We start from the raw sequence: 252,583 nt of genomic DNA on the forward strand, positions 1-252,583 counted from the left end.
TGCAGACTCATGGATAAATTTTTAAGCGGAAGTAAGCTAGCATTAGACTATAGTCAGGCATCAACAAGTACACAAACGAGCGTGGTTCCGAAAATAAAATTAAGAAAATATTCTCAAGAATACTTAAATTTTGGGTTCACCAGTACTGAAGTTAATGAATAAGTAAGGCCGTTGTGTATCATTTGCTCAAAAATATTGACCGCAGACAGCATGAAACCTAATAAACTTAAACAACGTTTAGAAACGCTTCATAGTGAGTACATCAACCCAGAGAATTCTTCGAGTTAAAATTAAAATCTTATAAAAAGCAAAAATCATTTTTTAAAGAAACTTTGTGAATGAAAAAGCTTTAATTGCATCTTACAAAGTTTCATATTAAATAGCCATATGTAGAAAACCTCACACCATTGGTAAAGAGCTTATTTTGCCAGCAGCAATTGAGACTGTAAAAACTATGTTTAGAGATAATTTTTCAAAATAATTGTAGTCCATACCTCTTTCAAATGATACTGTCTCTCGTCGAATTGGTGATATAGCTGAAGATGTATAGTGTCAGCTTTTCTCGAAGTTGCGTGACAAATTGTTTTTAATACAGCTTGATGGAGCAAGAGATAGTAATACAGATGCTTATTTAATTGCCTATGTTCGATTTTGTGATAATACGTCAGTAGTAGAAGAACTATTTTTCTGCAAACCGATAGAACTCAAAACAAAAATAGTAACGCTGAATGTAAATTCAGCGTTACTATTTTATTGCGAAGAAAGATGGTTATCACATGGGAAATTTTTGCAACGTGTTTATGAATTAAAGGAACAAATCGCTATTTTTCTAGAAGAAGAAAACAGACCGGAAGGCGAGAATTTTCGCGATGGTTTAATTTAGCTACTTGGTCGACATATTCGAGAAATTAAATAACTTGAATCTTCAACTCCAAGGAGCAAATACACATATGTTGGACACGAGTGATAAAGGTAATGCTTTTTGTAGAAAATTGGAATTGTGGAGCAGAAATTTAAAGCAAAAAACCTAACAATGGTTGCAAATGTGGATGATTGTATCAAAACTTACAAGGCTGAAGAAAAACATGTAAAAGTTGTTTTTGTAACTATTGAAAATCATTTAGCCATAGAGGCAAAGAATTTTAAAAAAGTATTTTCTTGCCGATGACAAACTGATAGCAAGTTACGCAAGGGCGCCGGCAGGAGGGTGCACCCCTGGCTTTTTTCTTTAAACAATTAAAGAGATACAAAAAAACAATTTTGTTATAAAAAATTTTATTAAAAATATTTTTATTCAAGAACAAATAATTAAGTAATTATTGATAAATAACAATTAAAAAATTGCTTAATCAAGCAAGAATTGCAATTGTCTTGTTTGCTCTCCAAATCTGTTTATAACTTTTTTCTACAAAAAATATCAGAATTCAGTCAATTTGTAAAATCTATTCATAAGTCGAGCACTCGGAAGTAATTTTTTTATCAAAAATGTCAAAAAAAAGATTTTTTTCTTGGGCAGATATCTAAGCCATATTTTTAAATTTCACTTAATAAAATATAAATAATATTATAATTTCTATTAGTTATTTAGTTTAACAAAGGTGTATAACACAAACTGACTTCTCACAACTGTAGAATTTCTTCAACACAATAAATGCCAATGTTAAGCGTGCACAAACACGTTAGTATACGAAACTACTGTTTGTAGTTATTTGTGTTTCCAAGTTAGTAGCTATGCCAGCGCCATCAATACAGTTTTTCGTGGCAAAATTTGCAAGTACAAGAAATTCGTACTTTTTTTAAAAAATCTTGTTAACAATGAAGAAATGTATCTTGAAAAAAATTAACAGATGAAAGTATATGTAATGGCAAAACAAAATGTAATAACAGAATATTTTTAATTTTTTTTGTGGGGAGGGGGGAGGTTAGTTTGTTAGAGGGTTGCACCCCTTTTATATTATTCTGCCGGCTCTCTTGAAGTTACGAGTGGGTAAGGGATCCCTTCATAAGACTCCGAAAGGACTCTCAGTTGATGAGGAAGAAAAATTCATAGACGCATACAATAAATCACTATTGGAATTTTGGGCAGGAGCAGAGGATGATTTTTCGGCGCTAAAAACAAGGGCATTTTGCATTTTATTACCATTTTCAACATCCTACCTCTATGAAACTGGATTTTCCGCTGCAGGTTCTTTGAAGACAAAATATAGATCTCACTAAATATAGAAACAGAACTGAGAGTGGCTATTTCTAATAAAGAGCCTTCCTTCGAAAACAGGCCCAAGGAAGTCACTAATAATTATTAAATTTGTTTTTAATTTAGTATGTTTTGATTAAGTAAGGTGGGTGAGCCAAAGCTGGCCAGTGTTTCTAACGTAGGCCACCCCCCGAAATTAAAATTAATTTAATTTTTAATCCAAAGATGGCTCTGCATTGTAAATCTTGTATCTGAGGTGCATGTGGCTGAATTGGTAAAGATTTCCCTGAATGGCCTCCATTGTATTGCATTGATTTTTTGCAGTTGTCGTTCTTATTTCCAAGTATATATATATATATATATATATATATATATATATATATATATGACGATGTTGTAACTTATATATGTTTTCAGAAAGTTTAGTTCTTTTTTTTTAACCGCATTACTTCAATTCTAATTATATTATCAGATTAATAGTTTTAAGTCTTGAAAATGATGACCATATGAATGTTCCCAAGGTGATCCGACGCCGGTGCCCCCTTGGGGACAAGTGGGCTACATTCGGAAACAAAAATCTATAAAAGTGTTAATTATAAATCAGTACGTAGAATATATTTCTCAAAAAGGAATGATTTAATTAAATACCAATTGATTTATTTCATTTTAAACAAATGTGGAACTTCGGTATTTTTTTTAAATTTTTATAATATTTTGTTTCAAGTTTTTTGTTTTGTTTGCATTTTAAAGTATTTGTTCAGGTATTTTTCATGGTAGTTATGTGTGTTTTTGTGGTAGATTCTGGTATTTTCTTGCAAATATGGGTATTTTTATGCTAGTTATGGGTTAGGTTAGTTAACTCTTACTTACTAGCTAACTCTTTTGAAAGAATTAACTCGGTAATTCTTGATTTATTTTAATGAGTTAACTCAAAATAATAGCTAGAGACGTTCCAAGAGACATATCAAAGTAAATGAGATATAAAAAATTATACACTCTAAAAGCAAATATCTTTTTTAAAGTCGGGAAACTTGTCCCCACCAGCAAGACACTTAAAGTGCCTTTTTAAAAGACGTTTGCTAGTCCAAGTCTCTTTTCTAAAGATGATTTGAGAAAGTGAAAAAGTGATTTCAATATATGGGACACCTTTGGTACCTGTAAACCACCGTAGGCGCAAAAGCTGTAATTTTGAAATTGTACTGCAAAATAAATGAAATTTTATTTTACTATTCAAAGTATATGTGATATGTATTAGAGATAGGTGCAAGATTTTACAAAAAAGTTTCAGCCAAACAGACTTAACCGGAAAATTAGGAAAATCCCTCAAAGCTCAACTATGGCCACCTTTGGCTCACTCACCCTAAGTTTTTATTTTGTAAGATGTTTTACTTTAATAAGTTATTAAATGCGTCGAAATGTATTTTGTTTTCTATGTGCATGTGTGCTTTCCTCTCAGTCAGTTAATCAATTTTTTTTAAATAATATTTCTTGTATTTTCTCACGCTCTCCTCTAGTGTGCTCGCCCCCCCCCCAAGTGGGGTGCACCCTACGGGTTGAGAATCGCTGGCATAACAAACTACACTAGAAAAGTTAAACACCATACCAGATATCGATTTAAAAGTGAAAAATCGAAAGCCATGCTAGTCATGTAATTGAATATTTGCCATTGTGATGTATAAGTTGTCGAAGTTATAAACTGATGTGTTTCAAAATTATGACATTTTAAATGTATTTTCAGATACCTTGTAAAAACAACATAACAGATATCTATAACTTGTTTATCAGCGAATAATCGAAAGCCATGATAGTCATGTAATTGAAAATTGCCGTGATGTATTAGTTGCCAAATTTATTCGGATGTGTTTCAAAATTATAACATTTTAAATGTATTTTTAGATACCTTGTAAAAACAACAAAACAGATATCTATAACATGTTTATCAGCGAATAATCGAAAGCCATGTTAGTCATGTAATTGAATATTTGCCATTGTATAAGTTGTCGAAATTATACGGATGTGTTTCAAAATTATAACATTTTAAATGTATTTTTAGGTACCTTGTAAAAACAACAAAACAGATATCTATAACTTGTTTATCAGCGAATAATCTAAAGATAGCATGTGTCCTAGTGATCATGAAACAACTAGAGAGAACAAACAAAAAACGTTTTCAAACTATGACCAGTCGCTATTGGTCTCAATTAGGTAATACGTTGAATTTTTTTTTCCATGAATAAACAGTAGACAATTTTTGTTCTTTTTTGTATGATAAAAAAATTATTAGTGAACTATGTTTTGGCTCAGGTGATATTTTATAAAAGGAAGAGAAAAATGAAGGAACTTGAGAAAAACCTTTTAATCTTAAAGGATTTTATTAATTTTTTTAAAAAAAATCCTATTTTAAACTTATTTTACAAACTACAATTTTGAATAAAGTTTGCTAATACTTAAAATTGTCAACTATACATTTTTCACAGTCAAAAAATTTTTTATTTTATTTTGTTCAATAGTTTTAGATAAATAATATCTAAAAAAAACTAGTTAAAAGTTTATTAGTTAGTTTTTAAAGCTTAGTTTTCATAACTAAAATAATTCTGGAAATAATTTACAGACTAAAAAAAATGTTTTATAAACAAAGGGAGTAATCAAGATTTTCAGTTACCCAATTAGTTCAAAATAATTTTCATTTTATTTAATATAGGACGCATGAAAATAATGAATTTTAAAGTTGTGTATTTTAGCATTTTTATGATCAAAAATATGAATATTCTTATCCTTTCCGTATTTTATTACTGGGAAACAATAACCCTAATTCCTTATTTTATAATTATGGTAAAACCACATAATGAATTCCTATAATATCCAAGAGAACATAAGTATTAAACATATAATTTTCAAAATTAAATAAATAAATAATATTGATAACGAAACGTAATATTTTATAATAATTTAGCTTTAAAAACAACAAGTATATTTTGCACAAAATTATGAAGATACATTGCAGATATTGCAGATAAAGTTCGGTATTGCAGATAAAGTTCGATAAACAAATTTGTAAATTAAAATCCATATTAATAAAAATGTAAAAAAAATATGCAAGAAAATTTTAGCATATATTTTGAAAAGAGGGGAAGAGTGGGGGAAGGAGGGGAGGGTTCAAAAACGGCTATGCCTAGGGCCTACGAAAGGTATAATCCGGCTCTGCACATATCATTTACAACAAAAGCATCTTAAGATTTATAAGAGTTAATTATAAAACTAATATTTATAAACGGATATTTATTTCAAATTTGAACATACGCTTCAGGTTATGGTGCTGCCATCTGTTATGAATCATAAAAACCCTTAAGAGGTAAACGTTAGAGTATGTTTAAAAGCATCGGCGAAAAATAAATAAGTAAATAAAAATACAAGTAGCAGGGATACCAATTGCTCTGGACACACCAAAATAATTTTTTTAAAAAAAACGGTAAATAACTACGAACTAAATTTTGCAAAAATTTGACTATTTTTGCTTGCTTTTTAAAAGGTATAGCATGACATAACTACTATAAAGTGGTGAATTATATAAGACTACAAATTATTTAGAAATAGTGGAGGATAAAAATCTACTAAATTTAATTTATTAAACCAAGAATCACAATTTATAAGCTACCACTTCTTCATATTGCATTCAGTAAATATTTTAAAAGACATGGATTCCTTATAATATACTGTTTATAGCAATTAAAAATTAAGTACCTGTTTTTTGTCATTTTTTGGAAGCAATGTAAAGAATGCCTCGACGTATTTATTAAAGAGTAAGATTAAAAACACATTACAAGTAAAAAAAAAAAAAAAAAAAAAAAAAACATTTTTTGCAGATATTATGTAAGCAAAGTATGTATTTTAAACTAAGTAAGTAAAACAGGCATTTTTTTTTAAAAATTTTGAATATTATTGAGAAAGATTTTCTTCTTATTTTCTCTATTTTTGTTAAAATAATTTTTTTAATATGAAATATTCATGAAGTAATATTCATAAAATAAATCAAATATTTGCTTTGATATGCCGCCAAAAATACATAAACATTATATGTATGCATACATTCAACATTCCGTTGGGATTAAATTCAATATATTTTTAACCTTAGGACATTGATATTTAGTGAATTATTAGAGATTTTATGAATATTAAATCTTAAGATAGTCTTTTTAATTGCTTTTTTAAGCTACCGAAAATTAGAAACAAAGCTTAAAATTATACATAGTTTAAAACTCACTGTTGAATTTTGCTTTTTGCAATAATATTGTTGTGTTGAAAAAATCAAGACTTAAAAAGAAAAAAAGTTGAATAAATAATAGAATCTGCTTAAAAAAGAAAAAAAAAGATTGAAAAATAACATGGACGGACGATGAAATCGGCAGAAATAAAGCATGTCAAAATTAATGATTAAAATACCTGATTCGAAAATCTCAAGTCGTTTTTATACCGGGTTAAAATTATCAGGATTTTCGAAACAAAGTGGAAATAATTTAACAACAATTGTTAAATGAACAATAAAAATATTTCTTAGATTTAGGAGGAAATTGGCACATTTAATGCATAATTCGAGTATCTTATTAATTCATATAGAAAATATCGGTATTTTCGAAACCATGTGGAAATGCGCTGCAAAAAATAAACAATCGAAAAATATCATGGTTTTACGATTAAAATTGACACAAATAAGCAAGTCAAAGGTGTTTTCTATTTGCTTGATTTGAAAAGCGCGATTCGTTATAATATCGTAATAAAAAGATCGGAATTTTAAGAAACACGTGGAATTCCGACAATAACCTCCGAAAAAGTGATCGAAAAGTCATTTGGATTAACAGTGAAATCGACTCAAATAAAGGTCTTTAAAAGTTATTTCTAAACTTCGAAATTCACGCATCATAATTCTGTCGTATTAAAAATGTAGGGGATTTAAAACTTTGGAAATTCGTAGTAATAACCACCGAAAAAAAAAGCGATCAGAAAACTACATTGATTTAAATTTAGCTCGTTCAAAAACTTAAATGCGTAACTCGCAATTTCTGATTTTTTTTTTCCGAAAAAAATTATAATAGTTTTTTTTAATTGTACTCAGGGGCTACCGTGGGTCGTAGGTTATACAGCCCTTGTAGTGTAGTATTTCTGGATCAAGTGCCCTAAGCCCTAGTCCGTATTAATGAGTGCTTTTAACTTTAACAAAGTTAATAAGGGTTATTTGTGAAAATTAAATAACTGTTGTAGCTTACTATTTGATAATGAAATAATATTTAATTTTTATAACTTACTGTGTATAACTATTTTATTATTTATAAACATTTCATTATATTTTGGATTATTTTATTATTTTCTATTATTTATAATTACTTATTTCATATTTGCAATTGATAAAATGCTTAACTTATTAGAAAAAATTTCAATTTTAAATTTACAGTAAGTATCTAAATAATGTGTAATAAATAAACTTTAATAAAAAGGTAAAATGTATGAAATAAACTTCAAACTAGCTGATTGAGACTTTTGTTTTGTTAAGTAGTTAATTTACATAGTAGCATTGTTTAAATGCTTGTTAGTTTACATAATCAGAAAACCAAATAAAAAAGATTTGTATAACAATAAAATAAAATAAAAAACTACTTTTTCCATTTTTTTCTTTCGTGATTGTTGTAACATTTCTTTTTTATCACAATAGGAAATTTATGCATTTTAAAAAATAAACAAAATTAAACGTTAGTTTTTAAGAGAAAAAAAATTTTTTTCTTCTCTTTTGTTTCATTTTGTATCATTTTTTTCAATGAATTGCAATTTGCAAACACGAACAATAGGTTTTCTTTTTCTTTTTTTTTCAAATTTAATAACTTGTTTCTTTTTAGAAAAATGTATTTTTAATCGTTATGCTTTATTGAAATAGATTTGGTAATAAATTCTCTGCAATGAAACTAATGTCTTTTATTACTAAATTAGATTGAACCCAACTCAGAAGACAAGGGTGCCAAGTAGTCGCCCTTTATCTGCCATTTAAGGATTTCATTTTAAAATTTTTTGTTATACAATTTCAATGTTGTCGTTCTAACCATAAGAGTTATTGATGATTTTTTTTCAAATAAAAAATTCGTGATTTTAGTTTCACTCGATGCAAATATTTTTAATTAAACAAATTTTAATTTACGAAATTGTTTTTAAATTTTACGATGTTTTATCTTTTTTTTTTTAAATCTTATTAATTACCATTGAGCATGTAAAATAAATTATAAAAAAGTCATTAGGAAGAACTTTTTTTCTCACGTGTTGCATAAATTTGTAAAAGACTTTTTTAATTAGAATTAATCGCATCAGATAAGGATAATCTAAATTAATAATGCAATATTATTTGAATAAAATCTATAAACGCTAGTATAATAATAACCAATGAATATAGTAAAATATCTTTGGAAATACTAAGCTAATATTTAAAAAAGAATGTCAAAACAGAGGGAAAAAATATGAAGAAGTTTGTTTTACTTCCTAAAACTAGTAATTTATTATTTTGCTAACAATATGTATTTTTAAAAGTTCAAATGTCGTCAAAATTAATCATATACATTAGGATAATCTAAAGTGTTATTTTAATAAAAACAAATAACGCTAGTTAAATAATAACGATTACATATAACTTTATATCTTTAGAAAAACTTAGCTGATATTTAATAGAGAATATTAAAACAGAAAAAAAGTTAAGCATAATTTTTTTTTCTGCCTAATATTTGCAATTTACTATTTTATTAAATGTTAATCTTAAAGAATTCTCATAATAATTAATATCTCATAATATTTTTTTCTTTAAAAAATTCCAGTTTACTTTAGTATTCCAGTTTTAAAAAAAAAAAAAGTAGGAATTTATTTATGTCTTGATGTATTTAGATGGAAATTTCAGCATATTCATTATTCGCAAGGTGAACAGAAAAATAAGGAAAAGAAATAAAAATATGTTTCTTAATCATGCAATTCCTGACCAGCCAAGAACAAAAATTATGCTAACCATTTTTGCTGTAAAAAACTTTCTTAGGTTCTTGGTTACTCTGCAAGCAAACCAAGCAAAATTTTAAAGTAAACTCGAGAAAACCCCTCCAGTTGATCATTGCTCATGTCAGGTCCCCTATTCACACTCACCCCTTCATTATCCTCTTTATGATTTCGACTTAGGAATTTTGAGGCAGATCAACAGTGAGACACGTCAATTATTATTTTGACATAAAAACAAATGACGTCTCCCAAACGTCTTCGTATGTCAAGGGGTTAATACTCGTATCTTTAACAATTTTTTTTTCAAATTTTTTAATAAAATTTCAATTATTTACTAAATATTTCTCCGAAATGTTTACTCATTATCACTTTTTTTTTAATTACAGTAAAAAATTGTACGGCAACAAAGCTGTTTTTTTTTAATAAAAATTTCTATATTTCCATGACAATTTAAATTAGATGTATAAAATTTTTATGCAGTTATCGCATATAATTATCAAAGTGTTATCAATACAAGTAACGAACTTATTGCTATATTTTTCGGTACTGGGAGTTCAAAAACACACTTTTTCGCCGCATTTATCGCCAGCCCTCAAAACTCTGAAAAAAAATTTAAATTGCATTGATAAGTATCAGAACTCACTTGACGTAACGAACTCTAAAGTTCTAAAATCTTGCAATGGATCCCATCTCATGTCGATGTTGAGGGTAATGAGATTGCAGACTCCTTGGCTAAGAGCGGAACTGATCTGCCCCTGCATTCTTCTGCATCTCTGACTTTCTCGGAGCTCCACTCCCGTTTTAACAGGCTTCGTGATCCTGTGGCCCCTCCAGTTCATCATTGGTATCAGTGCAACCGCCCAGGTGGCAGCCTGACCCTTCAGTGCAGCAGGCGGGATCAGACGGTTATATCAAGATTTCGAAGCGGTCACCTAAGAACTATGTTGTTCAATAATGGTTCAAGAGTTTTCCCTGTTTGCACTAAGTGTAACGACCAACAAGCTACTCCTGAACATATACTTCAATGCCTAAATATCTCTAAAGTGGACCTCTTTTCAGATCCACTTTTTGTTACAGACTTGCTCAGAGTCTCTGGAGTCATGGACTTGGTTTAGCTCCGCTAACCGTGTGGGCCAGCAACAACAACAAAGTTCTAAAAAATACCTTTTGTATTTTTTGAGAAATCTGAAAAAATATAAAAATCAGAATCTACAATTATTAAAGGGTAATGGGTAGTATATATATATGGTTAGAAACCATGAATACAAAACTATGCTGCTTTTTTAACCATTTACAACTAACTTGGTTTCAAAACCATAAAAAAAAGATTTAATTGGACATTAGAGATAGGCTTTTCGTTAGGCAATGGGCATTCGAGTTAGGTGGTGGTTGAGTTATATTGTATCAACTGAACTGTGAAGTGTAGTTTTGTAAGTTTATCTGGTTGCTTCACGTATCGCAAGAGATGAGAAATGCTAGTCTTTTTGTGTTAAGCATCTTTATGGTGCTACTATCTATGCGTGAGTGAAAGTATTGTATTATAGTAGTCCAGGGTCACGAATTGGGAAGTGCAGCACACTGGAAACTCCTCATGTGTTTAGGGGAATGGATGAAATATTGTGATGTCAACACTGGGACTTAAACCCTTTTTCTGTCGGTCATGAAATTGACACATTTGCCCTCTCGGCTATAATTAAGTACCCAGCTGCTAGGAACTAAATGGCTTCACTAGGTAGGTGTAGTTGGTGCGATAAAATTCTGATTGTTTAACCGTATTAGGTGAAAACAGTTAATAAACGGTTTTTCTCACAATTAACAGTTTGAATACCAACTTATTTATAGTTATTTGACTGTTTTATTTAAATATGGTTAAATAACAATAACATAAATTGTTATTTAACCATTTTTTTTCTAGAAATTTTAAATAGTATAAGCCGTCATATGTATAAATTGAATAAAATATCTATAGGGGCCTCCTTGAGCGAGTTCGAAAAAAATTTTATTGAATTTTTAGAATCTTTGTACCTTTCCTAATGTCTGTCTAAAACGATTTCTCGGTACCAAACTTCGTTTGGAAGTTATACCGAAAAATAGAGAGTCGTCGCTAAGCAGGTAGAAAGGCCAGATCGGTAGGCTTAGGAGGGGCGACGTTCTTTTTGTGTCTCATCCATTCTGTTGACGGAGAACATATATGGACCTGGAATTGCAGAATAAAGGTTAGTCATTACTAATTTAATATTTTAAACGCGTTTTTCTCAAAACGCTGATTTTTGACCTGGCCTAACGTTTTTCTCATGATCTACACAACGAAATAAGCCGTTCTTTATTTTAAATTACGTAAAAATACATTCTTTAGAAAGTAGCATAGGATTTTTTTGATATTTTTATATTTCGATTTTATATTAAAATTTTAATGAATATTTTTTTAATGAAAAACTTAAATTTTTTTTTTAAGTTACCGCCATTTTGGTAATTTTGCGAATATCAAAAAACAGCTATGCTACTTTTCAGATAACGTCTTTATGTTTCAGAAAATCTAAACAAAATCGTTTTCCTATGCTTCAGGACTTCTAAATACATGAGGCCAGTGAGGTGCTACTTTTTGATGACCAGCCACACACGGAGCTGCCACCAACTTATTTTTTATTATTTCGTAAAAGAAAATATTTTAAAATAGACTTAAATTGTAGCTAAATAACTTAAAAAAAGCAAGGAGTCTCTGCAATGTCTCTATTACTTAAAAAAAATTCAAGAAAAACGTTAATATTTTACCATCTCAGGGTGGGGTCCCCCCTTAGTTTGTGTTATATATTCTTTTGTTTGACAAGGGCCTATAAGTATTCTTTGTATTGAGCACACAACCCTGTAAGTGTAACAATATATAAAGAAAGAAAGAAAAGGAAATACTAAGTTCCTGTCTTTTAAACATTTCAGTGCTTATATTTAGTATTTACTCAATTAGCATGCTTAAAATACACATGAATATAAGAGATAGATACAAAAACTGAAGTTTATATCATTACATGATAACACAATCTTAAAAACGTTAAACCATGCAAACCTTAGTTGATATGAATATAGTGACCAATTTGAAGTTAAGTAAATATTGCACTTTCAACTATTCAAATAACGCAAGTCATTTTTGTTTGTTGAAACAATCTTTTAACTAACGAGCATCAAACTAACGAGTTTTTCATTGATCTATTGATTAATAGTCATGCATCTATCTGCCTTAAGAATAAGTATTGCGTGTGTTTGATTTTTGTAACACGTGATTGCGTCTAACATTTGTCTACACGGAGATAAAATTTGTATATATTTATTCTGAACGTGAATAAAATCATCCATCATAAAATCAGCTCCAAATGAAAATGAATAAATCTCTTGTAAGAATTAATAAATTTCATAAAAGTAGAAAGGATAATTTAATTCCGTGGGAATCTGTGCTTTCTATATTGCAACTTATAGGCTTCTATGATGGAACGTTATTTTCTAATTCCTCGTTCAAGCGTTGGAAGATTTGGAAAATAATACAAATTTCAGTTTTTATCTTTCAATCCAGCATGGCAATTATCCTTTTAATAGGCTTTATCAAATATAGCAATCCTGCAATGGTGACTTTATTTGTAGTAGTCAACGAAATAGCAATGATATTGAGCATTGTATCAGGAATTATGTATCAAATCATTATTCTATATAATTCCCGTGACTTGACAAAGTTGGCATTAAATTTAAAGAAAGTATCAATTTCCATAAGCGCTAACATTGATACTAGCACAAACAGCTTATTGTTGATGGCAATCTTCATTGCCATATCCGCTCCTATTTTAACGACAATGGAAAACATTTATCAAACTATAGACTTTACTGCATCTGGTTACCTTATGGACCCTCAACTTTCTTTTAAAACTTTCCCTAAATTTTATCAGATATTTTCTGTAGCTGTCAAAAGCAATCCAAATCCAAGCTTTTATTTATTTATTTTCACGATACAGGTCATCAATGAATTCTTTCAAATTTTTTCCCTTTTAATAGTTGACATTTTTATTTACAAAATTATTCAATCTTATATTATTTTATATAAGAAGTCTCAAGACAATTTAAAAATGATTTTGAAAAATTCAAAAATTGTTGATTCTGAATCTCTAAGAATCTGGTCATGCAACCATAATAAGATAAAGAATTTAACTTCAGAAGGTGGTCGTTTGTTGTCTCCTCTAATTCTTGCTTTCTCATTAAGTGTGCCTCTATTGATTGGGATTGATTTCTATTTTATACAGCAAACTAAACATAATTTACCTTTCATAAAGAGTTGGCAAGCCAAAATTGTTGTCATTCTAGTTGCGCTGCTGCATACAGGAAGACTGTTTGTGTTGACATTGCAAGGGCAGAAGTTTATTGACACTGTGAGTATTTTTATTTATTTATATTGTTAACTTCGTCGATAAATAATCGATTCGCAAAACAGATTTTAAACTTAAAACATTTCATTAAAAACCGACGAAAATAAAAGAGAAACTCTTAATTAAAGCAGCAAGCAATTTTTGCCTTTTAATGGTTGACATTTTTATTTACAAAATTATTCATCATCATCATCATAGTTGGCCAGACAGCCCAATGTGAGCCAATGCCTTCCTCTGAAGATTTCTCTACGATGACTTCCGATTTATCTTTGGTCTCCAATTTTTTTCATTAATTATGAGAAAATCAGACTCCACTGAGTCAGCCCATCTCAACCGCGGGCTTCCCCGCTTTCTTTTTGCAGTGGGTCTGAAAAGCAGAATCTTTTTTATTGTGTTGTCGTCACTCATTCGAATCACGTGGGCGATACAATTCATTCTATTTATTTTTATGTATTTAATAATATCAGGTTGTTTTTAAATTTTGTACAGTTCAAAGTTAAATCTCCTCCAGTTATTGTTTTCATTTACACCACCAAGTATACCCCGCAAAATCCTTCTCTCAAAAATTGCGATACGATTTTCCTCCAGTTTTGTCATTGTCTAAGCTTCAGAGGCGTAAGGCTGGCCGGACAAGAGTTTTGTAGATTAAGAACTTTGTTTTCCGAGAAAGAAACCTAGATTTAATAAATCTTCTCAGCCCATAGACAGCCCTATTCGCCAAATAGAGTCGGTTTTTTATTTCAGGAGTAATTCTACTGTCAATGGTAATAATTGATCCTAAGTAAGTAAAACTCCTCACTGTTTCAAATCTATAAGAATTTATTTCAAGATAGGGGTCTGGGACTCTGTTTCTTGAGAATAACATATATTTACAAAATTATTCAAACTTACATTATTTTATATCATGAATCTCAAAGCAATTTAAAAATGATTTTGAAACATTCAAAAATCGTTGATTCTGATTCTTCAGAAATTTGGTTAAGCAAAAACCATAATAAAATAAGGAATTTAACTTTAAAAGGTGGTCGTTTGTTGTCATCTCTAATTCTTGCTTTCTCATTAAGTGTGAGCCTATTGATTGGGATTGATTTCTATCAAATACAGCAAACTAACGCCGTTGAACAGTCGACCCAATTTTTTGCGTTTACGACTACTAATGCTCAACTACGTAGCCTTGTAATTTTGAACCCAATCCAGAAGATAAGGAAACTAGTGGATCAAGTATTGGGAGAAGTTTTTCTTCCGTGGAGAACTTTTTGATGGAACTAGCCCGCATTTGCCTTACATGGAGAGGAAAACCGCGAAACTCTCCCGCGGTTAGCAGGACGGCAGGGGAACTCTAACCCATAATCCATGTACCATGGAGGATATTTTACGTCAGCACTGTGGTCGGTGCAACAGTGGTGGCACAGGGAATAGAGCGTTCGCGTTTCAATGAGGTGAACCGGGTTCGAATCCCAATCGATACAAATCCCGCAATTTATCGTCTAATTTGTTCAATCGTCTAATTTAACCAATAGATACACGAAAGTAAGCAAGTGCAAACTGGTTTCAATCTCGTAAAAACAATAAAGCTGCATAGTATCACCCTATAATTAAGATTTTACATAGAATCTTATAGTGTGTCTAATAATTTGAGGACTGTACTGGAAAGTTTTTAAGCAAGCTTATTTAGCATAAAAGTGGCTTGAATTCATTGCAATTTTTTTCTTTAAAAATATTTTTAAAATAATTTCACTTAAACAGATATTAAAAATCATTTCACTTTATTTTTAGTCCAATGGTTTGACAACTGTTTTCTCTGAAAGCAAAAACTGCAAGCTTACAAATGATGCCGAATTTGAGGTAAATATTTTTGATTGTAATGATTTGTTTATTTTTAGAGTAGCATAAGGCATTAGTTGAATCAAATGATTATTTAGGAAAAGAACATCTTATTGAAAATAAAAGTACAATTTATTCTTTATAAGTATTTTTTTATGTACTTCTTTCAATTTCAAAAAGAATTTTACTCATCTTTGCATAATGCTAGCTACTGCACGGAGAAAAAAAATTCTAATAAATTATCGCACTGTATGTAAAATACATTTCTAGTTTAAAAAAAAAACATAAGTATGGTAATAAAACCAAAATATACGGTATTTACTCCATTCATATGATAACGATTTCCGTTCGCATGGTAACGGTTTTCTGGAAATTTTGGTTTTCAAAATCATGGCACTTATTACTATACATGCAAAAATACAAAACTCAAAAGTAAATATAACCGAATAATTTTTTATACCATGCTTTGAGGTATCATTGATAATGTTACAAAATTCTACCACATTTGCCAAATTTTAACACTATTTTATTTTTAATTTTGCCAAAATCATAACCAAAAAGAGCTTCGTTATAAACTAAAGTGTTTTTTTCTTTTTTCTTTTGTGTGTTCTTCACAGAGGTAGAAACACTGTCCATTTTTCTTAAATAACCGTCGTTGAACAGCAGACCCAATTTTGGGTTTACTACTACTAATGTTCAACTTCGTAGCCTTCTAATTTTGAACCCAATCAAAAAGACAAGGGAACTCCTAGATCAACTATTGGGAGAAATTTGCTTTCGTGAGAACCTTTTGATGGAACCTACCCACATTTGCGTTACATAGAGAGGAAAACCACGAAAACCTTCCACTATTAGCCTTACGGAAGGGGGATTCTAACCCATTATCGATCTACCACTGAGGAGATTTTACGTCAGCACTGTGGCCGGTGCGAGCCGGATGCGGAATTCGAATCAACCAGCCATCGCTGGGATCGGACCCAGGTCACCTCATTAGGACCCTCACTGTCCATTTTACAAAATTCTTGTATTTTTAACCATAATTTTTTTGTCAGTGTAAGTGCAGACAAGATTATTAAGGTGTTAGCTTTTTTATTTTACGCACTATACATGAACTTATATAATAAATAAATTTAATTTACTAAATATTTGTACAATTTTTAACATTTCAGGTAGAAGAATACTTAATTGCTGAAAAATATTTCCCTGTGTATTTCAGTGCTTATGAGTTCTTTTCCCTGTCCAAGAATTTCCTGACAACTGTAAGATTTATTTTAAAATACATTTTCCTATTATTAGAAAATAGAGTTATGAAATATTCTCGAACTATGAAGCACTGAGAAAAAAAAAAGTATGGTCAAGATTACCAGAATATGGGAAAATTTACCTTGTTTCTGGTTTATTAAGAACACCAAACATTTCGGTAATTTTTAACGAATCTATTTGGTAATTATTCTGATAAAATTAGCAATACAATATGGTTTAATATTATTTGGCAAAATTTAGTAAATGTAGTAAAATTTGGTGGCTGGGTGGCGCAGTTGGTTTGTCGTCGGCCTTCTGAACCCAAGTCTGGCGGTTCGATCCCTGGTCCAGACACCGGATTTTCGGCATGCAGAAAATCTTCAATCTTAGAATGCCCAAAGAAAAAATTGCATCTGTTGCGCTTACATGGGCCCCTGATGGTAGAAGAACAAGAGGAAGACCCAGACTTACCATCCTACCCATGTTTTGGGGCGAATTAAAGGAATGTAGAATATCTGGCTGGGAGGAAGCAAGATCTATTGCTGGAGACAGGAGGCGTTGGAGGGATATGCTAGAGGCCTTAAGTGCCCAAAGGCACGTAGAGGATAAGTAAGTAAGAAAATCTTCAGCGGCCATGTCGTATGATTATGCGACATGTAAAAGATCCCTGGAATGCCTTATTGGCTCTTGGCATTTCCGGCAAAATTAAATTCCAAGTGCACTTTAGCATCCAAATAGAGTCTCGGTGCTGCCATCCAGTGTGGCAGAAACTAGACTTCCAAATTAACGTGGCTAACGGTATCTCACCCATTCTGGTAGTGCTGAAAGAGTGGATACCACTTCTGGAGAACGCACTAGGTCTGCTCATCGGGAAGACTGATTGTGCAGCTCATAGGAAATAAAAAAAGTAAAATTTGGTAAATTTATCATGATACCTTAGACCATGGCATAAAAGCCATTTATTTGGTTAAATTTAATTTTCAATTTTGTATTTTTTTGCTAAAGGTGTAGTATTAAGAACTATAATTTCAAAAACTGGACTTTCTATTAAACCGCTACTATATGAAAAGAAAAATTGCCGAATGAATGGTTTAAGTACCATATGGTTAAATACCAGCCTTATGAACCAGAATTATGTTGTTGTTGTTGTTGTTTTTTTTTACCAGAAACGTCATTACCATAAAGCACAGTAATTTTACCATATTTTTTTAAATCCGGGTGTATATATTTAACGGTTCGAATTAATGATGTTGAATATGCTAATACACATATGGTATTTAGTTACGAAACCACCCATAACAACTTTTTTCTCTGAAAAAAATTTTTTTTTCTCGACGGATTCGGATTTTTAAGGAAAAGTTGTGATCTGGAAAATATTGTCCCTGTATTTAAATCAAGAGAACGGTATGAAATTTTAGCTTCTGACGTTAATTTTACTTTTTACGTATTTCATCATATCTTTTGATCTGTTTAAACGAAGCAAAGGAAATTTGCATACATTTATAAGAGCTTTAACTTTTAAAAGAGAAATCGCAAAAATGAGAGATACCAGTCAAATAATTTCTGAGCTTCACTAAAATCGCAACTTTAAATTTTTATTTCTTGAGAACTGTCCCATTGATTCCATTTAATTTAAACTCACTTCTTCGCAATAAGACAATGCTAGAAACTAATTTATCGTATTAGTACTTTCTTCCAAGCTGAGTTCTAATTTTCAGAATACTTTATGCTTCCCATACTTTTTTCTTGCACAAATATTACTCGAACAAATATAAATACAATTAAAAAAAAATTGTGACAGTGATGTATTAAAAACAGTTAATTCAGATCGTTAAAGCCAATAAAAGCATTGTTGCTTTTTTCAGGTTTTTGGAACTATCTTTTCTTACCTGATAATTTTCATTCAATTTACTGCAGATCCATGTTGAGTGAAAAAAAGTCAACAAAAATAAAAAAATATGTTTTCAAACATGTCCTTATTTTTGTTGATCTTCTTCCCATACTTTCTTGTTCTTTTTTTAAAAAAATTACTCGCTAATCCCATAGACGTAGAACATATAAATATTATGAAATTCTTTTTCTCATGACAGCTATGCATTAAAAACAGTTGCTTTAGAACAATAAGTTAAATAAATGTATTGTTGCTTTTTAGGTTTTTGGAACAATCTTTACTTACCTGATAATTCTCATTCAATTAATTGCAGATCCATTTTGGGTGCTAACGAAAGAAAGTCAACAAAAATAAGAATATATTTTTACAAAAATTCTTATTCTTGTTGACCTTCTTCCTATACTTATTTTTCTTTTTTAAAGAATATTACTCGGTAATCCGATAGACGCGCAGAACATATAAATATTATGAAATTCATTTTTTTTATGACAGCTATATATTAAAAACAGTTGTTTTAGATCGTTAAGGCCAATAAAAGCATTGTTGCTTTTTAAGTTTTTGGAACAATCTTTACTTACCTGATAATTCTCATTCAATTCACTGCAGATCCTGGTTGCAAACAAAAGAAAGTTAACAAATATAAGAATATTTTGCACATATTTTTTTTTTTTTTTTTTTACCTTCTTCCCATGCTCTGTTTTTTTCGTTTTTAAAAAATATTACTCGCTAGTCCCATAGACGTAGAACATATAAATATTAAGAAACTCTTTTTTTAATGACAGCTATTTATTAAAAAAAATTGTTTTAGGACAATAAGGTAAATAAATGTATTGTTGCTTTTTAGGTTTTTGGATCAATCTTTACTTACCTGATAATTCTCGTTCAATTAACTGCAGATCCATGTTGGTTGCCAAAGAAAGAAAATCAAGCAAAATAGAACATGCTTTCACACATTTTTTCCCTTCAATTTTGATTTTAAATGTTTTACATCTTCTGTAATATATCAATTCTCTCTATAACATTTGAAATAAATCAATTATACAATTAAGTTTCTGAAATGAGATTAAATGTTGAAAACTCAATTGAATATTCAACTCATTTAATGTATTGGTTTTAATTCAATAATTGTATGAAAATGTTTGAAAAATAACATTTCATCTTTTTTTCCATGAGCAATTCGAATTTCAAAACATTAAGCACATTTTTCATAGTATGCTACACGTCATTCAGCGATAGTAGGGTAAACCAACCAGTGAAGGAACACTACCCAGTGAAGGAACATTTCATATATATTGATTAAAAATAAGAATTTGAAAGTTTTTCTTTAGATTGATTGGTAACAATAGCTTACTGCCAAACAATAGGAAGTCATCTAGCAATGTTTTGGATTACCTGGCCAAATAGATTTCTCTGGAAAAATTTTTGAATTTGTTATTATCTCTGCAACACCTTGTTTCTTTGAAAAAATTATAAGGTGAGTGTTTGTATTTATATGTTTGAAGTGGAATTAATTGCAAGTAATAGTTTTATTTTTCTCTCTTTGAAAAAGAGAATTCAAAATACAGAATTCAAAATATAGTTATTGAAGTTACGTTTTATTTTTTTTAAGCATCATAGCATAATAAAGTACTGAGATAAGGGGGTGTTGATTCACTGGATCACCAAACGATGAAAAACCACACAAGGAAGGAACTAGTGTTCCTTTTCTGGGTTTTTTTTTCTAAGTTAATGAAAATAAGAGATAAACTTTAATTTTCTTGTACCTTTAGTGATGTTCCGCATCAAAAGTATGTTAAAAATACGAAAAACAACTTCTAACCAGTGAGGGAACAGGCATGTTCCTTTACTGGGCATAGATTTCCCAGTGAATGAACAGTATGTGTTAATATGTTGACACTTTCATTTTCAATTCATGATTACAAAAAACAGTTAACATTTTCCAAGTATTTATTTGTTATAATTTCAAGAATAGGCTTGTTTTTAAATATTTGTATGGCTTATAAATTCATAAAAAGCATTAAAAAATAACCAAAATTAAGTGCTCCTTTACTGGGTGTTCATTCACTGGTACGAGCTGTTCCTTCACTTGGTCTTCTTACTACTTGTTATTTGAACCTCCAAAACTTTAAAACAGTATTATGAAGGCTCTCTACAATTTTTTTTACATAATTTGCAATTAGTAACAAATATATTGACACTGTCATTTAACTAAAATACGAATTTTGAAATTAATATGATTTTTTAAAAGGTAAGCGAAGCTTAAGTGTTCCTTCACTCGTTAGTTTACCCTACCATTCAATATGGTATAATTATATATATATATTTATATATATAGCGCAATATTTGTATAAATATGCAAAATGTTTGATGTTTGTGATGTTTTGTTGGAATGCAATTTATTGTTCCTTATTACAATATTAATTTTTAATTGTATATTCATAAGTCTTGCAACTCAAACTGTTTTCATTACTTGTTCAAGTGTTTATTAAAAATAAATATAATCACGTCTTATGGTGAAGGCATTTCTGGAAGGAAAAAGAACATAACTCTGGTTAATAAAACCCAAAATATTCTGTTTTTAAACCATTCATTTGGTAAATTTTCCGTTCATATGGTAAAGGTTAACCGGAAATTTCAGTTTTCAAAATTATAGTTCTTATTACCATATATTTAGTAAAAAAATGCATAACTGTAAAGTTAGTTTAACCAAATAAACGATTTTATGCCATTCTCTAAGGTAACATGATAAAATTACAAAATTTTACCACATCAACGAATTTTTATCGCATATTATAAAACCATATTTTATTCTTAACTTTATCAAAATGATTAAAAAAGCACTAAGGTAAAAATTACCGAGCTTTTCGGTGTTTCCATAGAGCCAGAAACACTGTAAATTTTAATATGTTCTGGTAGTTTTGACCATAATTTTCTTCTTAGTTAATTGTGTAGCAAATTAAAAACATGAATTAATATGAATTTCCAGGAGTATAAAATAATTACAAGAAATAAAAAAATAACAATCCGTAATTTAAATAACAATGAAAGATTTTGATTATTACTTACTTAGAATACTGTCTCAAAATTTAAAAAAGAAAAAAGAAATTTATGTGTTTTACGGCAGATTTCTAAGAAAAGCAGCTTGAGGACAACTTAATACTTTCTTTCCTTTGCTAGAACTATCAAGGCAAAAATAAAATTTTAAGAAATTGATAAAAAAATTGATTTTGAAAGAAAAAAAAAACTTTACAGTATGTAGCTTTTCATGCACGAATACCAAGTATATAAAAATCTCTATTTTGAATTTCTTGTCTTGTGCGTTAATTTTACTTTTGCACTGTAAAATATTTCACCTTTTAACTCATCATAGTTCTTTTCATAATCAACAATTATAAATACTTCATTGTTAAATACTTTATTGAAAGATAACTCAATCGATCCTACTTAAATGGCAGTTCTAAATATATTTCGATTTCCTATAAAATGTTACGAAAAATGACTGCTTTTATAATGCAGGGTGTACCAAAATTGAACCAAAAATTCAGAGAGGTGATAAAAAAGCATTATGGAAATGAAATCTACCATGGAACAGGGGTTCGCAAACCACATTGGGATCGTGAAAATCGTGAAAAACCCACATAGGTCTGGTAACTACATAAGATACAACCAACTGCCTATCAACAAAAATAGTTTTTTTGATTAGATATTTTATTTTATAACCGTCGTTGAACAGTCGACCCAATTCTTGGGTTTGCGACTACTAATGTTAAACTCCGTAAAATTGCAATTTTGAAGCTAATCCAGAAGACAAGGGAACTCCTGGATCAAGTATTGGGAGAAATTTGAGTTCGTGGAGGACTTTTTGAGGGAACTGACCCACATTTGTGTTACATAGAGAGGAAAACCACGAATACCTTCCACTGTTAGCCTGATGGCAAGGGAATTCTAACCCATAATCCGTCTACCACTGAGGATATTTTACGTCGGCACTGTGGTCGGTGCGAGCCGGGTGCGGAATTCCAATCCCAGCCATTACCGGAATCGAACCCGGGTCACCTCAGGGGGTGGCGAGATTAGTTATTACAATATCTGTTCGAAATGGTATCAGCTGACATTATTTCACAATCCAAAACAACGTATAAATGATTTATGGACGAACTCAAAGATGACAGATGTGCTTTTGATGCCAGCCAAAACAAAGACAATCCACGCAACTGATTCCCTGGTCTGTCCCATTGCGTCGTCTCATCTGGTAATTTAAGATGACCCTTGCACAGCCAATTCATTTCCTTGGTTATGCAATTAATATTACTAATATTATGTTTTTAAAATCCGACCCTTTTATTACATTTGAACAGAAGACTCAATTTTGAATTTACGACTATCAATGTTCAGCTTCATAGCCTTGTAAGTTTGAACCCAACTCAGAAAAAAGAGAAGTTAGCCTGGCGGCAAGGGGATTCGATCCCCTGATCCCTAGCAGCAAAATAACTTGGGCCCTCATTGGGGCAATATTCATGAATCTTTGCTCAATAATTGCTCAAAGAGCCGTTATTTTTCCGATATTGGCCAACATAGAATTTTCCGATTCGCCTGATATTTTACAGCCATTTTACAACCCATATCGGTACTTTATAGAATTGTCGGAATCACCCGATATTTTACATCCATTATTTAGCCAATATACGTTCTATATTGGGCAATGTAGGCTCTATATAGGCCATTCTAGGACCAATGTTAAAAATCTAGACATCTCAATATTGGTCCCTCGTTGCACGTTCTTATAGGGCTTATATTGAACCAATTTTGAATCCTACTGGGGCAATGGTAAAATTGTTGCTAGGGATCCATCTACCACAAAGGTTATTTGGCGTCCGCACTGTGTTCTGTGCCGAACTAGTATTAGAAAAATTTATGCAAAGCGTTTCAATTTACTTTAACATGATCTGCAGAGCAGAAAATAAGGTTAGCGTTATGGATAACGTTAAGCAAAAGTTGCACAAAACCATTCTATTTAAACGACGAAGAAACAAAAACGATATTGAAATCCGTTGAAAGCAGAAAGAAAATATCAAAATTAGTTTTATTAACTGGTGAAGCTTGGTAGTATTATTGATAATCTCCTTTAAACTCATCCTCGTTTTCTATGGCATTCAAAATATTATTTCAATCCCGCCTTTCTTAGTAGTTATTCTTTGGATTTCAATGACGTTTTCATTTTTTTCCTTGTTTAAATATTTATTTTCGACCAACTGGGTTAATTTTGATTACGTTATTTTTCGCTAGGATTCTAAAAATATAAATTAAGGGTAGTGTTCTGGATCACCCCTATACATATTTATGAGTGCATTTGAGGAACTAAAAGAGATAGGAAGCTTATTGGTAGCTTTATTGCAAGAATTTACTAGAATATTCCTTTTTGAAAATCCTTAAACTACATTAATTGTATAAATGTAAACAATGTATGTCTACACAGTCTATGGCGCCTTGGTATCTACAAAGTTTCAGATTAATGGGTGGCAGAAAGTCTTTAACAAGTAGAGGTGGCCGGTATGCAATGCTGACCAAGCTGTTGGACTCTTGGTTAACAACTGGTTGTTAACCAAAGGAGACATGAAGAACAGAAGAACTTAGACATATGTATGTATGCTTGCCTTTTTTTTTTCAAAAATACTATAATAAATTCTGAAAATATTCTAGTTATGCGCATTAAATAAAGTCTACTTCATACATTAGTTTAAGTTTTTTTTTTAATGAAATATTTTAAAGATGCATGATTGCAAGCTTTTATCCCATGCAGCATTATATATATTGCCACTTGCTCTCCAGAATTTATGGAATTAAAAAAAAGGTAAAATAAGTAACGTCTAAGTCATTTTAGTTTTAGATCTTCTATTCCAAATTCAGCCATCTGATATAAGTTTCTGAAATTGCACTTATTTTTATATTCTATTATCGCCATAAGAAAAATATAAGTTTAAAAAATTATAGTCTTCGCAATCCTCTAAATATAAACAGAAATAAAAAAAAAGAACTGTAAAAGATTTTTAAGTTATGATTTTGTATTAAATAAATCTAGAAAAAAAAACCCATTTTTTTTCTTCAACTTACGATAACATTATAATTTAACCAAATATTGTAGAAAAAAAATTCCAAAAATGGTTCAATTCACTATCTTATCGAGATCTTCATTTCCAAATTAATCGATTCAGCATGTACCGTAATCTTTTTACTTTGAACCAAATATAGTTGAAATTTGATCCAAGCTTAATAAAATCTTAAAATGAACAACATTTTTATTCAAGTTTAACTCTAGTATCGAGAAGTGCTTAGTACTATATTTACGTCACCCTGGAGCTGCATAATGGGCTATTGGTGGCGGTGTGGGAAACTGGGAGAGATGATTCGAAGAGACATGCCATCACAATTTTGTTCCTCTGCAGAGGGGATAACTCCTCTCTCTGGTAGTCCGCCGACTTGCGTGCAAAGTCGAACACTTTACGGTAGAACAGTTCAACGAGATCCGATACCGTGCACTCTCAGTCCCTTCGCAAGCGTATCAAAATGGTCACCCACCCGCTCACTGACCACTGCCAGGGATACTTGACTTACGAGATCTACTCGGAAGCCCTGTCCTATGATCAGCCCCTTATGGGACACTATAGTATTGTCTAATCATATTTAAGAAGTACGATAATGTGGTTCAACTTAGCACCATATTAAAGTTGAATGATGTTATGTTTCTACATGCTTCAAAATTTCTAACAGTTACACTCTTGTAGCTCAAGGAATTTGTAAGTTTTTTTCTGTCATATTTTATAACATGACTATGCACTTTATGATAGATTTAACAATATTATTTTTTCAAACATACTGTGAAAACAAATAGGAATAATAACGAATAATGTCCTTTAAAGAAGAAAAAAAAAACGTGTTCTCTCTATTTGTTTAAGACAATCAATAAACACAAATATGAATCAATCCTCGTTTTCGCTTTTTTTTCGTTCGGTTATTTGCTCTAAAGTAAACATTTTAGTGTTTATTTGCTTTTAGTGAAGTGACTCGGATTTAACAATGTATCGATGATATTTTATTTTCACGCATGGCATGTTTAATAAACTCTAACTCAATGGTCTGTGTATTCAAAACATTTATAAATAAATAATACAATACAATAATGTTATACATTGCAATTTTTATGTAAACAAAACCATCGTAAAAATACTCTAATACTGATGCTTAAACAAAAACAAATGTTAAATAAATCGTGATGAGTTTCAATTTCTTGTTTTAAAATGTGAATAGTCACGTTATTTTAGATGATATAACGCTAGTAAAAATATCATTATTTTGAGAAAATAAAACGACATTTTTATTATATTCCTATCAATCTTAGCTCCATTTTTTTCCCGCTGATTTTAGGAATTATTCTTTTAACAATTGTGTGCACCATTTAGATTTGGTAAAGTTCTGCTCGTACTAAAATTGTTTGAGAACTATTTTTCAATTTCGAACATTCATCATTGATAATATTAAAATGTTTGAAAGAAAGAAAGTGACGCCAACACTTTCTGGATATGGCTTTCATATTAAATCTGAAAAATTATTTAAAACCAATACAGCACTGATTTCAAGGCAACTTACTTCTCTGCATTATATTCTTCGATTATTTGGTTCTTTTCCTTTCAGCTTTTATTCTGATGGATCTAAAAGTATACGAATATATTTTCGGACATCAGTGTTTTGGTTGTTATATTCAATAACAATTCTAATTTGCCAAATTGGAATTCTCTTATTTACTTTCGTTAGCTTTATTAAATATGATTCAGTAAATTATTCTTATTTGGCTGCTATAGCGTGGTTTTTAATTCCACAACTAATGTTTTTACAAGCAATACTTTTTCAAGTATCGATTCTATATTTAAGAATCAAATTTTCTGAGCTTTGTATGGAGCTAGAAAAAATTTCGCTTGATTTAAAAATAAAATCATCTCGATCTATTAAAATATCTAGATTTATTTACATTTTTTTTGTGTTACTTTTACCAATATTGAGCTACGCTAGTTCATGTGCTATAACAAAGGAACACCTGCGTGAAAATTTTCATTTAGCGTACTGTAATTTATGGGTTACTCAGCTTACACTAGAATTAAGCTACAGCAAGTATTGGATATTATCGCTATGTTTTCAAATTGTCTTTTTTCTAACAGCAGTGGCAACTAGTCTTTTTGTTGAGCACTGGATGTTTTGTTATTCTAAATATATAACTAAAATATTTCAAACCCGATTAGAAGAGTTTCGTAATCTTACTTGCAGCAACGAAAATTCTGAAAATGAAATTCTGAAACAATGGGTTACTAATTTCGCTCGTACTCATGTGATTACGAACGAATTTGTTAAATGCATGTCACCTTTATTACTTATTTCAATATCAACAAGCCCAATTTTATTTTGTCTTACATCTTTTGGTATAATACGAAATGGCATTGATGGCTTCTTTAGTTCTTTTGTCTGTTATATATATCCAATTTTTTTGCTGCTGGTAATTCTTATTAGAATTTCCACCCTGGCTTTTATTGGAGAAGAAATTATTGAAAAAGTAAGTAACATATATTTCTCTCTTACTAGTAAGTTACATATTACTTCTCTCATCCTAGTAAGTTACATATTATTTCTCTCATCCTATTAAGTTACATATTATCTCGCTCATACTCATGTGGATTACTAACGAATTTGTTAAAAACTTATCACCATCATTGATTATATCATTATTAAGCAACGTCTTTTGTCTAATCACTTTCGTTATAATACGAAATAACAATGACAGTTTCTTTTATCACTTTGAAACTTAAATGCACCCAATTATTTTGTTTCTAGCAACAGTTATTAGAATTGCCATCTTGGATTTTATTGGAGAAGAGATAATTAAAAAAGTAACATATTTCTCTCAGATTCATAAGTTATTTATTATTTCCCTTATACTCATGTGATTAAGACAGAATTTGTTAATACATCACCATCAGTGCTTGTTTCAGTATCAATCAATATTTTTTGTCTTATAACTTTCGTTATAATACGAAATAACAATGATGGTTTCTTTAATCACTTTCATCTTAAATGCACCCACTTGTTTTGTTGCCGGCAACTTTTATTAGAATTGCTATCCTGGCTTTTGTTGAAGAAGCAATTATTGTAAGAGTACGTTACACGTATTTCTCTCATCCTAGTAATTAGTAATTACATATTATTTCGCTCATACTCATGTGGATTACTAACGAATTTGAAAATAACATATCACCATTATTGATTATATCAAGTAACGACTATTGTCCAATCTTTTTCGTTGTTATACGAAATAACAATGATGATTTCTTTAATCATTTTGCATCTTAAATGCACCCAATTATTTTGTTGCTGGCAACTTTTATTAGAATTCCCATCTTGGCTTTTATAGGAGAAGCGTTTATTGAAAAAATAAGTTGCATATATTTCTATCCTCATAGTAAGTTACATATTATTTCGCTCATATTCATGTGATTACTAACAAATTTGTGAAACGCATGTCAACATTATTGCTTATTTCAATATTAACCAACGCCTTTTGTCTTATTACTTTCGTCATAATACGAAAATATGTATAATTATTTTTTCGTTAATTTTCCTTGAATCTAATTTGTTACTTTGAATAACGTTTCAATTACTATAAATGATTCTTACTTAGGTGAATTCATTATCGAAAACAATTTCAATGATTCCTCAAAAAAGGATTCCAATTCAACTGAAATTTCAGGTAACATGAATCTTAATTTATTTACTTTATCTTGTTTACTGTGCCATAAATACTTTTATGATGTTTTAATAAAAATTATGTGAGAAATATAATTTTTACCCTACAGTATTTCTTACTTTGTAAAGTATTGTACACATCTCTAAAATTTAAGAATCCTCTATAAAGACCCTGCATTATTTAACTTACAAAGCTGAAGAGGATATGAACTAATTCAAAAAAGGTTTACAAATTGTTTTCAAATTTCTTGCAATAACAACATTAAAAATAATATTAAAATAAATGCCGTTAAAAAAATTTTGGTGATGGATGAATGTACAATATTGAAGTACTTTATTTACGTCGCACTAGCGCTGCACAATGGGCTATTGGCGACGGTCTGGGAAACATTCCTAATGATCAGAAGAAAAGACATTATAATTTTGATCCTCTACAGAGGAGATGGCTCCCTCGCTTTTGAAGTCTGCACTTTATGATAAAACAGTAAACGAGTAACGATACCGCGCACCCTAGGTCATTTCGTAGGCTGATGACCCAACCTCTCACTGACTGCAGCCAGTGACGCTTGAGTTTGGTAATTTACTGGGAACCATGTCTTATATACTGTCAACTACAGATAGGACGTACAGTAATTAAAAGCGAAACAGTTAGCAAAACTAATTTGATTGTAAATCGTAACGCTATAATATATACTTTCATAATAAATTTTATTTAACACTTTTCATTCTGTATTTTGATATTTCGTTAAAAACATTTTTTAAAAAATCCTTACATGCAACAGAAATTGTATTTCTCTGTATAAATAGTGAAACTTTTAGGTAAATCGGAATTTAAGAAAATTTCAATCATGCTTTCAATTAATATTTTTTCAATAAATAATTTTTTTTAAAGTATAATTTCAATCATGCTTTGATTTAAAATTTTTTAATAGATAATTTTTTTAAAAGTATAATTTCAATCATGCTTTCAATTAATATTTTTTAATAGATAATTTTTTTTAAAGTATAATTTCAATCATGCTTTCAATTATTATTTTTTAATAATTTTTCTTAAAGTATAATTTCAATCATGCTTTCAATTAATATTTTTTCAATAGATTATTTTTTAAGGGATAATTTTAATCATGCTTTCAATTGATAATTTTAGATAGATCTGATTCTGAGTAAAGAAGCAACAACGCCTGTTACTCTCACTGCTTGTCGGTTCTTGACTTTTACCAGAGTGCTACTAACTGCGGTAATTTATGTTACGTAATTTTGAGTTATAATAATGTAAATATAACAGTGTTAATGTAAATATAACAGTGTAACAAATAATGTTCATATAACAGTGTAACAAATAATGTTCATATAACAGTGACATAGCTAAAGAACAGCAAGAGTCGGCAGATTCCCCTGGCTCAAAACTAGAGAAGCATAATAAATGAATTCTAGAACAAAATGTTTTTCTATTTGAAATACTATCCGTCTCATTTGTTAAGTTCAAACCCCATAATATTTTCAATTTTTTATCTAATTTATCTGAAAATTTAACAAAGTTTATTACTATTGATTTCGTTGTATATTTTTTAATTATTTTTAATAAAATGTCGATGTAATAAATAAAAAATGCCTTTAGAATATGTGCTTATTATTCAATTAATTAGAAACTGTAAACGCGATCAAAAACATCCTTCCTGTAACGAAGACTACATTAACTTAAAACACACCGTTGAATTTTTATCTAAATCGAAAGAAAATGAATGAAATTGTGTTACCGTAAACCGGGGCGAGTCTACCCATTTTTTCAGTTTGTCAACTTTCAAGTGGTCGAACTTTTGTAAATATTAAAGAAAAAAGGCTTTTAATTGGTGTTTCAGAATCGCTATTTATCCCTCTTTAAAGCTGTGAAATCGATTTTAGAAAATATTAACAGTTACGCTGTTACTGTATATTTTTATAGAACTGCTGACAAATCTCTCGTATGGGGCGAGTCCACCCATTCTACTAAAATGAATGTTAACATTGTAAATAATCAAATTTTATTATTAAATTGTTATTTTAGTTACTATATAGGATATTTATGAATTAAAATTATAACTTTATTATATATTCCATTTTTTTCATTCATAAAATAACACAAATTGAGTATTTGATCGATTATCTCATTTTGATCACAGTTTTGTTTTTATAATCATTAACATTATAAAATAACATTTTTTTCTGATTATTGTTGATAAAAATAAATTAAAATTGATATAAATTTACTTCTTGAATTGTTATTTGTTTGGCTTTTATCTTTTGGATAGCTTTTTCCATCTCAGGTGGCATTTTTTTGTAACATTTAAATCCATTTGTTTTGCGAATATAATTTCGAACCATCTGTAATAATAAATAATAATTTATTTAACTTGCATTAAGTAAAAAAAGTTAATTTTGTAATATAAAAATTGAAAAAATAGGTAAAATAAACATATTTTATATTTACATTTATATTTAACCTATAAATTTTCTTATTAATGATAAATTTATCAATGCAGAATTTAAATAATATACTCAAAATCATTTAAAATGACTTAATTTTAATATAAACAAAGTTCTAAATTATATTATTATGCTTTATTAAAACTAAATACGAATGGGTTGACTCGCCCCGCGAATTCTGGCTTTTTGTTTACAACAGCAAAACTTACATTCTTTTTGTTTTTTTTTTCATATAAAATTAATGTAATCTTAGTCTTAGATAAGTTTATCACTTAACCAAAGTGAAAATAGTAATAATAATAATATACTTACGGAGCACCAACTAAAAGTTTGCTGATTTTCAATACAAATCTCTCAAAAGACGTTTGAACAGGTCGGTTAAAAAGACACCAAATAAATAAAAACGGATCAAACTACTACAGCGAGTCTGAACTAAGTCCTCCGTCGGTAAAAAAAAATTTATTTTCAATTTAAAATAGTGAAAATTAAATAAAACTAAAATGGGTAGACTCGCCCCTGGATGGGTAGACTCGACAAGGTTTACGGTATGTAGTCTTTTTTTTTTTTTTTTTTCTCTTTTTTTCTAAAAAAGCACCATTTAAAGTTTGCTAAATATTAATCAATGTACAAAACGCAAAAAAAAAAAAAAAAAAAAAAAAGATAAAAAAAAACTTAATATGTTTTGATTTTTGCACACAATTATAAAATTTTTTTATCCAAAGATAATTCCTTGCAAAAAAAATTTTTTTTGTAAATATATATTATTTTATTTAAAAATAGTGAAAAATATTTTTTAAAGCGCCAAGTATGCAATTTTTAATATCATTTTAAAGAATGCAATTTTACATGGCAAAATACAAAATTTAAGCAAAATCAGTCTGTTAGTATCTGAGAAATGCATGGAATTTAAAAAATACGACCTCCTCAAATTTCGATTTTTCAGAAACTATTCGACCGATTTTGCTCAAATTTTGCAATGTAAAAGTACATTCTTTAAAATGATGTTATAAAATTCTACACCCTACAATTCAAAAATTTTGTTTGGCAGTTAATAAATAAAATAATAAATGATTATTAAAATTTTTTATTTGCTTGGAATAATTTTTGGATTAACGAATTTTATAATTGTGGGGAAAATTTTTCGCAGTTATCTTAAAAAGTTCTCGTTAAAAGGGGTGGACCGCACTCCTGACAGAACTTGGGACTATATTTCCCAGGTTGCGATTACCCCTTACATTTTATGTAAAAGTACGCTTTTATGTCAGATTTCGTAACTTAAAACATCGTCTGCAATAATTAATTAGCATGAGGTCAACCCCTCGATCGAGCCCTAGAACCATTAGCTAAAAAACTATTACGGCTGGCCCGATTTTAATTTTGCGTACTGTACATCCAATATCAAATGCGGCGAATTTTCTATAACTTAAAATTGTTCGGAAAGTTTGAAGTCTGACATAATTAAGGGAGGTAAACAGAATTTGTCTCCGGGCTTGCAAACTCTTGCTACGCCTCTGCAGTTTTTTTTTGTCGTTGCACATTTTTTAAATTGTATTTTGTCTTGAAAAAAAAGTATTTAAATAGTTGCTTCCGTCTACACTTAACACTCCCTCTCCACATGTAAACGGTCTAGACAGTAGGCACTTTTTTCCCCAAGCACTATTTTATAACAAGAATTTATTCAATTTACTTTGCACCACAAATTAGTCAATTTCTTTACTGTTGTGTGGTTAGGAGTTGTATTTTTTCTAAAAATTGGGTCAAGAATATTCATTATTTTCATTCATTATTTGGGTATAGAATATTCACTAATAAAATTGTTGTCTAGTTAAAATTCAATGCAGTTAAAAAGAAATGTAACAGTTCAACATGCTATTTTCAGAAAAAAAAGAAAGATCATATTTATAAAATATGTAAATTTTAGTGTTTCTCAGTTGAAAAAAGTGCCATCACAATACTGCTTTTTGAATAAATAAAATCCTAAGAAATAATGCTATATTGTTTATTTAAATTATATGTTATTCAAAATTCTAGTTGATGATTTTGAAAAAAAAAATTGCTTTCAAGTTTTAAAATTCTTTTGAGAAATTCAGATGAAGGTGCTATCAACACTTATACACAAAAAGTGAATTTAGCACTTTAATCGCTATATTTTTTAATAAAAAATTATTTATTAATAATAGGTTATTAATTCACAGGGATCAATGATTTTAGTTGATAATAATAATTTCCAATTCATGCAAGATTGAAATTGATTTTTTGTGAATGTACCCACATTAAATACAATTTTTAAAGTTTCGATTTTTGAGAAAGAAATAAAATATTGAGCTCTTATTCGTTTAGAAAATATAACGATTTTGATAGAAATATTTCGGTAATGTGAGTATAAATATTAGTAAAACCAACTAGCTGATAATATTCTTTTGAGACATTTGCCAGGAATCTCATCAAGTTTCAACACTTTTAACATTAGAAATACGATGCTTTAACACCTTCGCTTCTAGATTTGCAACGATTTTTATTTGTTTCACCTTTCACGTTTATTTTGAATTTGGGAAATGTACAGAAACAAATATAAGTGGAAATTAGGCGCTATCAATGTAAACATTAAAACTGCCGATGCTAGTCGCTAAATCCTGAATAACTCTTTTTCATGCGCGTTCGTAAACAACGAAAAAAATGAAATATTCTGTTTTTCGATGTAGGTAAAATTATAACGTAGTGACTATTCTTCCGAACAGTTTCACAAATTAAATATTGATTAGAATATTTTAGAACTGCTTTTGGAATAAAGATAACAATCTGTATTAATAGCTAAAACAAAAAGAATCTACAATTATTGAGAATATAAATATGTATCTTATGCTTTCTTTCGCAAATTGTTCTCGCAATCAGTAAACACATACTTTTTGTGGCATAGTAGCGCCATCTGATTTCCAGAAACAGAACTACAAAATCAAATGCACAAAACCTTTCTATGCTTTTAAATTAAAATTCAAAATTTAATTTTCCAAAAATTATCATTTTAGGTTATGGCTAACAAGTCGTGAAAAATTACTTGACCCTTAGTATCAGGGCCGGATTATCCATTAGGCCATAGCCTAGGGCCCCCTTTGGATTTTTTGAAAAAAATTAAGAAAAACAATGATTTTTCAAAATGTTATGATTATTTTTTAGTTCTAATTTATTAAAATAATGTAAAATTTAATTTATTATTATTTGAAATATGATTTCTTAAATGAAAAGATCTATAAATGCATTCATATTTGAATAAATAAAATACGTACGAGAAAAAAATTTAATCTAAGGGCCCCAAAAATTTGAATGGCCTAGGGCCCTACGTACGCTTAATCCGGCCCTGCTTAGTACGCTATTTAATCTGTGAAACTGTTTGGCGATTTTTAGCATTACAGGTATAGGACTTTAAGACCACCTTAAGACAGTGTTTCCCAAAGGGTGGTACGCATACCCCCAGGGGTACAGGAACAGTTTAGCGGGGGTACGCGTTCTTATGCGAAATATCTTGCAACAAACGAAAAGTTCAAAAATTTTATTTAAAAATAAAGCTAGCCATGAAAATTTACGATTTTTCTATAGGTTATTTTTTGCAGAGTTAACAGTTAATAGTGGCATCAACAGCCAGTTGTGATTTTTAACTTTTGTGCAATTTTTTTATAGTAAAAAATACGTTCATTTTCTTATTAGTGGTATACAGCGTTATGAAAAATTTAGAAAAGGTACACAATTGTCATATTGATAAATTGCATAAGTTTGGAAAATACTGCCTTAAAAGATGACAAATCGAATTTTAGAACTTACAAAAATTACTTTTATATGTGCATATTAGGTGGTAAAAATGTATGTTTTTATAATTATTATTCAAAAAATTTCAAGGGAATGCATTTTTTTTATATATATATTTCTCATGAATAAAAAAAGGAACACATTCCATCCTCATAAATTCAGTAAATGATTGTCACTCATGTAAAACTTTGCCAACATGATTTAACTATGTAAGACTTTTTTCAATTTTATCTCATTAATTTACATTTCTACTGATTTCAAACTGTATATATATCATGAAATGGTTGCATATGTAATTGTTATTAACACATAAAATTCTTGTATTGTCTTAAAACCAAAATTACTTATATATGCCTTTTGTTCTTTTTTTTATGTTTGTAGGTATTGGGAGTCACAGCAACTTATCTTGTAATAGCAACACAGTTTTTGTCGAACAAACATTGTGTCAAAACGAAAACTGGTTTAAAACACGAATAAAATCATTAGCTACATATCTTTCAAACATATTTTATTTTTGTTTCAAACTTTTTTAAATTTATATTTATTTAGCAAAACACAGATAATGTGTTTGCGAAATCGAACATTGTTATAGATTTTTCGAATCTTTGATAAAAATTAATGCTATAGATATATTATTCTGATCACGATTATTATATCTGGATATGAAAAATTAATCACTCCAAAATTACAAATACACCTTTTTTCCCCAGGTATTGGGAGTCACAGCAACTTATCTTGTAATAGCAACACAGTTTTTGTCGAACAAACATTGTGTCAAAGCGAAAACTGGTTTAAAACACGAATAAAATCATTAGCTACATATCTTTCAAACATATTTTATTTTTGTTTCAAACTTTTTTAAATTTGCATTTATTTAGCAAAACACAGAAAATGTGTTTGCGAAATCAAACATTGTTATAGCTTTTTGGAATCTTTAATAAAAATTAATGCTATAGATATATTATTCTGATCATGATTATTATATCTGGGTATGAAAAATTAATCACTCCAAAATTACATATACACCTTTTTTCCCAGGTATTGGGAGTCACAGCAACTGATCTTGTAGCAATACAGTTTTTGTCGAACAAACATTGTGTCAAAATGAAAACTGGTTTAACTCATGAATAAAATCATTAGCTGTATATCTTTCAAACATATTTTAATTTTGTTTAATAGAAATAGTGTTTGCAAACTCAAACATCGTAACAGATTTTTCGAATCCTTTTGTTAAAAATTAATGGTATTGATTATTCTGATCACGATAATAATATCTGGATATGAAAAATTAATCACGCTGAACAATTTTTGATCTAATCAGCTTTACATCTGATAAATTGCATTGTTGAAACTTAGCCAAACATACCTAAGTTATTACGACACAACACTAAATAATAATGAAATTATGATAGGCTAAAAAGTGGTGCCCATACTTTAGTTTCACGATAATTTCTGCAAAATTATTTTGCATTTTGAGTTATAGCGATAAAACTGAAAATGGTAACACAAAATTAGCATTATATAGCTTGAAATTGCAGCCTCTCCAGCAAATAAATTATATGTGATGATTTTGCAAGGAGTACACATTTGAGGGTAAAATTTGAAAAAAATCGTCGAATTACTCCATAAACTGAATATATTGGTGAATGAAATAGCTGTGTATTGAGCAGTTCATTAAAAGAGACTTAATTACATAAGTTAATTAAAAATTCTAATCAATTGACTTACATTAAGTAGATTTGGCAAATCTGAAGAATGCAATTTAAGAGGACGCCATACAGCGGAAGAAAATTTTTGTCACAAATTCTCTTTCTCCTTCATTACTAATTTAAAATTAAAAGTGTAGAAAAAGTAAGTTCAGGCAAACTTAGAGTAAGTCAGGAAGTTTCAATTGCTGAAAAAAACACTTCAAAATATTAAAATACAGACACATTATTAGAAGAGCACTTCGCCGCCGCGTAATTCTAAGTTATCATGTCATAATTTATTTTCAATTGTATATTTTAAAATTTTTTTTTCAGTATTTGAAACTTCGTGGTTTACTCTAGGTTAGTCTGACATCTCTTTTTCCACACTTTTTAAATTTTAAATTAAAGAAAAGGTGAAAGAGAATTTGGGAGGAAAATTTTCTTCCACGGTATGGGGTTTTATTAAGTTATTCATACTAGCTTATTAAGTTATTCACAGTAAAAATATTGTAAAAGAAATAATTAGTAGCAAGATTTTTTTTTTAACATTGTGCTATATTTTGTTAAGCTAAGCAGGGCTGGGATTCCAAACAAACGACGAGTCGAAGTAGACCTTCCCCGAGTGACGCCTTCCCCTGACGTCACACCGTCCACTGTTTTGAATTTCGGTATTCTGAACTCAGTGGTCAGTGGAGGAGACTTGCGGACTGGTCTATCTTCTGAGAAGAGTAGGGGTGAAATTTCTTCCGCGTTATCAGCCAATAAAAATGCTCGAAGCAATGTGATGCACGACATTCACGCGCGACAAGCTATTGAAAAAGGCATTTTGAGTATCTATTATTTGAGATAAAATATTGTCTTTTGAGATTTATTTTTTTGCACTAATTTTTGATGCTTACATTTATTAAATAAAATTTATATACATCCCTGAAATGATAATGTTTTTTCTTATTTTTGATAATAATATACATTGACCTATTAGATAAATTTTATTTACAAATCTGATAATTAAAAATCTAATATGTACTATTATTATAAGTATATGTTATTGAGTTGCTATCAGATCTTTGGTTTGTTTATTCCAATAGCGATTAAGACACTAAATTTTTAATTGCATTTAATATTATGTGGATAGTAGAAAAGATCCAGAAAAATTTTTTTCAAATATCGGAATTTTTAAATGTTAACAGCAATTTTGCTACATATCACTTTATGTTGCTAAACAGATGGTTTTCACATTGCCTTTTGAAAATTACGAATTTTATTAATTATGATTTAATAGAGGTGAGCGAAGGCTTATTTTATATTTAAGAAGGTAGTATTTATATCACTTCATTTGTGTTGATAATAAAAGAAAGTATAATTTGCAGTTTAAATTCTATTTTCTTCTATTCTAAATTCTATTTTCTAAGTAAGCTTTTTATTTTATGCTTCATTATTCTTATACGGGTGAAATTTGATAAATACCGAACAAATGATGAAAAGATATAAATTACATTTCATTATATGGACCTCTTTGTTATATGGAAAATGTTTTGAACTCTCCTTAACAAAACTTTTATAAAATTTTAGCTATAAGAAAAAAATCACTTTGAGAGATTCGAAATATTTAGTTAATAATTTGTCAAGCAATTTATGTACTACATACTAGTTTTATGTTAAAAAAGATTTTTCAAAAATTTTAAGTATAGTGAATTATAGTATAGTTTCATAGTTATAAAATACTTTATTATTCACTCAAGTATTCGTTTATATCCCATTTTCAGTTTTTATGGTAATATTAGAATCATTGTAGATTTGATTTGAACCTAAAATCTGACAAAAGTGTTTAAAACTTTTTCATTTTGTTGATTGTACGTAAATGCCTTTTTTGGATAGTTGCAAAAAATCTTAATGCACATAAAACCTACGAATCTAATAAACAGTTATGTAAAGTAGCTCTATTTAAATACACATCAGAAGTTGAAGTAATTTAGTCTTAAAACTTATCTTTTTTACTGGAAATAATGCAGACAATATCTACAAGAAATACAAATTTAACTATTTGAAATTTAAAAAAAATTGAAATTTCTTAAAAAGAATTCAGAAAAAAGTTTCATATAAGCATGTGAGGTTGTAAAATCTTATTATTTTTTTTTTTTTGAAATTTAAGTTCAAAAATACTTTGTAATCATATCTTTTCCATATTGATTAAAAAAGGAAATACTTCTATGTTAAATTTTTCTACTTTGTTTCAGAAATGAAAGAAATTACTTTTTATTACATATAAAGCTAATGAAAATTACAAGTTCTTAATTAAAAAAAATAAATTAAAAGCGTAATTTAACACATTCTATCTGCAGTATCTTTTCGAGATTATAAAAAGTAATTAAAAAATGACACACTTGTTTTTTTAATGGAGTAAAAGATTTGCGAAGAAAATTGAGACAATTTCTGGTTATTAATCATCAATATTTATTAATTACAATTTAACTTTAGATAATCTATTAAAATAATAAAAAAATCTACAAAAGTTTTAGTCAGAAAAAATTAACATTTACAATTTTACCTATTAAGTTTATCAAATATACTATTACAACCCCAAAAATACCTATTTTTTCGCATATAGTAAAGAAAAATTAAATTCAATTAGTTAAAAAAAAGGTAATAATGATATTGAAAATAAACTAAATTTAACTTGTGTTTCTACTGAAATCACATTTCCTCGCCGTGCTTCTTTTTCTAAGTCCACTCTTAGTTTCATGCATATATACAGTACAAGATTATTCGTTAATCGAAAAAAATCTAAAAATACATCGTCATGAAGACTAAAAACATTTTCTCTGCTTCGATATATCGGTCTCCTTCGAAGACTTAGCCGTGTAAAATAATTAATTATCAATGCATTCCATTTGCTCACCATTACTCTACTGAAAATACCAGTGGTTTTCGCGTCGACCGAAAAGAGCGCTCAACATCCACTAAAACTTGCTTGGAATACCAAAAATCGAGCGATGGACGGAGAAAGTAGAATATCAGGTAATGTGCCCCCTGGTGCGGCTTCCAAAAGCTCAAATCGACGGTCGACTGCGAGCTCAGAATACTACCCCAGGCAGACATGCTAAGTGTCATTTGAAATTCGTTAAAATGACACTAAAAAACTAAATTCCCATGATGAAAGAGTCCCGCAGTGGACTGATCGTTAAGACACGGTTCCCAGCAGATCACCGAAGTCAAGCATCACTGGCTGCGGTCAGTGTGTGGGTGGGTGACTACTTGAATCAGTCTGCGTAGGGACCGAGGGTGTGCGGTATTGGTCCTCGTTAAACTGTGCTACCGTAAAGTGCTCGACTTCGCGTGCAGGTCGTTGGGCTACCGAGCGGGGGTGCTATCCCCTCTGCAGAGGATCAAAATTGCGATGGCATGTCTTCGGATCATCCTCAGGGATGTTTCCCAGACCGATGCCAATAGCCCATTGTGCAGCTCTAGTGCGACGTAAATGAACTACAACATCAACCATGATGAAAGAATGCAGTGTGGTGAGCTGTAAGTATTAAAGCCCAAATGAGTTTTCAGTATAAAATGTTTTTTTCTTTTTTTTTAAATAACTTCCAGATACAGTTTAAAGCTGATACCTGAAATTCATTAAATTATCACCCCCCTCCCCCTTAGGAAACTCTTAAACTTTGTACTCCATTTATTGATATAATTATTAATAAAAGAATTGCTAACAAAATAACAGGTGATAGACAAATAAAAATAATAGAAATGTTCAAGGTGACATCATTTGAAGCTATCTTAGTTACCCTCAATTGATAATTTAGTAGTTAATATATTAACAAGAGTGAAGGAGGAAAATGCATTAGCACCATTTACAACTTAAAGACTCAATTGGTGGACTGCAGGAGGGCAACCTGACCTAGAGGAGCCTCTTAAGTTAGATATCTCTATAAAAAAAAGTCATAATTTATTTTTAAAACACATGTTTTGACATAGTCATCAATATCAAAACGAAGAAACTTTTCTTATAGAGATATCCAAGCCAGAGTCTGAACTGTATCACTTGACTATTATTATTCAATCAGTCTTTGTAATATTGTGGTGGCAATGACAAGAAGTTGTTTTTACTATTTCACTTTGAAATAAAATGCCCCCCCCCACTTCATTGCTGCTATTAAATGATTGACAATTTATGAAATTTCAGTAGGCATATACGTAAGTCATGTGTATAGCATCATTTTATATTGGAATATTTATATATAAAGTGAATTTTAGTTTTTAGATAAATTAAATAGTGACAGTATTTCTCATGTTTTTATTTATTGACTTGGTGAGCAATGAAAAATAAAGAATAGAATTCAACAACACAGAATAATAAATACTTTATACAAATTAAAATATGCAGCTGGCAACATTGAAATTCATTCAATAATATTTTTTTTATCTACATATGAATCATTTTAAAAGGGTGAATGATCTAAATATATGCACTATAACACTTAATTACAATTTTCAAAATAATGTGTTTTATATATAATAACTGTACAATAAGGGCCCTTTCATATATGACTCTTTCAATAAATATAGTATTTATTACTCTCTACATTTGTTCAAGCTGATTTAGTTCAAACAAAACTTCTCTAAGTTAAAATATTTCCAAAACATGCAACTAGATCTTTGCTTTGAGGGAAATATAAAAATGAATTTAAGAAATTTCAGCTTTTGGAACAATATTAAGAGAAAAACACTACATAGATTTTAATGATCACAAAACTATTTAATATTCGTTTGATTTTGACAGCTGAATTCAGCTAAAGTCATAGCTACTCTGAATATACTAAATACCCTATTTATTTTAAATACCTTTTTAAAGATCTTTCCATATTTAACCTATGACCCATTTGTTTAACACCTAGCCCCATCAGATCATTGCTGTCCATATTTGCTAATTTAGCTCCAGTAATACCAGCTTCAGAAAACCGCTGCTTATATTCAGGTAGAAATAAACTGTCTAACCAGTCTGCTATATCATTAGAAGTCCATTCTTGCAATAATTTAAAGCGGAACTCTTTCTGTACAGATTTTAAACGAGTTACATCACCACTTGAACTGTCACGATACGCAGATCGATCAGATATATTGGGCTGTAAATATCGTAGGTCACTTGTACATGGTAGATGAACATTTACACTTCCACTACTGCTACTAACATGGGTTTTTCTATCTCCTCTTATCATTTGCATTATGTTTGGAGATTTATTTTGCAGAGAAGCTAAAAATGCTAAGTCAACAGCATTTGCGGATGTATTTAAATGACAACTTATTGGGTGATTCCTTCTCTGGTGAGTATTTGATGAAACTCGATGGGAGCTTTTATTTCTTGAACGTGGAGAATTGTCAGAAAACTCAGGGGGAGGAGCAATCGCTATTTCTGAAGATGAGTAAGATTCTTTTTTTGAAACTGCTGCCTCCATTGAAGCAGCAAACTCTGGTGGTGGAGGAACTAATTCGGTAAACACATCAACTTCATTAATAGAAGATAAACCAAGTGAATTTACTTGCAATCTCAGAACCTCTAGACTTTCTTCAAGACTGGCTTCAGTTGAGCTAGGCTTATGCCTTTTTTCAGATGTGATTCTGTTTGATGGAGAAGAATGAGATGTTGGCCTTCTATCACTTCTCCTATCACTTTGTATTGCACTTTTTGTCGATTCCGAGTGATGAGATTTTTCTCGGATATTCCTGCTTTTGTATTCTGAACTCCCCAGAGTCCTTTGTAATTCACTAGCTATTAAAGCAATATTGTCTTTCATGTTTCTCTCATTTGACGGTTCATTTTGATGAGACATATAAAACTGATCCTTATTTTCCCTATGAGATTTGATTTTAGAAGCTTTATGATCAATTCTTGGGCTAGAAGCTTTATTATCAATTCTCTGGCTGGAAGTTTTATTATCAATTCTTGGGCTAGAAGTTTTATTATCGATTCTTGGGCTAGAAGCTTTATTGTCAATTCTTAGGGTAGAAGCTTTAATATCAATTCTTGGGCTAGATTCTTCTTTTTTGTCTCCAAAACTTGGCGCCTGAACAACAGTTTCAGCTTTGCTATCATCATCTGTGGAACTAGAAACACCAATCTGTTCATTTTGGTTATCTGCATCAGATGGGACATCACTCGAATTGCTTTCAAAAATCTGTTCAGAACTAGCATCTTTAGGATGAAGATAATTTATTTCAGGTGGCTTCTTCATTAAAGTAGATTCTTTATTGTTTGAAGGACACTTTTGAGACCCTGTCAATGTTATTTTAAGTCCATCAATAATGTTTGGTTTAATTTCTTTCTTCTTCTCAGCTGAATCAGATAACTTAAAAGCATCTGATTCATCTTTTACGCTTTCACTTTGTGTAGCACCATTGAATTCTGTAGATTGTGATTCGACAATAGTTATTGGCTGATTCATGCCACTTAAAATCTGTTGACGAAACTTGGCATACTCAGATGCGGGAGCATCACGGCTAGGATAGCGAGGAACAACACCCTTTTCATTTTCAAAATTTTTTAATATTGAGGAAGATAAATAAACAGGTTCTTGAGGTTCATTTGTTGTGGATATAACAACAGTACCAGTTAATCGACCCTCTTCAGTTCTATGTAGTTGAATTTCACTTTTCTCAACTTTATGTTCAGTAATTTTTCCACTTATAAAAACAACTGTGGCATTTTTGTCAATGGGTTTTTGAGAGAAACGCAAACGCTCTCTTGCCTCTTGTATGGCACGTTTGGCTTCTGTGTGGGGACTTGGCGGAACACACGTTTCTGACCCTTCTTCGTGTGTAGATATATCCTCAACTTGTAAAGAATCTTTATCTTCTTGGACATTAGTGTCTCCTTTTCCGAATGTTGAAAGAGTTGCCCCTTTGTCGAGAGATGTTGGAATGAAATCATCCTCACTACTTTCATAATCAGGCTCTGGAATAAAAGGCTCATGACTGGGAGTTTTAACAGTAGGATAATTTTGCGGACTCCCTGCATCAGAATCCTCAAAATCAAATTTTGAAGAATAGGCACTAGTTGTGGTAGATTTTGCTTTTATAGACCATGGGGTACCTCTATCAGAGACATGTCCACTATCTGTTGACATTGAGTCTCTTTGTCTACCAGTCTTTTTAAAAGTTGAATATAAACCTCCAGAATCACCACTATTTTCTGCTTCAGATGAAGTAGTACTTCCTTTATCTGACTTACTAACAGGGATTTTTGGTGGAAGCGATTGAGACCTTAGACTAGATCCTCCTCCAACACGATGAGGCTTTGAAACATCTTTAGTCACAGTTACAGTTTCAGACTTATATCCCACATTCACAACCATTTCAGGTGAAGCATATAATTTGGCACTGTCTCCCGGACGGAAACTAGACATTACTTGGGAATCGGGTTCCTCATCCATAATATTTACATTTGCATATTCACCTAAGGATTTAGATACATCCACTTTCACTACCTGTCCCATAGGTGGCGGTGGTGGTGGGTGCGAAGGAGGTGGACAACTTGCTCTAAAGTTAGGATCTCTCTTTGGTAATGGCAAAGTTTGTGCATAAATGTCTGAACTCCCATCTTTTGTTTCAAGAGGCACAGTGCTATCATAAATATCTTCAATAGATCTCCAAGCATCACGATAGTTTGAACTGTAGTCTTGACTATCACATAAACTAAGATAATTGTTGTAACCATTAGGTGAGCAAGCCCAGGAATGCCTGCTTCCTTGCACATTATGAAGATCTTCTTGACTAAGACTCCGTTTATCACCAATTTGGTTACTAGAAAATGAACTATTCTGCACTGCTTTCAAATCTGGAGTACTGAAAAACTCCTTGTGAACAACTTTCATAACAGTTTCAGTAATTTTTGATCGAGAAGCTTTTGATCGTTTCATTTCAGCTACACTACCATATACTTTTGGTGGACGGTTAGAAGTTCGTGATTTGTTATTTAAAGTATAGCTACGTATGTGTCTTTTTGAGCCTTGGCGAGCAAAGAACTGTTCAAGTTCTACAGCTGAAACCCTTTGTGAGCTTGGTCGTGCTTTAATTGAAGCAGTTTTTGAAGTGAGAGAATTAGACAGTTTTCCAGCTTTGTTGGGAATGCTTTCAACCGAGCTACTTTTAGCAGATCTGAGTTCATTGTCATAGTCATTCAAAGTCCGATCAAGAGACTCTAAGCAAATGAAAAAAAAATTATTAAGTTGATAAAGTATAAACATTTTGAAAACAATAAACTAATTTGATATAGAAGAAGTACTCTAAAATATGGTAAATAAGTTATGAAAGTATAATTTTTAATACAAGTGTATTTCCTTTTGAATGTATCACTTATAAGGATACAGTTGTATTATAAAACTTTATGTCTACATAAAATAACAGAATGATTGTGATAGATAACTAGAGAGGTTTAACATACATATTCTTATTTTTGCACTTCTTTCTCCTCACAATATTGTTTTATCTTCTAAAGAATATTATGCATTATCAATTTTATAACATATTTTTTTACTTAGTTTAAAACTAGTATTTTTTTCTTCTCTAAGATAAATTTAATTTTGAATTGATTAAAGTGAATACGAAGTTTTACTATTATTGTATCCACACGTATTTGTAGCGCCACCTAGTATAACTTGTAACACTGAGAGAGAGAGAGTGTGTGTGGAAGCAGAGCTGTAACGAGCTACAAAAAAGCTCTCTTCCAAATAATAAGAAATAAATATTGTGCATAATTACAGTCCACTTTTTTTCTGTTTATTGAGCGAGTTCACATTTACCTGAGCGTCGACATGAGTGGTCCGCTCACCAGGAGGAATAATCAGCAAAATTAAAACAATTAACGAAAAGAGTTTCGTTTCTTGTTCCAAGAGATAACACCATTGTGGACAGTGTTACGAGAAAATTGTGGATTCGTGCTTTCCCATTCAAAGTAGGATTGTTTTGATTTTTTAATAAAATACTTTAATTTACAATGTTTAAGAATTGTAAAAAAGATGATTTAAGGCTTATTGCCTGTGAACTAGATCTAGAGATTAGTGATGATATGACTGTGGTAAACTTAATTGATATAATTAAAAGTTGTGAAAAATATAAAACTGACTCTGAAGCTGTTAGTGATCTTGTAAGTTTAATAGTAGAAGAGCGCAAGTCTGAAGAATCAAAACAATTAAAGTTTGAGAATATAAAGCTCGATTGAGCAAAAACTGAACTAGAAATTGCACGTATTCGTGCTGAGCCAAAGGAGCTTGAGAGAACAAAAACTGAATTAGAAATTGCACGTATTCGTTCTGAGCCAAAAGAGAATAATATAGAGCTAATTGAATCTCATAATTCCCTAGATTCTTTGATTAAGAGCATTAGAACATTGACCATTAAAGTGCCGAGTAAACCCGAAAATTGGGGATTCTTTTTTACATCGTTAGAACGAGCATTTATAGTTAAGTGTGTGCCAGATAAATATAAATCTGAGATTCTTCTTAATCTACTTGGTGAAAGATCGTCTAATATTATCACATATATAAGTGATGATGATCTTAATAATTATGAAAAAGTGAAAGAAATAGTACTTAGAGAATTTCAGCCAACTGCTCAATCTTGTCTGGACAATTTCAAAACAACCACGCGACAGTTAAATGAAACGCACGTTCAGTTTGCGTCACGTTTAACAACTAGTTGGGAGTACTATTTAAAATTAAGAAATGTGACAGATTTCAAAACATTAAATCAGCTAATAATTTCTGATAAACTCTTCCAAACATTGGACAGGGAAACCGCTACTTATATAAGTGTAAAACAATCGGACACCTGGTTTGAACCAATTAAACTAGGAAAGGAAATAGATTTATTTATGACATCTCGCGGAAAATCTTTAACTAAGAGCTCTTATAATAAAGGTCATAATGAAAGAAATATTTCTAAAACCTTTTTGTCTGATTTTAAGAGTTCGAAGTGCATTTTATGTGATGAAAATCACCCCCTTTATATGTGTTCTACTTATAAGAAATTATCTGTGTTTGAGAAAATGCAATTTGTTAAAGATAATGAATTGTGTTTTAATTGTCTTGGTAAACATAAAGTGATGTCTTGCAAATCAAAATATTCTTGTGCTAAATGTGGTAAAAGGCATCATATTTCATTACATTTTAATCGAGAACATAATTATTCAGCGAAATCGAAAATAAAAGAGGAGAACATTATGAATTCAGAATCAAATAAAAAACAAATTGATAGAGGAAACCCCCCCTCTCCCCGCTTGCTTCTGAATTTACATCAGCAGCATGCGAAGAGAAAAACACAGGCGCCAATATCTTTTCGGCCACGAGTAGTTATGTCTGGAATAAAAACAAAACAGTTCTTTTGAGTACTGCAATTTGTTATTTATGTGATTCTTTTGGAAATGAGAGTGAAGTTCGTGTTTTATTAGATTCGGGATCGATGTCTAATTTCATAAGTAAAGAATGTGCAGATCGCCTACAATTGAGAAAGAATAAAATAAACATAGTAGTGTCTGGGTTGAATGATTCAACTATTTCTGTTAGGTCTCAAGTTAATGCTACTTTAATAAATAAAGCTCGAACTTTTAACGCAGATCTAAATTTATTAGTTGTTCCTAGAATTACGGATCTCACACCCTCAAAGAAAGTAAACAAGTGTATAGAAGGGTTAGAAAACATTAACTTAGCTGATGAGTATTTTCACATTCCGCAGAGAGTTGGTTTATTAATTGGTGCGGAATCCTTTTTTGAGCTAATAAAACCTGGGCAAATTTACCCTCCTAACTCGAATTTAATCTTACAAAATTCTGTGTTTGGTTATTTAGTTAGTGGAAGCATATCAAATATGGAGGATAATAAAATCCATTGTGGGTTAGTTAAAGAAACTCTTGATTTAGAACAAACTGTTAGAAGTTTTTGGGAGATAGAAAATATTGAAACTGAAATAATTGAGAGTAAAGAAAAAATTATTTGTGAAGAACATTTTAAAAACAACTGTGCTAGAAATTCTGAGGGACGGTACATAGTAAAGATGCCTTTAAAAGAGGATCCTAAGCATTTGGGAAAATCTAAAGAGTTTGCGTTGAAGAAATTAAATCTGATGTGGAAACGTTTAATTAAGGAGCCAAATTATTTATCTTTATATAAAGATTTCCTTCATGAATATTTAGAGATGGGACACATGTCAGAAATTTCGGATGATGAGGAGGAAGAAGCCACTTACTACATTCCCCATTTAGGAGTTTACCGCCCTGATAGGCAATCAACTGTCCTAAGAGTTGTTTTTAATGCGAGTTATCCTACCTCAGCTGGTAATTCCTTAAATTCTTTGCAATTAAATGGAGGCATAGTTCAGAGTGATTTATTTTCCATCATGACAAGGTTCCGTAAATATGTCTATGCCTTCACAGCAGACATAAAGAAAAAATACCGAATGATCTTAATTCACCAAAGTCAAAGAAAATTGCAGCGTATTCTTTGGAAAGAAAAAGAGGAAGGACCTGTCAAAACCTACGAGTTGAATACCGTCACTTACGGTACGGTGTGTGCACCATTTCTAGCAACTCGTACATTAAAGCAAATAGCTATTGATGAAGGAGAAAATTATCCTCTTGCTGCTCCAGTCATTGAAAATGATTTCTACATCGATGATGTGTTGACCGGCTCTGATAATTTAGCAACAGCAAAAGAACTTAAAAATCAGTTAATTGGTATCTTAAGAAATGCTGGCATGCAACTCCACAAATGGCATAGCAACTGCGCAGCGTTAGTTTCTGATGGTGAAGAAATATATAATTTTACTAACTGTGATGGAACTCAAGTGCTAGGAATTTCCTGGAGTCCGAAGAAAGAAAGTCTTTATTTTAAAGTTACCTGCAGTGCATCACAAAGAAAAGACTCGAAAGTCATGAAGCGGTGTGTCTTCTCCACAATTGCACGCCTTTTCGACCCCCTTGGATTGCTTGGACCAATAGTGTCAAAAGCAAAGATATTTTTGCAACAGCTATGGTCTTTAAAACTGGACTGGCATGAAGAACTACCTGAGAAACAAATCCAAGAGTGGAAGAAGTTTGTCGAAGCTTTAAAGAGTGTTAACATGGAATTTGATAGATGTATACTTACAGAGGGAGCTGATATGATTGAAATTCATGGATTCGCCGACACGTCAGAGGTTGCTTACGGCGCTGTTGTTTACTGTAAGTGTGTTAAAAATGGTCAAGCAGCGACTATCAAATTGATTGCTAGCAAAAGTCGTGTATCACCTTTGAAAAGAGTAACCATCCCAAGACTAGAACTTTGTGCCTCACTGCTTCTAGCCAAATTAGTGAAAAAAGTGATAATAGCTCTTAATTTGCCTATATCCAACATCTACTTATGGAGTGATAGCATGATTGTGCTTTCTTGGATACGTAAGGAGTCATTTCTACTTAAGACTTTCGTTGCCAATCGTGCATCCCAGATTCAAGACTTAACTAACATTGACAGTTGGAGATATGTACCATCAACTGAGAACCCCGCAGACATTATCTCCAGAGGTCTCGATCCTGATAAACTTTCACAATGTAGATTGTAGTTTGAAGGATCAAATTTCTTGTGTAACAGTGAATATCCAAATAGAGACATTCCATCCAGAGATATTGAAGATGAATTTTCTAATGAATTTAAACCATCTAGTGACTTTAATTGTTTTATTAGTGATAATAGTAATTTTCTTGATAATTTTCTGGAAGTTAGTAATAATTATAGTAAACTCATTCGTGTATTAAGTTTTGTATATAGGTTCATCGATAATTGTCGGAGCACTTATGACACATCAACTGGGTCTTTGTCTCCAGATGAACTTAAAAGAGCTGAACTGAAATTGGTAAGTTTAGTGCAGAAACGGGAGTTCAGCAAGGAAATTAGAGATTTAGAAATTACAGGTGAAGTTTCAAAGCAGAGTAAGGTAAGAAATTTATGTCTCTTCATTGATAAAGAATGCCTCTTAAGAGTAGGTGGACGTTTGTCCAATAGTAAATTGTGCTTTGACAAAAAATTCCCATTATTGTTACCAGAAAAACATAAATTAACAAAGTTGATAATTATTAGTAATCATATTAAGAATTTACATGTTGGACCTCAAACATTATTGTTTATTACAAGGCAAAGATTTTGGCCAATCAATGGCAGATCTATTTGTAGAAAAGTAGTGAGTGTTTGTCGTGCTTTAAACCAATAACTTGTGATCAACTTATGGGTGATCTACCCAAAAGTCGTGTGAGTCAAAACTTTCCATTTGCCATTTCAGGTGTGGACTTTTGCGGTCCATTTACAATTAAATACAAGAACCAACGGAGAGGTACTTTTCAAAAAATTTATGTCGCGATTTTTGTATGTTTCATCACAAAAGCGATTCATTTGGAGCTTGTGACAGAGTTGAGCTCTCAAGCATTTATAGCTACATTAAAGAGATTTTTTTCGCGTAGAAGAAAAAGCAGTATTCTGTACTCAGATAATGCGACTAATTTCGTTGGGAGTAAAAATGAGTTACAATGATTATTTAGCTTAGTTAAAAATCCTGATAAGAGTTTATGTAATTATATGAGTCATGAAAATATCAAATGGAAATTTTTGCCACCTAGGAGTCCGAATTTTGGAGGGCTCTGGGAAGCTGGAGTGAGATCCTTCAAATATCATCTGAAGAGAGTAGTGGGTGATAAGAAATTAACTTATGAAGATTTTTTGACTGTAACTACTCAAATTGAGTCCGTTTTAAATTCAAGATCGCTTACCCCGCTATCGTCAGATGCCAATGATTTAAGCGTTCTCACTCCTGGCCATTTCCTGATCGGAAGACCGTTCACATCAATTGTTGAACCGGATGCAACCAATGTATCTGATAATAGGTTGAGTTTATGGCACAAAACCACTAAATTCGTGCAATTAATATGGAAAAAGTGGCACAAAGATTATTTGTCAACTTTGCAACAAAGGTCAAAATGGTACATTAAGAAACAAAACATTATATCTGGAGATATGGTTTTGATAAAGGAAGATAATTTGGCTATATGTAATTTTCCAATTGGTAGAATTGTGGAAGTCTTTCCAGGAAAGGATGGCAGAGTTCGTGTTTGTAGTAGTAAAACAAACAAAGGGATCTTTAAAAGGCCCATTTCCAAGATTTGTTTATTGCCAATTGAATGAATATTTTTTTAAAAACTTTATATTACTTTTCATAATCATGTAAAATGTGAAATTTATTGTGTAATGCTTATTGTTTAGTATAGTAATAATTGTGTAATAGTAGTAATATTGTTGATTGTTAAAACAATACAACGCCCGGCGGTATGTATCCGCACGTATTTGTAGCGCCACCTAGTATAACTTGTAACACTGAGAGAGAGAGAGAGTGTGTGTGGAAGCAGAGCTGTAACGAGCTACAAAAAAGCTCTCTTCCAAATAATAAGAAATAAATATTGTGCATAATTACAGTCCGCTTTTTTTCTGTTTATTGAGCGAGTTCACATTTACCTGAGCGTCGACAATTATCATAAATACTTTTTATAATTTGCAAAACGTGTATTTATAAGACATACAATCATTAACATGCTTTACAAATAAAAATGAAAAATTTAGTAAAAATTACTCAGTTTGAAATTTTTAAAACGTTCCTTTTCTACACTTTATAGCAATATATTCTGTTTAAATATAGTTAAATACCAATAACAAGAGTTGCTAATCAAAATTAACTTTTCTCGTTTTCTAAAGCTTTTTCGTGGCATGACGTAGAAAAGGGATTAAAAATAAAATAACATCAATTACAATTAAAAATAAGGAAAATAATACTTATTATCAGAAATGAAAAGTTTTATACCTAGAATCAAAAATTAAATAATTTATAAAACCCATGTTGAATTAACACTTTGATAGTCACTGCTTGGGTAAGTTTGAACTAAAATTTTCGTATCAAGCTAAGTTTCTTTGTTGAATAGCATGGGGAAAGAGATATCGAGTTTTCTGCACAAAAAAGCAAACTAGTTGTACTCTGATCTAAGTTCGAGGTTTCTTATCAAACACGTTTTAATAATGTTTTATTGAAAAACCAAAATCATTTTGATAACGTGTCACTTCAACTAATAAGTGTCAAATAAGTATTCTTAATTAGACAGTTGCAGCTTTTAAAAATCTGAGAAAACTTATATTATATCTTAACTTATTATATATCTTGTAATCTTTCTTAGCAACAAATTAATAAGAAGTACAAACAGAAGACAGATAAGAAGTACAGAAAACAATACTCAATACTACCTGCAAAAAGCAAGTACATAAAATCATTGAAAACCTCTAATTTATGAGTTTAGTTATAAAATTTTGATCAATGAAGCCATAAATTCAGTATATCTGCAGCTCTTAATTACAAAACACAGTTTCGGCAAAACAATAAGGAACAGAGAATTGCACACAAGAAATTATTCTTCACAGCATAAATGACTAATAAATATAAAAATGATACAAATTAACAAAAATTTTCATAAGAAACAAACATTTAACCTACCTATTTCAGCTAATCCTGCTACCATGGACCTTGCTCTCACCCTTCCTACAGATAAAGTTGTCTTTGGATCTCTTTTAGGAGGAGTGGGAGCTAAAATTAGAAGCAATGTTAAACAACAGTAAAAATACAAATTCAAAACAGGAATTTTAGAATCTTGAATTATCATCTTTTTGGAAATTAGAAAATATTTTGAACAATGAGAATAAAAATAGAACATTAAAAAAAAATTATTTACAATACTTGATCAATTTTGTGCATATTATGAACAGTAATCTAAAATGAACGCAAAATTACCTAATAAACCTTTTTGGAACTGAGAGTAACATTAAACTTAAAAATTCAAATCTATTTGAAAATAAAATTAGTTGCAAGCCCAGAAGCAGAAAGTGCCTAAGACTGTGACGTACGTCGCAGAACAAACGAAATCCTGCAGAACAATTTGTATCGTGAATAAGTGACAGCATTTTCCTGCGAATCCCCGATCACCTGCCTCCGGTAGTCTTGCAGAACAATCCCCAACCCTAACCTCATACATTCTGTAGACCATAATGACCTGAAGGTTTAAAAGCTTCCTCACATAATCTTGCAGAACATTTCCTCCGACCTCATTCATCACCCTAACATTTTTAGATAAATTTTCTTAAGTTTCAATTTTTAACTTAAAATTTTAAATAATTTTTCATTCCCATTTCAGAAGCAATTTGTCAATCGTGGGGACCCACGATTGACAGAATTGTTTCCAAAAGACCAAATATTTTCGATGGAGATTAAAAAAGATTAGAATAACAGACCAGTGAATGTTTGTGTTTGCAAATGGTGCACCATCTGGGCACTTGTCCCTTTGAAAGATTTTTAAGGCAGCCCTTATTTTAATGTTCGGACCTTCATATCATAGGCATTTAATTAATAATTTATCATCATTAACAAAATTTTGTACTTCAAAAGTTATAGAAAAAGTAACAAATCAAGAATGTTTACCTTGGTTTAAAAAAGAATGTAGTGTATCTGTGTATGATCTTGTATTTTAATAAATGGAAATATAGTATTTTTACGTAAAGTTGACTTTTTTTTTGCTGTGAAATGCTTGCAGAACATTTGTATAAAATAATAAGTCCTGTTGCAGAACATTTGAAAATATTCTGTGTTTCAATGTTTTGAGGGAAATAACTTATTCTGTATCATATTGTTCGTCTAATAAAGCTAAAAAATTTATTATCTAAATAAACTACAATTTTCATGAAATATTTACCACCTTTAATATTTTATCAATTTATTAAAATTAACCTTTTTTATGCCTAAAAAATATTTAATAACATAATAATCATCGCTTGAATTTTTGTAACAAAATCATTTTATCTTCTTGCATAAAAAATCACAAATTTAATTTAGATACTAATTTTATTAGTAAAATGAATAGCATAAACAAAACTAACTTTTCAGTTTATTTGAAAATTTTAAAAATCATAATAAAAATGACTTTTTCTATAGAATCTTGTTAAGAGTTAAAAAAAACCTTTCTATTCATTTGAATAAAATTTTATGAAAAAAATAGGACAATTCATGTTAATCATGCTTCAAATTTTTGATGTCATTGCTGTCATTTTAAGCAAATTAGTTTTATAATCTAATTTTCTGTAATAAGCATAAATTAATTACAGATAAATGTGATTTTGTATTAAACCATATTCTATTGTATCATAAAATTTACATACAATCAAACAGAATATAGAGATTCAAGTGATTTACAATTAGTTTTTTTAATGTGTATAATAATAAGATGTTTAAATGAAATATATGGATGATTAAAGCATAATTTAAAATGTTTCGCTTTCTTTTCCTCAAAACAGAACAGCAGTTTTAATTCAGTACTTGATCTTTGAACATTAACTAAATATATTTTGTGTCAGATTTAGTTAACAATTTTTTATTATGGATCTGCAAATAAAATGTATCTCCAGGTTTAAAATATAACAAAGCTTACATAACTCTTAATAATGAAAATATAAAAAAAAACAACTTATTTATATAATTTAGTTTTAACATTATATTATAGCCAATTATACATATTTAAGCAAAGAAAAATAATAGTAAGATATAGTTAAAAAATACATCACAAACCTTTTTTGCAAATAAGCTTACGAGGAAGAGTAGCACACTGCCGATACATCATAGAAGTCTTTTCAATCGGAGTTCCAACAGATGGCAATGTAACCACAGTCATAGCTACCAGATTCCCAGATTGTTGAATTATTGAAACCACATGTTCATGTGAAGCTTGAGAAACATCTTGGCCATTAATCTAGAAAGCAATTTTTAAATTATAAAAAATTTACAGAAATCATGACTAATTTTATAGCAGTTTAAAATTAAAACATTTAATCTGTCATGAAATAAACCGTAAAAAAAAGTTCTGATTGAGATAATTAAAATATTTGGATTTTAAATTTATGTATTTGATTAAAATTATTTTTATGGAGAAAAATAGTAGAATAAAATTTCATTCTTTAGACATACCAGAAAGGTAACTTTGAATACAATAGCTGAAAAAGAGAATTCTCAGTTTTTTCTAATAAAGATCACTAATTAACTAATGATTTCATTTCAGCAGATTTTCATTTAATTTGCTATATGCAAATATCACTTATTCAAAATAATATAGATAGAGGCAAAAAAGGGAAATCTTTGTTGTACATAAAAAGATGTATTAACTGCCTTCTTTTTAGACATATAACAGCAATGCAAGCAATTGTTGTGTTTTTTTAACTAAATTTAAAATTTTGTCTCACACTACATAATCAAAGCTGACAAACGTATTGCAGATCAACTAGAAAAGCTTTTTTATGCATTATTTTTTATTCATTTATATGTTGGTATCAGTGAAGATAAACCAATTGGAATGGTCAGAAGCTTCCAAACATATATCATTGTCCTGCTTGTCCTTCTCCAGAGAATGAACTCATGTACTGGCATTTAATATAGTATTAAAGATATCTATAGTTAACATCAATACAAATGTTTTCTAAGAGGAGAAAAAATGAAATCCTTAATGCAACATAAGAAAACATATTATGTGTCCTTTACTTTCAAAGGAACTACAGATCTGTAAAATTCTGATTGCAATAAAACCAAAATTGAATTAAAAAGCATGGTTAAAACACATAAGATGGGGAAAACATAATAGTAATTACAATATTAATATGATAAGAGCTTAAAATTTTAAATGCAAATAATGCTTTTTTTTTTCAAAAAAGATAACTAAAACTGTGAGTTGAGTTCAAAGTATATTACCATGATAAATAAGTATTTGGAATAATAGCATAAAAAAGATATGAATTTATTGATGAATTATACTTTATCTTCTTCAAAATAACCTTCTCCATCTTCAATGCACTTCTTTCAATGCTTTTTCCAATCATCAAAACTTAAAATAATTTTTGTAGTTGCACTTCAAATTATGTAGCGAATTTATTTTTATTGAATTAATATACTCAAAACGATGACAACAAAGAAGCAAATTTATCAGTGCGAATAAGAGAAAGTTACATAATGTCATATCAAGATAAAATGGTGCTTGTGGGGCTGTCTTTGTGGAATTTTTTGCCAAAAGTTGATGACTAATAACTTCAGTGTGAAAAGATACATTATCATGGTGCAAAAGTCATGAGTTTTCTCATCACATTTCAGGTCTTTTTTGATTAATTGCTCTATTCAAACACCAAAAATACTTGAATAATAATCATTATTGACTGTCTGGCCAGTTGATAGAAAATCATAATGCACAACCCCATGACATTAAGAAAATATTTGACATTACCTTTATTTCTGAGTGACTTAGTAGCATTTTTGGTCTTTTTTTCCCATTTTAAGCACCATTCCCTCAATTAAGCTGCTTCTGAGTAAAAAACAGAGGCCTAAGTTTAAACAACAGTAATAACATGTTTAAAAAGGAAATTTCCAAGTGAAAACATCTATATGCCACTTGAGCACATTGTTTTTGGTGAACTCAAAAGGAAAACTCTCTAAGAACAACTTGAAACAACCTTAAATGATCTTTCAATATTGATAGACAGGGATCAAATGGAATGGTAATTTGTCCAATAATGTCTTTTCTTTTCAAAAGATGATCACAGAGTATCAATTCTCTGACTTATATAGCTATATTAATCATGAATCAAAAAGGATAGTCTACCAGATCGTAGATCATTTTCAATACATTCGCTCTCATCTTTAAAATTTTTGTTCTAATTAAATATTGTGGCGTTAAATACGGTTTTTGTTAAAACCATTTTTAATAACTTTTTGCAACTTTTCAGATGCTTTTGAAGCAATAATTTCATTTCAAAAATAAAATTTAATGCATATTCTTCTTTCAATACCATTCAGCATTTCAGAAAATTGATAAAATGAAAATTCTTCTCTTAATAAAAACTAGTTTATTTTCTGACTATAAAATAAAATACATTCCTGATTGTTTCCAAATATTTATAGAAGTTATAAAAATATTTGATAAAGGATTGACCATGAAATTGATAATAAATGCATTTTAATGAAGAATTACGCGTTTGATCACAATAGTAGCAGTAGTTCATTATTATAAAAAAATCATTAAAATAAAAAAAGTTGTTTGAAAAAATAATTAAAATTAAGCTATAAAGCTGTTTTGGCTTCTTTTATCTCAATAAAAACTCAATAAAAAAGATAGATAAGCTAACTTAATAAAAAAGATAGATAAAAAAATAAATGTTAACTTTTACAAATTAATTGTGTTCATTTGTTTTTATTTGTCTATATTCATATTTTAAATTTAAGTTTTAAGTAAATAAAAATAGACTTTCCAAATTTATAGGTACACAAAAGTTAGCTTTCAAAACATTTCTGCTACATTCGTAATTTTCACTTGTTAAATGTACAAAATACAATTTTACATAGATCAGATATAGAAATTTTTGAATTTCATACGTAAGTTATCAGAATTAAAAAGGAGAAAAATAACACCATATTGTTCAAACTAGTAAGACAAGAAAAAAGATCAATTAAAATATACAATTTCATGTCCATCAGCTATGACAACTACTATAATTCAAAAGTATGTAATGCTAATTAAAAATAACACTATAATGTACAAACTGGTAAGACAAGAATAAAGACATATTATTTGACAACCTGAATTGCAGATAACTACACGATTTGTGATAGAACACAGATTTTTAGATTTTAAAAAAGGTTAAGTACATTACAAATGTACTATACACTTTACTTACTTCCAACAAGAAGTCACCCTTCTTAAGTCCTGCTAAATCTGCAACCCCTCCTTTATTTACATCTTCTAAATATTGGCTAGGCCATACTTCATTGGACTCTCTTTCCATTAAAGGACTTGAAGCTGTATAATTATTAATTTAAATTTAAAAACTACATAAAATAGAAATTAAAAAATTATATAAATATATTAAAAGTTAATTGCATTTACCTTTAGCTCCCCTAAGAACAAAGCCAAATCCTTTCTTTCCTTTGTGTAAAATAACAGTTCTGGGCTCACCGAATCTGTTAAAAATTATTCAGATCAAAAAATGCTATAACATTAAGCAAATTGGAAATAGAACAACCCTCATAATATATTTTGCAGTAGACAGTAGTTTTTCAAACAGCTTAAGGTTTGTAATAAATATGATAAAGAATACTTAAAGCTATTTACATTTTGTACAAAGATATATGGTACCTTAATGCATATTTCATATACTGGACAAACGGTAGATATTTCCAAAAGTAATACTAATAGAAAAAATTGATAGCATGAAAAAATACCAAAAAATTAATTTACAGCTTTGGTACAAAAATACTCAAAAATTAAAAGTTGCTTCAAAGATGCAATTTACCTAGAGTAGGTAAATCATTAAGATAGAGTCTTAGAATGTGAAGATTTGATCATTAGATTAAAAGTTGTTCAGGGTGGTTTGTTTCTTTTTCGACACATTGTACATTGAACAATTGCAGAAGAAAGACACTTACTTTCAAGCTTAATTATAAACAAAGCTCACACATTTTCCTTTTGGTTTATACAAAAAAAGAAATAACTCATTTTTAAACATTTTCTAGTTAATTTTTAGGAATCTACTTTGATAATTACCACTCTATTTTGGATAATTTTATCGAACTTGGGTATAACAAGCACCATGATTAATTTATCAAATTCCTTTGGTCTCTATATTCTTGTTATATAGCAGATGAGAAGTATTTGTAATTTAAGGTTCTTTGACATACTATAGAGGTTTGAAACAACTACTGTATTATTATTACATATGAAATAAATGGGTTTATAGAATCAAATTAAAAATGTTTAAAATTACTAGTAACAAGAAAAATTCTTACGTTTTCCACCTTCTAGGAATGGTACTGACACGTTTGGCACACCTTTCTCTTCTTCCCTCAACTCGAGGAAAAGCAGGAGACTGCAAAGTATCAAACATTCGAGGAGCTATTTCTTGAACACATGATGAAGGGAAAAGACCAACCTGACCACCATCTATTCGTCCTAAAATAAGGCTATCTTCTGCCTCACTAATAACTGAAAAATGATTTTGACATTATTTAGTATCTATAGAACAAAAATTTGAACACATTTGGTTATTTAATGTTTAAAATTAATTAAATTAAAACATTATACTTATTTTCTATAAAATATCATTTAATGGTATAATAGCATTTCTTGCTTATTTTTTATGTACTCATTTTTATTCCTCATTCATTTTCATTATACTTATCTATAAGGCCTTAAAGGCATTGTCATTTAAAAGAACATAATTTAAAAAGATGTAAAATCTTCTATACATCAAAATTTTTATGATCATTATGGAATTCACTAATAAAAAATAATAAGTAACAACTAAAAATTATTTTTTTTAGATCACATTATTGTTAAGTAAATAAGTTTTTAAAATGTGTGCAAAGATGTTTTGGTTTGCTCTACTAGTGCCAGAAATATGGCAAAATATAAAAATAGCATTAAGAGGCAATAACAATGAGGAAACTATTAGGGCTATATCATCCAGATTGAAGACTAAAAATAGCCCCTCATATTTTGAAGGCTCAAAATACTCAAACTTTCAGTAAACAGTAGAGCAGATATTTTACCATGTATTGCATGGACATTTTATCATTTTAAAACTTATAGATCAATGAAGTACAACATTTGAAAACAAATATTTTAACAAACTCTCCAAAGAAATGTTATATTTTTTTCATGATGTTGCAGATTAAAACTGGGGTATCTGAAGCAAGGCTTGCTTTAAAACAGATCAGAATCTACATCATTAGAAATCATTATCCACGGTAAAGTTTAAAGACAAAATTATAAAAATATTCTTTAAATGCTTACCTTCCACTGTCTCACCAGTAACTAGTTGCAGGTGGCCAGGGGTTAAGGAACTATAGTCTTCTATACACACACAATTAGTCCCAGGAAGAAAAGAACTAGAAGCATCATTATAGTGATCTGGACCAAATTCATAGCTTGCACCACTATTACTAGTACATACACCTGAAGAGTCACTAGTGATGCTTTTTTCTGTGGGAAAAAATACTAATAATTTATTGAACAAAAAAAAGTTTAAAGAAATAAAAGTACAATGCAAGGACACAAATTCATATTAGGGACCATTAAAAGTCCTATCTTATAGCAATCACACATGTTAGTATTTTTAAATTCACTACACATAAAAAGTGCGTACTTTTGCGTGTTATTATTTTGAAATTTAAAACTCTCACTTTTATCTATATTTCTAATTTGTGTAAAAACTATATTGCAGTATAAATATTGAATGGAATTTTTTACTCGTTTTCACAAACTGCTCTTTAGCCTTTAAAAAATATTCTCGAATTTTTAAAAAAAAATTTTCAACAAAATATTCTTACAATATGTCATTTTACATCTAGTTGTAATTAAAATCCCCAACACATTTCTCTGAAGCATTTTAAACAATATTCTAAACAAATTATATGTAAGGTTTCCAGTATTCTACCAGTTATTAATTTATTATTGTTGCAGGTTCATCTTCTTGTGATTAAGTTCATTATTCATTAGTTCATATAGTATATTATAATGCTTGAAATTTCTTTATTAGTTAAGGACGAAATATTTTACATTCATTGATAACATCATTAGAAAATAACTTGCATTGTAAAATGTCTACAATGCAATGCTATATTTTTCTTTAAAAAAAAAAAAATAACATTTCATATGTGATATTTAAGATGTGCCGATGACTACAAGTTTTATGCTGTATCTATCACTGAAGAGTGGTAATTGATAAAGATAAAATCAAAGTTAAACTTTTTTATTTTAGCAACCATTTTAGTTTTTAAAATTCACAATAAATTTATTTCAATAAATATTATGTCATTGTTGGAAGAAAATATATTTTCTTCAAAAAAGTAGGAAGCTAATATGCATCTCGCAACCGCCTGATCTGTTTTATCGACACAAACTGGTAGGAAGAATTTCATCTCGCGCTGGCACGAGATTGACTGAAAAAGTGTTAAGATTAAGTAGCTCAAATTGTGAATTATAAACTATTTTTATTAAAAAGGTATTAATTTACATTTTCAGTTTTATGCATATGCAATTGGTGATTTTTATTTAATATTTTGGTTATACTTCCCAAAAACATACTAAAGTTATTTATGCCCATAACTAAACATTCTACCAAGTCAGACATGATTTGTAATGATTGGATTTTCATAGTCAGGATATTACTGTAACATTTTAACATCCTCAATGATTGTAAAAGTGTTATATTTCATTGCTTATCTATAGTTTAATGAAGATTTAAAAGTACTTTCTTTAATCTGTGCTAATCTCTTTAAAGGAAATGTGAAAATAAGCACATTTTAATTTAAAGTATGTGAGATTAATGACTAGTTTCTAAGTAACAAAGATTTAAGTTAAAAAATCCTTGGTATATTTTAGGTATTTCTACTTTTACGTACTACTTCTTGTGAATAACATTCCCACAAATTATTCCCATCTAAGACCATCTTTTCATCTGTCTTGCTAGCTTTTATTTTAGAAATGCATGAAAAATGCATTTCAAAGTAAGGTAATTACCTTGATTCTAAAACCCTATAACTTAAATGAAATACGTCTGAATTTAAGTGAACTGATTTAGTTTTATTTGATATGAAATTATAATGGGATTTTCGGAAAAATAAACTTCCTGAACAAAATAGTTAAATTGAAGTTTGATAAACAAAACCTTTATTTTGCACAAAACCATCAAAATAAACGAATTTCAACAAAGTAAAAAGGTTCCAGTAGTTTAGTAGTAACTACTTTTTTTATTTAATTTAGCATTGTAAAACTTATCTTAATATACATTTCTTTCAAGGGCCAAAAATACTGCTATTTAGAAGTAATATGTATTATATTATTAACATGTGTTACATAGTAAAGTAATATTACACAGTTAGGAAGAAATATGTATTATAACAAGCATTTATAATTAAAATTCAAGTTATCAGCAAAAATGTTATCTAGTCCAGCAGCTAACAAAATTTAATTATTAAGCATGTTAGAAAAAGTTAGTTTGCCAGTTTTTATCATAAAGCAAAACTATTCAAACAAGTATTTCTTTTTTATATATAACCCCAATAAGAATGAATTAATTAAAATTCTTTTTTAAAGAAATCATGCAAGCAAATAGCATTCACCACAAAATATTACTACACCTGTGATTACACTACCAGAAGCAGTATCTTCACTGTCTTCTCCACTAGGCTGTGTGCAAGTTGATGATGAATTAGTAGAAGCATCAGATATGCATGAAATAGAAGAAAAAGGTGGCAAAGAACAGTTAGATGGACAGGGTGATGGTGGCTTCATGCCTAGATGCAAATCAAGACGTGGATCACTATGAGTTCGACTTAGTGTAGAAACTGGTGCAATGCTGGCTCTCCTTCGAGGATTATATCTAGGCATTTCTCGGTATGGCACTAAATTTTAAAAACATACATGTAATTATTCTGATTTAATAATTTAAGTTAAATGTTTTATGCAACAATAAAAATAATTTAACACTAAATTGTTTGAAATAATAGGCATAAACAGCTCTCATCTTTATGAGCAGCTCTCATCTTTATGAATCTACAATTTTATTAATGTGTATATACACATAATACATATGTATGTGCATGCAGGTATAATTTTTGTGATTTTTTTTAATAGAGTGAATTTAGAATAGCACATTCATAAATGTTCAGTGAATTTTGTGAGCTAATAAACCAATGTGCAAACAAATGAAACAATTTTACTTAAAAAAAGTATTAGATGAAAATTTGTAGTAGGAACAAATAATTAAGCCGAATTCCATGACTCCACAGACAAAGTGCAAATCAATTTTATTGTCAAGTCACTGAACTGCATTGGCTGCATTAAAAACATGGCCATGGCCCACTCCGTTAGAGTATTATGGTTAAGGCATTATAAAGTCATTTAGCTAATTGAAGCTGGGTAAATACATTAGTTGAGAGGGCTAAGCTGTGAAACGCAATATTTCAGCAATTCCTTTGATATTTGAGGAACTTTCACTCTCCTTGTAAATATACATTACAATTGAATCTAAAATTTTATTATGTATTACATAAAAAAAACTGCATCATTATCACTGTGTGAGAAATCAGAAAATTGACTCTATATCCAAACTAGAATCATTCATTTAGGTCTTTTGTCAAGGTCCCACAGTTTTTTGCTTTTTAAAGAAGAAAAAAAAAACTTTTTTTAACTTTGAATAAAAAAAGCACTAAATTTAAAACCAATAAAAATAAAGCGTCATGCTGATTTTCAAAAAGTTTTCAACATAATCTGTGAAAAGTTATGCTAAGAAATACAGTACTCCAATGCAGAATGTTCAGGACTGATTCATAGATGTATAAAGTGTGAATATTTCATTCTGAAAGGAGAGAACATGTTGCTCATTTGTAACATGTTCTCTCCTTTGCAGATTTGTAAATAGTTTTTAACATAATTTGTTTAAAGTTATACTAAGAGTTACAGTATACTAATGTAGAATGTTTATGACTGACTCATATATGTATTAAGTAAATGTTTCCCTCTCAAGATTAGGGAATATGTTATGCATAGTAAAAAAATGCTAGTTCAACAGAAAAAGAAAGAAATCCCATAATTTAAATTTTAAAAAATTCAAAAAATCATTGTACTTAAAAAGTGCCATAAAAGGACCAGTTATCTTAAGAGCCTATAAAGATATATCCATCATCTAAAGATATATACATACCTACATCATCTGGATTGTGATTTCGAATAAGCTCGCCAAGGTTGAGATTACCAGCTATTACAGCAACTTGATAAGGATTTTGATTTGCGTAATTAAGAGCATTTTTATCAGCACCTCTAAAAAGAAGTACCCTTGCACAACTTTCTTGATCGTTAACAGCACATACATGTAAAGGCGTATTTCCACTCGCATTACGTGCATTCATATCAGCTCCATAAAAAAGTAAATGCTCCAAATGCTGTACCAATCCATGCTTGCAAGCCTGAAAAATAAGATATTGCAGCAATGAATGTAGTTGCTGGTTATTTTTAGATAATGTAAATCAGGAATAGACATAAAAATGCCAACTTAGGCAAAAAATAAATAAAAATAGCAAAAAATTCTCATAAAATTAAAATTATAATTTCCCATAAGCAATATTATTTTTTCAAATTTATATTTAACAGTATTAAAATGTATGAAGAGAAATTTCGATGGAATAAATTTTAATTAAAGCCTGGGTTTTTTATAAACATTTTCTTAGTACTAGTTGACATCAAAACAAATTACAAAGTTCTTTTGGTAATACAAATAATGCATTTAATGGGGGGGGGGAGTATAACTCAATTAAAATGTCAAAACTTCATTTAAAAAACATATTTGAATAAACTACTTTAAATAATTTTTCTTGTATTATGAAAAAAAGAAGGTATTTAAAGGATATTATGAGTTACAATATTATCAAATTTTTTTTTATTTCATTTAAGGGAAAAGGTGGAAATACCACCAAAATCCAAGTTCTGATAGTATAAAATATTATGGGCAAATTATTCAATTTTCTGAGTTAGATTGCAATAATAAGAGTCGCAAAATTCAAAAAAGAAAAATAATTTCCTTTTAGTCACATTAAATATAAGAAAGCATTTATATATTAAACTTTAAGATAAATTCTATCATCTAAATATAAAAAAAATTACCAAAGATGTTTTCACATTACATTTTCTGTAATAAAAAACATTTAGTAAAAAAGTTAAGTAAAATAATTCATCACTTATAGACATAAATACAATAGTATTCAAATAATTGTGAACAAAAAAACAGGCATACAAAAAAGTAAAAAATCACATACGAGCACAGGGTTGCAAGCATTATTCAAAGCAGCAAGAAGGGGTACCAAATTGTACATAATATACAAGAACAATAAACAAAAATCATTTTACATAATTTTATTTTTATATTAAATGTTTCCGCAAATGTTATACATTTAAGACCAATAAAAAATAGTAGATGCTCAAAATGTTGGTCAGAGGCCTGGTAATATAAATTACATTAATGCCACATGGAATATATCACCTGCAAAAGTTACAGATTTATCTAAACCACATACAATTGCTTCAACAGTTTGGTAAAAGCTTTGACTTTCTCAAAATTACAAAATCACTTCAAAATTATAAACATAACATAACCAATACTCTAAGCATTCGTAATTTTAAACACTATAATTCTAATAACATAGAGCTAACTTGTAGATTCTTAATCATGGAAGTTCAATGAACATAATAATTATCAAATTAAAAGTTTATTAAAACTTTTCTTTCTTCATAAAAACTAAACCTTACAACAAAGACAAGCAAAAACATGTATAATATTTGTCAACTCAAAAATAAAATGTTAACATGAAAATTAGAAAAAAAAAACAAGATGTTAAAATTCAAAATATAAAATACCTGATGTACTTCTTGCCATCCTTGTGGGTCACAAGTACCAATAAAGGCATGATCATGCAAAAGAGTTTCAGTTAACTGATGATCACTAGCATGTAATAATGTATAATACAGTGGAGTTAACCCTTTGCTTTCTTTATAGTTTGGAGATGCTCCTAAATCTAACAAAGTCTAAAAAATTAAGTAAATATAATTACATATAGCAAGCATTTTTTACATATCTTTGGAATTTAAATCTTTTTTTGTTAAAAATTCCAAGAAAGTAACCAACCTTTAATGCTTCTAAGTTATTTCTTTCTACAGCTTTATGCAAAGCTGTCATGCCATCTTTGGTTCGGAAATCAAGTAAAGCTCCACCATTTATCAAGGCCATTATAACTTTAGCTGGTTGCTTTAGAGTTGTAGCAAGTGTCAAAGGTGTTTCTGAAAATAATTATACCAAATCTATATTATTCTAAAATTTGTGCCCATAAAACAAGTAACAACAAACTAATATATCCTACCTTAAATGTGAGGATTGTACATAAAACAAAGAAAGATTTTTATACAATATTTGATAAGGTAATTCTGGTAGAAATAACACACCCACTTTATTTTAATAATTAACAGAACTCAATTCATTGTACTTCAAAAGTGCACATTAGATACTGGAGAATGAGAATAACTGATATGCAAGTTGTTGCGATTTTGTGCTTAAACTTTGAGGTGTCTAATATTTTTATCATTTCTTTTTTTAACTTTTCACTTAATTATTATGCATCACAAAAGAGATATTAAAACAAGTATTGAGACTGGAAACTACTAGATTGTTTATATAGAGTGTTTGAAATATCTTTTCAGCATCCTTTGAGCTAAACAAAAGACTCACAAGGTGAAACCTCAATACCATAAATTATGGAAAATATGTTGCACATTTCTTATCGTAATCACTCCTCATGAAAAAAAAACTTATAATCATTACTTAATTAAAAAACAATTTTCAGCAGAGTTATGTATATTTAACCATACATATTCAAATTAAATTGACTTGATTTTGTGTTCATATCTGTTTTTATGAAATTCTCATGTTCAACTGACTTTTTTCAAAATGTTAAATATATCTAAAAAGGATACAGCATATTAAAAATTTGCCAAAACAAACATACCTTAATGTGTTTCCTGAAATTTTATTAAATGTAAATATAATTAATGTAATAGTATTTGTGGACTTTATAAGTTTTGAAGAAGTTAACTATAAAATTAGCTGAGAGAATCTCCTAACTTCAATTTGGTTATCCTGGGGAATATTTTTAAACCCCTTTTCATCAATCTTTAAAAATGTATTCATATTACTTTTTGTTTTCATGATTATATACAATGAAAATCACTATAATGTAGCATTGATTTCTTTACACCTTGGGTATTATTATTATTATTATTATTTTTTTTTTTTGGATTCCAAAGTCCACATTTTAAGTAAAAATGAAAAACATGGATATAAAAAAAAATTATACAATTAATTGTAGCAAATCAAATAGTCTATAACCTTGTAAGAAGAAGGAAATATGATAAATAACCTAAGGCATCAATGAGATTAGTTTATAATGCATGCTTTCTTAATAAATGAAATTTAAATTTAAAGATTTTTGTGTGGTGATTTTAACCCTATATTGGTCACAGTAACACCTTCAAAAATTCTAACTAAAATTGAAACATTTTATGCAAGAAAATCTAAAGATAACAAAAGTCAATTTTTGGAACAGTTTGAAAGTGTACTCCCTTCACTTAAAATGATTGCCATAAAAAGAAATAAGCATGTCTTTTTTTTTCTTTTCTTACTCGATATAAACTAAAAATAGGTGCTGAGCGATAAATAATGATATTTACAGATATGGAAATCTGAACTATTATAATTAAACCTGAAGCGACCATAAAAATTAGAATATTATAGAATTATTCTCTTCGTTTTCATAATAATGGGTTTAAACATCAGCAAAAATTTAAAAATATATATATATGAAATAATTATTAAACCAGTCTCTTAAAGATAAAGTTAATTCGATAATTAGATAAAGTAAAAAATTAGAATATTATAAAATTATTCTCTTCGTTTTCATAATAATGGGTTTAAGCATCAGCAAAAAATTTTATATATATATATATATATATATATATATATATATATATATATATATATATATATATATATATATATATATATATATATATATATATATATATATATATATATATATATATATATGAAATAATTATAAAACCAGTCTCTTAAAGATAAAGTTAATTCGTACAAGCAATTACAAGCTAATCAAAACTGTAAAAATAAGAACGTATATATGTTGACATAACTTCTAGATAGTATTTCTAGAAAAATTAATCATGAAAAAATAATTCCAGTATTTAGAAAAGTATAAGGACATTCTTACCTCCATTTTCTGGGCAATGAAAATTGGGATCCATACCCTTGGCACACATCTTAGTTATCTTTTCCACTTGACCATTACTTACATGATCCAACATTCGTCGCAAGTTGGGCTACAGAAATACATTATGAAAAATTAAACTGACTATTAAAACAAAATATTTTTAATAAATGTCAACTTAGAAAATTTTAAGAAACAGTTAGATGAATCAAAGATTAAAGATGATTCTTTAGAAAGTAATACAATTCACCTATGAAATTATTTGAATAATCATGAAAGAAAATTTAACAGATTTTCTAATTATGAGAAATCTTATATTTACAACCTTTTATCTATAGATTTAAATTTTTTTGAAAGGAAATTAATGAAGAAAGAGTTTGTTAAATAAAGAAAGAGAAAAATCTTACTTTGCTTTTTCAAAGGCAGAAAAATGAACTTAAAATTTAATATAAATATTACATTTAAAAATTGGCTAGCCAGTCTTAATAAAGGAATTTAGTAATAAATAATTTATTACTTAATAATCAGTTTAAGTGGCATAGCCTATGCATAAAAAGTTTTTTACATACCTGTCAAATATGTTTAGAAGTAGTCCAGTTTTGAATAGATTTAATTGATTTTATGACATTTTCCTTATCGTTTTTTTAAAGCAAAATTAACAAAAAGAAACAAAACTTAAAAATAAGAGTGAACATATTTCAATTTTTCTATTATTAGAATAGCATTATTATAATTTATACAAATACTGACTTGGAATAAGATAAACATTTACTTCTGACATTAAAAATAATGTAACCAGTTCAGTTGTTACATTTTAAAATAATAAAACAATTGTTATGTTACACAAATAATAATTTCCCATAACTTTTTTAATAATCGTAGATTTACATATATGGATGCAATTTTCTTCAGGTATGACCACCAGCAGTCATACAACATTTTTAATCTTAAAATGTTTCTGTACGTTATTATATTGCCTAAAGATAAATAGTTTGTTTATCACTCCTTTGCTTTAAAACTGAGTAATTATTTCTATGTTTAAAGCACTTTTCTTTAAATTAACAAAAAAAAAAAAAAAAAAAAAAAAAAAATACAATAAACAACATAAACAACTAAAATGCACTTAAGGTTTTTCTAACAATTAAATTTCTTTTTTAATGAAACAACCATCACAAATGTCAAATGTATACAAAATTTGCTTGTGATTTAAAATCTATACTACAAATTATATAGAAACAATATTGGTTAGCCTTTCCTGTCATTTTTAAATGTATGCATTTCTCATTAACTATTGTCATGTATTATTTAAAATAATCAGATTCAAATTTAATTCTAAAAATATTTTTACATTTCTTCGAGATAATATATATAATTGTTTAAGAATATGTAATTAAATCAATTATGTAACATTTTTATGCAGAATGGTACTTGTAAATTATTGGCTTCTTAATTAGCCATGAAAACTGGTAATCAACTAAGATCTATCATTTAAATGATTGAATTTGCACTAATTTAGAAATATCAATGATATATTTTAAAGAATGAAAAATACATGTCAGAAAGTGATAAATAAACCAAAGTTTTTTATTTTATTTATTTATTTTCTTTTTTAATTTTATAAAGTTAAATAAGCATCATAAAATATGCAGGGAATTACCAAATAAAGCATACACTTTTATGAAACATTTGTGAAAATAATTAGAAGATTAGTAGTTCTACTAAACACCATTTAAACATAAATAAATTATATAATATTTACTCGTGTGTGGAGTTGTTTTATTTGCTTCTCTTCAACGTTCATCATTTTGTACACCCGTCTTTTGTAACGCAGCTGTGAAAAGTTAATAACATTAATCAAAAATTCATATAATAGTATCAACAAATTTATGAACAGAGCAATTCTTATAAAAAGAATATACCAAGGAAAATTTACACTGAACAAAAGTTTGTTTCATAATTTTAAAACCTTCCACTTTAATTTTAAATATTAAATTAATGAAAAACTAACTTTTAGCAACTATATACATAAATTTATGAGAATGGAATAGAGTAAAACCTCAATTATAAAGTAACTGAGATCACAACGCTTAGACAATAACTCTAGCATTGTTATTTAGTTTTAATGAACATATTAATATTATGATCTTTTAATATTTTTCAAACATACTAAATAGCTATAAATATTATTATTAAGCCAGCAAGAATTTTAGATCTAAACAAAATTAAACTTAACTGACTGCATTTGGTTATGGAAGTGTATGTTTTGAAGAGAAAGTACATAATGATTTATTCATAGAAGATTCACAGGGAATTAAAAATATGTCAGTAATAAGAGGTGTAAATTTTGTAGGAGTGTCCGCAATGTGAGGTCGATAAAATTACAACAAGACAATTCTTATAATAAATAAATCACTAAAAAAATTACCTCTACATAACCTATTGACGAAGGAAATGGATAGTCTCCTAAAGGTCTGTGTTCATCAAGAAACTTTCCAGCTTTACCATTGATGGGTGGACAGAAAACTCCGTAGTTAAAACTTTCTTTTAACTCCTAAAAAAATTGCACTATTTAATAAACTGACTGTAACTAAAAGACAAAAAGTTTCAGATTAAATTGCAATTATTGGAAAAATACCTTAGGTAGTGAATCTATTATGTGTAGCTTAATATCCCAAATATACTCATCTTTGTGGAACTGGAAGTTTTTCTGGAATTAAAATAAATAGAAATTTTAAAAGAAATGTAAAAAGCTTTTGTTTTCTAAAATATCTAATCCAAAATTAAAAAAACAAAAATATGATCAGAACAATATGATATGAGCAAACACTGTGTGCAACTACAATTGTTATAACAGACACTATGGTTGTGTTTTATGTAAGTTACAATATATAAGTAATAAGCATTATTTTATTTATTTTAATATAAGTTACAAGCATTAGATTATTGTACTATTTGTGGCCTTAGAGATTTGTGGAAATCACATCATGTATAAAACATTTTTTATTATAAAATTTTAGAAAAACCTATAAATGTTTATAAATTTTAAAATAGTTTTGGATATTTTTCCTTACACCACTTTTTTTTAAAATAGAGTTTCATCTAATTCTAAATATAAATCAAACAATTATTAAAATGTTAGAAAATATCTGTTAAACGCTTAAATTTCAATACTAAAAAAGAAATGCTTTTTCTGATAATAATTGTGAAGAATTAATTACTACTAGTTTTGATAAAAACAGCTACACTTCCAAACCTGGTTTGATTCTTTGCAAATTCCAAATTAAATATAAAATAAACAACTCATAAATTTGCTTTTAAAATCATATATTTAACATACAGTTTTTTTTTTTTAATATTACTTGATAAAAATATTTATTAAAATTTAAATAATAAACATAGTTAAAGTCAAATAATTTTTTTCTTAATATTGAAATTTTAAGATTTTATAGGACTTGATTTATATGGCAAATATAATTTGCCATATAAATCATGCCTTATTGAATATAATTTGAGAATTTAAATTAAATTAAAGGCTGTTGTTACTAAAGGTTAAAATGTGGACAAAATCTCTGTTAATGTTTTTTACACAAAAAAAATAATAATCTTTACAACTCAAGCTCAAATATTTAAACCTTTTATCAATAGCTGAAAAATTATTTAAAAAAGAACTGGCTTAATGTCTAATTAAATTCAATAGTAAAAGTCAAATTTTTTTTTGATAAAAAAGTGGGTAAAAAACAAAAAGCTTGTTTTTTTTTATTTAAAAAAAAAAAAATCTTTCAGAATGAATTTTAAGAAATACATTAAAATTAGCTTTCTTAAATAATTTGTATAGTATGGTATTTATTTTTAAAGATTGAATTTATCTATAGATAAAATTTGTATAATTTAATTTAAACTGCTTTAATAATGAAAGAAGTTAGTAAAAATAAATTTTTATCCAACTATATAGATTTAAATATTTTAGCATTGCAAATACTGTATTGAAGAAGCAATACTCTTGTGAAGATGTTTCATAGAATTTAGATTCGGTGGTTTAAGTTATTGTGATGAAGAGCGTGTATTAAAAACACATAATAATTAAAACAAAATATAGTTAGAAAATAAATAACAAGTGTTATAGATTCATTAAATAATCTGATTTTTATTACTAAATGAATTTTTTTTTCATTCTAAATACAGAGATATTACATATTGACGACAGATGGCACCACTAGAAGATTGTGCAAAGAGATGTCATTGTAGTGAACAGAATAATTTTCGTTAATTTTAAATTATATTTATTGCATTAGAGGGGAATTTTTCATTAGAACTATTTATATGTTGTAGATCCATTCATCATTAATGTCTGCCTTTTAATCATTGAATTATTTCAACTTGTTAGGTAAATGTTCTACTATTGCTTACATATATTTTCTTGTAAGATTATATTTATGTGCTATTTACAATTAAGCAATAAAATTAAAAATATTGCTAAAAGTACATTAGAAGAAAAAAAAACGTTAGAATTATTATTTTACATTGTTTTTTCTTAGCGTTATTGAGATGTTTTAGCCATGTAGAAAAATCGAAAATGCTAATTCTTTTTCTAATAAAAATACTTCTAACATCATTATAATTCTTATGAGTAGCTGTAGCCGCAAAAACCATTTTTGTAGTTTTAACATATATATCATAACAAGTATGCTTATATTTTCCTAAGTTCATTTTTATCTCTCTTACGCAGGCTGTCTTATACTTCTTTTTTGTTCATTAAGTACGTATTTAGTTGCCTATTTCTACCCGGCCTTTCTTCCTATAGCCTTTCTTACACAAGATTTGTCCCGTAGTGGACTGATCGTTAAGACACGGTTCCTAGCATCACTGGCTGCGATCAGTGTGCGGGTGGGTGACCACTTGGTTCAGTCTGCATAGGGACCAAGGGTGTCCAGTATTGGTCCTCGTAAATTGTTCTATCGTAAAGTGCTCGACTTCGCGTGCAGGTCGTCGGGCTTCCGAAGCGGGGGTGCCATCCCCTCTGCACAAGATCAAAATTGTGATGGCATGTCTTCGGAACATCCTCAGGGATGTTTCCCAGACCGTCGCCAATAGCCCATTGTGCAGCACTAGTGCGACGTAAATGAACTACAACAGCAACAAGTTTTCCAATTATGAATCATTCCTCTACTTTTAACACGAACTACAATTTTTATTTTAACTCGGGTAAAATAGAACTCAAGTTAATGGACTGAGTTCATACATATCACGTTTAATATGAAATTTTCAAACTAAAATTTACCTTGCATCAAAAGGGTCACACTCTAAAACAGTGGCTAGCAGAGAAGGGGAGAGGGTTACGACCCCGTCAACCAAATAAAAGAGGCATCCAGTTGACGACTTAAGGCTCTAAAACCTTATATCTATTACTATTTAGTATGAATTTATGAACTTAGTATAAATTTTGTATAAATTAGTATGAATTTAGGTCCCGCAGTGGACTGATCCTTAAGACACGGTTCCCAGCAGATCACCGAAGTCAAGCATCACTGGCTAAGGTCAGTGTGCGGGTGGGTGACCAATTGGATTAGTCTGCATAGGGACCGAGGGTGTGCGGTATTGGTCCTCGTTAAACTGTTCTACCGTAAAGTGCTCGACTTCGCGTGCAGGTCGTCGGGCTACCGAAGCGGGGGTGCCATCCCCTTTGCAGAGGATCAAAATTGTGATGGCATGCCTTCGGATCATCCTCAGGGATGCTTCCCAGACCGTCGCCAATAGCCCATTGTGCAGCTCTAGTGCGACGTAAATGAACTACAACAACAGCAGTATGAATTTAGTATAAATTTTGTACCAGGTAAATATTTGGCTGAAGTAAAATATTTTGTATAGAACCAAATATGATTGTCGAACAAATTTAAGTAATGAAAATGAAATTTTAATCATTGAAATTTAAATATCCTTTGCATAAGTAAAAAAAAAAAAAATTATGAATATTTTGAAAAAAATTTTTTTTTCTTCGTTAGAAAAACTTTTATTTGCGTAACTTTAAAAAAAATTCAACATATGGACTCTCAATAAAAGTTGAATTTGCTTTTTTTCCCCTACAATTTTAGTGACTTCATTTTTCAGGAGCATTTAATAGATGAGAGTTTGACTCAGGTATCCAGACAGCTTTGCGTGCCATAAGTATAAGTGCAATATACCAAACATTGCATTGCGTACAATTTAAGATATCAAATTCATAGGTTAATGAAGTGTTTTAACCATACCCAAGGAACGCAAATATCCTACCTATAGGTTAATATCATGCATTGTAATATTCTAGTAATATCATCAAGATATATATTTAATATTGGCATTATTGTACAATCCAATATGAAAAATATGTTAATTGCAGATCCATAATGATGCCGATATAAAATATAACATAATTTTGAATGCAAATTGGAGAAGTATGAATGCTGTTAAGTCCTTATAAAATCCTTGTTATAAATAAGTTATTCAGCGCAGTGTTGGTAAGGTCACAAATGATTATTTATAAGGTCAGTAATAAATATCTATTAAAGTTGTTTTTGTAAAGGTCAAATTTAAAACGGCAAAGTCAAACTATTGATCGGTTATAATCGAAAGTCAAGCTATTTATACTATATAAAATCAAAAGCTATATTATTTATATCGGATAAAATCGAGTGCCAATTTATTTTTATCGGATAAAATCGAATAACGAATATTTTAATATCTCAAAAAATGAAGATAGTATATAATTTGTGCTACGTAGAATAGAGCAAAACAATGTGAATAAAGTAAATAATTGGTTGTAATTATAGTTTCGATTCTAAAACCGTATATGTATGTACAGTATTCTATAGAACCTAAACTGTAGTATATCCTTTTCTGTACTTTTGTTTGTGCTTTATTCATACTTAGCTTTATTCAAATAATTTCTATCCGTTAGTATAATTAGAAAAGGCAAAGCAACAAAATCACAACTTAAAAATTCGTTATATTTTGTTTTTAATTTCGGTATTCAACATTAAATATTCTTCAAATAGATCGGATGTTATCTTGAATTACATACAGAGGTTCTAGAAATATATGAGCCGGTGCTAATTGAACACCCTGTACACAATCTTACATTTATAATACAAATACTTTTCTTTAAAAAATATAAAGTTTTATGATGAATAGAAAGCTTTTCAAGATAAAGAGAAAAAATATATTCAGATTTTATTTTTTATTTTAAGTAATGTAGAACTAAAAGAGTGAAAAAATATTAAGTTTAAGAATCTAGCATTTACAAAATTTTATTTACAATGTACATCGCTTTTAATAAACTACGAGCTCTTTCAGAGACAGCATTCACTGACAAACTGAAAGGAAGTAATAACTGCACTATTCGTCGCAGCACTTCAGATCAAAAAGCATGAAATATACCAAAAAGCGAATCTGATATAAGTTTTCAAAACATTTAAATAAACAAACTTAGTGCTGTAGAAAATTCTCAATAGATACTGAAAAATCTAACATGCATCTCGAGGGTAAAAATGTTTTCGAGGAAAATCCAATGATAAGTTTAATTTATGAACGACTTTTTGCCAGAAGTGCTTTTTTTATGACGAATATTTCACTGGCTATGATTTTTATATCATGCTTCGCATCATTCGTATTTTATTTACTTATTTACTCTTTGAATTTAAAACACCTTTTTAGAATCTCGATGATTGAATAGCGTACAGTATTTAGTATTTATTTTATTTTTAAGTCATAGTCAAGAAAAAAAATTATATTCCAAAAATAGATACATTTAAAAATATAAAAATACAATAGAAGGTAAATATTTTAGATACTTTTTAAGTTCTATTTATGTGTTATGTATTATGGTTTCAGCGTCAATTCGTTGTAGAAACAATTCACTACAAAAAAAATTTGTCGCTTTTTTTATCCAGGAAATATTAATAGTCTAGGCAACGTTTGAGATAGAAATATACAGGGTGTTCCGCAATCACTGCCTTTAATTTATATTTCTCAATCCGATGCATTTTATATCCTGGAAATTTTAATAGTGTAGGCAACGCTTGGCATAGAAATATACATGGTGTTCCACAATTACTGTTTAATTTATATATAAGAATCCTTGTTAGAAATGAACTAAAAACATACACATTGGAAATCGCGTTATTAATTCGGCTAAGAAAAACAAACTAATCATTATTGAATAAAGCAAGGTAAAAACATTAAAATCTGTTTGTTTGAGCGAGGAAATATGAAAGTATTGAAAGAGGGTGATTAGAAACACCTTAAGGTTTCAATCGGCAACCAATCAGGTATTGACGTTTTCATACCCACTTTCTTCACTAGTAATTTGTCAGGGTTTGAAAGAGTTAAAAAGGGAGGCGATTACAGAACACTCCGTGATTTCCTCGCGATAACGCAAAGCCTATTTTGTAAAAATCACCCAAAAACGCAGAAGTTCGAGATATAATTTTAATAAATAAAAAAATAATAAATAAATAAGAAAACATAATTGTTTATTTATTTAAAATAGCCAAAATTTTTCATGCTCGGTAAATTTGTAATTATATCGGTTGGGATTATTTTTATTGATGCTTAAGTTTATTCATCAATCCAGTTTTCATGACGTCAACACTAGCGATATTTCCGCACCAAGAGAATTAAACTGATTAAAATTAAAATCATTAAACAAATTTTGTACTTTCATTGACAATCGAAGTCAATTGAGGTAACTTCTAAGAACGACCAACCTCCATTTTACTGTAGAACAGAGAGTGGTCGCTCCCGAGAGGTTTCCCTGTATTATTTAACATGTATTTTCATCAGGTTATATTATTTAGTTTAATTTATTCCAGGAATGATTGCAACAGCATTCAAATTCTATATAATGTGATTTACGTACCATAATCTGAAATTATTTCCCCCAAAATGGAATTTAAATATTTAGACAATTATTTAAAAACTTAAAATGATATCTTGTTAAAATGTACTAGGAGAAGATGGGTCTTATAACCTAATAATTATATTTATAAATCCTCGACTTAGGTCACCCATTTTTAAGCAAAAACAATGAAGCACAAATATTTTGAGCTTTAGCTCAGATTAATTTTGACTCAATATTCCGATATCTTCATATTTTTGTGAAGACAAGCAATTGCGCAGTAAATTGTTCTTGTCTTTTGGATTTCGGACTAATAATCCAAAGGACTAATAATCCTTACGTTATATTCTTTAGTTTCATTCATTCCAGGAATGATTGCAACAGCATTCAAATTCCATATAATGTGATTTACGTTCCATAATCTGAAATTATTTCCCCCAAAATGGAATTTAAATATTTAGACAATTATTTAAAAACTTAAAATGATATCTTGTTAAAATGTACTAGGAGAAGATGGGTCTTATAACTTAATTATTATATTTATAAATCCTCGACTTAGGTCACCCATTTTTAAGCAAAAACAATGAAGCACAAATATTTTGAGCTTTAGCTCAGATTAATTTTGACTCAATATTCCGATATCTTCATATTTTTGTGAAGACAAGCAATTGCGCAGTAAATTGTTCTTGTCTTTTGGATTTCGGACTAATAATCCAAAGGACTAATAATCCTTACGTTATATTCTTTAGTTTCATTCATTCCAGGAATGATTGCAACAGCATTCAAATTCCATATAATGTGATTTACGTTCCATAATCTGAAATTATTTCCCCCAAAATGGAATTGAAATATTTAGACAATTATTTAAAAACTTAAATTGATATCTTGTTAAAATGTACTAGGAGAAGATGGGTCATATAACTTAATTATTATATTTATAAATCCTCGACTTAGGTCACCCATTTTTAAGCAAAAACAATGAAGCACAAATATTTTGAGCTTTAGCTCAGATTAATTTTGACTCAATATTCCGATCTCTTCATATTTTTGTGAAGACAAGCAATTGCGCAGTAAATTGTTTTTGTCTTTTGGATTTCGGTCTAATAATCCATTCAGAGAGCAATAGAAAACCTTGTTTTCAGAGTTATTCCAAAAATTCCATCAATCATTGAAGAAATTCTTGAGATAGGTGTTAGGACGCATGAATTGGAATGTCATAAGTAAATTTGAAAAACTAGACAGGATTTACACACGAATTCTTTAATTAAATTCTTCTAGTTTTTTAAATGTTCTTACAAGACGTAGCTATGAACAAATGCAAAGCAAATAACCTTTTTTTTTAAATAATAAACTTTTATTTGATATTTTATATTGTTCCGCTAAAAAGTTTATACTTGAAGAAAATTTTAAAATAAAATCAAGCTTTCTTTTCCCCGTTTTTTTCCCTCTTTATTTATGACGTATCGATTCGATATATATTTTAATGTTTTATTAAGATTTTCACTTTTAATTTATGAAACCGTTTGTAAAAGTGAAGCAATTTAAAACTTTTAATTTTTTAGTCTAGTTTATTCTCTAACTGAAATCAAAATTAGGGGATTTAAAAAAATAGTTTCATTTTAGAAACTAAATTTTTAAAAGTACAAGGGAAAATTCAAGCAAAATTATGCTAAAAATAGTTTTCTCAAGAAAAAAATCAATTATAATTTCTTTTACCCCTTTACTATAATTTCTTAATTATAATCTTATAACTATAATCTCATTTACAAACTAATTTAATCTATTTAATAAACTAATTTGATTGATAATAATTTTCGTTTTAATATATATATATATATATATATATATATATATATATATATATATATATATATATATATATATATATATATATATATATATATATATATATATATATATATATATATATATATATATATATATATATATGATTTTTAACATTTTTTTTTGATAATTTATAATGAAATTACAGATATTTATATTTCCTTTTAAAAAACAATTTTAATTAAAAAGCGTGATATATAGCGTTTATGTGATAAAATTTGGTAAATGTGGTAAAATTAGGTAATTTTATCATACCTTAGAGCAGGATATAAAAACTATGTATTCAGTTAAATTAATTTTTCAGTCTTGTATTTTTTACTTAAAGTGTGGTAATACGAAATACAACTTTGAAAACTAGAATTTTCAATAAACCGTTATCATATGGATGGAAAAATCAGCAAATGAATGGTTTACATGCGGTTTTGGTGTTTGGTTTTTGGTCTACAATATCCTAAATTTTGCAAATTTTCAGCTTTTTCAATTAAAACAAAAGATTTCCAGTCCGGATTTGAAAGATAAGAAATATAATTTAATAATAAGAAATATAATTTAATAATAAGAAATATAATTTAATAATTAGAAATATAATTTAATAATAAGAAATATAATTTTGAGAACTAGAATTTTGGTAAGCCGTTACCGTATGAACGGAAAAATTAGCAAATGAATGGTTTGAATACAGTAAGGTTTTGGTGTTTGATTTTTGGTCTACAACTCCCTAAATTCTGCAAATTTTCAGCTTTTTCAATTGAAACAGAAGATTTCCAGTCAGGATTTGAGAGCTAAGAAATATAATTTAATAATAAGAAAGATAATTTTGAATACTAGAATTTTCGGTAAGCCGTTACCATATGAACGTAAAAATCAGCAAATGAATGGTTTAAATACCGCTAGGCTTTTGCGTTCGGTTTTTTGTCTACAGCACCCTAAATTTTACAAATTTTCAGTTTTTTCAATTGAAACAAAAGATTTCCAGTCAGAATTTGAGAAAAAAAAAGATCATTGCAAAGTTGAGACAGATTTAACGTTTCAAATATCAAATGTACTGAGACTGATTTTATTTGTCACACTGTAACTTTATCCAGAAATAAAAACCCATAGCTATAAAAACCATGACCATAGAATTAAATAGGTTTCTGGTGTAGCGTGTCAAAAGACAGATTTCACTAACGCAATAATGTGTGAGTGTCACAGTCGCATAGCGACACCCCCTCACAATTATTTCCTGACTCATAAGGGCAAATGCTTTTTTTCACATTTCACTTCATATCATATAGAAAACACAACCCTCCTCTCAGGATCAATAATACCTTCTGGATTTCACGGTTGATTTTTTTCCCTATTTAAAAGAATCTTTGTGAACAAAGAAAATGTAAGTGGATAGTATTATGTTTTATTTTCAAAATAAAATATTATAAATGAACTAAAAAAGCAAATGCTTTTTTTTTTTTACATTTCACTTCATATCACACTTTCTTCAACCTAACAAATTCTTAACCTAACACAACCTTCCACTTACACTGATGAAAAAAATATGATCAAAACTACCAGAATATGATAAAATTTGTCCGCGTTTCTGGCTCTATGGGAACACCGAAAAACTCGATAATTTTTTTACCGAAGCGTTTTGGTAATGATTTTTTTAAATTTAACAATAAAATATAGCTAGATAATGTGTGATAAAATATGGTGAATGTGTTTTTAGCTAAATTTAACAATAAAATATAACTAGATAATGTGTGATAAAATTTGGTGAATGTGTTATTTGGTAAATTTAACAACAACATATACCTAGATAATGTGTGATAAAATTTGGTGAATGCATTATTAGGTAAATTTAACAACAAAATATGCCTAGATAATGCGTGATAAAATTTGGTAAATGTATTATTAGGTAAATTTAACAACAAAATATACCTAGATAATGTGTGATAAAATTTGGTGAATGTATTATTAGGTAAATTTAACAACAAAATATGCCTAGATAATGTGTGATAAAATTTGGTGAATGTTTCAAAATTTGATAATACCATACCTTACACTGTTAAAAATTCATCGGATAATATAGTTAAATAGCAATTTATTTAATTGTTTCACCATATTCAAACAAAACTGTCAAATAACTGTAAATTAGATAGTATTCTATTTGTTAACTGTGAGAAAAACCGTTTATTAACTGATTTCCCCTAATACAGTTAAACAACCAGAATTTTATCGCACCAATTAGGCCCACCTTATGAAGCCACTTAGTTCCTAAAACTGAATACAGCTGTTAGGAACTAAGTTGGATAATTATAGCCGAGAGAACTAATTGGTCTTTCCCCTGACAGACAGAACGGGGGTTCGAGCCCCAGCGTTGACATCACAATATTCACCCATTCCCTTCAACGCAAGAAGAGTTTTCATTGTCCTGTTCTCCCCAATTTGAGGCCCTGGACTATTAAAATACGATACTTTCATTCACGAATAGAATGCAGTACCATAAAGCTACTTAACACAAAAAAGTTTAGTATTTCCCCTCTCCTAAGTTAGGTGAAACAAACAGATAAACTAATTAAACCACATTTCACAGCTCACTTAATAAAACACAACTCTACCACAGCCTCGTTCATTATCTATTGAAAATAATGCATAAAGTAAATGGAAACCCAACATGAACTAAATCTAATGTCCAGTTAAATTTAATTTAAACGCTTTTGAAACCTAGTTTTAAATAGTTTCAAAACCATAAAGGTACAAAATTGTTTTTTTATTGCAAACTTAATGGTTAATTGGATGGACAGAATGATAACGGTTATTTTACCGTAATTTTACAATGAAAATTCTACATTGTAGAGCATGGCATAAAAACAATTTATTTGGTTACACTTCATTTTCAGTTTCGTATTTTATACTAAATGTTTAGCAATAAGAATTATACTTTTAAAAACCAGAAATTTTTGGTAAACCGATAATATATGAACGGAAAAGTTCATAAATAAATGGTTTAAATACCGTATATTTTTGTCTTATTAACCAGAATTACAATTTTTTTAAACAGAATTATCATTACTATTACGGTAATTTTGCTAGAATTTTTTTCTCCCAGCGAAAACATGCTTTTTGTAGTTAATAATTTTATAATTAGTTATTTAATATGAAATTTTTTTCTTAACAATTAAGCAAATAAATATTACTTTATCAATAATTAGAATATTATAACAACAATCCCTACTCATTTTAATGTATCGAAATATAAATTTTAAACTAAAAAAAAAAATAAATAAACTCGGTAAATGTAATATTAATTGTGATTTAGAAGCAATTTTTTTTAAAAAAAATTATTCTCAAAATTAGTCTGAAAATTTTTTTAAAGCAATTATTGATAAATATAAAAGGCTTCTGTATTTGAGCATTACACCATTTAGCGCTAAAAAATATTTGAAAGAAGATGAGGAAAATCTAATCCAAGCATTAGATAAGGGGTAAGTTTGAGTTAACGCTTGACAAGCTCTATGATTGATCATTTTATAGAAGAGCCTCTCAAAAATGTGATGAAAATAAGGATTGAGAAATACATCATCTATGAGTTATTCCATAGGGCTTAGGATCGCTTTTTTCACATCGCCAAAACTTTAAGTAGTTTTTATACTTCGAACTTAAAAACGCATTAAAGTTTATTTGTTGAAAATGTTTTTTATCTAAAAAAAATTTAATGCATAAGGCTTATATTGCTGAATTGTATTTAGAGCTCAATGACATGTAAGAAATGGGATATTTTTATCTTAATTATAAACACTAGGCTTTATAAATGAAAAATATATTTTAAAAGAAGGAAATAAGAAAAGATGGAATAATTTTATATCATGAATTTGGGTTACAATATTTTATGTGTTTACTTAAATAAAATATTTTTTTAAAAGAATTTAAGGTGATATTTTTTATTAGGAGTAAAATAAATTTTATTTATCAAACTATAATGCATTTTTTTATAGTAGAAAGCATAAAATCATAAATACAAATCTGCTGTGTACTATGATATCAAATATTAAGTATTAGGTTTCAATAATATAATAATATAGTATAAAGAATTAGTTTATAATAATATCGGTTAAAAGTTATTGCTAAGTAATAGATAGCATATGAGTTATGGATATTTTAAATTAATTATGAATAAAAGACTTTATAAAGAGAAACACATTTTGAAAGTGATGAATAGGCTATATCTTCAATTTTAAAAAAATAAATAAATAAAATAAAATAAAATAAAATAATAATATGCGTAGAATTTGTATTGCAATATTCTTAAGTTCCTTAGATGAAATCAGAGAATTAAAAAATAATTTAATTTTATAAAGAGTAAAATAACTTTTCTACGTTATAATAATGCGGTTTTTTATATAAACCATATGAACAAAAAGAGAAAAAGTTACAAATTCGCTTTTTCTTATGGTATAAATATAAAGTAAGAGGTTAATAGAGATTGAAATTTAAATTGATTTCGAAATTTAAGACTTGCTACTAATTGTCATACATAAAAAATTTTTGAATAGAAAATTGTCGGAAGTAATCATCCCAACAGACATTTGAGAATCGTGGTTAAAGCCCAATACACAACTACCAGACTACAATACTATACAACTAATTGATTTGTAAATAAGCTTAAAAAGAAACAACATGGTGGTAGAAGAATTAAAGTCCTTCATATCCTATTATGGTAAAAGTAGCATAAATTTGTATCATTTATATCTGTTAAAGTAATGTGGTAATTTTAAATATTTAAAATATATTATGTCTATTATTTTATTTTATAACCGTCGTTGAACAGCCGACCCAATTTCGGGTTTACGACTACTAATGTTCAACTCCGTAGCCTTGTAATTCAGAACCTAATCCAGAAGACAAGGGAACTCCTGGATCAAGTATTGGGAGAAAAATTTGTCTTCGTGAAGGACTTTTTTTGATGGAACTAACCCGCATTTGCGTTACATGGAGAGGAAGACCACGAGAACGTCCCACGGTTAGCATGACGGCAAGAGGACTCTAACCCATGATCCGTCTACTACTGAGGATATTTCACTTCAGCACTGTGGTCGGAGCAAGCCGGATGCGAAATTCGTATCCCAGCCATCGCCGGGATTCGAACTCGGTTCACCTCATTGGAAGGCGAACGTTCTATCCCCTGAGCCATCGCGCTTCTATGTCTATTATTGGTAATTATAAGTTAAACTGGGAAAAATAATTTTCCTTAATTTTTGCACGAGGTTTTTTAACTGATCCTAGATACTTTCGTATCGCTGATTTTAAATCTGCAGTTGGTTTCTCTCTCCAAACTGCAGTTTTTTAAGTAACATTTTTTTGTATATTTTTTGACGAAATATAATAGTTTGAAAAATGAAACTTATAACGGGGCACAGAATAAATTTTGCGATAAACTTATAGCGCATATCATCAGACTTATAAACTTATATAAACTTGCGCATATCATCAGAATAAAAATTGCATAGAAACCCATGCCCGCAAATGTTGTCATACGCCGACATGGCCGCTCCCCTATTATGAACTGCTTCTTAATGTGATTCTGAATAGGTCATAAAAAGGAAGCGCCCGTAGCAGCGTGCGACGATATTTCCGGACATGGGTTTCTATGCAGTTTTAATATTGATGATGTACTTTAACATCCCTAAAAGTTTGTCGTAACATTTACCCGATCCCCTGTTATATATAACGTTTTTAAACTTGTATATTTTGATATAAATTAGACGAAAAATATCATTTAAAAAAAATCTGAAGATTAAGGAGCAAAACTAGTTTTAAATTTGAAATCCTCACATCCAAATTAGGCAAGATCATGCATTTGTATAAATGCAAATAAATAAATAAATAAAATAAATAAATAAATAAAACACCGAATAATAATGGAATGATCATAACAATAGAAGGTTTATTAGCGTGATTATTTTTAAGAAAAAAATAATATAAGCATAAAGCAAGTTTTCGTTAATAATAATAAAAATTTTCATTCATAAAAATAAATAAGCTTGAGTATTTTTCTATAACTATATATTATTAACACTAATTTTTTAATGTTCTAAAGTTATTTTAAAAATTATTTTTTAATAACAATGAGTTCTAATGTTATCTATAGCGTAGGAATTCTTCAGATATAAAATCCATACGCAAATAATAGCGTAATCAAGTGTGTGATATCATAAAAAATAAATGAATGTATGACTCATTATAGAAATATTGAAGGAATTATCATCGTAAAATTTTTTGTTACGCTTTTTACATTCCTGGAACTAGATGAAGTCTACTTTTTTATTTCAGTGCCTGGCCAATAAAATGGAATAAAGAACCAAATCATTTGTAAAAACTGTTTGCTTTTTCTGACGAAATAAAGATAAAATAATTATTATCAAGAACCATACGATAATCACAAGGATGAATCAGAAATTCATGATAAAAAAATTATGTCGCAAAACTGTGATAATGCAAAAATTGAGAACTTGAAAACATATAACTATTTTAGGCTTAACAATTCATGGTTTGGATAAGAATTTTTACATCTATTTATTTAAGTTTGAACTCTGCCAAATAAGCTGTGGAAATTTGACAAAAAATATACACTGAGGTGTATGGTCAAAACTACCAGAATATGGTAAAATTTACCGCTTTTCCAGCTTTTTGGTTGACTTTTGTTTTCATTAAGAAACTATGGAGAGTTTTGTTGTGAAATTTTCTCTCAATATTATATAGTATACTTTCTCAACAACATAACTCGTCAAGATCCCAACACTAATAAATCTTTTATTTTATCTAATATTAATATTGACGTTTAACTATTGCTTTTCATCAGATTTGCAAATATTGAACTCTGTTGCCTTGCATTTTTCTATCCAACCAAGAAGACAAGAGAACTCCTCGATCAAGCATTGGGTTAACTCATCTTCGTGAAATATTTTTTGAGTGAAAGCAACGCACATAAGGAAAATCTACGAAAATCTGTCGCGGTTAATTTGACGGCAACGTGTCAAGTACGAAGACGACAATATTTTATTCAATAGAACCGAGTACTAAGCCCTAAAATTAATTTTTAAATTTTTCTAAATGAAATTATATTTCATTTAATTTTTCTCATTTTATATCATACTTAATTCAACTGTACATTTGATTTATCGCATAATGCTTTAATAGATTTAAATTAAATCGTTCTTCTCATCACAATATGTAATAACTGGAAAGCATATGAATTTCATAACATGAAAGCATATTCTCATTTTATATCATACTTTATTCAACTGTACATTTAATTTATCGCATAATGCTTTAATAGATTTAAATTAAATCATTCTTGTCATCACAATATATAATAAGTGGAAAGCACATAAACGTCACATTCACAATTTGAAGGTGCTAAGTTTAGCAGAATAAATTTTCTAATAAATTTCCAAAACGATTCCAAATATATTTCCAAAACGATTCCTAATAAATTTCCAAAACGATCAACCGTTTTCGTAAATGAGATTACTTCAAAATGGAGCCATCTGATAGTTAAGGCTTAGGTATACAATTTACTATACTGAAAACATATGCACTATATCCAACATATATTATAGCCAAAAACCTTTAAATGTCGATGAACTATTGCAATCGCTCTTGTCATCACAATATATAATAACTCGAAAGCATATAAACTTCACATTCACAATGTTGAAGGTGCTAAGTTAAGCAGAATAAATTTTCAAATAAATTTCCAAAACGATTCCAAATATCTTTCCAAAACGATTCCTAATAAATTTTCAAAACGATGACTCGTTTTCGTAAATGAGATGACTTCAAAATAGAGTCATCAGATAGTTAAGGCTTAAGTATGCAATTTACTATTCTGAAAACATATGCACTATATCCAACATATATTATAGCCAAAAACCTTTAAATGTCGATGAACTATTACAATCGCTCTTGTCATCACAATATATAATAACTCGAAAGCATATAAACTTCACATTCACAATGTTGAAGGTGCTACGTTTAGCAGAATAAATTTTCAAATAGATTTCCAAAACGATTCCTAATATCTTTCCAAAACGATTCCTAATAAATTTCCAAAACGATGACTCGTTTTCGTAAATGAGATGACTTCAAAATGGAGCCATCTGATAGTTAAGGCTTAAGTATGCAATTTACTACTCTGAGAACATATGCACTATATCCAACATATAATATAGCCAAAAACCTTTAAATGTCGATGAACTATTTCAATTGCTTTAATTCCCAGAGACCACACAAAGGCATGCGAATTATTTATTAAACAGAATACACGAAGAACAATGCGTGCGAACATGTACAAGAAATAAAAGCACTTCGATAAAGTGACAGTCAGCAAGCGTGTACAAAAATCCAGCCAGTCATAACAAGCTTCGGGCTCATTGCAAAAATCAACAAGGCAACAAACACATTTTAAACATTTGATTTCCCACCTTAACAGAAACATTTGACAAATCTTAAACAAGGTTTAACCTTGATCCAATAAAGCGCGACAATTTACCAAGCAATTTGCAAGAAATATTTATTTACAGAAGCCAGTAGCGAAAAATGTTATATGCAAAGATCACGAATGTACCGCATTAATAATCAAGCATACACAGACAAGTCGATCAGAAATATTTGGTTAGCACGACACATCATCAGTTATCGTTCTGTGTAGATTTCCAAAGACTAAACAAGTAATCATTTCTAGAATATATTCTATCAAACGCTACCATTTTCACTGCTGTTGTCTGTCCCTGTTTGGTCAAAATAAATGACTAGAATAGTCATCATGCCACAGACTTTTAATATTTGGTATAGGAAAGGAAATAAAAGATGTAACAATTTGTTTCACACGCACCATTCGCATTAGGAATTCAAAAACCGCACGCATCGTAAAGGAGTTCCTATTTAGAATGGTTGAATTGAATGTTTTTGCATTAAGCCGTGATTATTTTTAGATGAATCAGAGACGTTGCCTGTGTTGATTCTGCATTGACGTACCATCACTACGTCACGTTGAACGATCTGTTAAAATTTATTTTTATCGTATACTTTAATAAAATTATTCATGGGGGTATAATTTATTTTAGAAGAGTTCAACTTTGAGACTCCTACGAGTCGTAGGTCAGTATTGAGAGTAAACGGGTTAGAAATCGATTAATCTATCTTAGAATCGATTAGCTAACAATCGATTCTAACCACCATCGATCATTAAAGTAAATGGATACGAGTAATAAATATTTTATTTTCATGAATGTGCAATATCAACTCAGTAAGTAAAGATACATTTTGTTAAAATATAAATTTAAATACTAGTATTAAAATATAAATTTAAAAAGTAGTTAGCTGTTTTGGGACACTGTGGTTTCCTTTGTGTTCAATTCTAGTAAACTGTAGCATTCCTGCAACAGCCCACTGTGGGCCAGGGAGTCATGGTGGTTATGACTTCTCAATTTCGGGACCAATGGTATAATTCTATGTGGTCAACATTACGAACTACCGCCTTTAATTTTCATACATTCATTTAGCTAGTGCTCTTCGATCTGAAGCTAAGTGGGCTTCAAGACACAGCCGGAGATCGAACACCCGTCCTCTACAATGCAGTTCAGTACATTAACCACTGAGCCATCGTGGCTCACATTATAGCAGTAATATAATTTCAAAATATTCGGATAAATGGAAATATAATAGCTCAAAATTTGAAGCTATTATTTTAATGGATATTTTACAGCTATGTAAATTTAAAAATCTTTGAGAAAATTTTGATTTATTTACTTACATAATTAGTCACAGTTTGGCAAGTTTAAACCAAATTAATAAAATGTTCGCCATTTAACTGACTCTGAACTGTCAATCTATATCAGGTTTACAGTAATTAAATTCAGCTCTATAGCCCTGCCATTTTAAATCAAACTCAGGAGACAAGGGAACTTCTGGTTCAAACATTGGGATTACTCGTCTTCGTGAAACTTTTTGGAGTAAAACCTCATATGCGTTACATAAAGGAGGAAATTACAGAAACCTCTCACGGTTATTCTTAAGTCAAGGAGACTTTAACTTATGATCCGTCTAACTATACTTTAGTTTAGTTCTAAGTACCACTATTTATAGTCAATTCAATTCTAAGTACCACTATTTCAATTCAATTCAATTCAATTCTAAGTACCACTATTTCAAATTTTCAAAACAGTCAAATCAATCAAGAATGACACATATGTTAAAAAACACATATTACACATTTTTAATATGTAAAACTATTTTTAATTTGTATTATTATAACGAAACAAATTTTTAAAATTATTCTCACAATTCAAGCGAATTTTACCTGGATAGAAACCAGCAACATTCTTTGAATATCTAGGATTTTCAAGATGAAAGGTAAAATATTCAAACCTTAGAGAGATGAGGGGTAAAGTAAATTTTGTCATATTTTTAAATCAATTTATCGAGTATTTTTATGAATAAGATAAAGTTTTAGATAAACTTATATAAATAAATATCACCTGATATTTATTTATATAAGAAAAATACGTTAACTTTAAAAAGATTATCTTGAATAGATTAGTATTAATACTTAAAAAAATAGATTAATGCATAGATTAGTAGTAGTAATTAAAAATTAGAATTAGGTAATTAGATAAGAATAAAAGATTAGTTCTAGTAATAACACTTTGAACTAATCTCGCGATTAAATAAGATTGATAAAAATCATTTAGATTGTCTAATCAACACCGTAAGATACGTAATTTTTAGAATGTTCTCAAAAACAATAAATTTTTTAATTGGACATGAATATTTTTTACGATAGTTTCCCACAAAATTAACGTTTAATTGCACAAAAAATGAATTCAGACATGTTAATTATATAAATTATTATTTTTTAGGAGCAACTGATATTTTTAATGTATTAAGATTGAAACTATGTTTCATTTAATACAGAGAAAAAAAGTATGGTCAAAACTATCCGAATATGGTAAAATTTGCCATGTTTCTGTCTCTTTAGGAACACAAAAAAGATCGGTAATTTTTATCGGAGCGTTTTGGTATAGATAAATTATGGTCTTATATGTGACAAAATTCAGTAAAGATCGTAATATTTGGTAATTTTTTCATAATACTTTAAAGCGAGGCACAAAAACCATACATTCTGTTAAATTTACTTTCAGTGTTGTATTTTTTACTAAATGTGAGGTAATAAGAAGTATAATTTTGAAAACCAGAATTTCTGGTAAACCGCTACCATATGAACGGAAAAATTACCAAATGAATGGTTTAAATATCGTACACTTTGATCTAACTAACCATATTTATGTTGTTTTTCTTCTTTCAGAAATGTCATTACCATGCAAAAAAGTAATATTGCCATATTTTTTTCGCCGTGTATAATTTATTTTGAGGAGCCAAGTATGTCATAAAATATGGGATTTAAATAAATCATTTTAAATTAAAAAGAAAACAATTAAGTACAAATTTTAAAATAGACATCTTAAACGATTTAATAAAATGCATGAACACTTTTCAGCAAATCCATTATTATATTGCATGTGTAAATATCGCAATCAGACGTGGTGTGGAAACACGTAAGCAAAAGCAGCATAGCGCATCGTTAAGGTTCGTTTAAGTACACTTAAGGTTCGTTTGAGTAAATTTAATTTCTGAGTTTTCCTTTCCTATTTTCCCATTTTTGTGATAACTTTACTAACACATCAACAAAATAAGTTGCGTTAATAAAAATATACTTCAATTTAGAAATTTTGCACCGTAGTGTAAAATAATATACATCGTATAGTATTTAAAAATATATACACTGTTAGAAAGACGTTAGACCATATTGTTCAAATTTGTTACACTTTCAATATGGTGCAAAGTTGAAACTGTGGTTTTGGTAAACATGGTGCAATTTTGCACCTTATTAAGTTTGCAATTAATTCGCTCCGTATTATGGTTTAAGGTACAGATATCATGGTTAAAAGTTGAACTGATTTCTTAGAGTAATGTAATTTTTTATGTTAATCAAAAACAAATAAATATATGAAAGTTAATAAATTATTAGCTAACATGTTTCTTTAAAATAAAATTGGCAAAATTACAGTACTGAATGGTATTAACATTTCTGGTAAAAAAGAAAGAAAAAAAACAACAACATAATTCTGATTAATAAAACCAAAATTTAAACCAATCAATTGGCGAATTTTTGGTTCAAATGGGAAAGGCTAACAGGAAATTCTGTTTTTCAAAATTATAATTCTTATTACCACACATTTAGTAAAAAGTACAAAACTGAAAAGTAAATTTAACCAAATTATTGGTTTTTATGCCATGTTCTCAAAGATATCGCAACAACATTATCAAATTTTCCCAACTCTACCAAATTTAATAAAATATTATATAATGATGTTTTATTGTTAATTTTACTAAAATCATCGGTAAAAATTACCATTTTTTTTGGTGTTCCCATAAAACCAGAAACAGGGTAAACTTTTCCATATTCTTGTAGTTTTGACCATACTTTTTTCACAATGTGAGTATCAATAAATACCGTTTCTTCAGAAATTAACTAATCTATATCATAATCATTGTCATCATCAATCTATATCATCAATATAATCATTGATCAAAAATTCACAATTTTTTATTTCTTAAGAAAAATTAATTCCGATTGATGGCTTATATTGATTAAAGACGATTCCCGAAAAAACAACAACGATGTTTACTCTTCCAATTTTTTTAAATACAGCTTAAAATGTATTACTAATAAGTAAAATTAGATTGATAGTAATCCAAGTAATCTCTTCTTGAGACGTCTATTCAGAGAGAATCTTTTAAGTTACGTCGCCCTTCAACAAGTCTATCCTTATCAGATGAACATAAAAAAAATAAATCGCCCTCAGATAAACCTTTCTTATTTACGACCTACTAGTCATTTACAACTAAAAAGAAAACATTAGTTCAGCAGCGGAAACATAAATTTCCAAAGTGTAAGATAGAAAAAATTTTGTTTTTCAATAAGTAAATCAATACTAATTAAAATTAAAGGAATACTAAATTAAAATCAAGTTTCTTTGGTAATTAGCATTTAGCTGTAACCGAAGGCATTGCTCAAGAAGGTATATAACCCATTGTTTTTACAAAGATGAGATCTTTTCCAAAATAATAATCTGTAGGTAGCAGCTATAAAAGAGCCTTGCATCATGAAAAAAAGTAATTTGCTTATGATTCAGGGTTACAAGTCAATGTCGCACAGACAGTGACAGAGTCAACAATGATAAATCACGGTCAAATGCTTTTACGCAAATACATCGCTCCATATTTTGTTTATGACTGACATAGTTTTTGCGTCATATTTTCTATTATATTCTGATTAAGAACTATGAATATGTTCAGCATAGTGAAATTGTTGTATTTAGTAAAAAAATAATGCTCACTTTCAAGCATTTGATTTTCTAATGAATAACTTCTTCCAATTTAAATTTCAGATTTTTCATGTTACAGATTTTTCTCTTTTTGAATTAATTATCCGCTATTCAACTAATAAATTATTCGTATTTCAGATTATCAATTTTAAAATTAGGATTTATTTTTATTCAATTTATGTTATATTCAGATGAAGAACTGTGGATACGTTTCTCTAAGCAAAATTATAGTATTTAATGAAGTAAAAAAAACTGCTCACTTCCAAACATTTATTGCTTTAATATGATATTACTAATGAATAAGTTCTTCCAAATTAAATTTCAGATTTTCTCTTCTTAAATAAATTATCCGCTATTCAGTTAATAAATTATTCGTATTTCAGATTATCAATTTTAAACTTAGGACTTATTTTTATTCAATTTATGTATACGACTAAGAAGAATCAGTCTAGCTCTTCTCATTAAATTTGAGTTTAAGTAAAATGTTTTATGAAATGCAATAGAACAAAAAAAATGCACAAGACGACATAATAAAAAGACAGGATACTTTTAAAATTAAAAAAAATATATTTTAATGATTTCTTGCGCTTTTATTGTCTAAAGGAACAAAATCGAGTAGGGTTTGATTATCAACGTTGAGGTAAAATAGTTACTGTATAAAAGAAAATCAACGTGACGTTTCTAATTAAATTTGAGTATAATGAAACCAAGTAAAATGTTTAATATCATGCATTATAATAAAAATAATAAAGTAACAAATTATGCTTATTCAGTTATATTTGCCTTAAATTTATACCTTTTCTACTTGGTTTTGTTCTCCTGTGAGAAATAAGTCCATAAATAAAAATCTTTAAATGACGAGATATTACGTCCCACAAGCTTAAATGACGAGACAACTCTGCATAGTTAATGTTTGTTTACAGTTTAATTTATTAAATACAGTGTATAGCTGCGAGATAAAATTGAATGCTTTGTATACACTGTACAGTCCTTAGCGAAATTATTATTATTATTATTTGTCGCATGCCTGTTTAGGCAGTGGGGGTGCGATTTTTCCTGTTTTTTAAGTGGCGCCATCTATGGCCAGGAATTCGACTTCTTCCTCGCCATTCACACAACCACAACCCGTTTACAGGGCTGGTCACATTCACACACAAAGGAGAAAGGACATAGAACACAGAGAGAGAGAAAGAAACAGCCATGCCTTGCCCGGGATTCGAACCCAGGACCTTTCTGATGCAAGGACAGTTCCCTGCCCCCTACACAAGCCGGTCGGCAGCCAAATTATTAGACGCACTATAAGATTCTTTGTAAAATCTTAATTATCAGGTGATACTATACAGCTTTATTGTTTTTACGCGACTGAAACCGGTTTGTATTTGTTTACGTCCGTGTATCAATTGGTTAAATTGGGCGATATATAGTATAAATTCGACGATTGGACAAATTGGACGATATATTATATAAATATAGAATATTTATATCAGATATTATATAATTATATTGTAATAATTAGATCAAATTATTAATTGCACTGTAGTTTTTTAATAATTACATGTATTGAAGGAGTTTAAATGCAATACTTTTATGTTTAAACATACATGTAGTGGGTTTTTATTTAGGAGATTTTTTATACGCTCCCTATTTGTATTTTTTCTTTTCAAACATATTGCATTACAATGTTAACCAATTGATACTCGAACGTAAGCATTTGCAACCGGTTTCAGCCGCATAAAAACAATAAAGTCGTATAGTATCATCTGATAATTAAGATTTTACATAAAATCTTATAGTGCGTCGAATAATTTGGCCAGTGACTGTAAGAACTTTTTCTTACTATCTCTCCGAATTTGATGTAGAACAACCCAAAAAATTGTTTGAAGGAACACTTTTAAACAAGTTAACACCTATAGGTAAGGGACCATATCGAGCTTTCATATACAATTTAAAGGGTTAATTGATTTTAAATACTATATTGTAATAATACTATTAAATACTATATTGAATTTATTTTGCAATTTCCTTCCACCGTTCCCTTTAGCACAGTTTTCAGTGTCCTGCACACACCCCAATTTATGTTTAGCACTTTTCAATGCTCATTACTCAATGAAAACCCTAGCTTTTATGTCCAGTTTTAAAAAAAATTACGGTTTTTTAACCATAATAGTTGTAAACTGTTTCAAAACCGTAAAGGTAAAAAAATGTTCTTTACCGAAAACTTTACGGTTATTTGGATGGACAGATTGTGCCGATTATTTTATCATATTTTTAGGATGAAAATTCCAACAGTGTAGGGTAAAAGATCTCTCTTGAAAATACTCAAAGGGATTCTCATTAATAAGAAAATTGATTCAGTATCATAAAAAATTTATGAGGCAATGCAAATTACCATTTTGGCGAAGCGCCAATTAAATCCTATCCCACGAAAATAAAACCAACTTACAACATAACCAGGAAAAAATCCATTGTGTTTCAGCTATGTTTACTTTTTGCACTTCTGAAATTAATCACGGCCAAATATAATGAATGGTTATAGGTAAGAGACCTTGATGAATGACAGACTATAACACTTATTAATAATCGATGGTAAAGCGACAGCATTTCAACTTTTTTTCTGGAAGAATTAGGGCGTGATTGGTTATTGATGTTGAAAGCCATATCATATTTTTAAAGAGGTAAAAACATTAACTTTCGATAATAAAAATAATAATTAATTTCTTGGGACACTCTTCTACGCATATAATTTTATTGTGTCAATAAATTGCAGCATTTTGACTCATTTGAAAGTTTAAGATTGAAAGGATGTTTTATAACTTGTTTAAAATTATATGTTTCAAGACCTTCGCAAATACTATAAAAGTTACTCTAACTAAATAAGGAGCAAAGAGCAACAAAAAAAAGCTAAAATAGCTTTTTAAATTATATGAAAGAGTTTTGAGTTAAATATTGATTTTATAAAGATAGGCCTCTTTTTTAGTTTGAATCAGATTTTGATTACAGCAATTTTATTTATGACTGACTCAATTAGATAACATTCACTTTTATTTTATTCGAACTTAACTAAGCCATTTTTTTACTATTACCATTTTCTTTCAATGTTAGCAGATAAGCTAAAAGTAGTAATTAAAAATCTTATGATTTCATTGTTGTTAAATCACGATTTTGTCGATTCATGATGGCAAAACACGGTAATTTTAAGACATTAATCTTATCAATTCAACTGTAAAAGTTAATCTTATTAACAAGATCTTAATGAATGATAATGTATAACGCTAATAAAAATCGATGATTAAGCAGAGAGATTTCAGCTTTTTACTATCAAGTACTGCACGGAGAAAAAAAAAAATTATAGTCAAAACTAGTAGAATATGACAAAATTGACCATGTTTCTTGCTCTATGGGAACATCAAAAACGACGTAAGTTTTTAACGAAGAGGTCTGGTGATGACTTTTGGTAAGATTAACAATAAAATATAGTTTTATGATAATGCTGTTTGGTAGTAAATAAGGCAAAATTTGGTAGTTTTATCATGATATTTTAGAGCATGGCAAAAAAACCTATTTATTCGGTTAAATGCACTTTTTAGTTTCGAATTTTTTACTAAATGTGTGGTCATAAGAACATAGTTAGAATTTCCATTTTGAAATTGTAGTAGCCTTAAAGTTTATAGTAAAAAGCATCTTTTTTACATTTCTGATTTTTTAACCATTTACAACTAACATGATTTCAAAACCGTAAAAAATAAATTTAATTGAACAAAGAAGCTAGAGTTTTTGCTAGGTTATGGGCAATTTGCAGGACACGGGAAACGTTTCATGTTTTGAAGGGAATGGGGGCAATATTGCGGGGTTAACACTCGGACTCGAACCCCAGTTCTGTCGGTAGTGAGACTGACAGATTAGCCCTCGCGACTATAATATGTTAGCGTCTGCAAGGAACTTAGTGACTTTATTAGGAAGGTATAGTTAGGGCTATAAAATTATGGTTGTTAAACCGTATTAGGTGAAAGCAGTTAATAAACAGTTTTTCTTACAGCTAACAGCTTGAATACAATCTTATTTACGGTTATTCGACTGTTTTGTTTGAATATGGTAAAATGACAAGTAAATAAATTGTTATTTAACCATTTTTTTCAAGAAATTTCTAACAGTGCGCACGAAATAAAAAAAGTAAAAGAAAAGTCAAATATATGATTCACGGTTTGCAACGATGTCTGCATTGTTAGATAATATTGATACGAGATAACGATACTATCGTTCACAATTAGTGCTACCTTAATATGGGGGTAAGTTGCACCATATTATCGTACCTTTTAAACTTAATCCAGTTCAAAAGGTACGATAGTAACACAATACTATGATTCAGAATGAACGGAAACATGGTTTAATTTAACACGATATTAAGGATACAGCAAATTTTCACCGCATAATGTTTTAATGTACCGATATTCGGGTTCACTTTTGAACCAATATTTCTAAAACCTTAATATGGGGCTAAGTTGCGCCATATTATCCTACCTTTTAAACTTAATCCAGTTCAAAAGGTACGATAGTTACACGATACTATGATTCAGAATAAAAGAAACATGGTTTAAGGATACAGCAAGTTTTCCCCGCATAATGTTTTAATTTACCGATATTCGGGTTCACTTTTGAACCAATATTTCTAAAACCTTAATATGGGGCTAAGTTGCACCATATTATCGTATCTTTTAAACTTAATCCAATTTAAAAGGTACGATAGTTACACGATACTATGATTCAGAATGAAAGGAAACATGGTTTAATATATCACGTTATTAAGGATACAGCAAATGTTCACCGCATAATGTTTTAATGTACCGATATTCGGGTTCACTTTTGAACCAATATTTCGAAAAAAGGTCTTCGAAGAAACTGTCATTTTTAAATTTTCTGTTACTCAAAACAGGAACAAAGTTCATAACTGTTTTCATTAATTCACAACTTAAGGATATTATGGTCCACTGTTAAACATATATGTAATTCTAACAGTGTGCGCTGCGAAAAACAACAGAACATATAAAATGTTACTAGTATATTTTACTAGTGCAATCTAATAAAATAAAAGATAAAACTAGAACAAACAACTCTAGGTTTAGAATTTACCGGATATGTATTAGGATAGAATTCAAAATCGATATGATAGGCCCAAACAACATCCGGAACAAATCCAGAACAGAAAGAAAAAGTAACAAAACAGTGCCCTACTTTTTAGAAGAGACTCTTGGATATGAATTCAAATTTAAATCGATAGTGAATCTAAATGTTTGCATTTTAAAGAGAAATACATAAGTTTTTTAGCAGGCGTAATTTTTTTTATCTGTATTTGCTAGTGTAACATTAAATATTTTAAAGTTTTGACTTAGAAAATTATTTTAAAGGAGGAAAATGAAATAAAAAGTTAAAAGAAAATTGTTGTAAATTATTTTCCATTAAGTAGGGTTAAAGGAATGCTTAGAACTTTTAAAATTTGATGGTAGGAGGGAAACAAAAGAATACTTCAAAAACTGCAAAATACAGATATCAAGATAAATACTTTGACTTTTCATTATTTATGTTTAGATGCAACCATAATCATTTAGTATTGAAAAGTAAAAGAATATAATGTTTTGTGGATCTAAAAAACGCTTGAAATTTAAAATGGAAAAGTTTTGTTTCATCCATCTTTCTACGTTGTTAAAAAAAGGTTAAACTTAAAAATAATTTGTTGAAATTGTTTATAAGTTTTACCTTTTAAATACAAGATAAGATAACTTGAAAAATTTCTAACAGAATATAGTTAAAGGTCAAAATAATATTTGGTTCACGGTGATATTTCTAAACATTAGTTAAAAGTCATTCCCTTTACTATTAAAAAAATACTATATCACTAGATTATCAAGAAAAATATCGTCTTTATTAATAAGACCCATTCTTGAAAAACGTAAACAATTATTGAGCTCTAAGTGTGAGAACATAGTCTGAGACAGTTTTAGTAAGTAAGTAGAAATGAAAAAAACGTCGTAATGAGCTATATCATTCAAATTTGCTGCAGCCTTAATACGGAGCCAAGGAACGATATCGAGCAAACTATTTCTTCTTGAACTTAATTTCACGATATTAGAATTCAACTTATCAATATTAAAATTCAACGTATCAATGTTAGAATTCAACGTATAATATATTTTTCTGAAAGTGTAAGGAGACTAATAATTGGTTTAAAATATTTCTTTTAATTTTGAAATTGGCATTGATGTAATAAATAATTTTTTTTAATTGCAACAGATATTAACATGACCTTCCAGAAATAAAGTATTTTTAAAATGTCTTACAAAAAAAAGAAATCTAGAAAAATTACCGTCGTGTACAGTAATGTCATTCCTGATAAAAAAAATATATTTCTGGTAAATAAAACCAATATTTAAACCATTCATTAGGGAATTTTTCCGTTCATATAGTAATAGATTATCGGAAATTCTGATTTTTTTAAAATTATTGTTCTCATTACAGCACAATTAGTAAAAATACAAAACTGAAAAGTAAATTTAACCGAATAAATGGTTTTCATGCCACGTTCTAATATATCATGATAAAATAGCCAAATTTTACCCCGTTTACTAAATTTTATCACAATTTATAACATTTATATTTTATAGTTAATTTCGCCAAAATCACTCCCAAAGCTCTTCCATAAAAATTAACGAGCAAAAAAATGTAAATTTTACTTTATTCTGGTAATTCTGACCATACTTTTTTTCTCTCAGTGAATTCAATTATATTACGAATGAAGAAAATAATTAAAAAATGAAAAAAAAAATTGATTCCTACTTGTATGAGTAAGTCTGGGATGTAAACTTTTAATGTGACCAGATTATCGGCTTGGTTGATGGTGTCATCTAGTTCCATAGCAAGAGTCTTCATGACAAATGGTTTCCTCCTAGAAAAAAACATTGAAAAATCATTAAAATTAAAAAAATACTACAATTAAATTACAGTTTATTACTTCTGTTAGTTGTTAACACAGTAATTGGCATCAATAGAGTTATTTTAAAAAAAATATAATTATGCTTTTAAACATCATATCATTGAAGCAAGTATTCACTGAAACACTTACTCAATAATCGTTAGTTAATTTAAATTCAAGTTGATCTTAACTTCATTTCAAATATGACCTCAAAACAGTAAATTGTTTTCAACTCATAAAACTGCGCATCATGGTATGAATAATCATCTGTATTGCATTGAGTTTTCAATTGTTTGCTAATTAAATTATTATGTAACTTTAAACCGTTAAAAGTGAAATTGTTTCAGCAACGATTTGTTCCACTTATAAATATTTCATTTGAATTATTATGAAAAGCAACACAGAGTGGTTTTACAAAAAGTACTAAATTTATTAGATAAAAATGTCAAATCTAAAACTAAAACAAGAAAGTATTTTATTCAATAAGAATTATTATTTTTAACTTAGCATCTTATTGATTTTAAATGAAAAATCAACGATATATTTAATAATTCACATGTCTACTCTTCAACGAAAATTGCACATTCGTCTGTCAAGATGAAAATATGCTGCGAAATTATGCATAGTACACTCTCAGAAATAAAATTCCATATTTCATTAATTTTGAGAATTGTTTTACCACGAAATCACGTGATTTGTGACGAAACGGAAACTCTCATATATGTGACGAAAATGCTTCATCAACTCGAAACCTCATTATAAAGCATTGAGGTAGATGGTTAATTAGAATGACGAAACTATGATTGGTATGATGGTGGTCATGGAATTAATCTCGAAACAGTAAGAACCCGGGTTCGAACCTTGCTTCTGGCATGGGTGTAATTTATCTCCCTGTTCTGTCTTTCTTGTGTTTTTAATGTGAAGTTGACCCAACTATATAGTGCCCACATTAAAGAGACTTTTTTAAAAAAATTATTTACATCAGGCTCTACAAATTTTTTTTTTTCATGAAGAAAAAAATGACGGAATGATATATTGCTCTAAAATGATATACTATGATTTATTGCTCTAATAACACATATTTTACTTTTAGAAGGAACAAAAGGAAAATTAAGTTTTTAAATTATTTCTAATTCCAATAATTGTCGAAAAAGCATCTGTTTTTAAAATATAAGTTTACAATTTCTACAGATGTGCGAATATATCGCTGGTTCAAAACTAAAACGACACATCTGCAAACGGGTTGCCTGCAGATGCGTCGTTTTAGTTTTGAAGCAGCGATATGTTAGAAGTGAAGGATTCTAATTAAATGGACTAACACAAATCAGAACAATTTATCCCTTTCTCCAAAACTATGTAAACTTCCTCAGTATACTTCCGTGTTTAACATTCTATAGAATAACATTTGCAGTTTTGTGGGTAACATATATTGCTCTAATAACACATATTTTACTTTTAGAAAGAACAAAATTAAAATTAAGTTTTCCAATTATTTCTAATTCCAATAATTGTCGGAAAAGCATCTATTTATAAAACGTCAGTTTATAACTTCTACAGATGTGAGAATTTTATATATGAAGGATTCTACTTAGTGAACCAGTCAGAACCATTTATTCCGTTCTTCTGAAGCAAAACTATGTAAACTTCCTCAGAACACTTCCGTATTTAACTATCTTTGATGTAATATTTGCACAGTTTCATGGGTAACACATATTGCTCTAATGACACATAATCGGATTGGAAAACATCAATAGACGAACTGATAGGAGAAATCTTAATACGATTGATGATTTATAAAAAAAATATTTTTATACTAAAAAAATCTAATTGAAAAAAGACTAACATGTTTCAAACTGTGCTTTAATCCCCTATTCAATATACACGCAATGAACCATAGTGATAAGGTAGCAGTAACTTAACAAAAATATCAATTTAAATTTATCTTTTATGAAATGAATGCTCGATAAAGTAGGGTAACGCTAAAAATAAGCCAATCTTATCATTTTGAATAATTCAGAATAGAAAAGACGTGGCTGATAAGTTCAGAAGTTGATATTTCAAAGATTAGCGACTAAAGTTTTTTTTTATATTTACGTATATAGATATTTATCTATACAATAAGCATCTTAAAAATACTTGATAAATAAAAATAGGCAGATCATTTAAAGAGGTTATATTACTTCGTAACCGGAATTATTACGCAACCAAAAACCCAAAACTTAACCAAGAAATACAATTATATTAGTACTTTTTTATTTTTATTTTTATTTATTTATTCTTTTTTTATGACATGTTACTGCTTTATCCTTTTAACACAAAATTTTTATGAAGACTATTTTTCATACTCTTTTCATTATTCTGTATTAATTTAGGTCTAAATAAGTGAAAAATATTACGTAGGGAACCGATTATCCGGAATGATCGGGACCATCATTATTCCGGATAACTGATTTTTCCGGTTTTCTGAATCGCTACAAAAAGCCGTTTTTTTATTGTTAAACCCAACTATAAAAAAAATATTTGGAAATAATCTTGAAAAAACGAAGTAATACACTAATGATTATTTCCAAAATGATGCTAGGATAAACATCTTTCAAAAAAGAAAGAAAAATCCTAAAATCTTATGAGGAAAAAAATTTTTTTTTTTTTAAAAAAATAGCGGGAAAATTTATTAAATTTCGTTCCGGTTTTTTGGTTTTCCGGTTTTCTGATTTCCGGATAACGGGTTCTGTACTGTATATTATAAAATTTTGATAGTTAATGGTTCTAAAATACAGCATGAAACAACGGTGTCTTTTTCCGCGTTTAAGATAAATTGACACGACTCACTTCCAAGCTATTATTTTTCAAAAATGCACTTATTTGCAGTTATTTAGATCTCAGAGAAACAGTTATTCATCAGTGAAATTTCTTTAATTTACAAAATCAATTATTGATAAATTTTTGAATATGAATGGAAAAAAAATATTTTTCTTTCCAACCTAATTATTTTTTTTCTTGATTTTACATTTTAGTACAAATACAATTTTAATTATCTAACATATTTTTTAGAAAAACTATTCGATAGTTTTCATAGTTAAAAATTACACCAAAATCTATTTTCACTCGTAATTAGAGCTTCAGAAAAAATGATACTGGTGTCCCAGCTGCGTCAAAGGGTTAAATTAATATTTAACCCTTAGGTTTAAAATTTTCTAGTATAAATGGTGGCCATTAATCACTAACCTTAATATGTAATTTAAAAAACTCTAATAAAAAATAAAGTAAAAAACGGGACATAGCAGTAAACATATGCATGGCAAGCCGTAAATTAATGCATAAACAAGAAAAAATTAAAAAAACTGTATCAAAATCTGACCACACATGAACTATTTTCTCCGCCAATCTGAAAGATTTGGAGATCAAAATATCATTATGTGTATGACTTTCGGATGAAGATGAGAGGACGTGAAAGGCGTTTATTAGAAAGACTTTCAAGTTTCATCTAAAAATCAAATTGATTTTAATGCCGTTAACCCCGCTTTACACAATAATGTTTCGCCAGATTTTGATAGCGTTTCTCTTTCGTTTATATATTAATTTGCGATTACAAACACTTTTTTTCATATGAATTCTTAAAATTTATATTAAGATATTAGCTATATTTTTATATAAAATTAGATTGAGCTTTTGCAACACTGAGAAAAAAAGTATTGTTAACACTACCAAAATATGGTAAAATTTATCGTGTTATTCTACATTAACACAAGGTCCGATATCTGACCTTAATATTGACCCATAATACTTATATGGGACCACTTATTATATTATATTGGCTCATGATATTGCGAAGCGCTTTGTAATGATTCTGATAAAATTAATAATGAAACAAAGTTTAAAATTATATGATACAATTTGGTAAATGTGATAAAACTGTGTAATTTTATCATGATACCTTAGAGAATAGAAAATGAATGGTTTAAATACCATATATTTTTACTTTAATTAATCATCATTATCGATTTTTCGATCAGAAATGTCATTACCATACAAAATTGTTTTCGCGTACATCTCTTTATTAGGCAAACAATAAAACATACTATGTAAGGGCAACAAATTCTTCTTAAGTATAAGAACAAAAAACTATAACCAAAACCCCCGCGGCTTATTTTACATTTTGTAAAGATAAAACTTAGTATCTTATTTATAAACACACACAAACAATTCGAAAGATACATTTATTTCCATTCTGTAAAACTCGTGACAGTTATTATTCTAACAGTTTTGTGTGTTGAATCTTAATTGAAACAGTATTGTTGCCAGATTTTTTTTCTGTATAAGATTATATCTTATCTAACGCTTCTTTTTGAATTTTTCAAAGGACACTACTTTCATGAAATGAATATTATAATGCAAAAAAAAAAATACTCGCCAAGATAACAAGACAAAAACGACATGGAATGCATTAAAATAAAAATGTACAAGTTATATAAACGTCTAGCAATAAAGCTCGCGCTATTCCTCATAGTAGGTGACAAAGATGATGAAAGAAAGAGATAAAACAAGATTCTTCAGTACATAGTTGTTATTAGATTATACGAAAATAGATATTTACTTAAGATTAAAGGAAAAATTTCCCTTGCATACGAAATTAGTTTTACTCCTCTTTAAGATAAGTATATTAACCATTGAGAAAAATAAATTACGCCTTAATATAGACGGGTGTTTCATTTGATGTGTGTATTATATAAAAATTCATATCTGCAAGGTTAATGGTACACTGAGAAAAAAAGTATAGTCAAAGCTACCAGAATGTGGTAAATTTACCGAGTTTCTAGTTTTATGGGAACACCAAAAAGCTCGGTAATTTTTTCCGAAGTGCTTTAGGAATGATTTTGATAAAATTTACACTTAAATATGGTTTTATAATATCCAATATGAATTTTGTAAATGTGGTAAAATTTAGCAATTTCATCATGATAACTTAGAGCATGGCACAAAAACAATTTATTCGGTTGAATTTACTTTTCAGTTCTGTGTTTTTTACTATATGTATGGTAAAAAGGCCCATAATTTTAAAATCCAGAATTTCCGGTAAACGTTTACCATATGAATAGAAAAATTTACAAATGAATGGCTTAATTATTGAATATTTTGGTCTAATTAACCAGAACTATGTTGTTGTTTTTTTACCAGAAATGTCATGACCATACAGTACTGTAACTTTTCTAATTTTTCCCCCCCTGCCGTATAACTAATAAATATCTCGAAGCTTTCAGATAGCAAAAGAAATAGTAAAAATAATTATTTTAGTAAGAAAATACCTTAAGTACTTTTAGAACAAAATAATTTTGATCTAAGAACACTTATCAATAATTTTACAGTTTTGCAATTAAAATATACAAATATTTTTCAACATCTAATATGTAACGAAGCAACTGATTTTGAACAAAATGAATTAACATTTTTAACCCATTTATGAGCAGCGTCTCTAATTAAAGTCAATTTTAAAAATACAAAATTATTTTTAAGCATTTATTTTTATTTTAATTAGTTACTTTTGATTTTGAATTTAAAAAAAAAGTATCAAGTGTTTGGTAAACGAAAATGTTGGTTTGTTTAATTATTTATTAATTTATTTGTTTGAATGTTAGAAAATACAAATATAAGATAAGACTTTTTTTGAAATAGAGCTATGTTTTATACTATTTTTATACTATGATAGTTTTTTTTAAAATGTAATTTGTCAGTTACAGGAGCAAATTACCTTAACAGGAATTTTATGATTTGTCTTAAAATTTAAATCTATTTTAAGAGTTGATTGTTAAGACTGAGTGAAATCATCAAAAGACATTGGTTTTTGAAAACTATGTACCAAAAGAATAGAAGTCGTTTTGACAAATCATTATTGAAAAATCAATTAAAAAAAACTTAAACCTAAACCTAAAACTATAAACCTAAATTAAAAAAATCAAGTGTTAAAACTGCGTGAAATCATCAAATGACATTGGTTGTTGAAAATTAAGTACCACAAGAATTGAAGTCGTTTTGACAAAAAACTATTTAAAAATCAATTTAAAAAACTTATTCCTAAACCAAAAAAACCTAAATTAAAACCCATTTAAAGAGTCAATTGCTAAGACTGCATGAAATCATTAAGAGACATTGGTTATTGAAAATTAAGAACCACAAGAATTGAAGTCCTTTTAACAAATCAATACGTAAAAATCAAGAAATAAAAAAACCTAATCGTGTAAAATTTTTAACTGCAATGAAATCCCATGCTCAAAAAAATATACAAATGGATTTTATCAATAGGTCAGGAAAATAGCATTTCAAATTTCGACGAAATTCCATATCACAAAACAGATATATACAAATAGATTTTAAAAATAAGTGAAGCAATAATGGGGAAAAAAGGAAGTTTTAGTCACATATCATTGGTTCTATAAAAAACAGGTTAAAGGTCTAATTTGAACAAAACAAATTATGATCCTGTCGATAAGCATATTATGCATAACAAAATATTTAATTATTATATAATTGTCAGTAACCAGAGCGATTAACCTCGACATCGATTTTATGATTTTTCTGAAAATTAAAACCCATTTAAAGAGTCAAATGTTAAAGATTGAGTAAAATCATCAAAAACCGTTTAAGGGGTTATCTCTATTAATTGTAAAGCACCACATGAATGCAACCATTATCACTAATCGATATGAAAATGTAGGTAACGCTAAAAGGTAAAAATCCCTGTAACCCAATTAATTACATAGGATGCTTTAGCAATAAAAAAACTACTGATTGACTACGTATGCAGGGATGAAAAAACTTTCTAGTGCGGATGATTATGAGAAATCCTTCAAGTTTGCCCAACCATTCAATATTGATAAGTTATCATATATGTGACCCATTCACCTTAGCAAATAAATCAAACTCAATTGAAAATAAATGATGAAAGCTTAAGCTAACAACAGATGAAATAGTAGACAACGTTTAAGAATAAAATCTTCAGATTTTATTTACATAAAGATAAGGAATAGATAATTGGATAATATATCAATCAATTGAACTGTTAGCTATGCAAAGAATGTTAAAAGTGAGTTTTTGAGTCTGTTTACTTAAGGCATGTTTATTTAAATACATAGAATGGCATAACATTAAATTAAAGAAATCTATCTAGTAACAAAATCTATATATAGTTAGCAAAAATTAATATCATATTCAAAAATCAAAAAAAATAAGAAATAGTAATTGCCATATTATTAAAATAATTTAACGATATGGCAAAAACAAGAATTTATTGTTTTTTATACATGCTTTTTTTAAACATTTCTATGTTATATGACCATTTTATTATTTAGTAGGATGCTGGATGAGGTAAGACCTGTTGCTTTGATTAAATCTTTAATTTTAAGCGGCATTGATTCGAGAAATTCTTATTTACGCAGTCTTAATTTTATATTTAAACAAAAAACTAGTGCAATAGAAAATTCCCTCTCGTTCCTTATTTTTGTTTTGCAATGTAGTTATACACAACAAACCTTATTCATAAGAGTATAGGGAGGAAATTCTGCTTAAATATTATATTGTATAATTATTGTTATAGAATTATGGCACAAGCACATTATAGTTCTGCTAACTAACTTCATGTTATATCTAAACATGTAAAGGAACCATATGAGGACAGTTTATGACATCCAAGATAGGCATTTTATCCAGAAGAAACATATTTCTTCCAGGACACAGTTACTTCAAGTTACATCTGAACATGTAAAGAAAACTACAATAAAAAAAATGCACCAGAGGTTAGTATTTTGTCCAGAAGAAAATTATTTCTTCCAGGACACAGTTACTGCATGTTACATCTGAACATGTAAAGAACCCTACGAGAATAAAAATTGCATCAGAGGTTAGCATTTTGACCTGAAGAAACCTATTTCTTCCAGGACACTGTTACTACTATAACTGTCCTTTACTATAAATGTCCTTTACATGCTATATCTAAGCATGTAAAGGAACCCTACAAGAACAAAAGTTGCTTCCGCTATTGGCATTTTGTCTAGGCAATCATAGATTGCAATTATAAAATGTTAAAAAATACCATTTCAATACTTGATATTTCTCTTTGAAAAAGAGTTTTATCCATTTTTACCCATTGTGAAGGAAACTTGTCATCCCTTCTGAGTTTTAAAATTATTATTTTCGCGCAAACATCATTGGAAACTCTAAATATAGAGAAAATATTCATTATTATAACAATTTGGTAAGTACTCTACAATAGTAACTAAAACAAACAAAATTGTAAAACTATACCAAAGGCATCTAAATCATTTTTAACAAAAATAAGACAGTCATACGTTCAATTAAAAGTGGTACAACTGTTTAAAAACGAGAAGAAAACCTTGAAATATAATTTTATAATTTAGATAGAACGTGGGCAGTAAATTTCTAAGAATATCTTTTTTTCTATTGATCATATTTATGTTTTCATAAAAATAATAAATTTATTATGAGAGAAATTTAGAGAAATATACAAGCATGAAAGCTATTAACGTTATAGCAAATTATGGACTTTTGGCACGAATTTATATAAATTTTTTTCAAATAAATAAATATATTTTTCCATTATGAGATAAAAATAATGAAGCATTCCTATTCAATTATAAAATAGTGATAAATCTTTTTACCAGAAAAAATAATATTGAACAAAATCTTTTGAATACTAGATTTAATCAAACAAAGCATTAGGATTATTGATTAAATAACAATAACGTTATTGATTAAATAACAATTTATTTAATTGTTATTTTACCGTATTCAAACAAAACAGTCAAATAACCTCAACTAAACCTCAAATAAGATGGTATTCAAACAGTTAATTGTGAGAAAAACCATTTATTCGTTGCTTTTACTTAATACGGATAAGCAACCAGAATTCTATCACACCAGCTATAGACTCACCTAATCCATAATAACCCTACAGAACGGTAATTTTATCAGTAATTTTAACGGTAATTTTATCAGCAAACGGTAATTTTTTATAATTTTTTCTCCGTGCAGGCATAAAAAAGTTTAAAAATCAGTTAAGTAGTAAATAAAAAAATAATTAATTTACAAAATTTCTTTGAAATTTACGAGAAACAAACTTTTGGACACATTTATTTTCTGATTGTGTTTTAATAATAGATGGAGGAATTACACAATACATTTTGTAGCTTACATTCCAAATAAGATATACTTTTGATTGGATGTGTTTGTGTTTTCGTGTCAAAATGATTATGTCCTAGAGTATTATTAGGTACAACATTAATGTAATAGACCAATAATGTAAATCGAATCGAGGTTTTGTTAACGCGACCAAAACCCAAACTACAATTTTTATTCTATTTATAATTAAAAATTCTAAAGTAGGGAAAATAACAAAAATGGGGTAATTTTAGAAAATGAGTTGCATAACTTAGCTCGTGGAAAAAATGAGCTAATAATCAAGTTTTAAACATAACCCGTAGCCGCAGAATCACTTTATAAATTATTAATAAGTACTGTTAATTAGAAATTAACCTAAAAGGAGAAATTAAATTTACACTATTTGATTTATTCAAGCAAAATACTTTAATTTAAAGCAAAAAAATATTTTAAGGCAAATTTTAAAATACGCATGATCAAGTTACACTTAGAAAAACAAAACAATACAAAATGAAGCTTTAAAGGAATAAAAAGTTGTTAATGTAAAAAAAAGCATGAAAATAAAAAAAAATTGCTTTGTTCTTAAATTATCGCAGCTTCATTAAAGCGTTGTAATTGGAATTCCTGTAAAAAACTTCAGAGGAATAATGTTAATAAACTTAATCACAAAAAACTGCTTTTTGATCGTAAAAAAGGTTCAAGAAAAAAATCATAATATTTTTATAGGAATAACAAGTAATAAAACAACTAACAAACAGTGCATAAATTGGAAGAAATCTCTTTTTAAAACATAGGCACATGAACACTTTCAATATAATAATAGCTTCTTTTGAGTAAAGAATGAAAACTTCTTTAATCGTATAATCCGATTAATCTTTCTGCTTTCATCACCTGCAATAAACCAGACGATAATGAAAAAGAACGGTCAAAGTGAAGTGAAGTGAAGACAACCGTGAAATCTTACGGACGGAAAGAATTTCAAGTTTTAATTCTTCTGTAAGAAAAGTTTTTATAATCTAAATAGTAATAAAACAACCAATAAAATACTATAAGACTTTTTGGGTTAGAGTTTAAACTTGAAAAGGTGAAATAATTATTGGTTTTATGAAATAATTTTTGTTTGTTTTCTTAAAAACAGACATGGTTTCAAACATAGTTAATATAGTTTAGCAAAATAGTTAAATGCAAGACAGCTAAAAAAATATATAATAATAATAATCCATGTGAAAATACTGAAGCTGAGCTGAAGCCGGTAGCTGAGATTCCAGAAAATGGAGTTTAATTTTCGTAATTATAGTGTGTAGTTCAGTGATTCTCAACCACTATGCCGCGGCTCTTTTGTGTGCCGCCAAATATTAGAAATGATAGAATAAAAATTATAATGCTTTTTTTTTATTACGAGTAAAGTTTAAATTAAAGAAAAGTGTACATATATATATAAAATTATATATATATACTTTTTATAATTTTTCCACGTTTTAACCGGGCGAAGATCTTTGTCGGCGATTGTCTTGTCTCTGACAATCTTAAAATAAGTTAAAATAAGAAGGAAGTGTTTAAATTGTCTTTGACACACAGTTTTAAAAAATGTTAAAATAAGTAGGAAATTTAATGACTGTTAAAATAATTAACAAAGGCTGAAACAAGCTAAATATTAACTTTCCAACGGAAATAAAAGCTAATCATTAAAGTAAGCTATGTAGTTATTAGTTATAAAAGTAAATTAACAAAGGATAACTAACAAAAAAATAAGCTAACAATTAATAATTAGCAAAAAAAACTAATTAACAAGAAATCACAAAAAAATAATAATTAATGTAAAAAAAACTAACAGTTAATAACTATAGAAAACAGGCTAACAATTAATAACTAGCAAAAAAAATAAATAACTGTTACTTACTAACTAATAAAAAATTAGTCGATAGAAATAATTAATCCCTTAATAAACGTGCTTTTGTAGTACATATTATTTTATTTCACATTCAAAATTATTATCACAGACTATTTAACACAGTGCATTATTGATAAGTAAACAACTTTTAAGCATTTTTTTTCATTGTGTGCCGTCAAATTTTGAAATCGTTAAAAGTGTGCCACCACAAAAAAAAAGGTTGAGAATCACTGGTGTAGTTATTAATAATAAATATATTTAATGTTCTAAACATTTTTTACATATATCAAGTGCTCTCGAAATTTATACAGAAACAATAGCACGGAATGTAAATATTGTTGATGTTATTTTTGATATTCTGTAAATATATTTTCATATTTATGTTTATAATATATTTTGTAGTAAAAAATAATAATAAAATTTTTTAAAAAATCTACCTAAACGAAGAATTTTGAAAAAAATCCTGCGTACAAAAAAAGAAGAAAAAAAAAGAAAAGAAAAAAAAAGCTTGCAACTTTTTACTCCGAATAATTTGTATCAATATATGATTCCAGCTTAATTAAACTGGGCAAAAATAGCACTTTATAAACATGACATAATAAACATAAAATGCCTTATAAAATAGCATATAATTAACTCATTGCGTCCTATCTAAGTATAAACTGGTAAAGAAAAAAAGGTGTAAACATGATATTCGAGTTAGTATTTAATTCTTTAAAAACGTGAATTTACAGAAAAAAATTAAGTATTTATAAATACTTTATCAGATGGAATCACCGGAATCCATTTGTGGACTTCCGGAGTAATCAGAGCCCCAATTTCCGGAAACGATATTAACTTTCAACGTCAGAAACTTCCGGAGTACAGCTGTTACAACTCCTTGCAGATTCGCAGGGAAAAATTCCTTTCGTTTTCAACAACCACAGAAAGAAAATTAAGCGTAGGCAAATTCAGAATGCTATAACATAGTTTAGTTTCTAACAAGTTCTGGAACAATTTAAAAGACGGTTTTATCTTAATAGTGATCAAATGGCAACATAATATGGATACTGACATTTTATGGTTTTTGATCGCCAAATATGTGGTATTGTAAAACGTGGTTGTCAGGTATAAATAATAAAAAAGGTAGCTTTGGATAAGTTAAGGTAACCATTTCAGGTAATTGATGTAAATATAGACTTATATTTGGCTCCATTAAATTTAAACCTTAAAGGTAACAATAGTTTTAATCTCACACTGGTAGAAGTATTTTTTTTTACATTTTATTTTATAACCGACGTTGAACAACCGACTCAATTCTGAATTTACGACTACTAATGTTCAGCTCCGTTGATTTGTAATTTTGAACCCAACCCAGAATACAAGGTAACTCCTGGATTAGGCATTGGGAGGAACTAGCCTTCGTGGAGGACCTTTGGGTTTTCGTTACATGGAGAGGAAAACCACGAAAACCTCCACGGTTAGCCTGACGGAAAGGGGACTCCAACCCATGGTCCGTCAACCACTGAGGATATTTTACGTGAGCATTGTGGTCGGATGCGGAATGCGTATCGACCTGCCATCGCCGGGATTCGAACTCGGTTCATCTCATTTGAAGGAGAACTCTCTATCCCCTGAGCCATCACTGCTCACCGTAGCTTTATTGAACAATCCGGCTCTTTGCAAACAGTCGCCGTCATTTGGCAATGGGTCAAGCTAATTATAAAAAAAAACACATTTTTATCAGCCTGACAGTTTTCAAGACTATTCTAGTGAACCCATACATCTGTAGGCTGATTAGAAAATATATAATTCATTGCTCAATGACCCTGATTTAAATCTAACAGTTCGCTATATTTGAGTAAGATAGACTTATATTGGTAAATAGCGTTATAAAAGTTTTATCGGAGTCAGAGTAAGCAAATTCAGTGAACTCATACATCTATAGGCTGATTAGAAAATATATAATTCATTGCTCAATGACCCTGATTTACTCCTAAACAATTCGCTATATTTGAGTAAGAAAGACTTATATTGGTAAATAGCGTTATAAAAGTTTTATCGGAATCAGAGTAAGCAAATTCAGTGAACTCATACATCTATAGGCTGATTAGAAAATATATAATTCATTGCTCAATGACCCTGATTTACTTCTAAACAATTCGCTATATTAGAGTAAGAAAGACTTATATTGGTAAAAAACGTTATAAAAGTTTTATTGGAATCAGACTTAGCAAATTCAGTTTGATGGAGTTATTTCGCACATTTCTTAAGACTAAAGGCACTTGATTGTAATATACCTAAAATATACCAGGTAAATTATAAAATTGAGGGCTTTTAGAATTAGCCTGTAGTACTAAAAAATTTCAGTGACATTTGTAACGAGGCAATTTTTTTCAATTAGCCGACGACATAGATCATCTCAAGACAAAAAAGGAGTAATTAAAACAAATTCATAAATAAATCACGTCACGTTCTAAACGAAGTAGTTCTATTTTTTTAAAAAAGAATAACGTAATTAAACTTTTTATTAAAAGTAACAACAAAAAATGCATAATCACAGAAATAATTACAAAATTTATTCTAAAAAAAACCCATTTATAAAAATCTTTAATTAAAACAAGAATATTACGCCATATCTTGATAGCATTCATCAAACGAAAAAACTTTTTTCTCCAACTGCTGAAGGAATACCACGCTAATGAATAATTACGCACGATTTCTTATTTTTAAGGCACCACGACTAAATCGTATCACGCGACACTTAAAGCTGACACAGGTGGTTAGGTTGAAAGAAAACAAACGTAAGTAGTAATTGAGACGCTGCCAGATGTTGGGATTCTCCCAAATCAAAAAGCATGCCACCGCAATAGTGAATGGTTTAGTTAGTTTTCCCACTAATTAAGGATCTTGAAACAAGTGTTGCTTACTTCAAGTTGTTTTACAAGAAGTACTACACATATAATTGAAGTAATAGTATAGTTTTGAAGTATCGTTGAAACTAATTCCAGTGTTTATAAAAATGCGAGGCATTTTGTACTGTGGAAAACATGAAGTTAATTTAGTGAGCAACATTAAAAAAAATTCATAACCCTTTTATAAATAATTAACATTATTAAAATGCTATTTTTTTAAAATTCTAATTTGAAATTGGGAAAAAGTTTTGAAACTACCAAAAAATATCTAATGTGATTTTTGATTATTATTATTTTTTTTAAAGTTATGTTTTTTCAACAGAAAGTGTTTTGCTTTTCGAAAAACTGATTTAAACAAAATGAAAAAAAAAGTAAAATTAATTAAAAAACAAAATAAGTTTAGGCAAGATGATAAAGTATCATGTGTTAAACAATTTTTGGTCAAAGCTGCAGTAACGCACCACTTTAATAGATATTTTTTTATTAACACTGTGACGTATAACGTTCACTAATTTTATTTTTCTGCTATTGTTATGGGTTCTGAAAATATCTATAAAATATTAGTAATTCAACAACTGAAGTAAACACAAGAAAAAAATTCATTGGAATTGTTCGTAAGAGAAATAATTTTGATAACGTAATAGAGTTATTAATTTGGGACTTAATATTACAGATATAGAAAATCATAGAGTTACAAGTAATTAAAATTGAAAACAAACTATCGATTATGTGAAAATACAGAATGTGTAAAAATAACGAGTCCTCTGCAAAACATATATAAATTTGTTTTCTAGCTTTCAAAATACTTCGAATGTTTTCCAATTATATAAATAGTTTAAAGCTTTTTACTGACTATAATATATAAGCGGATTACTACAAAAGATCCGATTCTCAAAAATTAATTTTTTTTTTTTATTAATATAGTAAATGCTTTGCACTATATTGCAAATGTATAGTCTACTTATTCATAAGCCATGCTTTATGTAGAACAAACTAAAGCCCTTTGTGGCTCTGTTTGCTTAAAGAAATATATTAATTTTATTCTCTAATGTCCACGAAAAACTTATGCTGGGTGTTTTTACAGAAATGATGGTAATTGAAAAACTTTAAAAAAAAAAACTTAGATGTGAGAGTTAAGCTTTCTTCAAACTGCATATCAGTCAAGATCAAGATACAGAAGCCATAATCATATTTAGAAGAAAAAAAAAATATTTTGAAGTCACTTTTACCTACTAATTTAACGAAACCAGAACTTGCTCAACCGTGACCAATAACCCTTCATTACGAAAGCGAAAAAAAAGCTAAATATTTTTCTTTTAAAAAATAAATAAGCAATTTCATATAAATATAAACTGAACACTTTAATGAGAAACTAGAAATAGTATACAGAGCGCCAGGAATATAAAAACCGTGAAAAAAACACCAGCTTAATTTCAAATATCTATTCTTATAACCTAAAATTACGCCGTTATTTCTGTGAAGTCCCTAAGATTATTTAGGGTCGGCCTAATGCTGTTTTGGTTTCGTCCAGTTTACGACGGTTGAAATTTAAATCTTTTACAGTTTGCGCATAAACTGCTGTTTATCTTTATTTTAAAATGCATTCCAGTAGGTTTTATGTATTATTATTTTTACCAGCATAGTTTGAAAATGATGATTATAGATATCAAATCAGTTATTTTAACAGAGTGGAATAAGGCCCTATAATACAACCAGCTCAGAATATCAATTATAATTTGAAAGGAAATAACATTTTATTAGATTTTTTTTTCTTGTTTGCTTTGTATGGTCTTATCTACCTCCCAAGCTTATGTATGTATCCGCCATACGTAAACCAAATATATGTTTGTATGGTCTTATCTACGCCAAGAACCTAGCTATATTCATTTAGGTCTCTTTCTTTTAACAACTATGCTAGGAATGCCACGTAATTTTGTCCCGGTCAGACGACGAGGAAAGCACCTGAGTTGGTAACCCTCTCTTAAAATATCCACATCAAGTACAACGAATGGATTTTCGGACACGATAGATTTAACGTGAACCTTGTTGCGTATACACGCCAGTTATTTAGCCAACTGCCAGAATCGAACTCACAACCCCCAGCTTTGTACGGTGTTAGCAACGCTTTGAAACATCAAAACCAGGCTTTTTTAATTCAATTTTATGTGATATAAACATTGAATCGGGTTCTAAATAATTTAATTTTCCATTCGTTAAGCGCTTCTTAAAAAAAAACATTCTTTTTTGTATCTAAAACCATACGAATTAATGATACGTTTCTGAAACGTATTAAACTAGTGAAAAAAATATATTGGAAAAAAAATTATTTATTTTCCTTTAAAAAATTTAAATTCAATATTTATAAATTAAAATAAATTTAATTTTGTTCTCATGTTTTTAAAAAAAATCAAGCAAATAATTACGCAATAAACAATTTCTTACAAGTATAAACGCATCTCTTAAATAAAACATCACAAATAACTTAGCGCACTGGAAACACAAGAACCACGAAAAATAACCAGCTTTATTATAATTTCGCTTCGTATAACCTAAAATTACCTTTTATTTCAGCAAACGAATAAAATCCATTAGATTTTTAATCTCGGCGTAGACTTTGTTCTAATGCTGTTTTTGTTTAAACTTGCTTACGGTAGTAAAATTTTAAATCTTTTATAGTTTCTGTGTAAGTCGTTTATTTTGTTTTTATTTTAAAATGCATAAGGTTACATTAGTTTTGTTTTTTTGACCGGCATAGTCAAAAAGATGGAAAAGGATTAGATAACAAATCAAATGCCTTCACCGGGCGGAAAGCTATCAAACAACCTGCTCGGAATATCGATTAAAATTTGAAAGAAGATAGCATTTTAAAGTGTACTTTTTTTTTCTTACTATGACCTTAACTTAAGTAACATAAAAACCAGTGTTGTTATTTTCCAAGTTCAAGTAATGTGAACTTTGAATCGGCTAAATAATATTCCGAGAATATTGATTGCATTTCTTGAATGTTTTTATTTTCAAAAACACAATATTTTAAATTACTTTTTTGAAATGTATATTTAAAATTACTTTTTGATGTGTATAGTATATTATGACGGTAAAATTACTGAACATTTTTCTTCATAATAATATAGTTAGTTTTCCAGTAGAAAAATTGAAACTAAATATTTTTTTTTTAAAAATTGTAATAACTTTAATTTTATTTTTAAAACGTTATTTGATCGAGAATATTTACAATTTGTAAAATTGTACGCTAAAAACCTATTGAAATTATTCAGTCCCATTCTTTATTTTATCAAGTTGAATGTGAAACTTTGAATCGACATTCTAAAAATATTCCAAGAATACTGCATTTCCAGAATGTTTTTATTTTCAAAACCACAATATTTTAAATAATTTTTTTGAAAAGTATAGTATATTATGATGGTAAAATTACAGAACATTTTTCTTCATAAATTTATCGTCAGTTTTCCAGCAAAAAAATTAAAACTAGATGTTTTTTTTAATTGTAATAACTTTAATTTTACCTTTAAAATATTATTTGATAGAAAGTATTTAAAATTTTTAATATTGTAAGCTAAAAATCTATTGAAATTATACAATCCCACTCATTTTTTTATCAAGTTGATATTTAAAATTTAAAGTTAAATATTTGCGCATTTTTAGTCTTACTAACATCCAAACCACAAACTTTTTAAATTTTGTAAGTAGCTCTATAACAATTTAAAGAATTTAACAACTTGTATTTGATAAAACTTTGCTTTCATGCTAACTCTCTAACATAATCATTTATTTTCTAATAATTATATAGAATCATAATAGTTGTTTACTTTAAACCATCTTAAAAATTTCGCATTATTAAACAAAATATCACATTTCGCTTATTGTCCGTCTGAGTACAGTGTACAGCGCGAAAAAAATAAACGGACCACCCTGAATAACTTTTGATCTATTGATCGGATCTTTACGCTCTAGGACTCAATCATAATGGTTCGAGACAGTGACCTCAAATCTGCTAATTAATAAGTGCAGACGATATTATAAGCTGTGAAATCAGGAAAAAAACATATTCTTTCTGAATATATATATATCCATCCATTTCTTTCAATGGATTTGGATTTCTGACTCCCAAAATATAGGGGGTAGCCGCAAACTGGAAAATATTGTCCCAATAATTTGGTCAAAAGAGAGGTTCAAAGTTTGAACCCCTAAATGTTAAATTAAATTTTTTATGTATTTCGCCATATCTCAAGAATTTTTTAAGTTTAATCAAGTTGTATTTTTTAAATTTAATTTCTCAGGAACTATACCATCAATTTCGATTAAATTTTGTATTTTTCTAGTGAAATTACAAGCTTTAAAATTCTTTAAAAAATTGAATACCTTACAATTCAAAATTTTCGACTATTTTTAAACAATAAAAAATTAATATTTACTAAAAGTTTTTTTTGCGTGGAATCACCTTAGGATAAATGAATTTTATAATTGTGTGCAAATTTTTTTCAATTAGCTTGAAAATTTTTTGAGATAAGGCGAAATATGCAAAGAATAAAATTAACATTAAGGGGTTCAAACTGACCGAGCTATTGTGATTATATTTCCCAAATTGCGTCTACCCTCTATACTTTGCGAGTAAAAAATTCGAGTTCGTCGAATAAAAGTTATGTTTATTCAGAGAAAGGACGTTTTTGTTGATTTTGCAACTTAAAATATCGCCTGCCACTATTTAATTAGCATATTTGAGGTCACCCCCAGGAATCATTAAAATTGTGTCCTAGAACGAGAAGATCCGATCATTAGATCAAAAGTTATTTAAGGTTATGCGTTTTTTTAATTTATTATTTATTAATTAATTTTTTTATTTTATTTATTTATTTATTTTTGTCCATTATACTTTATCTTGATGGGAGAGTGTGTGTTAACGGCGATTCTTGGTAAGTTGGGTTCATTACCGGAAACGTTTAGGGACTCAACCCACAGAATTAATTTTTTTTTATATCTATGCATTGAAATCTGTAAGATGACATGGTTTCAACTCAACCAGGGGAACATGAATATGATACTTTGGGACACAACCTACCTGCAGCTAAAATTATATGGTACTGTAAAGTCATTTTTACAGTAATATTTACGACAAAAAATTGCCAAATATTTTTAAAGTGCATTTAATAACGTACTTATAGCATTTGTTACAAGATTATGAAGTAATAAGTGAAGCACTTACAAGCAACTAATTTGATGCAACGTCTAGTTTAATGTCTGCAAGTGAAGACATCCAAAGACTTAATTTAAGTATTGTTTGAAAGCGATATCAGATAGTTCTTTTTTATTATCTTTAGCATTTAGGAAGCATTTCTTATTCTGAAATAGTTCTAATTAGATTGAAAAAAAATGCATATCAACTTCCGCCATTCCTGTATTTATCTTTAGCATCGATCACTGATGGAGAACGTTTTCAAAGATTTTTGCCTTCGTCACCCGAGGCCTTTATTCATCAACATTTCATGCTTTGAATATTAAACCACTCATTCATCGTGCTTGTACTATCGACCCTCAACTTATGTCGACACGCTGTTTACCATTTCTTAATGAAAACAGTTTTTTGTGCATTTTACGCCCACCAAGGAACGCTACTAGCAACGCCTTCCTTGTTAACTCCGTTACTTCATTCAACTGACCAATCACTCTTTTTGACATCCTCTTAAATTCAGTAACAAAAGTTAGTAGTTTCCATTGGTGTGGGACATACTATCGCAGGAATGGAGTTTGTATATTAAATTCATCCTTTAACTCAAGGTCACCTAGATTTAGAATAACTTTTTATTTGAAGTTAAAGGTATTGATGGTGAAGAGTATTCAATTACCAATCAACAGATCTCTTAAGAAATTTTTGGACTGAATCAAAACTTGAGTGAAAATGTTAAGAAAATTTTGGACTGAATCAAAACTTGAGTGAAAATGTTAGAGTTTTTAAGAGTATGGAAATTATGTATTGGATACAGATAAAATTATAGATCTCCTCAGCTAAAATTTCATCAAAAGTTTCAATTACCAACCAACATATCTCTTAAGAAATCTTTGGACTGAATCAAAACTTGGGTTAAAATGTTAGAGTTTTTAACAGTATGAAATTTATGTATTGGATACAGATAAAATTACAGATCTCCTCAGCTACAATTTCATCAAAATTTTGTTAAGAACTAGGAAAACAGCAGCACTATGAAGTGACTGCAAATAACAGGAAGCAATACAACTGTTCTAAAAGCGTCAGACTTAAAACAATAACATTGCAGACATTACTCTGTAATACTGTTATAGAGTCGGAATTTACAACTAAAATCCTAAACAATCTCTATATGTACCAGGTAATAAGAACTATAATTTTGAAAAACAGAATTTCCGATTACCATATGAAAGGAAAAATTGCCCAAATGATTGGTTTAAATACCGTATATTTTGGTTTTATTAACCAGAATTATGGTTTGTTTGGCAAGCATACAGTATGGTAATTTTACCAGGATTATTTTCTTTGTGTTCTTTTCTATTTCGTTTATGATAAAATAAGAATACAGGGTTGCACAATTATGTTAAATTTAAATTTAAAAAAGAGAACATTTTTGCAGTTATTTGAAGAATATTTTTTTCGAATATTAGAGAGCGCTGTGCCTCAGACTAATGCATCATGAATATGATACTTTGGGACACAACCTACCTGCAGCTAAAATTATATGGTACTGTAAAGTCATTTTTACAGTAATATTTACGACAAAAAATTGCCAAATATTTTTAAAGTGCATTTAATAACGTACTTATAGCATTTGTTACAAGATTATGAAGTAATAAGTGAAGCACTTACAAGCAACTAATTTGATGCAACGTCTAGTTTAATGTCTGCAAGTGAAGACATCCAAAGACTTAATTTAAGTATTGTTTGAAAGCGATATCAGATAGTTCTTTTTTATTATCTTTAGCATTTAGGAAGCATTTCTTATTCTGAAATAGTTCTAATTAGATTGAAAAAAAATGCATATCAACTTCCGCCATTCCTGTATTTATCTTTAGCATCGATCACTGATGGAGAACGTTTTCAAAGATTTTTGCCTTCGTCACCCGAGGCCTTTATTCATCAACATTTCATGCTTTGAATATTAAACCACTCATTCATCGTGCTTGTACTATCGACCCTCAACTTTTGTCGACACGCTGTTTACCATTTCTTAATGAAAACAGTTTTTTGTACATTTTACGCCCACCAAGGAACGCTACTAGCAACGCCTTCCTTGTTAACTCCGTTACTTCATTCAACTGACCAATCACTCTTTTTGACATCCTCTTAAATTCAGTAACAAAAGTTAGTAGTTTCCATTGGTGTGGGACATACTATCGCAGGAATGGAGTTTGTATATTAAATTCATCCTTTAACTCAAGGTCACCTAGATTTAGAATAACTTTTTATTTGAAGTTAAAGGTATTGATGGTGAAGAGTATTCAATTACCAATCAACAGATCTCTTAAGAAATTTTTGAACTGAATCAAAATTTGAGTGAAAATGTTAAGAAAATCTTGGACTGAATCAAAACTTGAGTGAAAATGTTAGAGTTTTTAACAGTATGGAATTTAATGTATTGGATAATCTCTTGGTTATCTCACAACATTGGATATCTCACGATTGGATATCTCACAACAGATCTCTTAAGAAATTTTTGGACTGAATCAAAACTTGAGTGAAAATGTTAGAGTTTTTAACAGTATGGAATTTATGTATCGTATACAGATAAAATTACAGATCTCCTCAGCTAAGATTTCATCAAAATTTTCAATTACCAATCAACAGATCTCTTAAGAAATTTTTGGACTGAATCAAAACTTTGGTGAAAATGTTAAGAGTTTTTAACAGTATGGAATTTATGTATTGGGTACAGATAAAATTACAGATCTCCTCAGCTACAATTTCATCAAAATTTTGTTAAGAACTAGGAAAACAGCAGCACTATGAAGTGACTGCAAATAACAGGAAGCAATACAACTCTTCTAAAAGCGCCAGACTTAAAACAATAACATTGCAGACATTGCTCTGTAATACTGTTATAGAGTCGGAATTTACCACCAAAATCCTAAACAATCTTTATATGTATCAGGTAGTAAGAACTATAATTTTAAAAAACAGAATTTCCGGTTACCATATGAACGGAAAAAATACCCAAATGAATGGTTTAAATACCGTATATTTTGGTTTTATTAACTAGAAATATGGTTCGTTTGGCAAGAAATGTCATTACCTTACAGTACGGTAATTTCACCCGGATTTTTTTCCTTGTATTCTTTTCTATTTCATTTATGATAAAATAAGAATACAGGGTTGCACAATTATGTTAAATTTATATTTAAAAAAGAAGAAATTTTTATAGTTATTAAAATAATATTTTTTTCGAATATTAGGAAGCGCGGTGCCTCAGACTAATGCATCGCTTGCCTCATCCTTATGAGCTAACAATTTAATGCTTTGAGATACTTATAAAACACAGATCATGAAAAGAATTTCTCACGTGAGCAATTAAAATAGATATACAGCTTAAAAATAACAACTTCCCGAATAAAAAAAAAATAGATTTTTAGAATGTAGAGATTTATTAGAGAATAAATAATCCGAAAAAAGTTTTGTTCTCGTTGAATCATTGAATCGGAATAACGCAAGCCAATATTTCACCGTCTTACTCAGGTCAAATGTTCTTCAGCAAAGAACGCAGAGCTTCTTAACGAAATATAAAGCCTTTATTCAAGTCTGTACAGTGGTCAAAGCTAGATTATAAGTTTTAAAGAGGTCAAAGACTTCGGTTTTAAATGTTTCGGAAGTGCGGAAGAAGAAAGTTTTTCGATGCTGCGTAATGAAATAGTGCCGTGTCACGCTTACACCGTTTGCCAGTTTTCATCTCCAGCAGAAATCAACCATGAAATCACCTTAATTGAAAGGAAAAAAAAATGCGAAGAGTATTTAATTTTTTATGTGTTTTGTTACGATTCCAAGAAGAAGAGTGAAAATGGATTTATATGAAGTAAACAAAGAAGTTATTATAGTCGGAAAAGTATTGTCTTTGAATGGAATGCAAAACGTCGGTTTTATAACACCATTTCCTACCACTAATATGAGTGAAATTCTGTCACAGGAACTATTAATTACACAATTCCTTATTATATTATGCACAATTCTTTATTATATTATACATAATTCTTATTGCTTTTTAGATTAATACAGTTCTTTTTGTTTCCTAAAACTCAAATCTTGTAATGTATGTTTTTAAAATTTATTTTTCGTAATAAATTTCCAGTTAACATTTTCTTTAATGGTTACATATTTAAGAAAATTGCAATACAATTTTTAACAGGCCACGGAGTGTTTGGAGAACACCAATATAAATTATTCCACAAAACTCCAGAATGTAATTACTGTGGTGAATATCAATCTATTGATCACTTGTTAATGAATTGTTCTCAATTCCAGACAATCCGGGGAAATAACTTTAATAATATTGGTCAACATCAATGCTATTCTAACCTGACTTGTAGAAATATCATAAAAAAGATTATTAAACAAACTTTAGAGGATGTATTGGGGGACGGTCTATAATGTATCGGAGCTTGTTCCTTCCAGCTTGGGTGTCTCATTTTTTTTTTACTATGTCTTTTATAAACTCTTCTTCTTTTACTTGCTCCAATTTTATTGATATTTACTTTTGTACTATTTAATTGGTTTTAAAAGTACTGTTTTTAAATGTTTTACATTATTGTTCTTTTGTAAATTTTGCACGTTTATCTTTTAAATTGTTCTTTTAAATTATTCTTTTAACTGACACTTTTAATATATTGCTGTTTTAATGTGTATCACCTTACATGATTTTAGCTGCTCTACGCCCGCCATGTTCATGGGCTGTTGCCATGTCTGATTTTGTGTATTTTATGTTTGTACTGTTTTCTGGATTTTTTTTAATTTTAATAAACTTTTACCCGTATGCCCTAATTAAAGGCGGGTCGGGGTAAATTCTTCCATATTTAAGAAAAGCGTTTTTCTTTTTAAGTTCTAAGAGAATTAATAATAGAGATCTGGGTCAAAATGTAATAAATTAGCCCCCTAAAGTCACTTAGATAATAAAATGAACTGTTTTTTTCATAATTTTGGAGCTTAATACACTGTTAGAAATTTTTCGGAAGAAATGGTTAAATAACAATTGATTGCATGGCTATTTTACCATATTTAATCAACACAGTCAAATAACCATAAATAAAATGGTAATCAAACTGTTAAGTTTAAGAAAAACTGTTTATTAACTGCTTTCACCTAATACGGTTAAACAACCAGAATTTTATCGCACCAACTAGAACCACCTAATGAAGCTACTTAGTTCTTCGCTAATGCATACAGATCATAGCCGAGCGGACTCATCTGTAAATCTCATGACCATCAGAACTGGAGTTCGAGTCCTAGTGTTGACACGACAATATTTTCTCCATTCCGTTCAACACATGAAGAAATCCCAATGTCCGGCACTCTCCAATGACCATTAACTTACGAAAAGCCGTGCTTCTATGTCTAGTTAAAAAATCATTACGTTTTTAAAACATGCTAGTTGTAAATGGTTAAAAAACCGTATAGTTTCGTATTCATGGTTTTATAACGATATTTTTGTAAATGGTTATAATATCATAAAGGAAAAAAAATTTCTTCTCCGTAAACTTTATGGTTAATCGGATGGACAGACAGCTGCCAGTTATATTACCGTAATTTAAGAAGGAAAATTTTAACAGTGTAGGATAAAAAGTAATGCCTTAAACAATATTTTTTTTTTAAAAAATGATTTTTAGCTCAAGTTATGAACATGTTTGTAAATATTTTTAAAAATTTGAAACTTTGTTTTTATAAATGATTGTAACATTCATAGATTATTGATCAATTTATAAATTTTAACGACACTATTTGTTCCTTTGAATAAATTAAATAAATAAATAAATAAGTAAATTAAAAGGAAAGATTTTTTAGGTGTGAAATTAATATTTTTTTCAAAAATTTGAACATTTTTAACATTTTCTAACAGTAATTACTTGCTAATAAAAACTAATAAATATAAATTTTAATCAAATGTATACATTATTAAATGATTTTTGTTACATTTATTTTAAATAAAATGGCATATCATATTGTAATACTGCACTCAACAATCTCAAAGTTGGCTTTTTATTGTCTTTTATTACTAAAGTTGCCAACTTAAATATGCCATTACTGTTTAGGCTCTTAATAAGAGTTGTAAAGATAATTACTTAAAAAAACATTTATGAATCAAATATTTAAAATACGAAAAACTCAAGATTCCTTAAGAGACATTTTTAAAACATTTAAAGCTGAATTTTTTCTGGAGTCTTGATAATTTTTTTCTAAATTTATTTAGCTTTCATGTATTTAAAACACTTTTTTTAATTTAGCTAATAGCTACAGAAAAAAGCCATTTTACATGCTAATAATTTAATACATACAGACGTTCAGAATATGATGATGAAAAACAGCTTAAGCAAATACAACAAAAAAAAATTTGAATTTAACTTCATTAAACGCATTAGGTAGTAATTATTTAAATATCGGTTGATGAACTGGTTTATTTACTGAGAATGCGTTAATGTAAGCTTAACCTTGAATATATGCAAAGATTACTAAAAATCCTTTTTATTCTTCCATCAAGCTTAGCTTAAACTAATTTAAAAGCAAGAAACTCGCTACAAACTTAATGCTAATTAAATGAAGTAAAATTAAATAACTCACAAATTTCTAAAATATTAATGTAAGGAATATTTTCTCAAGTAATCATGACTTAAAACACATCTGATTATATTTTAAAAGCTAAAAGTAAATTTATTGCAAGCATTTTTAATTAGAGAAGTATGCAAGCTATGTTTCTATAGTGATGTTTGAACTTTCTATTTTTAGTTCTTAAAAATATTGAATGGAATTGTATTGAATATTAATTTATTATTTTCTCAAGACTAAAGTTAAAGTTGAATTGCTTAAAACACGAAAAAAGATGATGGCTTTAATCACAAAATATTAAAAGATAAAAAAAATTATGTAGACTAAAGCATGTTTTTTTGATAATCATACTCAGCGAAAAAAGTATGGTCAAAACTACCATAATATAGTACATTTTACCTTGTTTATGCACTTTAAAATATTCTGAATTCAAATAAGGTAAAAAGTACCGGCACTCAGAAAGCCCGTACTTTTTCAAAGAGCCGGAACTGTAAAATCCATTTTTACCGGAACATGTTACGGAACAAAACATCTGATATACCGTAATTTTTACAGTAATAATTACCGTAAAATCACTGAATTACTCTAATTAAATAAATTTTAATGTAAAAATTACAGTATAATATTTTACAGTAAAAGTTGATTTTACGGATGGCGCAAAAGTGACTGTACTATATACCGTAATTTGATCCGGAATTTTGACAGAGTAGCATATCACTAAATTGTCCAACGTTCCTCCTTTGAATTTTGTGTAATGCAGACCATTCTAATGGAAGCGATATAATCTGATTCAGGAAATAAAAAAAATTGAGAGAATTTCATGTTTTACAGGAATTGGTTTGTTAAGTAAAGATCATGATCGTTTTGTAAACAAATTAATAAAAAGGCTAACATGGAAATTTATACTTTGGATATAAACACGTAATTTGTGCACAGTTTGTATGGAATATATCTAAAAATTGTAAGTGTGAAATTATTCGTTGTGAAATCTAAATACAACAAGGAGGTACGTAAAATATGAAAATAGATTTAGTAACTCAGAGGACGGGTAGGAGAAATTCTAGTTCATTAACGGACTCTTTAAAAATTATTTTATTGAAAAAAGCTGACCCTTCTTAAATCATTTAATTAAGAAATGGACCCTTAACAAATAAAAAACAGGGACTTTCGCAGAAAGACTGGGTATACCATTATATCTTGCGATTCTGAACAAAATCACAGAAAAAATCTCACTAATTTGCAAAATTATGACTAGATTTTTCACTATTCTACAAAAACAGCCAAGATCAACCCCTGTAACTTTAAACCGAAAGACCGAAAAAAATTGCCTTTTTTCCTAATCTCTCTTTTTTCTTTTTTTTCTTTTTTTTTTGTTCCAGCTATGTTATCGATTCAGGAACACTTAAAGAAAATTGTTTCGGCGTCAAATTAAATAAACATTTAAGGACTATCAAATATTATCAGTGGAAATGAGTGATGAATGTGCTCCTCAAACATTTTACAACCCAAACTTGCATGTTCCAATAGCATCCATGAAAAACTTTCTTGTAAGAAGTTTACGAAGGAATGTAATAAACATTGCTGGCAAAAAGAACTTATTGTTTGAAGTGCATTCGCATGTTTATGTTACAAAACGTAGTAAAAACAAAGCAGATAAAAAGTGAAACAGAAAAGTTCTTCCTTATCATACGGAGAAAAAAAATAAGTTAAATAATTTCATGTATGTAATACACGTATTTATAGCTCTATCTTTAGCAGTCATTTCTTCAATTTCAAACTAAATAAAAGTACTTTATTGAATCGATATATTTTAGATGTTTATTTATTGTACATACATATTGACTCCGCTTAAGAACTATAAAGCGTCAAATACGTCAAAATTGTAGAGGAGCTGCAAAAAATAAGTTAAAGCGCGTGAACACGTTCTCTAGGGCGCGTATTTCTCAAACGCAAAAAGAAAAATAGCGCATATGAGGATTTATATACATAAAAATTCTTTTTACTAGCTATTTATAACTCAAGGAGGAAATTACAATTATTCTTCATGAGTCATGGTGGCTCAGGAGAAGGTTCGCCTTGGTGAACCGGATTCGAATCCCAGCGATGGCTGGTTGATACGAATTCCACAACCAGCTCGCACCGACCACAGTGCTGACGTAAAATATCCTCTGTGGTAGACGGATCATAGGTTAGAGTCCCCTTGCCATCAGGCTAACAGAGGGAAGTTTCTGTGGTTTTCCACTCCACGTAACGCAAATTCGGGTAAATTCCATCAAAAATGTCCTCCACGAAGGTAAATTTCTCCCAATATTTGATCTAGGAGTTCCCTTGTCTTCTGGATTGGGTACAAAATTACAAGGCTACGTAGGTGAACACTAGTAGTCGTAAACCCTGGGTCAGCTGTTTAATGACGGTTGTAAACTAAAAATTATTCGGAATATAAATTACAGCACAAATGCAGGTGTTATTTGAGTTCTAATTAAAAGCCTTGAAAATTCAAATATAACTGCTTCTGATTTGAAATTCTTTATCTTGTCGATCAATAGATAAAATAATATTATGAATGTGATATTAATCAAAAGGGTTGGTTAATCAAGAAATCAAAATCAATTAATCAAAAAGTTAAAAGGTTGAGAATTAGAATTTAGGTATTAAATAAGGAAAGCAATAAAATAAGGTGAGATAAATATGGGGCCCAGAAATATGAAAGTCTTGAGAAGGACCCGTAAATGTGTGTGTAGTATGTTCACTAAGAAAAAAATTCTGGTAAAATTACTATACTGTATAACATTGGCATTTCTGAAGAAAAAAAACAACAACAACATAATTCTGGTTAATAAAACCAAAATATCCAAGCATTTAAACCATTCATTTGATAATTTTTCTGTTCATATGGTAACAGATTACTCTGGTTTTCAAAATTATAGTTCTCATTACGACACATTTAGTAAAAAATACAAAACTGAAAAGTAAATTTAACCGAATAAATGGTCTTAATGCCATGCTCTGAAGTATAATGAAAAATTACCTAATTTTATCACTTATTATAAAACCATATTTTATTGGTATTTTTACCAAAATCATCACCAAAGCGCTTTGGTAAAAATTACAGATCTTTTTGGTGTACCCATAGAATAAAAAAGAAGGTAAATTTTACCATTTTCCGGTAGTTTTGACCATACTTATTTCCAGAGCCGGATTATACCTTTCGTAGGCCCTAGGCACAGCCGTTTATGGGCCCTCCCCCCCTTCCCCCACTCCTCCCCTCTTTTCAAAATATATGCTAAAATTTTCTTCGTATGGAAACATATTACACCATTTCAGATGTTTTAATTTCAGAAATGACTAAAAGGCGTAAAGCCTACAGTGATTTGTACGATAATTTCGGTTTTCTTGTTCACAAAAATTTGTCAGAATCTGAGATTAAACTAAAAGCGCAAAATTTGGTGAAAATTTACTCATCCGATTTAGAGGAAAACTTTGTAGATGAATTGTTACTATTTTCAAATTAGTATGAACATAAATCTGCACAAGAAATGTTGAAGGCTCAAATTAAAGATAAACTTGTGAATACTTTACCTAACGTTCACATTGCATTAAGAATATATTTGTCGATTCTTGGATCAAATGCAGAAGGAGAAAGATCTTTCTCCAGATTAAAATTGATAAAAAATTATTTGTTTTCAACAATGAATCAAGATCGTTTGGCATCGCTCGCACTTATGTCTATTGAATCCGACATTTTGCGTAGTTTGGAATTCGACAGCTTAATACAAGATTTCGTTGAATCCAAAAATCGCAAAAAGTAATATATTAGATCATAAGATTCTGCAAAATAATTTATTACCGTAAAATATTATATTTTCATTTGTATCTTCATAATTTTGTGCAAAACACACTTGTTGTTTTTAAAGCTAAATTATTTTTGTCAACAAATTTTTTTCTCCCAAGTTTTTCGTGGGCCCCTGAGTTTCGTAGGCCTTAGGCACGTGCCTAGTGTGCCTATAGGTTAATCCGGTCCTGCTTATTTCTCATTAAAGATTTGGCGCACGCGTTTTATTATACAGATTTGCTTATTCATGAGCTACTTTGAAATTAAAACGTTGCCTAACACATAATAAACCTAATCAAGATAATAAATATCAGGATAATAATAATAATAAATATCAGGAAATAAAATCTCTTTCACCTTTTTTTTAATGTACGTGCATATTTCAAAACTTAATGCATAATTAAAAATTGCGATAGTAGTCAATATTAACGATTTTAAATTGAACCGAATCAAATAGCTTAAGAACAATATTGATTTCATAAATAATTACTACAAACAATATTAATCTATGCATAAAAAAATTTCAATTTAATCTCAAAAAACGAATGTAAATAAATTCAAATCTAATTTTACAGCGGCATTGAATATCAAAGAGTAATCAAACGTTGCTTCTACTCAAAAGCAATTAATTTTATTTTTTAAGATCCAACTCACAAAATGGTCGAAGGTCATCTGCCTTGGCTCAGCGGGGTGCACGTCCCAAAAGAAAGTAAAGATAACCCTGAGTGTCCAAAAAAAAAAAAGAACGAAATTCGAACGATCGATCTGGCCGGTCAAATAACGAGACATTTATTCTTTTTCGCGTGGTCTACTTTGTACGACACCTAGGATTGTTCACTTTCAATCTGACTAATTGCTTAGAAAGGTTGCCCAAGGCAAGTTACGCGAAGTTTATAAAATGCTGAAGCATGGAAAGTGAAATTGTATAACACTCGGGGCAAGAGATGCTATTACATTCTTTACTTATTACGTGTATAGTTAAAAAGTATTTCTTAAGGTCAAACTACCTTTACTAGAAACTATAAAAAACTGGAATCATTACCCTACTTGAATGAATTAACTACTATGCTTTTTATTTTTTCGACGAAAAAAAATCCTTTGACAGCTTATTTATTTGAGGACTTCAAGTTTTCTCTCTTCTTTTGAAACCCGCAGTATATTTTTTAAGATTTATAATGAATTAATCAATCGATTCTTTTATCATGTTACATAATAGAGATTGCATATTATGTAAAACATTTTTGTGTTGTTATGCGAAATATTTGAACATAATCAGTAGATGATAATGAAAGCTTTCGATGGCAACACTTTCGTGCCAGACATTTTGCTTGAGCAATAACTTGCCCCTAAGCATCAGGGCATAGACCTTTTGCTACAATAAAAATAAAATTTAGATCTTTCAGAACACTTTAGGAGGTTTTGGAGCGTGTTGATCTATGATTTAGTCCAAATTTACTACAACTTTTAATACGGTGCAAATTTGGATCACTTTATCATACGATACTTTGGTTAAAAAAGAGCGTTAATGTGGTTCAATTTAACACATTAATTAAAGTTACAACACATTTGAACAGTATTTAGTTTAATGTACTAATAATATATTTAAACTTTGATTTAAGTTTTTTTACATTAAAAATTTATATAATTAGAAATTAATGAAATTCGGACAATGCATATGATTATATGCAGCGATGTAGTGAATTTTTGTAATAATAAACTGAAAAAAGTGCAACGAGAAACAAAAGTGTCAAAACTATCAAAATGTGGTAAAATTTACCGTGTTTCTGGCTCTATGGTTACGATTAAAAGATCGGTAACTTTTACCGAAACACTTTCCTAATGATATTGGTAAAATTAACAATAAAATATGGTTTTATAACACGCGATAAAATTTCGTAAAAGTGGTAAAATTTCGTTATTTTATCATGAAACCTTACAGCACAGCACAAAAACCATTTATTTAGTTAAATTTACTGTTCAGATTTAGAATTTTCACAAAACGTGGGGTATAATAAGAGCTAAAATTTTGAAAACCAAGATTTTCGGTAAACCTTTACCATATGAACGAAATATTACCAAATGAATGGTTAAAATACAGCATATTTTGATTTTATTAACCAGATATGTTTTGTTTTACCAGAAATGTCATTACCATGTCAGAAATGTCTGGTGCGGTAATTTTACAAAAAATTTTTCTTCTTGTTTAATAGGTAGTTATGTAAATATCTAGAAAATTGATATGATTTTCGAATACTAAAAATAAATAAATAAAATGTAAGTAAAATTTTACATTAGGTTTCAAAATTTCCCGGAAGACAATACATTTTAAAATGAGCCTTTAAAATGAGCCTAAAAACTTGCATTTCATGTTAAAAGTACAAGAATCACGTACAAAAAACCTTAAAATGCTGTTCAAGTACACTTTTATAACATATAAACAATTTAAATTACTTGCTTTCTTGTTTCAACAAGGAAATAAACCAATTTACCTAATTTATAGAACTCCCAGAACAGGTGTTTTTAAAAAAGAAAAACTCTAACCAAAATAATTACAATAAAAAATAGCAAACACGTTTTGTGTATAAAGTTAGAACGTAAATATATCAGGGAAAAAATGTCTTAAAATATTCTCTTTTACGAATGATATAAAGAAGCAGAATCATAAAAAATGCAATAAAAGAAGAAGAAAAAACAAACACTGAGTCAAGGAATGATATGCATGGTGAAGATCTTGGAACGACTTATAGATAGTAACAAAAAAAAGTTTAAAGATTTTTCTTTTTTAGAGTCTTTAAAAAAGAAAATCTCCATCTCCAAAGAAATTACAATAAAATTATCAAATATATTTTGCGTGTAATACGTGAATATTAAGAAAAAACGTGTTAAAATAATCTCGTTCATACAATAAAAAAAGAAGTGTAAAAAAATGCAATAAAAGAAATGAAAAAATACGTAAGTCAAAAAATGATATGCATGATCAAAATCTTGGGATGATTTATAGCACGACGTCTAGAAAACATAGAACACAAAGATTCATAAAAAAACTAAAGAAAATAAAAAATGATATGGATGACAGCTCTAGTGAGATGTAAAGATATAAATATTTCTCATCAGAAAGTTTAGCAATATGCAAAATAAAAATGCATAATATATGAAAGATAAGAAAAATTTTAAAGTGGGATTTTATATCGGCCTCTCAACTTATGCTTGTATCTACTTTTTTTTTGTAAGTAATAGATTAACTATTAATAAAAACTGTATATTTTATCGTGTTAAAGTTTGAGATATGCTTAAAAATATCTAAATAATAGAATCTGTTATGATTTTAAATACACGCCACTCGTAAAGAAGGCATTTATTTATACAAACTAAATTATGAATTTTTACCCTAAACATTGCTTTTGAATTTTCAAAATTTTCCTTTCGAATAATAGGCATTTTTGGAAAAAGGTTCATAAAGATTAGAGTTTCAAGAATTGTGGTTATTGCTGGAAAATTAGGCGGAGAGTTATTTTAAGAAGTATATGGAGAAAAAAATTGATAATAAAATTTCTGATAATGAATAAAACCAAAATATGCGGTATTTAAATCATTCTCGGTTCACATGGTATCGGTTTACCGGAAACTCTAATATTCAAAATACAGTTCTTATAACCATATATTTAGTAAAATATACAAATCTGAAAAGTAAATTTAACTGAAAAATGTTTTTTATTCCATGTTCTAAGGTATCATGATATAATTACTAAATTTTATCACATTTACCACAAATTTTATCACATAGTATAAAGTCATATTTTACAGTTAATTTTACCAAAATCATTACCAAGTGCTTCAGTAAAAATTATCAAAATTTTTTGTGTTCTTATAGAGTCAGAAGGCCGATACATTTTACTATATTCTGGTAGCTGTGACCGTACTTTTTTTTTCTCATTGTATACTTTGTCACACGCATTACTTTGATTATTATCTTAAAATTTATATTCTGAATGTTTATTTATATATTTATTCTTTCAAAAAAACGTTTCGAGAAACTCAAATTTCATAATGTTATTGTCCTTCTAAGATTATATATTTGTCACGGCATAGTTTACTATTCGAAAAAATATAATATTGTTGTAGTTAGAAATCAATTTCACAAACAATAGCAATGTTTACTAGAACAAATATGCTTATTGTACTTAAAAACGCACAGAGCAAAGCATTATCGTTTTCATCAGTCATAAAAACAAAAGCAAACATAACACATGAATAAGTATTTATTACTTTTATGTATACTAGACTCGAAAAACAATTTGTTTAAAAATATAATTTTTAAATATGCGCTAAAGTATAATTTAAAAAAAAAAACTATACATAGGAAACAATTTATTTCTTTATGCTTGATTTTTTTTAGCTTTATGATCCTTATAATTACAGTTAGTAACTTGCATATTAATTTCTAATTAACAAGTTTCGTTCAAAAAGGTAGCAATTGTTTGTAGCATTTCTTCATTTTAATTGTATAACTATTAAGAATAATAAATGAACAAATCATTTCTACAAATTACATACTGTCACAGAGCTTGATACTTTAATTAACAGTAACATAAAAAACGCAAGTGCATGAATAATTTTAATACTTAATGCTTTATTCATAGAAAGCATTAATTACTGTTCTAAATCAAGTTGACAAAACAAAAATACATAATACAAAAATGAAACAAACGAGATTAAGCATTAATTGTGGAAGAACAATTATAATTCACATTTTTCATGTTTGATATTACATTCCGATGCTTCACAAGTTTAGTTTTAATAATTAGCACTAATGATCAAAAATTCCCTGAAGGTTATAAAAGTTTACTTAAAGCCTTCATTTTACTTCAGTTCAGTTCAGTAGAGAAGAAAAGTGAAAGTGTTGCGCAAACCGTTCATTAATCGAAATCTAAAACTAGACAGTGCACGCAATTAGGTCATTCATCGAATGAAAGCCAGTCAGAATCTGGGATTTTTTGTCCCAGGGGGCACTCTGGTGCCCTTTACCAGCATAAGGCTAGAAAATGGCACGATTCTGACTGACCGACCTGCCATATGCAAATATCTACTGAATCCAGAAATTAACTTGATCGTTTATTTTTAATATGCTATTTATGTATATGAACTAGTCTAGGATAGTAGTATATTATAGGAGTGAAAGTTAAAAAACAGTTTTAATTTAATTACAAGCTATACATCCGGGTTTATAAAGGTTATTATTTGACCCAAGATAATCTATCAGGTTTTATCGTATGCAAGTAGTTAGAGTGGGGGTGGGACTTTTTAGATTAATTCATTTCCTAGAGCTGACAAATACAAACCGGTATTTAATTCTCACTGACTGTGACAGAGAATCGCCTCATAATTTATTTTAACTTAAGGGATTTGCTTCTGAATGTATAAATCTTTTAGGCGACATATGTTGAAAGACTAAATAACAAAAATAAACGAACTCTAGATATGAAATTACGCAGCAAAAGCTATTTCGAAATTCCTTTTCGAATTTCGGTACAATTTTAATTGAATAAAAGATTGTTGAAGGTGTGTTTTCTTTTTTTTTTAATTAAGTTAAACTTGTAAATACCACTACAGATTCAGAAATGAGACATTCAGCAGAAGATGAAGGGATCATGCTCTCTAGATCAATGGTACCCTTAATGTGCTCTACGGAACCCTAGGGTTCCGTCGAAAGAAGGTTCCGTTCACAAATGTTTAGGATTTTCACAAGGGTTAAAAGTTTTTTAACCAGTAATAAGTATATTCATATCCATGAATAACCACTAATTTATTTAATATTTTAAAATGCCAAGGTTCCAATGCCAAGTTATTTAATATTTTACATGCCGCCATGGTTCCATAGCCTAAAAGAAAATGTAGAGCCGCTGCTCCAGATTATGAACACCTATTTCCTATTGATAAAACGTGTTTTTTTTATCAGGAAATTGGTCAATAAAACAAATACAACAATTTATAAATATCTATTGTCAGTGGTAATAAGACCCGCTTCTAAGAAATTTCTTGCCGTGATTGCGCCGTGATAATAATTTTGGTAAAATTAACAATAAAATATGGTTTTTATATTGCGTAATAAAATTTGATAAATGCGGTAAAATTTGGTAATTTTATCATGATACTATAGAGCATGACATAAAAATTATTAATTCGATTAAATTAGTTTTTCAGTTTTCTATTTTTTTTTTAAAGATAATAAGGAACTAGAATTTTGAAAACCGGAATTTCCGATAAACTGTCACACAATAGAGCGGAAAAATTATCAAATGAATGTTCAAAATACCGTATGTTTCGGTTTATTTAATATAATTCTGTTTTTTTTTTCTCTAATCAGAAATGTCAATACAATATGGTACGGTAATTTAACAAGATTTTTTTTCTCCTTATGTTAAACCTTATGTTAAACGTTTTACGATACTCAGTTTGCAGTTCAACCATAAATTAAACTTACAAGTAAAAAAAACTAAAAAATTAGTTTTTAAGATTTAGTAAATGCAAAAACTATTAAGAACTTTTTAGATTTATACTTCAGAAAGTTCAAAATGAGTTTTTTTTTCAAAAAAATTGATGTGTGTTTAGTTTAAAACACGCAAAAAACTTTGATTTTTATGTTTAAAAAAAAGTGTTAACTCCCAAGGAAGAGACTGAGAATGAAAGGTGGGAGAGGGTATTTGAAAACATGCCAAGAAAGTTTAAAACAGAGAGCAGCCGACAAAGAATTAAATGGGTAACAAATTACACTATTATTGTGCCACATGTCGCCAAAACAAATCCCGTACGATGTTAACGTTTCCAAGGAAAAAATACAAGCTGATACAAATTATTATGTTTTGGATTTTTGTTACATGAACATTTCTTAAACTTGCCTGAATAAGTATGTTAGTGTTACTTCAGCTGGAGACTAAGCATAAAAATATGGATTTTATTAAAAAGTATATTCCAACGAAGTTACATTTTAATAAAAGTATTACGGTAAAAAATACCGGCACTGAGGGTGCCGGTATTTTTTATCGTTATTTTATCCAATTTTACTGGAACATGTTACGGAATTAAAAAAAACTATATATCGTAATTTTTACAGAAAAATTACTGAATTACTGAACAAATTAATGTCTAATTAAATAAATATTATTGTAAAACTGAATTTTACGGATGATGCACCCAAAATAATGGTACTTTATACCGTAATTTGAATCCGGAATTTTCATAGTGTAGAAACAATGCACACAAAAATATAGAATACATTAACAATTATGCTCCAAAATGTTATATGCAAAAAATATGTTCATATACAAATTGCTATGCTTTGAATTTTGTTTACATGAGCGAGTTATATTTCTTAAACTTGTTGGTGTCATATAACTAGAGAATATGCACAAAAATATAGATTTCATTAAAAATATCCTCCAAAGAAGTTAAATTTCCTCAAAAGTACGCTAAAAAGTATGAATAAATTCAGTGCGATGTTAACGTTTCCAAGGAAAAAATATATTTATGATTCAAATCTCAATGTTTTGAATTTTGGTGACTTGAGTTTAGCAAACTTGTCTAAAAAAGTATGTTAGCGTTCCTATGTCTGGAGACAATGCACAAAAAATATAGAATTCATTAAAAAGTAAGCTCTAACGATTTTAGAACTCATTAAAAAGTAGGCTCTGAAGATGTTAGAACTCATTAAAAAGTAAGCTCTAAAAAGGATGGAACTCATTAAAAAGTAAGCTCTAAAAAGGATGGAACTCATTAAAAAGTAAGCTCTAAAGATGTTAGAACTCATTAAAAAGTAAGCTCTAAAGATGTTAGAACTCATTAAAAAGAAAGGTCTAAAGATGTTAGAATTCATTAAAAAGTAAGCTCTAAACATGTTAGAATTCATTAAAAAGTATGTTCCAAAAATGTTAGATTTCATTAAACGTATATTCAAAAGTATGAACTAATTTCGTACGTTATTAACGTTTCAAAGGAAAAAATATAATGATACAAATCGCAATGATTTGGATTTTGGTTACATGAGTTTCTCAAACTTGTGTATAAAAGTATGTTAGTGTTACTAAGACAATATAAAATTTCATTAAAAAATATGTTCCGCCCTTTATTGATCATTTTGACAAGACATTTTCTGATAAGATGGCGGACATAAGCACAATCGAAAAGTAAAAGCGTAGGAAGTTTTTGAAATTTTATAGGAAAGTTATGGAATTTCTGACTTCAGTTCACTTCACACCTGCTGTGTTAGCCGGAAAGGGCGAAAGTTACATATCACTTTTATCAACAGTTGGAAAAAGAAAACTCATAAATGAGTCATAGAAAAAGAATGGGTGTCAACGAAATCAACAGAAGGCAACCGCTTATCAGTGAGTTTATTTTTTAGAGTTGTACCAACACTCCGACAAAATAATTTACTTTTTATTTGTTTTAGGCAATTTTCCAACCCACGTTGGGTTATCTCATCCTAATGATATAAAAACTTTCACCCACAGGTAAGTTCGAGTCTATCTTTCCTGTGAAGTATTTATAACATTTTTCTTTACTTTATCAGGGGGTCAGCAACCTGTGGTTTTTAAGTCACATGACCCGATGAACTATTTTTGAAATACCCTCTCCTAAAAATCAGTACAACGTTGAACTGTAATGCGTTTTCTGGTGTCGTAACAAGGTGTTAAATGTAACCATATTTCTGTAAAGGAGAACCAAAGTGTCACAGAGTTGCATAGTTCAACTTACCACCATACTAAGTTTGAAGCAAATTCAATCGATATTATGGCTCATAATTTTCCAAATTTTCAAAAAGTTTTGCCAGTATGTATCGTTTTAATGCAAACCAAAGTATCAAATAATTATATGGCTCAATTCAGCAACATATCATGCTTGCGGCAAATTTGCATGATATTATGGTTCAACATGATCAAAATTTTCAAATAGTGTTGCCAACATGCATCATTTTAATAACCACCAAAAAATCAAAAAATTACATGGTTTAGCTCAGCAACATATCAAGTTTGCGGCAAATTTGCACGATATTATGGTTCAACATGATCAAAATTTTCAAATAGTGTTGCCAACATGTATCATTTTACTAACCACCAAAAAAATCAAAAAATTACATGGTTCAACTCAGCAACATATCAAGTTAGCGGCAAATTTGCACGATATTATGGTTCAACATGATCAAAATTTTCAAATAGTGCTTCCAACGTGTATCGTTTTAATGCACAACCGAATTACTGAAAAATTATAGAGGTTTAACTTAGCACCATAATAAGTTTGCAGCAAGTTTGGAAGCTATTAGGGTACAACATGCTACAAATGTGCCAATAAGTGTGTTTTTAATACGCAACCAAAATATCAAATAATTATAAGGTTCACTTTAGCCCCATATTAAGTTTGCAGCGAATTTGAACGATATTACAACTCAGAATGCTCCAAACCATGATCAGCTCGTCGGTAAAGTGCATCTAATCCATTTTTCCACCCCACGATTTAAAAATAAACAATATATCTCTGAGTAATATGGTATTTTCTAATTTTGTGAAATACCAACAAAGAAACAGTACTAAAGTACTGTTTGTCTGACAATGTTCAATTTGGAAAAAATGTAGCTTACTGATCTAAGTCCTTAAATTATACTTTACTAATAAAAAGTACATTATTTAATACCTCTAACATAATATTTTTGTACACACACATAAATTTTTTACTTCACATTTCAACTAGCAAGGATTCGAAAAACAGTTTTGCAGAAAACAATATTTAGAGTAACCTTGAAAAAATCGAAATTTCCAACAACTAGGAATTGTTTGGTATTCCGAAATCGTTCATTCGCAACGAAGCATAATATTTTTTATTTATTTAAATATAAGATGTCTGTCAGTTAAAAATAAGCAAAAACACAACAAAAATGTTTGAGTCATTGATTTTAAAATTCGCGATTTCCATGTTTCAAACACCCTTACATGCGGAAAGTTTTGTTGTTATTCTGAAAAAGGCTTTGTTATTGAATGAACTTTCAAATAAAAGTGCTTAAGCTGCATTTCATAAAAACGCACATTTAAGTGCTAATATTTTTCCCATTGAAAGGAAAAACAAGTGAAAGTTTTAAAGTACAAAATAATATTTCGAAAAAAATAATATTTTACTAAATATAAATTTTTTTTTAATTTGAAAATTCTATGTACAGCTTAGTCTTACTTAGAGAATATCATTTAGGGACATTTAAATTTTCAAATTTTAAATTCATACATTAATAGTTTATTGTAATTCTGAAAAAAATACTTTTTTAATTGAAAGAACTATTGTTCTATTTAGTTTAAAGTTCTTACGTTTCATACTGGGAGAAAAAAATCATACATTATTTAAAAATTCCAGAAAACAACATTTTGTTAAAAAATTACAATTAAAATTCTTGCTTACATTTCCGTCCAGATTCGAGACTAATATTTACTGGGTTTTAAATTTAAAATTATTTACTGAAAAAGCTTGAAAATAATAAAAATAATAATACTGAATCATTCTAACTAATTTAAAACGCTTTATAGGTAAATAAATTTTTAAAACAATATACATGAATATGCTAAAAAATAATTGTACAAAAATATTTATGAATTCGAGTATTTGGTAACAATTATATGAAATAAATGAATTTAAAATCATTAACAGTTTTTTAAAATGTATGAATTTTCAAAACAAAACATTTATGAATTTGAATAACTGGTTACAATAGAAATGTTACAATATTTAATGTAAAATAAAAGAATTTAAAATCGTTAATATTTTTTTTAAAAATTGTATGAATTTAAAAAAAATTATTTAAAACACTTTATGTGACATTCTATTATTTATAAACAAAATAAAAATTTCCTACCGTTTTGTCACACGTTCTGTCAATAATAGCAAAAGGGAAAAAAATTTGAATATCCAATAAAATTAAATCGTAAATAAAATTAAGAAAAAATTCTGAAACATAATTTGATTAAAAATATACAAATCAACTTTTAACAAACAAGATATATAGTTGAAAAATATTATTTAATTTTTCTTTACTTTCCTAACTTTCTTCAATTTTTTTTATAACTTCATGATTTGTGCTACTTTATTATACTTCTGTGCAATGACCTTTCTCTTCCTTAGATTATATAATTTATAGTTTAACTTAATTTCTTGCTAAAAAGTAACAGGTTTTTTCCTTATAAGCTAAGCTTGTTTTTGGTTCTTCACAAAGCAATTTAAACGTAGACTAAATGAGAAGTAAGTCATAAATATCTGATACTTGAATAGATTTCGCAGACTACAGAGGGAAATATATTATTGAGAAGGAAATATATTACTTTTAAATATATTACTAAGAACTAATGTGACAAGGTTACAAAAATGAGTTTCTCTTTGTTCTAACAATAGTCGGAACAAATTTTATTTTCAAGTTAGAGTAATTTCAATTAGCTTACTTATGAGACTGAAATTATTTCAACTTATAAAACTAACGAACAATACTTGAATTCAGAAGAAAAAATATTCCAATTGGCCATTGTTGTATACACGTTACATTGAAGTATGCAATACAAATACAATATAGTATTAAAACTAAAAATTATTAAAAAATAGTAAGAAAATATTTATTCATAAAAAAATAAGCTGTTAAATAATTTTAGCTTTATAGATATATTTAGCAACTTGTTTATTTCCTTATTTTACTAAAAAAATTATTATTATTAAAAAAAAATAAGTAAAAATAAAAGTAAAATTATATTTGGATTTTTTTTTTAAAAAGCAAATTTTCCTAATTATAATGTAGTCTTAGATGAGCAATAAATAGCATTTATAATCAGCATTTATAATCAGAATTCAGAACACAATGGAAAATGGAATATTAGAATATGAGAGAAAATTTAGTTTACATCCAGAATGTTCTAGAAAAGTCCAGTGTTCACTGCAGGAAATAATCCAAACGAGAAGATAAGCTTATAGCTTTTACGGTGAAAAGTAGTAAGAATTAAACATAGGTTTAGAAACGAAAGTGGAAATGAAATGAATGACAAACACAAAAGTGAAAATTACACAAATTATTGAAGAGAAATTAGCGGGAGAAAATGTATGAAAATCAACAATACATCGAAAAATTATAAATTTTTTTATTGACATGATTGTTGTGTTACTAGCACTTACTGAACATGTTCTAATAATCAGAGGAAAAATAAGTTTTGCCCTGCCGAAAGTTAACAGCACTCTCAAGCTCTGTACTGTATAAAAACGCTTATAGTTGAAAGAAGCTATGAATATGTAATAGTGTCTTACTACAAATGAACTGTTATTTTGGGTACTATACTTTTTCTCTATCGGCAAAATGCTGAAGTTTGTAATTAGGTGTCCGAATTTGATGTAAAAATATGTTTGCTAAAAAGCATATGACAAGCAATAGCCTTAAACTTATGAGAAGCAATTAGCAAATAACCAGAAAAAAAGGAATGCTGTAGTAGGCGTCTTAGAATTGTTATTCTTGTTCACCTGTTCACCAAGCGGAAAATTGAGCTGTTTCTGGAGTAGACAAAACCGTTTACTGGTGGACGCTGCTACTTTTTTTTTTTCTTTTTTGTCTAATGACACTTATAAACGAAAGAACACTTTTTCTAATGACACTTTTAAAAATGATTCCCAATCTCATTTCATGGTTTTTAGTCAAACAAAGCATATCTTTTCTGAACTTGTACCTAATACGCAACTATTGAATGTATATGTAATTGTTAAAAAGCTATTGGTGTTAAAATAGCAAAACGCTGCTGTAGCCCAATTTAAACTACTAACATCAAAAAAATTTTCTTGCTCCAGACACTGTAAAAAATTAGAAGCATGTAGAACCGCAAAATCCTTTAAAGTAGCAATTCAAAATCTTATTAAAATTGCAATAAATTTACACTCTCAGAAAAATCTGTGCAATATTGAACTATAATATTGCTATTTTGATCCATAATACAGTGCAGACTTCCAAGTAATATTCTTAGTAGCATAAAGCAAACATTTTGACTTAGGTTTTTACGAGCACTGTAAAAAATTCTGGATCAAATTACTTTATAAAGTACCGGCACTTTGAATGCATCATGCATAAAATCCATTTTTACCGTAAAATATTATACAATAATTTTCACAGTAATATTTATTTAATTACAGTGAATTAGTAATTTTACTGTAATTAATACTGTGAAAATTATGGTATATCAAATTTTTTGTTCTATAACATGTCCCGCTAAATAGGAATTTTACAGTAAAAAGTACCGGCTGATAGTATCGGTATTTTTTACTGTAATATGATCCGAAATTTTTTACAGTGAAGCTTTCGACTCATGACCAATTTTTCGATTTGTAGATACTAATAGTCACAATATTCAATTTATATCAATTAAAAAATTACAATTATATCTATTTAATTGAAAAAATGGACACTTCTTATTTAATTTTGCTTCGATTATAAACGAAACAAAAAAAAGGAAATGATTGTGAAAATAAGTCATGGGTCATAGAATTATTAAAATTATGAAACAAAAAGCCGTAGTTTATTAGAATGGAATCATATCACAAAGAATTGATAAAAGTAACAACTTATATTCAAAAAGGACTTTAGAAATTTAATTCTCTTCAAGAATTTCTATCCACGGATAAATATAATTGATGCAACCAGGAAATCCCTAGTAAATAATGAACTGAAGCGTTCCATGTTTTACATTGTATATCTGATAGTCACAGTCAAACAGATTTACTCACAGTGCAAAACATAATTTCACAGTTTCGCAAGAGAACTTGGCGTTGCATAACTTGAATATGTAACACTAATGTGCCAAAAATGTAACTTTAAACAGTGGATAAAAGTAGGTAGACTTACGATTTATGTTCTTTCAAGTGTATCAGTTTGTGATGGAAGTCATAAAATAATCCTTTTCTCAAAATAGCCAACCATAAAATTAGTTTCGGCACGGGACATTTTATGCTAGCTTGGAATATTTTCTGGTCATCATCTATTTCATTATCGCGCTCTGAGCACAATACCTCGCGGGACAATTAGGATTGATACATCACCAAGTTAATTACAGACCGCAATTCAGACTGGTGAGTGTAATTTGAAGGCTAATTACGACGCTTAATGTGGTCAGAATTATATGTGCATATCACTTATGGAGAAAGCTATTGACTTATTTCAATTTCTATTCAGTCAGCTAAAAATAACTATACGTAGCTAAAAGCCTTTTCATGTTATTTAATACAAACTACTATTAATATAATGTCAAATAACTACTGTTTGAAAACTCAGATATATTATATTATATTATATTATATTATATTATATTATATTATATTATATTATATTATATTATATTATATTATATTATATAATATAATATTATATTATATTACATTATATTATATTATATTATATCACGTATTAAAGTTTAATGTATAATAAAATGTAAATAAGTAAACTGTAATCTTCACGTTGAAAACGAACACGATACATCATCCTTCTCCAATAAAATGTTATGTTCCCCAAACTTTAATTTAACTCTTTTGGTATTTAATGAAATAATAATTAGCAAAACTCAAAATTATTTTTTCATTTGTAAAGCAAAAATTTTTAAAGTAATTTTTCGCGATATATACTCAGGTATAAAATGCAAAATAGAAAATCATATTAATACATGATTTTCTATCTTATGACGCATGATTTCAAGTCTTTATTAAGTTTAACGCAATAACATTACAAGAAACGTTTATAGAATTCCAGTTTCCTACAGATTTTCTCGTAATACTACAATTTCTTTTATACAATAACTTTATTACACTGTTAGAATTTATATTCCAAAATTATGGTAAAATAAACGGCGGCAGTCTGTCCATCCAATTAACCGGAAATTAACGGTAAAGAATATGTTCTACCTTTATGGTTTTGAAGTCGTTTACAACAATTATGGTTATAAAACCATAAACACAAAATTATGAGTTCTTTTTTTTTTGTTTTTTTTTTGCATTTATTTGCAACTAAGCATCGTTTCAGAACCAGAAAAACGAAATTTGACTGGACATAGTTGCTAGGAAATGGACATTAGAAAGTGCTGGATACAAATTGCGAGTGCAGGATACAAGAAACACTTCATGTGTTGAAGCAAATGGAGGAAAAATTGTGGCGTCGACGTTGGAATTCGAACCCCCGTTCTGTCGGTCATGAGTCTGACAGATTTGTCCGCTTGGTTATAATATGCACTCAGCTGCAAGGAACTAAGTAGCTTCATTAGGTGGGAATGCGATAAAATTCTGATTGTGCAACCGTGTTTGGTGAAGGCAGTTAATAAACGGTTTTTCTCACAGTTAACAGTTTGATTACCATCTTATTTATGGTAATTTAACTGTTTTTTTTTAATATAGTAAAATTACAATTAAATGAATTGTTATTTAACCAGTTTTTTCAATTTGTTATTTTTCTGAGAAATTTCTAACAGTGTAGAGAAGTTTATGAAGTCTCAGTTTCCAAGATATTTTCAAGTAATATTTACACTATATGCCGCGATTAAAACATAGTCTTCCACGTAGATAATTACGTATCACAATTGCTAAATATAAATTAAAATACCTATATATATCTAACCTAATAACCAATATGTACCTAAATATAAATTAAATAAATTAAAATAGTTGCTAAATAAAATAATAAATTAAAATAAAAAAAGTACTGAAAACGCCTTTTCAAAATTTTACTGAATAATTTACCTGAATATTTTATTTTCGTTATTTTAACAAAATTCATTGTCAAATTTCTGCGATTTTCATTTACAAGGAAGAAACGAAGGCCTTATCTTGACAGTATCTTTACGGATGAAACAATTCATTATTTCACGGAAGATTTCTTTACTTAAGTGTAAGTTTTTAAGTTCTTAAGAAAATTGTTTATTGGCATTGAAAAGGTAATATAGGCAATGCTTATTGTCTAAATAACTTACAAACTATTAAATGTATTTCCCGCAAGAAAATAATTCCTCAATTCTCACAATAATATTGCAATAACACTGGATTAAGAAGTTTTTAGAATATCACTTTTTCATTATAAAATTTTTTATTGAATAACATCTAAAGTTCGGTGTTATATAAATTTTAAACGAATATGTTAAAGCTTCAAAAGGGCGTATATCGCATTAGAAAAAAAATTAATGTTAAAAACTACCAGAATAAAGTAAAATTTACCGTGTTTCTGGATCAATGGGAACACCAAAAAGCTCGGTAATTTTTACCGTGGCGCTTTGGAACTGACTATGGTAAAAGAAACAATAAAATAAGGATTAATAATATGTGATAAAATTTGGTAAATGTGGAAACATTTGGTGATTTTATCATGATAGCTTAGAACATGGCATACAAATCATTCATTCGGTTAAATTTACTTATCACTTTCGTATTTTTTTCTAAATGTGTGGTTATAAGATTTATAATTTTGAAAATAAGAATTTCCATTAAGCTGTTTCCATGCGAATGGCAAAAATATCAAATGAATGGTTTAAATACCGTATATTTTGATTTTTTTTATTTATATTACGGTAATTTTGACATTACCGTAATTTCTACAGTACGGTAATTTTAACATTATTTTCTTTTCCGTGCATAAAAGGATCAATACAACAAAAAGTATACGGTTAAACGGTTCAATGGTAAAATGATTTAAAAAAGCAGGTAAAATTTTACGACTAACTATAATTGAAGTACTTGAGGCGATATAATGATAAGTCACATTTTCACATTGTTTTTGGTTAAAAAAATTGTTTTTATTTATTTATTTTTTGGTAGGCAATAAGATGTTTTTAAATAATATAAAAAAAAGAGAAATAATATATAAAATAAACTAATATATAATTTTTGGAATAAGATATATAAATTTGGAATATGATATATAAATTTGGAAACTGATATTAATTTGGCGGTTTTTAAATTAATCCTTAAATCCTTCAAATCGAGTTACAATTTTCCATGTCTAAAATATGTTATGTGCTATATGCTTGTTTTGTGCTACTACAAGGAGAAAAAAATTCTGATATATCTGGTATGACATTTCTGGTAAAAAAATATATATAATTCTGGTAAATAAAACCAAAATATACAGTAATTAAACCATTCATTTGGTAATTTTTCCGTTCATGTGGCAATGTTTTACCGAACATTCCGGTTTTTAAAATTACAGTTCTTATTACCACACATGTAATAACAAAATACGAAACGAAAAAGTATATTTAATTGAATAAATGATATTTATGCCATGATTTAAAGTATCGTAATAAAATTACCAATTTTACCATATTTACCAAATTTTATCACAGATTTGAAAACCATATTTTATTGTTAATTTAACCAATATCATTACCAAACGCTTCGGTAAAAATTAACATATTTTGGTGCTTCTGACCGTGGGTTAATAAAAGCATAAAACGAGAAATTAATTCATTAATTCTTTTTTTTTTATCCGCTCTTTGTGTACCTTTCAACCATCTAGCCACTTTCTAGAAATTTCAAAATTAAGGAAGATTTTAATTATTGTAAGATTAATTTTACTGAATTATGAAATATTATTTCATGAAAGAATATATAATTTAAAAAAAAAACATTTTGGTATAAAACGGGATTAAGTAAATAATTTTTAATATATTTGAAGATAATACAGGGCACAATGAACTCAACTAATTATAAATTATTATTAAAGATTGCATGTGCAAAAATTCTTCAATATAACAATTAAAGAATGACGATAATTATTTTAGTCTTTTTAAATATTAATAATACCCTGTCGAGTGCATTGTACAAATATAATTAAATAAAGAATAGAGTCGGTGGACTTAATGGGAAACTCCAATGCTGTCACAGTCAAGAAAAACATATTCGTAAAAGAGAATCGAATGACAGCATGAAGTTATCAAATCAATCAATTGAAAAATAATAAGTGGATTGCAGCTGAAAAGTGTAGTTGAACATAGTGGTAAAAGTATTTTCCGTAAAAAAAAGTAAAAGTAAAATTATTTTGTACGTCGGTAAAGAAAATAAAAATTAAATAAAAACTTTATTTAATGAAATAAAATTATAATAAGTTTAATATTTTCAATAAAAATAATATTGTACAGCATTTATTATGCAAAAGAATATAAAAATGAGGTATTTATATACTTTATTTGTGTTTTATTTATGAATAGTTTTTAAAGATGTTTATATTTAACATTAAAGTACAACATTTCATTGCTAAGCACCTCTCGCTCAATTTTAATTTTTTTTAAATAATAAACGGGGAATATACTTTTAAACTACTTAATAGAATTACAGAAAATTTCTTAGATTGCGTGTTCTTCTACTGTAAGTCTTGAATGTTTTGTTCCTTGTTCATCAATTTGATTATTTATAATTCAGTTTTTTAAACCTTTCTCTAAAATTTTTACAAAAAGTTTATCTAAAAATTGAAGTAATGAATTCACCGCCTTATAATCCTCCTTATATACACTGCAAAATGCATTTTATGAATGCTGCACTAAGGGTACCCTTACTTCTTACCGTAATTTAATTCGGAATTTTTTACAGTGTATAGGCGGTTTTCCATGTTAATCTAGTTTAGATCCGCACATTTCTTAGTGCCAAAAAGATATACAGTTCTTAAAATATAAAAACGGCAATAAAATGTTTTCACTGTTTGTTTTCATTGAATAAAACTTAACATAGTTCTTTGTCTGATTCGATTTGAATGTTGTTTCTCGGTTTGTTTTTGAAGTGAGAACACTCATTTATTTGCTTAAATTATAAAAATACTAATCCTTATCCTATAGTTTTACAAGTACTAAGTTTACTTCGCGCTAGGTCGTATTTTGAGAACTTTCTAAGCTTATTCTTCATAGCATTCAATTAGCAATACTGGAGAATTATGAAAATATTATAAAATACGTATTACGCCAAATGTTATCTCTTACGTTACATTTCAGCAAAATGCTAACAAAATTGCTTCACTATCTGATTCAATAAATTGTAAGTAATACATAAAAAATCAGCTTTAAATTTAAACTCCTTTTAATTGAAGTAAATTAGACTTGCTGCGAACATCATATTATGACAAGGGGAGATTCAATAGCGTGACAAATGGGTAATTAAACCATTTTTAAATAAATAATTAACCTGATATGAAAATAAATTTTACTCTGTAGTATTTAATAACAATTAATTGAATGACAACATTACTTCTTTGTAAAGCAATGAATGAATTTTTGGGAAAACTTCAATAGCTGTTTCATTTGTAATAATACATCATGAAAAAACACTTTTTTATGTAATGTGTTGTCAAAATTTAATACAAATACGAAATAGACTACTCATAGAACATCTTTTAAATCAAACTAATATGTTTGCTACAGGGAGAAGAAAATTCTGGTAAAATTACAGCATTGTATGTTAAGGACATTTATGGTTAAAAAAAACCATAATTCTGTTTAATAAAACCATAATTTACGGTATTTAAACCATTAATTTGATACTTTTTCAGTTCATATGATAACTGTTTACTGAAAATACTGGTTTTCAAAATTATACTTTTTATTACCACACATTTAGTCAAATATATAGACTGAAAAGTAAATTTAACCGAATAAATGGTTTTTATGACATGCTCTTAGATGATAAAATTACTAAGTTTTAAAACATTAATTAAATTTATCGCATATTATGAAAACGTATTTTACTGTTATTATTACAAAATCTTTACCAAAGAGCTTCGACAAAAATTACCGATTTTGGTATTCCCATAGAGCCAGAAACAAGGTTTAATTTTACCATATTCTGGTAGGTTTGGATATATTTTTTTCTCAGTGTAGGAATCAACAACTAAACACACTCCTCATTGTAATGCATTGTATATACTTAAAAACAGTGCAATTTTTGCAAATAATCTGTTAGGCTTTTTAATAATTAATCCAGCAATTAAACTCTTCAAAGTAATGCATTGAAATAATGCACAGACGAAAAGAGTTCATCTGCGATGATTGAAAATGCCACTTGCGCAATCCTGAGTTGATTTTTTTTAACTAAGCAGAATGGAACAACTCAATAAATTCAGAAAGACCGAGTGACTTTTCACATGTGACACTTAAATGGTTTCTTTGCGGCAAAAACCAACATACAAAAAAATTGGCACACATCACCAAAAGGAGATTAAAGTGGCTTTGTCACTACAAAGAGCAATACGATACCCTAAACCACTTAAGAACCATTTTAAATTGTTTTAACAGACTCTTATATCCAAACATTTTTTATTTTCCCTTTTTAACACCATCATAAATTTAGTCCCACACATTCTCGCAATGAATATTACCGTTACGAGCAATGTCGGCGTTAAACAAAGGTTCATCAGAAATAATTCATCAAGCCAATTTACCCCTCCCAACACAATCCTTTATCCAAGACATAGAATAAGTTTCCATCACAACGAACAAGATAGTAAGTCAAGTGCCGTTAGCACTCTCAAGAAATAAAAAAGAAGATACTTTTCAAAGCGAAAGTCGTCTGAGAAGAGATAAACACAGTGAAAATCACGCCCACATCTGTGTTTATAACACTAATCACGAAGTTACCGCGGACTGGTACTAGATCTAGTCAGCTTACAACAAGGACACTCACCCTTGGCTATAGCAGACAAGACGAAAGGGAGCCTTCACTTTTCTTTTCGGATGTTTGCAAGAGAACTAAGAAAAAGATGATGGGCCTGTTGTAGGAAGGATACGCGGGGTCGTCGCCAGAAAAATTCGCATCTGTTAAGACCTCTCTTGTTTCTGGGATGCACCGGAGAGACCAAGCGGAAATATGCTATACCAAAGCAGGGGCTGATTTGAGGGACAACAAATGTGTGGGGAACTTAAGGTTTGTTTTGTTCATGATTGTCTGTTTAGATTGGCATCTTATCAGTTGGTATCTTATCCACACGCCATCTTCAAGAAAATGTCCGCCTGTGCACTTTTTAAAAAAATAAAATTTGACTAAACCTGCTTGCTTCCATCTCGAAAAGCAATGAATTCTTCGGCATTTTGTTTTTAACGTATTAAGGGTTCGCATATTAAATATGACTTAAATATATGATTCCGTACGGTATTTTACAATTAAATTATTTGATTATGTCTGTTTGCTTCCATCTCAAAAAACATTTAATTCTTTGGCATTTTGTTTTTAACTAATTAAGGGCTCGCATATTAAATATGCGTTAAATATATGATTGCGTACGGTATTATACAATTAAATTATTTGACGAAGCCTGCTTGCTTCCATCTGGAAAAACAATTAATTCTTTGGCATTTTGTTTTTAACGTATTAAAGGTTCGCATATTAAATATGTGTTAAATATATGATTGCGTACGGAATTTTACAATTAAATTATTTGACTAAGCCTACTTGCTTCCATCTCAAAAAGCAATTAATTCTTCGGCATTTTGCTATAAACGTATTAAGAGCTCGCATTTTAAATATGTGTGAAATATATGATTGCGTACGGTATTTTACGATTAAATTATTCACAGTATGAAAATTATTGAATTTTTGGCGGCATTGAAAGAAATTATTATAATCCTTTTAAAAGAAACTGAGAATACATTCATTCCATTACACTGGAGATATTCCAGTTATTTGAAGAATGTTAGTCCTGTTGAATAAGCAGAACTACTATTTTTTTTCTTCCAGAATTACATGACTAAGATGGTAAACGTTGAAGCGTCATAAATTCATTATAAGTATTGTTCGAGCCAGATAGGAAAAGAATTAGAAGTGAACAGAGAATTGTTTTAAAAAATTTGTTTTGGTGTTGCTTTTTTTTAATAAAACTCCGTTATTGAATCTAGTTTCTGCTATTGAACAAAATATTAAACATTTAAAACTCTTTAACATAAACTTATTAAAATCATTGTAGAGTATGATTTAAACTAAAAATGTTTGAGCATTTTGTTTAAAAACTCATTTCAAGGCGCAGATTTTTATATAAACGTTGATTTCTTACGTTAATGAAACTTAAAAGGATAAAGTATTATCATGAATTATAAATCTTACAATTACAATATTTTCTATGCAGTAAAAATGGATTGATGGTGAAAATAAAATATTTTGCCAAGAACGAAGCACAATAAACAGAAATATATAATGAAACACTATTTCAACGACTTTTTCCTCGAAAACGATAAGTTAATTTCTCCTTAATTGAATTCTTCTATAGCATTATTAAAATAAGTATAGGAACTAAGAATATTTCAAAATAAATGTAGCAAAAAGTAATAAAAAAACGATTTCTTTCTGTTAGATAAGTTGCAATTAAAAACAAAATGCAGTATTCTAAGTTAATTTTAGTGAATACATTTTTATGCATCATATAAATTTTTATGTACCAAAGCACGATAAATAGAAAAACTGCTTTAAGATACTTTTAAGTAAATCGTGCCGAAATTGTAATAAAAGATAATATCTTTACTAATGATGATGAGTAGTGTTATTTTTTATTTTTAGCGAAAATTCTATATAAAAAAAAATAGAATGTATATGAAAACTGATATTTAAATAGTCATATTAACATCTATCATCATTTTGTTTGTTAATTAATTCATACAATAAAAATACTAAAAATAGATATATTTAAAAAAAATAATAATTTAAAGGTAGAAACAAAAACTGTGAATTGAAGCAAAGTTAAAAGAATAAAGAGCGTAGTTATCACAGACATTTAGTATCAGATCATAGGAAACAAATTTAGAAAGAATTAAGATGCACTAATTTTAGTAAGTATAAATTTCATTATTGTCACAAAATGTTGTTTCCACAGTAATTTCGCAAGTTTAATCAAAAATAAATTTGTCTCAGAATTGGCTGTCATAATAAAACAACTACGTTGTAAAAAATTCCGGATATAATTACGGTAAAAAGTACCAGCAATCAGGATGTCGGTACTTTTTACCGGAACATGTTACCTAACAAAAAAATCTGATATACCGTAATTTTTACAGCAATAATTACCGTAAAATCCCTGAACCCCTCTAATTTAATAAATATTACTTTAAAAATTATTTTACGACGAAAATCAATATTACGGTAAAATGCATTTTACGGATGATGCACTCTAAGTGCCAGTGCTTTATATGGTAATTTGACCCGGAGTTTTCAACAATGTATTTATACATCACTTAAAAACAGTAAATAAATCTTGTCCTAACACACTCTCTAAAGCAGCGGTTTCCAACTTACATGAGGCCGGGGCCCACAATTAAAAACACTAGTCAAATGGCGGGCCGCAACTTTGTCAAAATTTTATATAGGACTCTTTTATGTTTGAAGGAACATTTTTTTTCTGCCAGATTTTTATCAAGTTGTTCAAAACAAAAGTATTGAATTACAAATAATAATAAATATTTTCTTGAATAAATATTTCCGTGGATGCAAAACCTAAACCTGGGAAATAAATTTTTTTGCACCGTTGACATGTTAAATTTCACAGAAAAGAAGAAATTCGTTTTTTTAACGAAAGAAAAATATTTTAAACCCATATAAATTTTTTACGAAATATGTCCACAAAAAATGACAACTAATTTATTTTAGTTCGCGGGCCACAAAAAAAAGGCTTCGAGGGCCGGATGCGGCCCGCCAGTTGGTAACCACTGCTCACTAAAGAATATGAGTAAAGTAACATTGTAGTACCTTAATTTGCATGAGTTAGAAAAAAAAAAAGAAAAAAAACAAGAGGTGTACAGTAATTAATGAGCGGTAATGTGACAAGACTTGATTTCTTATTATTTCTTAAGAATGTTACTTAAAAAAATGAACATATAAAAAACCAGACTATCCCAAACAGATATAACTCAACGAAAACAAAGTTCCTCTATTCGCGTTATTTTTTATTTTTTATATCAGATATCTTACTTGGTTTTCCTTTCGGTGAAACAAGAACAAAAATAGGACAGACGGACACATGCTGGTATTCATAAAGACGCAATGCGTAAAAATGAAATAGAAAAAAAATTTACATTTCATTCGGAAATGAATGAATGTAGTAGAATGGGAGAAGTTGACAAATAACAATGTCCTCCGTTTTGAATGAAATTGTCGGATAGTATCACAATAATAATTTTAATGTCGGATAATAATAATGATTTTCTTCTTAAGCTGAGCTTTTTCCCACTTCCTAGTTCACTATCGTGTTAATTAACCTAATAAAATAAAAAAATGAATTAATTAAGAAGAATTTAAATTGAATTCGTGACTCAGTTAGTCTTAATCAAAAATTATCCAATGCTATTTAAACTAAACTTATTACCCGAAACAAAATATGTTGGATTTAGTTAATAATAACGACATTGTAGTATTTAATATTTATGTATAACTGACATAAAAAGTAATTTTAACCCGATTTGTTTGAATGTATGTATATGATATAGGTACGTACGTATGTATATGATACGTATGTATATCATACGTGTGTTTTTGCTTTCATTGAATGGTTGAATATCAATTTGTTTTGGTTCGCTTGATCATGTAATTAAGTATTTGGTTTCAAAAAATATACCATAAAATAAAATTAAAGAAAGGTAATTAAATAGCACCTAAAAATAAATATAACCTAAAAAAAGTTCGAGAATTCGAGTATTCGGTTTCTAAAAAATATACCATAAAATTAAATTAAAGAAAGGTAATTAAATAGCACCTAAAAATAAATATAACCTAAAAAAAGTTCGAGAATAAAATTTTAAAAAAATATACATGTTAAATAACACCTAAGATAAGAGTGTAAATTACTATCGGAATAAAAATTGTTTGAAACTAAATTGTTAAAAATTTTTGTTGATTATTACTATAATGGGATTGATTTTCTGCTACATTATTGCGAATTTTTCCTTATTATTCAAAACTTAATAAGTCAAAAATGGAACTAAGTCATTTACACACATTAAAATTAATATAAATAAAACAAGGATAATAAATCAAATTCAGGAAAATAAAATTAAAGCTGATAAATTGAAATATATCACTCACAAAAAGTGCTAAAATTGTATACATTTTTATGATTTATTTGCATTAAGCTATTCAAACCATCAGCAAAAAAAAAGGTAAGTTGGTACTTAAAATGTCAATTTTCACAACCACAAATTTAAATTCAACTAGTTTTCCCGGAAACAGTTCATAATATATGAGTATAAATGCGTTTCAAATGTCTACGACAAAACCAATTTCCAATGAAAAGTTGTAAATCACTTCATAATTTTGTTTAGGAATACAGATCACGTCTACTCGCGATTTCTATGTCGCGAGCAGAATGTCGCTGATAGAAAGTTGTTTTTATTTTATTTATTTATTTATTTTTTTATTTTTTTCACAGCCGAGCGAGTCTGGAAGATAAGCTTTTTTTGTCTCTTTAGAACTAAAAAGGACTTTTTCCCATGAACTACTTATTTTCATAATTACTATATTAAGATAGAAGTATTTATGTTATTCGAAGAAGCTAATTATTTCCAAAAAATTTTCTTTTATGAAAAAATTATGGGGATTTTGTTCATTGATAGTTTTTTTACAGGATGTCCTTTAAAACTTTTTTTTACTTTCTCAAGTGTGATGTAATAATTGAAAATTCAATTTATTTTTTGAGCTTTGGAATCTGTTAACAGTTAACAGAATGGAAACAGGATGTTAATTATTAAAGATATGTGTATAAATACCGTGAAAACAGGATCTAAATAAATAATACTGAAAACCTATTTCGAGTTTTGGAAAGCTTAAAATTACTGATATAAAACTATATATATCATAAAAAGAAGGATTTAATAAACTTGATTTTAAATTTCAAACGCAATTTATAAAGAAAGTCAGTCAGCCGACATATTTTAAGAAACTAAAAAAGATTGATAATAATTTAACAAAATACGATTTATTAACGAATTTACAAATAATTAACAAAAATTAACTAAAGTAATTGTGTACTGCTAAATTTTAAGCATATTCTGTAAAAAAAGCTTTAATGATTTTCAGCTTTGATATTTAATTTTTGCGGATTAAGAAAGGCTATTTACAGTAATATTGTTCAGTTGCAGCAGTTTAATGTTCTAAACATATATATAAAAGATTAGTATACAGTTGTATTTCCATTTGAGGGCAAAATCTACAAAATTTCTGCGAAATAAAGCAATTACGCAAAATTGCATAATATTTAATTGCAATCTTCTAAATTATCACACGTTTTATAATTTATAATTTTTCTCTACATAAATGACTTTTCCAAAGAAGATCTGCCTAAAACAGCCGAAGATAAGTGATTTTTTTATTCTTGTGACTCCTCTAGCTCCACAGTTTAAAAGCATTTAAAATGAATGATTCATTGTCAATATCAGAGAATCGTAAACACTTAAAATAAATGATCCATTGAATTTATTAGAGAATATAAAGTCTCCAACTCCGTTGCTAATCGTAAGCATTTGAAATGAATGATCCATTGCAAAGATTGGAGTTAAATATAAATATAAATATAGTCATAGAGTAATTTATTTTGAATGGTATAGACTGCAAATAATACTTTCAACATTAATTAAAAATAAGATTTTTGTAAAAAGATATTTTTTTAATCTAATAAAAGTTAAAATAAAATTTTTGGAAACAATACGTATATTTTTTTACATTTAAACAAACCATCAGCATATAGAAATAATAATCTTCATATAAATAATATTTTCGTAAAAATAAGTTAGATGTAGTTAAAAAACTTTTATTTTAAGAATGGTTTTTTTATTTACAACATGAAAAAGCACTAAAATAATTTCATTACATGTTTAAATCAATATTTATTATTTTGTTTTTGTTCATAGTTTTCTTATAAATCGCTGATTAAAGTTAATGAAGGAAAAAAACAATGACAACATACAACTTAAAAGTAAGAAAAACTTTTATTACTCGGGTTTTTACCAGATTTTTACTTTAGATTTTTATCAGACTTTTTTTTTTTTTAATAAGAATTAGTGAAACTCAAGTGTTGGACTTAAAAATCATATTTAAGTAAGTCATCGCCTGTTTCGATTATAAGCTTAAATGCATTCTTGTTTAAACTGGAAGTAGTTTGATTGTATAATTAGTACCCTTTTTTTCCTGAATTAACTATCAAAAGACATTTTATAAATTTCTGGTTAACTGTACATTAATTAAATAAAGGTTAATTAAATAAAAAAGGAGAAGAATTAATTTTTATTAAGGAATGAAATTAAAATTCAGTTTATCATATGTTTGTAAATTCTAGTTTTAAAATAAAATCTAGGTAAAATTGTTTAAGTTATTCCTTACCAAAATATTGCAAAATAAGCATCACGATTTTCCTTCAAAACTTCCTCGATAACACACTAAGAACGAATACTAGGGTGTGTTCTCATAAAGAATTAAACAAAAAATGCATTTTGTTCCGAAATTCTTGACTATGTCAGTGACCATGATAGTAATCATTACAAATGACCATACATCTTAAGTGAATAAGTCACGCTTTGGAACTTGCGCTATTCGGCCAGGTTGAAAAGAATATTGCAGAGAAGGTTAATTTAGAGCTGACAAACTACCTCATCCGGCTGTGAATAAAATTATTCACTATGTTGCTTGAGCTATGAAGATATATTTTATACAACCTATAAAAAATCTAAACTTTTTTCTCTTCTTTTCAAACTATACTTTTTGCCCCTCTATCTAAACAAAATTTGACAATCATTTTTTCTTCCACGATTTCGCAATTAATTATTTATGAATTTCAATGTGATGATTTTTATTTAGTTAGGTCTTTACTGGAAAAGATTCTAAAAATCTATGAAAAAGGGGGTAGTTAAATAATGCAGCCTCTCAAATTTAATCTTCATAATATTAGTTTTTACTGCCGTTTTTTGTTAAAATTTTTGTTTTTATGAATTTGGAAAAATCTCTTATTAACTATGTGAATTTGAGAAAATAGGATCCTGTTTTTTGTGATTTTGTGAAAAACTAATAAAACCGGTGCACTGTAAAAAATTCTGGATCAAGTTACGGTATAAAGTACCGGTACTCAGGGCACCGATATTTTTTACCGTAAAATCTATTTTTACCGGAGCATGTTACGGAATATAAAAATCGGATATACAGTAATTTTTACAGTAATAATTATCATAGAATCCCTAAATCACTCTAACTAAATTAATATTACTGTAAAAAAGAATAAGGTAAAAACTGATTTACAGTAAAAATGGATTTTACGGTAAAATAGATTTTAGTGATGATGTAGGGTGCGATAACAAACCCAAATTTCTCTTAAAATGACCTTTGTACACGTACCAACAAATATTAAATAAAGCCTTGTAAGAAGAATAATTTATACATTTTATTAATAGATACTCTTTCATTCTATTAAGAGATATTCTTTCATTTTATTAATAGATATTCTTTCATTTTATTCATAGATATTCTTATATTAAATATTATTATTCTTTCTATGGCATTCTAGAATAAATTTATTCAATAGGATGAAGACTGTTTCTTCAGATGGTAAAATATTTTATAAAAGATAGCATCATCTATTTCCCTTTATTTAAACTCGCCATTTTTTTTTTTTTTTTTTTTTTTAATCTAAGAAGAATTTTTCTACTATTCAGCTAAATTCTTGCATAAAATACTTAGTAAAAATCACATTCCGAAATGTTGTGAAAATCAGCAAAAAATTTATGAAATGCTTTTTACAAACCTTTGGAATTTTTCTCACCTTATCTTGCCATTTAGTAAATCAAAATTAATTTACTTATTATTATTGTAAAAGTCATTACTAGTTTTTTTTTTCTTTATTTGTTAGGAATAGAAATAATAATAAAAAGGATGCACATCTTTTTTGATGCGGTCTTTGTTTCGCTAATTCAAACAACAGAAAAAGCAGTTTTAATGTTTTCCAACCCTTAGGATCTAACAATAAAACTCATACAAAGGTCTTAAGACACACAAAATTGACCCCCGCGCACCCCCAACTTCAACTAATAAGATTTCACACTCTCTCTAAAGAAATTTTAAAAACCGGTTCGCGCCTACGCTTAACTTTTAAGGACCGGTTCGCAAGTCCCGACTTGACAGCGAGTTTCGGTTTACGCGTTCGTCTGTTTTAAAACTCGAGAAACTAACCACACATTTCATAATTATTGACTTGTTGGTGTTTATGAACAGCTAGGATTCAGGGTTGGATGTAAAAAGTATGGAACGAGAAGCAGTGTCAATAAATTGCTAGAAGCTTTCTTATTTATTTTTTTAGTTCCTTATTCTTTCGTTTCAGGGAATAAAACACGATGACTAATTTTTTTTTTTTAAAGACACACCTTCTAATAAACAGAAGATTAAAACCTTTAGAAGTCCAAGTTCATCTTTCTTTTCCAATTCGTTTTTCTTTCGTTTGTTGAATCAAGCGCTTGGAAAATAAGTGTTTTTTTGCTCTTTTGTGACCTTCTGTTTGCTAGAAAAAACTGTGAAAAGAACAGGAATCCGGGTTTTCATCTGCAGAAGTTTTATTTTGCGGGGCTTGTCTTTAAGAATAATAGGTGAAATAAATCAAACAAATAAATAGACTTTAGCTTTTAGAACATAAAAAAGAAAGTTTTCTTCGTAAAAAAAAAATATTTAAACAAATAAAGCTCTAGCAAGTTTAGTGTTTGAAATCAATATGGATAGGAAAAGTGTTTAGTATCGTAGTAAATAAATTATGATAATGAAGCAGTGTATTAAGTCTGTATTTGTAGAGGTTTTATTTTGTGGGGATAGTCTTTAAGAATAATAGGTGAAATAAATCAAACAAATAAATAGACTTTAGCTTATGGAACATAAAAAGGAAAGCTTTACTTAATGAAAAAACTATATTTAAACAAATAAAGCTTTAGTAGAATTAGAATTAGATATCAATATATCTAGACAAATTATTAAGTATTGAAGTAAACAAATAATCCTAATAATGCAGTGCTATTTAAGTGTATACATAAAAAGATATTATTATTAAAAATTATCATTTCATTAAAATTTATCATTTAATTAAAAATTATAATTTTAATTAAAAAATTAGAAACTATCATTCATTAAAAATTATCATTTCATAAGAAGAAAAAATAACAAAAATTAAATATCGGAATGAAAAAAAGTACGTATATAAAATAAGCGTTATTCAAAAATATTATTTAAAATTTAATAGAACTAAATTTTAATTTGATAATTTCAAAGACCGCTGCTAAAAAATAAATTTTCTTAAAAAATTTAAAAAAGCTTTATTTTTTAATAAATTTTAATCAAAATACAAGATACCAAAAAATCATAAGAACATTTGTTGAATTATTGTTGGAAAAAAATTAAAATAATAAATAAAAATAGAGAAATTACATAACTTAGAAAAGGATATGTATGTAAATAAAACTAAACTTAAAACTAAAAATAATTCGCTACCTTAATGGTTAAAAGAGCCGACTTCAAATATGCTAACTAGTTAGTGCAGACAAAATTTTAAATAATGAAATCAGACACAAAAACGTACTTTCTCTGAATAAACATACCTTTCAATCAACAGATATTGATTTCTGTATAAATGGTAGCCGCTATCTGGAGAACATGTGTGCCAATAATTTAGTCAGCAAAGCGGACCAAGGTTTAGACCTTATAATGCTAACTTTTTTTTTGTGAATTTAGCCATATCTTGAGAAAGTTATAAGCGAATTGTAAAAAACTTTTACACGCAAATATAACTTTAATTTATCCAAAGATAATTCCATGCAAAAATAGTTTTTAATAATTATTCATTATTTTCAATGCTTTATTTAATAATGGTCAAAGAAAGTGTAAATGTTTTGAATTGTAAGGTAAACATATTTTACATCATATTAAAAAATGCAATTTTATATGGCCGAATACAAAATTTAAACGAAATCAATCGAATATTTTTGATAATTTTTTTTTAAAGAAGTCGTATATTTAAAATTCTAATTCTCATAAACTATTCGACCGATTTCGTTAAAATTTTGTATTACGACAGATAAAATTACATTCTTTAAAATAATGGGAACATCTGTAAACTTTATATTTCAAATTATTTCGACTATTATTAAATGAAATAATAAAAAAATAATATATAATTATTAAATATCATTTTATTCATGAATTATCTTTGGATAAACGAATTTTATAATAGTGTTCAAAATGTATATAATAGTGTTCATAGTTTATAACAGTTTATAATAGTGTTCATAAAAAGTTTTCGAGACATAGCGAAATACGCAAAAAGCAATGTTGTCATTACGGGGTCCAAAATTTGGAACTTTTTCCTGACCAAACAATTGGAACCATAATTCCCAGATTGCGGCTACCCCCTATATTTTGGTAGTCAGTGATACAATTCCCTTGAAAAAAAGGTATGTTTGTTCAGAGAAAGCACTGGCACCCGGAATGCCGGCACCTTTTACCAAAAAAATCAACAAAACAATTTTCTAATATGCGGTAATTTTTCAAGTAATACTGTATTTATGTACTTCAATAAATATTGCTGGAAAAATTGCGGAATAAAATTTAATGGTAAAAATGTATTTTACGGATGATGCACCCAATCTGCTGTTACTTTATACCGTCATTTGATCCGTAATTTTTTACGGTGCACAACTGTTTTGAGAACTGTTGAATACTATCTGAATCGATAAATAAGTGACTATTACATTTTAAATTTCTTTCGCTTGAATGCAGCATTTTGTATATGAATTCTACGTTATATGAGCTCCCTAAAATTGAATACTTATGCTTAGAAAATACTTATAAAAATTAAAAAACCTTTCCACGGTACATTAAAATTTGGTAAATGTGGTAAAATTTGATAATTTTATCTTAAAACGGGGCATAAAAACCATTTATTCGTTTAAATTTATTTCTCAGTTTTTTATTTATTACTAAATGTGTGGTAATGGTAACTATAATATTTTTAAAACCATTCAATGGGTAATTTTTTCATTTATATGGAAACAGTTTACCGAAAATTTAGTTTTTTAAAGTTATAGCTCTTATTACCACACATTTAGATTTAGTTAAAAACACGGGACAATACATTTAACCAATTAAATGGTTCTTATACGCTAATTATTATTGTAAAAATCATGGTACATTAAATTTTTTTAGTTCAGTGATTTTTTATTATTTTTTTCTTGAATTTAAAATTCTGAAAAGCAAACAAAGAAAAACTGCACTGAAAAATTTATAATGTATTGTTATAGCATTAATTACTTATCCATTATTATCTATTATTAATCTATTTCATTGATTTTATGAAAATATCCAACTCAAAAACCAAAACAGTCGTCTAAAATTTACGACAAAAAATCAATAAAAGCCATTTAAAATCCATTCAAAGAAAGTAATTAAACGAGTAAAGATTCTAATAAGAAATACAGGGATAAGTGATGCAATTATCTTAAAATAGATCATCTGTTATCAAGTGTTTATAATTTTTACTTCCATTTTCTTATCGTTAAAGATGTTTTTCTTTCCGGAGTATAAATCCATCCTTCTTAATCGGTTTATTTAAATACCACTATTTTTATTGATATTCGTTAAAAAAAGAAAGACATAAGAAATTAGGCACAAATCATATGAAATTCGGTAATGGTATATGCTAAAATTTCATAATTTATTTATTTTCTAGCAGAAAATTTTGGACTCAAAGCAGTTTGAAGTAAGCGTTTTATACTTATCCTTGTATGGCAGTTTTTAATCAGAATGTAGAACAATTCTTTAATAATTTATAATTCGATTGAAAATTAATAAATTATTTATCGTTATGTTCTATCATTTAATATTTCAGGATCTAATTATTTGCTATTAATTGTAGCACTACAGTGTGTGCTTAAAAATATACTACAGCATAGAAATAAATTTATTTAATTAAGGTTATTAATTAAGTTATTAGGAAAAAACATTTTCTATGCACCTCTTCATGTAGTAATCGTTAAACGCTTACATAAAAAACGTGCAATTCTTGAGTCTCAAATAGTAAATATACTAACCGTAAACTACCTACCTACGCCGCATAAAACCTTGCAAATGAATACGTTTTCTTATTTTTTCAGTCAAAATGATGGGTTATGTTAAACAAAATGACACAACTTTGCGATCAAAGATTCCGTCAAACGGCACACCTGTAGATCTCAAGGAAAACGAGCAAGATTTTTTTTATATATATATAACAGCTCATACTTAAATCATCCACTCCAAGTCATCAAAGGATTTAACTCAATTCAATGTCATTCCTATTGTAAGTTGCATACGTAAGGTTCATTGAAAGAAGGAAAACTAAAAGCAACTTTCATGAACCTCGGACACGTAATATTATTATTCCGTGGCTGACAGAACGATGTAGCTTGGCGTGGAAAAAAATTACAAAATAACAACGAACAAGGGCAAAGTCGGGTAGGAACAGGCTATGAGTCTGTCAGTCGCTCCTAGAAATATTAGCTTCAATGTTATCATTCAAAACGAAATAGATAAATTCAAAGCACTTCATCTAAGTAACGATTGTACGGAAGAATTATTCATACACCAATTGCAAAAATAAAAAAAATATATATAAATAATAAAAATAATAAAAATAAAGAACAAAAATGGTGGGCTGGAAACTCTTGACGTCTCAGACAAGACAGTTTGAATTTAAGGCCTCTTCTGAAACTTTCACTTAGTATATTAACTTAGGGTAAATGTAGTCATTAAAAAGTGTTATTTTTAGATAACTATTATGTGGATTCAAAACTAGTAGAAAATAACAACAACTTTTTCCTTGCGATAAGAAATTACAAGAAAAAATTATTATATTTTAAACGCAAAAAGATTTGAATCATATTGTTTCGAAGATTTATTACACTTATACACTTTACACTGTTAAAAGTCTTGGTGAAAGCTCAACATTAATACAGCGTTATACTACTGCGAGCATAGTAAGTACCATAAACCATATTACTGTGAAAATTAATTTCAAAACTCATGATTACACAAAATTACACCATCTGGTTCAATTTAACAACTACCACTGTTAGAAATTTCTCGGAAAAGAAGGTTAAATAACAATTTATTCACTTCTTATTTTACCGATTTCAAACAAAACAGTGAAATAACCATAAATAAGAAGGTAATAAAACTGTTAATTGTGAGAAAAACCGCTTGTTAACTGTTGTCACCAAATAAGGTTCAAAAAATCGCAGAACAAAAACAAAGTTTTCCTGCCTGTAGTATATATGATCAGCCTGGAGTTCAACTCTGCGGAAGGCAAGGGCCCATCCTGGGCTGTCAGGCCAATGAAGAAGTATATATGATCGATTTATAGGTTTTTCTCTTCTTTTTATTTGTATGAAATAATACAAATTTTAAAAAAGTACCCTAATATATACATGCACTCTATATATACTCCTATAGAGTTTTATATATATACTTATATTTTAAAAGAGAGTGCATACAAGTACTATATTATATTTAATGCACCAATTTTAACGCACCAATTAAACAGACCTAATGAAGTCATTAAATTCCCTACAGCTGAGTACATGTTATAGTCGAGAGGTGTAATCTGTCAGTCTCATGACCGACAGAACGGGGGTTCGAGTTCCCAGCATTGACACCACAATTATTCCTAAATTTTTTTCAACACTTGAAGTGTTTCCAGTGTCTTGCACTCTACAATTTGTGTTCCGCACTCTCCATAGCCCATTACCTAACGAAATTCTAGCTCTTATACCTAGAAGAATTTCTTCTTTACGGTTTTGAAGCCATGCTAGTTGTAAATGGTTTTAATACCGTAAAGATAAAAAATGTTCTTGGCCGTAAGCTTTACAGTTAATCGAATAGATAGACTGATGCCGATTATTTTACAGTAATTTTAGAATGAAACCTGTGTTGATTGCAGAAAATTTACTACATATTATCGAATCAAGTAATTACTTTGAGCCAATTTTTTAAGAGCGGGAGAATATTTACTAAGAGATAGTACCATACACAAAATAACAAAATAAACAAAAAAATAAAATAAAGCATGATTGTAAACACATATAACATAAGAAAAAAGATGAAATGTTATCAAAAATTTTAAATTTTGATCTGAAACAAATAAACCTCCAAGTATAAATAATCCATAGATGTATTCATTAATTAAGCATATATTTAACTAATAAAAATGGATAAAATTAACTTACTTATCATCATTTCTGTTTGGAGAATTTCTTCGTAAACGACAAAAATTTCGTAACTTTTTGAGAAATGTTGCCATAAGTAAAACTATTAATAGCAAGCAACTAACTTAATAAAGAACATCAAGTGATGCAAACAAACTTTTAGGGTATTAAAGTCTTAATCATAATCAAAATGGTTAAAAACTAAAGAAGGAGGCCAAGGTCCTTCATGGACTGTAGAGCCGAGGAGTAAGTAAAAATAACTAAAGCATCGTAACTTCCAATTTCTTCATGCAAGATAATTGAAAAATATCTTTCAATACTAACACCCAAAAAAATATGCTTTATTTCTAATAAACAGTATAGTTTTGAAGACAGTAGTTATCTTTACACTCAAACGCACTGATATGAATAATTTCGTCCAGAGCACTAATGTGAAAGCAATAGATGTCCGAGTTAGAATAATAAAAGGAAAACACTCGGACTAGCTGCACAGCTCCTTGAAATAATAAGGAAACAAGGTTGAAAATAAACACCTAGTGAGACTTAAAACTCATTAAAATAAAACCATTAGTAATTTGACAGCTTTTTAACGAAATCAATGCAAAAAAACCGATGCGTTAAAATGCAAAACATTCAAGGTTGTAATTGGCATGGTTGTAATTGGTAAATTTAGTATTTTGATAACGCGGATCATTACAGACGATGGTCAATAATCTGAAGAGATCCGGTCAGTACACAGTTCTTCACAGTTGAAAAATTTAAAGCTTGCGCACCACGAATAAATACTAACGGTGGTCAACAGTCTGAATAGATCCGGTCAGTGCACATTTCTTCACTGATAAAAAATGTAAAGCTTACACACTACGAATAAATACAAACGGTGGTCAATAATTTGAATAGATCCGGTCAGTGCCCAGTTTTCACCAGTTGTAAAAATTCAAAACTTGGATACCACGGATCAACACTACCGATGTTACACAAATCGAATAATTTTATCCAGTTCACAAAATTACATGGCATACGTATTTAAATATGGTTATTAATACAATACAACTTTTAAGACTAGACTATAAATACTTGGCATTAAATTGCATCGATGTTCAACAACCATCTCGACTTCAGTCAGAACACAATATGAAGACGACTGAGATTGAAAATGATGTCAAAAATTACCAATGAACTACTAAAAATCGAAACGCACTATTGATGAGTTTAAAATTCATACCGACCATTGCGTCGAAATTAAGAAATACCAAGTCTGACACAAAATAGTATCGACTTACATACAGTCTCATTATAAATGCATTGGTCAAACAAATGAAACATCAAATTCACATTTCGGAATATTTAACTACCAATTTCGTAGCCTTTCTCATTGATAAGAAAATATACAGTCCATCGACCTGTTTCATTCATTCATATCATGAACGCCACAATCTGAAACGACATACCTCTAGATTTTATTGCAGATCACATATATTTTCAATGTAATAAAGGGTTGATAGCAACTAACTAAATGAGATAATGGACCAGAGAACTCGGCCTTAATTGCGAAATTAGAAGAAGCGATACTGGCATCATTTTAAGGAGGACATGGTAGAAGTGGGAGATCACTGTTCTTTTCAACATTTAATGAGCCGTAAAAAATTGCTAAAACTGTACAATCAATCGAATTTTGATTCCTCACGTATGGGAGAGAGGCGTAAAGTAGGTGATAGAAAATTAGTTCATTTTTCAAGGATCATCACAATATATAGAACACAGACAAAATTAAGAAATTCTAATTTAATAGTCGCTTAGAATTAGAAATGGTGTATAATGAATATATTTTTGCTTTGGATTTAAGGAAATGAGCATCCTACTTTGCTAATGAGCGTCTGGAAATGTTAAATTCTCGTGCAGAGAATTCTATAAAATGAAGGTTTGTTGAGCGTTAAGGAAATTTGAATTTGTACCTTTCCCTTTCTACGAAATGTTAATGATTATGCAAAGCGGCAAAGTATTTTAAAAGGCATAGAATATATCAAGAGCAATAACATCATTCGGAAAATCGCAATCCATGAAGAAGAAAAATTTATAAGTAATTTTTTCCAAAATTGTTTTTTTTTTTCATTGTTTTTTTTTTGCAAAAATACTGAAAGTTATTTATTTTTACTTTTAACAAATTTATCATGATACTCTAATGAAGTTTAAATTATAAACTTATGTGATGAAAATGTGTTTAGAAGATAATAAAATATTTTAAGTGATCAAGAACAATAACAGCGTTTAGAAATTCACAGTATAAAAAAAAAATTTAGTAACTAAAACGAAATTAAATTTTCAAAATATTCTATTGATATTATTTCTTATAACTCTAGATATAACTGCCATGAAGCATTTTTGGCATTTAAAATATAACTGATGTAACTATAACGATTAAATGTAAAATTAAAGATAAAAAAGGTAAAAACGTTAACACAGCAAATTACTTTCTCTAGATTTTTAATAATTATGAGATAAATAATGCAAAATATCTTAATGTAATTAATGACAATTATATTTAAAGAGCAATAATTAATTAGTAGAAAACATTTCTTCATGAACTAACTGCGCTTTTCTACTAAATCAATTTAAACCTACTCTTTTAAAAACTATAAAACTGGGGTTAGTATTTTTCACACTTTTGAGAAATTTATCTTAGAGCTCTTTCGAAATTAAAAGCACAATTAATTGAGAGTAATCAAAATAGATCGGGTTTTATAAACAAATTTTCGTCACTTTTGAAGTAATAATTTCTTAAATAATCATTTTTACTTAAGAATGATTAGCGAGTTCTATTCTATTTTAAATTTGAATTCCATTTAAATAATGATAGGAGTTATTTGTAGTTTTAAGCTCCAAAAAAAGAAGTTTTAGTTTGTTTATTAGTGATGAAGGAAAGTTTCTTAGTTATTTTTATACCAATTTTAATATAATACCAATTAGTCACTTAAAATTGCTTATTTATAATTATTTTAATTTAATAAAAATATTTTCTCTCACTGGACATTTATTTCTTAAATTAATTTGTATAGTAATGTTTTGTTTCTTTCATAATTTATTTTGATATTAACTTCATAACTTTTAAAACAAATATATATTATTATTAAATAATAAAATCTAAAATAATTTCAGCACTAAATTTTACAGTAACTATATTTCTTTCACGAATTCTGATAAAGTTACTATACTGTATGGAAACGACATTTATGGTAAAAACAACAACATAAGCCTAGTTATTAAAACCAAAATATACGGTATTATGGTAACGTTCATATGGTAACGGTTTAGAGTAAATTCTGATTATCAAAATAATAATTCCTATTACCTCACATTTTGCAGAAGATACAAAACTAAAAAGTAAATTTAACAGAATAAATGGCTTAGGAATCATGATAAAATTAGCAAAAGTTATCACATTTACCTAATTATATCACTATATTTAATTGTTTGTTCAATCATATTCATTACCAAAGCGTTTTGGTGAAAATTACCGAGCTTTTTAGTGTTTAGATTTAGGAACACGGTAAATTTTTTCATAATTTAGTAGTTTTAACCAGATTTACTTTCTCACTGTTGTAAATGCTAAATTTGGAAACGTCAATTAATTTTAAAACACGAGGGACTTTTAGTTAATTTAATTAATTATAGTTTAATAATATAGTTAGTTTAATTAATTATAGTGTGATAAAATGAACAATTTTGTTCTTAATATTATTAAATTGTAAAAATTTGACCGAAAATGCCCTTCGCAATGACTGTTCGTATGATTTATTTAAAAAAAATATTGACAACATAACTTTAAGACGAATAATTTCACATTTTAGGAGAGCTTAAATTTTATAATTCAAAAGCTTCATTTAAATAAAACCATAAAATTACATTAAATTAGTTTAATTAATTATAGTGTGATAAAATGAGCAATTTTGTTCTTAAAATTTTAAAATTGTAAAAATTTGACCAAAAATGACTTTCGCAAAGATTGCTCATATGATTTATTTAAAAAAAATATTAACAACATAAATTTAAGACAGATAATTTCACATTCTAGGATAGCTTAAAATTTGTAATTCAAAAGTTGCATTTAAATAAAACCATTGTGTGAAAAAAACTCATGTAATATTTATCAATAAATCTCAGCATTGAGATTCCGCTTCCCGATCGCAGAGCTCTGATGACACTTTGGAATTCTACATATGTGATTGCTATGGTTACACAATGTAGCGAAACATGCTGCCTCACTATTTGTTTAACTAAGCTGAAATGTTTTTCGCTAACCTTCGCAATTCAATGAAACATCTGGAACACTAGAGTAATTGATTCCAATGAAAGCGAAAACAGATCTCAAAATAGGTTATGTGTTGAGTGATTCAAGTTCAGTGCTAATATGTGATGTCAACTGGAGTTGCATATGTAAATAACATAATTTAGAAGAAAAAAAATTAGAACACGTTAACGAGACACTAAATTTGCGGAGAGTGTTCAGTTTAAATACCCAGTAGTATTTTTTAAAAACAGAATGCATATAGTTTTTATATAGTATAGTACCTATATGCACTCTCTTTTTTTTTTAAAAAAAAAAAGAAGTATATATAGTGTATATACAAAGAAAGATATAGAACGTTAGAGGTATATATAATATGTAGAGTGCATATATATATATATTTATATTAGAGTACTTTTTTTTAAAATTTGTATCATTTTATAAAAATAAAAAGAAGAAAATCTATAAAAAGATCCTATATACCATAATTAGATATGATTCAAGTCCAGTGCTAATATGTGATGTCAACTGGAGTTGCATATGTAAATAACATAATTTAGATAATAAATTTTTGAACACGTTAACGAGAAACTAAATTTGCGGAGAGTGTTCAGTATAAATACACAGTATTATTTTTTTAAATGGAATGCATATAGTTTTTTATTTAGTACAGTACCTACATGTACTCTTTTTCTTTTTTTAAAAAAAAAAAGTATATATAGTGTATATACATAGAAAGATATAGAACGTTAGAGGTATATATAATATTGAGAGTGCATTTATTTATATTAGAGTACTTTCTTTTTTAAATTTGTATTATTTTATAAAATAAAAAGAGGAAAACCTATAAAAAGATCCTATATACTACAATTAAATATGATTGTAGTATATAGGATCTTTTCAGTGCTAATATGTGATGTCAACTGAAGTTGCATACGTAAATAACATAATTTAGATAATAAATTTTTGAACACGTTAACGAGACACTAAATTTGCGGAGATTGTTCAGTATAAATACACAGTATTATTTTTTTAAACGGAATGCATATAGTTTTTTATATAGTATACTTATATGCACTCTCTATAAAAAAAAAGAAGTATATATAGTGCATATACATAGAAAGATATAGAGCTGGTTACCAACTTGCGGCCCGCTGGCCACATCCGACCCGGCAAGCGTTTTTTTTTGTGGCCCACGAGCTAAAATATATTAGTTGTCATTTTTTGCGGACAATTTATGTAAAAAATCCATATGGGTTTCAAGTACTTTTCCTCCTTAAAAAACCTAATTTCTTAGTTTCTATGAAATTTAACATACCAGCCGTGAAAAAACTATTTTTCTCAGTTAAAAATCTACTACTTTTTTTAATTTGTAATTCATTACTTTTGTTTTGTACAACTTAAAAAAGTCTGATAGTAATATTTAATGTTGCTTCAAACATAAAAGAGTCCTATATAAAATTTTGATAAAGTTGCGGCCCGATATTTGATTGGTGTTTTTAATTGCGTCCCCAACGTCATCTAAGTTGGAAACCCCTGATATAGAACATTAGAGGTGAATTATATGTAGAGTGCATATATATATTACAATACTTTTTATAAAATTTGAAAATTTGTATTATTCTATAAAAATAAAATAAAAAAATAGATCATATATACTAGACGGAGGAAAACATTCTGGTAAAATTATTGTACTGCACGGTGATGATGTTTCTGGTAAACAAAACTACAATTCTGGTTAAATGAAACAAAAATATACGACATAAAAACTATTCATTTAGTAATTTTTCCGTTCATATGGTAATAGTTAACCGGAAGTTCTGGTTTTCAAAAATATAGTACTTATTACCACAATTTTAATTAAAAATACATAAATTAAAAGTAAATTTCACCGAATAAACGGGTTTTCATACCACGTTCTAAGGTACCAAGAAAAATTACCACATTTTAACCCATATTAGAAGACTGTATTTTATTATAAATATTACCAGAATCAGCACAAAAGTACTTTAGTAAAACTTACCGAGATTATTGGTGTTTCCATTGATCATACGGTAAATTTTACCATACGCTACAAGTAATAAATTTTGCGGAATTCGAAACGCTTTTACAGATTTAAAACGCAGATTTTTGTCGAACACTAAAAAGAAATTATACTTTGAAAGAAAATGCATGGCATAAATTTAATTATGAATCCCATCTAATTTTCATATGTCTAATATAGAAAAACGAATGGAGTATTATATCAAAATAAATACACTATTCGATTTCAAAAATTTTTTTATAAACTTTATGCTGAACCCATTAATGAAATTAAAAAATGCAGAAAATACAGCTGTCTCGTTCGTTATGAAATTATCTTTTTCTGTTCTGTAGTAAAGTAGAATGAAATAAGAATAGAATGTAAAAGTAGAATGAAAACAAAATTTTAAAGAAGGAGAATTTGAAGTTTAGCATATTATATTTGCACAATGTAATTATTAATTCCTGTCTAGAAGAAAGGAACTGCCTGCAGTGGTTTCTTTTTAATTTTATCTTTAGATATTGGGGAAGAAACAACCACGACATCCGAAAATTATTATGTTTCTTGCAAACAAAGCAGCGTTTCTTCTATAATGTTGGTAAATCTGAATCAGGCTATTTAGGAGTTTTGAAATTTTTGAGCATAAAAAAATTATGAAAAAATCATAAGCAGTTTAATAAAACTGGTTTAGTATTCAGAATTCAACATCCATAAAAAAGCAAGATAAAATATTTTTTAAAGTACTGTTCATTTGTGGTTGATCAAAATTGTAAAATTAATTGCTTTACAAATTCTTAGTATATGAACAATGTACTCCATAATAAAGAGTGGGCCATTTCAATGCGTTGTAAAAAATTTCTATTTAAATTTCTGCTGTAAACAAAATTGAAGATATTCACAAAATGCAATGGAACCGAGTTAATTACAGGTTATTAGGTCGAATAAGAGTTTCTATACGAATTTACTACAAATATATACTGCAGCATTTCATTGTCCAAACACCGTAGGGCTGGCAATGAGTGGGTGATATAATTTTTACTTCTCTGAATTTACTTCTCCGGTCCCAACTAATTATTATTACAATTTTTACTACATTAAAGAATATATTTAAAACATCCACACCAGCTGCCAATGAAAAAATAAACTTTTAGTAAAAAACAAGAAATAATATTTAATTATCCTTATACGATTTTTTTCTTCGCAGATATAGAGTTTAAGATGGACGAAACCGAAATTTTAAAATGCTGGAATATTGACAACCATTATCTATATTTTACATTTAACAACATTCGTAATTTGTACATATTAAAGAATTATTGTTGTGTTTAAAAAACATTTAAAATATATTTTATTTAGTATCAGCATAAAATAATTTAATAAAAAAAAAGAGTACGTTTATAAGATTTTATGTTCTAAATACTCGGCAAATTTTAAATGTTTTATTTTTAAAATATGGGTGCATTTCTATATCATATTAAAATGTAAATTAAGGCTTACTAATTGTCACTGTTTAAATCTGAGTTAACACCTAATGTTATTTAATTTTCAGCGAATTACAGGTTTCTAAATTAGCTTCGCTACTATAAATTTGTTCATGCAAATCTAGGTTTTACTATACTCGTAGTATGCAAATCTGTTTATAAAGAAATTAATCATAACTGCGCAAGACACAATAATGATAACTTTAATGAAAATTTAAAGTTTTGTATCAAAAAGAGTGTATGAAGAATTTTTGTATAAGTTTTTGCAAATTAAAAATAATAACTTTAAAAAATAATACAAAAACTAATACAATTTAAAAATCTTACGTGTTATATATTTTGTAACACGTAAAATTGAACTCACATCTCTACACAAGACTGATCATTTTAAAGTAATATTTAGCTGCTGGTTTAACTTCTAATTATAAATTCAATTTTCATAAACATAAATTTATTTAATTATCTCCATACATGATGACAGTTATATTCAAAATTTAATTGCGATAAATTGTATTACCTACATTAATTTCAAAATAACTAGCGATAAATTATTATTATCATTATTTATTTATTTATTTGTTTATTTATCTATTTATTTATTTATTTTTGAGAAAGAGAGAGCGAAGAATGAGCAAAGAATTTGCATAAAATTTGAGCATAATTAAATCAAAATCAAAACCAAAACCACTCGAAATTAAGCTTCTGTTTTAACATCATGAGAGAACATGTTATGAGAGTTTTAACATTATGAGAGCACACTTTTTTACTTTATTTTTTGAAATTATGCTGAATTTGAGAAACCAAAATCAGATCTTATACACTGTTTATAAAACAAAACTAGTTTGGATATATATACATACAATACACATTAATTTTGACAGGGAATATTATTTTCAGAAACTAAATTCCATGAGGCGAAAACAAAACCGAAACAAATTGAAATTTAAGCATTCAATGAAAGCAAAAACAATTTTATTATCTTTTATTCATGCCGAAGAAAAGTTGAGAAACAATAATTTAATCGCATGAACTGATCGGGTTAAAGCAACGAAGCTAGTTTCGATTACAAAAACACTAACATCGTGTATTCCTCTAATAACGCCCCGCTGGGGTTTACGAAATCTCTCCGAAGAAAAGTTCACTGACGCGAGTAGTTAAGAAGAATAACTTAGACATAAAAAAAATATTAACTTAAAAAGCTAATAAGAAAAAAACTTACCCAAATATTTTCAATGATCCGTTATCCTTTTAAAAAAAATTGGCGAATCCAACTCTCTGGCAAATAATATCAACATCTTATTTATATGTATCTTCATTTCTGATTGATGTCAATAAATATTAAAATCCCAACATTCGATATAGAACATTCGACTTTGACGTTTAATTCACATTCATCTCCATAAAACGCACCAAAACATAAGAAAAAAAAATTAAAACTCAAAAAACTAGCCGCTTATTACAGAAAGGTCAGTGAATCAGCACCAGTATTTATCAACCTATGTTGGACCTTTAACGAAATCCACATGTCTTTTCGAAGTCCAACGTGCTTTACTGTACGTCAGGAACCACCAAACGAGCCCAACACTCACTTTCGGCCGAATGTAGGCATCATTCTCACTGTAGCATCGACCCGCCTGCGCGGAATGGTCCAATGCACACGTAGGGGTGTGCGCGCGCTCGTGTACTACAGAGAAGACTCAGAATGTAAACAAACAAGAACAGGTGATCGGCGCAATCATGCGTCTCTGCTGCAAAAAAAAAAGATTTTCTGCTCCTTTTCCATTCAGGTGGTAAAGATAATAAACTAAACTTATGTGATTTTCCCGCTTGGTCAAATCACAAGAGAAGATTTCAGTTTTTTTTCTTTACTTTTTATGAAATGGACTGAGTCAGAAAGAATTTTCCTTTTTTAGATATCCGTTTACGACAGGCTACTAAACGAGCAGCTAAATGTGGACCACGGTGAAAATGATAAAAGTTGTATATAATAATCCATTATGGAATAATAATGTAAGAAAGGTTCTAATAAAATAGAAGTATTTTAGTTCAAAAAAATTTAAATAAAAAATTAATAAGTGTTGTGTTTCATCAGCTTATATGAAGCCTTTACACATGGGCCATTTTGAACATGTAGCAATAAGCCTAAACTTGTTAATACATGTATTGGTTTTCAAATGTGCTGTTTCGTATTGAGTTTTTTATACGTAATTTCATATTGAATTTTTAATATCTCATTTCATGTTGATTTCTTTTATATGTAATTTCATAAAATAAAAAATATAACTTTCTATTTTATTATAATTTTTTAATTTTAAAAATGTTTCTCATTTACATCATCATCACAATCAAATCACAAGTGAAGAATTCAGGCTTATGATAAAATGGAGTCGGAAATTTTTTCCCTTTTTTTAGATATCCGTTTACGACACGCTGCCAAGCATTTAGTCCGCGGGACCAGGGTGAAAATGATAAAAGTTGTATATAAAAATCCTTAATGGAATTATGTAAAAATGATACTGATAAAATATAAGTATTTTAATTAATAAATAATTAAGTTGATATAATATAAAAAATAATATGTGTGATTTCCTATTGATTTTTATATACGTAACTTCATATCGAACTTTACATATGTTTTTTTTAACTGATTTTTTATACATGTAATTTCATAAAAATGAGAATTTATTTGTAATTATTTTAACTTTGAAAATTGTTCCTTTTTAAAAACAATCTCAGTCTTTCATATAACTATAAATAAACGAAAACTCTAATTATAATAATTAGTTATAGTATTTCAATGGAAAAAAAAAATTGTATTTTTGATAGTTTGAAAATACTATTTTGATTAAACTGTTATGACTTTCCTTTAAGCTTTTTTTAAAATTTTCTTTATGCTTTTTTAAGTTAAAAGTTTATTTTTAGCCATTACAATTAGCAAAAGAACGTTCGAAAAGAACTTCTATTTCGACTGTACTGTAAATTGAATTACGTCATAATACCGGTACTTTTGGTGCATCATCCGCAAAATCCATTTACCGTTAAATCCCTTCTACCGTAAAATCCATTTTTACCGTAAAATATATTTTATTTGAGTAATATTTATGATTATTACTGAATATTTAATATTATTACAGAAATGAAATATATTTTATTTCAGTAATATTTATTTTATTTGAGTGGTTCAGTGATTTTAAAGTAATTATTACTGTAAAAATTAAGATAGATTTCCGTTTATTGTTTCGTATCATGTTTCGGTAAAAATGGATTTTAGAGTAAAAAGAACCGGCCCCTTGAGTGCTGGTACTTTTTACCGTGATTTGATCTGAAATTTTAACAGTGTTTTCCTCTCAATGTATGTTTACTAATTAATATCATTTTTACATGAAATTCGTTAAACACATAACCGTCATACGGGTCGGGAAGGGTATTTAATCAGGGATCTGCCTTCTTATGACTCTGGAGATCTATGACAGTCACATTCGAAGAGAAAATTTTAATATTTAATCTGGGGAAAAAAATTTTTTTATTGTAATTATACAAATTCTTGATATTGCTTAACTCAGGTGTGGGGATTTCAAATTTGAAATTACTTTTTTTCCTAAATTTATAAATAATTTTAAAATGACATTTTTAGTCTACTTTTTTGTCGAAATATACAAGTTTAAAAATCCTATATATAACAGGATGTCGTTCATTCACACATTGAGACAAACTTCTAGGGGAGTTAGGGCACATCATCAAGATTAAAATTGCAAAGAACTCATGACCGGAAATGTCGTCATACACGACTAAGGTTGCTTCCCTATTATGACCAGTTCAAAAGCAGTCGAAGAAACTGTTCATAATAGAAAAGAGCCTCTAGCGGCATATGACGACGTTTCTGGATGTAGGTTCCTATGCATTTTCGGTTATTTTTATATCGCCTAACTCCCCTAGAAGTTTGTCATAACATTGATGCAACCACCTGTTATATATAACTTTTTTTAAATTTCGGCAAAAATTACTAAAATGTGTAATTTAAAAGAGCTGTTGCTTGGAGAGAGAAACTGTTAGCAAATTTGAAATCAGCTATACAAGAGTATCAAGGATCTTTTAAAAAATTTATGCAACAGAAAACAAACAAACAAAATTGTTCACGAGTGTCATTTTTTCAATTTTCAAAAAATTATTTTTCATATTAAAAATTCAAAAACCTTGTGTTTTACTTAGTTAAATAGATTAAACAAAAAAAGAAAGTGATAGTTTTTACATTTCTAGGGTTCCTGTACAAGAAACTTCATATAACCCAAAAGTTAGGAGTTGGAAAACAATTTTAAACAATTATTTAAGTGGCGCTTTTAAAAGCAAAATTCCTCACCTCTAAGGGTCACTGAAATTGTTGTGCATAAAAAATTTAACTTTACAGCTTACAATTAGAAGGGAACAAATCGAAAAAAGGTAAGTTGTTTACTTTTTGGAATGAAGTAGGACAAGAAAAAAATCATATTTACATTTATAGTAAATGCAAAACTCATAAGTCCAAAATGATATGTGTTCTTAGGAGCAATTTATAAGGCGAATATTTAAAGTTCCCCACATATTGGTTTTCATAATCCGCGCCCGAAAAATGTTGCGATGGTTTTGATTAGAAAATGGAGTAAAAAATAATGATAAAATTATCGTACTGTATGGTAATGATGTTTCTGACTGAAATAAACTCTATAAAAACTAAAACTGATAAACTGAAGAAAAAAACTATAATTCTGGTTAATAAAACCTAAATATACAGTATTTAAACCATTTATTTGGTAATTTTTTCGTTCATATGGTAACAACTTATTGGAAGTTCTGGTTTTTGAAAGTCTAGTTCTTATTACTGCACATTTAGTAAAAAATAAAAAACTGAAAAGTAAATTAAACCGAATAAATATGGTTTTTAATTCCATTCTCTAAGGTATCAGATAAAATTACCAAATTTAACCATATCTACCAACTTTTATCAGATATCTTAAAACCATATTTTATAGTTAATTTTACTAACCTCATTACCAAAGCACTTCGGTAAAAATTTATCAAGCTTTTTGGTGTTCTCTTAGAGCAGTGTTTCCCAAAGTGTGGTACGCGTACCCCCAGGGGTACGAGAACAGTTTATCGGGGGTACGCGTTCTTATGCGAAACATCTTGCAACAAAAGAACATTTCAAAAATTTTTATTTCAAAACAAAGCTAGCCATGAAAATTTATGATCACGTATTTTCTATTAGCTATTTTTTGCAGAGTTAACAGTTAATAATTAGTGGTGCCAACAGCAAATGTTAATTAACTTTTGTACAATTTTTTACAGTAAAAAATCTATTCATTTTTTTATTAGTGGTACACAGCGTTACGAAAAATTTAGAAAGGGTACACAAAAGTCATAAGTATGAGAAACAATGTCTTAGAGCAGTGTTTCCCAAACTTATGGCTTTTGTGTACCGTTTCTGAATTTTTCGTCGCGCTGTGTACCACTAATAAAAAATTAATGTATTTTTTTAAAAATATGTTTATTTTTACTAGAAAAAAATTGCACAAAAGTTAAAAATCACAACTGGTTGTTGACACCACTAATTATTAACTGTTAACTCTGCAAAAATTTGCCAATGCAGAAATACGTAATCTTACATTTTCATGGCTAGCTTTGTTTTGAAATAAAATTTTTCGAAATTTTCTGCAGTTGCAAGATATTTCGCATAAGAACGCGTACCTCCGCTAAAATGTTCCCGTACCCCTGGTGGTACTGCGTACCACCTTACTTTGAGAAACACTTTGAGAAACACTGCACTTTGAGAAACACTGCCTTAGAGCAGTAAATTTTACTATATCCTGGTAGTTTTGACCATGTTTCTTTCTTAGTGAAGACTTTAGTTGATTTCTTTGTTAAAATTATGACTTATTGCAATTAGAATTACAAGTTAAATGACAAGTTACGTTTTTTTCTTTACTTTACTCATTATATTTTTAAATTTAGCGTGCTGTAAGATTTAGCCCTTGTAAAGAATTTCACTTGAAATGCCTGAACATTCGCAAGAAATCGCTTTACCCAACTGATTTATCTCTTTCAGAAAAAAGTGAACGTGCAGAAAAAGCGCAGTTCTAATTTACAATTGTTATTTCTTACTTATTCTATTTCAAGACTCGGAAAGCAGGGAGAAAAAGAAAATATACGTAACCTGACGTGTAGTGAATTCAAGTATCATAAGCTAGTCCAATTTTAGCACGTTTTCGCAGATTTTTGCAAGCGAGCGATATTTTGCCGTGAACACCGAGAAAATGGGATAAAAATATTGTTAAGTTACAAATGTTTGACTTCCTGTTTCTCTTCTTTTACGAAATGAAATAATGTGGAATTAAGCAGTATTTTTATTCATTGTTTTCAAATAAAGTTTCTGAATTACATTGATATAACTTCTGCTTTCTGAAATATTTGTTTGTTCAGACTTTTTGAAACAAATAATTAAATGATAAATATGAAAAAAATACTGAATTGGCGAGACATTGGCGGAAATAAATATCATCAAAAACTTAGAACGTTTATTTAAGTAATTCAAGTCCAAATAGTTACAATATTTTTTCATAAATAGTAAGTTTTTTAATGTTATAAATAATGCAAAACAACAATTGAAATCATTAAATTATTAATTGTTCTAATAATTTTGAAAACAATTTTGAGAAAAGGGAAGAAAAAAACGTTTAAAATAACCTACATATCTACATGAGCGTTTAACAAAAACTGCAAATTAAAAATAGTTTTTTATGAAAAATTAAAAAAAATCTTTACTAGCACCAATCTATTCATGTTGGATAACATATTATATTACGGGGTAATAGTGTACCCCACCAAAGGAAATAATTATAGACCAATAAGGGGGGACACAATATGGTCCTAGTGTGTTGAATAGCGTTAAAATGAGGGAATTCGCAGTCAATATTATGTATTACAACATGGCCCTATATCTCCCCTTATTATTACCTTTACGGTCTTAAAATCATTTGCAACTAGTATAGTTAAAAAACCATGAATACAAAACTGTACGGTTTTTTTTACCATTTACAACTAGCATGACTTCAAAACCGCAGAAAAATTTTAAATTGAGATTTGGACCAAAAAATGTTACTGGACATAGGCTTTTCGTTAGGTAATGGACAATAGAGCTATGTAGTGGTTGAGTTGTGTTTTATGAAATGAAAAGTGGGATGTGGTTTATTTAGTTTATCTGGTTGTTTAAACTAAATCAATGGAATAAATTGTTAGTAAACCATCTTTTCCGCGAAATTTTTATCAGTGTAATAAAGATATGTTTGCTTTTTAAGTGAAAAATTTTTGCAATTAAACCATAAATCAGTTTCAATGCGTATGAAAATAAGTGTTGTCAGTAAATAAACAGACAGAAAATTAATTAAAAAAATTAATAAAAATATAACAGTGAAAAAGTAAATAAGAAATGTGACTACATTCACTGTAAAAAATTTTAGTTTACTTCTCACCAAAAATTATGGCAACTATACACCAAAATTTTTACAGTGTGCATGTGTACATGCATGCTATATTTGAATTAGTGGTGCATAAAATAAAATAATTTGTCATGTAGATGTTCAGAAAACAGTTTCTAAGGTTTTTTAAACTTTGTTATTGTAACAAATCACAACGAAAGAACTTTTTTTCTATTTTCCGCTCGATTGAAATGAGTAAATAAAAAACTAAAAAAAATTAATAAATCTAAAAAAATAATGTAACAAAAAGATAACAAAATGTGAACATCCGTTTTGATAAGTTTAACTTGATTTTATACAATATCGCATGTTTTTGTAAAAGATCATGAAAAAGTGACACAACTGGTTGAAGAAAGAAGTCTTATTATCATAACCTGAAGATAAATCCCCCCTTTTATTTACCCCCATTCCTAAGATAAAGCGAACAAATTTAGTAAGATATTTGCTTAAGGGTATATTTTAGATGATTTGGGGTGTGACAAAAATGTGAGGGAGCCTGCTTCATTTGCAGAGGGGCCTCTTATAGGATTTTGCTAGATAACTCGTTTCAGCTTTCAATATACAGAAATAATAATAAATCATTTGTAAAAACTGCCTGATTGCTAATCAAAGACACTACAATCTTTTTATTGAGCTTTGCAAAAATTGCATTTTTTATTCGAATTGCAATTTTCTTATGTTCATTTAATCATACTAGTACTTTTGATCTATTTAGTGTTTTTAATGTTGCAGATAATATTAGAGATACTCCTTGTATCATTTAAGATAAGAACTATTCTCCCTTAATAAATGTATTTTTTTGTCCACAAAAAAATTTTATTTTACAAAAAGGAACAAATTTAAAAGAATAAATTAATTGTAATGAATACTAGACTTAGCACACTTGCAGCACAAAATGTCCCGGTTGCGATTTCCAATCCAGCGGCTTTAACGATGCGTTCTTGTGTTTGGCCTTTTCTTAAATAATAATTAAGAAAAGCTTGATTCTTGACACTTTTTTCAGTTTTGGTTTAATTTTAAAATATTAACTAAATTGAAATAAATTTTATATCAGTTTAGTTTCTTAAATTGTAAATGAAATAAAAGCTTGCACTATAATTGGAACAAACTACAGAAAAAAGGAAAATCTAAAAAAAAAAAAATAATTTAAAAAAAAAAAGAGTCGTTAAAGACCGCTAGATTGTAATTTAGCGTCCCAGATATCTTTCTTTGAAATTTCGCTAACTTTTTTACAAAAAAATTTTTGAGTAGCATTATTTGACATGAAAACTATTCGCATGGGATTAATTTATATATTTTTTTTCACCAAATAAATTTTATTTTATGAAAAGAACATATTTGTTAGATAAATAATGTAATAAATATTAGACTTTATACACTTGCAACGCAAAATTTTCCGGTTATCTTTTTTTGAAATTTTATTAGTTTTTCAAAAAGATAATTTTTATTTAATTCTTCAAATTAATAGGTGCCATTTGATGCGCTGTTATAATTCTTATTTTATTAATATAGCATCATATTTAAAGATACAAATATCGTTCGACATAAATTATCCCGAAACATCTATAAAAATCTATATCACTCCTCAAAAGCGTTTTTGATGGTTTCAAATGCTTATGACGTAAATTATTTAGCACTATCTATCTGCGAGCAAATTGTATGAGCTGTGAGTAAAAACTTAAAACAAAATTGTGCGGAAAAATGCGATTAAATTTTGCAATATCGTTAACAATTAATTAAATTTTTTTTTGATCTTTTCATGTTTTGTAAACAGTGGAGATGAAATATGCAAAAAAAAACATAAGTTAGAAAATAATTCAAAATATTATATCCAAAGCAAAACAATTAGCACATGTTCATCTTTGGTCTCACATGAATTAATAAAAAATTTGACGCTAACAAAATATGAATATTTAAATATAAGAAATAAAGAAATTTTTCCTGTCAATAATTAAAAACGGCTTTTTTTTAATACAAATTAAACCATACAATTATATAGAAAAACAATAGTTTCATTTAATTATTTATAAGGATTAGTCAGAATCAAAAATATTATATACAGAGAAAAAAAATTAGCGAATATCAATCTTAAGCCTTGCATAAATTAATGTAAATTAATTTTAAGGTTAATGTTTAATTTTATGTTAACAAAATATGAATATTTAAATGAAATAAAGAAAGATTGCCCCCTGAGAATAAATAAAAAATGCAATACATAATACAAACCAAACCATACTATCATATAAAGAACAATAGTTCCATTCTAAAATTAATATGTGGAAAGCTTTGCGAAAAAATAAAACTCTGAAATAATTTTAGATGCGCAACTTGAAAGCTTAGTTCCCCACGTCTGTTTTGATGCAAGACAAGTTACAGTATGCTGCCTTCTGGAAACAAAGTGTTTCTATTAGCTTTGAGGAAAACTTTGTTTAGATCATCAAAATAAAACTATCTGAACTTATCTGAATCTTAAGTTACTTATCATCTTTATAATCTTAATTGTTTTTATTATAATAAATCTAATTATAAAATGCTAAAAAGTTCATTTTATAAAATAGTATGAATAGAATCAATTTTATTACCTATTTTGACAGGTGAACTCATTACTTGCTTCAACTGTTTTATTTTTATTAAAATCAATCTTCAAATTTATCATTAAATTTTTCAACCAAACCATTTTGCCTTTTTCAGGACTGGACATATCAGGAATCATTTTTTTGTTAACATCCATTTTTTCTCTTCTTTGGTACCTTAAAACAAAAAAGCACCACACAACAACCAATCTCCTGATAAATTATAACCGGCTGTGTAAATATCCACTTCCGCTATAAAGGGAATTCCGCATTCATTGTTGTAACATACCGAACGGCTTATTTGAAAATGCCATGAATCATTTTATAACACCAAATACTCCAAAAGTTAAACAGAACATGTACTGTTCAAAGAAAACACATTTTTTCGGTTCGTTATGTTTCAAAAGCAATGAACGACACAAACCCAAACTAATAATACTTTGATCATCGGCGTATTCCTTTGCTATGCGATACAATAAGGCGTGAGTTTAAGTTTTTAATAACATCTTATCTAATCAGTATTATTATCATTCTGAAAAAATGTACTAAACTTGCTTTATCACAATGAAAAAATTGAATAATAATTCAGTGATCAAATACGTATCAGAAGATAACCTAATCTCTTTAAGCACGCTGAATCTAAAGATCTTTTTTTTGATCTCAAATGAGTGTTAAATGGTCAAAAATTTCATTGTTGAAATAAACGGTAGTTATCTAAAGATAATATTAATGCAACACTCTAAGAAAAATGGGTTTACCATGGAACTGTACTGTCGCGATCTTCAAGTAAAATACCATGCAAATTTGCTCTAACCTTCAAGGTTTTAATATAGTTCTTCGCTTCCCCGTGTCACAAGTCCGGGGTTCTATCCTTGGACCGCGTAAGGCTGCTTTTCATCTCTTTAGTGGGTAGATATAATGAGCACAGAGCTTGGTTGAGAACTAAACACTGGGGTTTCCGCTAACGGCTGACCACCAACCGGAACATCTGCTCTTGCACTCCTGAGCCCAAACACAAAACTAAACTCAAAAAACTAAACACAAAACTTAACTCAAAACACTAAACACAAAACTAAACACAAAGAAGTTACAAAAAAAGGCCATAAAATGCGAAGGACCTATCAATATCGGTCATAGACACAGTAGGTTTAAAGAAAAAGTTGCTACTAAGTAAATAGAGGCTACCGGCCACTGGCTACTAACTGAAAATTTTAATTTTCAGGTCTATACTACGTCATATCTAAAAGCAGATACCGTAATCATTAAGATGTGTACCGTAATCATTAAAATATATTTATTATTCCCTTAAGACCCATATTCAATAATACTTTTAATAAAACTCAAAGTTCTATAAATCACCTATATCTACACAAATGGGTCAAGCAGTTCCAAATAAATAAATATAACGTTTTTTACACATGAAAGGCATTTTTTTTTAAAAAAAGAAGCAAATGATCATCTTTTAAAAGACAAATTTGATGTGTAAAAAAGTAATTTAAAAGGAGAAAAAATTCAAAGAATAAAATTATGGAGTTGGTATATAATCATTATTTATTTATTATTATTTTTTTAAATTATTAAAAAACTATTATGCACTTTTAATTTCATAAATGCAAAGATTCATAATAAAGATAAATTTCCATCTGGGTATTTAATTATTTTATAATTTTGTTTCATTTAAATTTACTTATATCATAATACATAAGAAATCAGTTATTAAATCAAAGTTTATTCATAATTCTTACCGTTGTACACTAAGTTCTAGAAATTTATTTTGAACAATTGTTTTTTTACAACAGACTTATAATGATTTAAAAAGAGAATTGAGTCAAAATTAAATAATTAAAACGAATAATAATCTTAATTTTGAAACATGGAATTCATTAAGCTATTCTAATATTTAAATTTTTATTTGCTACTTATTGAAAAAATTTTCTTGCGCTTTGCAATGTAAAAATTTTCAACTATTAACCAGCCAATTGCAATTAATGTATTATTAATGTTTTAAAATTTTTCAGAGATATGCAGAGTAAATATAATTATGAACAAAACTCTATTCCTTGTTATACGCTTAATTTCTTTTAGTATCACAATAATTCATATAATTAATTTTGATTACTAAATTAATAAAGTGTATTTAATATTTAGAAAATTTTATTGAACACTACATTTCAATCATTGTTTACATTGTAGTTTTAGCAAAATTAACCAGAAAAATAATGAAATGCTTTAAGTTATAGAAGATAGACTAGTTTAAGATACTGTTTGTTTTGAAGTTTAATTAATTTAAATGACGTCAATTATTATAGCATGATACAGTTATTAATTTAATATTTGGAAAGAAATTCGAACTCATTACTAAAGCAGATAAACGAGAAGGTTTTTACGATCAGAAAAAAAATAAACCAGTAAAATATCATTACATTAATTGATATATTATCAACATAGAAATTTACGAAACCTCTGAAAAAATGTTTTTTCTAAGGTTACAGTTTTTCTGCATAATCACGAAATCAAAGATATAGGAATGAATAAATGGAATAAAAATTAATATAATACTTAAAATCACTGACATAATAGATATAGTTTAGATATTTATTTTCTGATTTATTGAGTATATATAGTTAACTGTTCGCAAAGTTTTCATTTACTTTAGAAATTCAAGAAAATATTATAAAGAAAACCAGAAATATAATTTAATATAATATAATAATATAAAGAAAATGTTATCAAGAAAATATTATACTCCTTCAAGGATAAACAATACATCGCAGATTCTAAACAATTTGCATATCCTATATTTTTCTGACCAAGTTTAAACATTTAATTAATTTTTAAAAAAAATATTTTGTCATTAAAGATTTCTCTGATTATTTTATTTTACAGAAGATAAAAACTGGTAAAGTGATCACTTAAATTTTCTTTATTTTATTGTGCTGTCTCCACGCTATATTCAAGAAAATCAATCATCGGAGACGTTAATAGTGCTGTCTGAAATGCTGCCTCTATTATAATAATAATTAGAATTAATTAAAATATTTTCTGACGTGCTTGCTTATCAGACGGCATTACTATTAAACTGACGTTTGTTTAATCGTGTGTTAGAAAAACTGTAAAAAATAAAAATAATAACTATAAATGTAAGAAATAACTGTAAATTCTACAGAAGTGAAAGATATTTTCTTCGAAAAAATCTGTTTCAAAGAAAATATAGATTTTTGTTGTTTTTAACCCGCACAGCAAAAAATTCCCGTTCTTTTTTCAGACTTTCTCTGTATAGGATGGTTTAAAGCTGTTTTGTTGATCCAAGATTAGTCTATCTTTGAGGATATTTTGCGTAAGCACTGTGGTCGGTGTGAGCCGGGGTCGGAATTCGTATCAACCAGTTATCGCTGGGATTCGAACCCAGTTCACCTCATTGGAAGGTTTTTCCGTAAATTAAAAAAAAAACCTTTTTTTTCACAGTGCAGAGCAGATTTTTTCTAGTAAATATAGATTTTTGTTGCTTTTAACCGTTATCCTCTCAAAGTAAAAAATTCCCGTTCTTTTTTACAGACATTCTCTGTATAGTTTATGGTTTAAAGCTGTTTTGTTGACCGTTTTTCTCCGTTTTTTATCCTAATCATAAACGGATTAAAACCATCAATTCAAATTCTAGTTTTTGTCATGCAGTTTTCTTACCGTACTACGGCAAGGAGACTTAAACTCATGATTCGTCTACCACTGAGGATATTTTACGTCAGCATTGTGGTCGGTGTGAGCCGGATGCGGAATTCGTATCGACCATTTATCACTGGGATTCGAACCCAGTTCACCTCATTGGAAGGTTTTTCCGTAAATTAAAAAAAAAAAACTTTTTTTTCACAGTGCAGAGCAGATTTTTTCTAGTAAATATAGATTTTCGTTGTTTTTTACCGTTATCCATGCAAAGTAAAAAATTCCTGTTCTTTTTTATAGACATTCTCTGTATAGTTTATGGTTTAAAGCTGTTTTGTTGACCGTTTTTCTCCGTTTTTTATCCTAATCATAAACGGATTAAAACCATCAATTCAAATTCTAGTTTTTGTCATGCAGTTTTCTTACCGTACGTACTACGGCAAGAGGATTCTAACCCATGATCCTCTTACTACCGGGGATGTTTTACGTCAGCACTGTGGTCGGTGCGAACCGGGTGCGGAATTTGTATTGACCAGTTATCACTGGGATTCGAATCCAGTTCACCTTAATGGAAGGTTTTTCCGTGAATTTAAAAATTTTGTTTCGCTTTTTTAGTGTGCAGAGCAGATTTTTTCTAGTAAGAAGTCAAACAATAATCATTGAAACTTCTGGGCAAAGCCGTATTACAGATAGCTATGCAGACTTCTAATAGAATGAAACGTGAATTAAAATTTTAAGTATTCGAAATTGTTATACTACTTAAGAAAAACTTGATTAATTGAAATTTAAATATGAAAATAGATCCCTGTGGTTGATCATTCATAAATATACTATTGATCTAATAATTTAATTAACTTCATTGCGTACTTTATTTGGAAAATATTTAATTAACTCTTAATACCCTTAACATGTTGTCAGACATCAATGAAATGAAAAAGAAGTACAAAAACACAAAAAGGCTATAAAAAATTAAAATTATTTGTAATTAAATAAATCCTTAGTTTAAACATTTTTGGTATCCTTTTTTTTAATATTCCAGAAATTATTATTATTTAGTGAAACAAATTGCTTAATTATTTAATTAGAATGATGATCACTTTATACGTTATTAATTTCACAGCTATCATAATAATTTTAAGTTTAAAAATGGTAAAAAATATTTAAAAGTGCTTGGCAGATATAAATTGATAGTCAAAAAGTGATAAAATATTTCTCATTTTAAATAAATAAGTGAAAGCTGAACTATTAAACAATGTAGCGCAATCAGCCCACTGTTAATTATGACTCGGAATGCACCATTATCTCATCATCATTTATTGCTTAAGATTTCTCTAAAAAGGAGCCCATCGAGCGCAAAGAATAAAAAAGAAAAAGAATTTTGGATTGTTCCCAAAACCTGAGTAAGCTTGTAATATATTTTACAAAACAAAAAACCTGCTGTGTAGTATAATTGTGTTCTATTCATATGTTTTCTCCTACAATGAGAAAAAAGTACGGTTAAAACTACCAGAATTAGGAAAGATTTACCGTTATAGGAATATAAAAAAGCTTGGTAAAATTTCACCGAAGAGGCATTGATTTAAGTAAAACTAACAATAAAATATTGTTTTATAATATGTGTTAAAATTTGGTAAATGTGATTAAATGTAATTTTATCATAAAAACTTAGAGCGTGGCATATAAAATATTTATTTTGTTAAATTTTCTTTTCAGTTTTGTATTTTTACTAAATGTACAGTAATGAAAATTGTAATTTTAAAAACCAGAAGGTAATTTAAAAACGCAAAAGGTAAAATTGACATAAATAGGCTAAAACTTTTAACTTCTCTGGTTTTTTGATTCCCCATTGATATCTAAAGTATATTTTCTGCGTCTGATTTTGTAATTGTTTAAATGCTTAGTACTAATTAATTAGTATCTTAATTAGTGCTAACCTCAAATTCCTCCTGAAATCATTAAGAACTCATTAGCTCATGACAAATCCCCCAAAAAACTAAAATTATTACAAATAATTTTTTTAATTTTTTTATTAAGGATAACTACAAGAGAATTTTTACCATTGAATCACGTAAAAAAATCAGGATTTAGTTTACGGGGATAAAATATGGAATCCTGTAAATTCAGTAATTGTAACAAAACTTTATCTTTAAGATAATCAAATAATCACTAGCTTATAAACAAGCTTCCTTTTCTCTCAACAAATGCTTTCCATATTTACGTCAATGGAAATAATTAGCGAAATCATCAATAAAACAAATATCCTATTAACTACAAATATTATAAGCCGTCTTATTCAATTAATGAGTCTAGACTTAACCAGAAAAAAATATTCAATAAGATTCTATTTGACTTAATTGCTTTAATCTTAATAAGCTTCCTATTATTCAGGTAAGCTTTTCCAAGATCTTCTAATGGTATTAATTCGCCCACGTTGCTAGGCTGTTGAATACCCGAATTGATAGGGCTGCACACAGTTAATGCCTGCCTCCGATAAATGGGAAGACATTAAACTGTTTGCTTTAAAACATGAATGGTGATATCAACAGCTTTTCAACAGCTAATTAAGAATAGTGTTGCAGATTGAAAAGAAAATAAATCTTTCAAATGAACAGTATATCGATTAAAATCAGCCTATCGCTAGCTTGTTCTTTAGAAAGAGAAGAATTTGAATTTTGTCAATAAGTTTTATCAGGAGTTTTGAGTTCTTATCAATAACAACTAATAAAAAAAACAGTCACTCGATTGAGTATAAATATGATTAAAAGATTTTTAGGATTTCCCTGTGCTAAGGCTAATGACTTTAAGTAAAATAAAATTAAATTCAGTTAAATTTTGTCAAGAATAATTGGATTAATTTTTAAATATTTTAATAGAAATAGAATTCCAGTATTTCTTGTGATTATAAATTTCTAAAATTTAATTCATTACATAACATTTGTACAAGCATAGAAGACAATTAGAACTAAGACAAAAATTCGAAAATAGAAATATGCACTTCACCCTGAGTAAAAAAGCATAGTGGTATAGAAACCATTTATACGATTTATTTTACTTTTCAATTTTGTATTTTTACTAAATGTGTGGTAATACAAGCCTTAGTTTTAGTACCAAAATTATGTTTTTTTTCTAATCAAAACTGTCTTTACGACACAGTACTATAATTTTTACAGAATTTTTTTCTCCGTGAATAAAATATTTACTTATCATAAATGTATCACCATGCGTTATTATATAACGCACGCCATCATTTCATTTATGAAGATTTGATTTTGTATCCTGACTTCAATAGAGTAGTTTCTTGAAAAAAAAATTCTGGAGAAATATAGTATTAAGAAAAATATTTTATAAGACGTATAAAATGAAAATCTCTTGTTTAAGACATGGTATTTCCGGTGCATTATAAGTACTGTCTGAACTAGTAGTTAACATAACTTAACAAAAATCACTTTCAAAACAACTTTTATTCAAATTTTTGGTGATATGGATAAAAATTATTTTTATTTTATTTTGAATTTTATAAACATCATTAACAACTGACCCTATTCAGAGTTTATAACTGATAATGTTCAACTCCGTAGCCTAGTGGATTTGAACCTCACCCTAAACACAAAGTAACTCCTGGCTCAAGTAATGGGATAAACTAGTCGTCGAGGAGAACTTTTTTTAATGGGACCAACCCACAATTTCGTTACGTAGAGTGGAAAACCACGAAAACATCCAACGGTTAGCCCAATGGCAAGGAGAGAATAAAAGTTTTGTGGTTGGTTTTTATGTAATACAAATGCAGTTTTACTAAGAAATGTCATTTACGAAAAAATTTGAAACAAGTAATCTAATTTTAGCCAAACGAGAAAAAAAAGAGTATCTAATAGAGAAAATATTTGTCTCGATTAAATGCTAAGAGTTTATAATTTTCCATACATTAGAATATCAATTCGTTAGATTTAATGAACTGAATGTTCCTTTTAACACAAAAAATGTTTACAATGAATAAACATGCCTAGTACAAAATATGCAATAAAATTTTCATAGAATATAATAGTTTTCTTTTTATTTAACATTTTATCTTATTTTCAATCTGTCAGTTTAAAAGTATTGTAGTTTAAAATAAATTTGGTAAACAGGCAATTCCAATCATGAAAAACTAAACAAAAAATCTTTAGAGATTATAAGATTTGAAAAAAGCTAGTTATACCATTCAAGATCTATTTACTTTTTTCGATTAAATATTCATGTATTTAAGCTTAGATTTGTATTCTATCTTCGAAAAGTATCATGTTGCATAATGGAATTCACCAAATAAGTAATAAAATCCAAACGTTTCGAGAACGAAGAAATCAACAAAATTATTTTATATTTTTGCTAGCTTATTTTCCTAATTTTATATCCTTAAATAAAAAATGAAGTGCAATTTCTTTTTAATAAAATAAAAAAGAAAATGCATTCGTATTTCTTAATAAATTCAGTATATATTTAAAAATTTTGAAATTCTACACGAGGAAAAAAATTCTATTGAAATTTCCGTACTATATAGTAATGACATCTATGGTAAAAACAACCATAATTTTGGTTAATAAAAACAAAATATACAACAATTAAACCATTCAGTTGGTAATTTTTTCGTTCATTGCGGTGCTCTAACGTATTATGTTAAAATTACCAAATTTTACCACAATTACCAAATTTTAGCATATTTTATAAAACCATATTATATTGTTAATTACCCCAAAATCCTTACCAAAGTAGTTTGGTAAAAATTGCCAAGTTTTTTGGTGTTTCCATAGAGTCGGAATCACGGTATATTGTATCGTATTCTGGCATAATTTTTTTCTCATTTTAAAATAATTTATATCAATAAATATTAATATAACGTTAATAATAATATAACGATTAAACAAATATCAATTCCGATGAATTCTTTAAACAGTGAGAGACCAGACTGTATTATATTTCAAGAAATAATGCATTTCAAAAAATACAGTAATATATTCAAGGATACATAATTTTATTTTAACTTTTTCTAATGATTAATTTGGAAGTTATCAAAAGTATTTTAAATTAAAATGTTTTAAACAAGAGAAAATAGTAAAAGAGGAGATAAAATTTAAGAAACGAAAAAAAACTTATAACAATGATAAAAACTGTTGAGAACAAATTAAATTTTCTGATGATATGGATATAACATAGTTTGTATTTCATAATTACAATAATCAATAGCATTTTGCAGATCTGTATGAGTTCAGAATGTATTTAAAATTATTAAAATTAGAAAACACTGAAAATAAATAAATATCGATTCCAACGAATTTGTCAAATAATGGCCCGTCTATATTATATATCAATAAATATTGTATTTCAAGCAACAAAATACTATATTTGAGAGTAAATTAGCTTATTTTAAATTTTTTCTAAAATTAGAATAATAATAAACTTAAAAGTTATTAAAAATATTTTGCAATAAAATTTTTTAAATACGAGAAAATAATGAACGAAAAGATAAAGATTAAAAAAAAAGAAAAACAGCTAATAATAATGATAAAAAACTTTCAAGAACCAATTAAATTTTACGATAATTTGGATAACAACATAATTATTCCCCATGACGCGTTTTACTTCTTGTTATACTAATCAGCAAAATAAAAATTTTTCTGATTACTTTTTTTTTCAATTGATAAGCAAACAGAAAAGCATATATAATTATCCTTGTTTTGTATTAAAGCCAATTTATAATGGTCTGTCAAATGTTTGAATAGTTTGCAAAGGATTTAAGAGATTACTTAACTGAGCTCTCTCTATTTCCCTCAAGAGCGTTCGTTAAAAGGAACTGATGAAAGAAGAAAAAGAATTTAACTCATTTAGTTTTTTAAGTACTTTAAATTTCTTTACTATTGATGCTTGTTAAATATCTCTAGAAGTTCAAAAAAAAAACAAATTTTTTATTCGGTATCGATAACTCCTTGTAAATGTCATCATGTTTTTCACACTCTAATTATTTAACTTTGAAAACTGCATATTATAAAATTTTTGATTTCTTAATGTTTTATATTTATATTCAAGTACTGCGAAATAAAATGCATCGCTGTAATAATAGCTAAAATTTAATTTTAAATTATTATTATTATTATTTTATTATTATATTTAAATATAGGATATATAGCATAAAAAAATATAAAAAATATATGTGGTACCAACTTTATTTGCATCAAGAAGATCTTCTCTGAAAAAAGTGTAATTTAAAGCTAGAGACTTACAAGTGTAATCACAAGTGCTACGCAAGTGTAATCACTAGTATCGATGCTTTTCAGCGTATTTAACACATTTATTGAATCTACATTGAAACCTTGTACCTCTACAGATATTTACAAACTAGTATTCTAGTCAATACTATAGTCTATAATTTTTAGGCTTAGACTAATTAAGTCTACTCGTATACTGATGCTAGGTTCTACTTTCTTTCGTTGTGCGGATAAAACGCAGGCTCTATTTTCTGCAATATTTTTGAATAACTAAACGTACACGGAGAAAATTCTAGTAAGTTTACCAAACTGTACGGTAATAGCATTTCTGGTAAAAAAAAAAAAAAAAGAAGCATAATTCTGGTTAATGACGCCGAAATATACGATATTTATGCCATTCACTTGGTAATATTTCTGTTCATACAGAAAAGGTCAACTGGTATAATTATGGTTCTTAAAATTATAGTTTTAATTACCGCACAACGTTTGGTAAACAGGTGAAACTGAAAAGTAAAGTTTAACGAAAAAATAGTTTGCATGCCATGCTCTAGGGAATCAATAGAATTACTAAATTTAATCACATGTTTTAAAACCATATTTTATTTTTAACTTTACCAAAATCGCTTTGGTAAAAATTACCGAGCTTTTAAGTGATCCCATAGCAGCAGAAACACGATAAATTTTAACATAAGCTGATAGTTTTTACCATACTTTTTTTCTCATTGTATTTGTAGCATTATATTTTAATAATAACTAACTAGATAATTTTTTAAATATTTTACAAGACAGGCAAAACAATTAATCCATGATCCATTATTATTTTGAAAAAAATAATAATAATTTTCATTTCAAAAACAGTATATTCTTGGTTAAGACCTTTAAAGTTTGAAATAATTTGAGCAGTCTTCAAATGGAATGGGAGTAAAGGAAATAACTTATATTATCTGCCTAATTCTTTGAATAAGAATATATTTCAATGCTAAAAGTTTTAATTAATTATAAAAATATTTAAATGAATTAATTAACAGATGAATTAAGTATAAATTAATTAATTATAAAAAATATTTAATTATTTAAATGAATAAATTTATATATTTTTTCTAAAGAAAAAAAAATCAATAAGTTGGGTATTTTATGCGAACTGTTATGGTGCAATTGAATTTCAATGAGTGTTTTTTTCCACCAGAATCGCTTGAATGATTTTAAAAAAGCTAATAAGCAAAAAAAAAAGTTATAATAATTTAATCAATTTAGCTTCGAGAGTAGACTTTATTTTAGTCAGCTACTTATCATGTAGATAAGATGCTACATGATAAGTAGATTTTTAACAAAAATAAAACCAAACTTGTTACCACCTTATGAACAACCCACTTTCAGAGAATTTTCTTTAATGGCAAAGCACTTTCTCTTAAAAAATAAAAAAAAAACTTTCTCTCAAGGAATGCTCAAACATCGACTTTCATTCACTTTTTTCCTAAATTAATCAGATAAAAATAGAATTTAATCTATATAATGTGTTCAGCCGATAGAATCAATCAACTTAACAGCCTGTGAACCTGATCATATGAACCACACACAGCGTTGTTAATGATGAGGATTTAATTCAACAACGCATAAAGATAGTAAGCGCGCTTTGTTAGGGAGTAGGAAATCCTGCGATAATCGTGGCTTCAGATTCATCCTGTTCTCATGGTAAAAGCAAGAGAGGGAACAGGATGCTCTAATAAAGCGGACAATTAATTATAGATAACACGCTGCTATCCTTTTGTTTTTCAAATGATCATGGTGACGTTGGTGGTGTACGTCATAAACGAGTCAATTGCAATGATGCATAAAGTTCCAGAATAAAGTTAAATATAGGCGGACACACTGGAATGAAAATATTTTTTTTGTTTAATATAATAGAAAACTACCCACAGTAATTGATATGACACTGCATTTTGATTAAAGAAATATATACGATGCAAAGAAGGCTAGGTGAGCTGTATAAAGTACCGGCACATCCATAAAATCTATTTTTACCGTAAAATATTATACCGCAATTTTTGCAGAAATGTTTATTTAACTAGAGTGATTCTGTGGTTTTACGGTAATTATCGCAGTAAAAATTACGGTACATCAGATTTTTTATTACGCAACATGTTCCAATGAAAATGGATTTTACGGTAAAAAATACTGGCACTCTGCTTTCCGATACTTTTAATCAAAATTTGATAAGGAATTCTTTACAGTGCGGATAAGCAATAGCGATCAAGGAGTAAATTCGAATGCATCAGGATTTGAGAATAATATTGATTGATGATAATGCGTAGAATTTCTAAATAGTTTTTAACTATTTATTTTTATCAATGAACTTTAAATATCTGCGTTCAATTGTACCAAAAAATTTGTAGGACAATTTAAAATATCGTGAAAACTATTTAGAGAATTACTGAAAAGTATTTAGTTTCAATATGTTTGCTTTATTTTAAGCAGTCTTTAACTAATGGAACGTAAAAAGCTTATTTATATTTGTCAAATTTCAAAAAACAAAAATATGAAAATAAATAAAATTGATGTAAAAGAACGCAAAAAAGGAGGAATAACTTCTTAAAGAAATTGAATTAATCATTCTAATATATTTATTTAATGCAAGTAAATTAATTATTAAGTAATTAAACAAACTATTGCTTTGTTCATTCAGATTACTAGGGGATACTTTTGAGTCTGATTTGAAAGCAGAACAGGCTACCTTACCTTTCAGACAATTAATAACTGGCAGTCATTAATTAAAATTAAAAGAATTTGATATAAAAATATTTTATTTAAAATAAGTTTTAAAAGCAATAAAAAGTTGAAAGAAGATTTACTAAAAATCTTCTTTTCTATTTTTTTGTTTTGTTTTTATCTCTTATAAGTAAAAAGCTGATTCAAAATGGGAAAAATGAATTCCTTTTTATTTAATATCTCATGGTATGCATCATAGGCTAGACCGTTCAAAATTTATAGGATTGTCTGTAATTGAAAACAATCTGTTTGTTTTTGTAATTGAAAAATGGTAATATGCTTATGAATATTTGAAAATTTCCTATTACAAATAACTATTTAAATAAATATTTTAAATGAGGATAATTCTTTTATATTTCAAAATTGTATGATAAAAATGGTTCCTTTTAAACCAAGCACTGGAATACTCAACTATAACATCATTTGTATTTTCAGCAAGCTTAATATAGCATATCTGTTTAATCACATGCAATATTATTTTTTTAAAATTCAATACAGGGTATACATTTATGAGTATAAAAATGTTTTCACGTTTGTTCAACATTTACTTAAACTTTAAAAAAAAATTCTTCACTGTGTCACGGTATCAAGTCCGGGTTCAAATTTATATATTTGTGTAATCAAAAAATATCGTATCCAAAGAAAATAAAGAAAATACTGGAACTTAAGTTTTCTTTTAGTTCCAAACTTTTTAAACTTAAAAATGTACTTTAAAACCTCAAAAAAAAAAAAAAAAAAAAAAAAAAAAAAAAAAAAACTCTGACGACGCATAAACTTAAATGTTAAAAAAGCAAAGCTATTTCAACTATATCGCTTTAAAATAAACAAAAATTCTAGACAATGAATTAGAAATTAAAGATATTTTGTAATGAGATAAAGCAATGTTTAGATTCGAAAGCCACGTTTTGTGGTTAAAAAGTTTTATTATTATCTAAAAAATCAAATGATTTGTTTTTGAATTTCGTTTAGAAACAAAATCAACAAAGATATAAATCTTTAAAAAATAAATAAACGCAATGATCACAAATAAAAAAAGCCGCTCATTACGTTGTTTACTCTTTATTTCTGCACAAATATTTTAATTCCCTAAGTTTATTTTGTTTCATAATTTAATTTCTTCATACTTCAAATGTTTATTAAATTACTTAATTGCCCAAAAACAGATTTATAGCGTGTCAAAAACTTAATGACTTTCAGAAAAAGAAGTTGAATGATTTTATGCGAAATCGTCGTCAAATTCTTTTCTGTATAACATATATCGAGCATAAAGATGAGCGATTTATGATATGACATATATATTTAATAAATTTAGCAATAACGATATTTAAAAAAAATATTCTAATAATCTAACGTTAATACCTTATCTTGAGATAATTATTGGATTTGCAATCATTATCGACATGAATAATGTCAGAGTCATGGTGGCTCAAGAGATAGAGCACTTGTCTCTAAATGAAGTGAAACAGGTTCGAATCCCAGCGTTGACTGGCTTATACGAATTTTGATTCCGGCTTGCACTAACCACTATGCTGACATAAAATATCCTCTGTGGCAGGCGAAACATGGGTTAGAGACCCCTTGCCTTCGGGCTAAACGCTGGGGATTTTGTGGTTTTCCTCTTCGTGTTACGTACATGTGAGTAAATTCCATCGAAAATTTCTAGGTTAGTAGGTCCCAATGCATTATCCAGCGTGCTCTTGTCTTCTAGATTGGGTTCAAAATTATAAGGCAACAGAGTAGAACACTGATAATCATAAACTTGGATTTTGGTCGTCTGGTCAACGCTGGTAACAAAATTCGATAATAGGCTAATATCACGATTATTATTGAAAAAATATCGAATGTAATAAAACCGCGTGTATTTTAGAAAACGATATATTTTGAATCTGATTAAGACATAATCATTATCGACAAAGATAAATATAGAATATGATAAAGTCGCAAATATTTTCGATAACGATATTATCGAAATAGTATAAAAAAAATATTTGTTTTATACTTTTCTTAACATGTAAAGATCAAAAATAAAACTCTATCTCAGACGAAGAGATATTTAAATCACTTTGACATGAATAAAAAATTTGAAAAGGTAAGTTTTTACTGAATGTAACATAAGCATTACGATTTTGTCAAATTGTGGTAAGAAATTTTATGGTTTCTATTTATTCTCAAATCATATACCCCATCCATTGTTCTACTTTAAGAACGTTTCACTTCGCTGATTATGCAAAAGAGAATTATAACAAAAAAACTTTTTCCTTTCATCTCAATTTGTTCAATGCGTTCACTTTCTAAGAAAATAAATTATGCTTCTTCATTCAATTATACAACCTTAATTTTTTTTTTAAAAAAATATTTCATTCATAAAGCTATAACTTTTATAATACTTTATTTAGTTTTAAGAATTGCAACATTTATAAAATTGCATATAATAGTTGGATTTGAGTTTTAATAAAATTAGAGTAAATAAAAACTTATTTTATTAAAAAAGAAAGAAATTAATTTATAAAATTACATCTTATTAATATTCTTGAAATTTATATAATCAACAGCCTTTAAAGTTAATGGACTTATTTTGAATAGGCATAACTTTTAATTGAACCCTTGAATGAACCTTAATTCATAAAAATAATACCACCTATGTAGAAGAACCGATTTTGAAACAAACCCTTTATCATATTTATTTGTTACTTATTATATGCAAATTGATATGAATAATAATTTATTTTGAAATCAAGTTCTTTCGAGCATGGTAAAATAAATGGACAATTAAATCAATTGAAAATAGTGACTAACGTAAAAAACATGATTGTCGAAAATTAACTATTCTAATCTTAAAAGCTTTTGCCACATTTACAAATATTTGCAATTGAAAAAAACATAAACTATTTACCACATTTGCATTCGAAACAACATAAAAAAATTTACCACGTTTGCATTCGACACAAATGAAAATTCGTTTGTAAAAATTTTTTTTTATCACATTTGCATTCGAAACAACATAAATTATTTAAAGCATTCCAAAGCTTAATATTCTCTAAAACTCAAGAAAGTTTTGTATATATACTTTCTTTATTTTTAATTTTTTTTTAATTTTAGGAATTAAGCATTATCGCCAAAATTTTCATACATAAATTCACTATACTTTTACTTTTAACTCTTATGAATAATTCCTAAAACTTCTTAAACGAGACTTAATAATAGAAAAGAAAACATTTTGGTTTCGTGCTTTTACAATAAATATTCTACTTTAATTTTTAAACCTTCATTTTAGTTTCAAGATATAAACTTACAAATTGAGACTTTCTGATGGCATAGTTGGTTAGAGAACATCTCAAATTTCTTATTATTTACTAAAGCATAGGATCAAGATTTCGACTGAACTATGTATGAGGACATTCGCAATAAATATTTTTTGGACTGCTAATCTTCTTAAAATTAGGAGTAACCATCTCAGGTGTCGACCACCCTGTAGGAATGGTATTAAACTTTTTCATAATTCCTATCGTAGTCCTTTAAAAAGAGAACCATTAAAACACTGCAATTAGAATAGGGAAAAAGTCACAGGGTTTTTAGCTCCATGGGAACAACAAATTGCTCGGTAATTCTTACTGAAGTGCTTCGGTAGTGGTTTTGGTAAAATTAACAATAGAATTTTTTTTTTCTAACAAGTTGCAAAATTGCAATGGGAAAATTTTTTATCAAAAAACCTTAGAGCATGGCATAATTTGCGGTAAACCGTTACCACATGAGCAGAAAAATTTCAACATGAATGGTTTAAATACTGTATATTTTGGTTTTTATTACCAGAATTAAGGCTTCGTATTATCAGAAATGGTATTACCATACAGTACGGTAATTTTACCAGAAATGCTTTCTCCATGTGGTTGATAAGTAAGCTTTATTGCAGCAAATATCAGCCTTCTCTTCATGCCTAACTCAAATATCACTTCGATATCAGGCTCTTCCCGGCCGAGTTGTCTCGCCGATTCGCCAAACGCTCTATATCGCAGAGGCAAAGCGTTCGAATGACGTTTTAATCCTGGACGTATCTTTGTTTTGTAATTCTCTAAATTGTATAATCTGTTCTTCGTATGCGTAACAATAAATAAATAAATCACTTCTAATCACGAGTATGAAAAGAATACATTAACTAGATACAATGAAGTGACCTGAGTTCGAACCCCAGCGGTGGCGGGTCGATACGATTTGCGCTCTCAGCTCACACCGACGACAGTGCTGACATAAACTACTCTAAGTGGTAAACGAATCATAAGTTAAAGCCCCCTTTCCATTTGGCTAACCATACAATAGACAATCAAGTTAACCATTCTAAGACATGGGAGGTTTTGGTGGTTTTCCTCTCCCTGTAACGCAAATGCGAGTTATTTCAATCAAAAAGATGCACAAAGGCAAATTTCTTGCAATACTTGATACAGAAGTTCCCTTGTCTTCTGGATTTGGTTCAAAATTACAAGGCTAAGGAGTTCAACATTGGTAGTCGTAAACTCAAAATTGGGTCGGCGGTTCGATGACGGTTCTAATATAAAAACGAAATAACTAGATAAAAAATAATTGGATATCAAAAAGATATAACAACAACAGGATAAAAATGTTCTGAAATTTAAAATGAACGAATTGTGATTGCTTTAAAGAAATGCAGGTAAAAAGATAGTTTAAACTTTCGAAAATATTTTCTAATTCCTTTAAACCACATATATTAAAACTGTTACAAAATTAATCTTTATGCTTTTTTGTGTTCTTAAATAGAAATTCTTAATATCGCATGCTTTGTCCAGACAGTTTCGTAAAAGTAGCAGCGAAATAGTGTCGCATCTGCGGAGAAACGCAGTATCGATCAATCAGTGGAAACCCTAATTCTACCAGGAAGTGAGGTTAGTTGTATCAACGCAATTTTTCCTAAGTATCCTATCTTTACAGATTCTTTTTTGAAAGAGAGAAAATAAAGTTATGTATCACAACCTTCATTTCTGGTTAAACACTTTAACTTTCATCTCAGAAATTAATTTATTGTTGATTACTGTGCCTTCCTTTCTGGGAAGTGTTGTGCAGGAAAGGAATTATAGAATCCAAATCTTGGGGTGTTGCGTGCGAAAGTATGTTAAACTTAAAGTTATATTTACATAGCTAAGAACGTGTCAGTTAAAGAGAAGAATGTTGATTTTTAAGTACGTCGAATAAATAGAATAATATGATGAGCATATTAAATAACAAGCTAAAAACAAAATCATACTAACTTAACATAGTGTTATCTTTAAACAATAGGGCAAAAAATGACCATATTCTCTTCTAAAATAATATCTAATAATAAATTCCTCAATCATGTTAAAGACATTTTAATAATAACAATAGTACTATAAAAATCTAAGAGAAATGATGTCAACAATATAAGCATATTAAAATTATTAATTAATCACAATATAAAAGACACCAATATTAATGATTGAAAACTAATACCTTCGTAATTTTTCTAATTAATAAATTTTGAATACAGTATGCACTGTAAAAAATTCCAAATCAAATTCCTGTAAAAAATACAGGCACTCAGGCTACCCATACTTTTTACAGTAAAATCCATTTTTTCCGGAACGCGTTACGGAACAAAAAAATCTGACATACCGTAATTTTACAGTAATATTTACCATATAATCATTGAATTCCTCTAGTAAATTAAATATTAATAAATATAAAAATTATGAAAATATTACATAAATATACTAATAAATAGTATAATATTTTATGATAAAAATAGATTTTACGGATGATGCACCCAAAGTGCCGGTACTTTATTCCGTGTTTTGATCCGGAATTTTTACAGAAAACTAAAAAAACTGGTTCAACGTTGAAGAATAATATCGGTATCTTGATCTGTTGAAATACTAGACCTGATGCTAAACCTGAACCATAATATCGGGTAGTCAAGTTTAACCTGTTCAGCTGAAGAAGCATAAGGCAAAATTTTGTAGTGACGGGAAAACTGACCTGAATAGGAGCAGTGATAGATTTTTTTACTAATAAAATGGATATTTTCTAATATTAGCTACCATTTTTAGTTTAAAAAAATCATAATAAAATTATTTCATATCTATAATAAGATATTTATACACTAAGAAAAAAAATTATCGTCAAAACCACCAAAATATGGTAAAATTTATCGTGTTCCTTTCTCTATGGGAACACGAAAATGATCAGTAATTTTTACCGAAGAGCTTTGATAATGGTAAAATTAACTAGAAAATATGGCATTAAAATATATGATAAAATTCAGTAAATGTTGTAAAATTTGCCTATTTTAATATGATACCGAAGAGCATGGTATAAAAACAATTTATTCGGTTAAATTCACTTTTATGTTTTGAGTTTTTTACTAAATCTGTGGTAATAAGAACTATGAATTTGAAAACCAGAATTTCTAGTATACCTTTACCATCTAAGCGGAAAAACCAAATGAATGGTATACCATATATCTTGATTTTATTATCCAGAATTGTGATTTTTTTTTACCACAAATGCTATTACCATACAGTACGTTAGTAAATTATGATTCTCACGAACATCTAAATTTTGCAAAATAAATGCTCAAAATAAAATAATTATGTATTCAAACTTTCAATCATATATAGTTTTGAAAAATGAGGGCTCTAGATGAACTTGGATTAAATTACATAAAATCTGAAAGAGCCGCGATGGCTCAGGGGATAGAGCGTTCGCCTTCCAATGAGGCGAACCGGGTTCGAATCCCAGTCGATATGAATTCCGCATTCAGCTTGCACCAACCGCAGTGCTGATGTGAAATATCTCAGAGGTCGACGGATCATGGGTTAGATTCCCCTTACCACCAGGCTAACCGAGAGAGGTTCTTGTGGTCTTCCTTTCCATGTAACGCAAATGCGGGTTAGCTCCATCAAAAAGTCCTCCAAGAAGGCAAATTTCTCCCAATGCTCGATCCAGGAGTTCCCTTGTCTTCTGGATTGGGTTCAAAATTATAAAGCTACGGAATTGAACATTAGCAGTCATAAACCCATAAAATTGGGTCTGCTGTTCAACGTCGGTTATAAAATAAAAATATAAGATCTGAAAAACTACAATAAAGTTATTTTAAAGTTAGTCTACAGTGATTATTTGTTTGAGTATGATTAAGTTAATTATAATTTGGCAATGTATAAAGAAACTTTTGATTTTGCATAACTTGCTTATTGATACAACTTACCTGATTATATTACTGATACTTTTTTACTCGTGAGAGAAATTGATTCCTAAACGTGACTAATACTTCAATCTGTTTGGAAACAGTGTAGTTTTAATAAATTGAATTCAAAATTTATTCTTATTAATATTCCAAAAGCTTTCGGCCTATTGAATGCTGAAGGTGAAAGAATGGTCCAAGGAAATAATTTTCAGTTATAAGTTTATTGTTTGAACTTATAATCCTTGAACCATAAGTATTTAAAATTTTTAACTTTCTACAGAAACTCATCTAAAATTCATAAAGGATTCTAAGAATGATTGCCGAAACAAAGAACTTTCTCTTTGACCCTCAATGTTTGACATAAAGTCTCGCTCATCTTCTAATCATCAATTAATTACACATCTGTTGTAATTTATTATAGAGAATGAGGTTAAAGCGTTAGAACAAGAATTGAACTAAACGCTTACAGACTCGAATTTCAATGAAGGGTGAGGCTCTACGGAAGTCAACTTCACTTCTCAACGAAAAGGAAACTCTTTATTGCTTAACGGTTAATGATACCCAATTAAGTATTATAGCTTTATTTTTATGCTAAATAATGTATATTATTAAACGAAAGTATTTTATTCCTAATAATAATGTTATACATTAAAAAAAATTATTCCATCAAGTTTTTTTAAAATTGTTTTAGCGTAGTATAAGAGATAGAATGACACGGTGGTTCTAGTTAAACAATAGACATAAAAATATAATAATTTATTAATAATTCTAAAAATATATAAATTTTTTTAAGTTAATATTTTTTGTAATAACAGCATAGTAATTATTATTGCGAGTCTTAAAAACTCGCCTTAAATTATATAATTAGCACACCATAGTGGTCACCGGTGACCGGCACTGAGTTCGTTAATAGCGCCATGGGGGTCAACCGGTGTCCAGCGAAGCCAAGATTATTAGAAACACATAATTTGAGTAAAGTTTGAACTTTACTCGACTTTTTTTACGTATTATTATCGTTACTAAAATGGTTTGAAGAAATTAATGCAATATAGAACACACAAAAAAAAGTTTCATTTACATACACAGAGATTCCAACTTTCTCCGGACAGCGAATAAATATTTTCAAGTGGTAGTTAATTAATTGTGATTCTTGGTATAATAAATTCAATTTAGTAGATTTTTATCCACCACTATTTCTAAACAATTCATAGGCTTATGTAATTCACCACTTTTTTCAGATATGTCATATATACCTTTTAAAAAACTAGTAAAATCTATCTAATATTTGCAAATTTAGTTTGTAGTTATTTATCGTGTGGCCAGACAGGCAAGCCATGTAAAATTAGCGTTGCATTCAACGTGTTAAATTATTTTGACGAATGTTACTGCTTTCATCTACGCAGAGTTAACTTGTGTATCTAAAAGCTTTATTTATTTACTAATAAATGGGAAGAGCTTTAAAAAAAACTTCCTTAATTGAAAAAAATAGGTCATTTATTAATGCTAAGAAAAATCTGTAAAGCTTACATTTAACAATATATTACCTTCGGACACCTGTCTTAAAAAAGAGAGAATCAGTGCCTGCTGTTTCTCCATCCTTATAAGCTGGTTTAAACTGGTTTTTTATATTGTTTTTATAAAAACTCAAAATCGGAAATTGCAATTGAATTGTCTAGAATATGCATTAATTTTAAAATACGTTAACTACCCAATAAAATTACTTATGTTCGTGAAAACATTTTCCAATTATATAAGTGTCTTATCATTAAAATTAAAAATATATTAAATTCTTAAACTTCAGATTAAAAAATAAATACTAAGGGTACGAAGCTACGTAAACAGTAAGAAAATAGTATATTTTTGCATCGATAAATTTAGACCTCCTGCTTGGGAATATGCATACAAAAATCTGAAATATTTTTGGTTAAAACTGAAAAAAATATTATTTACAGCCGCTAATATTAAAATAAATTATAAAAACTTTCAATAAAATTTCCCATGATCCCATGGTGATAAAGGCAAACAATTGCATAAATTATTTATGGTACTTTAATGGCAATTTGAATATATCTCGTAGAAGAGATATGGGTAGTTCTTGGCGTGGTTGGGTCATACATAGGTCAAAGCGAAGTCAAATGTTTGGTTTTGTTTGAACAAGGCTCCTGAAACGTGTGATATGTGTGAAAATAGAAGCGTTTAATCCCTTTATTTAATACAATTTTTCTCTCGTTTCTGGGATGTTTATGAGTTTGGTTACCTGTTTAGACTTCTATCGCGTCTGTAAGAATAGGTAGACGGAAGCGTGTAAAGAAAACTCACCGGAGCGTTATAAATATTTGTGGAAATGTAAAGAAAAAAAAATCATAAATAAGAAAATTACATCAAAATATAAAATGTATGGGAAATAAGATCAATATATATCGAAATTCAGGAAAGTAAGATCAAAATGTATTTTACATTTTGTTACAAAACCTTAAATACATAAAGAAAAATAAATTTGGTAAAATTACTTTTCTGTATGAATGATAATAACATTTTTTGCAAAACAAATCTCAATTCTGGTAAAAAAAAATATTTATACCATTCATTTTATAATTTTTCCATTCATGTGGTTAAGGTTTATCGGAATTTCTTTCACAATTTTATAGTTATTATAACCACGCATTTAGTAAAAAATGCGAACTAAAAAGTAAATTTAAACGAATAAAAAATTCTTAGGCCGTTATCTTAAGTACCATGATAAAATTACCGAATTTTTCCACGTTGCCAAATTTTATCACACATTATAAAAGCATATCTTACTGTCAATTTTATCAAAATCATTACTGAAACATTTCGGTAAAAATTATCGAGCTTCTTGGTGTTCCCATAGAATCAGAATCACGGTAAATTTTACCATACTCTGGTAGTTTTGACCATAGTTTTTACTCAGTGTTTATAATAGAATAGCTTTTATTTTAATATTTTTTTATACATTTTTTACAGAAAAACATATGTTCTACTTCCCTTTTTGTGCGTATAAAAAATGTATAATAATTCTCTTTTTTGCTGTGTTTTTCCCACTTAGTTAAATTAAGTAAAATTTGTTTTCCATGCTAATGATCTTAAAAATCACAATCCAACCGCCCATGTTTTTAAATTTCTCTTAGTTACAAATCATGGCGTCCTAATTCATTGATCACGAGAATCGTGAAAACCATGCTCGAAACATCTTGCTTTATATGACTGAAATCTGTGATGATTTCTTGAACATAACGCCATTGTTTGTAACCCCCCGGCCAATCTTGATTGATGAATAATTCGTGCCGCCGATTGAATCTTGATCAATGGCTTCAGAATGGACAAAAACGGTTTTGATTTTGGGGGACATCAAAGCTGATTTTTTTTTCTTCTAAGAATGTAAATTTGCCTTTAGGATTTTCACGTAATCGTGATTTAAAAACAAAAAAGGACCCCTAAGAGCAATAGAGTTAAAAGCATTTCATGAATTTTTTTGTTTTATAAATGAAAAAATACAGGGTAAAACTTCTTAAAATAATTTAAGTTCAATTCATGAATATTAAATTTCCTAAAATAATTTGAGAATAAAATGAAACTTTATTTGTAATTATGTTAAATGAGTCAAATTAAAATTTATATATCAAATGTAATAACATATTTTTAAAATTTTAAACCTGAATTTATCAACTACTAATCTATCAACTAAATAATTTTTATTACACACATTTAGTAAAAAATACACAAACTGAAGAGTGAATGTGACCAAATATATGAATTTTATGCCATGCTCTAGGTATAAATTAAGTTCTTAAAATAATTTAAGTCTAATTTATAAGTAATAAATTTCCTAAAATAAGTTGAGAATAAAATTAAACTTTATTTGTAATTACGTTAAATGAGTTAAATTAAAATTTATATATCAAATGTAATAATATATTTTTAAAATTTTGAACTTGAATTTATCTGCCACTAATCTATCAACTAAATAGTTTTTATTACCACAAATTTAGTAAAATATACAAAACTGAAGAGTAAATTTAACAAAATATATGGATTTTATGCCATGCTCTAAGATATAAAAAATTACCAAATTTTGCCACATTTTCAAAATTTTATCACATATATTAAGCAATGTTTTATTGTTAATTTTGCTAAAATCATTACCGTAGCTCCTCTGTAAAAATTGCCGAGATATTTGGTGTTTGCATAGACTCAGTAACATGATAAATATCACCATATTCTAGTCATTTTGACCATACTATTTTTTTCAGTTTAACCTATAAATAACACATTTTTTTGTAGTTATACGTTTTATTTCTGTTGCAAAAATAAAACATATAAAAACATGAAATTTTCTTATTTTTTTAGACAATGACTCTCTTTCTTCCTCCTAATCTAAATGATAAAATGTTTTTATGAAATTTAGGTTATTTTCATTTGTAACCAATCATAACGAAAATGCATTGAATCATTGAGAACTCCATTAAATTGTTTTATGTTTCATTCTCCTAAATTTAATAAAAATCAATATATAAATAAAAATTTTAAATTATGATACTTATGAAAGAAATATCACATTGCATCCTGAAAAATAAGTAACTAAAACACTTCGTTACAAAATATATTGCAAGCGAAAAGTAAAATCAATATTTTCAATTTTTAAAAGGGAAAAAATCAAAATAAACTATTTTTACTGAATTTTATTTTCTTCAAAATGAACTGATTTGGAAATCTTCTTCCCAAGAAATCTTTTCTTTGTTATTCGCTTAAACGCATTATAAATTATAATCGCAATCAATCAAGAATCTGTTAAGGCGTTAAAATTAATTAAAAAGCTTTAAAAGGCGCTAAAATTCATTCATTTAAATCAATTAAGAGTTAAGTGATGCTCCAAAATACTTAAGACGTCATTTTCATTAACCGTGACATGATCAGATATTAAGTTGTATCTGTGTTGTTGCTTTAGGATTAATCGCACTCAAACATTTCATGAAATCGTATTTAATAGCAAAAACAAGATGAAAAGTTGTTGTGTTCATTAGTATAACACGTGAAGCAGTAGTTCTTGGTTTTTGACATCGGTTTTTATTTTTTTCAGATAATATCTTGTGCAACTATAAGAATAACTTTTCTTCCAGTTTTTTTGCTCTTTTTTTGTGTGTATGTGAGGGAAAGATGAACAGCTGTTTTGTTACACACGTAAGAAAGTTCTTGCACCATTCTTATACTTGGTGTTTCTATGAACTGATGTTTTTAGCATATTTGCAAAAATATCCGCTTCCAGCTGTTCATATGAAAAGTTTATTACAGCTTACATATATTGCTTAGCGAATGTTTCTTGGTTTATTAGAGAGGATAATTTAGTTCTACCTACCGCAGATGATTTATCATATTATTGGGGCTAGAATGTTGATGAAAAATGCAATTTTTGTATAGATTTTTCCTTTACAAAACATTATTCATTTTTTTTTTTGTTATTTCTTTTCAATTTTTAGATTCTTTCAATTTTCTTTCAATTTTTCTTTTCAATTTTTAGATACTTTCTTTTGTGAATTTTGAATGATGTTTTTCATTTCAAGCTATTTTGCATGTAAGAGCATTGAATTTTGCTATTTTAAACATCGACCACTAACAAGCATTTTTGTGATGAAACAGACTTTTTTAAATTATAAAGAATTTACCTTTAGACATTTAGAATTATTTTATTATTTGCATTTAGACAATTAGAATTTACATTTTTGTACATACTTGGTGCTTCAATAAATGAAAATTTTAGCATATTTACAAATATATCTGCTGCCAGCTGTTCATATGCAGAGTTTATTGCAGCTTGCATATTGCTAATAGAATGTTTCTTGGTTTATTAGAATTGTAATTTAGTACTACCTACCTCAGATGATTTATCTTATTATTAGGGATAGAATGTTGATGATATATGCATTTGGTTTGTTTGTTTCCTTTAAAGGGCATTTTTTTAGAGTTTTTTTTCTTTTTTCCACTGTCTTAAATATTTTTTTATGAATTTCGATAGATATTTTTCACTACTTCAAGCGCATTTTGCTTGTGTATTAATTAATTTATCTTTTAAATTAGCATGAGTTTTTCCTAGACTCTTGTTATTTTAAATATCTTGCACTAACAAATGTTTATGTGTAACAGAGCTTTTTAAGATACAAAAAATTTGCATTTACACCTTGCAGTATTAAACGTTGATAAATTCCTGTATATCTTTACTAGGCATTTTATTCATAAGTTACATTTTAATTTCAGCTATAATTTCATTCAATTTATAAATATAAGCTACGATTCATAATTTTCTAATAAAAAAAGTTATTAAGAAACATTATAAGTATTTTGGTGCATTTTTTAAGAATTTTTAGGTCATTTACATCTTAACCCTGATTAATATCTTTAAACAACCTTTAGATGAAGTTCTCTTAAGTTAAGTAATCGAAAATTTATATTTTATATTTAATGTTATATGATTAGGATTTTTCAAGAAAATCAATGGTAGTTGCTGAACGTGATAGATTTACTTGTTTTTAAACTTCCACGTGAACACGATTTCCTTAAAATCAGATTTTTGAAATCAGTAATACAAATATTTCTGCAACTGATAATGCAAGTGATTGAGGTAAAAGAATTTACAGCAATACGCTGTAGAATAGTAATAAATTAAATTCGTTTTCAGCCATAACACAGTCAGACAGAGATTAGTGTCGTAAAAAATTAGTCTTAACATAATGTGTTGAAAAATTAGCGCATCAAAATTAGCAATATAAGATGGAAAAAATGTACAAATTTTGATAACAAAGATAGATAAATTGATAGATAATAGATAAATTTAGCTGAAATTTTGTTATTTTAATAAAAAAATTTATATACTTTCAAATTAATGAAATAATGGAATAATGGAAAGTTAAAAAGTGGAAAAGGTCTCTATACAGCAAAAAGAGTTTTCGAAATTAAGGATATATTTTTAATTTTTTTTTCCTCTTAAATTCTTTACTTTAATTAAACAATATTATTTAGAATTTTTTAAAATTATCACTTTGCTTTTGCTCATATATCTGCAGATTTTGTTAACCCTAAATAGACACCAAATTTTGCTAAATCTAAAACAAATAGTAATTGAATTTAAAGTACTTTTTCTTTTTTTTTATAAGCAACATTTTTGGCTTTTTTAAATTAGGTGCTGTCAGCAACATTTTTGGCTTTTTTAAATCAGGAAAAATAATTTTCAGGTGCTGTGCTAATTTTCAATTTTTAAATCTGAGATGAATGTTTATCTACAGATGATTTTATAATCTGCAGATTTATGCTCGTCGGGTTGGAGATTAATGCAGATCGTGCTGGAGAATATCTGCTACCGGACAAGCGCTTTAAATTTTTTTTATTTCTTACTTCATATGGAATTTTCCGCTAATGTTCCTTTTTTTACGAGCCGTGATAACTCAGGGGATAGAGCGTTCGCCTTCCAATGAGGTGAACCAGGCTCGAATCCCAGCGATGACTGATCCATACGAATACGAATCCCGCACCTGGCTCGCACTGACCACAGTGCTGACGTAAAATATCCTCAATAGTAGATGAATCGTTGGTTAGAGTCCCCTTGCCATCAGGCTAACCGTGGAAGATTTCCGTGGTTTTCCTCTCCATGCAATGCAAATGCGGGTTTGTTCAATCAAAAAGGCCTCCACGAAGGCAAATTTCTCCTAATGCTTAATCTAAGAGTTCCCTTGTCTTCTGGGCTGGATTCAAAATTACAAGGCAACGGAGTTAAACATTAACAGTCGTAAACCCTAAATTGGATAAGCTGTTCAACGATGGTTATAAGAAATTATTAAAAATTTTTTTGTCTTTTTTAACTATTAATAAGTTATTCTTATAATCATATTTTAATTCAATAATATAGTCAAATTTCATTTCAGAACGTAACTCTCTGGATTTCTATGGCTAAATTATGAAATAATCATAGATATATAAGCACTAACCCATGAAATAGTGAAATAGCTGACATAGATGTCACAATAGAATTAGTGCTAAAGTTCCATCTCTACCTCACGCTTTTCCTTGATCAACTGATAGAGCCGGTATAGAAAATTGCATCTAGATTTATATGTTGGTCGATCAATAAGTCAGGAGGAGCATAAGAACGAAACTATTTTTCAGATAAGAAAGGGAAAGGATTGACGAGACAATAATGCTTAATCTATCATTTTGTTGACAAAAGTGAGGATTACTTGCACTTATTCTTTTCCTTTAGAACTTTATTTTAAGAAAATGAAAGTATTATTTTCTTCTGAATATAGATGCTGATATAATGATGGAGATGGACTTCTTTAAATAAAACGTACTTAATCTTGCATTTTTAAATTTGTAATAACGAAATTAAAAGATAAAATTATAATAAACAAAGATCTTGTATTAGGATTTTTAATAATAAGTTGAAAAATAAAATTGTAATGAAAAGAAAACTATGTACTTTTCGATGCTTGATATACAAATAATGATAATAAAGAATAATCAATTATGTGCTTACATTAAGTGAATTCAATTCTACCTAACAGGTCGCTTCATTTTTTATATAATTAAACGGAAAAAAAATTCTGGAAAAATTACCCTACTGTATGATAATGATATTTTGAGTAACAAAAACCATAATTCTGTTAATAAAACCAAAATATTCGGTATTTAAACCACTCATTTGGTACTTTTTCCGTTCATATTGCGAAGTTTTAAGGAAATTCATTTAATCTCATATTAAAACACTTTTTAGCTCCGCAAAATAAATTATACACAAAAAAAATTCTGATGAAATTATTTTTTTGCATGGTAATGGCATTTCTGAAGAAAGAAAAACCTAAATATGGTTAATAAGATCAAAGTATGCGGTATTTAAACCATTCATTTGGTAATTTTTCCGTTCATATGGTAATGGTTTACCGGAAATTCTCGTTTTCAAAATTATAGTTTTATTGCCACACATTTACTAAAAAAATGCAAAACTGAAATATAATTTAAACTAAATAAGTGGTTTTTATACCATGCTCTGAAGTATCATGATTAAATTAATAAATTTTATCACATTTACCAAATTTTATTAAATATTATAAAACCATACTTTATTTTTAATCTTACATTAATCATTACCAAAGCTCCCATATAGCCATAAACACGCTAAATTTTAAAATATTCTGATAGTTTTAACAATACTGTTTTTTCTCAGTGTGGAAAAAAACATGTTTTTAAATTCAGTTTGAAAACTTTTAAAAACCCTACACTAACTGATCATTTCAAATTCATCTTCAACAAAAATTTCTAGAAAGTAAAATTGCATGTACTGACAATGCATCACGTTTTATTTTAGTTTAACTACAAATAAAAATAGCTCCCAGAATCTGTATTGGGGTACCATAACACTAATAAAAAATATTTTAAATGATAGATGAGGTAGGGGTTGAAGCACAATTGCCACCAAAATGATAGCGTGAGATTTTCATTACTTCTCTTTATGTAAAAAAAGCCATTTAGTTTCAAGCAAAAAGTTTTTTAAAGCTGAAAAACTTTACACATTTATATATTCTGAATGTTTTTCAATACTTTCCTGTACCAAAATGTGTACTTTTTGAAAGTATGTGTTCCGCTTTACAGATTTTGTGGATAGATTTTCCGATTTATAGAATAGAAAGCGACACGTATTCTTAAGTGTTCTGAATTGTTTAAATTAATTTTTAACAAACAGCTATAAAGAAATATAGCGTCATCCCTTTTCCTGCGAGACTTAGTAATTTTATGTAATAAAAAAATTTAATGGAATATTTTATTCTCCAATGAGAAAAAAAGTATGATCTAAACGACCAGAATATGGTAAAATAAATAGAATTTCTGCCTCTATGAAATAAACCAAAAATCGAGACGCTTTGATAATGATTTTGGTAAAATTAACAACAAAATATGGCTTTGTAACTTGTGATAAATTACGCAATTTAATAATAACACCAGCTGTTTTTCTGTGAGCAAATTTTGAATTAGAAGTAGATTGTAGTTTTACAGCAACAGCCTCGCGAATATGATACTTAAGTACAACATTTTCATGCATTTGATGAAGCAGAGGTGTATTGAGTTTTATGAGTGACTGAGAACATTTTGTTACACAACATTAATAAGCTTCTAAGAATGGTTTTTTAATCTATGCTCCAAATATTCACCTTATTCCTGATGGAGGTTCTCTCTATTGACAACAGATGGAAGCACAATAAGAGGCGTTTATAACTTCCTCTTGATGATACGAATGCATTGATTTACACTAACCTCAGCTGCTATGACGTCATAGAACTGCAAAACTTCCGGTTCGTTTTGTTTGCTTTTTTAGGATGCTGGGTGAATATAAATTCCTTGAAATTTGATATTCCGATTTTACTATTAATATATTTAAATACACAATAAAGTGAAAATCAATATAGTAAAAAGAAATAATGATACATGTAAGAGCAATCGTGTTGTTTTAAAGATTTGAAGTCTTACCTCCTGGTAGCGTTGAAGCCACCAGTAGAAGTTTTTCCATTTTGCCGGGTTCGAGGCTGAAACCCATACTCCTAAGTATAGCATTCGCCTCTAAAATGTTAGTGATCAGTTGTCATCGAACCAAAAGAAAAAAAGACTTAAGACTTCAAACATATATGAAGTAAGCTTTTCGGAGCTTTAACCATCTTTCGAAACCTGAAGAAAGAGCAAGCACAAAAAACAAATTAGAAGCAAATAATAACTCATTTAATTATATTATATTATATTATATTATATTATATTATATTATATTATATTATATTATATTATATTATATTATATTATATTATATTATATTATATTATATTATATTATATTATATTACATTACATTACATTACATTACATTACATTACATTATATTATATTATATTATATTATATTATATTATATTATATTATATTATATTATATTATATTAAATTCACTGTAAAGTAATCACGCATAGAAGTTTAATGTATAATAAAATGTAAATAAGTTATATATTATATATTATATTATAATAACTATTTTATTCCTCAATTACAAGAACAGCAATAATTAAGTATATTAAAAGCATAATTTAATTTAATATAATACTGTATTTAATTACAAGCGCAACATTTATTAAATATAGTAAAAGTATCAATAATAAAAATTCAGTTCTACAAAGCATTTAACATGAATAACTGGTTCGGCTTTCTGGTGTCAAAAACTGGTTTAAACAATTAAAAACTGAATTAAACCGTCAGAAACTTTGGGTACGGTTAAAGAAGGAGAAAACCGTGATAGGAAGATTTATACAGTTTTATGACATAAAATTTATTTTACTTGAAATTTGTTTCATAATTAATATTAATTTTTTCAATCATTAAATTAAGGATGTTTTCATAGTTGCACAAATGGTATATCTGAATTTTTACACAATTTAACGACGGTAGGTATTTGACCTGACTGTTTTATGTATGGTTAAAAACTCAGAAACTCTCCAACCTTGGTTTATAAGCTAATAATAAATTCAAACTATGCAGTAATACACAATGCACAGCAATATGACAAGTCAAATCTTTAACTGAGCTCAGAGTCGAACTCATGACTTTCCTCTCTCAATTGAAATTTGGTCATATTTCAAGTGGCCGTCATCGTCCTAAGTCTATTAGATTGTGGGGGATATTCAAATCTGAAATAAGTTTTGCTCCTAAACCTACAGATTTTTTAAAAAAAGGTGACATTTGTTCTTTATTTTTTGTCGCATTGTGCAAGTTTAAAACATTATATATAACAGAAAGCGTGCAAATGTTGCCACAAACTGTTAGGGAAATTAGGGCACATTATCAGGATTAAATATTTACCAACCAATCTCTGAGAATGTCGTCATACACCGTAAGGGGTGCTTCTCTATTATGAGCTACTTGTGCTTCTGGACTGGTCATAATAGGGGAAGCGTTCCTAGCTGTGTATGGCGACATTTCCGGGCATGGGTTCCTATGCAGTGATATGGTGATGTGCACTAACTACTCTAGAAGTTAGTTGCAACATTTATGCGACTCCTGTTATCTATAACGTTTTTAAACTTGTAAATTTCGATAAAACAATAGATTAAAATGTCATTTAAAAAAAGCAAACTGTAGCTTGAAGAGAGAAACCCATTGAAGATTTGAAAATAGTGATACTAAAGAGTCTAAGATCTGTAAAAAAAAACTTATGCAACAAAAAAAAAAAATTTGTTCATTAATGTTATTCTCGATATTAAAACTTAATCCTATACTGCATGCCCGTCTGGTTCACTGTAATTGCAGAAAATGATGATACTAAATTGACTCAATTTTATAATTTAGAATGCCAATATTTCAGGTAAAATACAATAAATCAATGCATTAAACATTCACCTGGTTATGAGCAGTTTTTCATTTTATAAGGCAGACAAAATATCTCATCTTGAATTTATTATTGAAATAGCTACTGTCATTTTTAAATCTGATTATTGGAAAAGCATTTTTCTCCCGGCAAATTTAATTTAGTTCGTGATTAATGATTCCAAAACTAGTGCTTTTGTCAAAGTAGCTAAAAAGGGACATCTAAATAAAGTGTTTCTGATTTCTTCTCTCTAGATACAATCAAAACTTAATGTAGAAACAAAATGAAAATCCATGTATCATAAAATATTGATATTTTAAAATGCATTCTTACAATAAATTGTGAATATTATGTCATACGACAATTATAGATAAGTCTCGAAATAATGTTATAAGCAGACGATAGTGGGAATGCGATATTATCGTGATTCTTATAAGCAACGATCAATATCAAATACAATAATATCAAGAGCAAAATCAATTGTGATTATTAAAGAATACAAAATTATCATTTATTTGTGTAATGAAAAAGTGACCAATGTTAAATGAAAAAGTGATCGCCCCCTGTAGATACAACTAAATCAAATCAGATGAATATCAGATGAGATTGAGATATCAAACTTAATCAAATCAGATGAATATCACATGAGATATCAAATTTAACTAAATCAGATGAATATCAGATGAAATAACAAATTAAATCAAATTAGATGAAAATCCTTATCGATCCCGCAAGCAGCAAAAGTCGTTTTTTAGTAAAAATTTTAAGTTCGAAGTTCGTTTATGTCTGTGTTAATGCTATATTTGCTGAATATTTCTCGTTTAAATTATTTTTATCTTTTGTCTACATTCTTTCATTCTCAAATTTAAACTTTTCATTCAAGCAAGTTCATTAAACAAGTGTTACGCAATTTTCTAATTTTACTATTGGTTAGTATTTCTTTGATTTAATGAATGTTTTCAAGAAAATTCCTCTAAGTTTTACATTTTAATGATTTTTTATAATTAATTTCTATTACATTAAAGCTGCTGTTGCAGGGTAATGACAGTTTCAGTTAAATAAAAAAAAAACATAAGTTAATAAAACTAAAATCGTCACAATTACCAAATTTGATTTCATATTATAAAATCATGTGCCGGCCATGTGGCCGAGCGGTTAGAGTGCCTGACTGCGAAGCCATAGGCTGCGGGTTTGAATCCCGCTCTGGGCATGGATGTTTCTCTCTCTCTTTGTGCTGTCCTCTGTTGTGTGTGTGTATGATGTGTGAATGTGGCCCACCCTATAAACGGGTTTGTGGCAGTGTGGCGTGGGCAATGTTGCTCGCCTCCGCGACTTTGGTTCACAGGTGCCCACTGGGTAACGCGAAATGAGCAACAATTCTGGCATAGTATAGGCAAAGATTCAAATTCAGTGCCTGCCATTGGAAGAAAAAAAAATAAATAAATAAAATAAAATCATGTTATATTGTTAATTTTACCATAATCATTACAAAGCTCTTCGATAAAAATTACCGAGCTTTTTGATTTATCCATAGACCCAGAAATACAGCAATTTTTACCATATTATGATAATTTTGACCATTTTTTTTTTCTCAGTGTATAAAATCAGACTATGGTTTGGAAAATGTGGTACTATAATTCAAAATATGAAATATTTTAAGCATAATAGTGGGGAAACTGCTTGATTATTCGCAGCAATTCAACCAAAACACATTTCACCAGTAATTTACCATTAATTTTGAAACGACAAAAAATATAAAAACATTTTTGATTCAATAAAATTTCAATTACGTTTAATGTTACCAATCGATTGTTACGGAAGCATTTTAAGGAGGGAATCCCACCAGGACACTTTGATTCTAGATAACGCATCGTAACGCCTTGCTGAGCAAATAAAGATTTGGTTTCTTTTCAGTAGAACTTTCAGTTGTTTATTCAAGATTTTTCGCTTCAGCGAAGATGAAGGCTGTAATACATCATTTGTAACATGAGAAATGAAAGCGTTTTTATTAAATGATGATTAATTTGAATGTTCAGCTTTTCACGTTTTTTTAAATTGATTTATTCAGAATAATGAATGGAAATACTGAATTAGTATTGAGATTGCAATTGCTAAGATTGTTATACATTTCTTATACACAAAGTATATTCTTTTTAAATTTTCCACAAAATTAATATTATATATATGTGTGTGTGTGTGTGTATGTATATAAGCTAAAATATTGAGAAAATATGGAAAATAATAAAAAATAATGACAAGAGAAGAAAATAATTAAAAATATATTTCAAAAGTATTTAAAAAGATATATATCTTAGATGCAAAAAAAATATTAAAAATCCGGAAAACAAAATAAAGAACTTTTTGCGGATATAATCGTGTGGGCTGATGAAGAGATTATATCTTTGCTTTGTTTTGTTTTCCAGATTTTTAATATTTTTTTTACATCATCATCAGCCCACACCATCAGCCACATCATCAGATTATATCGGCAAAAAGTTCTTTATTTTGTTTTCCGGATATTTAATACTTTTTTTCATATCAAAAATATATATTTTTTAAATACTTTTGAAATATATTTTTAATTATTTTAGAATGTTCTTAGTAAAGGAAAGAAAAACCCATCATGATTTATGTAAAGGTATTAAGACGATCAGGTATTAAGATAATTCTATAATCGGTGTCGTTACTTAGAAAAAATTCTGGAATTTCTCTTCCAGAAATAGTAATAAGGTACAGTCAAATTCAAAATTCACTTTTAAGAAAGGTTTGGCTTATCTCTGTAGTGTTCCAGGCCTTTTGTTCTTTTTTTATTTACATTCTAATCAAGTGCTTTGAAACTAAAAATGAAGAAAAGGAAAGAAAAGAATAAAACCGTTACAATGAAAACTTTACATTAAATAAATGCAAATAATAAAACGAGCGAATTACTCTATAAAATATAAGCTTCGAAAATATAGTTTATTTAAAATTCCTGTTACATTAAGTATTCAAGCACATGAATAAAAAGATAACTTAAATGCAACCATAAATACTTATTATAAGATTACTTAAAAGCAACATATTTATGATACGATTTGGGTAAAATCGTTAAAAAACGGATATTGTTCTCAACTTCAACTGTTAACAAGAAAATAGTTCTTACTCCTTTAACAATTCATGACTTTTCCGAATGTTTTTCTAATAGTTTCAACATCATAAATTTATTTGATAACAATCCCCGTTTTCTTATTCCAAATATAAAATATTCAATAAAGCTTCTGAATCAGATTTTTTAACAGAAATTCCTTGTCGCTTAACCTCACTTTCCCTCTAAGACATTAGAGCTAGGAAACAAGCCTTCTTTCATTTGCTTCTTGATCTGTTTTGTATAATCGTGATTTGAAACTGTATTAAGTAAGAGGCCAAAAGGGCGCTTCTAAATAATCTGTCTGCTTTGAAAATGTTTGTTTAAGGGGAAAAAAGAGGATTTTCTCTCTATCAAGAGTAACTTTTAAATTAACTTTTTGCGTACAGCCAATGAAATGCAAAGTAGAATCACCTCCTAAAGGGATATTTTACCATGACAATGTTAGATTTTTCAGGTGAATTTTAAATTTTTCTTTACTCCGGGGAAATTGAATAAATTTTTTAATGATTCCATGTTCTTGAACGCTGGAGGATCTTTCTAAAGGAACTTTTTTTATTTTTCATTCTTTTGACTTTCTTTTTATTTTATTTTTTTTTGGGTTATTTTTTAATCCTCCGGAGACAAAAACGTACTTTCTGAAACTTCGGGTTCTTTCTATGAAAAGGTTTGATGAATCAGCGAATAATCGACGGCGTTTGTCACAATCTCGTTGAGTCAGCAAATCTTTTACAACAAGATTCATGTTTTAAAAAAAAAGAGAAAAATTAAATCATAATTGAGAATATAAGACGTAAATTTACTTTTTGTTACATTTAACTACATTAAATATACATTTCTTAATTTAATTATCGAGGAAATTGGTTCCATGTACGGAACAAAATAAATTAAAAAAATTTTCAGCTCTAACAGTAGGGGAGAGTGGGGTCAATTGTAACAGGGTACGATTGTAACAGAGCAAAAATTTCGAGTGTCGGTTTCTAGATTTGGTTTCTAGGTGGCGCACAAGGTGTATTTAATAAATCTACATGTACACCCCTGCTGGCAACCATTTTTATGTACTTTTGAAAGAGTTACATCACAAAAGATATTTTCACTCTACGTAAGTACTTTTTTTGGCATTAGAATATTATATTGCAACAAAGTAATTTTGTTTAAACAAATAAAAGTTATTAACCGAATATGTAAGTGGACACCTTAATTAACATTTCAATAAAAAAAAATAGTTTAGTTAATTAACTAGCATTTTTTTTAACAAATGAAGCTGAAATGGCGTCTTGGGGGCATTTGTAACAATAAGTAAAGGGACGATTGTAACAGCTGAAAATAAATAATCTTATGTTTACAAACCATTACTTAACTCCTTAAGAACCACCAATAGTTTCCTATATCATTTATATTATGCTGCGTGTGCATTATTTTATTTGTCACCTTTCACAGCATAAATTAAAATTTTTAACCCCTAAAAGTCAAAAGTTTAACACTTTAAGTATCTGCTCATTATTATTTTTACTCCTAAAATATAACTACTATTTTGATCAATAAAAAAATATATCACAACTATGATAATATGTATAATTAACTATGTTTTAGTTGAATTTATGAACTGTTACAATTGACCCCGTAAGTGGGGACAATTGTAACAAGTGCACGACTGTCAAAAATTGTTAATAACTAATATAATAATATTTAAAATCAGGTATTTAATTTTTTTTCTAGTAGAGGATAGTCTACTTTACTCGTCTGTCAATTAATACTAATAATATATTGGATTTTTTGTTAGTTAAAAATAGTTAAGTAAAAAATGTTACAATTGACACCACTCTCCCCTACTTACATAAATCTGGAGATATATAAAGACATGGTTCTTATGGTTAAATCTTGCTATTTAAGAAAAAGGAAATTATCAAGAGCAGCAAGTAACTTTTCAATTGCTTGATTAAAGCAAAAACTTAACATGATGACAGTTGAAAAGCTAAAAAAACGTGAAAAAAGAGCAAATAAAGTACTGAAGTGGACATTCTATAGCTCCGAATTTATAAACTAGAACTTTCCTCATTGTCTGAACACCTTAAAGAAAGCTAGAATAAATTAGAAAAATGGACATACTATAGTTTCAGTTCAATAATCAAGAACCTTCCTCAACGTATAAACACTATTGATGTTTGGACACTGAGGAAGGTTCTTGTTTAGATAACCGAAACTAAAGTATGTTCATTTCTATACTTTATTTGGGGCTTATTTACCTTGATTTTGCTTTAGACTGCATCGTAAAATAAAAATATGGAACAAAATTCCATTTTTGCCGTAAAATATTATACCGTAATTTTTAGAGTATACTTATTTAATTAGATTTTGATTGTCAGTGATTTATCGATAACTATTACTATAAAAATCACCGTACATCTGATTTCTTGTTCCGTGACAAGAGATTTTATGGTAAAAAGTATCCATACCCCGAGTGCCGGTGCTTTTACCGCTACTTGATCCAAATTTTTTTTATAGTGTATGTAGTTCGAAGTTCACCATAGTCTCCCTTTGGATCAAAACGTTATTTTACTTCTGTTATTCACTGTTTAGCGAGAATTCATAACAGTGCATGATTTAATTAAAGATTAAAAATAATTCTTAATATAATTGAAAAAAGTATTTAAAATCTGCATTTTCAAATAGAATAAGAAGTAAAAAATAATTATATTTTTGTTCAACCTAAGGCAAAAACCGTAGAGGAAATTCGGCTGTGATATAGCCCCATGTTTTTCGTTTTAAGTATGACGAATATAGTTCCTTCTTTTCATTCCATTTAAGAATGTGTTTTTTTCTTTTATTTTTTATTTTTTAATTTTATTTCTTTCTTTAATTTAGTTTTGTTTAATGTTACTTTGTTTGTGTCAAAAATTATTCAAAGTTTAAATTGGTGATAAAATGACGATAAATTCCGCTTGCAATACGATGTATGACGATGAATAGCTAAAAAACGATCGAAACTTCTATTTTCATCCTACACAGTGCATCAATTAAAATTGGAGCTCTCTAGCTAGACAGAAAATGGTCAAAATTCCGATTGTAAGATTTATACTTTACTAACAAACAAAAAAAAATACAAAAAGTTAAAAAGCGGTAAATAATGCCTTATTTCATTTGCATCTATTCTATTACGCATGCAGTTTAAAACAAAATTCGAGGCGTCTATTTTGAAAACAGCGTAAGTTCAATTTTCTAATAAGCTAATTGTTTTAATAGTTACATTTATGCATCGATTTGTTTATTACGACTTTGGGTAACAAAAAATTGGTACATTTTACGAATTTTCCATTTTAAAATACGCTTTGTTTTAAAAATGAATGGCTGAATTTGAAAAAGGACTAATTTAATTTCGAAAATTCAATACAAAAACATAATAAGTCAAAATAAAATTTAATACAACTTTAAATATTTCTTAATTTCGAGAAAATAAACAAATTAATCGAAATATTAAATGTTAAATAAATAATCCCAAGTAACTGAAGCGGTTGGATAGTACTTGATTAAAAACTTCAAGCTTCAAAAATTTCCAATTTGTATATTTTTGAAGCGAATGAAGTATTTAATCAAGTAAACATTACATGGTTGTAGTTTTATTGCACATTAGAGTTCATTAACTCTTTTTGTTTATTTTGACTCATAGCGGTAATTTCTTCAATCGAATTTGAGTTTGAGCAAATCAGAAGTCTCTAAACTGAAAGTAAATTCCAAGCACTCTTACACTAAGAAAAGAATGTGTAGTCAAAACTACCAGAATATGGTAAAATTTAACCTATTTCTGGCTATATGGGAACACCAAAAAGTTTGGTAATTTTTACCGAAGCTTTTCGGTAATAATTTTGTTAAAGTTAACAATACTATACCGTTTTATAATATGTGATAAAATTTGGTAATTTTATCTTTTTGTTAAAGTTAACAATACAATACGGTTTTATAATATGTGATAAAATTTGGTAATTTTATCATTTTACCTTTGAGCATTACATAAAAATTATTTATTCGGTTGCATTTACTTTTCAGTTTGGTATATTCTACTAAATATGTAGTGATGAGGACTATAATTTTGAAAACCAGAATTTCTGGTGAACCGTTATTATATGAACAGGAACCATGAACATTGAAAGGTTTGAATACAAGATATTTTGGTTTTATTAACCAGAATTATATTTTTTGTTTTTACCAGAAATGTCATTACCATACAGTATAGTAATTTTACCAAAATTACTGTACTGTATAAATTGTCTTTTTTTCCGTGTGCATTTTAATACACAACTTTCAGATGAACCAACCAGATTTTGAAAAAACTATTAAGAATTCCTTTTAAAGTAAGGAATTGTACCTTAGCATGTCAACCATAAATATTTCATTACTGAATTTGAATAATTATTTAATAACTATATTATTTCTATACTCTCGGAAAATTAGATTTATGTTAAACCATAATATCGGAAATTCGATCCATAATAAGGGGAAATTTCGCTGCCTCCTTAACATAATATTAAAGTGGAAATGTTGCCATTTAAATTGAAAAGTAGTATCATTTAAAAGTTTAAGAAGTACGATAATATGTTTAAACTTAGCACCCAATTAAAGTTTCAGTACATGGGAGTTCAACACGCTCCAAAATTGCTATCATTCTATTGATTGTAAATTTATCATTAATATTTTATATACTTTTGTTTTGATTGTGTATTAATCTGTAACAAATCTTGTAAAAAGAATACAAAAAATAAAAGAGGAAATTAAAAAAAAATTAAATTAATAAAACTGTAAAAAAAATTTCTATAATATTTTTCAATTCAAATGAATTAAATAATAATTCATTATTTCATTTTAAGTACAACTGTCCTATTATTATATTTTATTAAGAATTAATATTTACTAATTATAATTCGTCCTATATTCATAAATAAAGTGAAAAATATGTTGTGAACTAAATTTGTTTTAAAATAATTATAATAAAGTCTTATTATTATAAATTTTACACCTCGTAAACGCAATTTTACAAATACGTTCCTTTCTCTCGTTTTTTTTTTAAAAAAAAGATGAAAAACTATGAATGAACGAATCCATAAAACTATATAATTGTTGAAAAAATTTGTTCTAAAGGAGCTCATTCAGTTAATTAAATTTCAACTAAATACCAAGCATCTTAAACCAATGGGGGAAAAAGTGTTTTAACAAGTGCTTTTAACTAAAATTTTAATCAGTTTTAAACTCAATTACTTCTAGAAAATTGGACAATGTTTAAGTGATTTTACTATAGTAATTTAATCATTAGTAAACATACAAAGTAAATGAAATAATTTTTCATTTAAAAACTAAAATGAGTTAAGTCTTGTAATTTAAAACATACAAAATAGCTATTAATCATATGTTACTACATTTTTTATATGGAATAAAGTGAATTATAAGTCTTGTTCTCAATATTGTGAGAAAGAAAAATGCGGACCACACTGTTAGAAAAATACGGAAAACATAAGGCCTTTTTGTTCAGAAATAAAAAAAGATACTTTTTTAATTATTGTGATAAAATAAAACTCCTCTTATGAAATTTATAATGGATGCTATTTGTTTTTCCTCTTACAATAATAAAGTTAGATTTAAAAATCAAGTGTATAGTTCAAGAAAGATATTTTATTTTTTTTCAAAACTGTTTGATAAATATTGATTTAAGAACTAGCCAACTTCTATTGATCCAACTAGTTATTATCTCAAACCAATTATTAACTCAATCGAGTTGAAGAAAACACAATATGTAATTTCGAGATGTATAAAGATACATTTATTTCTTGTTTAAAATACAAGCTATTTTTAAAATAGATGAAGTAATGATTATACTAAGGATATTGAAAAAAAATATTTTAAATTCAAGGATAATGTAGTTTCAAGTTAAATAATGTTCGAAAAATGTTATAAAAAATGCTATAAAATATTTGTAAACTATTTTTGCTGGATACTTTCGTAAAGACTACTCTTAATAAGTATTTTTAGAATCCTTATCGAAAATGAAAACACGAAACTAACACATTAGGGATCGCAAATTTATAGTAAGCGAGAAAAAAGCAAAAATGTTTCTAAAATCTGAAAAGTCCAGTACATGTGGGAGGATGTATTAAACAATAAAAAAAGTTAATTGGAGGTTGAAGATTGAAAGTGTTTCTAATTATCGTCTACACATTTCTGCTTCTTCCCGCATTCAAACCTAGTTTGTTGTTTTTTACATGAGCCTTCATGTCCTGTGATTTGTCATTTCAAAGAGTTTTAAAGCGCTCTCTCGCTTGATCCCCAATGAGTATGCTTCTTGCTTTCATTTTTGATCAGGATTCTAAAAATACATATTAAAGGCAGCTCTTACGGAACCCCCCTGTATTTCTAGTAGTTTCAAAATTAAAACAAAATAAAAAAAATAGGACTTGAAAACACAAATATTTTTTGATATTGATTATTAAGAATAGCGATTTTATTTTGTTATCTATTTAACAATTTTTTATTAAACCAAATATTTATTTTAAAAACAAACTATCTACTTTAAAATATATATATATATATATATATATATATATATATATATATATATATATATATATATATATATATATATATATATATATATATATATATATATATATATATATATATATATATATATAATGCTGCTATAGATCTACCTATTTTAGAACATTTTTGTAATTCATGATGTTTACTTTTTCTAATGTAGTTTGCTATGCTGGTTTCAAATATGAAAAAATTTTTGCTCTATCATGTCAAGTTTTTTTAGATATTGAAAAATAATTTTTTTTTTATAGAAAGTGTTTAATTTTTATAGAATACTGTTTCAAATGTAGTAATTTTAATAGAATGCTGTTTAAATTTTATTTGTTTGAATGAAATACTGTTTAAATTTAATTAATTTTAAAGATACTCTTAAAATTTTATTAATCTTAATGAAATATTCTTTAGATTTTATTAATTTTAATGGAATTTTCTTGCAATTAAGTACAATGACTACACATTTTCACCACAGACACTAAGAGTTTGGGAATTTCTTTGTAATGAGTGACACTTAATACTAGAACCACAGAAAAAATCTCTAGAGGAAAAAAATCTCGAGAAGAAAAAGCAAGAAAAAAGAACAATGGAAAAAAGAATCGGAAGAAAGCGCTATTTTAACAATTACGTGAATTTAATGACCGATTTGATTCAGGCTATTAAGCATGGATTTAATATAATTCAATATTTACTCGAATATAAACAGATATTTTTTTAAAAGCAGATTAATATGCTGAAATAAACTGTCGTGAGTTTTTTCAATTTTACATAATACAATTATATAATATACTTAATAGCCTCATTATATTTATTGTCTCAATTAACAATAGTTTGTCAGTAGGGTAATTTTGTAAAAAGTTAAAAATATTGACAAAAATTATGAAATGTTTCATTTTTTTAAAATTTCTATTTATTTATTTATTTTTTTTGTTTAAAAATATTCGTTAATAAAGCATTATAACCACACAATTAAGTGAAATTATTGAAAATAATGGAGCTTCTTTAGAGAACTAAAAATCCTCGCACTTAGTTAACTTTTTAAAAAAAATATATCTAATTTCATTAGAATAAATATTTTATTTCTTCAAATTCAGATATAATTCAATCAATGAACCAAAGCAAATTGGACGTAAAGTCAAATAATTGTTAAAGAGGTGTTTTTTTCTGGCGTGTTTTTTATATCTTTTTTTTCAATGTTTTTTTTCTAGAACTTTTTTTCGATGCTTTTTTCCGATGTTCTTTTTTTTTTACCATTTACTAATGTGCTGACGTTCAAGATCTGTGTGCTGTATTTTGATTTATTTTGATTGTTTGGATTTTGTATGCTGTACTTTGAACTAGATATTTCTATACAGTTTAGATGTAATAGTACTTAATCTGATTGCTTTCTTAGCTAATAATATGTTTATGAGTAATAGCTGTGGTGAAATATAAATGGTTGAAGAAGTATATCGAAAAAACGGATGATGATTGAGACAAACGGTTTGTTTATTTTGAATCAGCACAGTTTAAATATTTTGGAAAATGTATAATATGCTAAGATATAAGTAAATTTTTATAATTTGCTTATCAGTGTTGTTGTTTTGATAGATAATATCTGTTAATTATTTTGCATTTGAAATTCTTTTGCAACTTCTGGTAAAATTGCTGTATTGTATAGTAACGGCATTGCTGTTTCTTTCTTTTTTTAAGCAAAAAGTACATAATTTTGGCTTATAAAACTTAAATGTACTGTATATAAACTATTCATATGGTCACGATTTACTGGTAATAACTTTGGCTTCACTTTTATAACCTTTATTATCACACATTTAGTAAAAAACCATAAGTAAATTTAACCGAATAAATGGTTTTTATGCCATGCTCTAAAGTATCATCATAAAATTACCTAAATTTACCACATTTGCCAAATTTCATCACATTTTATAGACCATACTTTATTTTTTATTTTACGATATCATTACCAAAGCGCTTTGATAAAAATTGCCAAACTTTTTAATGTTCTCACAAAGGCAGAAACACGCTAAGTTTTACCATATTCTGGTAGATTTGACCATACCATTTTTCTCAGTGTAGTAACTGAAATAAATATGAAAGTTTAATTTACTTAAGTTAAAGTACAACTTGGCTTATTTAAATATGAGATGCGAAAGAAAAAGTCTAAAAAATTTTGTAATTCATACTCTTAACTTAATTAAGAAATATGACTTAAATAGAACTTAATTAAGCAATATACACAAAAACGAAGCGAAATTGTTTTATATTTTATCTTGTCTGACAATAAGATATCGAAAAAGTACAAAATCTTTGCTTTTATTCGATTGTTGGCATCGGTGTTTATCATCTCTAATCGAACTGTCACCGGTCACATGCTTTAGCTAAGTGCATTATTTAATTTCTATTTTTAACTAGCTTAATGGCTTCGATTATCATTGACAGTTATTGACTTAATTGATTTACTGATGACGTCATCAATTAAAAAGCCTTTCCAAATCTAAGTTTTTCCACGAGACTGAATTGATGTTTAAAAAAATCTGAACTTTAATTTGTTATTGAAGGGATTAATTTTTAATTGAAGATTTTAATTGAAGAACTTTCTGACATGCAATTAAAATTATATTAGGAAACTATTTATTTTTCCTTGTTTTACTACTTACACTTTCAAAGATGACTAATTAATATTCTTATTTATTTTTATCGTGATTAGGACTTTTATTTAATCTGTTGCTTTTATTAGTTTGTGTATTTTATTTTAATTATGTCCTTCAAAGGCTCTTTATTTTATCACATGGTTTCCATTTGTTCTTAATTACGCCTACGAACATACGTCAAACTGTAGAAAAAAACAGAATAAATAAAAATTTTATTCAGTTGAAGACACGTTCTCGAATATGATTAAATAAATATGTTTTCAGAAGATCCGCTTCCTGAATAAAGAAAAATATTAATTTACTTTGATAGTGATATATTTATTATTTATACAGTAAAAAACTTTTAAGGTTATAGCTTCATTAAAAAGTTTCTAAGAGTCGCTATAAAGAAACCTTTTCATTAGTATATTGTAATAAATATCCACATTTAATTCATGTAAATTTAATTCTAAAAAAAATAAAAGCAAATAAAAAAATTATCTCGCACAGCATTAAATGTCTAAGATTTTAAAAAGACTGTAAGTTTGAACTAATTAATGACTAACGTCCCATTTTTGGGACGGATTTTGAAATGAATATTTGAATTCTTGTTTTTAGAATACAAAGTCATCAAATATTTGCAAAATTATTCGTCATCAACTGTGAAACTTTGAAGATATTCCATTGGATTTTAAGATATTCGATAATATTCTCGGGATTAAGCAATTATTATTAATATTATCGGGATTTTAAGCAACTTTGAAATAAATTAAAATGCTTGAAAATAATTATTTCTTAACTAAAATAGTGAAAAATAGAAATTTTAAGGGCAACTGAGTAAGAAGAAAAAAAAACTAGTAAACCTTAGATAAAAAAATAAAACTATGATAAAACCGAAACAATTAACAGTTTTCTTCTTAGATTATATAAATAATTTTGTTTCTAATTATAAGAACTATCAGACTATCGTAAAAAACGTTTGCCAAATATTAAAGTTAATACAATGATTAATTTAATTAAGATTAGCTATGAAAAAGAACACATATGTACACTGAGAAAAAAGTATAGTCGAAAGTATCAGAATAAGTTAAAATTTATCGTGTTTCTGCCTCTATGGGAACACCGAAAATCACGGTAAATTTTACCGAAGCGCTTTGGTGATAAATTTGCTAAATTTACCAATAAAATATTATAAGCAATATAATATGATTTGATAATACGTGATAAAATTTGGTAGGTGTGGTAAATTTGGTAATTTTATCATGATACTCTTGAGCAAGGCATAAAAATCATGTATTCGGTTGAATTTACTTTTTAGTTTTGAATTTTTTTTAAATATGTCGTAACTAGAACCATAAATTTGAAAACCGAAATTTCCAATAAACCATTATCATAAAAATGGAAAAAGTACCAACTTAATGGTTTAAATATCGTATATTTCGGTTTCATAATCAGAATAACGGTTTTTTAATGAAATTTAATCCAATTTTCAGTAAAATGATATGGTAAGTTTTTACATTTAAGTTTTCATATTTTTATTTTTTATATTAAAGTTTGAATAAATAAAATAAAAATCTTTAAGCTTTTCTGAACAGAACACGTTAGATGATGCTCATTCTATCTAAGAACCATACAATAGTAACTTCTTATAATTTATTAAGCCAATCAAATAGGTCAATTCTGTTGTAAATTTCGTGAGATCGTTAATGTTCTTCTCGTTAAGTTTAGAAACCATAAGTGATGGTCGAAATGTCAAGGGCATAAAAAACAATGACATTTAATCAATGATGAAACTTTAATACATAAATTTTCAAGGCATTTACTATTATTGAATTTGTTTAATAGTCCGAACGTATGATGAAATTCTATTGGGTTTTGAATGATAATATTTTAAATCTCTTAAAATCGGAATATATTTAATTTAAAAAAGGGAGAAATAAAATAGGAATAAAAATAAAAATATGAACAAAAGGAATAAAAATAAACTGAAAAAGGGAGACATAAAATACTTAAGGTTAACTGCTTTAAAGGTTTAGGTTTGTTTTCAAGGAAGGTTCAAGAAAGGATCGTTAAGCTTTGAGAATTGTTTTTTTCGACATGAATTTGGCTTAAATTACTTTTAAGTACCATTTTCTTTAAATTTCATCAATGACAGTATGTATAAAGCATTTCGTTCGTAATGTAGGTTGTTTTTTTATAGCCCTACTTGAAAGCTGTTTCTCGCAATGCCCATACAAAAAGTGTTGAGTTTGTTTAATATTTTATTTATTAATTAATTAATTTCAAGGAATACTTTAGTGCATTCAGTTATTGAAATCCATGTTTTCTTTAAATTTTATATAAGTTCAGTTTTTTTTTAAATTTTTTTTTTCTTGACATTTTGAGTAGTTTTAAAAAATTGCATTATTACAAACTCATCGACTTCTTGAAATTTGCTGAAAGTCTCAGGCATTTTTTTCCACACTGTTAGAATTTTTATTCTGAAATTACGGTAAAATGACTGGCAGCAACCTGACCATCCGATTAACCATAAAGTTTATGGTTGAAAACAATTTTTATCTTTACGGTTTTGAAACCGTTTACAAATGGTACGGTTAAGAGAACATGAATGCAAAACTATACGATTTTGTTACCATTTACAAGTAGCATAGTTTCTAAATTATAAAGTTGGAACTTTAACGAACATTAGAGCTCTATGTGTGCAGTGCCATTTATGCGTGGATTATAACGTCGTATTTTAATAGTCCAAGGTCACCAATTGAAGAGTGCAGATCGTTGGAAACTTTTCTGTATTGAAGGAAGGATATTGTAGTATCAACGCTGTGATTCGAACCCCTGTTCAGCTGTCATGCCCAGCTGCTAGGTACAAAATGGCTTTATAAGGTAGACCGAGTTGGCGCAGATAAAATTCTGGTTATTTAACAATATTAGGAAGAAAAAAATCAATAAAGGTTTTCTCACACTTAACAGCTTGAATATTATCTTGTTTATGATTATTTCACTGTTTTGGTTGAATATGGTGAAATAACAATTAAATAAATTGCTTTTTAAGCATTTTTTTACAAGAAATATCTAACAGTGCAGTTGAATTAATTTAAATTTAATATAAATGTTCAAAGCATTATTGAAAAACTTCTATTTATATATGACCTGATCTATATATATATCAGATCTATCTATATATATATTCTATTTATATATCACCTGATGACAAGAACGTTTAATCATCGAATAATTGTTTTCAGTTTAAAATTAATTAAATAAATCAAGAATTATTGAAAGATTTTAAATCCGACAGAAGAATAAAAATAGTAAAACATTTAAAACGAACATAACATTTTTGATGTATTTTAATGTACAAATGTTAAGTATATATTTAAAAAGTATGTATTTAAAAAGTAATAGATTTAAAATTATTTTTCTTTAAATGACAGTAAGTTTACAGTAAGATTTTTAAAATGACTGAACAGTAAGATTGGTCATTTAAAAAACATTTCCCCCATAAAATTTGAAGTATTTCGAAAAACTTGATCCAATGAAAGAAGAATAGTATACAGTAAGATTCTTAAAATGACTGAACAGTAAGATTGGTCATTCAAAATGCATTTTCCTCCATAAAATTTGAAGTACTTCGAAAAACTTGATCCAATGAAAGAAGAATAGTGTACAGTAAGATTTTTAAAATTACTGAACAGTAAGATTGGTCATTTAAAAAACATTTTCCCGCTTAAAATTTGAAGTATTTCGAAAAACTTGATCCAATGAAAGAAGAATAGTGTACAGTAAGATTTTTAAAATGGCTGATCAGTAAGATTGGTCATTTAAAATAACATTTCCCTCCATAAAATTCGAAGTATTTCGAAAAACTTGAATCCAATGAAAGAAGAATAATGTGAGATTAATTTGAACTTAATTATAGAAAAGGTCGAAACTTTACATAATTATTTTTGCATTTGCCCTACAAAGCGTATTTTGAAACAGTTGAATCACAACAAAGTATTGATAATTGTTTGTATTTACAAAAATAATGCATAACATTCTATTTTTTATGATTAACATAAATTTTGAAAAAAACTTTTATACTTATCGCTTAAAGCATATTTATCTTTAAAATGTGTCACTTTTTTTTGTATTGAAAAAGCGTTTTATGTCCGCAAGCGTATTTTAAAAGCTTCAAAAGCTCCTTTTCTGTTCTGTTAAATGAACCGAGAATAAAAAGTTCAGAGTTTACGAACTGATGGACGTTTTTGTCCTTGGAGAAAAAAGAACTTGAGAAAAGTTTTAAACCGTGTAATCTATTAATAGTGAAGTTCTTTAACAGAAAAATAAAAAGTTTTTTTTACAACTTTAAAAAAAATTAATTAAATAATTTTTACAAGAAAACCCTACGTAAACGGAACTTATTTTTTAATTATTTAGCAACAAAAAAATTGGGGAGAATAAAATAGATTGTTTGGAATGATATAATTAAAAAGTTGTTCTTCAATTCTATGAAAACAAATCTGTAAGCAAAATAACAGAAATGGTTTGTTAAAAAAAAGAAGATGAACAAGATTTAACAGTTAAGAGTAATGTTCTCATTGCAAGTATTTAATTTTCTCCAGGATGTGAGCATAGAGATCCTCATATAACTACTCTTATAGCTTTTTATTAGCCTACATTTGAGATGCCATCAATCAAAGATAGCACATAATTATAGATAGAATAAATTCGTTGCTAATGATAATTCTACATGGGAGCAAAAATTCTGGTAAAATTACAGTACTATATCGTATTGATATTTCTTACAAAAAATTTTAAAAAAAAAACATAATTCAGGATTGTAAAGCCAAAATATATAAACCATTCATTCGGCAATTTTTCCGTTCATATGTAAACAGCTTACTCTGTTAAAAATCTTAGATCAAATTACGGTTACAGCACAAAAGGTGCCGGGATTTTTCAGTAAAATCCATTTTACCAAAACATATTACGGAGCAAAAAGGATCAAATACATCACAGTTTTTATCGTAATAATTAATGCAAAATCACTGAATCACTCTAATTAAATATAATATTACTTTGACTATAAAAATTATGGTATAATATTTCACTGTAAGAATGGATTTTACAGATGATGCACACAAAGTGCTGGTACTTTATACTGTAATTTGATCTGGAATTTTTTACAATGTATTAAAAATTCTGGCTTTCAAAATTAGAGTTCTTATTAACATACATTTAGTAAAAAATACTAAACTGAAAAGTAAATTTAACTGAATAGGATTTATTTACCATGCTCTAATGTTCATTGATAAAGTCACCCAATTTTACCACATTTTCCAAATTTTATTATATACCTATCATTCCCATATTTATAGTTGATTTCACTTAAGACTATCCAAAAGCGCTTCTGTAAAAATTACCAAACTTTTGCTGTTCTCATAGAATATTTACTATACTTTGGTAGGTTTGACCATACTTTTTTTTTCTCAGGGTAACTAGAATAAATCATTTCCAAGGTCAGGGATAATATATACCAGGGGTGGCCAAGCTCCTTGATAGTCGAGCTATTTTTTAAAATTTGAAATTTTTTTTTGCGAGCAGCAATTAAATAGGCATTTAAAAGGTATGCAAAAAAGGTATTAAAAATTTTTTTACAAAAATTATATTGATTGAAAACATATATATGAAAATACAAAATATGTGTATTAAATTTACTCACAATTATTTTACTTCTCTTGATAATTCTTTAATATTTGGTGAATAATTGGGGACAACACTTCTCAGTAATTCTTTGAGATGCTGGTTAGTTAATACTTATCGGTGTTTGGATTTCACGAATTTTAAAGTGGAATAAAATGATTCACATAAATACGTTGTTCCGAATACTGAAATAATTCGACAAGCAGCCTTTTTTAATTCAGGATACTTCAATTCTGGTACAAATTTCCAAAATTCAGTAATCGACGTCGACTTGTATTTTAATTGTAGAGCTTGATCTTCTTGCATCTCGATTAATTCCAATTCTCCAGATGCTTTTTGGGTCATAATTCTATAGGAAATGGAAAACTCACCTTGAATTGTGTTAATTTCAAATGGATTCAGAAAAAATCAAGAGACGATTTAAAATATTTCAAGTCTTGGAATCTACTTTCAAATCTATTTCGAAGTTTTCGATGAGTTATATCATTCTTAGCTTGGATGGAAATGAAATTTGTTACAACGTTACACTTAGATTTTCATATTTGTTGTCAGTAATTTAAACAAAATTTTGAAACACATACGGAACGATAATAGTTTTTATTTTTTTAAATATAATAGCACAAAAAGGAAAAGGGAACTCGAGTACATTTATTGCCTCCCCCCCCTCCTGATATGTGCAATAAAATAAAATTACCAAAGACAATTTATCGAATGAAGTTAAAAGGCGATACTATAAATAATAGAATACCATTCTTGTAATAATTAATTACATAGATAACATAATTAAAACTATTAATTTGAAAATTTTCAAATGAATTTTAATTGGTTAAAATTTAACTTTATCTTGAGGATTCATTGCTTTCTTTGAATTCTAGAAATTTTTATTACATTTCTTAAATCTACTATAACTGGGTGTATAAAAGTTCAACAAATATTCCACTTTAACTTTAAAACTATATATAAAAATTAAAAATATATATAACAAATTTGGTGCCGTGTATACATAATAAATTGTAGAAATTTTTTAAATGGTAATAAATGATCGCCTTTGATACCAAGTTATGTCTTGACAGCGAAGAAAGCGATATTTTTCTTTGAAAAGATCCAGAAGCAGCTCTTGTGCTTCGTTTACTTAACCTTGAGCAGTAAAAGTGCCTCCTCATTTACTAATGGATAAGTACTCTTTGAAGTAGCTACTTTACCTTTATTTATCATGGGTTGCTTTGGGCTTAAAATTGATTAGAAAAGTAGCTCTTCACTTTGGAAATAAGTAGTGAATAAACAAATTTAGAATTTATATTTAAATTTTTAAATCAATAACGTAATTGACTTAAATGTTTCATCCTTTGATATAAAAAATTAATAATATTGGAAATCAAAATATAAGAAACTACATTAGAATTTCTAATCGAATATATTGATAAAAAATTATAAGAATTAGAAAAAATTGAAAATTGCGCTTATATTTTGACAAAATTTACAACTTTTTAATCGAATTGGCCTAAATAGAATTACATTTTAAAATATTTTGTTCCATTATAGCGCTTTTTATACACTGATAAATTTTTTAAAACGAGTCATACTATAATCATTAAAACTTGATACAACCTTAATATTTTCCTAAGTTTAACCATATTATCGTCCGTAGTGAAATATGCATGATACTATGGTTCAACAAAAGCGAATATATCGTTTAATTTAAAACTTATTACGGTTCTAGCAACTGTGAATAATATTAAGGTTCAAAATAAATATTTATTACTTAAAGATGTAGAATATATTTTCGTCAGGTAAATTTATTTTTAGAAGACAACCTTTCAAAATCAACATGATCACTGAGAAAAAACGTATATTCAAAACTATCAGAATATGGTAAAACTTACCGTGTTTATGGCTCTATGGGTACACCGTAAAGTTCGGTAATTTTTACCGAAGTAAAGTAGCTTTGGTAATAATTTTAATAAAATGAACAATATTTTTTTTTTTTAATTTGGTAAATGTGGTAAAATTTGCTTAGTTTATCATGATACTATAAAGCATGGCCTAAAAACCATTCATTCAGTAAAATTTAATTTCAAATTTTGTATTTTTTACTAAATGTGTGGTAATAAGAATTATAATTCCGGAAACATGAATTTCCTGTAAACCGTTACCATATGAATTGAAATATTACCAAATGGATAGTTAAAATACCGTATATTTTGACCATATTGCAACCAGAATTAGGTTTCTTTTGTACCATAAATGCACTAGCCTTACAGTACGGTAGTCTTGCTAGAATTTGATGAATTTCCTCTGGTTGGGTAAATAGTACACGGTTATATAATACGTGGTCCGTCCAATTTGAATATTATAGGTCAATATTAAAGGGAGATATAGGTTCATATTTTTACACAAAATATTGACTTCGAATTTTCTTATTTTAACGCTATTCAACACACAGTTACATATATGCATACATTGTAATCTATAGGACCATATTGTGTACCCCCTAATAAGCCTATAATAGTTCACTGTGCTTTTCATATATTATCGTTTTACAATGCATTGAAATATTATCCATTTTACAGCAGCAACAACAAAAAAAAAAAAAATAATAATAATTGCTTTAATATAAACTATTTTAACAAAATAATTGGATTTTTAATTATTAAATATGACATAGAGGAACATGAAAGGTTTTATCTATCCTTAACGTTTTTCATATTTAAACATTTACTTAGTTGATGAGCTTCAGATTACAGCATAGTATTAAGCTGAATCTTTTATGGTTTCTGTTTATCTACCACTGGCAAATAAAAAAAAGCAATGCAAATGAAATGAAGTGATTTCATTATCCACCCGAAAGTTTTTTTTTTTTTTCAATCAAGTTTTTCTTCATCTTGTCCTTTGTCATTCATTAACATTATAGAAATGTACCAAGAATAATACACTAAAAGCCAGTATACCTATTGTTTGCTTTTACTTTCTATTTCAATGTGTTCTTTAAGTTTGTTTCATAAAAGGGCTATCAAGGAAGGTTTATCTATCATACAAAAGGAAGGGTTTTGACTTTTGATGCCTCTGTCAAAGAGGAATATTAAGAAACAAACGAAAAAACAAATAATCGAATTGTCTACAAATAGTTCAGTTTACTGATGAAAATCAAATTCATTTAACCATTTCAGCTCAAAATATTCAAATCATCAATAAACAAATATTTTATACGTTTTTAGACACATCTATGGCGTGTAATGTTTCTTTTGTCCTTTAATTATTATTTTGTATAAGTTGTAATAAACTTCTCATTAGTAAAACCTACCCCATCGTTGGTCAAATTACTCTAAAGTAGAGAGGTTTGATCATGTTATGGGCACATCAGAAATACACTTTATATAATTTAAGTAAACAGTAATAATGTGAACAGATAACAAAAATGATAAGCTGTCAAATAATTTCGACTTGCTCTGAGAACAAAAAATATAATCAAAACTAACGAAATATGATAAAATTTACCGTGTTTCTGTCTCTATGTGAATATTAAAAAGCACGGTAATTTTTGCAGAAGCGCTCTGGTGGTGACTTTGATAAAATTAACAACAAGGAATGGTTTTATTAAATGAGATAAAATTTAGTAAATGTGGTGAAATTTTTTAATTTTAGCATGATGCCTTAGACATAAAAACCTTTAAAAAATAATATTTACTTTTTGGTTTTGAGCTTTTTCCAAATGTGTGGTAATAAGAACTATGATTTTAAAAACTAGAATCTCCGGTAAACTGTTACCGTATGAATGGAAAAACTAACAAATGAATTATTTAAATACTGTATATTTTGATTTTGTTAACTAGAATTATAGTTTCTTTTTAAACCAGAAATGTCATTACTATACAGTACGGTTATTTTATCAGAATGTTTTTCACCTTGTACATAATGTGCCGCGCGAACTACTATATTCGATAAGATTTGTATTATATATTATTAAAAATTACAAAATAAAATTAAATAAGCGTTTTTTCTCGCTAAGCGATATTAAGTTCTTCCACAAAAAGTTCTTATTTATTTAATTTTTTTATATATTTGGAATTTAAAATCCATTTTTTATTTCATTTTTAAATTAAATCTAATTAAAGCGAAGCTATTTTAAAGTTCTTAGAACGTGCATACGAATATTACAAGAAAAAAGGCCTTTTCAAAATGGTGAGGTAACAACTTGGCTTTTGTTTTGAACAATTGCCTCTCTTTCCTTGGTATAATGAATTCAAAATATTTTTTTTAAATTAATTGTCTTATTCTGGAAAATATTTCAATTTTAACAAAACTTCAGTTATTATATTCTAATATTTGGGTATTAATTTATCAAAGAAAGCTAATATTTAAACTGCGAAAGTAAACTAGCACATTGAATTTATACCAAAATGAACAATTTAAAGCTTTAAAGAGCTTTTTTAATAAATTTTAATTCTTCAAATTAGCTAATAGGCTGATTGTAATTTAAATTAAAATAAATTTTATTTCGATTTTATGCAATAACATATTAAAATATTAGTTAAAACGATTTTTAAAAATTAAATATTTAAAATAACATTTAAGTATAAGATATTAATTTAACCAAAATAATAATTTTTATTTAAAAAAAGTATAGCAATATTATACTGAGAAGAAAAGTATGGTTAAAACTACCAGAATATGGTAAAATTTACCGCTTTCCCGTCTCTATGAGAATATCAAAAAGCGTTGAAACTTTTATCGAAGCTCTTTGGTAACGATTTTGAAAAATTAACAATAAAATATTATTTTACAATATGCATGGTAATTTTTATCATGACACCTTAGTAGAGCATGGCAGGAAAACTAAAGCTGAAATTTACCTTTTAATTTGGTATTTTTTACTAAACGTGTGGTAATAAGAAGTATTATTTTATAAACTAGAATTTCTGGTAAATTACCACCATATGAACCGAAAAATTACCAAATTAATAATTTAAATACTGTATATTTTGGTTTTATTAACCAGAATTATGGGATCCTATTTTTTAACCAGAAATATCATTACTATACAGTACTGTAATTTTACTAGATTTTTTTTCCGTGTAAAAACATAATAACTAATGTATATTAATTTTTGCATTAAAAGCAAAATTTAATTATTTTTAACAAAGGTTTATTCTAAAATTTATTGTACTATATAGATTTTTTTTGTTGTGTTATCAAAAAATTCGAAACGTAATATAATTTTTAAATATACGAGAACAGCAATAAAGTTAATATAAAACATACAATGTTAAAGTGAAAATATCTTTGTGAGTCTAACAGCGCTTGATTAATTTGAAATGTATTAAATAATGTTAAGGCTAAAATAGGAAACTTAGGGCTAAAATACCATTCATAATTTTTACATAGCTCTCGAATCCTTTATATATTTCAATATTTCATTAAAAAATATAAAACAAATCAAATTGTCTAAGTAGTCTATTAATTGAACTAAAAAGCTTAGTTCAGAATATTAAAACACTAATTTATTAATTTCATCATGCAATCGATGATCTATGCTTAAGAATACAATCGAATTTTAAATATATCCCATTCATATTATTTTCCAAAATAGTACGCGCCACTGCGCATATCTTTTTTTAGATAGTAAAAGAAAGAAATGAAACAAAAATAACCAAATTCTCTAATTAACCATTTTAAACCGATTACTGTGATCCCCTAATCTCTAAAGGGAACCCTTTTTTAAAAACGAAATTCCTGAAATAGAAATTTTTCGTCTATCATATGATGCGGAGACGGCGGATCGGTCTCTCAGCATCTTTGAAGACCAGTGAAAGGAGCGCTTACATAAATCTATTTTTAGTAACTTAAGACAAACACGCAGACTACAACTGATCCAAAACATCACAATCCCTTCAAAAGGCAGACGATGATAAGAAATTGAAAGGATGCGTATTGTAGGTAATAATAATGTGGTTATTGCGATGAAATAGTTTCTGCTTTTTAAACTAACTGTGACCTAATTAAAATAAAAACAAAAACAAAAGGATCCCGACATTTAACGCATTGCCGGTAGATGAAAACACCACTCAAAATATTCTTTAAAAAATGGTCGTCATAGTTATTTTTGTAAACTAGGATGTAAATATGAAGGTTATTTATGATAATAACAGCAGAGCATTAATTAAAACAAAACATAAACAAGCCTGTAATCTTACAGCACTTACCGTCAACAGTAACATGAATGATGATTTAGGCTCTTGTAGCTGGACAAATTAGATTAGATTACAGTTTAAATTGTTCTTTGGTAAATCTACCAATCATATTAATGAGTTTTTAAAAATCATTATTATTTCATCAACAGTTTCAGGAGATGAGTTGATTATTAAGACTCATGGCAAACGACTCAAGTTGGTGCAAAACGCTTATAACAGCCATAAGCCGAAATATAATTTACAATCTCGATGGTCAATTTGGTTTTGTTTTAATTAGTCTTAATGCTTATTGCATGGATTCATAAATCACAGATTAATACATCATCTATCTACTGTGCATTACTCTGGACTTGTGGGTGAGATACTTGAGAAAGGAAAGATTCGCGGAGGCTGCGCTGTTACCATAGCGACTAGGTAGCGGCCCCTCATCCGGGTTTTGGGAAAAGCGGGCAACAAAGTGACGTCACAACTTCTCAGATGGTGAAATCATGTTGAACACGAAAACATCCTATAAATAGACAATATCTGTAAAATATCATATAAAGCTGTTAGAGATTTATTCCAAAGTCGGATTTCCTAGGATTAATTCCCATCAAATGTCATCTCAATGCCAAAAAATATCTATATATAGACATTTATATTTAACAAAAATATTGCTTAACTTACACTATAACCAATTATTTTTCTTTTGAGTTTATTTAATTTGAATTTTAGAAAACTTTTGAAGCATTTTATTGTTATTTTCTCCTTTATCTGTGCATTTAATAACTGCTCTGAGAAGAAAAAATGTAATATGATTCAATTTCTTATAGCAAAAGTTCAAATTTATAGAAAAATTTTAAGAATTATTAAATTAATCTCACTTTTCGCTTTATTTACGCAATAAAATTATTATATATATGAATGCCGGCATAATCATCGGTTGTGCAAAATCCTAGTTTGTAAAACTAGAGGTAGAATTTTGTCCTCTTAAAATTATTTATCACTTTATTAGATGGCAATCGCATGAAAAACGAGCTGTTACTCTTAATAATCAGAATCTGTGATAATATTCAGTTGTCATAATTAATACAGTGTTTCAAATAAATATAGATCCTCACAAATTTTTTTCATTAAAAAAATAACAGTCTGACTCAATAAATTGAACAATAAAAGTTAACCAACATTACATTTTAAAAAATTATACAGATATTTTTTCATTGTTTATGATTTAAAACTAATATTCAAGTGTTTGATTTTACACATGAATAAATACACGGTCCATGGTCAAACTAAACTAAATGCGAAATCGTGAGCTCATTAAACCACTATCGTATCACTTACTAAATTAACTATTTACTAAAGCAGTAAATTGCTTCTTCTTCTTCTTCTACTGGCCTCGACAGCCCTTTGTAGGCCAGAGCATTCCCTAGAACCTTCCTCCTTCTGCTCTTTTCTTTGCAATTGTTCTACAGTTAGTAATTCTTGGGTTTTTCAAATTTTCAGTAAATTGCTAACTAATTCAATAATAAACTATATTAAATAAATAATTAAGAAAATGACTTTGCCATTATTATACTCCGCAGCCTTCTTAAACTGCCGTTGTGTCGATTCCCTATATACCAATTAACCCAGTTTCCTCAAAATTAACGATGGTTTGAAAATTCAATTAAAGAAAATTGGAACGAGATAGAATGGTATGGTTTGCTGTGTTCTGCTCAAGAAGCCAGACATTTATTCTGACTAAATTTCAAAATTAGTCATAAAGTTCATCATAGATAGCTTTGCTGATTGAGAAAACTATTAAACAATGTTTTTTGTTGCATATAAGACTATTCAAACTAAAATATTCGAAACAGGCGTCTCTTCATTTTGTTTTCTGACTGAGATACCTTGCAAATGGTGGTTATTTTGAAAATATAGTTTTATGATTTCTCAAATAATCATCACCATCTGTTGACTACCTTCGTAACTAATTTTGAAGCTTAAAAAGAATTAAAAACTTGTTTTCTGGGTAGAGCGCAGCAAATCGTCTGCTTCTATTTTTTCCCCTTCATTTTAATTAATTTTTTAAATCACCAGTTGATATAAAAAGAATCCAAGAGTGAAAATTTCCTTTTATTTAAAATTTCTGAAGAATTGATTCATAATCAGAAGAAAATTCAGTTAAACATAACTATAAAAAAAACAATGTTGAAGTTTTTGTTGCAATTTTTTTTTATTAACATGTTAAGAGAAATATATTTATTTATTTTTCAAAACTCATTTAAAACAAAACTCGCAGCATTACCCGTTTACAATTCAATAAGATCTTGTTAAATTTTGATTCAGATTAGACAGAGAATATTGGTATATTAACGCGAATTCGCGAAATCTAAATAAAATCTTTAAGTTAGTTATAAGTGCCGAATACTGTGCAAGAATATTATTTGAAAACACCAATTTCCGCCGTAGACTTATAAATGACAGTTACGTCGTCTTCCCAATATCTTCCCTCCCATAACATATATATCATAGAAATATAATATTGTTTGGAAATATGAAATTAAAACATAAATTCCATAACGTAATACAAAGCAATCAATTTGCAAGAATTGATTGCTTTGTATTACGCTATGAAAAAGAATGCAAAATTATTAAAATAGTGTTCGAGACTAGATCGAAATAAGTGGGCATGTTTAATTATAAAAGAAAAAGAAATCTTATTATATGCTACTTACGGAAAATTGCGCCATTAGTTAGACTTAAAAACAGAATAAATCAAAGTCTTTACACAAAATCGTCTGCGACCTAAATGAAACCATATACTGGAAAATAAGTTTATCGAATCGCTTTCTATAAAAAGATAAAACGAAAGAAATGTATTTATGTTTTAAATCGTCTGCCCCAGTTAAAAGACCATATGCTGGAAAATAGATTTATAAAATCGTTTTCTTTTAAACAATTATATAAAAGAAATGTATTTTATTAATTTTTTTATTTTTTTGCCATGTAATAATTTAAAAATTATCCGCTACATTTTCTTGTTTACCTTATTCACACGCGCACAAAATCCAGAAATAGTTACAAATGCAATTTTGAAACACAAGTGTTGTGTTTTATTTTAAATTTATTATTTATTAATTTATTGTATATTTTTAAGCCACTTGGTTGAAAATAATGCTGTTATCATTCGAATAATCAATTAACTGTCACCTGACATTTAATCAAACATAAAACATAGATATAGATCATCAAATATAATATATATTCCAATATATTCCTTCTCAGAATTAAGTCCCTGTTAAAATTTAAAGGTTGCAAATATTTTTGTTATTTTCCTTGTATTTATTGGAAAAACTGAATCTGTGAAGTTTAAAGTATTAAGGTTCAATTTATGCCAAAATTAACAATACGATATTACCTCGTTTATTCAGGCAATACATCTCTCTAACTTTAATAATGCTTAATAATCTTAATAATAAACTTAATAATTTTAAAAATTTTTTTTCTCGTTAAATTAAAAACTAATTTATTTGTATCATTGTTTAATTTACACATAGGAACTTTGTTTAAATTTTTGTTATAAATTATTTTAAATTCTGGGAATACAAAAAATGCATTTTAAATGTTCTTTACAATAATATGGTAACTAAAGGTAATTACTTAAAAATCGATATAATTTTGACGTACGACGTTATATGAAATTAGGATAAGTTAGTTATAAGAAGACAAGAAGACATAACATGAAATTATGACAATTTAAAGATTTAGATTTTGAAAGAAGAAGAATATAACAAAATAATTACTGAAATATTTTTTCCCTTTTTATTTAATCGATCATTCTTATCTTCCTTACTGCAGTAATCAATTACAGATATAAAGTCATTAAGAATAACGAAAATATTTCTGATAATTTTGAAAGATTCCAGAACAGCAACGTCAATATGTTATAAAACAAATATAAGAAATAACTTGATTCATAGTTTCGAAACTGAACAAGCGTTCATCATCAAATAATTTTATCTACAAAAGTAAACAAGAAAATGAATCTTTCCTATTTATCTGCTCTTATTTTTAATAACGTTGATATAATTGTTGGGATTAAGAAAGAATAAGAACTTTATAAAAATTTTATCGAAAAAAGCAAACAAGAAAATATATGTTTTCTTTCTATCTGTTTTAATTCTTAATTTCGTTAGCATTATCATTTGGAGTTAGAATAAAAACTTTCGAGTGATCATAGTAAAAAAAACAAAAATCAGAAATCTGATATTTCTTTTAGGAAAAAAAATTAGTAAATAGTTAAAAAGGGCAAAAACTAGCTTTTACTGCATTTAAAAGGAATTGTGTTATTTTTTCGAACCAAATTTCAAAATTAGTCACAAATCTTGTCAGTAGAGGGAAAATAATGAAAAAATATTTTATGATGTTTTCTAAATTATCGCGATTTGCAGAAACAAGGAGGTTTAGTCTGAAAACAAAATTTAACAAGAACCCGAGAAAAAATTAGAATAGTTTGTTATGGCAGCAGAAAACAATGTGTTATAGTTTTTCTCTCAGCACAGCCCTATCTCTTGACAAGCATTATGGCTTATTTTGAAATTTGGTGGAGAAATTTTGGGTTCCTAGTTAAAAGCCGGAAAACCGTAGATACCTTCCCCATAAATACCTTAATTAACCGCTTTTTGATAGCATCGGATATTTTTGAGACATTCAGGATATTAAAACAGCTGAAACGGCATATAATTTTCCTCGCTACACTACAACACGAACTACAGTGCACAATAAAATACAGAAAAATGTTGATAAAAAGTGGAACTATTTATGTACAAAAAATATAGGCTTCGTTACGCAAATTTATAAAGTTAATTTGGAAACTGTACTACCTTTAGTTCTCTTCGAATTTTTATCTAAAGCACGAGATTTCATTGCCATTTCTAATTAATTCACGACCCAAATGTATGACATAATTCAAAGGATTGACTCTTGTGAATTATATTTATTTACATATATATACATATATATATACACACAGTCGAAACTCGCTAACTTGAACACGCTTAACGTGAATTTTTTTAACGTGAACTAATTTTCGATTCCCCGTCAAACCTGTGCTAATTATATAAAGTACAAAAACGAAATAATTTTTAAAAAAAATGTTTTATAAATATTTTTTAGCATATGCATATGTTTTCAGAAATGTTGACAATCTTTTGACTTGATAGCAATAAAGCACCTATTAATAGTAAATAGAAAACAAAGAAAAGGAATGTCTATAATCGAAATAGACAATAATATGCATTAATTATAGACTACACTGAGAATTTTTTAAGCCACCTCATATCTAACAAGCATCATCATCGATTTTAGTTACATCTGTGCTCACTATATCACTATGACAAGGACAAAATAAAATGAAAATTAAAAATGTTTTATAAATATTTTTTAGAATATGCATATGTTTTCAGAAATTTTGATACCTATCCTCTGACTTATTATTAATATCAAACTTCTCTTTTGAACCAAAAAATTATAAAGAAAATGATTAAAATGTGCGAAAAATAACCCCTCAAAAGCAGCTATTAATTATCATTAAAAAACAAAAGAGAGAAATGCTTTTAAGCGAAATAGACAATAGTATTCATTAAATATAGGCTACATCGTATTTTTTTTAATCCGCCTTTTATCATATTTGCATCATCATCGATTCTAGCAACATGTGTGTTGAATATATAGAGGACAACGACAAAATAATTTTGTTTTAAAAAATGATATATAAATATTTCTTAGCATATGTATACGTTTTTAGAAATTTTGTCACCTATTATTTCATTTGATATAAATATCAAAATTCTTTATTGAACCAAAAAATTATAAAAGATTATTAAAGCGTCCGTCAAATGTCCCCTCATGCGAAGTGTTTAATAATAATTAGAAAACAAAAGAGAGCAATGCATAGTAAAAAATAGACAATAAATTACATTAATTGCAGACTACACAGAATTTGTGAATTCGCTTCATATCATATTTGCATCATAATCAATTTTAATGACATCTGTGTTAATTATACAAGATGACGATGACAAAATAAAATATTTTTAAAAAATATGAGTATTTTTAAGCATATGTATATGTTTTTAGAAATTTTGACACATATGCTTTTATTTGGTATTAATATTAAAATTATCTTTTGAACCAAAAAATTGTAAAATTTTTGAATTCGCTTCATATCTTATTTGCATCATAATCAATTTTAGTGACACCTGTGCTAACTATATAAGTTGATAATGACAAAATAAAAAATTTGAAATAAATTTTATGAATAATTTTTAGCATATGTGTATGTTTTTAGAAATTTTGACACCTATCTTTGACTTCGACATAGGATAGTTTGAGTTGACTATATAGAGTGAGAAGGATGAAATAACTAAAAAAATTATTGAAGTGTCCGTCAAATGTCTCCTCATACAAAGTGTTAAATAATAATTAGAAAACAAAGGAGAGCAATGCCTAGTAAAAAATAGACAACAAAATACATTAAATGCAGACTACACAGAATTTTTCAATTCGCTTATATCATGTTTGCATCATAATCAATTTTAGCGACACCTGTACTAACTATATAGAGTAACAAGGACGAAATAAAAAAAAATTTCCAAAATAGCATAACACCTATCCTATGACTTGATATTAATTTCAAACTTCTCTTTTGATCCAAAAATTTTTTAAAGTGTCTGTCAAATGTCCCCTCATACGCAGTGTTTAATTATAATTATGAAATAAAGGAGAGCAATGCCTAGTAAAAAATAGACAATAAATACAGACTGCATAGAGTTTTATACCCTCATCATATCTTGTTTACATCATCAGCAATTGTAGCGACACCTGTGCTGACTAAATAGTGTGACAAGGATGATATTAAAAAATTTGAAAAAAAATATTAATATTTTTTAGCATATGTATATGTTTGCAGAAATTTTGACACCTATCCTTTGACTTAATATTGATATCAAAGTTCTGTTTTGAATCAAAAAATTGTAAAAAATTATTAAATGTCCGTCAAATGTCCCCTCATACGTAATGTTTAATTTTAGTTAGAAAAAAAAGGAGAGCAATACCTAGCAGAAAATAGACAATAGTATACATTAAATCTAGGCTACACACAATTTATTGACTCGTCTCTTGTATTATTTGCATCATCATCGATTTTAGCGACACCTGTGCTAACTATATAGAGTGAAAGAGCAACAGAATTTTTTTTAAAAAACAGTTTTATAAATATTTTTATCACGGTAGCAACAAAATAAATAACTTTAAAACGTAAAAAAAAAAAGTTCAATATTATTTTTCATACAATTATGTTTTTTTAAAATTTGCTAGAACCAACCCAATTATTTTTAAGTTATATAAAATTATACCGACCCTCATACAAATAATGGTTGGTTGGTTCTAATGTCACTTGCCACACGGGCAAGCCTGCTTGGTGAAACCGAGCAAATTTAAGGCAGAGTGCGCGATTCTTGTTTTTCAGTGGCGCCATCTATGGCCAAGAATTCGACTTCTGCCACATCATACATCACACCTGTTTATAAGGCGGACCCATTCATACATCCATTCATTCATCCGCAGATCGTAACTTTGACCTGAATCAGAGAACGATCGATCTCCAATCCAGTACCCCCAGAGGTATTGATTTGTTATGGGAACATGGAGGACTTTGCGACTCGACAGAATTTTAACGTGCATCAGCCACCAACTACACGGGGAGTCTTCGGCCGGTAGGGTTCGAACCCACGAACTCTCGGACATGGGCCTAGTGCCCTACCGACCAGGCTATACCGGCCTATACAAATAATGAACTTCGGTATATGTTCGCAAGAAAATAACACTAATAATAATCGAATTAATGTCGCCGAGAGACCGAGCGGTTAGCCTGCCCGACTGTGAAACCTGTGACTGCGGGCTCGAAACTCACTCAGGGCATGGATATTTCCTTCTCTGTGAGTTGCTATGTGATGTATGAATGTGGCCCACCCTATAAACGGGTATCTGCGGTAGTGTGGCGTGGGTAGTGTTGCTCGCCTTCCTGATTTAGGTTCATAGGTGCCCACGGCATATCGTTAAATGAGTCCATAAGCCTTTAAAATGTCCAAGAGGATAGAAGAAACTCTGAAAAACCTCGTCCAAGCAAAAGCCGAAGCATTGTTAAATAATTGTTTATGTTAGACTATTTCAAGGATTCATGCCCGAATTGTATTTCATAGCTTCCAATGACAGTAAAAGTTGTATATTCTTTAAATACCAAGTTAGGACGATTGTTCGGAATATCAACTCAATGCGTCAAAAGTGATATTATTACATTACAAATTAAGTAAAATATTTATTCTCTTCATATCATTTACCATTAAAATTTAAAAATATTCTAGCTGCTTCATTACAAACATAAATATAGATTTCATAATTAAATATATATTCTAATAGTTATGGATAAGCGTTAATTTCTTAGATTAATGCTCATAGCTTGGATAACACTTTTTAAGTATTATGGGCTATGGCCTTTTATATTAGAGAAATAGGTACTTGATGGTTTTGAAACAGCTTACATTCAAAACTGATTTATGTAAAGTTTTTAATGATATTGCTTCTAATCCCCGAATCTGTACATATAAATCAATTTCATAAATCTTCAAAGTGTTTAAGAAGGTAGAAGAGATTCTGAAAAAAATCTAAACAAAAATCGGGGCATTTTAAATAGAGTAAATATTTTATTTTCTTAGACACCTTTAAGATTTAAAAATATTCTAGCTGCCTCATTACAAACGTAAACATAAATTTCAAAAGTAATAATGTATTCTAATGGCCATGAATTATCTTTAATTTCTTGCTCTTTTAAGTTTTATTATACAAGAAAAATAGGTACTTTTTTATCTGGAAAGGATATGTAGAGTTACAATGGAATGATTTTCAAAGCTTTCTTCAACAAGGCTTTGAAAAAAATATGAAGAAGTACAGTGAGAAACTAAACAAACTAAATGTTGAAATCATAAATCAAAATGTCCAAATTCGGCCGATTGAAAAGATCTGCCCACTGTAAATCTTGGGGAGTTTAAATAGGAAATGCTCCAGAACACACAGTATTCTCTAAACTATACCTTACCATGCCCTATTTTCTTTTTTTTTTCAGCGAAATAAATCGAAAAAATTCATTTTAAAAAACAACTCAAAAACTTCACTCCTTTGCACGTAGACTAAATTTGTAAATCATTTGGGAGGCGGATCTATATCAGTGTTTCCCAAAGTGTGGTACGCGTACCCCCGTAGGTATGGGGATAGTTTAGCAGGAAGGGTACGCGTTCTTATGCGAAATATCTTGCAGAAAACGAAAATTTCAAAAAAATTTATTCTAAAACAAAGCTAGCCATGAAAATTAACGATTGCGTATTTTTTATTGGCTATTTTTTGCAGAGTTAACACTTAATATCACTTGTAATTTTTAACTTTTGTGCAATTTTTTTATAGCAAAAATAAACTTATTTTTTAAAAAAATACATTCATTTTTTTATTAGTGGTACACAACGTTACGAAAAATGTAGAAAGCGTACACAAAAGTCATAAGTTTGGGAAACACATTTAGATAATGATGGAAGGAAAGAACAATATTGACTATTCTTATTAATCAGATTTATGAAAAAAGCGACGTGATGTATGCGTTCGAACTAAGTGGATATTTCCTATTGTTACTAAAATTTCACTTTTGGCCAAATCTAGTCAAGGATGCCTAAATTACTGTGGGTGAGGAGTTTTCAACCCATTTATGCCCACGTACAAAAAGTGGTCTATATATGAATCTCCTTCAATTACCTATCATTTTAATTTTAAAAATGTAATGTGTCTTGCTTCAGATTCTATTATAAATGCATATATTATTAATAAAATTTAATATGGTTGGCAGAGCTACCTCGTTTCTGAAAAATTAATCCTAGCAATTAAACAAATTATGCTACCACTTTCTTCGTTTTGGAAAATAGAAACTGTCCTTTCAAGAGAACACTACGCACAAATGGGTTAAAATATGCTCTATTTAGTTGTAGTTAGGATTTCAAATTGGGCACGATCTTTTGCAATCAACACAAACAGTTTTAATAGTAAAATTATTTTCTTAACAATATCATAGAAGCAAAAATTCGTTTTATAAACGTTTTCATGCTAAGTGAACATTAAAAAAAGATATTTTGGAAGCTTCTTTTAAACTTTACTATACTTTAATTCATTTTGAGTGATCTGGAATCGAGGTTTTAATAATTATTTCAAACAATTATGCAAAAACCTACTTTTTGAAGAAAAAAATTAAAATAATAAATGCAACTTCATAATTAGATATCAAGGAATTTTCAGACAACGCGTTCAGCCCATAGTTGTTTCTATTGGTGTCTGTATATAAATGTTACATTTCTTTTTTAGCGATCGATCACTTTTTGTCAAGCTTCTTTTACTTTCTTTTGAACGTGGTCAAGTGGCCGAGTCGATAGACCTAAGAACAAGACTCAAAAAGTCAAGAGCTCGTATTCCATGAAGAAAAAATCAATGCTTTATATTCCTCTTATGCAGTTTTGGAAGATTGTAAGAATAAAAAAAGAAGATTTTTTATTTTATTTTTGTTAAATATACGGCCTTTGTTATAAGTCTGAGCACACCCCTAGTTTTGCAGAAATTTCAAAAGATTTTCAAATATACAATAACATCCAAAGTTTTCTTTGAAAGGAAAGAGTTATATACTGAGGCGACGAAAGTCATGGAAAAGCAATATGCAACGCAGTATCGCGTACAAAATGTATGTTTAAGTAGTGCACAAGCAGGACTTTTATTTTTGTTCAAATTATTCATCTGAAAATGTTTCTAATGTAATTATAACTGCAAGACGAGAATTCACAGACTATGAAAGCGGAATGGTTGTTGGAGCTAGACGTATGCAACATTTAATTTCGGAAATTCAACGTTCTAAATCAATGTCAAGAATGCGCAGCGAATACTATATTTCAGGTATAACCTCATTGGTATAGAGTAGTGGCTGACAACGTAAAATCACTGTGGGACGTGAGATGGGTGTGTAAGTTAGGACAGCTAGGTGAAATTTGGTTGTAATGAGAAATGGCAGAAGACAGACTCGAGTACCTTTACTAACAGCAGGGTATATAGTCCAGCGCCTCTCCTGGACTCGTACTGTTGGACCCTAGACTGGAAAATAGTATCTTGGTTAGATGAGTCTCGATTTCAGCTGGCCAGAGCTAATAGTTCAAAGTAATAATTCAACCATGGACAAAAGTTGTCAACAAGGCACTGTGTAATCCGTTGGCGACTCCCTTATGGTGTGGGCTGCTTTTCATGGTATGGACTGGGTCATATGGTCCGTTCATTGACATGGAGGTAGAAGTGTGCATTTGCTCTTGTACGTGAAGCATTTTTTTCCCTACGGGTAGCAATCTTACTTACACAGAAATCTTGCGCTATTAGCGTATTCGCACCGCTGTTATGTGTAAGATAAATTCAATTGTTTACATCATGGGACAGTCTTGTGTGCTCTACAATTATTCAAATATGTCAAAGAATATATCAGGAATTTAATAATTTCATTAATTGGCCAATAATTGTTAAAATAAAATGTCAATTAAGATTACTTATAAACCTTGATTGTATTGGCAAAAAAAAATTAAAAAAATTGTTGTATGGAACGTTTTTTCCCCCTCACTGTTATTGTATGTGCAACTTTTAACAACATTTTACAGTTTAGAAAAGTAAATAATTAAAAAAATATATTTATAATGTTGTATTGCAGCTTTTGTCAATCTCTATAATTTTTTTAAACTATTAGCTCTTCTAAAATTCAGTTCTTTGTAAAGGTTCTTATACCAATAAAATACATTTATTAAAAAACTCAATAAAAAAAATTAGTAGAAATAAATATTTTAATGTTTCTTGACATATTTCTCACAGAATATTCATTGCAACAATAAATATTTAAAAGAAAGGTTTTTAGAAATATTTTTGTGTATTTTATTTTGTTAATGTTCTTTAAAAGTTAAACTTTTTAAAAGATGTTGGGTAACTGCGAAAATAAAAATTAAAGTAATCGTAAATGAGAAAAACAGTTTGTAAGAAAAATTGTGGTCTGTGTTTTTTTCTGTTCTACTCAATTTATAAATTATTTCAAATGAATTATTAGTTCGAATGAAAGCATGTTTTCTTTCACTAATTTTAATTGCTTTATTTAATCTATACTCTAAAACTGCTAATTTTAAAATTGCATGTCTTCACAAAATTATTAATAAAACCTTTATAAATGCCTAGATGAAACATTTTTTATTTTTAAATCAAATGAAAATATTTTTTAAAAAGTACAAAAAGTTAACTATAATTAATAATTTAAAAAATATAATTAGGCATTTTAAATACATATTCAGGAATTACATAAATGACATCTTGTCGTAAATTAAAGCCATTGAAATTTTATAACAAAAAGCCAAAAAAAAAAAAAAAAAAAGAGTAAAAAAATAAAATTTTCTATAGTGTCTATAATTTATTTATCAAATTAAAAAGAAATTGAGCTTTCAAGAAGAAGAATGAAATAATAATACAGTAATATAGCTTTTATTCTTTTCAGCATGGCTTTTTAATATCCAGATTTTTTTTTAATTAAAAAAAAATATAGATTTCAAGCACCAAGACTGGCTTTTCTGTATTTTCGAGGTTACTATAATCCATATTGTTAGAAAAAAAAGGTGAAATATGTATTAGAGACGAGGTTATTTCTTTAAAAATGTGTTCCAAATACGAGGAAAGAATGTTCTCTTTGGATAAGTAATATGGTCAGCGGGCTTTCACACTGACTTCACAGTCACTACAGGGAAGAATAAAGAGTAGTCTCCTTCTTTATATCTCCACGATCGACTGAATAAGGTTATGTTCAGCTACTTGGAGACCACTTGCAGCCAGTGATGAACTTCATGTGACCAAATAATGATGGAATTTTTATAGATGACAATGTGTTATGTCACCGCGCCTTTAATTGTTCGCGACTAGTTTGAAGAACATTCTGGACAATTCTAATGAATGATTTGGCTATCTAGATCTCCTGACATGAATCCCATTGAATCTTTATAGGATATAATCGAACGGTCAATTTGTGCACAAAATCCTGCATCCGCAACACTTTCACAACTATGGCCATTTATTGAGGCTGAATGTTCACTCAAGAGACTTCCAATTATTTGTTGAGTCCATACCAGGTCAAGTTGCTGCAGTTCCTAGAGGAGGTCTGACACAATATCCTACGACTTTTGTCACCTCAGTAAAAACGTTCACACTATATTGCTCCTCCTAAATAAAGGTTAAATTAACACAATACCAATTCAGTCTGAAACTTTTAAAGTAAATGATTTTTTTTAAACCGTAGCTAAAAGGAGAAAATTTTTTCCATACTTTCTACCACAGTTCATTTTGTTCTATATCACAGTTTTAACAACTTAAGTGTAAAGTTTAAATGACAAATTATCAAATAGCTGTTCTATCTATTTCTGGCATTACAGGGTGCAGTAATAAAATTTCGATAAGTGCTTCATTAACATGAAATTTTATCGATAACATTTCCCAGAAATAGAGACAATATTTGATAAGAACAGTGAAAATACAATAAAGCTGTTTTGCAATGGGTTCCCTTCCTCAATGATATAGATCTTTAAACTTTTTCAATAATTTCCAGTGCTTTTTGTCTTAAGGCCTGTTTACGCGATCCAAGTTCTTGAACCTGAGAAATTGGAGGAATTTCTCTGTCCAAGAAATTGGATGATTCATCGACACTATCCAAGTTCTTGAATGTCACCGATTGGTCGGAAGAAAAACTTGCATATACGTATTATTCATTTTCAACATTATAAAATCATACTTACATAAGTTTAAAATAACTAAATAAATTCATATTAACACAAATAAACTGTAACAGATCAATTTATTTGGACTGAAATATATGAAAACAGACAACAAAATGACATAATCTGATGCCTGCTTGTTGACGTCACAAAACCTAAGACGCTGATTCGTTAAGGTAGAACATGTTCTACTATCGTCCAAGGACTTGGATGATCGTTTACACCATCCAAGCTCAAGACAAAACAAGTTTCCATCAATTTCAATCATTCTTCGTCCAAGAACTTGGATCGTCTAAACTGGCCTTTACTCCCTAATTAAATTTCAATTAAGGCTTTTGTTATGATAAAAAAATTTCATACATTCAGCTGAAATATAGCCGTTATTTTGGAGATGCAATACAATGTGGTAAATGGTCTTCATGGTACTCTATGACGGTTTCTAGCAATAAAAAAATTTGAGGTTAGTGCATAGCACTGAGTGAGCATTATTTCAGATCCAATTAAAATCAGTGATCTCTTTCTATTTATGCATATTTCAATCCATAAAATGACAAAATGTAGATTTGTGTAGTACTTTATGAAGGGTTTCTGTGACACCACTGGTTGTTTTGAATTTATGCCTTTGTTGTATACATGTATGGAGAAAAAAGATGTCATTTTTGTGTATGGAGAAAAAATATCTTATTTTTTGACGTTCACATGCTTATTTCCTTCATCACAATGCGGAAATTTTTACATACCATAAAATGTTTATATATTTTGTGCTGACCCAAGAATCATGTCAGCATTGTCGTTGTCAACTGGCTGAATCTCTACACGGAAACCAGTTGATTTCATATAATATGGTTTTGGATGACCAAATGGGAAAGTTCATTTTATTAATCTTCCTGAATGGCCAGCTTAGCCGTTTTAAAAAGAACATCTTAAAAAAAAGAAAGCAAGTTATAATATCAGATTTTATGCTTTTATCTAACAATTCAAATCCAATTTTTTTAAATTCTCTTTTACAGAGATAATTAGCACAGAAGAGCTCAGAGATTTCAGATTCCCAAAAACCATTCAGCTACACTAAGACTCATTTGAATATAACTTAATAAATTAAATTAAAGCCAGTTACAGAAAACTCATAACTTAGAAATTCGTAAACAACTGAGTCTCAAATTACTTTTTGCTATAGGAATGC

At 28.2% G+C, this 252,583-nt stretch overlaps 2 protein-coding genes and 1 long non-coding RNA gene across 16 annotated transcripts; 2 read left to right on the top strand and 1 right to left on the bottom strand.

Moving 5' to 3' along the window:
* The first annotated feature begins 11,706 nt into the window (after nt 1–11,706).
* On the top strand, nt 11,707–21,312 carry LOC107447767 (uncharacterized). The gene is made up of 4 exons (XM_071188077.2): nt 11,707–13,614; nt 15,388–15,456; nt 16,605–16,694; nt 19,413–21,312. The coding sequence occupies exons 1-4, from the start codon at nt 12,574–12,576 to the stop codon at nt 19,503–19,505; spliced, it is 1,293 nt and encodes a 430-aa protein (XP_071044178.2). The 5' UTR covers nt 11,707–12,573; the 3' UTR covers nt 19,506–21,312.
* Nucleotides 21,313–23,636: 2,324 nt separating this feature from the next.
* On the top strand, nt 23,637–35,111 carry LOC139427291 (uncharacterized). 2 transcript variants are annotated; one of them, XR_011638409.2, is made up of 4 exons: nt 23,637–24,208; nt 28,290–28,358; nt 29,502–29,591; nt 35,000–35,111. It is a non-coding gene; the product is annotated as an uncharacterized LOC139427291 (long non-coding RNA). The 2 variants fall into 2 exon arrangements; XR_011638408.2 differs by lacking the exon at nt 23,637–24,208 and having other exon boundaries at nt 28,202–28,358.
* A 5,543-nt stretch (nt 35,112–40,654) lies between these two features.
* LOC107440518 (uncharacterized) lies at nt 40,655–237,938 on the bottom strand. 13 transcript variants are annotated; one of them, XM_087156000.1, is made up of 18 exons: nt 237,530–237,938; nt 211,442–211,636; nt 98,233–98,341; nt 69,899–69,970; nt 69,689–69,814; nt 69,023–69,094; nt 67,267–67,375; nt 65,115–65,266; nt 64,847–65,014; nt 63,141–63,402; nt 61,591–61,839; nt 59,228–59,416; nt 58,222–58,417; nt 57,323–57,396; nt 57,114–57,235; nt 53,971–54,151; nt 51,853–51,942; nt 40,655–44,500 (listed from the first exon to the last, which is right to left on the bottom strand). In XM_087156000.1, exons 3-18 carry the CDS (start codon nt 98,323–98,325, stop codon nt 41,136–41,138), a joined length of 5,520 nt encoding a protein of 1,839 aa, XP_087012126.1. In that variant the 5' UTR covers nt 98,326–98,341; nt 211,442–211,636; nt 237,530–237,938; the 3' UTR covers nt 40,655–41,135. The 13 variants fall into 13 exon arrangements, with proteins under 13 accessions (XP_087012126.1, XP_087012123.1, XP_087012130.1 ...); XM_087155997.1 differs by having other exon boundaries at nt 61,576–61,839; XM_087156004.1 differs by lacking the exon at nt 67,267–67,375 and having other exon boundaries at nt 61,576–61,839; nt 237,530–237,900.
* Between the last annotated feature and the right edge of the window lie 14,645 nt (nt 237,939–252,583).

The sequence above is a fragment of the Parasteatoda tepidariorum genome, chromosome 12 (genome assembly GCF_982258835.1).
Source record: "Parasteatoda tepidariorum strain Cologne lab strain chromosome 12, Ptep-v5.0, whole genome shotgun sequence".
NCBI lineage: Eukaryota > Metazoa > Arthropoda > Arachnida > Araneae > Theridiidae > Parasteatoda > Parasteatoda tepidariorum.

Excerpts from the sequence above, each read along its gene's own strand:
- LOC107447767 (XM_071188077.2), top strand. The coding sequence starts at position 12,574 with ATGAAAATGAATAAATCTCTTGTAAGAATTAATAAATTTCATAAAAGT. Across the intron at positions 13,615-15,387 it reads GGCAGAAGTTTATTGACACT|TCCAATGGTTTGACAACTGT; the intron begins GTGAGTATTTTT and ends CTTTATTTTTAG. Across the intron at positions 15,457-16,604 it reads CAAATGATGCCGAATTTGAG|GTAGAAGAATACTTAATTGC; the intron begins GTAAATATTTTT and ends TTAACATTTCAG.
- LOC107440518 (XM_087155993.1), bottom strand. The coding sequence starts at position 181,203 with ATGGATGTTAACAAAAAAATGATTCCTGATATGTCCAGTCCTGAAAAA. Across the intron at positions 51,943-53,970 it reads TAAGCTTATTTGCAAAAAAG|CTCCCACTCCTCCTAAAAGA; the intron begins GTTTGTGATGTA and ends TTCTAATTTTAG. Across the intron at positions 44,501-51,852 it reads AGCAGGATTAGCTGAAATAG|AGTCTCTTGATCGGACTTTG; the intron begins GTAGGTTAAATG and ends TCATTTGCTTAG.